This window comes from Neomonachus schauinslandi, chromosome 3 (assembly GCF_002201575.2).
Source record: "Neomonachus schauinslandi chromosome 3, ASM220157v2, whole genome shotgun sequence".
In the NCBI taxonomy this organism is placed as follows: Eukaryota; Metazoa; Chordata; class Mammalia; order Carnivora; family Phocidae; genus Neomonachus; species Neomonachus schauinslandi.
This window is the reverse complement of record NC_058405.1, coordinates 127689933-127978290: the sequence shown is the minus strand read 5'-3', so window position 1 is coordinate 127978290 and position 288358 is coordinate 127689933. Positions and strand designations below refer to the sequence as shown.

Here is a 288358-nt window from a genome sequence, read left to right as displayed (position 1 = left end):
AGATATATGGATTTAAAGATATATCATTAAATTTAATTTCACCTATTTCTCATTACTTTTAAAAATATGGCTACTAGGAAATTTCCCTGCTCACACTTGAGGCTCATGTTATCTTTCTTTTCAACCCTGATGGTCTATGTAAACACCAGTAAAGAAGAAGACAAGGACAGAGGGTCTCTATCATTGTCCAAGAGGAAATAAAAGTCTTGCTCTGGAGTGCATTGAATTTCCCAGTCACTAGAGAGAGGCTCTCTGTTTCTGAATAGCAATATATATATATTTTTAATTCTTATGTTAATCCCCATACATTACATCATTAGTTTTAGATGCAGTGTTCCATGATTCATTGTTTGTGCATAACACCCAGTGCTCCATGCAGACTGTGCCCTCCTCAATACCCACCACCAGGCTAACCCATCCTCCCACCCCCCTCCCCTCTAGAACCCTCAGTTTGTTTCTCAGAGTCCATCGTCTCTCATGGTTCGTCTACCGCTCCGATTTCCCCTGCTTCATTCTTCCCCTCCTGCTACCTTCTTCTTCTTCTTTTTTTTTTTCTTAACATATATTGCATTATTTGTTTTAGAGGTACAGATCTGAGATTCAACAGTCTTGCACAATTCACAGCGCTTACCAGAGCACATACCCTCCCCAGTGTCTATCACCCAGTCACCCCATCCTTCCCACCCCACCCCCCACTCCAGCGACCCTCAGTTTGTTTCCTGAGATTAAGAATTCCTCATATCAGTGAGATCATATGATACATGTCTTTCTCTGATTGACTTATTTCACTCAGCATAATACCCTCTAGTTCCATCCACGTCGTTGCAAATGGCAAGATCTCATTCCTTTTGATGGCTGCATAATATTCCATTGTATATATATACCACATCTTCTTTATCCATTCATCTGTCGATGGGCATCTTGGCTCTTTCCACAGTTTGGCTATTGTGGACATTGCTGTGAATAGCAATATTTTAACTGGAATTCTAAAGACTGAGTTAACATCCTCTGGAAAACTATCCATAACTATCCCATTCCCTTTAAAAAGACTTCACTCTCAGGAGAAAGAGAAAGAGATGAAAGAGAAAGAGGAGAAAGAGAAAAAGAGAAAGAGAAAGAGAAGAAGATAGAGGTAGAGATAGAAGTAGATAGAGCTAGAGATATGGAGGTTGGGTGGGGGGAAGGGAGAACCATCTGATGACTAATCTGGCTCCCTAGATCTTCCAACATAAAAAAGGGTGCCTAGAAGAGGAGATAAATGCATTTCTGGTAAGGAATTTGCTTCAGTGGAAGTAAATGCATTGATGTTGAACCAGTTGTGATGCTTTTAACCACAAATAATAGAAAAACAGATTTGATCAATAAGGAAACACATTGTCTTAACACTAAGGCCAGAGATAAGGCAGACTCTGGGTGATAAGGCTCCATTTCTCTGCAGATTTCTCCAGCTCTGCCTTCTCGGCATATTCACTTTATCTTCAAATTACGTCAGATAGCATAATAAATTAAAGACTGCATTTCTTCTTATTCCGTGTAATTCTTGCCACCTTCCTCATCATTAAAAATCCCCAAAATAGAACTACATAAATCTTTTCACAGGTTTTTTTCTGGCATTTATTTACTTACTTGCTTACTTATTTATTTAGAACCTGCAGTAGGCCAGGGAGGCAAAATTCTTGCTCTAATGGAGCTTGCTGTTTCTTTCTTATTAGATAAAATAGACAAACACAAACAAATCATATCCTCAATTTTGTCAAAATAGTAGGGTTCTTCAGTATGCTTAAAGCTACCCATGACCTAAACACACCTCTAGAAGTTCACACTTCGAGAACCAGTGGCCAAATTGAGTGGAAGAGCCAGACTGGTCAGTCCAAATTATTCCTGACAAGAAACTTGTAGCAACAGGTTTTTCTGTTCTTCAGTGATGTAGATCTCCCAAGGACTAATGCTTGTGGAATTCCATGGTGGTTCCTGCCAGATGTCTTTATCAAAAGAGGAGAGTGAGGCTTTAATTCTCCGTGAACTTCCTTTTCTCTTTCTACCCAGGAAAAAACATAAAGGGGGCATGCCTCTCTAGGGCATGCCTCTAGGGAAAAGGCCAGGTTGGGCCACCTGATTTTACTGCCATAGCACCATTTCTCAAAACACATTCAATAGGGGAGTGCTCCACAGAGAAACAAATCATCCCCCCCTTTGAACTGGTGAAGCATTTTGTCTGACCCTCTTATATGGCATTTTAGATCCCCTGCAATTTGCAGCAATCTGTCCTGGTTCAAGTTCCTATTTTAGTGATTTTGGATGTGTTATCTCACATTTGATGATCAAGTTCCCTGCGGAAGTTCTCTCTTTATTTCTTTGTGAAGTAGTTTTGGTTTTGTTTTGATGTCCATTTAAAACCTGGGGGGGGGGGGGGGAGGGCGGAAATCCTAGGAAATTGAAGCCCAGAGATGAATGACTCCCGCAAGTTCCAGCTCAGGCTCTTTACCAAAAGCATTTGGGAGCCACAGTGACCCATGACCCTGATCGCCTCTTCTAGACATCCAAGGATCCAGGAATTCCCTGGTCATTGAATAATAAACGTCACACTTTCATCAGGAAATTCAGTTGGCAGGAGGGATGGGGGTTTCTGAAAACATTAGGAGAAAACAAAAACCAAGCCCCACCTCCATTTCAATTTTCCAATTTTTTGTCAGGCTTTGGATTGTGAGGGTTAGGCTGCCACTCATTTTCTGCTTTAATGTCCAACAAGAAAACACGGAATGCTGTGCCACCTAGAAGTCAGCCCGTAAATATTTCTTGAAAGAATAAATGAATGAATAAGTGCAGACTTTCTCATTCTGGAGATTGCTATGAAGTTCTGTCTTCAAAGACTGGTTTAATTTCAGGCCAGTCCCAGAAAGAAAAACCAGCCGTTGTGATACCTTGTGCTAACAAGGTTTCAGATGTGGGTTTTTTCCTAAAGCCCTGATTAAGTTTCATTACCGTTTCTCCACAGACGATGATTTTATCCCAAGACAAGGAGAAAACAAAATGTCTTTAGTGCTCCTCAATTTTACCACTACCTTTGGCCAGAAAACGAGAAAACAGAAGGTACTAAGGATGACTGGCCCACTCTTCAGGTCTGGAAGGAAGGTGTTTCTTGTGATTTAGAACAGTTCTTTGGGCTCTATGCAGATGAGTGAACTACAGGGGCATTCTTCTTGGCATTCTAAGTGGAATTGGCCATTGAAGCTGCTGAATCTTGAATGGAATACTTGAAGGCTTCGACCACTCAATTGAGTGTGGTTGTGTTAAGGGAAGTTGACTCAGCTGTGAACCCTTCATCAGTCATGGAAGTTCTCTCCTTCTGGTAGGCCACGAGACCACCCCACCCCATTCTCCAGAACTCTAGGCCCTTTGCCTTGACAGATAGATCTTACCTAGTGATACAGATAACTGTCCCCATTGATGCTTAATGTTTTTAGTGGTAAACTTATAACACACACGCACACACAATGTTTACAGCAGTGAATTCATAACACACACACATACATATATGTTGGTAGATACATAAAGACTAAGAGTAATAGCTTTCTATTTTACCACTTGTAACAATCCACAATTAGTAATAATTTTTCCATAATACTCTTGATCCAGAGGCGGAGTCATCACAAATAAAGTGAAGGCCTTACTGCAAAAGAGGATTTCTTTTCCTCCAAACTGCTCTCTACCACACATCCTGCCATTCTATCTCTAGCTCCTTTCCCTGCTCTACAAAGGAGAAATACACAAAAGCTCTTCTAGGGGTATTGTCAATGATTAAAATTCACCAACCAGCATTTATTCCTTTGATACAGTATGTTCTCGCTTGATGATAATAGATTAGAGAGAAGTTACAGGTTTGACCTTGTCATCTTAGCTATTTATATGATTGAGAAGAATGCAAAGACTATGAAGAGGCTAGATAAATCTTCACAGTGCTATCAAAGGTAGATAAGGCTTTAAGAGGCAATTTGGAGTATCAAGGAAAACCTTTCCCTACTGAACATCCTGGGCAGGGTTGGCATTAAGACTTTATTTTTTTGCCTACTGCATATGGCTAGTGAGGAATATAAAAGTGTAATATAACCAAGGAAAGCTCTTGGAATGGCATCGGGTCCTATCAAACTTTGTTGACTTTTTTATTAATTTGAAATTAAGTGAACCAAAATTTAATTGTTAAAATAACCATTATTAGAATTATTTCACAGTAAGGTTTTGGAGTCAGAAACACTAGGATTCGTATACCCCCTTTGCCACTTGTTAGCTGTGTAAAGGTCAAGTCTCAGAGCCTTCTTTCCAGTTAAAATGGATTTAAGTATATCTATCTTACAGTGTTGCCTTTAAGTAAGCCAATATATGTTAATTATTTAGCACAATGAAAACTCACTTAAATAAAGACAGTGATGATAATGAGTACAATGATGATGATGATGACATTTTCTTTTCTTTTTTTTTTTTTAAAGATTTTATTTATTTATTTGACAGAGACAGAGATAGCGAGAGCAGGAACACAAGCAGCGGGAGTGGGAGAGGGAGAAGCAGGCTTCCCCCCCGAGGAAGGAGCCCGATGTGGGACTCGATCCCAGGACCCTGCGACCATGACCCGAGCCGAAGGCAGACGCTTAACGACTGAGCCACCCAGGCGCCCGATGATGACATTTTCTATTTGAGAGATGCTTGTCAAGATTTTACCCTTTTCAGTGACTCTGTTTGTGTTAAAATAATCCCCCAGTTAAGACATCTATGATGTCATAGTAGTGAGTTTTTTGAATATTAATTTCTTTTGATTTAATTCAATTAGTCCAAATCTATACATAGTCCCAAGACCCACCCTGGATCTAGTATTACAGACGACCTTCCGACCTTCGTGCATGCTTTGAGCTCTTTTCAATAGAAGCAAGTCAAAGGTTACATGTTGTCTTACTTATATCCTCAGCACTCTGTAAGCCCTTTGGGTTCCACCCTGAGGACTTGGCTTGTCTGTGCTTTCTTCTTGACGTTGATCGTTTCCAAAGAATCAGCTAAGATGGATTCCTTGCCCAAGATAATTTGATAATACACGTGCGCGTGTGCACGCACACACACACACACCACTTATGGGTCTTCATAATGGTTTTGATTGCTCTATTTCAGTGGTTCTCAAAGTGTGGTCCCTGACCAGCAGCAGCATCACCTGGGAGCTGGTTGAAATGTAAATTCTCTGGCTCCCCTCCAGATTGACTGAATCAAAAGTCACGAAAGTGGGGCCCAGAAATCTGTGTCTTATCCAGCCCTCTCCGTGAGACTAATGCGTGTTCAAGTTAGAAACCACTGCTCTGTTTCATAGTTTACAACTGCTTCGACCACAGCCCATAGCTGACACCCACTTCAAAAGGAGATGAAAGTGGCTGAATCATTTTTGAGGCAGTGTAAGATTTTAAAAGATATCAATCTGTTTTTCTTTGAATCTAGGACACTTACAGGATAGATACTCATCCTCCCCATATTCGTACACATAGCAGCTGAAGGTTAAGGTTCAAGCAGGGAATGGTGAGGACAGTTTCAGTAAATATCTTCCAGGCAACTTACACTAGCTCCCCATAGTTCACTATAATTGAATAAAATTAGAATAGGGAAAATTTCCCCTGCTAGGCTAATATGCTATTCATCTTAAACTTAAGAGTTTTGAAACGTTTCAAATAAACACCGAGTAGAATTTTCAGTAAGTGGCGCCTGGGTGGCTCAGTCGGTTAAGCGACTGCCTTCGGCTCAGGTCATGATCTCAGGGTCCTGGGATCGAGCCCCGCATCGGGCTCCCTGCTCCTTGGGAAGCCTGCTTCTCCCTCTCGCATTCCCCCTGCTTGTGTTCCTCCTCTAGCTATTTCTCTCTCTGTCAAATAAATAAATAAAATCTTAAAAAAAAAAGAATTTTCAGTAAGTGTGGTTGAATTTGACGGTCACATTCCAAATGGCTGATTTCATGGTTTGCAACTGTTTTAAGTGTTTCAGTTTGGATGTTTAGTTACCTTCCCCCTGTGAGATCTCCTGGACTACTGTCTGCTTTTACCCATCCTTGTAGCAGTGACTTCTTTAGGGAAAGAGTAATCTCATTCTCAGTGGTGGAAATAAAATAAACAGTGAAATGTAAGCAACGTCTATTGACTTGAAATAAATACGTTTTAGACACAAGGTGTCTCTCAAGATGTTCAAAGTCCGAAAATCCTTCCCACAGGGTAATAACTGCACCACAGTTTAAACAAATATACTCTTGGCAATTACGTTGCACATCATTTTATGCTGAATTATCTGCTTCTAAAAGTCAAGCCTTAATGTTTGCGGTCATCTCTTTTCAAAGAATTGTTTTAGCTTTCTGAGCTTTCTCTGGCCCTCTCACCTCATTTTCTTTTCCCTTAATTTGAAGTACTCTTTTGAGTTTGCAAAGGAATCTCTTTTCTGAAATCCTGTTTCTGGCACAGGAATGAATTTAGATGAGTAAGAGAAGTGATGAGATGCAAAGGGAAAAAGAGTGTTATCGATCTAGATAAAAATGACACTGTGTTTGTTGTAGGTGGTTTATTATTATGCATTATCTCAATACCTAGGGAACAAGTGATTACTGTGCCTTAGAGGGGCTTCTCTTCTTCTACCTCCCAGCTGTGATGTTATGATTGACTTTGAACTGAAGAGAGAGAGAAACATTTTTAATGTCTATGGAGAATCAAACAAGGATGTTCTCTAGTAGACTCTAGGAATAGAGATCCAGGAGGTGATTTCTGGACAACTAATTGAAACTTAACAAGTCACAAGATCTGATACTAGCTGGGGTCCATGCTCATTGTGGAGTCCATTCTCCTCCTCTGTATTATTTCTCTGCTGTTGCATAACTTAGTGGCATGAACCAACAGCACTCATTTGTTATTGTTATGACTTCTCATGGCTTTGGGGTTGACTGGATTCGGTGAGGTGGGTGTCTTGTGGCTGCAGGTAGTGATTACAGCAGCTGGCCCTCTCTGGACCCTCAGTGTGGTCTCTCCAGCATGACAGCCTCAGGGAACTGGGTTTCCAACGTGGCAACTCAGAGGTCCAAAGTCAGAGCTTCCAATCAGCTTTTTAGTTCTTTACTCTCAAATGTGAACACACAGCCAAGGATCATCAGGCATTGGAGGAAAGTGCCTAACACAAAAGATGACTAAATCAAATAAAACCAGGGAAAAAAGGAATTCAGAGGAAATGGATACAATAACATATTATAAAGGCTTACTATTTTCCAGGGACCCTTCTAATTGCCTAGTACCTGTTAATGTCATTTGTACCTCCCAACAACCCTATCCAATAGGTCCTGTTATTATCTATATTTTACTAAGAAAACTGATAAACAGAAGTCAGGTAACTTGCTTACGGTCATAGGTCATAATCAATGGCACTACTGGTATTTTACTGGCTGCAGAGTCTAAGCTCCTTACCCTTACTCCGTATGCTGTAAGTGTGGAGCTTATTCCATGGAGCTGTGGCAGTGTCTCTATATAACATCTTCAGAGACAGAAGTAGATATTGCATCACGAAACAAGAATAAAATACTTTTTAAAAAGAACATTAAAAAAAAAAGTTCTTAAAATTAAAAAGAATGTAACAGTGCAAATAAAAACAGAGGAATTGTTTTGAGGAACTCTTTCAGAAACTCAAATACAAAGCAAAGAGATGGAAAGAATAGAACAGAAAAGACAAAAATATCAGAGGTTTCATAGCCAATGAATAAGAGTTCCACAATCAGAGAAGAGATAAAACAGAGGAGACATAATTATCAAAGAAGTGATAGAATAAAAAAGTTTGGAGTTGAAGGACCATTTTCAGATCAAAGGGGCACATGAAGGGTCTAGCACAATGAAGGAAGAAAAGCCCATATTAAGGCTCATCATCAGAAAGCTTTGAAAGTTTTCCAGAGAGAAAAATCAGCTCTCATGACAAGGATTTAGAATTGGGCTCAGATTCCACTGAACCTCTCAACAGCAATGCAGACCATGTTCCAGTTGGAGCACTACGTTCAACATTCTGAGGGAAACTAATTTCCAACCTTGAGTTCTGTACCGGGCCAAACCACAATCAAACCTAAGGACACAATAAAGACAGTTTCTGATTTATAATATTTCAACATGTGTACCTCTGATGGCCTCATTCTCAAAAGGCCACTGAGCCGTGTGTTTCTTCAAAATGGGGGAGTAAATAAAAAAGAGGAGGGCATGAAATCTAAACTAAAATGGGTAGATTACAAATCAGCGAGGATGGGGATATTCAGGATAAGGGCAGAGGAAATTTCCAAGACTACATCTGTGCAGCAGCCGTGAGTACAAAAAAGACAGACGACCCCAGGAAGACTGTGTCCATGAAAAAGTAGTACTGATAGTTCACTGATGTGTCAGATTTCACTAAGGGTTTAACAACTGTGTCAGAATATTGAGGGTGTGTGAACGATAGGTACGTAGGAACCTAAGGAAACAAAACAGCGCAGGGCCATTTTGAAGTCCACCTAAAACAAAAATTAATACAAGAAAAGAAATGTAAGTTACAAAACATGATGTGGTTCAGCTGTGACTGATATGCACAGTTATTCAATGTAAATCTTAAACACGGACTTAACCCCCAAGTATGCTGTAACTATAGCGGGAAGACAGAAAGAGGGGATGTGTATTTGTGGTGTGTGATGGGAGGGGGGCATCAGACTACTTGATCTTCATTTTTCATGCAGAGAAATCAATCAAAAATGATATCTCAAATTGACAAGTCAATAGAGTGAGCAAGTAGTTGAAAAATTGGGGGGATATATATATCATGAACAAATCTAGTGCTGCTTTTGAGATGGGGCCATGGAACAGGGGCTAGCTATTTTTATTAAAAGCCCTAAGTGCTCTTCTCCTTATTAAAAGCATGCATACATATATTACTCTGATAAAATTAAAAATTAAATAAAATGAAAGCTCTGTTGAAATATTTGTCAGTATTTCCCCACCAGTATCTATAATTGTGAATAGAAACCAAGAGCTTTTTTCTCACTTGGTGTGATTGTGGGTTTACCTGAAAACATCCTTGGTCCTCCATCTCTTCTAATCCCCTCCTTTCATCTGAAGGCTCTTTCCAAGTAACTTTCCCATGAAGTAGAAATTACCCTTTAACGATATTGAAACGGTGCCATGCGTTTTAATATTTTTGGAGAGCCAGTTGAGAATATATTTCAAACATTTTAAGTAGTCATAGTCAGTAAACTTTAGGTATAAAATCTAAAGAGATAATCAAGCAAACACACATGGATGTTTGCCTTATTTAACATTTGAATTGAAATTACTTAAATGTTCCTTAATAGTGGATTAGTGAAATAACTACCGTAGAATTCCGGTACTATGCAGCATTATAAACAGTGATGTGGAGATTATCTCTCTCTATACTTATCTAATTATCTGTGTATCTTAATGTATTTTAAAGGGCTCAAGGGCATATTGTCAAGAGTATGGTACCCCATTTTTGTTTTAAAAATGTGTGTGTTCCTAATGTCTACCCATATAAATGTCTGGAAAGAGGTACACAAAAATGTTCATAGTGATTGTCTTTGGGTGCTGAGGAATATGGCTGGATTTCTTTTTCTTTTCTTTTCTTACATTTTAAAGAATTGTCTCGAGTTTTTTTTACCACAAACAGGTATTTTTTTTTTAAGATTTTATTTATTTATTTGAGAGAGAGAGAGAGCATGAAAGAGAGAGCGAACGAGCAGGGGGGAGGGGTAGAGGGGGAAGCAGACTCCCCGCCGAGCAGGGAGCCCGATGCAGGGCTCGATCCCAGGACCCTGGGATCATGACCTGAGCCGAAGGCAGACGCTTAACCAACTGAGCCACCCAGGCGCCCCTAGGTATTATTTTTTAATCACAGAAAGAATAAATGATTTTCATCAAAAAAATACATACTATAAAAAATTATTCTTTGATTTAAATTCTTTACAAATCCTTCCTCCTTCTAATGGCATTTGTTCCATTCTCTCATATATCCAGATTAACCTATGGGGAAAATAGCTATACAACTTTTGCATCCTAAAATTATAGTCCTGGAAGCAACTCCAAGAAATTGTCCAATCTTTGAGCAAGATAATAACTAAGTTAAATATTGTTAAAAAACAGAATTCAACAGAATAAACTTGAAGAACTAACTGGCTATTCAATCAGACAGCATCCCAGGCAACAGATAGAAGGGTGCTACCAGAAGTTACACAAAATGGAAGGTTTTTAGAGGCACCTGGGTGGCTCAGTTGGTTGAGCGGCCAGACTCTTGGTTTCAGCTCAGGCCGTGATATCGAGCCCCGTGTAAGGCTCCACGCTCAGTGAGGAGAGTGCTTGAGATTCTCTCTCTCTCCCTCTCCTTCTGTCCCTCCCCCTGCTTGTGCTTTCTCTCCTTCTTTCTCTCTCAAATAAGTAAATAAATAAAACTTAAAAAAAAAAAAAGGAAGGTTTGTATAGGAAGGAGGGTGGGGTATGAACGTTATTAGCAAAAGAAAAGGATTGTTTCAGACAAGGTCACCTTCTTGTAGGGGTGAGGGAGGGTTCTTATCATGCAGTTTACCTCATCTTCCTTTGGGCGATGGGGAGGGTCCCTGTGGCAGACTCCTTTGCATTGATCAGAAAATGCCTGACTGCCCGGTTAAAATACATTTGGGGGTGGGGGGGGTTCTTGAAACTGCAATTAGATTTGGTATTAAGCCGTGGTGTGGGGACTTGGCCTAAGTGATGCCATTTGGGGCCTATGGTTTTCTTTTTAATAATGACTTTATCCATTTTCCTTGGGGACTGTATCTAGAGGCAGTGTTGGGAGTGTAATGAAAAGGCCGACCGTGAGTCTTAAATAGGGCAGCGACACCCTTTAAACAGAGGCACGAACAACAACGACCAAAGCAGAGGCTGTAACTGCTTCCATAAACTTAGCGACCATCAGTGATAAGAACATTTATTTTCTGTACACAAGGGAAGTCAACATCTCGCTGTTTCCTTACTGAAATGGGAAATAACCTGCGTACTTACTGGGAACCTTGGAAATACAGTTGTGAGTTTTACAAGTTTCCAGAGTAAAACAGAGGTTTGTACAAAAGTTTTGATGATACCACACAAACATTTTGTGCTCCTCCGCGTAAGGCAGAATAACTTGGTTACGATAATGGACCACAAGGAAATTGGCACCTCTAGAACATAAAGAAAGGTTCCACTGACCCGCAAACCTCAAACCCATTGATATGGAAATGAAGCAGATCTTCTCAGAGCTTTCAGAGCAACCAGCGACAGTTACAAGTTTTAGCCAAATTTCCTTTCCGTGCAATAAGTATGTATTACCTTTGCAAAAATGTTTACTTCTATACTTGGGTTCGTTACCGCTGGTTATTACTAGTAAGGACAAGGAGCTTGGCTGAGGTCCAATTTAAGGTCTGTGAAAATTGGTTTGGTTTCCTTCCAGACCAAGCCAATGAAAATAACTGGTTCCATTCATTTATTAGTCCAGATAAACAAAGCCAGTTTTATTCTGGGCATAATGCTTATCTGTGTGACTGACCTGCCCTGAAGCCCAGGGGCAGGCAGAAACCATGAAAAGCAGAAACTGGAAAGTTGGTTTCTTTCCCCAAGAGCCAACCATGTTCCAGAGCAAAGAGAAATATTACTCAAATGAGCTAAAGTTAAGAATGATTGGCTCTCTGGTGTTTTTGACCTTTAAATATAGGAAAAATAAAGCAGGTTTACTCTGGAGTCCACAAGAACACTATGAGTTTGTACTCAGTGTGAAGATATGCAGGAATGCAAAAGGATTGTTCACCAGAACACTACCCCCATTTTGAAAACACCTCTCTCTTTCCCGAAGTGTTTCCCTTTAAAACTAAATTATCATTCATTTTTATTTTAAGATCCTTAAAATAATCCTATGCATATTTGAGCTATTTGAAGATGCCCTTGTAATAAAACTAGGGCTGGGAAATATGGGCTTATTAATAGGGGAATTATTTCAAAACAAAAATGGCTTCTCTCTGTTACTTTTCTTTCTTCAATTAAATAATTTTTAATAAAACATACATTAGCATGGCAAAAAATGCAAATACAAAGGATATACGATGAAAAGTATGCTTGTTGCCTAGTCTGGATTCCCATCCAGAAGTAATCACTATTTGTACTTTCTTGCTTATCTTTTCAAAAATTTTCTGTGCATACACAGCATTCATAAGAAATGAATATATAAAACATAGAGATATTTATATATCTTACAAATGGGAATTTTCTTCCTTATACCTATTCTGTAGTTTTATTTTTCTCTTTCTTTATCTTTCACGTTTTTTTTTTAATTTAAAAATATGTCTTAGAGGTCATTCCAAATAAGCCCATATAAATCTACATTATTCTTTCTAATGCCGACGTAATATTTAATTATATGGATTACCATAGTTTATTTAATCAGTTTCCTATTGAAGGATAGCTGGGTTGTTACCAGCTTCTTTCTTTTTCTTACAACCAATGCTTCAATAAATAATAAACATTGAAATATATGTCTTCCCATGTATGTCTAAGTATATGTAAGTAGGATAAAATTCTAGAAATAGAATTGCCCGGTCAAAGTCTCTACCTCCTTTAAAAATCTCCCTGTTTGTTGGGGATTAACATAAGAATAAAAAAAAAAAAGAAAAAAAAAATTGAAAATATGATAGCAGAAATAAACACTAAATAGTTTAGAATATAAAGTTGAGAAATTCTTCCAGAAAGTAAAGCAAAAAATCAGAGATGGAAAATAAGAAGGGAAAAATGTAAGAAAATTAGTCTAATATCAAAATCATGGCAGTTTCATAAAGACAGGACAGGGAAAATGGAGGGGAAGAAATCATCAAAAATACATTTCAAGAAAATCCTCCAGATAAAGAACAGGAGTATTCAGTTTGAAAGGACAAAATAGATCCACATCTAAGGCACTTCCTGGAGGCATTTTCAAATACTGGTGGCAAAATGTGATCCTTTGATTGATAATCAGAAATATATATTTGGTCTTCAACCCCATTCCTTGTTCATAGCTTCCAAAACCCTTGGAATTTCTTAATTGTTGAGAGTGATAAAGGTGTCTTTTGTTACGTTAAAAAAAAAAAAAATCTCCCTGTTTGGTAGATTTGACAAAATTTTGTTTTTTCACTTGAATAATTTCACAATGAAAATATGAAAAAAAAACAAAGAACTCACTGTATAAAACAGAAACAGTGATGGGCATTGATTTAAGGTCAATAAAACTCTCATTTTTGAATGTCCAGTGCCAAAAAAAAAAAAAAAAATCAGCATGTAGATGCTATTAAACCAGAGAGAAAGGATCGCCACAGGCTTATGCTCTCTTAAGAAACACCCAACTTTCAGTTCCGTAAAGAATTTGCTACCAAGTTGTGAAGAAGATACCCTCTAGAGCATTTAAGATCTCAAAGCAATTCAATTTTGCAATTATTTATTGCCTGCCTCCTCTGTGCCAAGCCCCCGGGGACTGTAGAAAGAATTGTAAGCTGTCCGAGCCCTCCAGGGACATGGTGGTCAGAGAAGACCTGTGCACCAACAAGGTATTTCATGAAAGAACCCTGTTTGGGATCTCACTGTAACTTGGAAAAAAAAATCTTGATTTGACAAAACTATGTCATAAGGGAAGGCACATTTCTCTAACACATTATAGCTATAAATAAATATATTTTGAAGGAAGAAAGAATGGAGAAGGAGTAAGAGGAAGGCAAGGGAGAAAGGTTATGAGAAACAAGAAACAATCTTCAGTACACATCATCCAAAAAGACTTCTTACCACGTCTTATTTATCTTTGTGTCCCCATCAGTCAAGTGATGACCCCGAGTTTACACCTCATGATCCATCAACCTTGAATGATTGAATTTCCTCTGCAACACTCAGAGCCCTCCCATGCTTCTCTGCCTTTGAACATACTTGGTTTTGCCAAGAATGTCTTCCTTACTTGGTTCATCTAGCAGCAGCCTACTTATCCTAGCATTGCTGACTCAAGGATCATTATTTCTCCTTCCACCCAGGAAGAAACACCCACTCCTTCCCCTAGGCTCTCAATTATAGTTTTTCTTTTCCTGACCTCTTGTTCTCCTATACAACCAACAGGATGTATCTGTTCTTCTTTGCAACATTTATCACACACTGTCTTGATTATGGTTATTGTGAAAATTACTTACAGCTAGGATATAATTTCTTTCATTGTCTTCTCTAAAAACACATGTTTATATTTCTCACAGTGTTTAGCACAATGCACTATATTTGATTCAAAAAAAAAAAAAAAAACACACAACAACCTTACTAGGCATCTGCTATCCAGGCAGTAAAAGAATTTAATGGCTTATATTGCATCAAATACATGGTTATAATAACAAATGATTATAAGGCTTACTATGTGTGGGCACTCTTTTAATTACATAATTATTTAATTCTCACGACCATGGGATGTAGGTGTGTTTTTATTATCATTTCCATTTTCAGATGTGGAAACTGAGGTACTGATAGGTTCAATAACTTGCCCAAGTTTAATAGCTCAGTGTTGGCACCAGACTCGGAGCTATTGTGTGAGGCTGACTGGCTTAAGCCAATGTTTGTTTACATTAACACTTAGGGTGAGGCCTCAATTCCGATTTCAGCAACAAGGCTCAGAGAGGCAAAATAACTTGTTCAAGGTCATACAGCTTGCTGGCAAAGTCAGGTCTGAAATCATGTTTAGCTCTCACATCCATATTTTCCACTGCCTATGTTTCAACTCAAATAAAAGTCCTACCTCTCCCTAAGGCATGACTCAAGTCTCAGTTTGCATGTTTCAGCAGTAGTTTCTACCCTCCCAGCATCCATTTCCCCTTTTTCTAATAACACCCAGTTATCTCTTCAAGGATCTACCCCCCCACACTCTCAGCACCATCACCACCCCCAACTCTCAGTCCATGGAGGTAACACATGCATTGTAATGCCATTATGTTCACATGTCTTCTCTGTGGGAAGCTTTGAAGTTCCTTGAGAGCAGGATAGTTTCTCCTCCTCCTCCTCCTCCCCATCTCTCTTCATCTTTTTCTTGTAGATGAATCTCTCGTGCATGATACATAGTTGAAGTTGGAAATATTTATTGAATGAATGTCTTGCAGATGGTACTTGCTTACTCAATATTTGTGGGATTGAACTGTTTGTTGAATAAGATAGCACTAAAATGGGCCTCATCAAAGTCTTAGAATCTCAATGGGCAGAGTAAGTTCAAGTGTATGCCCCAGGTATAGTCTACTTCCTCATACTGTTCAAAGACAGGGTATTTGACCCACTGAAGGTTTCTGAGGCAGTTTTCTTCCATGGGAGGGCCTGTATGGAATACATAAGCCAACGTGTTCGATATAAAGGAGCAACAATTCCACAACTTAGAGGAAAAACAAATCAGCATTTTCCAGATGGAGTAGTAAAGGGATTATGATACCTGTCTGAGCAGCAAAAGGCAAGCAATCCCTACACAGTATTCGTCTAAATTTGATTAAGCCATTTAGAGTTTATAGCAATAAAAGCAATTATAATGTGTACCCATTTCCACCTTTCCAAAAGTAGAATTCCAAAAAAACGAAAAAACCAAACCAAGCCCACAGACTCTAAATCAAAAATAAGCATAACAAAGTCCTGTCAAATTCCATTTTTTCCCACTGATGATCACTTTCAGGCTTTTTTAAAAGGCTCAAATATCGGGCACCTGGGTGGCTCAGTCGGTTAAGCGTCTGCCTTCGGCTCAGGTCATGATCCTGGGGTCCTGGGATCGAGCCCCACATCAGGCTCCCTGCTCTGTGGGAAGCCTGCTTCTCCCTCTCCCTCTGCCTAACACTCCCCCTGCTTGTGCTCTCTCTCTTTCTCTGTCAAATAAATAAATAAAATCATTAAAAAAAAATAAAGTAAAAGGCTCAAATATCACATTCTTCCCAAAGAAATTTTTGGAGGAGTCTGCTCTGCTGTGCCCCGCACATATCTTTGGGATAGTGGTGTGCCGTGTCTAAGGAGAAAGGCAGCAATGACACAAGTGCTGGGCCAGTCGTGAGAAGAGAATGCTGCTTACATCTCCTCTGGTTCTGCACAGTGACCCTAACTTGAGACCTACTGATCCAGATGGTCTCTCTTTCTTATTCTGTAGTTTGACATTCATTTGCCTTGTGCAAAACCCATTTGTTTCCCATTCCTCACAGAGCCATTGCCCTGAGTATTTTCTGAAGAAAATAGCCCCAGTAGATGCAATTCAAAAGAGTGCATTGAGGTCTCCCAAGTAGGGGGCACTCTATCTCATCCTCTAGGGGTATCATGCTATCACACTGCTTATCATCATATAAAGACCCTAATGGGAAAAGAAGACGAACATAGCGATAATGTCGCTCCAAACCAGCTGGCACTCGGATACCACAATTACTATGGAACAAAGGAAAAGTGAAGGAGGTTAGTATAAATGCAGAAGGTAGACAAGAGGCAAGCAATTGGTACCACACTTTAGTCCCTGCTTTTGACTAAGGACCTTACTATTTCGGTTAGTTCTTCTCCAGACTGTTGAGTCTAGTTCAGGAGCACTAAAACTGCTACTGTACAGAGGAATAAAGTTGCGAGAATAAAGGGAGGGGGATGGTATGAAAGAGGAAGTGTTTGCTAAGAGAAAAATTAGCCTAGATGGCCATTACCTCCTTGTGCAGCCATTCGTACTTCTCGTTTTGCTAGTTTTGGTCTAGATTTCCCATTCTTGCCTCTACTGAAAGACAGCACTGCGAAGAGCTGGGCCGGAAGATGATGTAGCCCAGATTATAGTTTTAGTAATGGCTAATATTTCCGAAGTACTTACAAAATGCAATCATTGAGACCCGGTTTGTCTCATTAAATCCAGTGCCTCATGATGTAGGTACTACTAGTAACCTAAGTTTACAAATGAGGAAATGGAAGCTTAGAAAGGTTTAAAAAAAAAAAAAACTTGCCCAAAGTCACACAGCTGTGTTTTAATCACTATCTTAAATGACAGATGAACAACATAAGTGTAATAAGCTGAGGTGAAGCAACAGATGAGTGAAAAGGGACTGCTCTAGTAATAAAACCCCTCAGACGAAAGTCTTGCTGTCTCAAACTTTCTGAGCCCTGACACTTCAACTGCTTAGGTTATGGGGTTATTGAGAAAATCCACTAAGATAATGTTTATTTTAAGGACTCCGTAAATGCACACAAACCATACAAACACAACACATTACTATATTACACATAAAAGCAAAGAGTTATGAGTTAGGAAGTTTCCATCAGAGGACTGAAATTGAGGGAGACCGGGTTGGATATTAAAGGAATGATGGCCATGTGGCAGAGTATTCTGATATTTGGAAGTTGAGGCAGACAGAGGAAGACATACTCAGTATGTCTTCTGAGAGAGCAAAAGAGGAAGTGCCAAATGGAAGATGAGTAGATGATGACCAGCATAGGGATATTAGATCAAAAAGAAGAAAGAGAAAGAAAGAAGGAAGAAAGGAAGAAAGAAAGAAAGAAGAAAGAAAGAAAGAAAGGTCAGTCAGTCAGTCAGAGAAAGACAAATACCATATGATTTCACTCATATGTGGAACTTAAGAAACAAAACAAATGATCATAGGGGGAAAAAAAGAGAGGAAAACCAAGAAACAGACTGGTAACTATAGAGAACACAATGATGGTTACCAGAAGGGAGTTGGGTGAAAATTGTTGGATTGGGTGAAATAGGTGATGAGGATTGAGGAGTGTACTTGTGTTGAGCATCGGGTGATGTATGGAAATGTTGAATCACTATATCATACAACTGAAACTAATATTGCACTGTATATTAACTAGCTGGAATTTAAATTTAAAAAAAGGCAAGGCCTTTAAAATACTATTACCCCAAGGGAAACCAAGCAAAACCAAAGAAAGTAGGTTATAAATGAAAAAAATGGGGGCGCCTGGGTGGCTCAGTCATTAAGCGTCTGCCTTTGGCTCAGGTCATGATCCCAGGGTCCTGGGATCGAGCCCCGCATCGGGCTCCCTGCCCGGCGGGAAGCCTGCTTCTCCCTCTCCCACTCCCCCTGCTTGTGTTCCCTCTCTCGCTGTGCCTCTCTCTGTCAAATAAATAAAAATCTTTAAAAAAAAAAAAAAGAAAAAGAAAAAAATGGACAAAAGTGAATAGCTGTAGAAGCTGGGTGACAGGTATGTGAGGGTTCATTGTACTTGTCTATTTATGTGTACATTTGAGAAAATTCTGTAATAAAAGTGAAAACAAAGACAAAAAACAGTGGAAAGAAAGAAAGAAGAAAGAAAGAAAGAAAGAAAAGAGAGAAAGAAAGAAAGAAAGAAAGAAAGAAAGAAAGAAAGAAAGAAAAGAAAGAAGGAAGGAAAGGCAAACACAGAGGGAACAGCTAAAGCCCAAGCCAAAGCTACAAACAGACTAGCATGAGAGAAATGAGGACATGGATTCTTCTCTGGCTCCTGGATTGTTTACTTTTGCTATTATGGCTGCTGGAACAAAAGCTAACCTATTCTGAAAAAGAGAAAACTGCACCCTTGCTCTTCTGCATATTTGTTTTGGGACTCATGAGATATGTAGGTTATTTCTGTAGCTTTTTTTCTTTTTCTCCTTTTTTTTTTTTTTCCTTGAGAGGAAATTCATGAAGTTGAATTTGATGTTTTTGCCAAATCTCTTATATCAGCAGTTCTCAAATTTAGTAGGCATCAGAATCCCTGGGATAGATTTGCCAGATTTAGCAATTAAAAATGCAGGATGCAATGTATCAACTATATTTCAATAAAAAAATAGATACACAACACACAGCTAAATTTAAAATTCAAGATAAATAACAAATTATTTTTTAGCATGAGTATGTCCCAAAATATTGCATGATACATACTTATACTAAAAATATGTTTTATGTGAAATTCAGAGTTAACTGGAAGTCCTGTATTTTATCTGGCAACCCTACATAGAGAGCCTATTACAATGCAGACTAACCAGTTTCATACTCAGTAAGTCTGAAATAGGGCCAAGTGGTCCACCAGTTGATTTCAGTGTGGCTTGTTCCTTTTTTTTTTTTTAAGATGGACTTATTTATTTGAGAGAGAGAGAGAGTGCATGTGCATGCAGGGGGGAGGGGCAGAGGGAAAGGGAGAGAGAGAATCTCAAGCAGACTCCCAGCTGAGCGGGAGGTGGGGGGTGGGGGGGTGGTGGAAACAGATGTGGGGCTGGTCTCACATTAAGACCTGAGCCGAAATTAAGAGTCAGTTGCTTAACTGACTAAGCCACCCAGGTGCTTCTTAATGCAGCCTATTCTTAGACAACACTTTGAGAGATACTGGTTGAGCTTGGATAATGCCAACTTGGTGTTAAAGAACAGAAATTCAGCTGAGTAAATTTGAAGATCTAATTGGCTTTATTAAGCAGTTCACGAGTCGGTCAGCATCCCATCTAACAAATAGAAGGGAGCGCTGAGGAATTTTTACAAAATGGAAGGTTTTTATAGGAATAAGGGTGGGGCAGGGATGTTAATAGCAAAAGAAAAGAAAGGATTCTTTCAGGCAAGGTCACCTTCCCCTAGGGGGACGCGCAGGGGGTCTCATTAGGTGGATCGCCTCATCTTCCTTTGGGGGATGGAGACACTGATGTGATAGATTACCTCATTGGTGCTGATCAGAAATTCCACTCTTGGAGAGGTTGAAACTGCAATGAGGTCTTGGCTTACTGTCCTGGGGGTAAGTGACTCTACCTTGGCCTCTAGTTTTATTTTTAACATTGGGAATGAAAGATGTCATAAGCCCAGAGGGTATTTTGGGGAGAGAAAGCGTGCACAGCTATGGAGAGCCTAGGGGATGCTAGAGGAGATAGAGATAGAGATAGGTTTGAGCGTTAGGACCTCAATATGGTAACAAGAGAATACATTCATGGAGCTCCCCTGTCGTGTCATCTAGTCCTCTCAAAAACCACATGAAGAAAATAACTACTATTATCCCAGTCTCGTTAGATGAGGAAATAAAAGCTCAGGGTTAAGTAACTTGCCCCAGGTCACATAGGTAGTATTTAGTGGAGTCAGGTTTGATCTGGGGCCAATTGTTTGGGAAGTCCATACTGTGTACCAGTCCTATACAACAACAGGAGGCTTGGGCAATTTTGCCAGCACAACTACTTTTTCCCATTCACAGCCCTTTTCAAATTGCTAAATTAACTAAAGTAGAGTCAGGGATGTGACATCTGCTCTCAGAAGTGCTCACGAGATTTCCACATTCTGATGTGTAACAGCCAAGGGACCTGGAAGTTTGTGAAAAGCTGAAGGGCCTGAGCTGATGAAAAATATGGAGAGCTATCGGATAAGGTATTTTTTAAGGAAAGCTTTTTATTGATTTATTTATTATTTTTTGTCTTGTACACTCAGTATCAGCCAAAACCCATCAGCCCAAAGGGGAGTGTGTCAGGGGATGCCCTCCTTTGGAGAATAAACCAACAATTTTCTCACCAGGGGACCTAAGATGGCTGAACAGGCTCTAAAAGAGGATGTTAGGTGAGCACACTAAATACAGGGAACAGGTTGATGAAAGAATTGGAGCTGATTAGACTAGAAAGGAGAGAACATGACTGCAGTTTTCTAATACTTAGAGAACTGGTAGAAAGAAGAGATGATGAGCAAGAACCACAGGTGGGATGTTGGTTGGAAAAGGATTTTAACTCAATAAATACGTGGTAGATTATATTATCATTCAAAATATTTGCTCTTTTTCTCTGGGATGTTTCTCCCCTTTCCTTGTCCCACCCTGGGTTAGGATTTCATGTGACTTTTGTTGGCTAATGAAATGTAGACACTTACAGTACAGCATGGGATTTGCCATAAACTCTTTTCCTCTTTTCCTCCTTTCCCAGAGGGAAGTCAAAGTGGGGCAGGGCCAAGCTGACCTGGGGGAGGCACATAATGTAAGTAAGAAATAAGCCTCTGTTGTTAAAAATTCACTGACGTTTTAGGCCTTTGTTATTGTGGAATATCTCAGTTATCCTGACTGCCAAAAAAAAAAAAAAAGCTGTCTCTAAAAGAGTTGTCCAAAGTGGAAAAGACTATTTGCAGAGGTAGGGAACTCCCTGGACAGGAAGCATTCAAATCTAGCTAAAAGACCACTTTGGAAAATGTTAAAGAGGGGTGGGTAGATTGCAATACTGGCTGAGTATATACGAGATTCTATGCTACGTTAATAGTGGGGTAAAAGGAGTGGCAAATTGAGCAAGGCTTTTCCCACATCATTCTTTAAACTCACTTGAAGATGAGGAACACAGTGACATTAGGGCAGATTAATCTCAGCTTGTGGTTACTGAAATTTAGAGTATTAACTCATGCTTGTTTGAGAACAGGCTTCTGGAATGTAACTAAAAGGAGAGTTAAATATGTATGTGGTTTGAGATTAACCATAAACGACCTTCAAGGGAGAATTGGAACACAAGAATAGCTCGGGAAAGTGTAATTCAGTCACTACCACGAGCCTCTCCCTGAATCCTGCTGTTAGAGAGACAAGGCCAAGCCACACTCATGGCCAGAGATCAGAGAGAGCAGGGACATGGAGTGGGGTACTGCCATTCCACTGACCCACAGCCCGGAGAAATACCCGTCAGTATTCATTCTCTTCTTTCCCCTTTCCTGTTTGCTCCCTTCAGAATCCCATGGGTTTTCTCTTGGCTCTTCTTCCACCCTTTCATTCACCTCTCACTCTTAGCATTGTCTCTCTTTATAATCTCATCCCTCATCATTTTATCATCTCCATAATCTGCTCTTGTTTCCCTCTGCCCATTTACCTAAGTCACCCATGAAATAGCGAGGAACGAAAAAGGGTGAAACGAAGCAACATTATGAGGGAGGCTTCTAGTCACAAAATGAAGTAAGCAGCCTGTGGTGGTGTGTGTGTGTGCTATGTGCAAGCATGGCTTTGGGGAAAAAGGGGAGCTATTCCAAACTTCAGATCCATTTCTTATGACTTGGAGGACCTGGAACAAGTTGCTTAAACTCTCAGTGTTCTCGGTTTCCTAATCCCTTTTTTTCAGGTGTTTTATTTATTTATTTACTTGTTTAAGCAGTCTCTAAACCCAACGTGGGGCTCAAACTCATGACCCCGAGACCAAGAGTCACATGCTCTTCTGACTCAGCCAGCCAGGCGCCCCTCAGTTTCCTAATCCTTAAGATGAGGTCAATGACTACCTTGCAGCATTGTTGGGAAATTCTAATAAAATAAAAATACGTTATATTGCTAATACATAATGGCCATCAAGTAAAAAGACTGATATTATTATATAGATTACATAACATTTTAGTTCAGCTTGGATTTGTATTTATAGGTTTTATGTCTTGGCTTTAATGCCTTAAAAGCTAGAACTATTTTCTGTTAGTATTTTTTCAGTGTCTACAATTTTTTGGTCACAGGAATGCATAATAAGTATTCAAAGACTTGGACTAAAACTCTGTATATATATGTGTTATTATATATATTTATATATGTAATATCAGATATTACATATATATGTTATGGGTTGAATGTTTTTGTCCCTCCCAGAATTCCTATGTTGAGCTCTAACTCCTAATGTGATGATATTTGAAAGTGGGGCTCTTAAGAGGTAATTATGATTAGATGAGGTCATGAAATGGGGCCCTCATGTTGGGATTTGTGTCCTTTTTAAGAAGAATACTGTCTTTCCATCATATGAGGACACAGCAAGAAGGCGGTTGGCCATCTGTAAGCCAGGATATGTGCTTTCATCAGAATCTGGATCTGGTGGCATCCTGAGCTTGGACTTCCCACCTTCAGAACTGTGAGAAATAAATATCTGCTATTTAAGCCACCCAGTGCATGGTATTTTGCTACAGCAGTCTGAGCTAAGTTTTGTATAGTACCTCTCCTATTGGTACAACTGAGTGAAATTCAGTGATACTGCCTTAATATATAGAATATAGTCCAGGGGTGCTTGGGTGGCTCAGTTGATTGAGTGGCTGACTCTTGGTTCCGGCTCAGGTCATGATCTCTGGGTCCTGAGATAGAGCCCTGCATCGGGCTCCGTGCTCAGCACGGAGTCTGCTTGTCCCTCATCTTCTGCTCCTCCTCTCTCTCTCTTTCTCTCATAAATAAATAAATAAATAAATAAATAAATAAATAAATAAATATCTTTTTTTTTAAAAAAGAATGTAGTCCGTATATCTATATCTAATACAGGATTTGTACCATCAACAATTTTTGTTATGACCTAAGTCCTATATGTAAGGAAAGGACTAGACACAACCCCAGTCTTTAAGAATTTTACATTCCAAATGATTAGGGCATTTAAACAGACCCTTTTTTGCTCCCTACCAAATATCTGTTCCCCCACCTTCTTCTCTGAGAATTTATAGTTCTGTTTGAAACGTCAATGTACCCATGCCTGGGCAATGTCTCATGATAATCTAAATCATGAGAGTCTCGTTTCCTACTCTCCCAGCCTTCTTTGAAGCTTGTAGAGGCCCTAAGATGTAAGAAGTTGCTAAGGGGGCTTCTGGGAAACCTTTTGCCTTTCTGACAAAAAGAGACAGAAGTAGCTGGGAGCCCCTCCCTCCATCCTGTCATAGCTTGGGCATGCATGTATTGCTGGTCAGCAGCAGTCTTTTGTGGCCTTGAGATGGTAACCAGAGGGAAGGAAAACCAACATGCTAATGACAGTGGGGCAGAAAAATAAATGTTATTGATTATATTACTAAGTAAACCAAAGGCAGCAGCCCCTACTTCTAGACTTGTTATGTGAGAAAACAAACCTTTATTTGTTTTTTTTTTCTTCCAAATCTTTATTTAAATTCTAGTTAGTTAACATATAGTGTAATATTGGTTTCAGGAGTAGAATTTAGTGATCCAAAACTTACATATAACACTTAGTTATATATATATATATATATATATATATATATACCACATCTTCTTTATCCATTTATCAGTCGATGGACACTTGGGCTCTTTCCAGAGTTTGGCTATTGTTGATAATGCTGCCATAAACATTGGGGTGCATGTACCCTTTTGAATCAGTATTTTTGTATCCTTTGGGTAAATACCTAGTACTGCAATTGCTGGGTCATAGGGTAGCTCTATTTTTAACTTTTTGAGGAACCTCCATACTGTTTTCCAGAGTGGCTGCACCAGTTTTCATACTCACCAATATCTGTTGTTTCCTGTGTTATTATTTGTAGCCATTCTCACAGGTGTGAGGTGGTATCTCATCATGGTTTTGACTTTTATTTCCCGATGATGAATGAGGTTGAACATCTTTTCATGCGTCTGTGACCTGTCTGGATGTCTTCTTTGCAAAAATGTCTATTCATGTCTTCTGCCCCTTTCTTAAGTGAATTATTTGTTTCTTGGGTGTTGAGTTTGATAAGTTCTTTATAGATTTTGGCTACTAACCCTTTATCAGACATGTCATTTGCAAATATCTTCTCCCATTCATTAGACTGCCTTTTAGTTTTGTTGATTGTTTTCTTCACTGTGCAGCTTTTTATCCTGATGAAGTCTCCATAGTTCATTTTTGTTTTTGTTTCCCTCACCTCTGGCTATGTGTCTAGTAAGAAATTGCTGCAGCCAAGGTCAAAGAGGTTGCTGCCTGTGTTCTCCTCTAGGATTTTGATGGTTTCCTACCTTACATTTAAGTCTTTCATCCGTTTTGAATTCATTTTTTGTGTATGGTGTAAGAAAGTGGTCCAGTTTTATTCTTCCACATGTTGCTGCCCAGTTTTCTAGAAAATAAACCTCTATTTGTTAAGTCCCTGCTAGTCAGCTTTTTTCCCCCCAAATTGCAGCCAAACACACTCTTAATAGATACCAGATAAAAACATAATATATAATAGAATTTCTGTTGCTGTGAAATTTCAGAACAAGTAAACACTGGAGTGAAATATCGCTGGTATGGAAACAATGAGGAGCTCTTTCTGTCATAAAAATACAATTTATTTGAGCAAATAAAATCTTCAATATTTAGAATATTCTTAAAGTAGATATAGTAGAGAACATAAAACTTTATGTTTTAATCCTGAAAGGAGAAAGAAAAATATAATATATATAGATTTCAAAGCATAAACAAAGAACGCTAAATGTATATGGATATCTGATGGTGACAGAAAATTATTTGGAAGAAATATTTTAGAGTAAATATTAGTTATGTGATATTGGCAATTAACACACTGTTTTGCCAGCTGTATCCACATTTGTCAACATCAGGTATTGAGCTGTTTTGTTGTTGGTTTTTTTTTAAGATTTTATTTATTTTTTGACACAGAGAGACACAGCGAGAGAGGGAACACAAGCAGGGGGAGTGGGAGAGGGAGAAGCAGGCTTCCCGCGGAGCAGGGAGCCTGACACGGGCTCGATCATGACCCACCCAGGCACCCAGGTATGGAGCTGTTTAAAGGAAACTAAACATCAGCATATTTAAATTCTTTTTAAAGTTTGGCTGCAATCTGTTTTCTTATTCCTAATTAATCCTCGCTCACCACCACCTATCAGTTTGTGTCTCCATGTGGATTAGATTGTTTAGCAGTGCTTACCTTAAACTGCTATTTTCTATTGAGACACTATTATCCTAGAATAAATTCAGTAATCTTCTATAGTTTTTCATTTTCAAAAATATCTGAGTTTGATGTTCGGGAGCCTATGAAAACTTTCAATACAAGCAGGTCTTACCACAAAAATTGTTTTCATAAAGGTGATTGATTATAGTTGGGCAATTAGCTTATATGTCTTTCCTGTGGACCCCTTTTGAAACTGGCTTTCCCATATTTGTGATACTTATTTGGTCACTACAAAATTCTCCAACTCAAATAGAACCTTGTAATTTGCTATATGGAGAGTAACCAGAGTCAAATTCAGAATTTCCGAAGACATCCCGCCAACATGGGTATCTATGGGAAGCAGTTTGTATTGTGCCAGGAACCAACCTGTAAAAAGTAGCCTTTGTCTTTTTGGAATTTATCCCACAGAGCTCTGACATGGAATGATAGGCCTTAAATGATCAAATAGCAATTTTAATAGTGATTGAGATGAATTTTGTAAATCACCTGTACTAGAAACTACTATCAAGAAAATGTTTCACAGGGGCGCCTGCGTGGCTCAGTTGGTTAAGCGACTGCCTTCGGCTCAGGTCATGATCCTGGAGTCCCGGGATCGAGTCCCACATCGGGCTCCCTGCTCAGCGGGGAGTCTGCTTCTCCCTCTGACCCTCCCCCGTCTCATGCTCTCTCTCCACTCTCTCTCAAATAAATAATCTTAAAAAAAAAAAAAAAGACAAACAGGAGACTTCTGTTTAAAAAAAAAGAAAATGTTTTGCAGATCTGTAAACATAGTCAGTGAAGTTCAGATTCATTATGTACTTTTTTTAAATAGAAAAAGGTCATTATTTAATACTATCTTAAAATAAATGTTAATAGAATATCAAATTATTCTAAAGCAAAATGTTTATTTCTGAAAAAAAAAATCAGGGAAAATAAACCAAAGCATCGAATTTCTTTTCTACACAGAGTTTTTGCCCCTGTTCTGTGTACAATCATCACTTTGTCACTGGTGATGAAAATTGGCCTCTTTCTTTGCCATCAGCCTGTAAGAGGTATGATGAGGGCAGGGAATGGACCGGCCCTGCTCACCCCAGCATCTAGCACAGTGCCTGGCACACACTGACACCCCATAAATATCTGTTGAATGAATGGTGTCACTCTGTACTTCAAAACCTTCAGTGGCTCCCTTTTGTCTAATAATTTAACACAAATTCTTCATCCCTAGCATCCAGGTCTTCTTTGTACATAAGCTGTCCTAGCTCAACCAGGTTGAAAGAGAACAAGTCATGCCTTACGTGCCTTGAGCTTTTGGCTGCGGGGCATGCTTTGTGAAAAATCCTGACTTTCCCTTTTACTCCCCTCAAAAGATTCATATCACCTGCTTTACAAAGAAAGACTCTTCATGTCCTTCTAGCCAAAAGTATTTCTTTCCTTGGTGCATCACCACAGTATGTCTCATATGGCACTTGTCACATTTTGCTTTTGATTACATGTGTTTTATCCCCACCTCCCATCTACACTGTAAACTTCTTGGGGAGACGGACTGTGAATGAGTCCTTGTATTACTCCGCATAGCACAATGTACACAGTAGTCATCTCATTCACACATTAAGTGTATATACCTGGGTTTTGGACCATCAGAGTTCTTAGATGTGAGAAGGAAGTTACCAATAAAAAACTCATACTATTATTTAGAATTGCACAGTATGATTAAGGACACAAGCTTCTGTATCAGCCTGCATGAGCTGCATCCTCACTTTGCTGCACAACAGCTTTCTAGTCTGGAATAATTTACATAATCTTCTAAATCTCACTTTCCTCATCTGTAACATGGTAATACTGTAATAGCCTCATAGAGCTTTTGTGCAAATTAAATGAAATAAGGTATGTAGAATGCTTAGTACACATAATAAGCATTTGTTAATATTCAACTCTTTAAAAAAGAAAAGATTTATGTATTTATTTGAGAGAGAGAGAAAGAGAGAGAGTGTGTGTGCCTGGTGGGGAGGGGCAGAGGGAGAGGGAGAGAGAGAGAGATAATCCCAAGCAGACTCCTAGCAGAGTGTGGAGCCTGCCTCGGGGATCAATCTCAGGATCCTGAGATCATAACCTGACCTGAAACCAAGAGCCAGACGCTTAACTGACTGTGCCACCCAGGCACCCCTCATTAATATTCACTCTTAATATCATTATTATTTTAACTTAAGATGTTTGCTTTTTTAGAGGCTGATACGTTTGCTTTGCAATATTGGATTGTAGATTAGAAAGCATCTCTGCACTGAGTAGCCCTCCATCAACAAAGCAATAACAACGACCAAATAATTTAGGAACCATATATTTTTTTCTTGGATATCTTAGAAAATTTCTGCAATTCTCCATTTAATTTTTAGCAGAGACCTGTGATATATTTCTTATCATAGTATTCAATGCCAATAATTCCTCATGAGGTTAATAGCAATGATTTCTTATAAATAACTCAGGTTACTCGTTTAGTAGTTATAAAACATTATCAGTGAATGCACTACCCCACTGGAATGAACACGTCATGAAATATCTAAGCCACTGTGCCACTAATTGCGAGATAGGATTTTACAGCTTTCTGGTCCTAGTGCAAGAGATCAACAGGGCACACACATTAATCAGTTGAACACATGAGCTGGGAGGGTACCACTCAAGGAATTTTCAAGATAATATCATCACTTGCTTGATTCTAATTTAAATAATTTGGAGTTCTTACAGCATTAGGAAGCTTTGAAAAGTAGGATGTTTACCCAAAGGCAATTAAAAAAAAAACCCTTTTTTTGGCATTTTACAAAATGTTTCTTCTGAAGAACAACACGTTTTTATAGGCCTGCACTGATTAAAGAAATCTTATTAGATATAAATGAGAAGCATGTGCTTCTGGTGGTATTGTACCCAGAGGATTTTAGTTAAGTAAAGTCTAAACTTTTAGAATATTTCAAATATACCCAGTTGGGCAGTTAATGAACCCTCTTCAACTTAAAGTGGAGGATTGTTACAAGAGAAAATAAAATTTAAAAAAAAATACAAAAAAATTATGGAGGAGACAAAAAGACATTGAAATCTTTTCCAGTACTCCCGTTCTGATGATTTTTAGGAGTTATAGCTAAAGAAGAGCAGCTTTCCCTTGATCCCTGAAATTGGTTTCTTGCATAACACATTATTTTGAATGTCAGCACTCAGCCCTTGGACTTCTTTAGAAGACCAAAGACCAAGATTGAGAATGGAGCAAATGCCTATTTCAGTCCTAGAAATGAAGACATCGGTAGTGTAATGGAAGGCAAGTGAAAGATAAATACATTTGCTTTTCCATCTGTTAAGACATAACTAAAACATTCTTCCCATTTTTTCGTTAATATTTTGTTTCCTGGCAACAAATAACAAAAATTCCCAATCAACCACATCTTTCACAATTCTTGGTTCTTTGAAAAAGCAGCACTAATACTATTATTTAGATTTCTAGCATATAAAATTATTTTCAGAAAAGAAATAATATTTTAAAAAGCGTAATATATATAATTATATGTCTGTGTATATATATGTATATCTCTATGTGTATATATACACATATATGGTATAGTTCAGTAAAGGAGCATGCCATCAAAACCATAAGGATGTATTATATAACTATAACCACTCTGGAAAATAACTGGCATTATCTGGTAAATTTGCTATAACCTAGCAATTTCACTCCTAAGTATTTATCCAAGAGAAGCTCTTTCACATGTACCAGAAGGCAAGTATAAGAATGTTCTTAGCAATATTGTTTGTAATCTCTTTCTCTCTCATACATGTACCTAGAAATTTTTCAAATGTTGATCAAGAGCAGAATGGATAAAACCAATACAGTGTGAAATTAAATAGTAACAGCTACATGAGAAAACATGTATAAATCTCATCTAAATAGTGAGCAAAAAAAAATCAAGTAGTAGAATATTATATGTACATTTCTATAATATATAAAATGTAGAAATGTTCTGGGGGCACCTGGGTGGCTCAGTTGGTTAAGCTTCTTACTCTTTTTTTTTTTTAAAGATTTTATTTATCCATTTATTTGAGACAGAGAGAATGAGAGACAGAGAGCATGAGAGGGAGGAGGGTCAGAGGGAGAAGCAGACTCCCCGCCGAGCAGGGACCCCAATGCGGGACTCAATCCCGGGACTCCAGGATCATGACCTGAGCCGAAGGCAGTCGCTTAACCAACTGAGCCACCCAGGCGCCCTAAGCTTCTTACTCTTGATTTCAGCTCAGGTCATGATCTCAGGGTGATAAGATCAAGTGCTCAGTGGGGAGTCTGCTTCAGATTCTTTCCCTCTCCCTCTACCTCTCCCCAGCCCGCGCACTCTCTCTCTAAAATAAATAAATCAATCTTTTTAAAAAATGTAAAAATGAATGAAAGGAGGTGAGTGGGGAGATGGATGAAGTAGATAAAGGGGATTTAGAGTTCATTTATTGTGATGAGTACAATGTAATGTCTAGAATTGTTGAATTATTATATTGTACACCTGAAACTAATGTAACACTGTAGGTTAATCATACTTCAACTAAAAAAAAGAGGAACTGACCTGGGGGAAAAATGTACACAATTAACGAGTATTTTGTTGTATACAAACATGTGTGGCAAACTCTGAAGAAAAGCAAAGGAATGTTTAATATAAAATTCAAAGTTATATAAAATTCAAAGGATAGAATTGAAAGGGTCCCACAGAAGGTATCAGAATAATATTCTTTCTCTTGAAGTAGGCAGTAGGTATGCAGTTGTTTGTTGCATTATCATTCATTGTATATTATATGTTTTAAATGTTCTTTTGAAACTGCTCAGTATTTGGTAAAAACAATAAAAAGCAAAGACTGCTACACAACCATTACCATTATTATATTTAAGAAAAATATTTTGAAAATATAATTTTCAGTCCTTTATAACTCATCTACTTGTGTATGGCCTGGGACATTATTTCCTGATTTTTGTGAGATTATGATAAGGTTTAATTGCTGTTAAAAAAAAAATGGCAAAACTAGTCAGTCCAGTTCATTATGGCCTGTGATGCTACCAAAGGTCAAATTCCATAAAACAAATTGACAGGCTGTCTCAGGTCTTTGGTGTTTGACAATTTTTAGAAATGAAGAGTTATTTTAAAAACTCTCTCATTGTGATGTTGTAAAACGTATTTATGCATGATGATTCTTTTTTTTTTTTAAGATTTTATTTATTTATTTGACAGAGAGAGACACAGCGAGAGAGGGAACACAAGCCGGGGAGAGTGGGAGAGGGAGAAGCAGGCTTCCTACCGAGCAGGGAGCCCGATGCGAGTAGGGAGCCCGATGCGAGTAGGGAGCCCGATGCGCGCAGGGGGCTCGATGCGGGGCTCGATGCGGGGCTCGATCCCAGAGACCCCGGGATCATGACCTGAGCCGAAGGCAGACGCTTAACGACTGAGCCACCCAGGTGCCCCTATGCATGATGATTCTTACTTTAGTCTACCTTTCACTGAATAGCTTTATATTATATGCCTCTAGAATGATTTCTTTAGTACAGCCCACACTGCAATTCCATACATCTATCTATTGTCTTTATATGGGCTCTAATACAATTGAATTACAAAACTCACAATTCTATTTTTTATAATATAATAATGAGTTTTATTGTATCTTCTCAATTCACATTTTTGCTTCTGTCAAGAGATTGGTTTAATCAAGAATTATTGGCCCAAAATTCTTCACAAGTGTTTCACTCTCAACTGAAGTTTGTATATTACTGAAAAGTAGGAGAGACTCTTATGTCAAAATATCAATTTGGAGACATTTACATTTTTCTGGTTATAACTAAATGGTCAAAATTATACAATTAAATAGTACAAAGCATTACTTTGGCGGATTTTATGTTTTTAAATATAACATCACCAGTGATTATATAATTATGCCAGATTTTTAACCGCTTTGGGGGCAATCTTTGTTATACTTAAAGTTATACTTAAAATGCCCAAATGAACAACTTGTCTATCTATTGTTAAAATGGAAGGCTGTATTAAGATAGCTTTGGGCCCTCTTTTATCCTCCTGTGTTACCTAGAGATTCCTGTGATCCTCAATGTTCTTTTTTAAAAATTTTTTTTAAAGATTTTATTTATTTATTTGACAGAGACAAAGCAAGAGAAGGAACACAAGCAGGGCGAGTGGGGGAGGGAGAAGCAGACTTTCCACTGAGCAGGGAGCCCAATGCGGAACCAGACCCCAGGACCCGGGGATAATGACCAGAGCCGAAGGCAGACGCTTAACGATTGAGCCACCCAGGCGCCCCTCAGTGTTCTGATTGTAAAAATCAGTGTGTTTGTTTTTTGGTATGACTGTTTCACAGCATCTTTTATTTATTTATTTATTTATTTATTTATTTAAAGATTTTATTTATTTATTTGACAGAGAGAGACACAGCGAAAGAAGGAACACAAGCAGGGGGTGTGGGAGAGGGAGAAGCAGGCTTCCCGCGGAGCAGGGAGCCAGATGCGGGGCTCGATCCCGGGACCCTGGGATCATGACCTGAGCCGAAGGCAGTTGCTTAACCGACTGAGCCACCCAGGCGCCGCAGCATCTTATATATATATATTTTTAAGACTTTATCTATTTATTTGACAGAGACAGAGATAGCGAGAGCAGGAACACAAGCCCCGGGAGTGGGAGAGGGAGAGCAGGCTTCCCGCGGAGCAGGGAACCCAATGTGGGGCTCGATCCCAGGATCCTGGGATCATGACCTGAGCCGAAGGCAGACGCTTAACGACTGAGCCACCCAGGCGCCCCCCAGCATCTTATATTTAAAGGAATCTCTATATGAAACAAAATTAACAACTTTGGATTTAACATATTTGAAGATATTGTAAGATATATGTGTGGGAAAAAAACCAGTGTATTGCTTAACTCTTCCAGATGTTATCATTTACAAATGAAATAGAATTTGTCAATGAATGCCTTAAAGACAAGCTGAAGATACAAAATCATTCACCGTGGGGTTCAGGGCAAAATAATCTTATAACTTTTATGACAGGATGGGCTTGACAGATCATGGGTTTTGGGTCTGACAGACCTGCTTTCCTAGTCCAACTCCATGAGCCATACATCTTCGATTGAAGTCCTCTTGAGGTCTCCTCACTCGAGAGATTATACAGGGATTTTGTGGAGGCTAAATGAAATAATGTAGAGAGAATTGCTGGGACAAAGTGAGTACTCAGTAAATGTTCTCCCTGCCCCACATCCCAGCTCAAAGCAGGAAGTAAAATTTTCTCAGTTCAAGAACATAAAGTCATATCAACAGATTATAAGCAACTTCCTTTTCATCCAAAGTTCTCACCAGTGTTTTTTGTGACATAAACCACAGACCTCAGGATGCCTGCCCCACCGTCTCCTCCCACTCACTTCATACATGTTTCCCAACCACCATTCTCTTTTACTTTTGAGGTTTGGAACAAGAGAATGGTTGTCTCAGGGAATTAAAAAAAAAAAAAAAACCTTACAATGGAGGGAAGGAATGCGCATCATCATCAACAGAGAAAGCTTATATAAGACATGAGTTGTCAGGGGCGCCTGGGTGGCTCAGTGGTTAAGCGTCTGCCTTTGGCTCAGGTCATGATCCCCGGGTCCTGGGATCAAGCCTTGCATCGGGTCCTGGGATCGAGCCCCGCATCCCCGCATCCCTGCATCGGGCTCCCTGCTCAGCGGGAAGCCTGCTTCTCCCTCTCCCACTTCCTCTGCTTGTGTTCCCTCTCTCGCTGTGTCTCTCTCTGTCAAATAAACAAATAAAATCTTAAAAAAAAAAAAGACATGAGTTGTGACTACATACTTCCTATACAAAAAGGCAATACCATCATGCTGTTTTGTAAGGTAAGAGACCAAAGGAAATCCTACTGAGGCTGAACATTCAACATAGATTTCTTTTGCATCAGTTCTGTGCTTATTACTATGGAAGGCCTTGTAGTGGGTGCTAGTTTCTGAAGACAGAATCAGATATATGAGAAACTCAATGTAAAATTATTTTTTGACATCTATACCTAAGTTTAATTTCTCTTTCAAATCCCTATATCACCTGGTGGTAATAACTATCAGTAAATCTGGGACTTCCCCTGTTTCATGAGGAACACAACTGCATTCCATAGGTTCTTCCTAGGATGTTCCAAGGTATGGGATGGGAGTCAGAAAATGTATTTGTGTGGGACACTTGGCATTAGGCCATCACAAGTATCCAGGCTGTCATCTGCTGATACTACATCCTGGTCCCAATGCCCCTTTTAGTCATGGTTAGCATTTCATTTTTGTTATGTGTTATTGCAGAAAATTTAGGTTTTCCCAGCTCTTTGTGCTTCATCTAAAACAAGGATTGGCAATTTTTTTTCAATAAAAGGCCAGATAGTAAGTATCTTGGGCCTTACAGACCATGCAGTTTCTGTCACAACCACTCAGCTCTGCCTTGGTAGCATCAGAGCAGCCACAGCAATAGGTAAAGGAATGGGCATGCGTCTCTTCTGATAAAATTTAATTTACAAAGACATCCCGATCTAAATCATTCTCTCCTGCATTGGGAAGCATTTGGGGGGCTCTTTGAATCTTCCTGGGGCACAAGAGACCTTGGGGCTGTCCAATACCCTATTTGGAAATGTTTTCTGTTCTTACCATTCTTCAACATTGGGCAAGAAATAAACCCTGGGGTCTCACTGTTCTGCAGGGTAGCTTGTTTTTTGCCGTCAGAGTCTCCTCACAGCCTGTTTTTTAGGGTCAAGTGTGCGTTGATGCAATATGGCATTCCTACATGGTGACGTTCCAGAGCTTCTGCTCAGGCATGCTGCCAATGTCCCCCATCTCTAATCCCCCCTCCGCCGACTCTCTTCTCTTTCCCCATTCTGTACAAATTTTATCAAGATTTGGAGTGGAGATAGAAAGCTGATTCAGACTGGGCATATATTCTTTAAAATGTATGGTTTATAGCACATATTTTACTCAGAGTCATTCAAGGCTTAGACTTTGAAAATTCTAATAAATCCAAGCTTTTGCATCTCAAAACCTTTCTCTGGAGAGTACAAAGGGTGCACAAATGTATAAGGTGCTTATCTTCTTGTTCTTGTTGAGACACCAAGTTTAGATGAAATAGTTAAATAAATTAAAAAAAAAATTCCCCCTTAACTTAGTGGCTTAAAACAGCAATGAATCAATATTTCTCATGGTTTTGTAGGTTAACCAGGTGGTCCTTCCGCTGGTATTTGCCTGGGATCAGTAACAAAGTTGCATTTAGCTGGTGGTTGGCTAGGGTCTGAGCTCAGCTTGAACGTCTGGGACAGCTGGGCCTCTCTCTCTACATGGTCTTTCACTCCAGGCTTCTTCATAGCATGGCAACATTCCAAGAGAATAGAAGCAGAGGGTAAAAAAATCACTTAAAGCGTAGCCTTGGAAGTGACATAACATCACTTCTACCATATTCTATTGGTCAATGCAAGTGGCACAGACACTCCAGATACAAAGGGTGAAGAAACGGATTTCACCTGATTGGACACCAGGTTGTTATGCTATGCCCTGCATAAAAGTATCCTGCCAAAGGGCAAGTAGGGCTGACATGCAGTCTGGGTTCCATTCAGCTCACTGGATGCCCTGGAGTAGATTTGCATCTACTTCGAGGAAGGGGTCATCCACTTGCCAAGCCATGTACTCATGGACTCTCTCTGCTCATAGATGGCATTTTCTAATTCACACAGAACACTGTTTAGGCTAGTAGAGATCCTGCTGGGCATTATCTTACTGTGAATCAAATATACACTCTATCTCGATGAATGCTAAGATCTTTACAACAGAGTTTAGCTAATCATTCCAAAGCTGTACAGAGTTTGCAGTGAGGGGGAAAAGGAAAGAGGGAAAGAAACTGGATGATATTCCTTGTTTACCTCCACTCCGTATTCACTCCCAGGAGTGAAGCCACAGTACCGGGCCTTGGGGGGATGTGTCCCCAGAGATTCTCCTTAAGCCTTAAGAGGATGTCCCACATGGGTGATTCCTCTGTCCTCTACTCCTCTCCTCCTCTGTCATTTCTAAGCCATTTAACCTCTTTCTATAATATCTACATTCCCACTCCCCTTTTCGCTGTTATTCACCAACTGCTCCAATTGAAATAAAGAAACTTCCTTCCCTAACCATGATTTTTTTGTGTGCAGCCCCAAATGTCAGTTGCATGTCAGGAATCCCTGTCCCTGAAACTTTGTGGAAGTGAGGAATGCACTGTGCTCTTAGAGTCTGCTGATACCATTGGGAGTGGAGAACAGGTACATTCCAATTTTGTGATTAAATGTAGAGAAGGAGGCAGGTACCTGAGTAGCTCAGTTGGTTAAGCACCCAACCCTTGATTCCGGCTCAGGTCATGATCTAGGGTAGTGGGATCAAGCCCTGAGTCGGGCTTCACAGTCAGTGGGAAGTGTGCTAGAGAGTCTCTCCTTCTCCCCTCATTCATGTGCATGCTCTCTCTCTCTCAAATATAAAAAAAAGGGGGGGGGAGAGAGAAGGCGGTATGATGATGAGATACTACTTGGGCAGTAAATTACTTTTCTGTTAATAGATTAAAAATCAAAGACACTAAGGGGCACCTGGGTGGCTTAGTTGGTTAAGCTTCTGATTCTTGATTTCAGTTCAGGTCATGATCTCAGGGCCATGAGATTGAGCCTGGCATTGAGCTCCACAGTCAGCCAGGAGTCTGCTTGAGATTCTCTCTCTCTCCCCCTCTCCCTCAGTCCCTCCCCCTGCTCTCTCTCTCTAAAATAAATAAATAAATCTTTAAAAAAAATCAAAGACACTGAAAAAATATAATTTCTTTCAAAATTCCCCTTCTAATATGCATGAAAAATCAATATTTCTCTCTTGAATTTAGTCACAATGATGCTATTTCTTTTGGCCTAATATCTGAGAGCTATTATGCTAAAAGAATATCCCTATCTTCTATGACTTAAGTTATTTAACAAATTATCATAACTCATTTGGCAACAAATTATACCATTTGTAGTGTCTGTCCACAATTCTCCCTTCTTGAAATTGGAGTAAGGAGGGAGGCAAGGACCAAGGGAGGAAGGAAATTTACTTTATGCTACTGCACTGGAATTAAGAAATACCAAGGTGATTTGGGCTGGTCTAGGAGGTTCCATAGGAGACTAGGGCCTTCACTGGGCTGGAGGGGATTTGGAGAAGTGAAGAAAGACACACAGATTTTCAGACGTGGGACGCTTAGTGTGCTATGATCAGGAGAAGGTAAGAGATCTGACTTTTCCATATTAAGGGCATACTCTACTTTCCTATTTCTAAAATGATAAGGTTTTTAAAAAATATTTATTTAAGTAATCTTTATACCCAACGTGGGGCTGGAACTCATGACTCTGAGATCAAAAGTCTCACGTTCTTCCAACTAAGCTAGCCAGATGTCCTTCTGATAAGGTTTTAATTATAATTAATATGCTTTACATAAAGTTTTGGTAACTAGAATTAATATTTTTACACATAGGAAGTGCTAAATCATTAATATATTTTCTTTGATTTGTCTTTGTGATGTGATTCTTCTAATATCATTGTTTAGGATCTTGGGTGGTTGATACAAAGTGGCTTAACAAAGTCAGAAGAAAGGCAGTGTAAATGTGTCCACAGATGAAGATAGTGAGCACTAAAGAATGTGAGCATCATGGCACGGTTTGAATAGCAAAATTTAGCAAAATTTGAAAACAATCTTCATTGTCCAATAAGTGACTAATTAAATATATTCATACAAAAAGAAACCATGCAATAATTAAAAACAATGCTGTAAAAAAATGAATTCATTGACATGGAAAGATATGTTAAGTAGAAAAGTCTGGCTACAAAACAAGATCCCAATATGACCTAGTTTTTATTTTAAAAACACGTCTCTGTCTCCTTCTATATCTTTCATTCCACTCTCCCTCGTTTTTCAAAAGTATCTGGAGAGATAAACAGTAGAAACAGGTCTGGTAGTTAGCACTGATTTATCTACATGGGAGGAATTTGGGGTGTTTCCAACTGGTTCCCTTTAGTTTATCTGTATTTTCTGATTTTTCTAAAATAAATATGAATTGAATTACAATTTAAAAAGCCATTTTATAGAAAAAGAGAGATCAATTTAGGAAAGAGTGAGTAAGAGGCACCTGGAGTACATATCTGAGGTCAACATCATGCAGGACTATCACCATCTTTTCCCAGAAGAAATGCTTTGATGCCACTGTCAGAATTTAGAGCTAGCTAGATTGAATATTAGCCTGACTCAGCATGGTATTTCTTTTTGCTCTTATGCTAATGCTTAAAAGCTTGAAACACTGCACTCTACTCAATCCATTTCATCAAATATTTATTGAGCACCTACTATGTGCCAAGCATTAAGGGTACAAGATTAACAAAACATAGTTCTGTTGCATTTTAAGACAATAAGCGCAATCATAGAAATCTGTACCTCTTTGAAAGTCGCAGATGGTTGTTCTGTTGATATTCTTAGAGGGGAAAAAACCCTCATAAGCAATCTTCATACAAGACACTGTCCAAAAAAGTTCATACTAAAAATAATCTATTCATGGTTTTACTGTTTTAACTCTTATAATATTTTAAACACAATGTAGCATTATGCTGAATAGTTATAAAAAAAAAAATACCCACATATTTGTGGCTCTTCACTATGGTACCAGCACTATTCTCCTTTTAAATCAATAGCCTTTTAATTCTTTTAGTAGAAATTATTTCAATCTGTTTAGTCTTTGAGCCAAACTCTCAGTTTGACTTTGAGATCTGACTGAAGACTCCAGTTTCCACATAAGGCAAAATTGTTTTTAAAGGCTAAGCCAGGCAGGCAGTTATGTTTCAAGCTAAAGTTGCTAAGCCCTGGGTAACCAACAAACAAATTAACAAATTAAAGACATTTAAAGTTGGACTTAGTGAATCTGAATAATTTTACTAGTTATATTATATATTATAGTTAATTTTATGAATTAAAATTTCTATCTCAGTTAAGTAATTCCCATTCCTTCATCTTTGGTTTCCATTAATTGCTATTCCTATATCCAGAGGATTTTTTTTTTTTTTGCATTACCATTATCTTATCATGGAATTTACATGAATCAATGTGTAAAGGAACTTGGTAATCACCTTGTACCAGTGTTTTATTTTGAGGAAGAGGAAATTTAAGCCCAGAAGTAAACTAACTTGTAGGAGTATAAGTTGCTTTGCAGAGTGCCTTTTGAAACATCAGGACATGATAGCTGATAGCTATCATTACTAGACGCTTGTCCCTCAAATTCTTAGTCCATTAGTCTACTTGCCTTAGATTATTTCTCCATACTATTTGGTTAAACCATTCTTTGGAGTTGTACTCAGTGTAAGACATTATGCATGATGGTTTTTTTCATGGTATTTACTGGATCAATTTATTAATTTAACAAATACTTATTGAGTACTTACTCAGTGTTAGATACTGGTCTTGGCATTAATTTAAATGTTAACAAAAATTATGAAACAGTGAATATTATTTTAATTCTATATAAATAAGCATTTTATGGCTAGTTCTCTCCCCCATCCCCCGCCGTGTGTAGATAGATATGTTTCTTCTTTCCTATGTGAAATCTTTCTAATTTTCTATTTTAACTGCCATTACATGCCAAACATGCAGTACTGAAATAAGCTTGTTTCTGAGAAGCATGTCTACACTAAGTCTCCTGGGTTTTATTTTATAAAGAAATACTAATTTCCCCTTTATAACACAAATTCTGTATTTCAGATTCTTGAATAGGATGATACTTTCAAAAACTCTTTATCTCATTGGATTTAGGGCATTAAAGATTGCAGCATAATACTTTTCTTTTGGGCCTGCAGCATTTTGATTTTATCCTTAAGTAAAAAACTTTTATTAATTTTAAGACTTTGCTTTCAGAATGAAATGAAATAGTACCCATTATGCTGGTAGGTATGCCAGACCCAAAAAAACTGTTTTCCTTGTTTAAATTGTCTGTCTCTATTGTAAAACTGGCAGTCAATTTTTAGTAACTTCTGATTTTTATATTTGTTCTGTTCTTTTTTCACCCCTCATGCAGCATTTTGGTCTTATTTGCTTGCTCTCTCTTTTTGCAGGTCTGCCCTAGCTTCTTTTTCCAATCATTATTTGACTTTACTTGTCTTGCTGTCAATGCATCTCAGTCCTTGGATTCCAAATTGCTATTCTATATCCATTTGCTCTGTTCTGCTCTTGTCAGCCAAAATTGTTGTTCTTTGCCTGGTGGGACCTCAAAACTCTGATAATCTTCGGTTCCTGCCTCATTCAGAGATGGGTGATGCAAGGCATGGGAAACAGACTCTGTGGTTATACACTTAGGATTTCTCCCAAATTTCCCAAAGACTGAGCCTCTAATCTCCATCTAGAGGCAAACAACAAAGAAAGTTGCAGAACCTCAAAAAAAGGGGCTGGGTAGGTGGACTTGGGTAGGTAGTATTTTCAGATTTGGACCTAAGGACAAATATTATCAAGTTAGTATGGTCATACACATAAGGAGCTCTTGAACTTTTTGCAGGGGAGAGAGGGAAAGCTTAAAAATTGTTTGTAGGTAGTGATATTAAAATGTCACAAACACAAGAAGTTTCCTTGATGCTTGCAAAATAACTACAATACAAACAACTAACCGAAGTTTTAAATCTGATTCATAGGTGTGGTATGAAATAGCACTCTGGATGGGGGCACCTGGGTGGCTCAGTCAGTTAAGCGTCTGCCTTTGGCTCAAGTCCTGATCTCAGAGTCCTGGGATGGAGCCCTGCATCAGGCTCCCTGCTCAGCACAAGTCTGCTTGTCCCTCTCCCTCTGTCCCTCCCCCCCCATTTGTGTGCTCTCTCTCTTTCTCTCTCTCAAATAAATAAATAAATAAAATCTTCAAAAAAAAAAAAAAAGGAATAGTACTGTGGATGTTAAAACCAATGTCAGACTAGCCAAGTTCTAAAGTTACACCTATTGATACTATACTAACCAGTATTTCTAAATTTTAGTTTTAGGTCACACATAACACTAACATACCAATAAATAGAAACCATAAGTAAATGTGTCAAAATACAGGAGGAAGACCACAGCTAAACTTTATAGAAAAACCTACCACCATGTAATTTAACATGATACTAAAACATTTTTGGCTATTTTTCTATTTATGTGTACATTGAAGATAGAGCCAAATAGTGAATGAGTTTATAGGAAGGTATAAAGGTCATTTTTAAGTCCTGCTTTTGGGTGTGTCAATGTTTGTCATAACAGCAGAAGGAAGGCTGAAACAAAGTAGTAAATATCATAAAAGGAAAAAATACTGTTAGACAAATTCTGTCTTTAAAAACAGTGGCAAAACCCCCTATCTCCCTAGAGTCTGCATTGTCACCCTCCCAATAGATGGTGAGCTTTCAAGCAAACCCACAGTAGAAGGAAAACCTCTCCAGGAAGCCAGTGTCTTTCCAAACAAGGACAGCAGGTTTCTCTCTATTGTCGCTGCTTTCTCTCTCCTCTGGGAATTGGTTTGCCTTTCGATAGCAATCCAGGAAGGGTTGGTGCCCCCCAAGTTAGCAAGGCTCTGCCAAATACCAGAGGCTCTTCTCTGGAAGAGGGAGGCTCCTCCTTTGGACGTGAGGCGCCCCTACCAGAGAGCGCGCTTACAGAAACGGAAACCACTAGCTGTGTCGAATGAGTCAAGTGATGAAATCAAGACTAGTACATGGGAAGGAAGCTCACCCAATAGCTCACGAACCTAACTGGTGACAGAAGCTGCTGAACCTTGCTCGAGTAAACCGTACGAGCCAAGAGTTGCAGCCGTCATGAGGTGGTTCTCCGGGGCACTGAGCCCCCCAGTCTCCCGGCAGTGCACCCCTTCATTTTGGCGAACCGTGGAGAGGAGCAGAAGTGTGTGAGGGGAATACAGACCTTCTGGTTCCCCAAGGACCCAGACTGACTTCTGGTTACAAGGTGACCACTGCCACCAGGTCAGGGCAGGACTCCTCAAATGTAGACGGGCAGAGACGCGCCTCGCTTGGAGAACCAGCCTCACGGTCCGCGGAGAGAGAAGGGGAGCGGCGGCTGCGCTCGGCGGGGACAGCGCCCCCACCCAGCGAGCGCGGCGCTCGGTCCTCACCTGGAGCGCTCAGGTAGGGCTTGGGCGGGGCGGGAGCCTGGCGCGCAGGCGCGGGGCGGGGGCCTCGCCCCTGCCGACGTCGCAGGCTGGAGCTCACCTGGGAGACTCCAAGAGGAAGCGGAGCCTCGGTTCGGCCTCTCCTGGCAACGCAGGAGACCCAGCGGGAAGGCAGGAGGCGGCGGCGGCGGAGGCGGAGCTGGACTGAGCGGCAACTGTAGCGACAGCAACCGGAGGCGCCGCCGCCGCCACCACCTGCACCTGGCGCCCGGCCCAAGTCCAGCGCCCGCCCGGCCGCTGCTTCCCGCCGTCCTGCCGTGCCCACCCGCCAGGTAAGCGGGCGGACCGGCGCTCGGGCCAGGGGCGGGGGGACCAGTAGACCCTGGGCAGCGTCGGAAGGGGCGGTAGGACGGACTCGAAGGTTCACGTGGTGGGCAGAGGGGTACGGTCCCAGTGGCCGGTTGGAGGTGGTCTCGAGAGCAGTGTTTCAGTTGCCCCTCCCGAGACGCCGAAAGGAGCGCCCGAGGCCGGGGCAGGTGGCGCGCCGGGGGTTAGCCCTGTCGCCCCTGGCGGTCTCTGTAGGGAGGCTCCCGAGGAGCCGGACCCGGTCAGAAGTCCCGGTGGCCCGCAGCTTGACCCTGGGAGAGTCTGAGTTGGGAGTGGGGGGAGGTCTGAGGGGCTGGGCTAGGCGCGAGACGGCCGCGTTTGCACGCGTGCTAACAGGTTGCTGGTCTGCTCTCGTCCCTGTGCCGGGGCGGGCGGGGGTGGGGGGTGGGGATCAAGTCCGCGACGGGAAAGGGCATGGCTTTGCCGGGCAACTTTCCCAGCCGGACCCCAGACAGTCCTAGGCTGGAAACCGCGGCCGCCCTAGCCATTTAAATGGTTTCCGAGTGGTTTGGAAAGCGCTCTGTGGTCGGGACGCGGACATCTCTCTCTCTCCCTCTCTCTGGTCTGTACACTTTTCCGGGTGCACTCCCTAAGCCAGAGCTGCGCCCGCTTTCCGGTTTGATCGGGAAGAGTTATTTTCTTCGTGGCAGGAAGAAATCCAACTGCCACTCACCAACCGCACACCATCTCGTTAAAGGACCTGTTGACTTAAGACCTGTGTATCGCGGCTCTGGTTTGCCTGTGGCATATGACTCAAAGGTTCAGAAAAACTTTGTTTCAGGATCCTGCCACGACTGAACCTGGGTGTGCCAGGCCCAAATTCCTTTCCCTGCCTAATTAGGCTTTTCTGAAGCTTAAGAATTGAGGGTGAAACTGGTGCTTACCTTAGCCTTTTATTTCCTCTCTCAAAAGTCATCAAAAACACTTCACTTCAAGCTCAGCAAATAACTATATTTGTTTTTAGAACCCCATAGAGTTAACAATTTTTCTGATTTTAGAAAATGTGATTAAGCCAGTGTAACTTGCTATAAAAGTTATACTACATAATGAAGACATTTAAATTCAAATTCTGTTGTTAAAAAATAAGAAAGTTGCTGTGTTTTCATTTGAGAATTTCCGGTTGTGAGAAAATCTGTTGCTGCTTTTACTGTATACATTTTCTTTGAGTCTGTGGCTAAAAGACATGAGGTTAAAGTCATACCCTACAATTAGAATTCTTTAAATTTAACTTTTACTTTTTAATATCTGAAGTCTAGCATACATATTAGTTTAAACATTCTGAACAGCTTATTTGTACCAAGCGTCTTTCTTTTTATATCGCTTTAACTATATGGCATTTATACATAGAGATTTCTAATAATAAATGGCAATTCCAGTGCCTACATTTGTTTATGCTATATTTGCTGGTTTTTAAAAATATATTTTAAATTTGCACACTTAACAAAATACCTTAGGCAAATCCTATAGTTTGTTGTTGTTTTTATTAAATATTTTGTTTAAATTCAAATTAACAAATACTGTATTATTAGTTTCAGAGGTAGAGTTCAGTTGTATATAACACCCAGTGCTCATTCCGTCAAGTGCCCTCCTTAATGCCCATCACCCAGTTACCCCATCCCTCCACCCTCCTCCCCTCCAGGAACCCTCATTTTGTTTCCCATAGTTGAGTCTCTTATGGTTTGCCTCCCTCTCTCTCATTTTTGTTTTATTTATTATTATTATTTTTTTAACGTGCAGTTAAAGATAAAAAGTCAGCCACGCAAACAGGATGTCATTATTAATGATATTTTCAAGCAGTGCTTTCTGCTTTTGTCAAAAGAGCCTGGCTGGCCCTCCTAATCTCTCCATTCAGAGAAATACATGTGTTAAATACTATTTAAAAATTAGAGGTAGGTGTTGTTCCTCAAGTTTAGAGTATTAATTTAAACTTCATTGATTACTGAGCCAGATGTCATTAGACTATCTTTACTCTTAAGGGAGAAATGTAACATGTTTACATTAGCTAGAGTAACAGTGTGCCTCAGTTAAACTATCTGTAAAATAGAAAAACAAACAAACTAACTTCCCTAGATTAAGATAATGAGGCTTTAAATCAGTAATCTCCTCTTGTCCTAGCATTATCAGGATGCCCTTCTCACTTTGGGTATTTAGTCAATCCATCCAGTTTGTGATAAACCAAAGCTGAGAGAGGTATTCTAACTTCAGCAAGTTAGCAAGTTAGTGGTAGACATGGCATTATTATTCCAGAGACTTGACTCAAGGCTCATGTTATCTTTTCACCACCTTTAATCCCACTTATCATAAGATGTTTATCTTTTTGTCTTTCATATAGTTTGTAAGGCCTTTATGAGTACAGAATAGTCCATTGTTCTTTGTCCAGCTCTGATTTACCCTAATTTCTACTTGTCCAGATGATGCCTAACTCCAGGGAGAATGAGTGAGGACGTCATTCTTCTCTTACTGTGGATCACATGTGTATTGAAGATGCCATGTGGATTGAGATGTTTAATCCTTCCTTGGTATTTCAGAGCCACAGTTAATTTTTTAAGTCAACATGGACAACATAATTTAGTCTTCTGATCTTTTATTGTATTGGCTTAAAATATATTTTATGAGGCAGCAACCCAGGGTCATCCCTCCATTGGCAACACTCTAGATTTTTGGCTGGCAAGCACACTTCTTCAACATTAGTATTTTTAAAACTTCTTTTTGGACTGTAATGCTCAATAAGAAATGTATTCTATGCTTCAGTGCAGTACACTCTGTGTGTGTGTGTGTGTGTGTGTGTGTATGTGTAACAAGGCTCACAAAACAATATTTAACCTCACAACGTGGATTTTCTCTATTATTTTAAAAATACTGGTTTCAACACACTGGATTGATTTTTATGACCACAAATGGCTGGAACCTACAATGCAAAAATGGCATCCTATTGAATTTGCATTTTTAAGGCTGATTTTTCTATTAGCATACTGTGTCATATACACACACATATTTGAAAGCAAGAAAACCAAACTGTACATTTTTAAAAATATAGAATTGTACTCTAATTCTCATTAAACATTTAGGACTTGAGACTCTAGGACCTGATGCTAGACTAAATCTCTCAAACATAGGAACTGTATGAAATTTCACTGTACATTACTGTGTTTTAAATGGATCCTTCATCATAGTGTAGTATGTTTGGGGACAGGGAAAACGAAAAGTTTTTCTGAGGGGATTTTGATGGTAACAATTACCAAGTGAAAGTTTGAGAGAGAAAAATAATTCTGTCCAGCTCTATTCTAAGTTCTAAATTTTATGGCATGTTAATAGTGCCAGATGGGATGTTAAAAAAATTATTAAAGTAAACATAAGCCAGTTTGTTGTTGTAGTCTGTTAACATTTTATATATATTTTTCTTTTACTATGAAACAGATATAAGAGACAAATTCTTGGAATCAGACTCCTAGCCCCTAAAAAGACTCGATTGGGAGATTGAGAGGTTGGATGAGGTCCCTAAGTGACCTGTAGGGACATAGGCTTGGAAACTCTGATGGGATGATTAAGCCTTCCATAGAAGCTTTTAATTTTCACTCCTGATAGAAGGAATTTTTCTCCAAAAGAAAATAAGTATATTTAATATTTTGCAAATGATCAATGCCCAAATCATCTTGAGAACATATTCAGTTCTCTGGTTCATAAAGTGTAGAAATGCATTTGTTATGACAGATCTTTTACGGTTAGAAAATCTGATAGGGAAGGACTTATTTTCAATCACCTAATTATGCATCAGAATTATGCATCAATATCAGAATAATTCATTTTCTATAATTTGGGTAATTTTAACACAGTTAATGTACTGCTAATAGCAACATTGAATTCAAATCAGTGCCAGCAATGGCAAGAGACCAGAATGCATTAATTTATGTGGTACAGCAGAGACAAGGAGGATTCTGAATACTGGGTCATTAGTGACTATTGACAGATGAAATTTCCTTGAGTCATTCTCTGAGTTGGGCTCATATTTTTGGCACCAAATAGAGTATTTCCCCGAGTTTACATTTTCCCTGTAATTGTTTTAGTTTTAAGCTGTCCCGCCAGTTTGTTCATCTATCCCAATCCCCGCTGGACATCTTTAAGATGTCATAATTATCTGAGATTATACCTGAGTAAACCAGAACCTTCATCCCATCAAAGACAAAAACAACCTGTTTTACTTCCTTTATTTTATTTGTAGGTGTTACTACATTTAACATTTCTTATCCACAATTCCAGAACCAAAAAAAAAAAATCTCTGAAAACCAAAATGTTTTTGGTAACTCATTTGTCAGCAAAACTTGAACTCAATTTGCTACAAAACCTAAATGCACTGTCAGGAAGCTATTTATCATTTATTCCACTTGGTGGGATGTGTCTTCTACAGATATGCTGCTATATTTGATTACTTGGTATTGTTCCGGGAACTGCTGGGGGTACACTGTTATATTGGGTATGTAAACCATGTCTCCTTTCTAACATCCAAAATACTCTGAATTTTTTTTCAAAATATTCTGAATTTTAAAACATATTTGGCTGCAGGGATCTTGGAGAATGGCTTATGGATCTGTACCACTATCCAACTATCATGGCAGAAATCCAGGAGTCATTTTTTTACTCCCTTTTCTTAACCTCCACAACTATCAGATCACTGAATCTGTTAACGTTTTCACCCTTCTTTCCCCCACAAATTCTACTTCTCTAGTTCAGGGTCTCATCAACTCTTAACTGGGGTACCATAGCCACCTGCTACCTGAAATCTTAGCAGATGGTGTTAAGCTCAAATCCGTTCTCAGCAGAACCCCCTCAGCTAATGATCTCTAAAAATGTAAACCTGAATTCTCCTCTGCTTAAATCTTTTAGTAATTTCTCATTGCTCAGGTTAGAACCCATGGTCCTTAAAATGGTCCCACAGAATCTGACCCTTGTTTAACTGTGGATCTGTACTCCGTAAACCAAAATTTATATTCCAACAACAGAGTTCATTGTTTTTTCCTGTGTGCTTTTCTCTTGTTACTCCCCCCCCTGCTGAGATACCTTCCTTTGATCTTTACCTCCATAACTCTTTCTGGTTTTTAAGACTCAGTTGAGTTCTCACCTCACTTAGGAAACTGTACCCCACAACACACACACCTCAGTATACACCTGAGCTGGGGGGAGATGTCCTATTCATAATTCTATCATGCACTTTACATATATGATTGAATATAATCTGCTTTTGTGCCTGTGTACACACACACACACACACACACACACACCTTAGATATTTGCAAAGCATGGAATATTTCTCTTTCCTCTAAGCCTATTGTGGAGTAAAAATATTAGGGTAAAAGTGGCACAGGGAGGGGAGAGGAATCGGGCAGGCAGGATATTTGCTTTTTTTATGGGCAGCAACCACAGAAATTGAGGATTAAGGAAACTTGTTTCATGTACATAATTAGTCTATTGAATTTAGATTGCTGTTATTTCCATCTTATTCCTTTGAATTCTATATTATTTTTGTGCCTTTTGGTTTTGTTCCAAGACCTGGGTTTTACCATTTAGAAGTGAAGAGTTAACTTTATGATTGAAATGTCTTACAGTTTTTGTTTGTGAATGTTTTACAATTGAGTATATTGCTGTTGGTGAGGAGTTAAGGGGGGCAGCTTTTACTTAAATGATATAATCAGACTAGGCCAAAAAAAAAAAAAGGCATTCTGTCAGTTTTACCTCTTACATAAATACTTTTTTTTTTTTTTAAGGTTTTATTTATTTATTTGACAGACACAGCGAGAGAGGGAACACAAGCAGGGGGAGTGGGAGAGGGAGAAGCAGGCTCCCACAGAGCAGAGAGCCCGATGCGGGGCTCGATCCCAGCACCCTGGGACCATGACCTGAGCCGAAGGCAGATGCTTAACGACTGAGCCACCCGGCGCCCCTTACATAAATACTTTTCAAATCTATCTACTTTTGTCCATTCCTGTCACTACCATCATCTCTTGCCTGGATTTTTGCAAATGGCCTCCCTATTGATTATCTGAATTCTTGCTGGTTGGTTCCCCATGCTGTACCCAGAGGGATCTTTTCAAAACATTCAAAACTGCTTAAAGCCCTTCATTACCTTAGGATAAGGCAAACTCCTTGACTCAGCCTAAAGGCCTGGCACGATTTTGTTCCTGCGTAGTGCGCACACCTCTGTCATGTTACTCTCTGTTCTGGCTCTGCTAGCCTTTTTTTTATCACCGTGTTCCTCCTGCCTTTGTCTTTTCAAGGGTCATCGTCCCTGCCTGGAACTCTCTTCCCTCCTCTTTTGGCCTATCTAGCTAAAACTCACCCTTCAGATTCCAGTTTGAGCTCCCCCTTTCCAGCACTAAGTAGAATTTTTCACCAGTCTTCTCCTCCCCCCCCCCCCCCCCTAACTGTGGATTAAAGTGAAGACTGTAGTCTCAAGAAATAAAGTCCAACTTAGTACCTGGGGGTGTTAACTTTGTGAGTTTTCTCACAAAGGGAAAAGACTTTAATATGTGGCTCCTGTTTTTAAAATGAGGTTTTAGTTATTAATTAATATCTTTATATTTTTTATTAATTAACAAGAGTTAATATTTGTTGTCTTAATAAGTATTAGCCCTTATTTACTATTTTACTATTGAGCACTTATGTGCCAGGCATATTTTGAGCAATTTACGTGAATTAAACATTTAATCTTCAAAGCCACTCAGTGAGGTGCATGCTATTTTTCTCCCTATTTTAGAGACAAGAAAATTGAGAGATTAAGTAATTTGCCTCTGTCTATGAGGCCAGTGAGATGTCAGAGCCAGTATTCAAATCCGGGCTGTCTGATTCCAAATCCTGTACTTCTATCCTACTTATATGTAAGTAAAATTAGAAAGAATTATTAAAAGGCTCACAACAGCAACAGCAACAAAAATCCAGTCAACTCTTTTTTTTTTTATTTAACTTATTGTGGAGATAAAAATGATGCTTTAATGTGCAGAGTTACAGGTTATCATTCTACTAGCATACTAGGGTATCTGGGATCCCCTGGATCCCCGTGTTGGGACTCCCTGCTCAGTGGGGAGTCTGCTTCTCCTCACTCAGTCCCTCACTCTCCAATAAATAAATCTTCTAAAAAAATTAAGAATAAAAAATTAAAAAAAATCCAGTCAACTCTCATCTCCCTCAGTCCTCTGCTGCCTCTAGGCAACAACGTCAACCCCTTTTAGGTGTTTTTTGAGGTATTTGTCTTTTGCAATAATATGTATATACTGCTATTTCTGGGGCGCCTGGGTGGCTCAGTTGGTTAAGGGACTGCCTTCGGCTCAGGTCATGATCCTGGAGTCCCGGGATCGAGTCCCGCATCGGGCTCCCTGCTCAGCAGGGGGTCTGCTTCTCTCTCTGACCCTCCTCTCTCTCATGCTCTCTCTCTCTCTCAATAAAATAAAATAAAATAAAAAATCTTAAAAAAAATGTATATACTGCTATTTCTTAAGTTATCAATATTTGATATTATCTACTGACTTCCCATTAAAGGAGATAAATATTTAGCTCTCTTACACACATTCCCCTTGCTCTCCCTTCTTCTGCCTCCCAATATAATTCTCACATTTTTTGTTTCCATTTTAGTATTTACTTATGATGATTATGTACATGTTGTTTACTGAGGCAAGTATATTGTGAGTCTGAGTAAAATTATTTTAATCATGGAGTTAATAATTCATTTAAGAAAAAAGATAGCTTAGTTTTTCCACATATCAGTTTCTATTTCTATATACTCCCACATCTTCTCAGTATGATTTTTCCACATAATCACACCAATTTATTGCTTTCTTCTGAAGCTCTCTGTCCTCTCGTTCCAATTTGGACTATTGCTTACTAGAGCTGTTCCATAGCAGTTGTTTGGGATTTTTCTTTACTGACATTTCTGATGGAATCCCTATTTCTTAGATACGGATGATTTTATTGTTTATTTACTGTCTCATGTAGATGGACTACATTCCCCAGTAGCTTCTTGAGAAATGGGATTAAGAAATTTGAGATATTACCTGTCAGAAAATCTTTATTCTATCTTCACTTTTTTCCAGCTTATTTTTTAAGTAGTCACTCTCTTCACAGGCTCCAAAATTTTAAAAAAGTAAGGAGGTGTATATGATAAGTCTTCCTTTCATTGTTGCCCTCTGACACCTGATTTTCCTCCCTGTGAGCAAACAATGCTCTGTGTGTGTGTGTGTGTGTGTGTATAAAATATATAATATATATAATTTGCCTACCTAGGACTTCTGATGCAAATTATTTTCTTTGTTTTATTTGAGCTTTTTGACCATGACCTTTGTTTTTCTCAGATATGACCCCTTTTTTTTGAACTGATTAAGACTTGTTGCTGTCATTACCTCGGTCTCCTTCTCATACTCTAACCCTCTATCATGACCTCTGTTAGCATTCATGGCCTCTTGCCCTGTTATTTTAGCTCCAGGTCCTCCTCTGCAGATAATCTAGAACAGAGAGCATTCCTTAGCTGGTCTTTTTCAGCAAGTCAAGAACCCATCTTTACACACTTCACCATTTAACAACCTTCCCAGCCTCCACATCAATTCATTTGCTGAATTCAACTAACCCTGACTCCCAGATCTCTTACCGAACCTCCACACCCCTTCTATTCAATCCCTCACCTGGATTACTTTTAATAGCCTCCTAATCACCTTCAGTCTCCTTTCTGGCTTGCCCCTCAGCCCCCAAAAATCTATATGCAGCACAGCTTCAAGAATAAGCATTTTAAAATTTCAGTTGTGGGATTAGGTCATCACCTTATTTAAAACCCCTCAGGGCCTCTCCCCTTTACCTAAAGAATTAAGTACAAATCCCACAGAATTAGGTATCCCTCTCTTCCCTATATGGAGCTTGGCATTCAGCATTCTCATAGACCTCACTGTGTGGTAACTGACTATGTATGGTCCTGAGGAAAATTATCCTGTTTGAGGTTGGCTTTTGAGAGAAGAATTAAAGTTTAGTCTGACACTGGTTTATTTCCAACTGAAACATGTATTAATAAGACGTTTTCATTCTTTACCCATGGGGGTGGGTAATGCAGGAATTTCAGATGGTGACTAGATAAGTGGAGGGATATTGTATGTTTCAAAATAGATGCAAATATCGCCTAATCTTAAAGGCAGACATTGATTTTATGCCTTTTTTTTTTTTTTTTTAATGATGTTACGGGTTTATGAAGGACTATTTGGTTCTTTTATATCTGGGAATGTGGAAGTTAATGGAGACTGGGTAAGTACAGGGAAATATGTAAATGTTCAGGTTGAAGACTTTTTGGATTTCTAGACCAGGAGTTGGGAAACTACAGCCTTTGGGCCAAATTCTATCCACCACCTGTTTTTGTAAACAAAATTTTATTGGAACTGGCTGTGCCCATTCATTTGTCTATTGTGTATGACTGCTCTTGCACAACTAAAATAGAGTTGAGTAGTTGTAGTAGAGACCGTAAGGTCCACAAAGTAAAACATATTTACTCTTTAGCCCTTTATAGAAAGTTCACTGACACGTTTTCTAGAGAGGAATGGAAGCTGAAAGGTGGAGGATGAGTACCCATTGAGTTGTAGATAAGCCTGTAGAAAGGTGAATGCAAAGTGATAGCAATTGAGCAGCAAGCAGTCTTCCTCACTTGCTCCCCCATTCCCTTATCCCTTAATATTCTGAGGCCTCAAAAGGGAGAATGAGTGGATAGAAATTGTCTACTAATTGTGAGTTTTGGGACTCCTTCATAAAAGGAATATTCGCTGAACTTACTGTGTGCAATCTGCATGCCTATCCTCTAACTATGTTCCATGATAAGGCCCAGTATACTCTCCCTTTACTAAGATATTGAGAAAAACATTAGTGAGGGAAGTCCCTGCATTAGTGGGGAAAAAAAAAATCTGTGGTTGCTCTCCTTTGTAGGCTATTAAGATTGGCTCCCTGGTTTCAGTGGAGATGATGGGATCCCATAGTAGCAGAAGACAAGTGGTAGCATTTAATCACCAAAGACAAAGAAGGGATGTATGCAGTAATGGAAATCGCGGACAGAGATATAATCAGAAGGCATTGTTTTGCAAATGGGATGAATGAAATAGTTGGGCAGTACTACAATATCACTTTGTGTATATACCAGAAAAAACTAGGCCTGGGGGCAAAAACATGGACTTTGGTTGCCACAGTTGAGCATCATTACCTCTCACCCAGTTTCCAAGTGTAAGTCACTTCACAGGCCCAGAGCCCTTTGATTGAAGTTGAGGCCTAGTCTTGAGGAAGGCTGCACAATTGCTTCAAGCATTTGCCACAGATCTTCCTCAAAAGCCTTCTCCAGAGAGACATGTAGCCATGCTTTGGGGAAAAGAAAATACTCAGACCTTTCATACGAATTCCTAGGGAGCCAAAATATCATTTGTGGCCCTCTAGTCATAATGGGGAATTATAGTAGTTAGGTAGTAGATGGGAGTCTTTGCTCAAGTCTGACTCACAGGAGGCCCAGGTGTCAGCAGATCTACCCTGTGCTTATTTCTCCCATTTCCTTAATGTGTAAGGAAGACATTCTGGATGACTGGCAGAATCCCTATATTGGTTCTCTAAGTCATAGGTTGAGGACCATTGTGATAGGAGAGCTAAGTGGAAGACCTTAGAACTTCTCTTCCTTCTAACATAGTAAATCAGAGATAATACTGTATCCCCAAGGGGATTGTTGAGCTCAGTGCCACCCTCAAAGATTTGAAGTAAGACTTGAGATATCTATCACATCTCAATTAGCTCACTTATTTGGCCTTTGCAAAAGTTGGATGAATCTTAGAAAATGAATGGACTATTGTAAGCTTAATCACTGGATGATTCCAAATGTGCTTGCTGTCCCAGATGTGATATCTTTACTTGATATAATCAACACAGCCTCTGGCATTTGGTATGCAGCTATTGACTTGGTTAATTGCTTTTTCTCCGTACCAATTTACAAGGACCACCAAAGGCAATTTGCTTTTATCTAGCACAGCCAAGGCCAGGTCAGTTCTCCTGTCCCAGAAATCTTAATTATCCCAACAACCCACAAAATATCACATTGATTTACTATGTTGATAATACTATGTTGATTGTATCTGATGAGCAAAAAGTAGCAAGTACCTTAGGTGTCTTTGTGAAGTTTATGAGAACCAGAGGGTAATCAGACCCAGAAAAATTTGGGAGCATTTCAGTAACATTTCTGGGCATTCAGTTGGGTCACTATACTTAATAGACCTTTATTTTTGGAGGTGACATTTTCTTCTCTCCTTCCCATTTTCTTCTTCTTCTTTAAACAAATTATTACATTGAAATTGTTTAATATTAAGTTTATAATTTAGTCTTTAGGTAACAGGATATTAGGTGGGATTGTGACAGAATTTGAAAAGTAATTCAGAATGTCACAGTAATGGATACAATGGCTATCGGCACTCTGAATCTCATTCTGAGGTTTCCTCTTCACTTGTAAGGAGGATGCTTGCATCTTGTTAGGTAGAATATAGAGTTGTTTTGTTATTGTACAAGAGTTCAAATGTGTGAGAAAGTGTGTACATATGGAAACTGAGTAGTCAAAAGGGTAGACTATGCTGTTACCAATTTATTGTCTCTCAGGTCCAAATTTAGTCTCTTCTGCTCTGTAATAATGGAGCAGGGCCCTGTAAATATTTCTCCTTTGCTGACTGGTATTGATGTTAAGCCTTACCAGTAGAGGGCACTGGAGGGACACTGGAAATAGAAAGTGCTTCCCTTCCTGGTTTCAGGGTGGCTTCCTGGTTAGGCTCTTTCTGGGCATATTTTTTCTCTATTTCTCAGCCTCCACATAGTTTTCACTAGTGTTAGGTAATTGTGTGGCGCATCTTTCTCTAGAGTTGGCACACCCCTACCCCCTGCACTTTCTCCAGAGCTTGACTTGGGCAGTAGTGTTGTATCCTGGAGTTATAGACATCATGGACCTGTTCCCTTGCCTAAGTCACCGATCCCCACACTCTGTGTTTAGCCCCACACATGTGCACTCTGGGGGCCCCACAAAACTGGGTTTCTAGGGAGCCTGCTGCCCAGATTTTATCCCAGGAACCAGCTTGGCGCCATATTGGCCCAGGCTATACATGAACGTACACTAGACTCTTGTAGAAGACAGCTTCTTAACTCCAGGTGCCATCAGCAACCAGAAGCAAGCAGTTATCCTCAGCACCTAGCATATTCCAGGGTTTGACACCTCGCTATGACTGGCTTCTTCTGGGACTCCACAGAGGGCAGATTTTTTTGGCAAGTCTCACTAGTGAAACACCTCTGTCACTTTTCCACCGTCAGGGAGCCAACACTGTGCTCTCTCTGTAGAGATCTCTGGATCTCAGCGCTGGTGAGGGGAGGGCTCTTCCTTGGGCCCTCATCTCAGCCTTGTGGGTAGTGGTTGCCCCTTATATCTACTACTATAACATTTAGAATTCTCTTTCACTCACTAACCAATTCCCTGTTACTCCAATCCTCTCAATAATAGATTAAACTTTCCTTTTTCAAATCACTATGTAGTTTTTGTCTCCTTACTAATCCAAGAGCCATCAATTATGTTTACAAGGTAAATACACAGAGAAATCTTTTAAAATGTAGTCCTTCTGCCCAGGGGAAGTACTAGTTAAGTGGGTAATCTGTGGGACCACTCAAATCACTCCTCAAAATTTCTCTACTGTCTAGTATGTCATAAATTATCAGGATATATCTTTCACAGCTGCAGATTCATTCACAGTAGCTGGAGAGTATGTGAGCTCCCCTTCACCATCATCCTACCCTCTCGCCAAAGTGTATTATAGTTCCATAATTACTTGTTTGCTCCAAACTGTAACGGTAGAATTGGCTGGTCCACAAAATCAAGATCCTGTCTATAACCTTTCACCTTCAAAGATAATATTGTTAATGGAGATGCTTATCTGACCAGGTTTAGCTGAGAAGTTGGATGTTTGGCCACACGCTTTTCTGTATTAAAACCTGTGCCTCTAAGTTGTTGGAGGTCAACTCTGTCACTAGGCTCTTTGTCACATAACCTGCGGATACTACCGTTCAGAAAGTCATCCTACTCTGTGACAATTACATGCAATTAGTTGTCCGCTGGTGGCATTTTCCAGCCAGCTAGAGCTACTCTACTTTGTCTTTAGCTGGGATCTTTGGGATGTTTCTGCCTCCTCCATCTCGGTGCAGTTTGCTTTGCATCAGTGTTTGTCACCTGTCATACATCCACAAGTCACTTCCTGCTCAGAAGAATTGCAGGCAAGGATGTGGACATGGACTTAGACATAATCAAAACTAACAAACCACAATAGCAAGTCACTGTGAAATTTGATTTTACCAATGAATACAAGCAGAAATGACTTCCTGCCACTCCTCCCTTCCCTAACCAGCAGATGAGGGCACTTAATAAAATCTCTGCCTGAGCACATAAGGTTTATTATTAGGACAAGTTTTTTGTTGTTGTTGTTGTTGTTTTTTAATTTGATTAGGAAATCTAGATGATAATGTGTGGCAGTGATTCAGTATATATTAATTTTGCAGTGCTATACTTTTCTTAATCTACAATCTATGCTACATTTTAGGTATATAGTTTTGTAATTTTTTGCTTTTTGTGATTACCCTTAACTCTTTATATCATGCTTTAATTCTTGCAGTAGCAAGCACATTTCATATACCAATTAGGCTTTGTGTCAGTTAAAGTCACCTGGAACCAGACCTTAAATCCCTGGGGATGTAAAGGTTTATTCTCTTGAATATAGGAACAAGAAATGGAAAGAACCACTTTCCTCTTATTTTATTAAATGTTACTTTCATGTGCAGTTATGAAATGCTCTCTTTTTACTGTTTTAGAAGATTGCTTCAGTTGGAATTTTTAAATTAAACTAACAGCTTAACTGATGTTTTTGCAATGTGTCCTTTTCCACCTGGAAGGGACAACAGAGACTAAAGATGGATCTTATCTTGATCTTTTCCCATTTGAATCTGCATTTAAACAACATTCTCAGGTGATTAATTGTCACACTAGAGTTTGAGAAACCATAGTCTACATAACTGGTAGCCACAGCTTTGTAGTTGGATTATTTTAATTTGTGGTATTTCAGTTCTTTCTGTTCAGAGAGAAACATATTTTTACCCCTGAGAATAATCCATTGATTTTAACCCAGTCTCACAGACTGTTAGAATAATGCATATTGTTTTAGCCTTATAAAATACCATTTTGTGGATATTTTTATTTATTATTAATGCCCTCTTGTAATGTCTACATATAAACTAGCATATAGATTGATATTCTTTGAGACCAGGGGCCTCTGAATTTTATTGTATTTTTCTCATTTTAGACATTTATACTTTAGAATTTAGAAGGTCTTTGAATTTAAATTAATTTTTTCTAGTTTAAAAAACGATTTCATGGTATTCCTATCTCCTGTGAATCTGATGTTTTATAATTAGCAAATGACCATTTTAGATAGGTGTATTTAAGGGTTTAGAAAGTACAATAAGAACAAGACCTTCATCTGCTCGTTTCTATATCCTGAATTTGCTGTTGTGCTGATTTTTTGTTTTTTCATCTCTGAAACTTCTGAGTTTAATTGGAAGTTGATTCTAGGAGAAATTTGTTTTGTTTCACTGGCTGTTTTCACATAGGTCTTCAAATTTGGTAAGTAGTGAGGTCTAGGAACATGATGTTATTCCCAGGAATGGGAATTAAGAATTCTGGTTTTCTTTAACTCATTCATTTATTGTGTTGGATTATGTGTTTTATTGTTCAGAGTATGGGTTTTTCCATCTTTATGATGGGAATAAAATATTTTAAAGATGATTTTACAACACTATAATTAGTAATAAAACCCCAGTGCCTCATTTATATCACCATTAATTTCTAAGCCTTTTCAGGAAACTTTGGGCCGTTCATGCTTTGGATTTCATCTAATCTATCTAAGTCAGAATAACTTTTGGTCATTTTATATCAAGAATCTATTTTGGGGATGCCTGGGTGGCTCAGTCAGTTAAGCGTCTGCCTTTGGCTCAGGTCATGATCCCAGAGTCCTGGGATCGAGCCTCACATGGGGCTCTCTGCTCCACGGGAAGCCTGCTTCTCCCTCTCCCACTCTCCCTGCTTGTGTTCCCTCTCTCACTGTGTCTCTGTCAAATCAATAAAATCTAAAAAAAAAAAAAAGAATTATCTAGAGAGCCTAAAATAACAACAAAAGCAGGCCCTATGTATGCCTTGCCCCTGGAACAATTAAATCAAACTCTCTAGAGGGGAAGCCTAAGGCACTCTTTTCAAAAGAGCTTTCTGCTAATGTGTATCCAGAGTTGAAGACCGCTGATAGAGATGCTTAATGTTGAGTGTAATTTTCATTAATGGAATCCTGATACTGCACATTAGCAGTAAAGGACAGAAAAGTCATATAAAAATCCCTGGGAGATTTATGTTGGAATCTTCAAATGATCAGCAATTGATAAAAGACTATTCCCTTCTGAAATAATCTGAAAAGAGGAAAGCATCCTGTTCCTACATTAGTAGACTGTGCTACTGAAAGGACTCAATCTGTTAATCCTCCATTGTTAAAATCTACAATCTCATCCTCAATCTTCATTTCTAAAAATACGCTCTGAAAACAGTTGTGTGGGTTTTTGTTTTTTTTTTTTTCCTTTTTAACTCATTTGTCCAGAAAACCTTACCTGATATGAAGCTATTTGTAGTTCTTTCCTTAGGTTTTTCCTTTATCTCCTTACATTTAGAATATCAATTCTTCTTTAAAAAAAAAAAATTATTTATTTTAGAGAGAGTGCACGCAAGCAGTGTTAGGGGCAGAACGAGAGGGAGAGAGAGACTCCTCAAGCAGACTCCCCTCTGAGTGCAGAGCCTGACTCAGGCCTCTGTCCCAGGACCCCAAGATCACAACCTGAGCCGAAATCAGAAGTCAGCCGCCTCACTGATTGAGCCACCCAGGTGCCCCTAGAGTGTCAATTTTTGACCCTTAAAGATCTTATTTCAGATAACTTAAGTTAAAAGCTCAGTAATTTAGTTCAAATTTGAACACATTTGGGAGAATGCTACCTTTCCACTTAAACAAATGGCATTCGCCAAGCCCCTTAATCAGTTTGACATTCAGTGTTTGTCAGTAAAATGGGAATGACTTCACAAGATTGTTGGAGGACTAAATGAGAACCTGTGTAATGTTAAAATATCAGGGACCTAATCAACATTTAACAGAAATGAATTATTGCTTTATTATTTCTAATAATAAATGAAATCTTGGTCCTTCTTTCCTTTTCCAGTCAAACCTATATTGGGTGTTCACTGTGTCACCAACATTCTGGTAAGTGCCAGAAAAACAACCATGAATGAGGGAGACACTATCTGTATCCTTCATGAGTTTTCCTTGACTCCCTCATTGGAGACATCCTAAACTAAAACCTACTAATTGAGTGACGTCTTTAGATAGACACACATACACACACACACACACACACTGATAGGATTATTTGTCCGATTGATGAAGGACTTTTCTAGTTTATAATTTATTCCTAAAAAAAAACAAAACAAAACCTTTCTTCCAACCACCTCATTAATTCCATCCTTCTTTCTCATTCCCGACCCTACCCACAAATATGACTTCTGGCATACAATATTTTGGGAAAACCACCATTGTTATAGAAGTATCTAGTTCTGTCATCTCCCTTTACTCTGTACTTTCCCTGAACCCTTTCCTGATTTACGTGTTGTTAAAACATCCTAAGAAGCCCAGCTCATTCCTTCTCAAATTCCTAATCTAGCTTGTATCTGGCTTCTCAGGAGATCTAATATCACTAGCAGCACTGGAGAAGGGGATTTTTGGTGGTTGACTCAGGGACAGGAAGAAGGAGGGTGAACATAGGTTAATTTATATCTATTTATCAAACTGTGATTAAAGGTGATCAGGTAGTATTTCATAGGTGACCATTATCCTATGAAGCCTCAACTTTTGCCTGTTCTTACCTTCCTAGAACTTCTTAGATCAGGTTGTTGCCCTATTATTCTGAATGTACCCTAGATCCTAAGCCCTAGATCTTGGAGGCAGGACTATAACTAGTCTAGTGGATTCTCTGCCAAGGTTCATTCCTGGTTTTGCACTAAAGCCCATTGGACTAGGTCTAGTGCAGTTTACTTTTAAAGATGAACCAACTGTCAAAGAGTTAACATCTCTCAAGGGTAAACTGCAGGTTGTAAAATCTATATCCACATGACATGGATACTTTATCTGTTAACCTGTTTTCCCTTGACTGTCCTCTATTTTGTTTTCATATTCCCCCTGATCTATCTTTCCAGTTTATCCTTTTTCCTCCCACCCCTTAAATGTAGCTATTTCTCTGGCCTCTTTACTGTATATACTGTAGGTGAACTCTTCAGTACCCCAAGACTGACTCCCACATTTTCATCTCTAGCACAGAACTTTTCCCTGATTTTCAGTCCTATGTATCTTTTTGCTCATGAGAACTCACCTTGGAAGTCCTATCAGCATCTCAAATTTGTCTCCCAAACTGAACAAATTATCTAATTCCCACCCCAAGTCTACCCTTCTTCCTATATTCCCTGCCTTTGTTAATGTCATCACTTCAGCCATCCACCTTCCATTCTCCCTTTCTTTCACCAAGTCCTAATTTGATTCTACTTCCTGTACTCCTGAATTAGTCCTCTCCATCCTTTCTACCTTCCTCATTTCTTTGGTATTCATCACCTTTACTGGTGCTGAGGAACCTGTGACTTATCTAAAACATAAATATGATTATGATTCTTCCTTAATATAATCCATTTCCTTCCACTCCGAACAAAATTGGTGGATTCCAGACTCACTTTGTGTGCTAGTCTTTAAGTGACCTGCCAGCATCCCCTCCTGCTATTTCCTATCTGTGTCTTTCACTTGGACTGCCCATGTCTTGTCTTGCTTTTATGTCTTTGCATCTGTCATTCTCTCTTTCTCTTCTCTCTTGTCCACCTGCCTAAAAATTGCTTATCTTTCAAGATTCTGCTCACCAGTGTTATCTTTGGCAAAATTTCCCTAACATTTCTCCTTACCTCCCGTATTGCTTTCAGTCTTCCATCTTAGCACATGTTTTATGGTTGCATGTTGGCATGCCATATTTCCTACTAGTCTCTGCTCCTTGAAAGTAAGAGCTATCTTTAATTTGGTAGCCAGAGCCTAGCACAACATTTGATACATAAGAATTTACACAGCAACATTTGTGTGGTTCTGAAACTATTTATATTATGTCTTCAAATAATGTAAAAAGCTAAACAGGTCATTTTAATTCTTACATGCGGCTCTTGAAGCAACCCAAATTCAGTAATATTGAAATCTCATTTTTATGAGCAACATACATTATAATTGAGTTATCTTTTGAAGCCAAAGTGTCTATTCCATACATACATACCTACATACATACATATACATCTTTCCAAATAGAGGTAGTATATAGAACTAACTATTCAAGTTCTGCGTATTTTATTTATTTAGCTTAAAATGTCTTACTAAAGGCCAGAGAATCCATCTTACAACTTGGCTTTTTAATTTTAAATTTAGCAATATCTTTGGAAGAGAAACTGAATAAAGTGTCAAACGTAGTTTTCACTTCTATAAATTAAATTTGACTTAAAACATGTTTAGGATTTAGGGAAAAAGTCATTTTCCTTCCCCTTTGCCCCTGCAAATAGGATTGAGTATAATGGTGCATGGTATGTAATTATATACTGAAACCCCTTCCTATTGCCTTTTTTAAAACTTCATCATAAAGAGAATCAACCCTCACTGTGACTCAGGCTGTCATCAAAGTTCTCTTTTTTCTTTTTCTTTTCTTTCATTTTTGGTGGCCCATATTAGAGTTTAATAAACATGTTGCTCTGTTCTTAGGGTCAACTGCAAGCAGTATTTTATTAAACCAAATACTGCTTTTGTAACTCAATGATCTTTGTTGCCTTTTTAGAGTCACTTCAAGTAAAGCTTAGTGCCATCTTCTTTTTGCTGTTAGATTTTGTATTTGTGTGAGTTGTTGAAAATAGCTGTGGTTAAAGAAAAGAAAAGAAAATAGCTGTGGTATAAAAATGCAATAGATGCTCTTAATTTTCTAGTCTTTATTGGTTCTGTCAGGATTCACAAGTATTATCAGGTAAACAAATTTGAGAGCATGCCAGTTTATAATCTTAACTGATTCATTTGGAGTAGAGGTTCATACATTGAGGGCAAATTCCATAAAATAAAAGCCACTATTTTAGATGTATGCCTAACAGTCCCTATATACCTTTGCTTTCTTATGGATTTCCCTCTTTCTTTATAATCAATTCAATGAAGTCTTTTGGCCCCTTGGTCATTGAGTTAAGATACCTTTTTAAAAATTCTCTAAATTTGTTTATAAAAATAATTGTATGCCTATCATATAGTAAATATTAGCCACAGCTTACAAGGTATTTTTTTTTTACTGGAGGGAAATCCCTAATGTTTTATAGCCTTAATAGATTATAACTAATTATAGCAATGTGTTCTTCCAAAAGTGTAATTTCTTGAGGGCAAGATATTTTTGTATTTTTGTTAACCATAAGAGTACGTTGTTTATACCTTATGTTTAGTTGTTGCTTGAATGAATGAATTGACCCCTGCCTATAGGAATGAATAGCTACTAATGTCATTTATCATTTCTATTTATAGGTATTATCATTTAATGAAATCTTCTTGCCAGCAACTCTATGATAAAAAATATAAGTAACAGAGGAAACTATAACTGTTATTTGTCAAGTGGCAAGCTTTTAATGTCAGAATGGCTCACATAAAGCGACTAGTAAAATTACATCTTAAAAGACATTATCATAAAAAGTTCTGGAAGCTTGGTGCAGTAATTTTTTTCTTTATAATATTTTTGATTTTAATGCAAAGAGAAGTAAGTGTTCAATATTCCAAAGAGGAATCAAAGATGGAAAGAAATATAAACAAAAACAAGATGTTTGATTTAATGTTAGAAGCTGTAAACAATATTAAAGATGCAATGCCAAAAATGCAAATAGGAGCACCTGTCAGGCAAAGCATTGATGCTGGTGAGAGACCCTGTTTGCAAGGATATTATACAGCAGCAGAATTGAAACCGGTTCTTGACCGCCCACCTCAGGATTCCAATGCACCTGGTGCTTCTGGTAAAGCATTCAAGACAACCAATTTAAGTGTTGAAGAGCAGAAGGAAAAAGAACGTGGAGAAGCCAAACACTGTTTTAACGCTTTTGCAAGTGACAGGATTTCTTTACACCGAGATCTTGGACCAGACACTCGACCTCCTGAGTATGTTGAAGAATATTCATTGTTTACTGTTTAACATTAGGGTTTCTGGGGAGGGGCATTAACTAAGGAATGTGCTTGTTCTTCAGCCACACTGAGGCAAATATCAACAATTGCTGTTTAATTTGTTTAATTATGTTTTTGTTTAGTATTGAGGCCAACCATATCTGTGCTCGGTGAGGCATTGCAGACATGAAAAGTTGTTACCTTACAAATTGGAAAACTTAAATTTTAGATCTGACTTCTGTAGAACCACAAAGAAATCCTTTATTCTTAAATGCTTTAGTTTTCTAATCTATTAAGTAGGGAATATGGGGCCGTTTTTATGGGAAATGTGGGAGGCGGAGGAGCTGTCTCGGTTCCTCTGTGTATTGCTATAGAATAAATAGAAATGTTTAAAAAAGTGCCAAGACTTTGGAGCTATTAGATAAGAATATTCTATGAACTAAGTCACAGACTTTGTGGCTACTTTCAGCACTGTAATTGTATTTCACAATGCCCTGTAACCTTTTGTAACCTTTCTTTTAAGGAACAATATTGTTAAACTGCTAATTCAATTATGATTTTTTTTTTCTCCAGAGTTTTGTTGAGTATCATATGTATAGAATTGTCTCCCTTTAGCTTCTGAGAGGCCAACATTGCTTTTTATGTCACTTTGTTTACATGTTATCTCAAGTACACAGTATTTTTACTATGGTTTCCCTCCAGATCCTACTATGCTCTCCTTAGTTAACCATTTTGTTATCTTTGAGGTTGTGTTCAAATGCTCTATTTGAATTCAAATAGGCTAAAATAAATTCCACCACTTTCAAACCACCGTTGATTGGTTGAAAATGTAAGGTAGACAAACTGCAAGCAAGCGATGCCTACATATTTGCTTTCTGGTTAAGATAGAATTATATTTGGAGGTGAACCTGAAGAAAAGAACTTTTATAGACTTAAGTCTATGGCTTCACTCATATTTTTCTAGAGTTATGATCATGAATACCTGTTCTAACTATGAATCACTCAATATTGAAGTTGTGTAGATTAGACTTCTGTCTCTCTATTCTAATCTGTGTGATTCAAAGTTAAGGTGCTCATCATTTTTAAATGAATGTGTGAAGAAACAAATGGATGTCTGTAAAATATTCTACCTTCATAACAAGGCACAGAATAGTTCCTTTCTTATGTTAATAGTTAAAATGCAGTATTGCATTTGACTGATTTGGGGAGAGGTCTTGACTAAAAAGCAATCCACATCACAAATCAAGAAGCATAATTTTTATTCTTTGATGTGACAGTCAATGTCAGCTCAAGATAAGTTTTTCCCCCCAGTATAGCATTAAGGAGCTACAATAATATTCACTAATGAAATTATTGTAAGTGAAAAACAACTAAGCACTCAAAAGAACCTTTTTTGGATAGGAATTGGATACCTAGAACTGTGAAGAACTGGTGAAGATTTAACACTTTCTTACTTTAAATTTAACCTATATTAGCAAGGAACACATTTTCTGAAGAATTGCTGATCTTTTCCATGCTCATTAAAAATATAGATCCAGGGTCTCCCAAAGGCAGATGTTCATGTAATAATTTAAGCACATATCTATATGTCAAATTTTACAAATGGTTTGACTGGGAATACGCAGTCAGTTTGGTAAGTTGTTTGATTTCACTACTTTAAATGACGTGAAAAAATTTCTAAAGCATAAGTTTAACATACTTTTTTATTGTTTCAGAATAATTGGGGTTTATAAAATCATACTGTGAAATTTTATTATCACTTGCATTAATGTTATAACATGACACCTTTACTTGGTATTAGTAGTTATCAGTTAAGCAGATAAATCCTAGCTTAAACTGAGGGAAAGCCTTGTAAGATTAAAGTGATCAGATTTTATTTATGAGAATTTTTGTGAGGTTTTATATTTAAAATTCCAAAACCTTTTTGTAATTCTCAGTTAATACTATGTTTATTAGTCCCATGACAAGTAAATGTAGGGAAATTTTTTTTTTTAATCCCCAAACTCCTCCCCAAAATGCTTATAAGACAATTAAGTCATAAGGTTTTTTTTAAAGGAAAATAGTATGGAGTTTTTAATAATTTTTACTTTTAGTTTATGTTGGTTTGTAAACCTTTATGTCTTAAAAATACAAGCTAATATTATTTAGTCATTTGTTTCTGTGTAATTGTGAGTCAAGAGTAATTATGAATAGGTAGTTTGTGTTTGGACTTTATTTCTAATTGGTAGTTTATCCAAAATTCAATCTAAAATAAATGGTTTGCTTTCATCTGTCAGTGAGGATGAATGTGATTATTTGCTTCTGATTATGCATATATATTTGAAATCATGAAGGCACAAGAGAGCAAAATCACTTTCACTTATAACTTTCCTCTCCTTTTCTTACTCAGCAGTGTTGACATACTCTGTTAATACTCTATCCTCAATCTAATTCTTTTTTTATCACTACAAATATTCCACCCTAAAGACCTCTTCTCAGAAAAGGATCTAAAACACATTCATACTGAGGTATGGCTATGAAAGTGATTCATGAGAATTTATAGGGTATCTCTCTTAGGGTGGCTTTCCCAGGCCTCTGGTATCATACTGGGGGCTCTGGTTTCTCCACGGACCCTCACAGAGTATTTGAAGCGTGCTAGACTCTTATCTCCATAAGTGAATGATTTACTTCTTTATCTTTGGGTTTGAACAGCACTGTTTGATTGTTCACACACTGTATTTGTGGTGCCTTTTTACTGTGTGGGAGGATTTTATACTCTATTGTCTAAAATTGTACAACCATTTATGATTTTTAAGTGAACTTAAAGATAGTTATTTTCTTTATTTATCTTTACCATAGACCACACATCTTTTGTGTCCTGGGGTCACTTTGTTTGGTTTTACGGTGGTCTGAAGCCCTCTACTATATGTTGTATCTTTTGATCCCCACCTCAACTCAGTAGGCAAGGGACTGTGGTCAGCTTCAGTCTCCAAGCCTGGAGACCGTACAGATCCACCCACACCTAACGGCTTCACATGAAGATTATTTTCATTGAGGAAGATGTTATTATAAAAATGAATTCAAGATTAATTTGTAACTAATGGGTAGTACCATTAATCAGCCAAAAACTACTTCTCTCCTTGTGCCCATAATGTTTCATAAGGTAACAGGATCACAGGACTTTTTAACGTGGATTTAGGATTTTTATTTAAAATTCTTAGGTTTAGTATTTTAAAATGCTAGGTCTTATTTAAATAAACTGTGGATCAGATTATTGGAGCAAAATCTTTAACACAGCATGGCATATGGTAGCAACTTAATAAGTCTTGCTGAGTCATAAACACCATAAAAAATAGATTTTATGGTAAGCCATTTTTTCCCTTTTGGTTCAAGTATAGATTAAGTAAATTGATTTTAAAAACATGAGAAATATTACATAGGAAAATAAGAATCTCTGCAAAGATAAATATTCATTTAATAAAGTTGCACTGTTTAAAAAATTGCAAGTAATAAGAAAAAAGGATGATTTCTACAAGGAAGGAGAAAAACTTGGTTTTTATTTGAGCAATGACAAGTATTTTCCATTTTTACAGGTTTGTGTCACTTGTAGGTTATTTTCCCTTTTTGAAATGCTATTTGTGTTTTATATTGTTGAGAAAACTTACAATAGCATATTTTAATCCTTGACATGTAATCTGTGTCAGTGGACATGATCTCTGTGTAAAAAAATTTGCTGTGATCTATTTATATTTCCATAGCATTAAGATCAACTTACATAGAAAAAATTTGTCCACTATTGTTCCTATGGTGATAAAGGTTAAATAATGGTAATTTTAGTAATGACATAGCTGTGCAATAAAGTAATAAAATTCGTAATTGTTCTTCTACTTCTTTGACTTCTTCTAGATGTATTGAACAAAAATTTAAGCGCTGTCCTCCCCTGCCTACCACCAGTGTCATAATAGTTTTTCATAATGAAGCCTGGTCCACGCTGCTTAGAACTGTCCACAGTGTGCTTTATTCTTCCCCCGCCATACTGCTGAAGGAAATCATTTTGGTGGATGATGCTAGTGTAGATGGTAAGAAAGCACATGCAAATTAGATTGTTTCCCAAGTAAATCCCATCTGATGTTGTCCAAAGTCTATTTTATTATATTGTACTCTCTGTATGCCACCTCAGAACTTGAATATAATACCTTGAATGGTAGGTATGATGGATGAAAGGAGAACCTAAGTGTGTCCATATTTAAATATTTTAGAGTTCAGAAATGTATGAAGTACCATGATTCATAACTTTGTAGTCCTCGGTGTAAGACTTTTATTGTAAGGCATCGTGGTTAAGAACACAAACTTAAGCCTTGAGTGAGGCTGCCTTGGTTTGAATCCCAGCTCTGGTCCTAACCAGCTATGTAACTTGGGCAAATTACTTAATTCCTCTATGTCTCAGTTTCTTTCTCAGTAAAATGGGGAAAATGCCATATTCCATCAAATGTATTGTATGATACATCATTAGTTTATTTACCACTTGAATAAAAAACCCTCACAGACAATTAAACAAAGATGCCATTGAGTATAAGAAGTTTCCAATTGTGCAGCTTAGAATTGAGGAAATACATAAGTAGTGCATAACTCCTAGGGTTGTTTTGAAGGTTAGATGAGTTAATATAAATAATATATTAATAATATAAACGAGTAGTTAAAAATCATTAAAGAGTCGCTACATTCTGTTTTACTTTGGCTGCTAAATATGCCAATATAGTTTACAAAGTTAGCTAAATTCTTTAATGCATTTATACTTAAAATTACCAGTCAATTGTCAGGTCCTAAATTATACATTTTAAATTGGAATCACAAAGCTAATCAGACAAATACCCTATGTTGCTAAATTTTCAAACATTACAAGTATTTTAAATATCAGTCAGATACAGATTATTTCAATGATCACAGAATTTATTCCTGAATGAGTTGAGTTTGGATCCAAATTCTTTAAGGTCAAATTCCAACTCTAATACTAATTAGCTGTTTCCTCATCTATAAAATGGAGATAGTAATACTCTTTCATCAAATCCAAAGCAACATCTATTTTAAGATAAACCATTACTTTACGTACTATGAAAAAAAAAGAAAAAAAAATACTGCTTGTTAAGTGACATGTCATCAATAACAAGATTTATCCAGACTTAAGAAATGATAATAAGTGAATAAAACATAAAATTATTAACCGGGCTTATTTAATTATTTCTACATACAATCCTAAACATTTCTATAATTTCAAAATATCATGAGTGAATTGAGATTATGTTTTGAAGTTACATTAACATCTAAGTGGAATAAGGTTGCTTATCACCAGAGATTTTCGACCTGGATGTGAAACCAATTCACCAAATGGGCAAGTTTTATAATTCAAGTCTCCTCCTCATGGGTAACACTACATACAGATCTCTGACTTGAATTTCCAGTCCTCCTACCCAGGTTATATCACCACTTAATTGTAATCAACTAATTTATTTACTGCTTAAAATGTTCAGAATTTTTTCTGATTCTTTCTACTTGGTCTGCAGTCCATAGAGTTTTAAGTGACATTTAATTAAGTTCTGCATGTCTCTCATAGGTTTTGTCGTTAAAAAAAAAAAAAATTCCTGCTCTGGTTTTGTGAGCTTTCTTCTCAGATGATTTTTATTTTGTTTGATTTTTCAAGCAGTGAGAAATCGGGGCCACAGTAAGGCTACTTGTAGTAAGCCTTCAGTTGAAAGTAACTTCTATTATTTAATTGTACAAATAAAATTAATAGATTTAAAGGAAATCAGAAAGAAAAGTGGGAGCCCTGGGTGGCTCAGTTGGTTAAGCATCTGCCTTTGGGTCAGGTCATGATCCCAGGGTCCCGGGATTGAGTCCCGCACCCCGCTCCCTGTTCAGCGGAGAGTCTGCTTCTCCCACTGCCTCTCCCCCTGCTTATGCTCTCTCTCTCTCTCTCTCTCTCGTGCTCTCATGCGTGCACACGTGTGCTCTCTCTCTCAAATAAATAAAATCTCTTTTAAAAAAAAGTGATATCCAATCATAATCTTCCTATTTCATTTTAATTTTTCTATTTCTCTCTTAATCACTGTCTAAATAAACATGTTTATCTAATTATATCCATGCCAGAAATCAATTTTGAAATCTGACGTTTTCATATAATATTAGCCCATTTCTTTCACCTTCAGAACTTTATTTTTGGTGACCATGATGGACCATTTTACTTAACCATTCACCTTTATTCACTCTACAGTGTTTAATGAATATCCTTGTGCTTGTGTTATTTTCCTCCATTTGAATTGTATCTTTGGGTAAGTTAGACTGCTTGGTCAAAGGGCCTGGATATATATATATTTTTAAGATTTTATTTATTTATTTGAGAGAGAGAGAAGGAGAGAGCATGAGATGGAGGGAGGGTCATAGGGAGAAGCAGACTCCCTGCTGAGCAGGGAGCCCAATGTGGGACTCAATCCTGAGACTCCAGGATCATGACCTGAGCCAAAGGCAGTGGCTTAACCAACTGAGCCACTCAGGCACCTGGGCCTGGATATTTTTATAATTCTTTATAATAATTAATAGTTTTCTTGGTGAGGGATATCTTTGCATACTAATGTAATTAATTTGTCTTACTGAATAAATGGTCTATCTAATGATGAGTACCCACTATGGAAAGTGTGTCCCTAGTCACTGTAAAGGAGTGTGTGAGGTAGAAATGATAATCCCTGATTTCAGTTGGTTTAGGGAAGAGCAGCAAAAATATGTGGCTAATAAAGTGACAAAGATAGGTAAGTCCCAATGATAGTAAAACAAAAGATAATCAACATTGTCAGAGCATAGGTCATGTGGTAAGCCCTGTCTTAAATGCTTTATTTGTATAGTAATTTTTCATTTTATCCTCCCAGCAATCCCCTGTGAGGGTGTTATTATCCCCATCTTAGAGATAAACTGAAGTACAGGTAAAATAAAATAACTTACCTAAGGTCACACAGCTAAAAGTAGTGGTGCTATAAATAGATAAACCCAGGAGAACGGATTTCACAGCTTTGTGCTCTTAACCTCACAAAAAGATGGGTATGGATGGGGACTGAATTTAAGGGGCAGATAAAAATGTATAGGAAGTTCAGAAGTTGTGGGTAAATGAAAAATTCCTTAACAAATCAAACAGTGAGACAGTTTACTGAAGGAATCTGTAGTGACTCCATTAAAAAAAAAAAATCCCATTAAGACCTTTGAAATGTTTTTATATAAGTTTTTATTTTACAAGTCAAATCTATGGTTAAAACAGGAATATCCATGATTTATATTTTAAGATAAATTACAATCCTGCTTGTCTTTCAGAGAATGAATTCTGAGGTACCTGAGAAGGCAGTTAAAAAGTTAGTCTGTTACTCTGTGGCAACAGTGTTTAGATTTATTTTCCACAGAAGTTGTTCCTGGACTCTCACCTTCTTTATGAATGTTTAAGCTTTGAATAAGCAACTCATTTATCTGTACCACTGGAGAATAGGGAAAAAAAAAAAAAAACATAATCACAGATGAAGTCATCTGTGCTTGCTTCTGAAATCTGGCAGAAGCAAACATCTACCCTAGGACATTTATTGATGTTCTCAGCATTCCCAGATCTTTTTGAGGCTCTACTATGAGCCTAAGAAGGCTACCTGAGGAACTATATTATATACTCAACAAAAAATCATGAATTTAATGGTGAAAAAGCAGACTTACGAAGTTGTTTCACGATATGAGCAACACCTGACTGATGTGATTAATGTGTTTTCTTTTATCTACTGTTTTAACTCTTGCTTATCATGTCTCTCATCCAAATTGGAATGAATATCTTAAATTATATACCCATTAACAAGATTTAGCCTGTTTTTAGCTTCATTCCTCACCTACATGCTCCCTTCTTCTGTCATATTTTTACTGGAAAAAAAATTGTGTGTCAGGGGACTCCAAAGCTTTCAAAAATTTTATGCTGACTCTGTAAAAATATTCCCAAACTGCGATAGCCTTGGACTTTCCTATTTGCCATTTTCCTTAATGTTTTGGTTTTAAATTATTTTATCACTGCCTAAGTATCAGAATCCTTTTGATACTTGTCATTTTTCTTTAAATTTCCAGATTTAAATCCCAATTTTAAAAAAGTGTCAAATATGTTTTTGGCCAAATTCAGTTTCCCTCACTCCCTTAGCTAATGTTCTTAGACCCCTAAATGAGTCTTCTTAACTCCTGAGGTCTACTCCATTTGAAGTCTCTGCTTTCTCCCAAATATATTTATTGATATTTCATGTACAGGAGAAGTCTGTGTTAAAACGTTTTGTGTTATAGTAGTTTAGAAGTTAAGATTTGCATATATAGCTATATTTTTTTCATTAAAGAGCTAAATATACAATTTTCATCTTAATGGAAGAGTGTGTGCAACTGTTAAGACAACAAATGTGGAGATATCGTTGCTCTGTGGTTTTTTTAATTAGCCTTCATGTGTTATATATGAATATAAACTTAGGAAGAATTAATCCTGATATTTTTTTCTTACAGAGTACTTACATGATAAACTAGAAGAATATATAAAACAATTTTCTATAGTAAAAATAGTCAGACAAAGAGAGAGAAAAGGTCTGATCACTGCAAGGTTGCTAGGAGCAACAGTTGCAACAGCTGAAACACTCACATTTTTAGATGCTCACTGTAAGTATATATGTATAGACATAGTTGTAACATTTTCCCTCTGCTTCCCTCCAATTTAAAAATTGAAGACGACTTTTCTTTAAATGACTAATTGTATTTTCTTTAACATCATTTTCAACTGGTGATTATAGCAATGATGGCCGAAGCAGATTACAGCTCTGGGTAGGAACCTCCTTTAACTTAATGGAGTTCTTACCTCCTCTGTGTTTTAGGCTCCTCAATTCCAGTATCCTTCAGTGACCAACTTCCCCAGCAAGTTATCCTTGCCTGGGCTTTTTTTCAAATGCTCATTCTGTCAAAAAAAAAAGAAAAAATGTTTTTCCTTAGTACTGTTGATTCTTAGCAGTTTAAAATGAATGAAAGTTTTGTCCTGGTCCTGATACTTTCAATTTCTGTATTTTAGTTCTTTTTTCAAAGATTTGCAGACTCCTCTTGTGCTGTGTTCCAACCTCTTCTGGCATTTTAAAATGAATATTATCAATTTTTGTTTTATTGCTACTGTTTTTTTCCCTTTTATTTTTAATGGTTTTGTTCTCCAGTGTCAATGATTTTAAAGAAAGTATATAGAATTTTTAGAGCCCATGTTTAAAGTACATGTTAGGGAGGGGCGCCTGGGTGGCTCAGTCATTAAATGGCTGCCTTCCTTAGGCTCTGGTCTTGATCCCAGGGTCCTGGGATCTAGCCCCGTATTGGGCTCCCTGCTCGGCGGGAAGCCTGCTTCTCCCTCCCCCACTCCCCCTGCTTGTTTTCCCTCTCTCCCTCATTCAAAAAATAAATAAAATCTTAGAAAAATGAAAAAATAAAAAAAATAAAAAAAATAAAGTGCATGTTAGGGATTACTAAAATGTCACTTAGTCCCTCAGCTATAAATTTAGTGGGTTATACTCTTTGTATGAGCATTTAGTTTTGAATTGAATTGACTAGCCCTTAGATTATGTTTGACCTGGCAAATGGTTTTGGTTATATGCTAATTGTTACAGAGGGCTTTTGGATTTGCTTGAGTCTCTTTTGAGCTATCATATCCAGTACTTTCTTAATACCTGGCTCTTAAATGAAGAGAGAGATGTTTAAAAAAGGAAATGGTTCATTCTCCAATATTTCCTCTCCTGGTCCAAAATTACAATTATGTCAGACTGGGCATTCTTCCAATCAGGCAAATGTATTTGATGGATCTCCATGATACCAAGTGGTCCTCCTAATAACTGCCAAACTCTGCCTGATGGGGAAACCTGGGTAGGACTGAATCTCCCGAATTCTGTGTGTTAAGTGAGCCTGGCCAGGCCAAGACTTTTTTATGGCATTCCTTTGCCCCCACTTTCCATTAGGGCTGGGGCAGGTTTGAATGGTCCTTCTCCAACTGCTGAAATCAAAATATTCTGACTCCTTGACTTATTTTCTCCTAAGACTCAGTCAGAGAAATGACGATTTTGATTACTACACCTTACTCAGGGAGAGTTTAATAAATCAGAACACTTCTGGGTTTAGGTGGCATGGATCAGCAAGAAGTTACGTTTGATTCGTAGCTCGTTTCAGAGGGAAACACAGCATCTGAAACTTAAATACTCCAGTGTCATTTTACTTCCTCACTAAGGTAAAAAAAAAAAAAAAAAAAAAAAAAAATCATCTCCTGTATACAAACTTTCCTAACTATGCTGAATCTTGCTTTACCCTCATCGCATCACAAGAAACCTTTAAGAAATCTCCTCGATGTTAAATGTTCAAAACACAATTGACTATTATTCATTTCTCTAAACTGTCTTCAAACAACAAAGGAGAAAACCCTCAGTGTTTTCATTGGATTGATTAGAATTATGTTCCTTCCAGGTGAGTGTTTCTATGGCTGGTTAGAACCTTTGTTGGCTAGAATAGCTGAGAACTACACAGCAGTTGTGAGTCCGGATATTGCATCCATAGATCTAAACACGTTTGAATTCAACAAACCTTCTCCTTATGGAAGTAATCACAACCGTGGAAACTTTGACTGGAGTCTTTCATTTGGCTGGGAATCGCTTCCTGATCACGAGAGGCAAAGAAGGAAAGATGAAACCTACCCAATTAAGTAAGATGATTGCTCTCAAAGTCTTATATGCAGTTCAGTTATTTAAACATGTAATCACTCTTTCTTTTTTACAGTTTTTGCCTCCAAGGTAATTCACACTAACGAGATAAAGAACATACACATTCTATGTAGGGAATAAAAAGCCATTTATATATATATTTACGCATGATATTACTGAGTAGGAAGTAGAAGTAAGTGAGGTCTTTAGTCTTCCTCATAATCATACTTCAAAATCTTTAGGCTTGGTTAGAAGACACTTCTTAATTTTGTTCTGCTGGGAAAAGGATATTTAAACTACTACCCTTCACCCCCACAAAACTTGACTCTGAAGATAGCATTTTTAGTTTTTATTAACCTTTGTAAAACTTTTGAAATTGTGATCTCTCTTTAATTTGTTTGGGAATTTGATTCAGTTGCTCTTTAAATAAGTTCTTCTTTCTTATTTAATTTTTATAACGAAGTTTGACAATGGATTATTTTTCAGAACACCCACTTTTGCAGGAGGCCTTTTTTCCATATCAAAAGAATATTTTGAATATATTGGAACTTACGATGAAGAAATGGAAATCTGGGGAGGTGAAAATATAGAAATGTCTTTCAGAGTAAGTTTATAAATATAGTACATATTAAACAGTAAAATACACATTTTGTTCTAATTGGCTGATACAGATTATCATAGATGTGTGCAGTCTTTACTTTTTGTGCTTTCTAAAATTTAATTGCTAGAAATTTTAGAATAAGGGTATTTCTTTTAAAATGTAACTCATTGCTGCCAATGTAACAAGAGGAATCAGTTAAATGCCTGTGTTCAGCCAATAGCACCAATTAATGCACTTGTAGCTACTGAATTCCAGCCAAGATAAATATAATTCAATCTAGTGCTTCAGGAAATGAGTTGATTATCAAGGGAGTCAGAATGGAAAAACATTTGTGTATAATTTTAAAAAGACGTTAACTCTTTGCATTAAATGAGCTTTTTTTTTTCCTATGCATATTAAAAGTTAGTATGAGAAACAAAAACTTTGGATGGTCTCCACGTACACTTATTTGATTTCATGAGTTCATTTTCTGCAATGACTCTGTCATTCATTTTTCATCTTTTAGACTGGAATGTAGTGGGAAAAGAACTGAACTAGGAGTTAGAAGATTTAAGTTTTAGTTCTGGCTTCATCACATAATGGCAATGATGATCTTAGCCAAATTTGAACTGCTCAAGGGAAGGCCTTTTTTTATTCATTTAAGTATTCCCAACCCCTAACACATGTTAGATTTCAGGCACAATTTGTTGAATTAAATATACCACTGAGTTTTCTCATTTGTTTAAAAAAAAGAATATGACCTCTTGCCCTAATACTAGCACAGACTGTTTAAACATGTCTTCATTTTAGATTTTTTGCTTAGTGACTACGGCAGAACTGATTGCTGTATTAAAGATTTTTAAGTGAGTAGGTATTGATTTAATAATTTCCCAAATAAGTTTTTTGACCCTCTATCTCTAAATAGGTATGAGTTTTTTATAATGACCAACTCCTTCACAAGACTGTACTTGGGTATTATCTGGAATTGTTTTCTTAATTACAAAATTGAATATGCAAGGGGTAAACAGAGTCTGGGTCCACTTACTCCAAGACTGCTAGTTCCTGCCATAGAAGAGAGAATTTTGGTCCAAGTGAAGTGACCATGTAGCTTGTGTAAGAAGGTAGAAGTCAAATACAAAAGAGCCTTTGGTCTTTGGTATATATATTAGAGAGCTTGCACAATTGTTTGCAAAAAAAAAAAAAAAACGTGGGGCTTTGTTTTTATGAAAGATCTGAAGTCACGATTTTATTTATTTTTTTTTTTTAAAGATTTTATTTATTTATTTGAGAGAGAGAACGAGAGAGAGTGAGAGAGCACGTGAGAGGGGGGAGGGCCAGAGGGAGAAGCAGACTCCCTGCCGAGCAGGGAGCCCGATGCGGGACTCGATCCAGGGACTCCAGGATCATGACCTGAGCCGAAGGCAGACGCTTGACCATCTGAGCCACTCAGGCGCCCTGAAGTCACGATTTTATTAAATTACTTTCTGAAAATATGCCTTTTTGTCTTTAGTTTTTGTACCATTTCATAAAACTGTTTTTTATTATTTAAGAATTTAAGTTGAACTGGAGGGGACAGAGACTATTTGTGGTTATAATAAATTTCTTTTCTATATTTTGTTTTTATTAGTAAAAGATGAACTTAAAAGCAGCACTTTGGTTTTGTAAATATACTGTAAATTAAACAAATATCATTAATTATCAGGTATGGCAATGTGGTGGGCAGTTGGAGATTATGCCTTGCTCTGTTGTTGGACATGTTTTTCGCAGCAAAAGCCCTCATACCTTTCCAAAAGGCACTCAGGTGATTGCTCGCAACCAAGTTCGCCTTGCAGAAGTCTGGATGGATGAATACAAGGAAATATTTTATAGGAGAAACACAGATGCAGCAAAAATTGTTAAACAAGTAAGTTAGAGCTAAATAATTAAATTACAATTAAAATCCACACCAAGTTCACATATTCTTTTATTTGAGTCAGTTCAAGTACAAAACATTGTAAAAAATTATGTTTGAAGTTGGTTTTTTAAACTCAAAATATATCTTATTGATGCCAGTTTTTTTCTCTTTTTAAGGAAAAGTCAAGTAAGCTGCTTTTTAAAAAAATTAGGCATTCCACTTGATGTTACTCTTTAAATATGGAAGATATTTCGTTTTTGTAACTGCCTTGGTTCAGGATTTTCCTCAAAGAAAAGTAAGATTAAGTGGAACTACTTTTAACTGGTTTTAGGTGATGCAATTAACACCTAAAGAAAGGTGCTAAGTGGCTTTTTGAACTGGGGATGGACACAGTGTCAGAATGTGGCAGGATAATAAACCAGGAATATCAAGGCTTTTTAAAAAATATTTTTTAAAGATTTTATTTATTTATTTGAGAGAGAGGGAGCACAAGCAGAGGGGAGAGGGGAGAGGCAGAAGGAGAAGCAGACTCCCCGCTGAGCAGGGAGCCTGATGCGGGGCTTGATCCCCAGACCCCCAAGATCATGGCAGACACTTAACCAACTGAGCCACCCAGGTTGTCCCAAGCCTTTTTTTTTAATTTCAAGTTCTGGTTGCACTGTTTGCTGGAGGGGTTACCTTGGCAAAGCCCCTTTGAGACTGTAGAATGGGATGACACTTCATAGGGTGGTTGAGAGGTTGGCCCAACATGGGGTGTGTGCTCAGCCAACCTTCTTCTTTCTGCTTCTCTGTCTTGAGAGGTGAAATACTTGCCTATCTCCCAGAGTAGTCATGAAATAAAGAAGTAAGTGTTCACAAATGTATGGCACTGTTGTTACTGACCTGTCATGGATAAAAGCTTTGCAGAATTGTGATGCTTAATACATTGGCACTGAGGTCCAACGGGTTCGATATTGGTTGTGGTAAATGAACTAGACGTTTTAGGAGTGTGCCTCAGTGAATGGCACCCAGCCCTTTTTAAGAAACAGTGCTGATTTGCAGGGGGTATATATTGAGATTAAAGGGCATTAGCATTTTGACTGTTACAACCAAAGGTCTGGTTACCTCTTTCCAGCTTTTCTTTGGTCTCCAGTATCTCCCTGTAACATGTTAGTAAGATGCAAAGTCAGAGCACTACTGGATTAGATGTTATCTGTTTATGTAAGGCTGGCAGGACAAATTGGGCAGACTGTGTACTGCACACGGGTACTTGGCTAAGCAGGCAGGTGGACGCTAACTACAGCTTACACTCCCTTGTCACCCACAAAGGGGCAAGCAAGCCAGTAAACCCTTGTTTTTACCACAGGGCAAACAGATCTTGTGATAAAATGCCTAAGTTAGCCAGAAGTCCTTTAGAGTTTTACCCTTTTTGCTAAAACCCCTGGATTCAAGACATTGATGTTGGCAGAGAAAATATTTACCTTAAATTGAAATGGTAAGCGTTAGTGTTTAAACTTTATATATATTTAGGTACTAAATATAATTTTTCTTTAAAATTTTGCCTATAGACCAAATACCTTTTCAGTTTAACAGTGTTCTTTAAAATTTTTTTTTCTTAGTCTTTTTAAAATAAAGGAAAATAAAATGCAATTGATTAAAAACTTGCCTTTTTCTATGAATATTTTGTTATTGTTAAGGAGTAACACCCTTAAAACTAGAAAAAAATTATGCCCCACTGTGTTGTCTTTTGTAGTCTTGACTAGAGAAGAGATACGAATTAGATTGTATTGGCAACTGTTTCTTTATTTTATTTATGTAATTTTTTTGAGAGAGAGTGGGGAGGGCGAGGGACAGAGGGAGAGGGAGAATATATATAAAATATATAAGTAGCTTAAATACTCAAGCTTATCATTTCAATTAAGGTTAAATATTTTCTCTGCCAACTTCGATCAGTGCAGAGCCCAAGGTAGAGCTTGATCCTACAACCCTGAGATCATGACCTGAGCTAAAATCAAGAGTCATGCTTAACTGAGCCGCCCAGGTGTCCCGGCAACTGTTTGTTTATACCTGCTTCCTCACACCTCACTTCACAGATAATTTTTGGGTGTAAAATGAGGATCAATTTTGGATTCTCCCACTACCATTTCTCTAAAGATCTTTGCCTCAGTAAGGGAGGTTTGATAGCACAAAGAAAGAATAAAATAGGCTTAAGTCAGCACCCACAGTGGTAACTTGATTCTCTTTCAAGGCAGAAACAAGCAGGGAAGCGTACTTGTTGCCTGAATAAATGGTGAATGCAGTTAAATTGCATCTTGCATTTTGGCCCAGAATTCTTTTTTTAAGACCCAAATATAAATACAAATCATAGCATCTGAACTCCTTTGTCAGTGCTGTTTTGATTAAGCATTCTTTTTACTTCTCATCTTTCTCCAGAAATCATTTGGTGATCTTTCAAAAAGATTTGAAATAAAGCACCGCCTTCAGTGTAAAAATTTTACATGGTATCTGAACACTATTTATCCAGAAGCATATGTGCCAGACCTTAATCCTGTTATATCTGGATATGTGAGTATTTTTGGCTCCTTTTTACTTGGTATATGCCTCGCCACAAACATTTATGTGGTTCAGGGAAAATTGGAATACTTTCTGGTTTATGGCTTTTGAGATTTTACATTACTATTGAAATTAATTGAAAAAATATATCAACCACATAGATTAAAATTTTTTTCTATAACTTGAAAATTTTCCTTCAGATTAAAAGCATTGGTCAGCCTCTGTGTCTGGATGTTGGAGAAAATAATCAAGGAGGCAAACCGTTAATTTTGTACACATGTCATGGCCTCGGGGGAAACCAGGTGAGCCCTGAACTAAAAGTCCTCCCTTTTCACTGACACAAACACGAGTAGGTTGTTAGAAGTCCCAGATCAGCTTTGTATTCAGGTAAATGGCTGTTTAAAATGTTTTAGGTTAAGTTTGGCAATTAATATTAAAGTTGCTGAGTACTTGATTTTGACTCTCCTTCTGACTCTGAAAACAACTTGAAGTGGCTTATCCACTCAGTAGAAAGGCAGATGAGAAAATAATAGAATAAAGCCATTTGAAGTTAAAAAATGGGATCTTCTAAGTAGATCTTTGATGTTAGGGAACTACTGGCAAGGTGATTTTGCAAAATTATACCTAAAGGCTATATTTACTTAACTGCATTCAATAGCAAATTATATTAAGTGCTAATACCAAAAGAGCAGTATTAGAAGTTATCTTTGTGGGTCATGATATTATTTCAATATGTTGTTAAATAAGGGCATGTTCTTGATTATCCTTCACTGATGATATATCTGCTTGTTACCACTCTTTAACTGTTTCAACAATCAAGACTCAAATGTTACATGTCACTCTTTGGCCTACTATGGGTACAGAACTTAGGAAAATATCATTTCTAGTATTTAGCTTCCTTGCCTTGCCTTTTACAAGTTAACTCCTGGAAAGATTGGACTCTCATTTGTTCATTCAACAAATTCACTGAGTGACACCTGCATGCCAGATGGATATTCTGCTGGGTTCAAGCAATTTAGATTTTGACTCCTTCAGGAAATCTACATTTCAGCGCCAGTGGCTACAGTCAGCCTGAAAAGATCTGGGATAAAGCATTCAGAGTACTTCAAGAGTATGAAGGAGGGGGGCGCCTGGGTGGCTCAGCCGTTAAGCGTCTGCCTTCGGCTCAGGTCATGATCCCGGGGTCCTGGGATCGAGCCCCGCATCAGGCTCCCTGCTCCGCGGGAAGCGTGCTTCTCCCTCTCCCACTCCCCCTACTTGTGTTCCCTCTCTCTCTGTGTCTCTCTCTGTCAAATAAATAAAATCTTTAAAAAAAAAAAAAAGAGTATGAAGGAGGGCATATGAATGAATTAGACTGGGTGCCCATACATTTTCCTTGGAGAGAGGACATTTGAAAACATTTTTTTGGAAGGTGCATAGGAGTTAGTGAGGTAGCTGATGGGAATGAGAACAGGATGAGAAGAGTATGAAGAGGAAGGTACAAAGGAGAGGAGCTTGTGTGTCTTTTTTTCTGTGAATTGCAGGTATTTTGGTAGAGAGTCCAAGATGGGTGTAGAGGATTTTTGCAATATTAAATACTTGTGATGTCCTATTTTAAGAGGATGGAACTTTGGTGATGTCAGTTTTAAGAAGAAAGAGTCAGTTTATCTCCTGGTCTATCCTCTTTCATGTTTCTCCCTACTCATTAGCTTCAGCTTAATTTAGTTCCAATCCCCACTCATCTAAATGAACCAATCTACTGAGGGTAGGTGACGCAGATGCCCAGAAGCTGTAGCTAGTGAACAGGTTCCATCTCTGGATGATTAAGGTGTAATTCTGAAATGGGATGAAGATACACACACAGATATATATATATACACGTATATATATATATACGTGTATATATATATATACACATGCATATATATCTATATACATGTATATGTCTACATATGTGCATATGTGTGTATGTGTGTATGTGTATATATATACATACATATTTTAAAATTTCCTTCTATATATTAAAAGAAAAATAATTATATAAATAATCACAAATTTTTTGGAAATAACACTGGACTATGCTAGTTAAAATTAAGGTTTTGGACAATGAGAATTATTTTGTCATTTGTAAAAAATCTTATCACTAAATATAAATACTTAGAGACTTTCCTCAGGCTTCCTCTAGCATTACATTTATTTTATCATAAAAATTGAAAATATATGTTGTTTTATGTTTTTCTCTTGTCATTGCCATGAAGATGTTTGTATAGTCTTGTCTCTAAAATAATTTGTAAATTATAAATACAATATAGCTGTCTTTTAAAAATTCCCTTGGGAATGGAGAAGTAGGTCACATATTCTTTCAATAAATATTTGTTTAGAGACTATAATGTCACTTGCAGTGTTACCGTAGTGAAAAAGGCAAAATCTCTACCTTGTGGAGCTTGTGATCTTGAAGGAAAAGAAAAAAAATACGTAATTTTGGGCATAAAGAAACATGAAGCAGGATAGGTGGTTAATGTGAACCTGGGGAGTGGGAGAGGGGTTTGTTTTCAGAGGTTCAGGAAGACCTCTTTGAGAAGGCGACCTTGGAGCAAAGCCCTAAAGGGATTGGAGAGGAACTGTGTTCTAGGAGGGGCGTGTCCTGGCAGAGGGAGTGCAAGGCTAGAGGCCGGTGGCGGGTCAGTGGAGGAGTCAGAAAGCTAATGTGTGTCTGCAGCAGAGTGGTCCAGGAAGACAGGGTGGGAAACAAGGTCAGAGACATAGATAAGGGGCCTGGTCATAGAAGGCCTTGCAGGCCTCCCCTAGGAACTTGGATTTAATTCTCAGTGTGACAGAAGCCATCTGAGGGTTTTGAGCAGGAGAATAGTATTTCCCGGTTTATATTTTAAGAAAAAAGTCTTCTGATTTCTAGCACTGTAATATAGCCATCAATTTTTTTTTTTGGTTTATTTCCTTTAAATTTTTTTTTCAGTCAAACATTGCCTTTAAACTGCTCTGCAAATTTTATTCCTTGAGTGCTAAGCGTTTTTGAGATATCATCCAACTTGATCATTTCTTTATGCTCCCTTTTACTGTTTTGAGCAGATAATGATATTTGTATAACATGAAACTCCATTGTAACAGTATTTGTATATGCCAAGTAATAGTAAGTATTTTGATAATGTGACTGTACAGACCAATATACTGGTGCAGGGCAGTATAAGTCATTATGACTTTGTAACACTTAGTGCTTTGCTTCGTTGGCTTCCTATTCCAGGGTATTTGTCCTGGTTCTAGCTTATGTCTCTCCAGTGTTCCCAGGGAGCTAACTACATATTCTTTTTGGTTGCTTAAGTATCTTCAACTACTTCCTATTCCTTATAACTTGCCTTTTAATGATTTTTTTTAATAACGTGGGTGAAATAAAATATTGGACAGACTTTCCTACCACCTTTGATATCCTAAGATTTATCTTTCTTGAAGAAGTATAGCCAAAATGCGGTTTTCATGATCTACACTCATTTTCATTCAGTGTCTCCATCTGAAGAACTATCAGGTTATAAAAATGATGGATATATTTGTGGAAGGAGCTAAATTAAGCATGAGGCCAAGACCAGGGGAACTCAAGATTAATTCAGCTAATGTTTGTGGAGTGCCTACTCCAATACACATAAAGGGTTTAAAACAGTCCCTGCTTAGCACATAATAAGGGCTCAATAAATTTTAGTGCTAAGACTAATTATTTCATTATTGAAAATCCATTATGTTCACTTATTTTGCCTTTGGAGTGTCAACATTATGGAATATTTGATTTGTAATGGATGTTATTACTAGATACGCTGCCTGGCTTTGGTCTGTGGTGAAGCCAGCTAGCTACACGCACAATTCCAATAGAGTGCTATAAAAGTTATTTCTGATGTACTATAGGAACCCTGAAAAGGGTGTAATTTTGTTCAGTAGGACAAGCTCAGGGAAACTGAAGAAGCCAAGTAACATTTGATTTGGCTTTTCAAGGATAAAAAAGGAATTAGCTAGGCAGAGAAGGATTCAGAAGGATATTTCAGTCAGCGCACAGTAAAGCAGTCTTAGACTTATGGATGCATATGTTCTACATTGGTAAAATTGTTTGAAAAGAGCATGGTGTAGAGTTCAGGCAGTGGTTGATGTAAGATTGAAAATGGAAGAGCTCATGTACTAGTTAAGGAGTGTGGACTTCCTCTTAGCAACAGTAGTGACTCACTCAAGTAAGGGAGGTAGGACATCAAATCAGTGTTATGAAAGACTAACTGGCAGCCAAGTGAAATTATAGAAATTGCAGGTTAGCTGGAAGTACTACAGTAGAGATTCTGAGTGCTGGAAAAAGAGAAGTGAGGTACAGAGCAAAGTACAATGGTGACATCTGACAGGGAAATTCAGTGGAACTAAGGGGCTAATTAATTAATTGGACATATGGGGAGAGAGAAACATTAATCCTAGTAATAACAGCTAAGATGAATTAAAAGCTTACCATGTACCAGTTATTTTTCTGAGTGTTATACATATATTAGCCCTTTTATCCTCATAACCCTGTGGGGCAGGAAAACTATTAAATTACCCATTTTACAGGCAAGGAAACTGAGACATGGAGATTACCTCATTTAATTGTTCCTAGTGTAAGTGAAAATGCCATTAATTGAGATGAATAAGAGAGAAGGAACACTTGTGGAGAGGAAGAGGCAGTTAATGTGCTTGCTAGAAGTGTCCAGGTCCTTTTCTGAGACGTACCTGTCCTAGCTAACCTCCATTCCACCTGATAACTTCCCACTTCTGACACGGGAGGGAGACATTACTTTTTTATGTAACTACCTGTGGTGATAGGCTAGAAAAGGGTTATAGCATCTGCTGTTGTAAAAGCTCAGCTTATATTTCTAATATCTATTTTTATTATATTATTTTGTTGAGTGTATACACATGACTTCATTATTCAGTGAGTTGCTGGGTTTTTTTTTAATTACTATTATTGGACCATTATTTTGCAGCTGAGGATACAGGGTGAGGATACAGGTCAGTAATAGCATTCTTCTTTTCACAGTATTTTGAATACTCGGCTCAACATGAAATTCGGCATAACATCCAGAGGGAATTATGTCTTCATGCTGCTCAAGGTCTTGTTCAGCTGAGAGCGTGTGCCTACAAAGGTCACAGGACAGTGGCCAGTGGAGAACAGATATGGGAGATCCAGAAGGTACATCAGTGCAATTAATTCACCCCTTTCTATAATTATTTTGATTAGCTCTAATTGCTTATCTGGGAAAATGCATGAAACATAGCATTATTAATGTTATCCATCAGAATTTCTCTTTTTTTTTTTTTTTTAAAGATTTTATTTATTTATTTGAGAGAGAGAATGAGAGAGAGAGCAGGAGAGGGGGGAGGGTCAGAGGGAGAAGCAGACTCGCTGCCGAGCAGGGAGCCTGATGCGGGACTCGATCCCGGGATTCCAGGATCATGACCTGAGCCGAAGGCAGTCGCTTAACCAACTGAGCCACCCAGGCGCCCTGAATTTCTCTTTTTTAGCTTTGTTGTGTATGTCTACCAATGTGATGAGAGAATGTATCTATGAATTCAATACTCTTAGAAACAAGTTGTTTAATGAAAGCATAACTTATACAGATCAACACTTTTGTAAATTATTAATAATAGTTGCTCATATTTGTCTCTTTAGAGTCTCTTACAATTCTTCTGGCAACAGTCACATATTTTTTTTTTATAATGGCAGAGAGACAAAAAAATCATTATCTTTTTCTCACCTAAAGTGATTCATTTCTCCTGTTTCAGTAGTTTTTTAAAATGAATTTAGAATTGAGAGAATACAAAAAAGATCCTTCCTGTTTTTAAATATATGCGTTAAGGCTTAGCTGGAACATAGCAATTCTTACCTAAAAATTGTTCTGTGCCATACTAGAACACTAAAAGACTGATTTTTATAACTTATAAAAAGAGTTTGTCACTTACGGATATACCAGTGGAATGGTTCTTATTTGAGAACCGGATTCAGACCTTACTCTTCATACATCTCTTTATTTATGTAATACCTCCTGTGAACCGAAAAGTAGTGGTATAAATGGTATTGTTCACGCCAGAAACCAACAAGATTTTATCAAGACAAGGTTGATCTGAGAACGATTAAAAGTTAACTGTGCACCTTTGGTATGTGAGTCTCCCTTAGCTTCGATGAGACCATAATGTAGTTTTCATATTTATCAGTTAACCATGAGTCTTGAAATTTAATGTCTGTTGTGTTTCCTTTTATTCTAGGATCAACTTCTATATAATCCATTCTTAAAAATGTGCCTTTCAGCAAATGGAGAGCATCCGAGCTTGGTGTCATGCAATCCATCAGATCCACTCCAAAAATGGATTTTTAGCCAAAATGATTAAGTGTTCCTTAAAATTAAGGAGTTGAAAAAGGAGATATTCTTTCTCATAAAACTGTGACTAGGCATACACTGTAGTTTTTGAAAATTATGCAAAAGCAGCTAATTGTAACTTATTCCAAGTGCATTTTTCTTATTTATATCTTAAAATGTCTATGTAGCACTGCTACAGAAATCTTTTAAGTTTCCGTTTCAAAGCACAATAACTAATAATACCAAAGACTATTTTGAAATGTCCAGATGTAGGGGAAGAGATGTTTACAGTATGATGAAAATAATTTTCTAAGTAAAGTGATATATGTGTGTTTTGTACACTTAAAGATATGCATAGCTCCATTCACACACTCACAATTTAAAATATTTCTTCTAGTTTTTGGGGGGAGGGAGAAAGATTTGATACCATATTTTTTTAACTACATAGAAATGGATCAGTGAAGGTCAAGCATTGGCCTTTGTGTATAAACCAGGAAATTTTTATAGATCTAGAATTTATTACATAAAAATGCAAGTAAACTTTTTTGCCTTTTGTTTACTTATCTGTCATAGGTTTCCTTAAACATGAAATTAAATGATTAAGGAGAATATTTTTAACACTTCAGTATCTTGGCAAATTTTAAAATATTTTTTAGTCTGAAGCCCACTTGACTTAAAGCACTTAAATCTTGCTTAAAAGATATTTCTTAAATAACTATACTATATGTTTTCCCAAAGCAATATTTAAAAAAAAAACTGTAAAGTACTATCTGTTGAAAAGGTGTCTTTTTCCTTTCTGCTAGTCCTTTTTTCTTACCAAATTCACTAATCTTGAATGTTTGTGAAATTGAATTTCAAATGCAGAATACTTGACTCATTTAAAAGCTAAATTTTATTTGTTACTGATTCAATTTAGATTGTCTTTGTAAAGAATTTTTTTCATCAAAAAAATCCTTCTATGTGGAAAACACAATAAAATGAATCCTTATCACTTGTAATTACTTGATTTAAATTTCTTTCTTCTTTTGGATAAAATATATAATTCATATTAGATGGGGGGGCATGAATTTTGTATACTTAATTTAAGTACCTATTGTAGAGCCGTCAGATATTTCTTAAGGAAAACTCAAGTATTTTGTGGTAATGGCATAAAAAATGGGGAGTGGAGGATTCTATGTTAGATATTTTGAAAATTTTGTACTAATTTCTGATATTCCTTGAGCATCTAATAGAGTAATTTTTAAAAAATGTGATGCCTACATAGATTTAACACTTTTCTTTTTGGTCCATTTTATATAGAGATCTCTTGTATTCTTATTTAAGAAGTAAAGTATGATTGGCTTCATATTTTAAATGTTGCTGAGCCTCAGTTGTACAAAAGAAAATATTTTTAAATTATTGGTTCCTGGGGCGCCTGGGTGGCTCAGTTGGTTAAGCGACTGCCTTCGGCTCAGGTCATGATCCTGGAGTCCCTGGATCAAGTCCCGCATCGGGCTCCCTGCTCAGCAAGGAACCTGCTTCTCCCTCTGACCCTCCCCCCTCTCATGTGCTCTCTCTCGTTCGCTCTGTCTCAAATAAATAAATACTCTTTAAAAAAAAAAAAAAAAAAATTATTGGTTCCTTCACTTCATTGTTTGTAACTTTGAACTTGCATTAAAAGATCTGCATTCTTGGGGACTTGGGACGCCTGGTTGGCTTAGTTGATTAGGCAACTGACTCTTGGTTTCTGCTCCGGTCATGATCTTGGGGTCATTATCTCCGGTTGTGGGGTTGAGCCCAGCATTGAGCTCCAGTGTCAGGCTCTGCACTCAGTGCAGAGTCTGCTGAAGATTCTTTCCCCTCCTCCCTTCCCCTCTTCTCCTCCCCAACTCACATGCATGCCCTCTCTTTCTCTCAAATAAATAAATGAAATCTTAAAAAAAAAAAAAACATTCTTTAATTTATTACAATGCCAACATTTATTTCAATTCAACTAACATTTATTATATGTCTAACTTGTGCCCAAAGTTATGGTAGGCAGAATGAGTCTTATAATGCCTTTGAGCTTAGATCTTATGGAGCAGAAAGACAAATAATTTTGAAATAGCATAAGCCTGGGTGGCTCAGTCAGTTAAGTGTCTGCCTTCGGCTCAGGTCATGATCCTAGGAGCCTGGGATCGAGTCCTGCATCGGGCTCCCTGCTTTAAAAAAATTTTTTTTAAGATTTTATTTATTTATTTGACAGAGAGAGAGCACAAGCAGAGGAAGAGGGAGAAGCAGGCTCCCTGCAGAGCAGGGAGCCTGATGCGGGGCTCGATCCCAGGACCCTGGGATCATGACCTGAGCTGAAGGCAGATGCTTAACTGACTGAGCCACCCAGGCGCCCCTAAAAAATTTTTTTTTGAAATAGCATAGTAACATTATGATTTATATTTCATGACATGACAGCTTATTATTCATATTTGGTATTTCCTTAATAAGTAAAGGTATTTTTACTACTATAGCTAAATACTAATATGTATTGTGAAAGATACACGGATGCCCACTCACATGCACAATTTCTGTTTCTCAATTTGTTACCCTAGAGTAAATATCCAGGAGCAAATACTGCTCTTAGAGTTCATTATATCTCACAAAACAAATCCTCAAAGATATTCTGTAAATGAAAATGTATAAAGCATATTTAAAAAAAAAATTCGAGTGCCCTCTGTGTATTAGGCATGTGTTGTCATGTCAAGACTCAACCAAAATCTATTTAGATTAGTTGGTTTTATTATGACTATTAAATGCATCAAAGGTAGAGTCCTTCTTACCTGATTTGGGAGCCTCAGACTGTTGTTCAAGTGTCACATAATTCATTTCATTAGGAATTTACCCTTCAGGATAATTTTGAAACAATGCTAATAGGAATCTATTCATGGAGTCTGGTTGCCATCTACCTGAGAGACTTGAATACACACAAGTGTGAAATTGTGGAGCTTTTCCTCAATTTCAAGTGACCATGGCAAATGGTCTAATTGCTTCACAAGACCTGGCATGTTGCCTTCATTCCAGAGGACTAAGTCCTGAGAACTCTAGATTGGTAAGCTCACTGCCAAACCTGCTAGGGTTAACCTGATGGGTGGGCTCACTTAGAACCAGATGTGACTAGCTACAAGAGAAAATAAGCAATATACTAAAATTGCCTATTATTACAACCAATAATGATGAACTTTTAAGCCCCTATATTGCCAGATAATTGACCTTACTGTTAGACAATTTAATTAAATACTATGTAAGCCATCAAAATATAAATGCAAAGATACAGGGAGCTGGTTGAATGCTTTGGGAAAACAACAAAAAAAGCCACATTATTTTTTAAAAATGCTAAGTTATGTGTGGATGAGAACTATGAAAGAGAAAACAAATATCTCAGAAGATTCTGCATTCAAATTGCTTCCAATTTACTTTTAAAAAAGCAAAACAAAGGATCTTCAGACAATGTATTGTTAGTGTGGTTTGTGCAGGAAAGATGTTGCATAATTCTCATAAACCGATTCAAACTCAAAAGGCCTTGGCCTTTCAATGGAATGTTTGTGAAGAAATTAATATACATACAAGTGTAGGAATGAATGTGTGTGTTTTAAGTTAAAAATATTTGATACATATCTTCTTTTTATGGCTTTCTATTTTAACTACATTTTTCAAATTGTCAGTCACTTATCAGTCCAACTGCATTGGAGAAGAGCTTTTTCTGCACACAGGTGTAGTCACTATTGCTCTTCAATATTTAATGATATTCAGGAAATACCGGTATTTTTGTGATTGTAGTAGGCATCAGGCCCTAATGATACACAAAATGGTCCTTCAAGAAGTTTACATCTAGTAATGATTGACAATGATATTTTGGAAAGAAATAGTCCATGATGAGTCAACACCTTCAGTCTGCAGTGGGTCCATTGCGAGGAACAAGAAGGGAAAAAACAGTGCCTTGTATTTTAGAGGTAAATAGCTAGAGTATGCTTGTCAAGCTTGATTGCGCACACTGGATCTTATTAAAATGCAGATTCTGATTCATTACATCTGGGTAGAACCTAGGATTCTGTACTTCTTCTTTTTTTTTTAAATTCTGTATTTCTAGTAAGCTCTTAAATGGGGCCAAGGCTGCTGGTCTTGAAACCACACTTTGAGTAAAAAGACTACTCATGGAACCAAAGCCTAGGATCCTTTGAGACTATCACAGTGACTTCCATTATGCTTTACATCTGATTACTTCAGGCATCACCATAGAACAGTGCTCTCTGTTGTCCTCTGTTGCCATTATGGTTCTCTGGCAATTCCCACATCTTGTGATTTCCCTAGCTTGGTCAATTCCCCCACCTTGTCCATTGTCTTCTACTCTGCCAGCTTCTACTCCTGTTCTTTGATCAGAAAACTCCCTTGTGTCAACAACCTGATCTCTGAAAGTTCTATTCTTTGTCTTGCCTTAACTCAAGCTAGACATCTATGGGTACTTCCTCTTATTCCTATCTAAGTGCTGTTCTTTTTTTTCTAACCTTCTTGTGCTTCAAACTGAGGTTTTGAAGTAGGTGTGTCCTTTCTACAAAAATGCCCCATGAAGACCATGCCATGTGTATATATTATCCTCCACCCTTTCTAGCTCTTGTCAGTTATAAATCTATAGGTCATTTCTCTTGATTCATTCCCTCCATTCATTAAATACTTTAGTTCTTGTTTGACTTTCCTTCTTTATACCCCTAGTTCTATCACACTCGTGGGTGACTTCAATGTTCATGCAAATGACTCCAGTGTCTGTGCTCTAATTACTTGACTGCCATATTTCCTTCCCTCGGCCACACCCTTTCTTGGCATCACTAGTAACCATTTCTTCTCTGACAGTTTGATCATTTATAAACTCTCTGACTAGCACCTCCTGTCCTTCTAGCTCATTCATACTAGTTCTTTCTCTTAAAAAACCTTTCCCTACCTCTTTGAGACCTCCAAACCATTGATCTTGTTATTCACTATCATCAACTCTAGTCCACACCTACCTGCTGGTCCAAAATGGTTTCAGTTTTTTAACATTATAATAATTCTCTACCACTTTCAACTCACATGTTCTTTTCTCTATCATTCTTACTTGAAAAATTCCAGATCCTGGATAAATCCAAGTATTTACAAAATATTTGCATCCTCTACTCCTGCATCCTAGCAGTTGGCATCCTGGAATGATACCTTCACCATCATCATTCTGGGAATACTCCTCTCTCTCTCTCCCTCATGTTGATTCTCCAGTCTTGTGGATTCTATGCCTTCCTCCTTCTTGGTTTGTTTCCTCATTTTGGAGTACACCATGTGGTAACTTTCTGGGGAAGGGTTCAGGATGCATACTTTCTTTGAGAACTTTATATCTGAAAATACCTTTATTCTACCCTCACATTTAATAGGTTGCCTGAATATAGATTTCTTGGTTAGAAATCATTTCTTTAATTGATATTTTGATGGTATTGCTCCATTTTCTTCTAAATGCCCATATTGAAAAATCCAGGGGCACCTGGGTGGCTCAGTCAGTTGGGCAACTGCCTTCGGCTCGGGTCATGATCTCAGGGTCCTGAGATCGAGCCCCGCATCGGGTTCCCTGCTCAGCGGGAAGCCTGCTTCTCCCTCTCCCACTCCCCCTGCTGTGTTCCCTCTCTCGCTGTCTCTCTCTCTGTCAAATAAATAAAATCTTTTAAAAAAAAAAAAAGAAAAATCCAGTGCATTTTTTATTTTTTATCCTTTGTTAGTGATCTTATTTTTTTCTCTCTGAAAACTTACAGGTCTTCTATTTGCCCTAATGTTCTGAAACTTCATAGTGAGTGTTACATTGCTTTATATTTTTCTGTGCTCCTTAAATACTCGTGCCTTTCAATTCTGAGAAATTTTCTAAATATTTTAGAAATATTTTTATTTAAAAATATTTTTAAAATATTTTTTTAATTTAAAATAATTTAATTTAAAATAATTTTTAAATTATTTAAAAATTCTAAAAATTTTATCTTTTATAGTCTTAGTTTCTTTCTGGAAATCGTATTACATCAGACCTCTAATATATTGATCTTTTAATATATTTGGAAGGGCACTTTGCTCACTTTATCCCATGTCTTTGCTTATTCTATTTTCTAGGAAGTATTCTTGATGTATTATTCTAAGCCGTCTACTAAGTTTTTAAATTTCTATCATTTATAATTTCCATGAGCACATTCTTATTCTCTGAATGCTTCTTGCATAAGATTTTGTTATACTATATGAATGAAATTTTTTCCTTTACCTTTGTAGGAATATTAATGATAGTTTTTTTTTATTTTAAAGTTTTCATCTATTTTCACGGACTGTTTCCTCTGACCTGCAGTCTTTTTCCTATTTGTTTTACTCTCTGCATTTCATAATACTTTCCTCGAATATCTGGTGATTCTTGCCTGTTTATCCTTAACAGAGGAGTATTGAATACTTATTAGAAATTTCCATAGTGTGGGGAGGACTTGTTGACTGTAGTCTGTCTTGTAGGGTGACCTGATGGGGCCCTTATACTGGGAAACAAAATGACTAGTTAGATCCACAGAGAAGAATCTTCCAATCACTTTTCTGGAGGTTGTAAAACTAACTGCCATTGGGAGAAGGTTTTCAATATAAGACTTCTGTCCTCAACTGTGCTTGATGTTCCTTATTCTGGAGACCCTCTTGTTAACACTCTCCAGTGAGTGACTCTCCAGGTTTCTTCTTGGGTTTCAGAGAGGATCTAGGGATCAGACTGGTAGAGTTGTAACCAGTCCTCCTCTCTCAACTCCATTTTCTCCAGGTGCTTCTTCCAGAGGTACCTGGTACCACCAGTTCTTGGGGATTCTCTTAGGGGTCTTGCAGTGCAAAATGGATTGATTACTGCCCTGCTTGCTCCACTACTAGCTTTAGATTAACCTTTCCTTATTCTGTTGACATTCACTACTAATTAATTTGTTTTTCAAACTCCAAAATTTCAAACTCCAAAATTGAACCTCCCCTGCTCTTTCTTCCTATGGGTTTGTGAATTTTCATTTTATCTTTATTGTCATTTGCATGGAATTTTGGAAGGGACCAAAAGAAAATGAGGGTTGAATCTGGCATTCTGAATAAAAAACGAAACAAAACAGGAGTGTCTGTGTGGCTCAGTCGGTTAAGCATCTGCCTTCAGCTCAGGTCATGATCCAAGGGTTCTGGGATCGAGCCCTGTGTCAGGCTCCCTGCTCTGCGGGGAGCCTGCTGCTCCCTCTCCCTCTGCCTGTCACTCCCCCTGATTGTGCTCTCTCTCTCTGTCAAGTAAATAGATAGATTTAAAAAAAACCCCCATTCATTCTTCAACGACCTCCAATCTATCTTCTGTCACTAACAACTTCCAAGTTGCCAAATCCAATATTTCTTTCTATGTCCTCAAATATCTAAGTTCTGCAGCATTTGAAATGATTGACTACAAACTCATTTTTAAGTTTTTGAAATTCTCTCCTTTCTGGGCTTCTATGGCACCACAAGCTTCTATCTCCAGTCCTATTGCTCTTCTCCAAACCATCATATCTCACATGGACCAAGATGGTCTCTTAACTAACTTCCCTGCTTTTTTCTCATTCCATTAGCTGATTTTTTTTTTTCCCACAGAAACTAAAGTTTGCTCTTCAAATAAAAAACACATCGCCCTCTTGCCATTGTAATCTTCCAAGGGCTTCCAGTTGTTCTTACAAGAAAAACAGTGCTCCTGGCGTCAGCCTACAAGACCCAAGATGACCCACTCTTTGCCTATTTCTCCTGCGCCGCCTATGACCACTTTTTCTCTGGCTCGTGCTCCAGACACGGCAGGTGTCTCTTCTAGTCATCTCATATGTCATTGTTCTTGCTTCAAAGCCTATGTCTTCTTTGTATGGATGCTCTTCATCACAGTATTTTTATGTTTCAGGTTTCAGCTCAATAACATTCTCAAAAGAGACCACCCTTTATAAGGAACCCAATTATTCACTACCCTGTGTATTTCTTTTATTAAATTTACCACTACCTGAAATTATTGTCTTATTTTATTTGTGAATTTGTCTTTTGTCTCCACCAAAATGGAAGCTTCGTGAGGGCAAGGTAAGGAGCAATGAAATTCATGTCACATTAAATTTTAGGTAATTCAGTATACTTATACATGAAACAACTCTGTATTTTTCAAGAATACTTATATTAAACACAGAATGTGTACGAATGGGGAAAGGCTATGAGCATAGGAATGGAAGATGAACAGGAAAAATGGGGGAAAAAAAGGAGAGAACAACATAAAAAAAGGGATTTTGCTTGGACTGTTGAAGATAGATCCAAGTTAAAAAAAAATCTTAATGGAAAAAATTCTCTGAGTTTATGTATTATTTCTTCCAAAGGTGTTTTACAGAGTCATAGATTTATTTATAAAATCCAGTGGTATAAGAATAATGGAATCTAAACATAAAGGTACTAATTCACATAGCAAAGAGTAAATCCATGAAACTCTTTACCTAAAGAGTTTATGTAGGTGGAAATTTTGAATAGATATAAAGTAGATTCAGTAAACTGATGACTGATAAATTCACAACTGATAAGGAAAGGTAGGATGCTTAACATGTCTTGAAGCTCTCAGAGTGACACAGAAGACAACAGCATTTTGAGTACTACATATCTCTTGAGTACTCTTGAGTACTATAGCATAGACCGAATACTCCCTTGAATGTTAGCTATGTATTTGTGTCTACTTAACAATTTTTTTTTTAACTTTGAGGTTTTCCTTTAGAATCTCAGTCATCCACTGTGTAAATTATTATGGGAGAAATCTAGTTTTTTGCCAGTGGATATTTTGAAAATGTCTCCTCTTTTAAAACATAACATTAATTGTGAAAAATACTTTGGAAGCATGAATTGAACTCAGGATGTTAAATTATTGAAAGTAACTTAAAAATTATTTTAAAAGACCAAATAACCTTTTAATAATCAAACTTTTTTTTTATTCTTATGTTAATCCCCATACATTACATCATTAGTTTTAGATGAAGTGTTCCATGATTCACTGTTTGTGCATAACACCCAGTGCTCCATGCAGAACGTGCCCTCCTCAATACCCACCACCAGGCTAACCCATCCTCCCACCCCCCTCCCCTCTAGAACCCTGTTTGTTTCTCAGAGTCCATCGTCTCTCATGAATAACCAAACTTTTAAAATAACCAAATAACTGGGAGGAGCATCATTTCTGCTGTTATTCTATGTTCGAGTGTTTTAATTTTATTTTCCCAACAGGGTCTTATTGCCGGCAAGAAAAATTAATTCTGGATGATTTCGGTTAAAAAGGAATTTTTTGAAAGGGCATTGAGGAGTTTATAGAATCATTTGGAACCCTGGAGAAAAGGCTAGAAAAATGAGCAGGGGAAAGCAGAGCACACAGCTTTGAAGTGAACATTAAGCGGTAGAACTCATCTGGTGAGGACACCGGTCCTGCTGTCACCAAACACCAGATGAATGGTTTGCACCTGATTTCCCCCCGCGGTGGCATTGCCCACTGCCGACACTGGCTACTGGATGTCCCCCCCTCCACTGCTGCCGGAGCTGTGACTGTGTCCTCCAAGCTGCTGCCCCTGCCAGAATGAATCCCCACAGCCGGCTTCTTTTCTCAACAGCTCCCAGATCAATCTCCAGCTGGGTGCAGACGAACTGAGCCTGTTCATGCGCCCTCTCAAAGCACTGGAGCTTGGCTTTGGGGCCTCTGCAGCAGAAGGCAGACATTTCACAGACTTAGGAAAGAAGTTCAGATGCCAGGAAGCTAAAAAAATGCAAATGACTTTAGTACAAATCCTAGGATTTGTAAACTATAACATGATTTGCGTTCTTTCCTTACTATCTTTTGCTTTAAAGTGTAAAGCAAACACATTTAATTGGCTATGCATAGAGTATATATGACCATGCTTCCACTTAATCCATCATATTATGAACATTCTCACTGTTTTTTGCCTCTCAATTAGGTCAAAATATTTTCTGTACTGCACAGAGATATCATATTCATGTTTTCTTATAGCAACAAGTTTTAGTTTGCTTTAGAAAATTAACTTTTTATCAAGATGTAATTTATATACAATAAATTGCACAAATCTCAAGGGTTTGGTTTGATGAGTTTTAACATAGATATCCTTGTAACCACCACCCAAAACTAGATATAGAATATTTCCATCATACCACAAAGTGCCCTTGTGTCTCCTTCCACTTAAACTTTCAACCCAGGAAATGACCACTTTCTGATTTCTATCTGCATGAATTCGTTTTTATTTTTCCACTTTATATCAATGGAATCATACATTATATATCCTTTTGTATCTGTTTCTCATTCATCATACTATTTTTGAGATCCATCCATGAAGGTTCGTGTGTCGATTCATTGCTGAGTAATATTCCATGTATGGATACACCACAATTTGTTTATTCATTTTTCACTGATGGACATTTGAGTTCCAAATTTGAGGCTCCTTTGAACAAGAGTACTATAAACATTCATGTATAAGTCTTTCTGTAAAGGTATGGTTTTACTTCTCTTAAATAGGCACCTAGGAATGGGTTTACAGAATTGTTGAGTGAAAGATACTGCCCAATGTGTGTTTTTTTTTAAATCGTAATATTTTATATTTCCACCAGCAGCACATGAGAGTTCCCAGTGGCTCTGCATCCTCACCAACATTTGATATTTTCAGTCTCTGATTTTAGGCATTCTAGTGAGTGTAGAATGGTATCTTATGGTGGTTTTTATTCTTATTTCTCTGATGAATAATGAACATCTTTTCATGTCCATTTTGGACAGTCATATCTTTTTTGTAAAGTGTTTTAACTTTCTGTGTATTTTATTGGGTAGATTTCTTTATTACTGATTTATAGAAGATCTTTTTATATATGATATAAATATATGAATATATATTATGAATACAAGCCCTTTGTTAGGCACATGTAACTATTTTCTTCCAGTCTGAAGTTTGACTCTTTATTTCCTTAATGATGTGTTTTAATGTATAGAACTCCTTATTTTTGATGAATTGTAATTTATCACATTTTATTTTATATTTAGTTCTTTTTATATACCGAGAAATCTTTGCCTGCTCCAAGGCTGTGAAGCTATATTTCTATATTTCTTTTAAACACTTTACTCTTCTAGATTTTATTTTGGGTGAGTCTTGAAATAATTCTGATCTTGAAACAGTTTTTGGAGTGACATGGAGGTTGAGATTTATTTAATTTTCCATAAAGATATCTAGTTGTTCCAATACCATTTGTGATCTTTCTTTCCCAAAAGAATTGCGCTGGTGTCCTTGTTGAAAATGAATGGACGCGCTCTGTATGTGTCTCTTTCTAGACTCTATTTTATTGTTCTACATGTCTTTCTAGGCAATACAAAATGTCTTGATTGTTGTAGTTCTATAGCAGGTTTTGAAATCCTGTGGAATAAGTTGCTCAACTTTATTATTCTTTTTCAAGATTGTTTTGACTATTCTAGGTTCTTTGCATTTGATCTTGTATCCTGTATTTGCATTTGCATTTACCTTGTATCCTGCACACTTGCTGGACTTGTTTATTAGTTCTATTTTGGAAGACTTAATTGGCCAATATTTTGTTAGGGATTCTGTATCTGTGTTCAGGAAAGACATTGGTTTGGAATTTTCATGTAATGGCTTTGTCAGGTTTCATTATCTGGGCGTTATTTTGTGCTAGTCTCACGAAACTAGGAAGTTGTTTTCTCCTTTATTTTCTGAAAGATATATTAAGGACCTAATTCAGGATCGTCCATTGCATTTAGTTCTCATATTTCTTTAGTCTCCTTCAGACTGGAGCAGCTCCACAGTCTTTCCCTGACGTTTGTGTAGCTCACAGTTTTAGAGTTATAAAGAATGTCAATCAACCTAAGGCCTTGCGGTATTTCCAAATGGCCAGACTCAGGCCGTTAATTCTTATCAGGAATAGCACAGAGATGATGTTGTCCTTACAGTATTACATCAAGAGTCCTTCCATGTTGATCCTTCCTACCACTGGAGATGTTAACCTTGTTAACTCATCCAAGTTGTAACTGCCAGATTCCTAAACCATAAGGTCATCATTTTCCCCTTCGTGGGTGGGCTTTGTTAAGAGATACTCCAAGACTATGCAAACATATAGGTTCTTCATGAAGCTACTACCCACTGGCTTTAGCATCCACCGATGACTCCGCTGTGACATGTGTCATCATTCCTGCTCCATGCATTTGTTGGCATTCTACTGAAAGAAAAAGCTTTCCTTTCTTTCTTTCTTTTTTTTTTAAAGATTTTTATTTATTTATTTGACAGAGACAGCAAGAGAGGGAACGCAAGCAGGGGGAGTGGGAGAGGGAGAAGCAGGCTTCCCGCGGAGCAGAGAGCCGGATGTGGGGCTCAATCCCAGGACTCTGGGATCAAGACCTGAGCCAAAGGCAGACGCTTAACGACTGAGCCACCCAGGCACCCCAAAGCTTTCCTTTCTTATTCATTCCTTCATCCTGGCCTGATGGATTTTTGCTTCATTCAATGGGTTATAATCTGATTACTATCATTATTTATTCTGATGCTCTGATTGTCCCAAATTTGGCCATTGAAGCCTCTTCAAGCTGACTCCTGTGATGTTTTTTAGCATGTTCCCATCATTCTCTGAGCATTTCTGTGCTTTTGACTCATTTTGTACTTTCTCTGTCCCAGCCTTGGAATCGACCATTTCTCCACAGAACGTGGTTCCTTTTTGCGGAGGCACGTAGAAATCAATATCTGGGTGCTCAGTGTGCTCATTACTGGTAGGGTATTATTACTTCTTGTCCTCTTGGCAGACACAGGTATGTTTATTATATCTATGTTATTTAATTATATATCTGTACACATATCTTTATTTATTACTATATAGCTCTCTATCTCTCAGTTGCAGTCCAATACCTTAGCCTTCCCCATTTCTATTTTTATAAATCCCTTCGTCGACCATGAGAAACCTGGCTCCCATTATTTTCAATGTATTTACTTATTAGCTCAATCTCCCTGCAGGTGAGCAGCCTCCTGACTATGCCATTGCCCTTCTTGGCCGCCCTTCCTACCAGCATTTCCTCAGCCCCTAGCAATGCCATTTCCTCCTTGTCCTTCTAACCTCCTCAGCCCCCAGCCACCTCCACGAGAAAGGAAAGGAAAAAGAGAGGAGGAAAACAAGAGGAAACAATCTCTTGTTTTTTATAAACACTTCTCAAAACAGAAAAAATATATATATTTGAAGCCAAACTAGACCACTTGCGTTTTGGATCAAATTTCATCTGTTTCACTGAAGTTGAGAATAGAAGAAATATAGTGAATACATTTTAAAAAGCACAGTTTGATAGCTTTTAAAGACTCTGTGTATAAAAAATTGAGAAAACATTTGCAAAGTGTGTATCCGCTTCCTATTGCTGCTGTAACAAATTACCACACACTTGGTGGTTTAAAACAACACAGATTTATTACCTTACAGTTCAAGAGATCAGAAATCGGAAATGGGTCTCACTGGGCCAAAATCAAGCTGTTGGCAGGGCTGTGTTCCTTCTGGAAGCTCTGGGAAAGGATCTATTTCCTTGCTTTTTCTAGCCTCTAGAGGCCACCCACATTCTTTGGTTCTGGCTCCATTCCTCCATCATCAAAGGCAGCACTGTAGCATCTTGAAATCTCGCTCTGACTCGGATCCCGCCTTTGTCTCTCTCTTCCACTTTTATGACCCCTTATGATTACATTATGAGTCCACTGGATAATCCAGGATAATCTCCCCGTTTTAAGATCAGTTGATTAGCAAACTTAGTTCCACCTGCAACCTTAATTCCTTTTTTGACACAGAATACAACATATTCAGAGGTTCTCGGATGCTAGGAGGTGAACATTTTGGGGAGGCTATTATTCTGCCTACCACGATATAAGATGGACAAAAGATTGGCATCTTTATATAAGTAATTCTTAGAAACCAATAAAAATAATAATGTTTTATCAAAAAAATTAGTAAAATATATTCACAAGTAATTAATAAAGGAAAAAGTAGAAATGACTCAAAACTTATCAAGTGTTTGATTACACCGTAATTAAAGAAATTCAAATTAGAGAAAATACAGAAGACAAATTTTCACTAATCAAATTGGCAGAGATTTTTTTTTTTTTTCATAATTATGGTCAGTGTTGGTGAGGACAGGGAGAGAAAGACACTCAAGCATTGCTGGTGAGGATTCAAATTAGTAAAACCTTCTGGATGGGAGTTCAGCAATATATATTAATGACTTCAAAATTATGCAAACCATTTGATTGAACAATTTTATTTCTAGAGATTTGTCTTAGGATAACTATAAAGGTACTTGTAATATGTTTTAGTGTAAGAATATTCATTAGTGTTGTTTAGTGAAAGATTGGAAAAATATAAATGTTTACTGGAAGGAGTTTGCTTGAATGAATTTTGATGTATCTATATTATAAAATCGTCTATTTGTGTATAAGTTTTATAAACAGTGTATATGGTATAAAAATAATGAAATATTAATATCTCTAAAGTCATGGCTAGAATCTTCTCAAAGCCAATCCCCTTTCAATAAAAACACCCACTTTTCTGAATTTTGTGTTTATTTTCCCATCTTTTATTATGATTTTATTACACATGTATGGAGTCATATACAGACATTAAACATTACTGCTTTAGAAGTGCATTTATTGAAATGGGAAGAAACCCAGCGTATACTGAATAAAAAAAAAATCAAGTTGAGAAACAGCATATTCAGGATGATCTAAGTTTTTTGTGAAAAAAAAAGATATTAAATCTGGAAGGATAAATAGCAATGTAACAGGGTTAATTCTGGGTGATAGCAATATCTGATAATCTGGAAAATTCTTTTACTAATTTTTATAGATTAGTTAATACGGTAAAGGTACTTACCATCATAGAAAGCTATAGTTAGAAAAGATCATTTAAAAGGCAGTGGCATTCTTAATATTTTGTTCACCTACTGTTTACCTCTTAATTATGAGAGTAAAACAACCTCCAGCTGTGCTATAAAAAGTAGAAGGAAATGAGAAAATCAATTACACATGTGTTTGGTTTTAGGGCTAAATGGAGGTGGGAAATATTTTTTAACATCTTTATTTCACATGCATCACTGTGGAAAGGTCTTGTTGCTGGTGCAAATGACACAGTCGCGGAAGTATCTGCCCAAGACGTGACATGCCCAAAGACAGGACAAGGCGAGGAGGATGCACACTGGGGACGTCAGGGAAGCTTTAGTGGAAGACATGAAGTGAGCTGTCCTTGGAAGGACAACTTAGACATTACACCAGTAATCTGGAGTTTATTCTTTGGATAAGGTAAAAGAGGGTGATCTTTCACCTCCTCCTGAGAGCAGGGAGTAGGCCTCAGTGAATGCAGAAGCAGAGAAAACAGAGTTGCCCTCTGTCCTGGCCCATCACTGCCAGACCTCCGACTCCAGACTCACCCCCCAGATGCCCTGACTTTGGCAGGCTCACTTTCCCGGTCTGTTTCCCTCTGCTTCCCTATTAATGACTTTTGTAAACTCCCAGGGAAACTGAAGCCACACTAGGATGGAGAGCCCTTTGTCAGCTTATTTTCTTCCAGGGGAGGTCTTCTATCAGTGGCAATATTGATTTTTTTTTTTTTTTCTTACACAGATGGGCTTGTGATTGCTACTGAGTGTTTTAACACTAAATGATGTATCGTTAGAGAGAAAGAATAGCAAAAGTCTGGGTTACTAAAAAAGTCAGTGAGTAACACAAAAGTTGAGATCGTGGTTACCTTGGAACGTGGAAGGACAGGGATGTGGTTGTGAAGGCACACGCAGGCATGTCTAAGGCACGTTCTGTTTCTTAAGGTGGGTGCACAGGTGTTCATTCTATTATTATTCTTGAAAATGAAGATTTATATATATATTTTAAAGATTTTATTCATTCATTTGTCAGAGAGAGAGAGAGAGCACAAGCAGGAAGAGCGGCAGGCAGAGGGAGACGGAGAAGCAGGCTTCCTGCAGAGCAGGGAGCCCGACGCGGGACTCGATCCCAGGATCCTGGGATCATGACCTGAGCAGAAGGCAGCCGCTCAACCTACTGAGCCCCCCAGGCGCTCCTGAAGATTTATATTTTATATGGTCTTAGGTGTATATGAAGCATTTCATAATTAAAAGAAAAAAGGTTAGGTGAAAAAAGCAGGAACTGGAAGATGGTGAGGAGGTAAGGGGGTTGTGGAAGGAGGCATACACATCACTCACAAGGACGGTTTGCTTTGCTGACCATTATTTTATCCTTATTTTCTTTAAAATGGCCTCGTCTCTAATTTATCACCGAGCATGAATTATAAATATTTGTTTATCTGTAGAAGAGGTCTTTCTAAGTAAAATGCTTGATGAATTAGATGTGGAACTCACAATACTTTAGAAGAGCCTGCCGAATATAACCGCTGAGAAGCCAAAGCAACGAGCATTGAACAAATGCCGCATAAAAGGATTTGCATTACGTTGCAAGCAAAGAGCAAGTGCATTTACTGGAGTTACAAGGGGGCCATGGGAATTGTGTGTTTATATGGAGTTCAAAGGGAGTTGTCACCGGGTCAGTGAGGAAAGGTTTTGTGGAGGGGGCAGGATGGCTGGAGCCATCTGATAGAAGAAGCAGGAGAGTTTGAACTGGAGGGAAGAGAATGTTTCAGGCTTTGAATTATTTGTGGTCCTGTTGCTATTTTGACTATTAGGGAGCAGGAGTCCCCAGCATGGTGATCACCCCGGGCCCGCTGCGGATCGTCCAGGAATGCTCCACTGTGGCCGCCACCTCCTCTCTGGCAGTCCTTTTCCCAAACCACAAAACCCAAATGAATGTGTGTTTCTTCTAAATGGGCATGGCTTTGAATATGAAACCAAAATTTCTGGTTTGAGAAGAGTCAACATTTTGACGGCATTTATATTTCTGGTCTTTATTTTTCAAGCCTCACAGCAAAGATCAACTGTCCTCTTCCATCTGTGCTTACATCTTTTTATGGTTCACTGAAAAGTGGACACCGCAGTGCTCATCATGTTTGTCACCCATTCGTGTCTGCTTGTTCTTATTTTTAGGATCCGTTTCTCTCAACAATGGAAGCCTGCCTGCCCCTCGGCATTCCGATTCATTTTGTGATAGGAGAAGAGAAAAAGTTAGGGAAGGCCTTATGAGTCAAGGTCTGGGAAACATGATTTCAGCATTGTCTCCCCAGCTCTGCTTTCTGCTTCCTCTTCTCCGCTCTTGTCTCTTTTCATTGTCCTTCCTCCTCCCCCACGTCCCAAGCTCCTCTTGTTCTTCCTCCCTCACTCTAACAAAAGGTTTCACATTTGGAAAGCGTCTGATAAGTTCCTCACTCCCACCCTGTCACTTATTACAGAACAATTTTTCCTGCACCATCCACAGGATGAAGGACGTAATTATAAAGAGAAGTTTAAACCATTGTTTAAAATTGACAGCAAAAAAGGAGTCAACTTATTTATTTTTATTTTTTTAAAGATTTTATTTATTTAATTTGTCAGAGAGAGAGAGAGAGGGAGAGAGAGCACAAGCAGGGGGAGCAGCAGGCAGAGGGAAAAGCAGGGTCCCCACTGAGCAGGGAGCCCGATGTGGGACTTGGTCCCAGAACCCCGGAATCATGACCTGAGCCGAAGGCAGACTTGTGGCTCAACTTATTTATTTTTTATAGAAATTTTATCCAGTCATGGTAGAGGTAAGAGGGAATTATTATTTTTTTTAAAGAACTTATTTATTTATTTGAGAGAGAGAGAGTATGGGTGGGGGAGGAGGAACGGTGTGGGGAAGGCAGAGGGAGGGGAAAAGAATCTCAAGCAGACTCCCCACAGAGCATGGAACCCAACGCAGGGCTTCACCTCCCAACACTGAGATCATGACCTGAGCCAAAACCAAGAGTCAGTCACCTAACCAACTGAGCCACCCAGGTGCCCCAAGAGGGAATTATTTTTATAATCTCCCTGTAGAGAATGACATTACAAAAATCATGTGAAGAGAGCATGCAGCCAAAAAATGCAAGAAAAGTATTGTAAAGGCATGTTAATTAACAAATCTAGTATGTTATTATTATTGATTTTGTGATATTTATGCTATTTGTCAGCCCCTCAAAATTTGCTTATTTGTTGAGGTTTAAATTCTCTTTATAGATGTATTTACCTTGGGACTCTATGTTCATAATTTTATGTTTATTTTCATAACAAGAGACCCCTGCATTGTAAAAGCATCAGCATCCACAACACTTAGATTTGCCCTCGGTGCCCAAGGAAATGAGCAATTGCAAATGCGAAAGATGAACAATCAATGAAGGAAGATTATTTCCATCTCGACACAGGGAGATATGTAGCTTCTCTGATGCTGTACTTCTGCTGTTTCTGGTTCTGCTTTATAACGTATCTTTTTCTACTTCCTGCCATTGTGTAGAACCATTTTCCAAACAGTCAAGTGCATGTTACACTTACTCTTCTCAGAGCGTCAGCCACTCTCCTAATTCAGAACTGTGCTTCTTGATTTACTGGAAACCCGCCCGGTGGGCATTGCCCTTGTGTACCCATTTGATATAGTGCTTCCACGAACTGATGTTTAGTAAATATTTAATAGGGTGTGTTCAGCTGAATTAGGTCAGCAGCTAAGGTGGGAGGGAAATGATATATTTTTTTTACTACTCACGCAGCTTTGGATGTCAAAAAGCTTTAGAAAGCAAAGGCCCTGACGGGAAAGACAATAGATACTGCCCTCTTTTTCTCAAGAGACTCCAGAAGCTGCTCCAAATTTCCTGAGGAGATGTTGCCGTCAATGGAAGCTTGGGTCTAACATTGAGCTGGAAGTCTTGGGAGAGAGGCGTTATAACCCTCTAGCCCGTGTGCCTCAGAGGGTTTGGAGACTCACCCAGCAAGCAGAGCGGGTAAAACACTGAAGGATTTAGTGGTGAAGGGACATCATTTCTGCAACTTACAGCCAAACTTTTGGGGGGCACGGGGTGGGGAATGTTTGAGAGATATAGTAAAGACAGTAAAATTTAACATTTGGGGGATCAGGGTAAAAGGAATATGGAAATTTTTTGTAACACTCCTGAAACTTTTCTATACATGTGAAATTATGTAACAATTAAAAGTTAAAAGAAAACTACTACAATGTCCTAAAAAGAGAACACAATGAAAAAATAACAGTGAATCTCCATTTTGACTCTACTTTTCTTTTTAGCATGATGAAAACATTGTGACACGAAGAATTTAAGTAAAAGATTATCTCCATGTCTCTTTACCTGGTGTATTATGAACAGCTGGGTGCGGCGCCTGGGTGGTGCAGTTGGTTAAGGGTTAAGCGTCTGACTTTTGATTTCTGCTCAGGTCGTGATCTCTGGGTTGTGATCTTGGGGTCCTGGGATGGAGTCCCGCGTGGGCTCCACGCTCAAGGCGAGTCTGCTTGAGACTCTCCCTCTGCCCTTCCCCTTCTCACCCGTGCCCTCTTTCTCTCTCTAAAATAAATAAATAAGTAAATAAGTAAGTAAATAAATAAGTAAATAAATAAATATTATATATGTGTGTGTATATATATATATGTAAAGAAAAGCTGAGTGTTACTGAGATTTTGGTAACTTAAATTATTTTAAGTGCCACCTATTTAAGAAAATTGGGGCTATCCGTAAATGAAAGAAATTCCAGTCTTTTAAGACTCCAAAGACAATTTCACATTTCCAACAGCATAAATACTACAAGCGGTGGTACCCCTTGAGTTTTTTTGAAAACTGGGTTAAAACTAGAGGCCCTTGCATTCCTGCCGATAGCCTAACTTCAGTGTTGTTATCATTGTTGTTCTTCACTGTTTTGCGTTGCCTAATATTCCATAAGTTACATATATTATATCTCTCCTGGATGACAGCCTCCATAAAACACTGTAGGTTCCATGGAGATGATAAAAGGATTTTGTATGAGATAAAGATTTTCCCATAATTTTGCACACACTGGAGGTACAGGGTGTGTTTACTAAGTAGAGGAAAACCTTGACTGGGTTAGGGTTGGTCTTCCTGTGGTATAACTCTGAGGGCACTGCAGACCAGTGCAGGGGGGGGAAGGGAGCAAAAACGTCAAGGAAAGAGGAAAAAACATTGTCGTTATGGTAAACCCCACATTCAGACAGGAAAAGGAAACACACTCCCTTTGTTTCCCCTTTTCTCACCTCTTGGTGTTTGCTGCATTCTCTCCATGGCCTTCTATTTCCAGAACTTAAGATAGGTCTATTTGAACTGTTCTTCTGCTATGTTATTTCAAATAGATGTTTAATATGCTGCAAAAACCTAAAAGTACATTAACCATTTGCACCAATTACTATCTCTTTTAAAAGATATTTATGTGGTTCTAAGCAACTAATTTAGAGCTAACTTTGGGAACAAAGACTGTAAACTAAGAACTGTGTTATGCATTTTTATTTTTGAATTAAAACAACTTTCAGTTTTACACATACTCAGTTAGGTACAGCTATAGAAGAGGAAAACTGATCTTGGCTGGGAATGGGGAGTCTTAAGTTTCATGTCCCATAGGCAACAGCATTTGACTGTGTCCCCAGCAAATCATTGCCTTCCTTGTGCTTGATACAATAGGTCTTTAGCAGTCCATTCTTACAGTCCTGACAAAAGTTTCTATTAAATTTTTTATCATCATTTCTATCCCAGTAGTTAAGCCAACTGCATTCTGCCTATCTTTAATGTTCAACTTTGAACTTTATTAGTTTTTCTGGGGAGAAAAATAAAAGATACAGCATCAATTTTCTATTGTTTTTAAGGGTTTATTTATTATTTGAGAGAGAGAGAGAGCACGGGAGTGGGGGCAGAGGAAGAGGAAGAGAATCTCAAGCAGACTCCCCACTGAGCACAGAGCTCAAGTTGGGGTTGGATCTCAGGACCCTCAGATCACGACCTGAGCTGAAATCAAGAGGTGGAAGCTTAACCAACTGCACCACCCAGGCACCCCCAATTTCCTATCTTAGCCAATCACTAGGATCCTTGAGGAGCTTGTTAAGACACAGATCATCAGGTTCCTACCTGAAGGTCTGGAGTGGACCTTCATTAGCTGGTATCCAAATACATGATGAGTCTTATTTTGCTTTCCCTAATGTTTTTTCTCTTGGTAAACTTTTACCTAATTTTTCTCCCTTCCACCCACCATAACAAAGTTGTAGATGAAACAAACATTTAAAGAGAGGAAAGCAGCTAATATTACTGATCACCTATTGTAAGAAATGCGATGCTAGATACAATATTGTTTTCAATCCTCAAAACTCTTCTATAAGATAGTATTATTATCCCCATTTTCCCCAAAATGGGAGAGGGACTCAGATAAGTTCCTCATTTTGCCGAAGTTCTACTGATGGTGAGTGGCAGAGCTGTATGTGACTACTGATAAGTGCTGCTAAAATACTGTTTTCTGGGGAGTGATGTACATTCGGACCCTCTTTTCTCTCTGTGGTAGCAATAAAATAAACCCATATGACAAACTTGAAATTATGCAAGAACTGAACATGAAATATTCACTATGCTTTATTTACGAGGGTAGGAAGAATGAAAGCATCTGACATTTTTTTTTTCCCTGATTAACCTTAAACCAGGTTACCACATTCATTGAGTTAAATTAGTTTCTAGAATGTGGAATTACTTCTGATAATTACTACTGAATATGAGTACACTTGTAGTTTGCCAGATTTTCTTAAAAACAGAAAACAGAATAAAGAGGCTATCTAGGGGCTCTGATACTAGACGACCTAAGAATCCTCTAGATAGTTCTTTTCACATTTCACAGAAAGCATGAAACAAAATAATGACACTAGAAAGTGTGTGCCATGGTCAAACAAAGACTCTCTGAGATCTGAGTGGCAAGAAGGAGGCAGCCATTCAACCATCCTTCCAAACTTCTTTGGAGCTGGGAGAGTAGCTTCTCCACTCATTTCTTCGTCCTAACTTTGATTGCTGTGAGGAAGGGGATGCTGTAATGGGACTGGTGACCTGAAATACACAAATGAATCTATGAAAAGGAGAAAGATGCTGGCTAATGCCTGGGAGGTGTACTCCAAATTCTGGACTCTTAGAGTAATCTAAGAGACTTTGTTCTCTATAATAAAAAAGACAAATAACCCAACTAAAAATAGGCAAAAATTTGAATAGACATTTCTTTAAAAATATGCAAATGGTCAATAAAGCACAAGAAAAGAGGTTCAGCATCATTATCTACTAGGGAAATGCAACCATAATGAGATACCACTGCATACCGACTAGAAAGGCTCTAATTAAAATAAAAAAGGAAAATAACAAGTGTTGCCAAAGATGTGGAGAAATTGGAATCCTTATATATTGCTGGTGGGAATGTAAACTAGGCATAGTCACCAAAACAATGGGAAACAGTTTGATAATACCTCAAAAAGTTACGTATAGGTTTTCATATGCTCCAACAATTCTACTCCTAGCTGTATACCAAATAGAATTGAAAACATATTTTCACACACCAAAAAAACCTGGTGCACAAATGTTTATAGCAATATTATTCACATTACATAAAAAGTGGAAATTACCCAAATATCTGTCAACTGATGAATGGATAAAAAAATGTGGTAAATCCATACAGGAGTATGTTATTCAATCGTAACAAGAAATGAGATTCTGATACATTTATGGATGAACTTTAAAAACATTAAACTTAGTAAAACAAGCTAGCCACAAAGACCTCTTATTGAATGATTTAATTTACATGGAACAGACAAGTCCATAGAGAGATAAAATTGATTAGTTGTTGTCAGGGGCTGGGGCAGGGCTGAGAAGCAGGGAGAATAGGGAGTATCTATTAATGGTTCAAGGATTTTTTTTTGTGGGATAGTGAAAATGTCCTGGAATGAGTGGTGATGGTTTCACAACTCTGTAAATATATTAAAAACAACTTTAAAATGGAGAATTTTATGGTTTGTGAATTATGTCTCAATAAGGAATATGTTTAAAAAGTCTGTGTTACTCCACTGAGATGTAAATATCAAGGTTGCCATCTCTAAATCAAGTAACTGTGCAGGTTTGTTTTTTTATTTGTTTGTTTTAGAGAGTGGAAGAGAGAGCGTGGAAGGACAGAGGGAGAAGAAGAGAGAGAATCCCAAGCAGGGTCTGCACCCAGGGCAGAGCCGTACGCAGGGCTTGATCTTATGTCCCTGAGATCATGACCTGAGCTGAAACCAAGAGTCAGATTCTTTTTTAAAGATTTTATTTATTTATTTGACAGAGAGAGAGATAGCGAGAGCAGGAACACAAGCAGGGGGAGTGGGAGAGGGAGAAGCAGGCTTCCTGCTGAGTAGGGAGCCCGATGCGGGACTCGATCCCAGGACCCTGGGATCATGACCTGAGCTCAAGGCAGACGCTTAATGACTGAGCCACCCAGGCGCCCAAGAGTCAGATTCTTAACCAACTGAGCCCCCTAGGCACCCCAAGAATTTAATTGTTGAACAAGGAAGGTATCTATTTACACTAACAACACAAGTAGTTCCAATTTATTATTTAAAAGTTGTTAAAATAAGTTAAAGATAATTCATAAAGACATAGAACTTAAAAATCAAGGGACTTGACTCGGATTAAAGTTCTTTAGTCATCCATTCCTGCCTCACTGTTACTTTAGGGAGTATCAGCAAGCCCAGAGCCAATCAGATCATCACACCGAAGAATAAATAGATTCACTGAGTATTCTTCATCCTGATCTCTAAAAAACAGTTGTACCAACATCGAAGAGGTCAGAGGTCAGTGCTCCTCTTGATGCAGGACAGCTCAGGGAGAGGCAAGACTGACCCTGAAGGAACCTCATCATTCAAGAATGCAAGGACTTGAGGAGGGAAGTATATATACCAAGGTAGTGCAACGCAAATTATGTGGCTTATTCAGGGAGGAAAATGTGTCTACTAGTTTGCTTTGTCCATGGGAGTAAGGATGGAGGAAGAAGAGGAACATGCCAGAGAGGCTGGGCTAGATCGAGAAGGACAACTTGAACTCCAGGATAGAGTAGAACCAAACTAAGAGCCACTTTTATTCTGGACTTTCCCCAAGTCTAAGTGAAGTTGGATAATTTACTTCACCCTTCCTGTTCTAGGTTCCTGTTCATTACAGAAAAAGAGGCACTGAAGCTGATTTCTATAGCAAGTGTGTTATTTGGGTTAATGTTGTATTTCATGGATCACTGTATTAGTTTCCTATTACCTGCTATAACAAATGGCCACAAAGTTAACGGCTTAAAGCGATATAAATTTATTATTTTACAGTTCTAGAGATCAGAAGTCTAAAATCAAGAAATGCTGGCAGAGCAGAATTTCTTCTCGAGGCTTCACAGGAGACAATCTGAGAATCTGTTCCCTTGCCTTTTTCGGCTTCTAGAGACTGTCTATATTCTTTGGCTCGTGACTCCTTCCTCCATCGTCAAAGCACATCACTGCAACCACTCGTCCCGATGTGACATTGCCTTTTTTTGACTTTGACCCTCCTGCTTCCCTCTGATTAGGGCCCTTGGGATGACACTGGGCCCACAGAGATAATCAGGATAATCTTCCCACCTCAAGATCCTTTACCTCAGGACGTCTGCAAAGATCCTTTTGCCATTTAAGCCAATTTATTCACAGGTTCTGAAGGTTACAATAGGGACATCTTTAGAGGACCATTATTGAGCCTACCATGAGCACCTATCACAGTTTTCTGGAATCCCTAAAATACACAGATTTCGAGTGAGTCCCTTTCTAGACCTCCGGGAGTGGGGTCCAGGAATATGCATTTTAAACAAGACTCTCCAAGTCTGTGAATCACTGCTGTTGAGAAAGGCATGTCACTTAAGATTTTTGAGGATGAGCAGAGGAGTGAAATTAGTAAAACACGATTTTTAAAAAATTTTTTTTATTTTTAATTTTTTTTTATTCTTATGTTAATCTCCATACATTACATCATTAGTTTTTGATGTAGTGTTCCATGATTCATTGTTTGCGTATAACACCCAGCGCTCCATGCAGAACGTGCCCTCTTTAATACCCATCACCAGGCTAATGCATCCCTCCGCCCCCCTCCCCTCTGGAACCCTGTTTGTTTTTCAGAGTCCATCCTCTCTCATGGTTCGTCTCCCCCTCCGATTCCCCCCCTTCATTCTTCCCCTCCTGCTACCTTCTTCTTCTTCTTTTTTTTTTTTTGTAAAACACGATTTTAACATAAACTTTGAGCTCTTGAAAATCGTGTGAGAGTTAAGCTGTGCTGAGGGCTACTAAATGTTTGATGTACAATTGCTTTTTTTTTTTTTTCTGGTAAGAGAGAAGTCTGCTTAGAACTTGGATCAAATTAAAACAAAAGGCAGTTGGTTTAGGTGTGAGAGTATGGGCAAGCCTGTTTTTCTAGTCTTCGAACCACCTTAGTTATTAAATCCCTTTGCTCTGTGGGAGACTCCTGCTTCAGAATACCTGCATCCCTATGCCATTACCTGCCAGCTGGGAGCCTTTCCAACCCTGGGGCAGCCTGAACGTAGGCGTGTGTCCCTGCAGCACTATTGCGCGTGAAAAGGACTCCAGAACGAAGCTGCCCTGTCCTTCTTCTCCCGTCAGGTGAGGACTCTCTTTGCACTGCTTTGCTTCCAGTTTTGCACGTGACAGAGGCTTCGGAGCCTTGAGGCTTCAAATGAAAAATTCCTCTTGCTTCATGGTTAGTCAGTGGTCAGAAGTTTGTTTGCGCGACATGGCTGTCCCGTCTTAACTGGATAGTTTCCTCCAGCATGAGTCCACAGAATGAAACATATGGACCAAGATTCCAAAGGGCTGGGGCGCCTGGGGGGCTCAGTCGGTTAAGCGTCTGCCTTCGGCTCAGGTCATGATCCCAGGGTCCTGGGATCGAGTCCCGCATCGGGCTCCCTGCTCGGTGAGGTGTCTGCTTCTCCCCCTCCTTCCTGCTCGAGCTCGCTCTTGTTATCTCTGTCTCTCTCAAATAAATAAATAAAATATTTTAAAAAATAAACCATAGGGCGCCTGGGTGGCTCAGTTGGTTAAGCGACTGCCTTCGGCTCAGGTCATGATCCTGGAGTCCCGGGATCGAGTCCCGCATCGGGCTCCCTGCTCGGCAGGGAGCCTGCTTCTCCCTCTGACCCTCCCCCCTCTCATGTGCTCTCTCTCTCTCATTCTCTCTGTCTCAAATAAATAAATAAAATCTTTAAAAAAATAAAAAAATAAAAAAATAAACCACAGATTTGTTCCCTTAAAAAAAAAAAAGAAAGATACCAAAGGGTTTTCTCCTGGAGGCAGGTCCATGAAGATCTAGCAGGTGGCTCAGGAGAGCCGGGTTTCCACCACTTGCCATCTGATACATTAGTTCTCAGCCGCACCGGTACGTTGGAATCGCTTGAGGGTCTTTTTTTTTTTTTTTTAAAGATTTTATTTATTTATTTATTTCAGAGAGAGAGAGAGAGAGAGAGAGCATGAGTGCAAGCACGAGCCGGGTGGGGGGGGAGGCAGAGGCAGGGGGAGAAGCGGGCTCCCCACTGAGCAGGGAGTCCAACGTGGGGCTCCATCCCAGAAACCTGGGATCATGACCTGAGCAGACGCTTAACCGACTGAGCCACCCAGGTGCCCCTCACTTGAGGATCTTAAAACAAATTATCCTTCGGACATATTCTTCCTGGAGATTTTATTGGTTTGAGAAGGATCCCTGGCATTAGTATTTTTAAAAATTCTCCAAATAATTCTAATGTGAAGCCAGGGTTCAAAACCACTGAATTAGGGCACCATAGATGGGTCCAGGTTAGGAAGCTGCTAATGGTTACAGTCATTATTATGTTTTTAAAAATGGAGTACAGTCAAGAATTCTACATTTAGTTGTATGCAAAGTTCATTCAATATGTTAAATACATGGCACTCACTTCAGCGACAGGAATTAGGAGGGATGTTAGACCTATTCTAATGAGATTCTGTAGGCAGAGCTTGGGTTTTGGAGACAGACTCAGGGTTGAATGACTTTTGGTTCTTCCAATTACTAGTAGGAAGTGTTGACCCCTTACCTCTCCTAAGCTTCAATTTCCTCCTCTGTGGAATGTACAGAATAATCCCTACTTTATGAATTTGTTAAAAGGAATAAATGAGACTTAAATAAAGCCTCTGTCATATTAGTAAACACATGGTGAATACTATTGTCTCCCTTTTCATACAGATAAGGATTTTTAGGCCAAAAAACCCCTCTGCTGTGTGTCTTTTCTAAGTAACACAGTTAACTAACATAAAATCTGGGACTAGAACTGATGACTTCTAGTTAGGATCTGGTTCTTTTGCAGAATCACAGTAATGTGGCCAATATGTTATTTAGAAACAGTAGCATCTTTCCCCTTAAGGGTTGCTTCCAGATGATTATTACCTGTAATGGCCCAAATCATCACGTCTCCTTCCCCTCCTTTTTCTTTAGCTGCATAATTAAATTTACAAGAGGCAGTCAGTGCAGGCCAAGGCATACCGTATGCGGCAATAACAATAACATGCTTTAGAGCAGATAATAAACCCGCTACTTCAAATGAGAGGAAGCTGCTGAGGATGGTTCCTCCCTGGCCAGCCGTAGGTGGCACAACTCACCAGGCTTAAATATGATTCTAGAACTGTGCTGCTCAGTACAGTAGTCCTCACTTAACCAACATGCAGCTATTTCAATTAAAATTAAAAGGAATTAAAGAAATTTGAAAATTTACTCAGTTGTACTGTCTACGCTTTAAGTGCTGAGTAGCCATGTGTGACCAGTGGCTGCTTCATTGAACAGCACGGATTTGGAACATTTCTATCATCACAGAAAATTCTATCGATGAGTTGTGCTGTGTGAGAGACCCTATTTGTTTCTTTGGCTTTTCCATTGTATCTAAATTTGTGAATTGCTCTATTAATAACTCTTATGTACATAACAATAACATGAGAAAAAAAATGATGGGGTGTGATGGAAATAAGCTGAGAGGAAGAGGGCAGGAAGAAGGAGAAAATAGTTTCTTTCTAAATTGACATCTGGCCAGTGACAGTCCAAGCAAGAATAACCTGTCCCCTAGGTTAGTAAGCAGAAACACCCTGGCTAAAGAGTTCATTGTGCTGATTCTGAAAGGCTGGGGATAGTACTCCGTCCGATACAAAGGTCTGGCCGCGGGGTGCCTAGTGGGCTCCCAGGGGGCTCCCACTGCAGCTGTCACCATGGCAACGGTCAAGATGGAGGTGGGAGCCCTGACAGCAGGTCATTGCCCACTCCTCCCAGCCATCCTGAGTGGCCCTACCCACTGTCTCATTAATCACTGGGAAATCCCCAGAGAGCCCTATTCAAGCGCAATTTATTGCAGTGAAAAGTAGGACTCGGAAAGAAATTCAGATGTTAAACCTAACCAGCAAATACAATGGTAGGCCTCTTGCTGTTAACAAAAAAGAAAATCAAAGTATATAGTTCAAATTTTACTATATCCTGTTGCTGCATTCGATTCTCGACTAAGAAGCACTGTCTCCTTTCTCTGCACCGAGATAAAGCTCCTCGTTTGGCGAATGCTATTCATAGTCACCGGTTTCTGTTCTTCCTGGCACCTAGTAGGTGGCATTACCCAGCCCCTCCCCCTTTTTAATAATTCAAGTACCTTTGTTGGGAATCAGGTAAGACGATAGGAAGTAAAATGCAATTCTCTTTCTGTCTGTATGATTTATTTTGGGCAATGCAATGGCAGGGGACGTGATATGTGTTACTTCTAGTTAGAAACCTTAAAGAAGCAGTGTGTGATTAGCCACATGCCCTCCCGGAGGCGGCAAGGATTCAGAGTGTGGAGCCTTCCCCAGTCTCAATAGCCCAGGAGGTCAGCTTAGAGCGGAGTGCCTCACCCATTTAAGATGGACCTGAAGTGAGACCGGGTTTTCAACCATTGAGATTTAAAGGCTTGTTTGCCTCTAAACATAGCATACTTTAGAATCTTTTAACTAATCCAGTGGATATGCTAAAATAAATGTAAATAAAAATAAAACTGAAAGAGTAAGAATGTGTTAATTTCAAGAATATCCTATCTATTGTAGGATCAGCTTAAATAAAATAATCAGTTTAAAGTTTTTTTGTTTTGTTTTGTTTGTCCCCATGCCAGTATCTTTTGCAAGCAAGATTTGTTACTCTTGGCTTAGATCAAAGCAAAAAATTAGCCCTGTACTAACTGAATTAGTCTTCTTAGACTTCTTTTTTTTTTTTTTTTTTTTAAGATTTTATTTATTTGACAGAGAGAGACACAGCGAGAGAGGGAACACAAGCAGGGGCAGTGGGAGAGGGAGAAGCAGGCTTCCCGCGGAGCAGGGAGCCCGATGCGGGGCTTGATCCCAGGACCCTGAGATTCATGACCTGAGCCGAAGGCAGACGCTTAACGACTGAGCCACCCAGGCGCTCCTAGTCTTCTTAGACTTCTTGATGACAAAATGTACATAAAAACATTTGATGATACCTATATGTAAAATTGTTTTTAAATTTTTTGATAAAATATACCAGTTCTTATATTCAAATAAAAGCCATATACAAAAACTATGGGAAAGGTAGCTGATATGTACTTAGTACCGTCATCTGACATTTTTAATATTATTTTGGGGGGAATCCTGGGGAACAATTTGGAAGACATATTTTATTCTTATTATTTTATTTTATTTAAGTAGGTTTCACACTCAGCATGGAGCCCATTGCCAGGCTTGAACTCACAACCCTAAGATCAAGATATGAGCTGAAATCAAGAGTCAGACACTTACCCGGCTGAGCCACCCACGTGCCCCTATTTTTATTATTTTATTTTATTTTTATTTTATTATTTTTTAAGATTTTATTTATTTATTTGAGAGAGAGAGAATGAGAGAGAGCACATGAGAGGGGGGAGGGTCAGAGGGAGAAGCAGACTCCCTGCCGAGCAGGGAGCCCAATGCGGGACTCGATCCAGGGACTCCAGGATCATGACCTGAGCCGAAGGCAGTTGCCCAACCAACTGAGCCACCCAACCGCCCTATTTTTATTATTTTAGATAAATGGTTTAACTTTACTAGTTCATCGGTGTTTCAACAAAATTGATTTGAATGATGTGGATATTAAAAAAAAAGCCAAATAGATTTCTAAAGTATTAAGATTTGTCACAATTAAAGCTATATCCCAAACAATTTTTTAAATGAAATTCAAGATAACTTTGAACAATGGCAGCCTCCCTACTGTGTCTTCTCAAAAAAAAGGCAGCGTATTTAGATACATCAATCCTGATGCGTGTGTGTGTGCTTGCTGTGGTATCTCATCTATCACCTCAAATAGCTCAAACACTTAGGGTGCCTGGATGGCTCAGTCATTAAGCGTCTGCCTTCGGCTCAGGTCGTGATCCCAGGGTCCTGGGATCAAGTCCCGCATCGGGCTCTCTGCTCCTTGGGAGCCTGCTTCTCCCTCTGCCTCTCTCTCTCTCTGTCTCTCATGAATAAATAAATAAAATCTTAAAAAAAAAAATAGTTTGAACACTTAGATGTGCTATAAAAGTTTTAAAAATTAAAAGGTTTAAAGCAGTCATATTATTTTATAATCACAAATCTTAACACCAAACCTTTTAAGCATCCACTGAAGATAAATAGAGAAATCAGAAAATAATTCTGCTGGATTTTATCAATTCTGTGGCTGAGATTTCCCTTCGTTTACCTTGATACTCAGAAAATAAAATCTACTTTAGCAACTTTTTTTTTTTTTTGGAAGTACAGGCAACTTTGAAGTTAAGTAGGATGCCTCACAGGTATGTCCTCCCACTCCCGTTCAGGGTCTGAGATGTTCTGCCAGTTAGCCAGTGAGGGGAGCCATCACAAAGTAATTACAGGCACACGCCAACCATTTCTCCTGGAATTCAAGTTTGTGAGGGGTTTTTCTAATGTGTACCTTGTTCTTCAGTGAATTTTCTAGGTCGTTGCTGACCATGCAGTGGAAACCGCAGGCCACCAGATAGTAATGCTGCAGAAAAACTCAGATGCTGTGCTGTTTCTTTGGACTCTCTCTTTCCCCGTGTCCCCTGCTGTTAGAAAACACTGCTATTACATAGGAGCCGGGCCAAAGGCTGTGCTCGGAGTCCCGCTGCGGCTCTAATGTCTGCCCCTACTCAGGTCTCTCTATTAACTCCCCTCACCCCTCCAATAATAAATGGAAATTACATGTTTCTTTCAAGTCCACCTACCCACTCCTTTCAGGAAAGGCCATTTGTCCCCATGCCCCTGGAGCTAATTCTCACTTCCTGCATCGCATCCACTGAGCCAACCTCCTGCCCTGCTGCCTCCTCCTAGACCCCCCTACCCCCTAGATGCCATTTTACCCCTTCTGGAGATCTGAGCTGGGGTGTTCTGCGGCTTGCCCAAAATGAAAGACTTCAAGCACTGAGTTTTTCCAGGTATGGTATTACTGTGTATTGTTTCATGAGGGCAAGCGTTTGGGTGTGGCACCTGGCCAAGCATAGTTGTTTCAAGAAAAGTCAATAATGCATATTACAAACATGTTTTGGTGACCAAACACAGCCTCCCAGCTATAGGTCTCCTTTAGAAAAGTGAGGCAATTATCTCAATCAGTCAAGTGAAAAGGTCTATTTATGCTTCAATTCTCTGGCTAATTCAGGCAAAAGTAAAATTTTCATCTGAATGATCTCAGTAATTGGCTTGCTGCTTCGCTTTACCAGTGAAAACTTGACAAAGAAGCAGAAGCTGTTCCATACTGACAGGGTGGTGGAAAGCATAGGGAACTTGTGCGTGGAAAACATCTATGAGAAAGTACATTAGTGGAGACTTTGTTGAGAGATTCCAACAAAGAGAGCTTCTAACCATGGTACTGGTAAATATATGTGTTCATTTTTTTTCAATCTAAGTTCAAAACTTTATGTCGATCTCTTAACTGTTACATGTCTTTACTTCTTCTTTTGATGTGATGGACGTGAAGATGTACCACCCAAATTCATATCAGGGCAAACTTATCTCTCTTTTGGGGATGACCTCAGCTGCAGAGAGATGTCTTGCTCAAAAGCATGACCTGCCTGGGGTACTCACATCCAATGACTGGTCATGGTGGGGACATAAAGATCTGACATTTTTGGCTCACTAGGGGACAACTCCAGTGGGCTGTATCGGCTCTGGGGCTCCCTGTGAGTTGGCCCGAGGCCTTGTCAGACCTGCATCATAGTTCAACTTATCCCTCTGTCCAATTGCTTTTTCTCCTTGCTTCCACAGGTGTTGATATCTAATAAATACCCTACGTGTCCATCTCCATTTTAGAGTCTGCTTCTAAAAAATCCAATCTGACATTTGGTACTGGGAATGGTCCAGAAAATCAGTTAAGAAGAAGAAGTTTGGGAGCTGCACTTACCACTTGGCTAGTAATGTGGATTCCCTTACTGATGGTATATGGAGCATGGACATTTCTTGGCCTAAAGTAGTAGCCAATGAGGATGATAGAACTCTAAAACGAGAGAGGACAGGTCATGACACGTAAGTACTAAAACAAGGAGGATACAATTATAATGAGCAGCAAAGTTAAAGTGGTAGCCAAGGGACCCTGACCTACAGAGCGTTATGGAAACAGTTAGTAGAAACTGATACATCTAGAGACAAAGTAGATGGACAGCCAACATGGGTACTTTTCAGTTTATACCAAGGCATAGCTTTCTTCCATGGGGTCAAAGCAGAAATGGACCCATTTAACGTGACCCGCTGGGGAAATCTGTGCTTCCTACCCTGCAACTCTGTAGGCTCCACCAGATTAAAGGTCCTAATTCTCAGGGCACACTTCTATCAGGGAGCAAAAGATTCCCATAGAACTTACGCTCCTGCTGCTGCCTGGGCATTTTGGGGCAGGGAGAAGAGTCACCATCCTTGTAGAGGTAATTGACAACCTTGATCATCAGGAAGAGATGGGGCTGATGTAACACCCTGGGAGCATGAAGGAATAACCACTTAGATGCCTCTTGGGTCTGGCTCATACCATCGAGTAAGCCACCGAGACTAGCAGAGGTGGTTGCTGAAGCAGAAGAGAATGTAGAATTTATAGTGAAAGAGGGAGATAATGAGTATCAGTTGTGGTTCACGACCAGCTAGAGTGGCAGGGGCTGTAGTTCACTCACCAAACCCGTCTAAGTTTTCCAGAATCCTAGAAGGCCTGCTCCCTGAAATTTAAATGAAGAAGTGCTTCTGAGGGGTGGAATGTGGAACACACGGAGCTCTGCCACCTTCAAGGGCTTCTCTTCAAGGACGGATTTTCCCAGCTTCTGAGAGTGCTCCTCTACTATAGAGTGCCATGTTTCCCCAGAGCACCCCCTTCCCGGGGTGGACTACACCAAAAGACTGGTCGTGGCTGGTTATAAAGGCCCAGCCGTCTTCAGCCCACCAAGGGCAGAGGAGCCGTTTATGCTCCGGAGTACCCCAGTGGGGGTGGCCTGGCTGGGGCTTTGTTGGGTCTGCATCAGAGCTTGATTTCTCCCTCTTCCTGATCTGCTTCCTCCCGTTGGCTTCCACAAGTATTGAGCCCTAAAAAAAAAAACTTGCTCAACTCCATCTCAGCATCTGCTCCTGGAGAACACAACCTGCACCACCAACCTCGCAGATGTTCAGTCCTCTCCATTCTCCTCCTCTTTTTCTCTCTCCATCCAGGCTTTTCCTGCTCTCTGAAATTTCCTTAACTTGAGGCCACTCAGTTTCTGTGAAAGCCCTAGTGTATCTGCTTTTGATAACCAAAAGAACTCTGAAGAGGATACTCGATTTTACGAAATGGTAATACGTCATTCCAGCTTATGAAAGGTTTTGTGGGAACACTCTACTTCCGGATAGCAGGGGAAACCTGTATTCTCGAACAAAACAGTCCTTTGCCCCAATCTTACATTTTTATTTAAGTTCTAGACTCCTGTTTCCCTCCATCATTTGTTATTTTCATTAAGTATTCCAGAATCAACTCAATGTCTAAAAAGAACACATCTTCCTTCTTGTAACCTCCTAACGTCTGGTAATGATATATCTGTTCTCTTAAATCCTTTCCCATACTCCATCTACAGTATTTCAAACTCATAATTTTGCTGTTACTCTTAATCTTTCACACCTCAGTAGGGCTTCAAATAACTGATCTTTTCTTGGCCACAATCACCCAGACCCCTATCCTCGCTGGTCTGGAGGGACCCTGCTTATCTTGTGCACCACTGGCCCCTCATTTTCTAGCACAGTGCTCTAAACAGAGTAGGCCCTCAGCAATTATTATTATTTTCTTCCCGAGAAGATTTTTCCTCTGGCATTCTCATCTTCCCAAACCATCTGTGTACTGCAACTACTCTGATTCGTGATGTCTTCGGGATTTCCCTATTTCCCCAAGGATATAAGTCAGATTCTTTGGTCTGGTTCTCAGAGCTTTTCAGTATCTGACTTGACTTGAGTTGATTCTCATCTGATTGTTCATTTGTTCCAAAGGTAAATCATCTGCTCTTAGCAATGTCCCTCTGCTCTGCATGGAAGGGTGTGACTTGGTCCTGACTCAGACTCTCCTCGAGCTGATCATAAAGTGGAATATGGAATGTCCCCGACCAGCTGAAATTCTCCCTCCCCTTGAATCTGACTGCTTCTCCTCCCTTTCAGCCAGTCATCTTTCCCTCATCTGAAATTCTGCAAGTGCACCCTTCGCTATTGTACCACAAATGTATCAGCAAACATTTTACGTGTCTACTATGTTCCAGGCACTAAGCTGGATGCTAAGGATATGGAGAGTAGAGACACATTTTCTGTTCTCAGGGAGTCCTGTAGAGGCAGTAGGTACATAAATAAGTGAGTGCAGTGGACCATGAAGGGAAATGTCTGCACTGGGTATAAAATAGCAGGTAATCCAGTTTCAGGAAAATCAGAAAGGCAACATAAAGGAAGAGACATTTGAGTTTTCCCTTGAAAAACAAGCAGGCGGTCATTAGAATTGCGCTATTAGGACAGGGTTGTGGGGGGTGTGTTCTGGACAAAAGGGGCATGCTGAACAAAGGCAGTGAAAAATAGAGTAGCGGACACGGTCTAAGCAGTCTGTCTTGTGGGCAAAGGGGGACATGTGAAGTGAAGAGAGAGCTTGATGAGCAAAAAAGTTGGAAATGTTTGTTGTGCCCAGATCTTGGGTGATCTCGTGGGGCATCCCAAAGAGTTTGGATTTTATCTTGTTGGCAGTGAGGAAGGACTATCAGAGGAGATATTTTAAGTAAGCGAGCAACATGATCAAATTTGAGTTGTAGGATGTTCTCACAATCACGTATTATGACTGCACTTTCAAAAATATAAATCTAGTGTCCAAGAGTAAGAAAACAAGTTGTTTGAGGACAGTGACTTGTATATAATAGGAGATGAAGAAGGATCCATTTTCTCTTTGTTCTATTGTCAATAAAAGGTTAGCTTAATTCAGCATTATGAAGCAGGTATTTATATGCTCTCTGTGTACACAAATATTTTAAACACCAAATCACACAGAGTCTGCTTTAAGCAAAGCAAAACAAAAATACTACTAATCAGGTGTATTACAGGATACTATTTACAAGAAATTGGATCTTTGTCAAAATATCCCCCCAAATTTCATTTGAATAGGGAGTTCCTCTCTGGCCCTCATATTTGTTCACACATCATTACTTGATGAAGGAGTTGAATAGTTGAGGAAGAAAAATGTTAGCAGGATCAATCATAATAAAGTTAACACCTCTTTGAGATGATAATGTAATAAGCCATTCACAGGAGCCATTCACCGTTTAAAGACTCTGTTACCCAGAGGGAGGGAGGTATTCCTGCGTGTTTTGTGACAGCTCAGTATGTAAGAACAAAGGATTTACACAAAATACAAAAGAATGCAACAGTAGATACAACTTAGAAACCGGTTTTACTCTGCTGCAAACAAAGGGACAAGATATTGTACAATATATAATAAAAAGTACAGCATAATACAAGTGCCACTAGTAAAAGAAACTTAAGGATAAGACTTAAAAATGCTTATTTGTGATTTATATATATACACACTGCAATAAAAAGCCACAATAAATACACGAATTTCCATGTCATTCATAATAAATACTGAAAATATAAATACAGAAGACTACATCTAATATGAATAAATTATTACAACATAAGATCCAGGTTAAGTTCTGTTGAATATTATTGTAGCTTATTTTATATACCCTTTGGCATCTTTGATGTTATAACTTATACACAAGAGAAATCAATCTAGAAACTGTGTGACACACAATATGACGTTTTAGCGTAAAGCGATTGTATGAACTGTTGTTTGATTTTCTTCCCTTTCAACTTTTCTGAGTGATTAAATTGAACATAACAGTAAGAAAATGTCTGTTGAAATGCTGTTGAAATTGAGTAGAAGCGGTAACAGAAATCAATGAAGAGATAAAACCAATCACAATGTCAACAAAATGTTACAGTGAGTTTGTCTCACTGAGTTTTTAAATTACTGTTTTTGTCAGCAAAGAATAAACAAAAAAAAACCAAACCAAACCAAAACAAAAAAACACACTCAAAAGACTTCCCTTGTGTAAAGACCATTCCCAATGTCTGAATGGTTCAACATAGACTGAAGGATAACACTCAAGTCCTTTGGATTCTTCGATCTACCATTACATTCAGCTCACTCAATTTCACCAGAATTTGCAAATGTTCCAAATTGCTATGGCAGCTGGAAAATGGAGACACAGTTGACATCTAAGACTATGATCAAGATAAAGATACTGCAAAAGGTGCCATTTGTCTATGCAACCAATTATACATATATATTTTAAATGGGGAAAATGCATTTTTGACCAATGTCAAATGACCTTTTCCTATCAAATTGATATACCCTGTGACACTGAGGGAAACACACTGAAATAACAAAGTGCCATTTTCTGCATTAACAGGCATTAACCAGTACATATGTATTAATAGTTCTATCTTAAGAGGCTATTACACCAGAAATGCAATAAACTAAAATGAAAGCAGATCAACTTTACTAAGACACAATAAAGGCTGAGGTTCTTAGGAACAGAGTTGTAATCTACAGGTTTTTAAATTTTTTTAACTATGTCTGTACTGTAAATGTCTAGCATTTATTTTACATCAAACACTTTTGAAACATGTTTCACAAACTACGCCTCAGACTTACTTCCATAGAGGTGTCTAGAGTCAATTAAAACATGGGCCAAATTATTCAAAATTCTTTACATAAACATTCTACAGCTTTTCTTTTTTTTTAAAGCAAAAGGGTTATTTCCCCTAGTGTTATTTGTGGGGAACAACCACACCGATGTGGCTGTCATTTCACCAAGAGCATCCGAGTTGGGGAGATAAGCAGTTGTATCTAGATTGAAAAAAATCCCATGGAGAAAGGAAACATTGATTTCCGGAGTGCTCCTCATCTTCCGGTTAGTTCTGACTCTGAGTTGGAAACGACTCTGAGCAAACAGAAAATGCTCTGAAAGCTGCAGGGGGTCAAGTGATGTAATCAGGAAAAAAAAAAAAAATCACCATCTTCCCAGACTCCTCCCTTCGATTTCAGGCCTTGTCGAGATGACAAATTTTTAAATCATTCTGCTGATCCCTGAGAAGGCAGGCAGCCATTGTTTAAAATAACATGGGGACAAAGGCTGGGATCAAATGGTGGCTGAGTAATTCTTCAGAGTCATTTTATTCTATAGCAGACTCTCCAAAACTAGTCACATCTTCCCCAGAAGGAGTGGAAAAGCTTGAGATTCTCATTTGTCATTTTAGGGTAAAGAAAGATTAATGAGAAGGTACTTATTTAGAAGCAAGAAGGTAGAAAATGCTCACTTGATGTCATTGTAACTTCTCAGAAAATTGAGTGAGTCAAGTCACTTGATCCTAACTCTGATGTCTGTCACTGGGGATCTGAAACAGTCACCTTTCTTAGCATTACCTCCTGACATTACAGCAGTGGTGAACACAAATGAAAAAATAAAAATAATTAAAAAAAAAAAAACTACCGTCATATTTGTTGAAAGCAGGTTATGGTATTGAACATGGTCTCAATACTCACATCTTTATTTTTTAAGAATCTGATTTCTTAGGGGACTTGCGGAGTCATCAAATACAATAATCATCAAAGTAAGGGGAAACCCAGTGTCCTTTGAGTCTGCCAGGACAATGGCCCAAATCACCACAACTGTTGCCAGGTGCCTAGCCCACAAAGACTGGCCAAGATATTTTCTTATTGTGAGAAAAACCTAAGAGGACTGGATTGTGTTGCCAAGGAAACCGCTTTCCCTAGCGATGTTAAGAATAGATGGGTATCTATCCTGTTGGGCATGCCTGAATGACAGTCCTCCCTGGAGATAGATGGATGAAGCAGATGACCTCTGGAGATCTCTTCTAGTCTCAGGACTATAAAATTTGAAGAATACACAAGAATCTCAAACTTTTCATTATTCACACACAGTTGGCCATTGTGAGTATCCATGAAAAGATTAAACTAGTCTAAGACACCCGTTTGGCATGACTAGCGCCTAATGAATCAAGATTCAGAGCGTAACCTTTGGCAGGGGACCCTATTTAATTATGGTACAAAGGAAATGACTGTGCCAACTACTAAAATTTAAAGTCTATCAAGTTCAGATATCATTTGGGTATCATTAAAGCATCCAAGGAACAGCACTTAATTAAAAAAAGAATAACCTCAGGCAATTTATTTCTTAGGCTTAGATATTTACGTTTTTCCTCTTTAGGAGAATTCAGATTTTGATTTTATTTCCTTCCTTCCTTTCTTTTATATTTAAATAAAATTTCCAAAAATAAATAAGTAAAATTTCAAATTCCTTTGAAATTGTTTTAAGGATGGGTGGCTTTCTTTACGGCTAAGGGGAAAAGCTTGCTGACCAACATAAAAAGGAGAAGCAAAACAAAATTGGATAAATTATGTTACAAAGTTTAAAATTCTTATCTAATTTTGAATAGGCTTCCTATGTAGAGACAACAGCAAAACCGTATTTGGAGGACACATCCCTGACAGAGGGGTTTCTGGTCTTACATAGTGGGCAGTAAGACTTGATAAAGTTCTCTGGTGATAGAAGCGCCTACATAATTTTTAAAGAGATATTTTCTCAGTCAATGTCCTTCCAAATACTCATCAATAAAAAACTTTTAAGACACCCCCAAGCCAGATAAAAATATTACGAGAAAGCCAAAGTAGAAGGAAAGGCATACCTAACAAAACAGTTATTCCAAAATTGCCACTAAAACCATACAACCAGGCCACATAAATTCACGTAGACAAAGGCAAGGCTAACTTCTACCATCAATTTGTCTTTTCCTAAATCCTTTGAATCAATATACATCATCTTAAAATACTGAAATGGCCTCATACATGTCACAAAAATGAGAGTTACTGAACTGATTTGATTATCACCGGGGTAATGAGTAATGCAAAGAAAGGAATGTCATCATTAGCACATTAAATGCAAATATTGTCCAAAATAAATTCTATCATAATCTCTTGAAACTTGAGTTCTGCCAGCAACTTATGAGATGAAATAAAATGACACACTAGAGTTGACTTTTCTTGAATTATAAGCAAGTGTAAAGTAGCAACTAAGAAACAATTACCCTGTATAGTGATATATTTATCACAAGTGAAAGAAAGTACTCAACAACGTGACTTAAATCTTTGAAATTACTTCATTTTCCATGAATGTAACATGTACCTGTATTTACTAAAATTCCAGGTTATATGTTAATTAGATTACAATAATTGCATATAAAGAATGAACTGGTTTAGGCTTTGATTCTGGTTGTAATCACCTTCCTGCTTCCAATTATTCTGTCTGAATTACTACTGTCAGAGATCAAAACCCAAGGCAGTCCATTTACTCTCCCGACAGCCCAAAGTTAGACTAACCGTGGGACCACTCACCAGGTAAAACCCAGGTCAGATCAAGCTTTGAGTTTGAATTTATGATAAGAAAGAAAATAAACAAAAACCCCCACCTTCATTGGTTGGTTGGAAGCGGGTCTCATGGTCTAGTTTGAAAGCTGAGAGGAGTTGAAGTAAAACTTAGAAGTGACTATTTTAAAAAGTCACATTAAATATGCAGATTTGACAGGTAAAATATTAAAGAGCTCTTTTATTTCCATATTCATCACTTTTGACAATAGTCTGTCAGTCACTTTAATATAAAATGTGTCTAAATCTTAAAAATAGTTTCTTTAGCATGTTGGAGCTTGGTTTTTTTATTTTTTAAAGCAAGCATTAAATGATCTTTAGAGAGTAAGACGTAATCGATGTGGATGGTGGGCAGCAGATGTGAACACCAACTGGGCTCTGAGTTTCGAGATTGTCACTGCCCCTTCTAGGTTTCAGGCTGCCATTTGTGAATCTAGTTTTTCTGGTGAAAATTCTAGTTGTTCAGCTCTGCGGAAACATGACGGTTCCCGGGAGACACTACCACTTATTTTGCTTAGATTCCGTCCTCACCCCACCCCACCCTGACACCGCCATAATTTTAGTGGGCTTTTCAATTGCTGATACTCAGTTAAATTAAGTCAATTGAATTCTTTAATGCGCCAGTAAACATCTGTTGAGCTGTGCTATTTGTGCGAAGCTGTGGCATGTGGCTTAGGTATTTAAGTTGCTTGAGCACAAGTTAGCAGATCTCAGAATAATATAATCAGAAGTTGCAAATTTGTGTTAGAACGGAGAGCGATTAAGGCTTTAAGCTTTCCATGTTGGTTGTGGTAAAGGATACACAGAGAGTTCTGGTTTCAAATTACACTCGAGTCTTGCCTTTGAAAGTAAGAAGGTACTTCCCACTCAAGGTTGGTCTTTTATACACTGGCTACAGTAATAACACTAAACTTTCTGCGAGAGAATAAGGACAGATGCCATTTTTAAACAGGAAGGTGAAGTCATATTTGGAGAAATGGAAGGCCTCGTGGCACCTTTTAAAAAAGCAGTCTCTATCTGACTTCTGAGAATGTCCATTTTCCACCTGCTCATTTGATGGTTTCGTAACCCCAGCAAAAACTGAGGTGGCCCGAATGACCTCTGTTTTCTACAGGCTACAAGGCAATGCCTTTGGAACTTGGAACTATGGTTTTGCCAATTTTTTAGGCTGTTTGTTTATAAACAGAAGTAAAGGTGATTATGTTCCACATCATTGTTTCAAAGTTTTCCTGAAATGTTTCCTGGTTTATATATGAGTCAACCAGCTTTGGAAACTATCTGGTAGGAATTTGCCAGTATAAATTTAGCATCGCTTATATAGACCTAACACTGAAGAAGCAATGAGCTGAAAATCTCTTTTTCATTCGATTCAGTTCCTCTAGCTGAGTCTAGATTTAATTCAGAAATTTTGGACAGGGGGAGAGGAAAAGAAGAGCATCCAGTGAATTCCATTAATTGAGGGAGAAGAAGTATCCTTTTAGTTACAGTTTGCATATAATTAGACAAGAATTGATGTCACTTTTTCTAATTCGTGATATAAAATCACCAGTTAAAAGAATTACAGTGAGGAATTCTGAATCTCAGGAAACAAACCTGAGGGTTGCTGGAGTGGTGGGGGGTGGAGGCATGGGGTGGCTGGGTGATAGACATTGGGGAGGGTATGTGCTATGGTGAGCGCTGTGAATTGTGCAAGACTGTTGAATCACAGATCTGTACCTCTGAAGCAAATAATACATTATATGTTAAAAAAAAAAAAAGATAGTAGGAAGGGAAAAATGAAGGGAGGGGAATCGGAGGGGAAAACGAACCATGAGAGACTATGGACTCTGAGAAACAAACTGAGGGTTCTAGAGGGGAGGGGGGTGGGAGGATGGGTTAGCCTGGTGATGGGTATTAAAGAGGGCACGTACTGAATGGAGCACTGGGTGTTATACACGAACAATGAATCATGGAACACTACATCAAAAACTAATGATGTAATGTATGGTGATTAACATAACATAAAAAAAACTAATGATGTACTGTATGGTGACTAACAACATAATAAAAAAAAAGAACAACATAAAAGAATTACAGTGAGCCTTGATTATTTCATGCCGTACCTCTTCATCATCACAATCCCTTAGAATGTGTAGTGTTTTACCTCCTCTTTTTACCCACTTAGAACACTTCCTCTAACAGGGTAGGTGTTTTATAAATATTTGTTGATAGAGTTGATACTTAGTAAATTCTAAATATCAAGATCAAAGAATTATAAACTTGTACAATATCAGAAGTTTAATTAGAGAACCAATGATATATCAATGTATAGGAAATAAATCATGATCTATTTCCCTGTTTAATGACAACCAAACCAGAATTTTGCTGGGATATCATCTGTTAGAATGTAAAAATATAAAGAACATAATCACATAATATCTTAGCTTCTTGATTATTTTGTGGCGAGTGTTTCTGTAATTCATAGAGTTTTGTGTGTGTGTGGGGGGGGGGGGGGGGGTTGCTGGGCCGAAAAAGATTTTGAAAAATTTTATGACTCGAATAATGTTCATTTCACATTTTATATGTGGCTGGTACACTGGGAAAAATATAGTTTTATCACAAAGAAAAGACTGACTTTTAAAAAGTAACTATATTATTCAGCTAACAAAAGACATGAGTCGAACACATTTTACTTATGTCTTAATAATCAATGATTAAACGATGGGCGGTGGGGAACTTAAGTAAATCTCTTTCGTTGACTTCTTTCTCCCAAAGGAAACCTAGAATGACAAAGAAAATGCAAGCTGCTCCAGCCACTTGATTTGCAAATCAATCTGGTCTGTATTATAACTAGGAATTAAGTCCCAATAAAAAGTGTAGGGCTGGTGCTAAAACAACAGGGAGCAAAGCACGACGCTTTGCCTGGCAGTCAATGACTAAAAAGCCACGTGTCAGAAAAAGACAGAAATTCGGTTAGATATACTAAGGGGGCAATACAACAGCTGCAGGTCAGGTGTCACTGTGTCTCAGTATAAAGATCTTAAGTATCCCAACCGGCCGCATCTAGCTTGATCCCCATTTTAAAAAGCTTAGAAAAACTGTAGCGCTCTCCTGGCGTGTGGGCAGTTTTTGTTGAATAGAAGGGCTATTAAAGGAAAAAAAAAAGTCAGATGGAACACTGTGCTCTCTCAGCATTTCTGGGAAAGGAAGTAACAATGAAATGAATCCATCATTAATATTATTTGCAACTTTGACCCAACATTTTCAAACTATAGCTTTACAAATTATCCTCTTTTCTAGACCTTCTTTTTTGATCATAAAACGGCATCCTGTCCTAGGGTAGGGAAAAAATACAGTATTTATTATTGGCCATAGCCTAAAATCTGTCATTCTCCAGTGTGTAGTATACATCGTGTGTATGTGTGTGCGTGTGTTTTAATAGGTAATCTGTGTATGTAGTTTGTGGGAGATGTTTAGGGGTTAGTTTATGTGTATGAAAATTTGGAATGGAATTCATGCTTGGAAGGTTAATCCTTCTGTGCCCAGTGACTTTCAACTCCAAATGGACAGGGGAAAAAGCTCTGATTTTTTTTGTTTGCCTGTTTCTAGGTTAAGCATCCTTTTGGAAATGAAGCTACAAAACAGAGACCTAGCCAAACAAACAAGTAGGCGTCAACCTTCTTGCGAATACAAAGCTGAACCAAATTAAGTATCTATCCTTGCAGAAACTGGACTGACGTTCTACCCTTCAACTTTGCCCCAGCCAGAGTCTCTTCTCCCCCCGCCACCGTCTGTGTTCCAAGAATATGCTGACTGCTTCACGAGTAAATATTTCAAGGGCTTGTAATGGTCCAGCAAATAGGGCCCATGTGGTTTTTTTCACACGCCTAAATGAAGGAACAGTAGCCTCTTGTCATTTTTCTTTGGGCCTGCGCTCTTTAGATTGTATTGGTAAGGGAAACAGTTTTGAAAACCAAGCACTAAAAAGTGTAACTTTGTAGACAACGTGAGACATACTATTGAGATTTGAGCAAAAACCCCAATCTGATTAACCCAAAGGGCTTATCATTCAAGAGTCACATGCCTGCCCTCCTTACTGCTACTTCCATAAGGACACACCCACAGCTCCTTTAATGTTAACATTAATAGTTATAAATCTGGCCCCCTGGAGGGGGCAGATAGGGCGGGACTGACCGCAAAGAGGAAGGAGCTGCCCAGGAGACATGTTTTCCCCAAACCAAGTTTTAGTAGAATCTTTTCCACTGGAGGACTTTCTTGAGATCAAACATTTTTAAGTTCAATGAAATAAAATAGTATTTTTTAAAGAATTGAGATCTACCATATATTTATATCCATATTTCTAAACACCTAAGCCTAGAAGACATAAAAATTAGCGATGCAGTCACTGAATAGCAAGGCATGTCCACATTTCAAAGAGGCATAAAATGTGAAATGCTGTAACAACAGAAGGTTGAAAATATGAAACAGACTTAGCATAGTCATATTGCATTGGAGGGGGAAGGTAGAACACACTAGTTAGGTACCTAAATTAATGTACAGGAAAACGGGATCTTAGAAGTCCTCCGACGAACCAAGTGCAGATAATCTAAAGGTGGGGAGTGCATGTTTGAATTTCTATCTGTCCCCTTTAATAAGAGAACGTGAGGTAATTAGAAAGTATTCAACGCATTCTGGACTGTTTTGCTAATTGTCCCAGGCAAGAGAAATCAAAACGCTTCAGAAAAGTAAGGCCTAGTTGAGTATTTGGGTAAAGGCCCCCTTCAATCAGCTAGTCACTAAAAGGAAATCTCCTTATATACTCATTTTGTAGAGATGGATTGATCACGCAGTAGAAAAGGCTGGTTGCTGAGGATGTGTCTCTTCCAGGTTTCTTCTGCCTCCTCTGCTTTTACCGAGTTAGGTCTTCAGAGTGGCGAAGGAAAATAGGTCATTTTTCCTTCATAAAGTATCATTGGATGATTCCTCTATATTAATTATATGAACTTTATAATAGTTACAGATTAAAAAAAATTTCTTTTTTAATTTTTCATCTCAAAGAGTTCTCAGTCCCCACCCCTCACAAGGTACCATGAAGGGGCACTAAAGTGCATTTGGATGTAGGGGAGTAGAGTTTAAAGGTGCTGTCCAAGCTAAGAACCAAGATGATGCTGTTTAAAAAAGAAAGGCAATTCCTTCTACCTCCAACTCTGGAGTCAGCTGAGGGAGGGCAATGACTAGACCCTCACCAGAGGATTGTCCTAACTCTTAACTTTAGAGAAAACCGTGTAAGGACCTGCACATATAGACTCATTTATTTGTCCAAAATAGCAAAAATAGGCCTATTTCACCCTTAAGAAAGTATTTGCAAATCTGATCAGTCATGATCATAAAAACGTGAATGGATTCCAGACGCAATCCATGTGGGCATGCGCGGTGATACTAACTCTGCGTCTTCAGCTTAAAGGAACATGCTGCTGTTCATTTTCATCAAAACGTGACTTCTAACTACCATAAATAAAATACACATGGAACGATTAAATCTTTTTCTTACAATAATTACTTTTACATTAAAAAGTCACCATCATCTTCAGATTTATCGAAAATTAGGACTCTAAATCTTATTACTTCCCAGTCTCAGTTAACAATCTTGCACAGGCCCGATAATCCAAAACTTGGAGCTCTGATCTACACAGCTTGGCAGGTTTCACACAGTTTGACAGGTAGGCAACTGTGAGCTATGCTTTTTTAAAATTAGCATTTTTCTATCAAAACAGTCTGAAATCTTTTAAAATCCTCATAGAGACCGTATTTGTGCAACGCCACAGTTCACGTAGCTAGAAAGGAGAAAACGAAATACAGTCTGGAAGATTCACCGCAGTCCGGGTGTTCTTGGTCCTCAGTTTAAACAACCACGGGCCCAGGAAATCGAATGAAATAACAGGGCTTTCAGTAAGAGAAGGGGTGGTCCTAGGAGCATTTGAGCTACTAAACGGGGACGGTCTCAACCACGGGTGATTTGATGCACTCTTCGTGCAATCTGCTCTTTTCTGCCAGGCTCAAAGAATTTTCTGCAGGGTGCTCTGAAATGTGACTGTCACCATTCAACGCGGAGACAAACCCTTCCTGGGAGGGGCCTTTCAAGTATGAGTGAAATTCCACTTGAGGATGATTGGACCTGGGTTCGGGATATAAGCTATTGCAGGGCACACCGCTGTCACTTTCTGCAGAGGAGCAGCAAACGATGACAGAGGGGTTGGCGGCTGGGTAGTGGGGGGCGCCGTAGGCCTCTTCAGCTTGCCGGGCATAGTCAACAAACTGCTCCGGGGTCATGGTGTAAGGCACCAGCGACAGGGTACCTGTTTTCACAGGATCTCTTTCCGAATAGCTCTCAGAGATCTGGTTAGGCGTTCCTGGAATGTGGCTATCAATTTGGTAATACAGAGTTGAAGAGTTGGCATAAAAAGAAGCATTTTTCGCGTGCCCTTCGTGGACGGCCGAGCCGTCGGAGTAACAAAGGACGGAAGGGAGCGGGACGACTTCCGCATGGGTGCCCAAACCTTCCACGAAGCTGTCCCCTTTCTCGTCGTCGTCGTCGTCGTCGTCCTCCTCCTCCTCTTCCTCCTCCTCCTCCTCTTCCTCCTCCTCATCTGACTCACTAGGCGCCAGGCTCTGCGTGCTGGAATCGGTGACTCCGCTGCAGAAGCTGCTGCCGTCCTCCTCCTCCTCCTCCTCCTCCTCCTCCTCCTCCCCTTGGCAGTCTAATTCCTCTGCCGACTGCAGGTGCAGCACGGCGGCTTGGGGCTCCGTCTCAATCTCGAAATTGTCTGCGATGGAATACTCCACCGAGTGCGCGACGGGGCCCATGGAGCTACTGTGAGCGCTTATCTCACCATGGCAGCCGTTCAGCGTGGGGATCTGCTGCTCTCGGGTTTTCTCCAGTTCAAGTTTCATGATCGTGTGCAAAAAGTGAGTCCGGACACGGATCGGATTAAATTCAATTCTACCTGCTGTGTTACTACATCCTTCTTTAGTACAGCCGCATGGGAAAGACATTCGATCCACCTTGGAAGGAAGAACACAGATTAGCGCCGTGGAACTCGCAGAGACCAAAGACAACTCCAGCACCTCTCCGCAACCCCTTTGAACCTGGCATCGCTTAATCCCACTCGCGACAGAACCAATGATAATCATACTGCAAAGAAACGAAGAGGGCAAGGGAAGACTGTAACCGTCTTAAGCGTCAGCCTGGGCTTAAAACCTGTATTCAAAAGAAAAATGAGTCACGGCTGTTAAGTGTGGCATTTTAGTTCATGGACACCCCTCCCCATGCTTTCTTCTCTCTCCGTTCTCCCCTCCCCCCTTCTCCCCAGCCTATTACTTTTGCTCCCGTCTTTTCAAAGTCTCTCCCTTCCCCGGGCTCCCTTCACCCCCACAGCACGCGGCCTCACATGCCGAAGGTTAAACGACACAAACTTACTGTCCCCATCCCTACCTGCTGTTTTTAATCTAGAGGACATTTTCCATACTAGCCACCCCCCTCTTCTTGGCTTATTATAAAATGAACTCTTCTGCCCGACATGGCCAGATTGACACCACTTAGTCTCATGTAGCCTGATAGTTCGTTCTCCTTGGTTTTCCTTCCATTTGTTTGGATCCCTGGTCCACGGTGCATGTACGTGTCCTGCAGGGCTGGGACCGTTGTGCCCATTTATGACTCTGGCTGGTGGACCCATGCATTTAGGTCCTGGCCCTCCGCTGCCCCTCCCCACTCCAGGAGGCTATAAGCTTCTTGAGGGAGAGGGATGCTCATGTCACCGACATCCTAGAATTAGAGCGATTGGGCTCTGTCGGCAGAGTGTTTGGGTTCACCAAGTGTGGCGGGACTGAACTCGTCGCTCAGGTGATCGTAGGTGGAATTCTCGGCAATCCAAGGGCCCTCCCAAGACCTTTGCTAATTGCTACCAATTAAGCTGTATGCAGACCAGAGCGCGGGCCCCCACCAAGAACCGGCCCCGCTTGCCACCTTATCCAGGCGCAGGGAATGTCCTCTGTCACAGAGGAGAAGGCAGATTCAGCACAGTCATCCTGGTTTCAGTAAAAAGTAACGGCAGGGGGCAGAGCCAGATCTGTAACTGTTTTCTTACTCATGAATCCCTTTTCTGTTAATCCACTTTAAGCAACTGTTTAGCAGATGAGAACTAGCCTCTTTTTTTTTGCCTGCCTGAGTGGCTGTCCTTATCAAAAAAGGCAAGTTTCCTCATAAAATAATGACACCTAACCAATCATGGAGCATAAATCATACAGACGTACGGGGACTTGAGGATCATCTAGTCCCCAGGTTCGTAAACTCTTCCTTTCTTTCCTTTTCCTTTTCTTTCTTTCTTTCTTTCTTTTTTTTTTTTGGTAAAGGGCTAGAGAAGAAATATTTTAGGTTTTGTGGGCCCTACAGTGTCCCTGGCAACTACCCACTGCTGCTGTAAAAGCACCAACAGCGGTCACAGACGACACCAAAACAGACAAACAAAGAGACACAAAATGGCTGGGCTTCGCTCAGATGTTATTTACAGAAACGGATGGCAGCCAGATTTGTCCCGTGAACCACAGTTTGCCAACCATCAGTTCAGGACAGTCCTCTCATTTTTGAGATAAGGAAACTGAGCCCAGAAAGCTTACCTGACTTGCCAATTTCACACAACTGGTGGAAAGCAGAGCCAGGAGTAGAACTCCGTTTTCTTAAGTCCCAGTCTTGTCATTTTCCCACCAGTGTGTGCCACCACTCACCTATCGTTGTTTTGTACCCGGTCGATGGATCCGGAAACACAAACTCCTATGTCAGAGATGTCACGATCTCTCTGAGTGCTTGTAAGAACCCACAATACGCTGGTACAATAAATGAATCCAAGAGGAAATAATTCTGATGGACTAAACTACAGCTTGGGTTGCCTCTCACATCATATCTTATTTGTATCAGCGTATTATGTACACCCAGAGATGTCCCTGACTTAGTATTTCTCTCTTCTTGAGCCATAGGTTGTGCCTTGCTGCAAAGTTTCTTCCTATACGGGAGCAACTTCTTTCTCTGTCACGTGGGGGGTGGGGGGTATGAGGTCTCCTCTTGGGAGTCCTTGAAATCCAGATCCTTACCTGACACTTAATGCCTGCCAGGCTGCAGGTACACGTTTCTGGATCACAGAATACTCGGCAGTCGCAGCCACAGTCCTCTCTCGACAGGCGGATGGCGCGCAGCTCGTGCTTTTCTTCTACATCAATCTTTTTCACCCCCGAGGCCCGCAGCAGTGCTCTCCTTTTTTTCGTCGGCAGGGGTTGTAGAAAGAAGTACTCGTCTACCTCTGTGTTGTCTAAATCAATATCATCATCAGAAATGTCATCCACGGTAAGAGTGCTGGCTTCTTCAGATTCCACTGTGCCATTCTTGGTCATCTGGAAACACGGAGCAGCAAATACACTTAGCATTGGCAGGGTCTCAAGTTCCTACTTTTACCCGTGGTAGAATAAAACTATTATAAAACATCATGTCCCCATAATCCAGAGTGTTTGTGGGTCATCTTATTTCCTTTTATTTTTCTCTTTGGAGAAGTCACAGGAAAGAAAAAGGAAGGCATCAAAATGATAGGCTTTTAAATGCACTGGTAACAGAAGACTTCATTGGAACTCTGAACCTCCTAATGTAAGGAGTTAGAGTTTTTAGCCAGTGCGATGTGAAAAAGGCCAAAGGTTACAGATGCCCATTAGGGAAAGCTATCTTTAGACTCAGTCCGTGATGGGCAGCCCTGATGGTGGAATAAATGTGTCCTTGTTCAGAGGTGATAGCATCTCAGTGGAAGCCACTGCCACCTAAATCAGCAAACATGTCCTTGAAATAACCACTCTGTCTTTTGGGGCGCCAGCAAAACCGTGAACTAGGAAATAACATCGTCCTGTACTGTGCTATTGGGATTACAAACACGGTTACCCTACAGGACATTCCAAGAATGAGGGCTGGATATGAAGTAATCAGTCAGGTCAGTGTGCTATCAGAAAGACAAGGAGCAGAGAGCAGCGCGGGCAGGCTCTCGCCAACGGGCAACCGAAACAATAAACTCAGCCCTCAAAGGACTTCACGTGAACCTGTGCCCAAAGCAATAGCTTCTGCGTCATAGCTCATGTGGACAGCTATGTCTCATCTACTCATAACTATTCTGCTTCTATTTATATTTCTTTTCTAAATTAATTTCATCCATCAGGAAACTCTGAATCAGTGTTTCACTTCTTACTGTTAGACCAGCACATATTATGTTTCCTTCATAAAAAAAGCACTTAGAAAGAGACATTTTCTCTGAATATGAGCGAGAAACGTACCCTGAGAAGCAGCACAGGAATAAATGTAGAAACGCCATAAGGGCTTACTCTAAACGTAGAAGCTATTTTGATTCTTTAATTTTTAAATTTTTTACTTCATAAACTTCATTACTTGTAATTATTACCATGCCACTTTAAAAAATTTATTTATTTGATGGGGGGGAAGAGGCAGAGGCAGAGCTAGAAGCAGACTCCCCACTGAGCAGGGAGCCCCACGTGGGGCTTGGTCCCAGGACCCCGAGATCAGGACCTGAGTCGAAGGCAGACGCTTAACCGACTGAGCCACCCAGGCACCCCCATGCTATTTTTTTTTTTAATCTTAACAACAGTTCAGTTATTCCACAGTTAAAATACTCAGACATCAGACATCATCCTTTGATCTTCATAGGAGAAAGTCCAACAGTCAGATAAAAATATTTATTATTGACCAAAAACCACAAACTGGAAAACTCTGAATACATTGGAAAACAAGTAGAAGACTGGTCTTTACCCTCAAGAAGAGGAAACAATACAGTAGCAAGTGTATAGTAAAATATATTACAGAGGGCCTCTGAACTGCATTTTCAAATACCACTAAATTATATTTTTTGAATAATTCAGAGCTTAAGCCTGTGTTCTTGCAACAATGGGCCTTCCCCTTTATGGGGTTTTGCTTCTCAGTGGGATCTGCAAATGCATTTCCTTTGTTGGCATTTCTTTATGCCATGTTGGCTAAGCTGTTTCCACGTTTCTGTGATGTCCACTACTAGGATGTTACTCTGATTGATAGCTGTTATCATTTTTGTTAATTCTTATTTGCTAATAGAAGCATAAGCATCTTTCTATCTGTGAAGATCTGACTTCCTAGGAAATTCAAGTGTGTAATTATCTAGCACATACTCAACCCTCTGTGATAGGTAACGCTGCATTAACAAATAGGAAGCATTACCTTTCCCATCTTGTCACTTTGTGGCATTTAGATTTGTTTTCATTAATTCTTGGCCTGTCTATGTGAGCCGTGTCAAGGTCTGATTCCATAGCTCATGTAGAACACCCAGGACTTGGTGAGCATGATTCATTTTAATATTTCTTTCCTACTTACTCTCCGTGTTCTATCTTTATGTTCCCTCGTGCAACCGGTAACATCACAAAACAATGAAAAACCCTCCATTTTATATCAACAGGGCCTGATTTTTTAAAAAATAAACGGCTGCTAATATATCAGTGAAAATTGTTAGGGGAATATGAATTAGCAATTGGCATCTAAAAATTAAAAAAAAAGCTATCTCAAATAAATTAGAGATGACGCTTATTCCAAATATAAGTGTTCTTAGAAATACAATATGCGCCTCTTATTCCCACATATTTAAATTACAATAAACAATTTCATTTCAAGATAAAAATTCAATCAAGAATCTAAAAACTCTTCACACAGAGCTACACACTGTTTTCACTCTTGTTTAGGAACCCACAGGGGCCCTAATCCAGATTTCAAAATCTCGTGTTAACATTGAGGTGATCTGGCAAGGTTTTCTCCTCACCTCCCCACTATCACCTTTGTCATTTCATTTTTTTTTAAGTTTAATTTATTTATTTTATTTGAGAGAGAGAGAGAGAGCTTGTGAAAGCAGGGGGAGGGGCAAAGGGAGAGAGAGAATCCCAAGCATACTCCCTGCTGAGCACAGAGCACCATGGGGGGCTAGATCTTACGACGCTGAGATCATGACCTGAGCCAAAATCAAGAGTCAGATGCTCAACTGACTGAGCCACCCAAGCACCCGTCATCTCTGCCATTTCTAATGAAGATTGGAAATATTTGAGTTCATCCTAGTCAGATGCCTTTTCTCCCCTTCCTTACAGTTTCTGGTGTGGTAGCCATTGAGAGATACTCTCTACCTTCCCAGCCCCTCCTGTGGTCTGTGCCCATTTGCTCCTTTAAAACCCAGGCCAAACCTACCAAGTTTAAATGCTCTTTAAAATTGGAGCATTATATAGATTATTTTCAAAAGCATCTTCTCATATTAGAGCAATAGGGAAAAAAGTCAGTGAGCTCCCTATTTTGGGGCACAACTCACGTCCATCATGCTCTCAAGATCTGGAGCAAAGAAACCAGAGAGTCTTCAAGATTGCCTCACCTACATTTCCTGACTTCTTTACTCTACCACCCATTTTCACAAGAATATTCATTTTGTACATTTCTTTCTCTCCCCCTCCCCCAACTTTATTGAAACATAATTGACCTAAAACATTGTGTAAGCTTAAGGTGTATGTGTCGATTTAAGACACTTGTATATTGAATAATGAACACCACTGTAGCATTAGCTGATATTGCCATCGTATCACATAATTACCACTTCTTTTTTGTGATGGGACCATTTCAGATGTACTCTCTTGGCAACTTTGAAGTATGTAACACAGTAGTGTGAGCCACAATCACCATGCTGTACATGAGATCTACAGAACGTATTCATCTTATAACTAGAAGTTTATAGCCTTTGACCAGCATCTCCCCATTTCCCTTACTTTCCAGCTCCTGGCAACCACTATTCTACTCTCTATTTCTATGAGTTCTGCTTTTTTAGGTTCCACATGTAAGTGCTATTATACCACATTTGTCTTTCTTTGAGTTACTCCACTTAGCATAATGCCCTCAAGGTCCATCCATTTGTCGCAAATGGCAGGATTTCTCATGGCTGGATAAGATTCCGTTGCATATATATAACATTTCTCTCTGTCAATATGAGGGTTACCTTTAAATGTCTTTTCTCTATCTCAAAATAGATCCATTGAATTTTCAGGCTTTAGTTCATCAGATGCAGCCTCCTTATTTTATGCAGTAATAAGGCCCAGATTAATTGTGACCTCTCCAACACACACTTATAATACCTAATTCCCTGACCCCTATTTAATATGCTTTTCCCTGTACCTCAAGGTTCCAAGTTTCTGATGGTAGACAATGCAGTGCTGGAACTCTTACATGTAATTAAACACAATGTATCTAAAAATCTATTCTGTTTATAAAAAAAAAATGCCTACAGAGTAATGAGCACATTCAAAGGAATGCTCCTTTTTGAGATAGATACCTTAGAATATAGTCTGGGACGTGGACCATTTCTAGTTCAGTGCTCTTTCCCCAAAGTAACCTTGACTTCCCAAGAGCTAAAAAAAAAACTTGCCAAAATGTGGTTTAATTACACTGTGGTTAACTACCAAATAATGCTGGCCCTCAAACATACTTTTGTTTCTGTGTACGTGTGTGTAAAAAGAGAGAGAGCTTGGAGGTGAGGATGAAAGGGAGGTGGGAGAGATATGAGATGAGATTAACAATATTAATAAGAGGGGTGCCTGGGTGGCTCAGTCATTAAGCTTCTGCCTTCGGCTCAGGTCATGATCCCAGGGTCTTGGGATCGAACCCCGCATCGGGTTCCCTGCTCCGTGGGAAGCCTGCTTCTCCCTCTCCCACTCCCCCTGCTTGTGTTCCCTCTCTCGCTGTCTCTCTCTGTCAAATAAATAAATAAAATCTTTAAAAAAATACCTATAACAATATTAATAAGAGCAGTTTTTGACTCTGCGTGCCTGGCGCTGCTCTAAGCACTTTACCTGCATGAACTCATTTAGCGTCACAAAAATCTCATCAGGTAGATACTATCATTATACTCATTTAACTGATGAGGAAAGTGAGGCACAGGGTGCTAAATAACTTGTCCAAGATCTCAAGCAGTAAGGGTGGGCACCAAGTCACAATCTTAGATATTTGACTCCACGGCTTGTGCTCTTAATTGCCATGATATTACATATATACACTGCTTTTATATATTAAAGTATATTGAATAGTCTTTGTGCTTACTTTGCATTTAAGCATTAGGTATGTCAGAGCACAAGATACAGGTGTTGATCTCAATGGATTGGAGTAAAGAGATGAGGAATCTAGTAATTTTTATCCAGTTCATAGGGATTTTCTCGCTGAGAGTGAACACAGGGCACCTGGGGGTGCTGGTGGTGGAGTGAGGAAGGAAGACTTCCACATCTAAGCTAAACTCTGAAGATGGAGTAGCAGTGAGATGACCAAGTGGGGGCAGAAGGCGTTCCATACTCAGCAACAATATAGTTTCAAAGGTCTGAGATGGAACAGAGCATGGTGTTTCATTGGCCTACAAATTATTCAGAAGACTGGGACTTGTGCAGGATCACTTCCTGTCTTGGTCCATAAGCAAAGAACAAAAAGTAAATAAATTGTAGGCCTCTAGAGAGTAGTTCCTCTGTTCCCCTGCCTTAGTCACCTCAGAGGTGATAAGTAATGACCTAAATCAGGATTTGGTTAAATGATCTTTATCTTTAGATTTATCCTACTTGTGTGCATTTATTTATATTATAATGGAAAAATATCAAGGTCAAAGACTCGTGTGTGTGTGTGTGTGTGTGTGTGTACTTTTGCTTGCTTTGTTCCAGGAATGATAATTAAGATGAGACTTAGTTCTTGAGTCACTGTGTAAACTTGTCCAGACTCATTCTACAATTGAAAGGACTATAACTTTCTTTAAATAGAATGCAAACATCTTAATTTTGCAAATCTGTCTGATTTGTACTGATAAGTATTTAGAACAAATAGTTCATAAGCCCAATAGAGTAAAATCTTTGCCCATCTAAATACACTTGAAGGATGGGATACATTACTGTCAGAATCAGTGGAATGATTCTCAGACTGCTTTAGTCAAGCACAGGGCAAGGGGGGCTCAAATGAAAGTCAGCATTCAACCCCCTGCCTTTTTTTTTTTTTTTTGCCATGTCATGTGGGGATGAATTCCACCATAAATGTGGATTTACTAAAATGCTAAAAACAAGACCAAAACCAACAAAAATAAAAACACTCCCTTTTAGCAGTTAAAAGGTATTCTTAGTAATAAAGTCTCCTGGTTATTACAACGTTATTAGCACATGTAAAAATGACAGTGGAAAGAAATCAGAATATGAAAATAATTCAATTCCACAAACACTGATTACTGCTTATTATAGTGATGATAATGATGTTGAGAATGACCCAAGCTACCATATATTGAAAACCAGTCACTGGGCTCTATACTTTATATAAATTATCTCATCTAATTTGTACAACAATCTTATGAAATATTTTTTAATTATTGAGAAAATTGGAGCCTTGAGAAGATAATTTGCCAAAGTCTAGCCAGTGATTGTACTGAGAATCAAACTCAGGTCTATTTGACCTCAAAGCTAAAGCCAGGCTCTTAAGAGCAGTTTAGAGTAAGAATTCCTAGGGCAATAGTAGAACCCTACACAGAAGGGGGAAAAAAGGATACGGTTGCAGCTACATTCCAAGAGCTGATCCCAGTGCTATGGGAGCAGACAGAAGAGCAGTACAAGCTTCCTTAGACTTAGCTCATTCAGAAATGAAAGATATGATTCAGACACAGAGAATAAGAGCTTAGAACAGAAGAAAACTGGAAGCAAGCTGAAGATAAATGACATTTCTCTGGGCACCTATTCTGTGAGCATGTGGTGGCGGACTTTCTAATGGAGATGTCAGCAGAAGAAACTGGTCCAAGTTCACTGTTGAACTTTCCGAGCCGACTTTCAACTCATTTACCCTGGCCTGTATTTAATTAGCATAGTATGCTGCCTAATTTTGTAATAATATATTATTTTTGGTGATTAGCTTCACGTATATTTCTCCCAACATAATGTGCACGCATTGAGAACAGAGACCAAGTCTGTCTTTTTCACCACTGTATCCCCAGAACTTTGTTAACTGCAGTCCGACAGTAATTGATTAATAAATATTTTTGAATAAATGAATGAGTGAATGAATGAATGCACGCTTAATCACTATACTGCCAGCTATTGTATAAGTGACAGGATTTACAGATGTATGACAGTTCTGCCATCTAAAGAGCTTCCAGCCTGGTGGAGAGATGACCATGAAATAAATGTGATACAGTGCAGTAAGAGCAACAAAATATACGTGCAAGTTATAGAAGCAGTGGGGAGAAGGAAATGATAGACAAGTGAAATCGAAGGGTAGAGACAAAGACACAAAGGATTATTTAGCTCCTATTCTGATTCCACAATCTCTATCAAGGAGAAACTTCAAACCAGAAATGGGAGAACAGATATGTTAGTAAGGATTTAACATATAAAAAAGAGGTGGGGAGACAGTGAGATAGTACTCAGCTGTTATATGTAAGAATCTCCAGGTCCAGGCCATTCACGCTCTCGAGCAATGAAAAAGCTTGAAGCTATGGTTGTTCAGTCTAATATGTGTGAAGCGCAATGGAGAAAGATATCAAAAGATGATCAAAATGGGAGTGAATTGTTTAAAATAAAAACTAATTCTAGGTAATACTCTAGAAAGGATTATTTAAACAGATGGTCTCTGAATATTTGAAGAAAGAGAGCCATGACTACTGGAGTTATAACTGAGGTCACTAAAGCGAGAATGTCCATTTGTCAAATTAGACTCCATGCAGAACCTAAAGCTATATAAAATAGATAAAAGCAGGAGTAAGGTATAGAGCCCTGACCTCGTGGAACATAACTAGAAAACCACTGATCTAGTCCTGTGATTCTCAGACAAAATTTTTCATGTTCTTTACATAGAAGGGCAAAATGCGAACTCATTAATAAGAGTATGGTTGGATACATGAATTTTTAGTTATTTGTACAGTTGAAAATGTCTCTAATAACAGGGACACTCAGCACTTTCACACGATCAGTGAGGGTGGGAAGAGGGGTGTGGCACATACAACAACAAGTCTCAGTGGAGGTCATGGTGGGATGGTGAAAGGGAAAGTTCCCTTTTCCCATTGAGGATCACTACTCTGAGAGAATATCCTGAACCTAGACCCTGTCTTGTTAAATATAATTTTCAAATCATATCTGGATGAAGGCTAAGGGGTGGGCTTATCACATTTGAGGATGACAACATCAGGCTTATTCAAATTAAAGAACAAACTTTATTGATCGCTCTCATGTATGTCATGTCCAGCACTAAAGAGGATTCTTGCCTGGAGATGTAGTAAGTTTTAATTTATATGATGATGCTGACCTGATTTACCTGGGCTTTGTTTGTTTGCTTGCTTTTTGTTGTTGCTCTTTTACTTACATTTACTTATTTAATATGAACAAACAAAATGATCAAGGTCCAAAAAGCTACTGTACCTTTAGTGTATACTCAGGGATAGAGCATCCACAACTTGGGAGGGGATAATGTAACACATTCCTTTATACCGGATAGATCCTCTCTGGAGTACAATATTTTGGTATTATGGTACAATATTCTACCATATTTTGAGGTAGACATTAACAAACAGCATTATATCCAGGGGAATGTTACCAGAGTGAAAAGTGTCTTAGGAGGATTAATGGGAAGAACTAAGGATGTCTAAACCTATAGAAAGAAACACATGGAGCCCACATAACCCACTTGTCAAATACTGGCATATCCACCACCATTGCTTTCAAACACTTGGAGTTTAGAGAACAGGGGCAGGGTTTATTCTGTGTGCCTAGAGGGCAGAATTAGGGTTAAAAGATAGAATTAGATGGCAGCATTCTGGTCAATGTAAAGAAGAACTTTCTAACAATTACGGCTGGATAAGTAGAATCAGCTCTCTCAAAAAGCAATGTGCTCCGGGTCATCAAAGATGTGCAGTCAGTGGCTTTGTACTGGACATAGTTTTGTGCTATGAGTTGGATAGACAATCTAGTCACTAATTCTCTGGCAAAATGAAGAAAAATATTCATATTCTTTTGATATTCAGTCAAATCTTATAGGATAACTCTTCTGTTCATTAGTTGTTAATTGCAGGTGGCAAATTGGAACCAATTTAATTATACCCTCAAAGAGCCAGGAAGATTTGCTTGTTTTGCCAGCCTGTAAGAATTTCAGCAACCTGAATTTACAGTGTGTCTGTGGCTTACATACCATCACCAAAGTCACCAGAAAGGATGATAACATCAACACATAAGACATGTAAACTTTCATATGTTCCGTTATCCTCCCTCTGGTTTAGATCAACATTGCTTCTTTTAGTGGTGGCTACTAAGCCAAATGAAGCCAACATTGTGCAGGTAAATATTTAATGATGGTGTCTCTGAAAAAAAAAAAAAGTTCTAATGTGTTGTGTTTGTCAAGTTCCATGGTGTAAAGAGTCCTCATCATAGCTGATTTCCAGCTACCACTGGGAAGATATACACACAATACAATTTAGTAAGCTACTTTCGTGAGCTGCCTCTAGCACAGCACTGGATGCATTCCATAGTTTAATCAGGAGAATCAGTTCAGCTGACTTCTCCTGAACCAGAGGATCAACATATATTGCATAGGAAGAATGTAAAGATTTGATGACATATGTTTGATTGTTCCATTAAAACTAAAATACCAGCGGGGCGCCTGGGTGGCTCAGTTGGTTAAGCGACTGCCTTCGGCTCAGGTCATGATCCTGGAGTCCCTGGCTCGAGTCCCGCGTCGGGCTCCCTGCTCGGCAGGGAGTCTGCTTCTCCCTCTGACCCTCCCCCTCTCATGCTCTCTCTCAAATAAATAAATAAAATTTTTTTTAAAAAAAAAAAACTAAAATACCAGCAATATTTTGAAAGAACATGTTCTTAAATGTATTGCATTTGCCCAGGGCTGAAGCCTGGTCTCTCAGTCTCCATCACTATGGTTAGGTGTATTTTTTCTGTACTTGTCAAAATAGGTTGTACAGATGACATGACAGGTATTTGGCAAATACCAAAGTTTTTCATCTGGTGTTGGAGCAGGCCTCCATTTAGGAATACATTCTGGAAACACTGGCACTAACTATGCTCTTGAGCAATCTCTCCAGAATATAACAGAGAAGTTCTGTAGGGATAAATGCAGTTTAAAAATACCATGACCAGACTTTGACCCATCTAATAAAGAACTATAGTATGATGAAATAGTTAAAGACACATACAAAAATTTGGAAACTAGATTTGAGATAATAGCCTGTGTCAACCATCTCCCACAAACCCCCAATCCTTTATATCTTCTAGAGCATTTGGGGTATTCACCTAGAGGTTAGTAAATCACAAGACTGTTGAAGGGATAAAAGGAACAGGGCTGGAGGTGAAGGTGGAGAATTATGTCGCATGGGTGAGTCACTAAGTGAATAAAGCACGACCATAAATGTAAGATTTCAAGCGAAGAAAATTTAGATAGAAATTTTTAAAAGGTTGACCATTAAAGGTTGATCATTAAAAGCTACCAGGTGGTAACTCTTGTTTAATGAAGAAAGAGAGCAAACAACCAAGCATCACTCAAGGAACACATGCATGACTGAAAAATTGGGAGAACTATGTAACTCTGGGAAGTAGTTGGAAATGGTACCAGAGTGGAGCCAGACCCTTGATCTCAGAAAGGAGAAAGAGAACAATCAAAGTTGAAAAAACATTGAGAAGGAGAGCCAGTCAAGGCTGTGAAAGCTAAATTAAATTTCCTAGAACAAGGTAGTAGAATCCAGTAAGATATAACCCAGAGTCAATTGGAATGCCAACACTCTTTGGAACATAAATGGCTGCTTAATGCATTTTACAGATACATGTGAAATGGGAATAAAGGCTAATGTAATTGTTCAACAATGTGGTGCAGATGATGAAATCTAAGCACTTAATTTGGAAAAGAGTATAGTATTAAGATGACTGCCTTGATTCTGTGAAGAGTATGACATGTTTGAATGGGTTTGACAGGGAAAATGGACTATTCTCTGTAATTCAGAAATCTAAAGCTAGTTATTTCTTCTAGGAACAAGCATTTTATTCATTTAGCTTTCTCTATTGTTTTTTGACAATGTTTTGAACACCAACACCACCAACAAAAAAGACACTTGAACCCCCGAATGGAATTGGACTTGTTCTACACATCTAATTGTATAGATTATTGCCCAATGTGTCTAACTCATTTGATTAAGAGATGGATTACTCAATAGGAAGCAATGTTACAGTGAGAAACTAAATTCCTATTCTTATTTTGTTTCCAAACTATTTATTATAAGGGAACATCAAGAAGAGGGTAGTGTATGTTTCTGTTTACTAACCTTTCACTAGGAAGGCCCCAACAGGCCCCAAGCATAAGTGGGTTCTCTATTTGGAACCTAGAGAAACAGCCTGGAAAGACTTGGAGACACAGTGGAAAGAGAAACTTCTAGGCTGTTGGTTCTCAAATAAGGAAAAGGGAAACTACTCAGTTCCATGTCCAGTGAGTTTCCTGTTGTGTTGTATCTGGTCTCCATGGGGAGGGCTTTAGAAAGTGTCTTGCCAGATGTTACCTTCTCTCTCCTTACTCAATAGATAGTTAGTTCACAGCCACTCACAGAGGTCCACCTCCAGTCAAAGACAAAGTGGAGAAGTTTATAACACTCCTTGCTTTCCTCTTTTGACCCCTCTCTGTGCCAGAGACCCTACTGCTGCCCCAGTCAAAATATGGAATCAATTTAGCTACATTTATTTTATTCCTTACTCCAGAGATATTAATATTTCAAGACAAATGTTACATGAAAAGTGAAATTTCACGTATCTGAGTGATTATTTTTGGATAGCTAATGTTTTTGGATAGCTAATTTTAGATTTTGGATAGCTAAACCTTAGACAAGTATAGTCAATGATATTTTAAAAATCATAAAAGCTAATATACTAAAGGAATTATAATTAAAATATACAACTGTTTCTTCATTCGGTTTTCTCAGATTTTTTTTAGCAAACTGGTCCACATTGCTATGATCTTTAATTAGGTTTGTGTAATATGTTTCTGAGTTTCTAAATATTTTTAGTACAGCAAGGCTAAGATCAGATCACCTTAGAATCCCATTATCTTTTTGCTTGGTATTCATTTGAAAGGAGCAATGATATCCAAATATCTTCTGTTTATATCTTCACCAAAAGGGAAAGTTGCATGTTTTCACTTATCAATGACAAACCAAGCCATGACACCCACTCGAATGACTGCCTCTCCAACTTCCAACACTAAGCACAATAAAAAAAAAAAAAAAAAAAAGATGAATCAATAGGAGAATTTTTTTTGCCTCTTCTTTTCTTCTTCAGCTTATTAAAGAAAAAGCATAAGAGTAGCTGAATACAAATTATAGGATCAGAATATATTACTGCCTGATATGGAAGGTTCCTGTAGGTGTGTGGCTCTTCCTAACATTCATCACATGTATAATGTACCTCAAAGTTTGCCACAATAAATCTTTTGGTTCTCAGATAGAATTATAGTCTCCCAGCTGTTAAAGACCACTGCACACAGTACCAAACCCCAGAAAGGTACGACTCCCTATAGATACAGAGATTGTCTTTCCCAATGCCTAGGGGGGATAATCAATTAATTTTAGAATAGGAAGTAACAGGATAATATAACCAGTTTTCTATTGAGTGAGTCAGTGTTTAACATCATTGTGCTTCTTTTTCTTCAGCACACATGGTCTCATAATTTACCTATCCCACTGGGTCTTTGTTAAGATTAAATTGAATAAAGTTTACAGAATGCCTAGCAAATAAAAATCCCTTAATGAATGGCAGCCATTACTACTGTTCTGCCAATATTTGAGTTTGGAGAATGACTTTGTTCTTCGAGTAGGGCATAGAGTTGGTTTACGGTGGGTTAGAAAGGCAGAGGGTGGATTTCAGAAGCAAATCTAAGAATTATTATTAAGCTAAGCTATATGCAAAGCCCTCATGAAAAACAACAGTAATAGTGGATTGCTACCAAAAAAATCTTAGAAGACTTCTGGTGAAATTTGTCAAAAATACCAACAAAGGAAATACGAGAACTGCTCTAGGCTAGGTCGTGCCTAGCTTAATTTAAGCAACTGCCTTCTTACACAGTTGGGAACAAGGCAGATATATAAATTGCAAGATACATAAAAACAAGGTATTTTAAAACACATGGCACACCTCTGCTGTTTGACTTTATACTGGGAACTTAAGTAACAGGTAACACAGATGTATTTATTGGGGTTTCAGCTATTTAATAAAAGGCTTCTTATGTTAAGTATCCTGGATTACCTAAAAAACATTTCCTTTGTCATTAGATAATGACGGGAGAGCGGGAGAGCGGGAGAGCGGGAGAGCGTTTCCTATATATTGAGAGGCTGATGGATCAGTACATACTTAAAGACTGTCTTTGGTTGATGAAAGACATTTTCTGAGCTGTGTTTCTCTCCACTTAATCTCTAATGTGGCCTGGACACCTCCTTGACACCTCTTTAGTAAATCAAAACCTCCCCAAAATGAGTTATGTCCAAAAATAATCTCATTATCTATCCCTTCCTTCCAATCCCAGCTCTAACCTGCTTCTCTTCCTGGATTCCTTGCCATATCCTCCTCATAGAGAAAAGTACTATTACCCACAAACTGTTCAGTTTTGTAAGCCAGAAGTTTAGGAGTCATTCTTGACCCTACCCCTCCTTTCCTTTCAAATCCAGCTCGTCATCAGGAACTGTTGATTTTACTTCCTAACCTCCTCCCTCTGTCTATTTCTCTTCATCTCCCCTACCATCGGTCTATCTAACTTCCCATCATCTCTCTCCTGGACTACTGTGATAGCTTCTTAACTGGTCTAACCTTGCATGCTCCCCCACCAGCATGGCAGCCCTTACCCCAAAACTATTCTCGCATCATAGCATGAACCCGATCATATTATTCTACCACCCCGACCCCACGCTCAAAACTGTTGGATGACTCTTGACGTTCTTAGGAAGAAGAGGAAAAATAAAAAGTGCCTTAACATGATCTACAAAGCCCCGTCCTGCCTCCTTCATGTATAATCTACTTCATGAATAACCTATTCTTTTCGTCTCTGCTCCAGCCACACTAGCCTTTGGGTGCTCCCTGTGCTTCCTCCAGCACAAGGCAGTTATGGCTCTTGCTGCTGCCTGAACCACTCGTGCCAACCCTTTGGCCTAGTTATCTGTTCAGATTTCAGTTCAGTTGTCAATTCCTTAAGGAAACCTGCCTTGACCTCTGGACCATACCAATTCCCTGTTTCAAACTTTCATAGCCCCTTGCAACTCTCCTTTTACAGCACTTAATGAACCTATGATTTGATTTTGTCTACATGATTGATATTTTTCTTTCCTATTACTAAGAAAGTTCCAGGAGAGAAGGGACCATATCTATTTTTGATACCAGTTGGCCCAGCCCAAGCATAGGGTCTATGACCCGGTGGTACTCAATAACAAATCTTTATTGAATGAATAAATAAATGATGTCAGGTAAGTTTTCCACATTGCTTTCAGGGAAGACACTTTACTGTTTTTGCTTAAAAGAAAAAAAAAAGGGGCGCCTGGGTGGCTCAGCCGGTTAAGCGTCTGCCTTCGGCTCAGGTCATGATCCCAGGGTGCTGGGATCGAGCCCCGCATCGGGCTCCCTGCTCAGCGGGCAGCCTGCTTCTCCCTCTCCCTCTGCCTGTCTCTCTGCCTACTTGTTCTCTCTCACTCTGTCAGATAAATAAATAAAATCTTTAAAAGAAAAAAAAAAAGCCTTAGCAGGCAATCTGTTGTGTAAAATGTCCAGTTTGGTCTATGAATACAAACATGAAAATGGTTAATTCAACCAAGCCAAGGTAAGGATATGACGTTTTGCAGAAAGGGAGTTCCTAATGCTTTTTTACCTTTAGTTTTAAAGAGTTCAGCTTTTCCTCCCTGAGGTGTTCTCTCAACATCTCCCGGTGGAGCCTCTCTTGTTCTCTTGCAAATTCACCAAGAGTGTACTGTCGCACGCTGTTATGGCGGCTGGACATGCCCAAGGTGCTGCCCCCTTGACTGGGCACGCTCGTGAAGCCCTGCCTCCTGGTGAAGTAGTACACGGTGACGCAACTAAAATGCACATTCTTTGTCCTTAGCCGCTTCTCTCTTTTGAGGATGGAGGAAGCTGAAAGAGAAAGGAACAATTCAGTGAACACCCAGGGCAGCGGTTTTCAGATGAGGTGAAGAATTAGAAAGTGCCATTTGATGATACTGAATCTACAGTCACCCCTTTCTGGCTAGGAGACACTAAAAATATTGTATCTGAGAGCTGGCGCAGATCTCTATTTCCTTTCTTAAATTTTCTTCTAGCTGTAGTGGAGTAGACTTTTAAGTCCTCTATAATGGCAGTCTAAGCAAACTTTCAGGAAAGTTGCCAATAGTCTATGAGTCAGTGGCAGAATTTAATTTTATTTCCCCTAACGTCTTAAGTTTAGGTTTTATGGTTTTCACGTGAGTTGCATCATACTCTAATCAGAAAAGACACACTACAAACTCTTATATTCTGGATCTTATTTTGATATTGAGGGCACTTGGCATAGAAAAATGTCTACTCACGAATTTTAGAAAATTTCAAAAAGCAATAAAAACTCACAAAAAAGGCTCAGTGGCACTATTTAGACATTTTTACAACCTAAATCTAAGAAAGCTTTCATTTGATAAGAACCACACTTAAGTAGCATTACAGACAGTGGGATTTTAATACAAGTATACACTGAGACAGTTGAAGATGGTCATGAAATACATCAGAACCTTTGTTAGTTACAGGGACACCAAGATGCATTGAACATCATGGAAGTTTGAGATACACACTGTAGTTGAGGAAAAGAGAGCCACACATTATAAACATGACCTTTCTGGAGTTGGAAGACATGCTAGACATCATCTAACCCAGTCCTTCTATTTTATAAAGTAGCCCAGACTTGCAGAATTTGAGTGCGTTTTTTCAGTGCAGGTAGTGGCAAAGCTAAACTTAAACTTAAGTGCCTCGATTCCCGTGCCATATTATATGACGCTTCTCCACTGGAGAAGGAAAAGTACACTGAATTGAGAAGAAAAATATAGAATCATGCTCTTATGGGTCATTTCCCCACCACCGCCACCAGTATGTTGAAGTTCTAACCCTCAAGACCCCAGGTTGTAACCTTATTCGGGAATGAGGTCTTCAAACAGATGATCAGTTGAGGTCATTGGGGTGGGTGCTAATCCAGTACAACTGGTGTCCATATAAAAAGGGAAAATTTAAACACACACGCACAGGGGGATGATGTAAAAAGACAAAGGGAGAAGTTCATGTGAAGATGGATACAGAGATTGGGAATGTGCTGCAGAAAGCTAAGTGATGCCTAGGACTACCAGAAGCTGGAAATGCAAGGAAAGCTACAGCTTTCCGAGAGAGCACAGTTCTGCTAACACGTTGATTTCAATCTAGTCTCCAGAACTGTGGGACAGAAATATCTGTCCTGCTAAGCCACTGAGTTAGCGGTACTTTGTTTCTAAACTAATATGCATGTTCAGAAAAATAGAAACAACAAATCGAGCAAAAATCCCTGGATAGCAACAAGTAATACAAGCTAACATTTATGGAGGGCTTCCCAAGTGCTATACTGTGCAAAGAATTTTACATGAATGATCTCATTTTATCCTTACATCTCCTTGGGTTGGTATTACCCATGTCTCCATTTGAGGAAACCAAGTCACTAAAGGTTAAATAATATTATCAAAGTCATGTAACCAGTAGTGAAGCTGGGATTCATTATTCCAGGGTCCAGGCTCTTAACCACCATATCACAGAGAGCTGAAGCCACCCTAAGGGAGTTGAACGAGGCTGAGACTTGGTGTCATACTACTTCTGGTAGATGTCAACTGCTGCTGCCTTCAAAGAGGATTTTGATTTAGAAGGCTGTATAAGCAATGAGAGAAAAGGGACTACAGTATCACTTTCTTCCAAAGGGGTTCAATTCCTTTGTCTCATATCCCCCTGCCCCCACCTCACAAAGCATTCCAACCAAATACAGGGAGGCTGTTATGATTCATCTCATTTCATGAATTGGTTTATTCAATAACTATAAACCAAGGGCCCACTATGTGCCAGGCACATTCCAGATGATTGGATATATTGGTGAAAAAACCAGATGGTGATTCCTGCCCACATGGAGCTTTCATTTCCAGTGATGAGAAACTCAGACAGAATGAACAGACTCAGAAGTTTACAGAGTTAAGAGAAATATGACATTTGGGCAAGAATTTCATTTTCCCAACTTCTTCTCTTCTCTACTGTTTTACTTCTCCAGAAGAGATTGCCAGAAAGCAAAGGCTTTCAAACATGTACACAATTTTCCCATTTTATTTATGTATATGTTCACTGCACATACTTGTACTCCTGGCAGCAGAGACAGTTTTCAACTTTGATTTAAAAACCCTGATCTGCTTCATAATGGTATATTTAAATCATCTCAAAACAGGGAAGAATTTGTCAAAATGTAAAAGATTACCGTCGAAAGAAAAATTCAACAACCTGCCTAGTAATCTGCCACCCTATCTGACAGCCTCATCCGTCACCACCTTACAGCAGGCGAGAGCCTCTGGTTTTGGGGGTGATAACCTTCAACCTTTTTCACTCTTGATATCATAAAATTATGCCCTTAAGACATTACCTTTCAAGGCCATGACTTTAGATTAAAAAAAAAAGACTTTAATGAACTCATTTAAAATAATTATTATAAACATCTCTCATGATTTTATTACTTATTTTTTAGACAATTCATGGTAGTCTAGACAAATTTTTCTTCTTAATATCTATTTAGATTTGTACCTGTTCTTTTAGATTATAAGAATTCTTCAATCTTCTGGATGAATCTATTGTGATATGAATCTACCACTTCCTAAAAAGCCAGATTACTTTTTCCCAAAAAGACAATTTTCCAAGGCTTTGAGGATAACGATAGTGGCAGACTGTTGAGTCCCTTCCCCTGGGCTCTTGGCATTGCTAACATGGTCAAAGTGTGTTAGGATTGGATTGGTGTCAGTTCCTATCCACGAGGGTTTATAATTCAAACCTGTGCTTATCCTTGTCCTAGAATTTGCATATTATAAATAGCACTGTAAAAACAATGACCAAAATGCCTATGGAATATATTTAAAAGGAAAGCTTTGAAATACTATAAGATCAGCCTTGTGGGAGATATTTTAAATGTGGCTTTCCTGAATATAGGAGCCACCCACGTCTCTCTTCTGGTGATTGAATTGGAGCACTAGAATGGGCCTTTATGGACTATCTCCTGCCTCCAGGCCCCAATTTGACTAACATCACAAAATGAAGTCATAAAAAAGAGTCTGTGTTCTTCAAGCCTGGAAAAAACAGGCCAAATTCACTCAGCACATCTGCCTTAGGGAATCTGAAACCTCCCTCATATGCCTACCTAGTAATTTGTGCCATTTGCAGAGGGATTGAACTCTACTTTGTGTCTCTACAGAGTTCAAAATTCACTTTACCACTGTGAGGTCAAGAGCAAGTAGAAAAAGGGTGAAGGTGTCTTTCACTACTTCTTTGAAAAATAATTAGTCTGTTTTCATACATGATACTAAGTTTTTCGTGTCTTTCATCCCAATTTCTTTTATCCCATTCACAGTCGCCACCCTGAAATGGAAGTGTCTAAATGCAACAGTACTATGTATACTGCCCAGGACACAGCTCCTGAGAACACCATTATGGTTCCCATCAGGGCACACTGGTGTTACTGTAAAATGATCACATATTATGGAGATAATATCGATCTTGGTCAACTAAAGGAATAAAGAGCACAGAGTTACTGATGTTAGTTATCTGCAGAATATAGCCTTCCTAAAATACTGCTTTAGAAGTGAATGGAGAAGAGAATTGAGCAATTGCCTAATTCACAATGCCAGGATAAGAATGTAAGTGGATAAACTAAAATAATCTGTGCCATAAGTTATATAAAGAGTTTATGAACAGAGTGGATTTGAAATGGAAGCCAGAACTAAAAGTTGGACGCGTATTTGCAAGACCATCCAGGGAAGTCAATGCTTTGATGAGACAAATATTCTGAATATTCTGATCCCATAGAGGAGATGAATAGATCAAGGTATCGTTGTTGAATCAAATGAAGCTCTAAGAAAATTCATCTGACTTTGCTCCACTTCCACACTCATAAACCAACCTGTTCATACAAATTGGAACACATCTTCAGATCAACAAGACTACCCAGTTGACTCATTAATTTTATCTCTTGCTGAAAATAATCAAATTTGTTTCAGATGTGCAAGTCAGTCATTTCTGAATGTGGTTAGTATGTGTCATTCCATTTGAGATTGCCTTCTCTGCATGCAAGAGCCCATCCTGTGTCTGGGCCTGGAAGACTGAAGACCACATCTGAGACCATTGATCCCACTGTAGTGCAGCACTCTGGAGCTAATAATGCTTGAGCAGCAAGCCAGTGACCCTCTCAAAGCAGTTGTTCTTTTTAGTGCCAACAACCATCAGCAAAGCACTGGCATAGCCTGAAAGGCAGAAAGCAGTAAACTGAGCTATGTGTTTTGGCACTAAATTTGGTACACAGAGGTTGAGAGTTAGTGGTCCAGTCTGATGTTGAACAAGGGGCAAATTATGGAAAATATTAATTCTACCATGTGGGTCTAAAGTCAATAATATATTTCTCTCTCCTATGCACTATGCTCAAAAGGAAAATGCCAGATGACTTGTAAGTCTATATTTTGAGTTTATTTTTCATTTATTTGGGGGAAATTTAGTCTAAGCAAAATGACATTACTGAAATTAACTTGTTTATCTGGTAAATCCTGGGCAATAAAAACTCTTGTTTTTTAAAACATACACACCAAATTAATCAGGGGCTCCGCAAGTGTGCATGCTGCGTCTTACCTTTTGAAGAACAAATCAAGATCAAGTCAGTTATGAAGTCATGAAGCTTAGCTTACAAACAGAAAATCCAGTTTCACCAGAAAATATTTTGTATAAAAATTAGCCTCATAGCTCAGATATTACATCAATTTCCAATGGGTAAAGTTATTAAGATTAAAACAAAATATGTCCCTAATCTTTACAAGTGACTTCTGCAAATGGCCTGTGATCATATTCTCATATCCTCTCCAGCTTGACATGAGTGTCCAGGTTGGCCCCTCTTGATTAGGTGTCAACCACATGGTCTCAAATCCTAACCACAAAAGTGAAAATGGATCCAGCAACCAAGAAATATAGGAGTAGTTTCTTTGAAAATGAAGCCTAGTTTGCTATTAAAAGCAATCCTTCCTTGTTCTAATTCTCCCCTTTTATTCTTTTAAGTTACATCTTCAAGTTTCCTGAACATACTTGCCCCAGTTGCATCTTTCATTATTTTGCTCAAGTAAGGTCTTTAAGGCAGTAGTAAATCATTCAAGTGGGAGAAACTCTACAAGACTGATAATAAGGTAATATCTTGGGGCATGAGTGAATGAGAGGCAAGACAAAAGTAAAGACTAATTGGGGATATTTTCTTTCCAACCACGAATAAAATCCAAATTACCTTAAGTATGGAGTGTAAAGTGATCTACTATCTATGGCTAAATCAATGTTACATTATTGTGTACTCAGTATGTTATTTTATACTGAGTTATGAAGGGTATAAAATGCATACACACAGTCACAAACAAAAGAAAGAGAATCTCCCAAACAACTGGACAGGCAATACTTGGGTCTACCCAATACTTTACAGTCGAAGTGCTTTGCACTTCCAAAAAAGTAATCAGAACTGAGACAGAATCGACAAATGTAAGAAAATGTCAGAATCCTCCAAATGGACGGCAAATCAGGGTTTTTTTCCCCCCTTGTATTATTGCCCTTTTACTCTGAAAGAGCATTCAAAAACAAAAATCAAGAAAAAATAGCTCCCACATACAAGGATGCTCGTGATGTCAAATCCAAGTTTGTATTTGGCTCCCTACAGTGTGAATGATAGCTCCAAATGCTTTTAAAATTGTAGCACATCTCTCTCCCGAGGCTCTAAATGTCACTCTTCCCCATCTCAAACCAACCAAATAACTCGTGTGCTGGTAAAGGGGCAAACAGACTTGCACCATATAAAATATGATAAACATACATAAGAACCAGTCATCATTCTGATTTCAGTCCTTCTGCAGAGGAGGAATAGTTTTATAATTCTTAGGCAAGATTAGGTTGTTTAATCATTTAGCTACATGTCTTTTCCATTCTCATATTAAGTTGAAAATATTCACAAAGGATTGCCCTCAAGACTCATCATGTCTTTTGTGAATTGCAGCTTCTAAGTGAAAAAATTCAAGATGACACTCTTTTGTTTAAGTCACCAGTTTGCAAAACAAAACAAAACAAAAACCTTCTCATCTAAGACTGTGTGCAGTAAGTATTCTATCAAGATACGTCCAAATACTGCACATGCAGTTAAACAAACAAAAAAAAATCAGCAAAAATAGAAATAATATAAAAAGATGACCCTTGAGGCTGGATGACTAAAGCTTTGTTTTGGATCATGAACATGCACGTCACGTCGTCATCCATTCAGTCTGTCGGCTATATCCACACAAGCAAGCGAGAGAAATGCACAGAGGGGATGAGCTCTCTCCTGAGCCTCTCCAGACAGCTCCAGCCCAAGCTCCTCAGACGCTGCAAGCTGGATTCGACATTTAGGGGTGCTTTAATAGCATAATCATCTATTTGCAATTTTCAACTTAGAAAAAAAAAATAAGATTTACCACCCAAGATTTTTATGTGAATTCAGAAAGCTGCATACAAAAATTAAGTCTAAGTATAAATTTTGACCTCCCAGCTTTGATGTCATAAATAATTAAAATGATTAACTCACAAAGAATGATCATTTTTCAGAACTAGCTATTTTTCATGCACACATTTCTATTTTATTAACGATGTCCCCTGCACTTTCCCACTAATTCTTGGGAATAAAAAAAAAAGGGGGGAAGGAATCATTTGTTCTCATATGTATTGGGATGGAAGGAATAAATACTGTATTTTAAAGTTATAAAATTGAAATTGAAAATGGAAGGGTCAAAAATTTTAAAAAGAAATCATGCTCTCTTTTATGTAGAAAATCTTAATATATAATTGACTTAACATTGACCCTTGTCCCCTTTGCATTAATTTGACGTTCTACTGCAAATGTGCTATAACCACAGAGTGCTCTAGCCATCACCAGAAAATGTGACTGATATTGGGGATGGTGAATTGCCAAACTAAAGCAAATTTAGATCAAATGATAGATGAAATAATACCACTAACTGAATGATCTACTGATTTTCATTCTAATTTTCCTTTTTTATCAATTCACCCATAAATGTACAGTGACTAGTATGAATTTTGTTGTTTGATGTGCAGTCTTCCTTCTGGTTCCGTTTTGTCTTTATGTAAGACATCACTTAAATAAAAATTTATATGTTCAAATCCTTGTGTAAAATATTTGAAACACAATGTAATAGGATACAGTTTTGCTAAATCTAGGCCCTGAGCTCGGCTCCCTTTTGCCCAGAGCAGACTGGAAAAGGACACGTTTTCTCCCCTGGTCCACATACTCATCTAGCCATCTGACATTGTTACCGGTAAGAGCTATTTTTATAGAATTTTGACCAGATCAATTATTTTCTCTTTTCACACTATATACATTTCTTTAGGTAATATTAACATTTTTCAAGGAATCTTGAAGATCTCTACAGAGTCAGTGTTAGCATTTACACGTCGAACATATGGAACATACATTGTTGTGGAGGTATTTATTTGTCTTCACATTTTTAAAGGATAATTCTTGATTGTAAGCATGTCATATTACTAATGAATTAGAGACAACATCATCCTGTCCTGGGACGTGGAAAATAATGAATTGTTAAATAATGTAATCAATTAAAAAAAATCTGAATTCTAATAATTGCTAAGATCCATTGTACAGATTACATCCATGAGCATCTGCATTTCTCAGTTCCTCCATTAATATTTTCAGAATTATGTTTATCTACCTCCTAGGAATATTACCAGGAATAATTACCTTTGTAAAAAGCCTTAAGAATCAACAGACAGAAAACATTACATATGCAGAGTACTAACGGTGATGCCGTTAAATCAAATAAAAAGAGCATTCCTTTATTAACAGTGAGCAAATAAGGACACCTACTTCCCAGCTTGTTTCCTTAATTTCTCATATGTGCAATTAAATCCTAAAACTTCATGCTTAAGAAACACATTTCAGTACTACTAAAGTGACAGCCATTTCCAAAATATATAAACTTATACTTTCATTTTATTAAAATCTCAACATGGATACCATCTTAAGACGGTATTCTTTCTTATTGGGGAAAAAGGTAGTCGTTACTACACATAAATAATCGTAGCTCTGGCTGCAGTCCAAGATGTGAGCACTTTCCTCTGCTGTCTCAGCAATTCTCCTGATGTCAAAGGCTCATTAAAATAAATGGGAACCATATGGCTCCGCAGCAGAATACCCGTACTCTTACAACTGAGAGGGCAATGCAATTCATTACCACCATTGGAGAAATATTTGGGGGACATGGAATATCTCAGTGCAAAATAAAGCTGCATGACGCAGGCCATTTGATTAAAATACGCACACAATGACAGAGGAGACATTTGCTGTTTTTCGTCTCTAGTAACCTGTTCCGCCGCATTTTACATTTTCTCAATACCACCATGAGCCTCTCCTGTTAGAAGAATTAAACAGCACTTTCCACCTGCTCAATGACTTTCCCACACGGTATCTCATCTGGTCTAACAATACAGCCCCATCAAGCCTAATCTATCATGATAATCCAGGTCAGCACATCACCTAACAATAACGAAAACAAAATAAAATCAAACCTCCAAAAACAAGAGCAACAGAACTTTTCTAAGATCCAGTCATTCAGGAGAGCAACAATGAGTCAAAGATTATACACTGAACTTTGACCTTCACCAGGAAGGATGAAATCTGGAAGCATTTTTTTTTAATATGTTAGATTAAAAAGCCTTTACTATATTTATCCCAAACAGAAATCCAAATCATTGAGAAACATAAAAGGAAGAGATTCATCAATGCTATATTACTGGCTCCCTATGTCAGAAATCTAAGTTTAAAAAAGAGACGCAGGGTTGTGAAATTGGGATGAAAGATGAGGTTGGGAATGCAGCGGTGGGGGGCAGCTGGGGTTACCGAGGTGCTGTTTCCTGGTTGTCAATGAGTGATTTGGGAGGACTGTAAACATCAAAAACAAAAGAGAAATTTTAACTATGATTTTTTCTACAAATGTACAAATTTTTTGATTGAGCATATACTTCAGGTTTTTAATATTGCCCTTGTTGTCCGTTTTAATATTTTTTAAAACTATGAATTGCTTCAGCACAATGTCTGGCATAGAATTATCACCCAATATCTACTACAAAAACAAAATTAAGACTCATCTCCAGTGTCAACTCCAGAAAGCCTTTCATAGACCCCCCTAAGAATGAGGTGAGTGCTCTTTCTACACATTTCCAGATCATCCCTGCTTTGGTACTGATAATATGAGTGTGTGTTTCTACTCTACTACCAGCTTCGGACATAGGGTAGAGGGACCATCTCTCACTCCCTGGGGAACTCTCAGCATACAACACACCAACACACCGCTGGGCACCTAGGACTTCCTTGATTAGTGTTTGTTTAACTAAATTGGATGAATGAATAACTGAACTCTGGGTTAAGCATATATTTACATTTCCTAAATATGTTTTCCTTAATTTTAAATGGTAAAGTGACATTTAACAGCTTTCCCCTGGAGCTCCAGGGTCAACACGTTTTCCTTCCTTCCTTACTTCTAGTCACTTTATTTTCCCGGGGTACTTTTCAGTACAAAAATGTGTATTGGAGAGAGGACACTTTGCCCTCATGGCCTCAGGGTACACATAACTTTTGTATTAGAAGCCATTTGAAATACACTATATTTTACATATCAGAAGATCTAACATAACAAACCAACTCTGGCATCATAATAAACCTCTAAACAATCCATCAATAATGAGCTTGTAAATCCAACTCTAAAAAGCAAGTGTTTGGTAGGGGAAGAGTTACCTGAGTATTATAAAATGATTTTGAAAGAGAAATCCTGCTGATAAAATATCACTAATTACTATTGACCTCCAGCAAAAACATGACTGAAAGTCCTGCCTTTAGCAGTCCCTTAGTGATAGATCTACAAAATGATTCTCTCTTAGTATTTAAATTGTCATCTTTGCCTCAGAGCAGTGACCGTCCTGTAAAAATAAAATCATATTGCTCAAGATTTATTAATTTCCCATGAAGTTTTATAATATATAGTCATGTTGTAAGACAGATAATTTTTCTCTTTTTGGTGGGAGTGGCGATGAGACATAAGTAAAAGGCCCAGATGACTTCTTGAGACAAGGAGCAGAAATAAGCAAGGAGAATTCTAAACTTTTATTAAAATGTAAAAGCAAGACAGAACCGAAACAATATGGGCTAGAATAGAAGTGGAATGAGGGCAGAAATCTGTCATGTGTGGAACTGATTTTACCCTGAAGCTAAAAAGTTATCCTGTTGATGTTTCACCGATGGGGGCAAAAGACACCAGACTTCTGGGTCCAAAACAAACTTTACTGTTCGTAACACAGCAAACAGCACGAGCATCATGTTTCTGTTGGTATTCCTTGTCCCCCAAATTGTCCACAGAGGCAATATGGAGGGAGCAGAGAAATGCTACACATAGTAGGTCTGCACTGTACCAAAGGCCTAACAGGCTTGAGAACTCACTGGTTTTTAGCTGCAATTAGCAATCCTGTTCTTTGTTCCAGGAGGAGACATAACCTCATCCCTCAAGGTTGCTTCTTACAAACCCAACACTGAGAAATGGCCCTGGGGAAGGGGAGTCAGGGCAGTGCATTCTTGACATCCTCAGAAAGACACAAAGGAACACAAAACCCTATGGAGGAGTGTTTCCCAACAGAATTTTTATTTGTTTTGTTCATTCATATATCCCAAGCACCTGGAATAGGGTCTGGCATACAGTAGATATTCAGTACATAGCTGTTTAATGAATGAGTGGGATTTATTGATAGGCTTCTACTCTTATTAAACACTAATTCTTGTGAAATGATCATTTCACAGGCATGTATATTGTAACTATCACGTATTATGCAAAAGCAATATTCATAACACACGAAGAAACAATCTTTCCTGCAAAGTGTCTATGAACTAAAGAGTTTCTTGAAGAATGCTTAGTGAGGTATTTTTATTCCTATGAAGTAGAGCATTTTTTCCCTAGGTCTCTTCATAGCTTGCCAAAGGAGAGAATCAGTCCAAAGGTCTTTAGAACAATTTTGGCAGCTCCCAGGAGTGGTATCAGCTACAACATTACTATCACATCTATGTGGCATGTAGGGATATATATATATATATATATATATATATATATATATTCTTAGGTATCTCCGGTATCTCCTGCATGCATAGCAATCACAAAGGTTCCATGTTTGATGTTTGCCCTTTTCTATGCTACTCTTATGAGATGTGGGTTATTTGTTACAATAAATATATTTTGTTTTTCCAAAGCCAGATGTAATCTCAGGTTTGGACTGTATAAGGAAGGAAAGAATAAAGAGGTTTCTTTTCCTTCTACCTTTTAAGAGTTTATATTTCTTGGGATGGAAATAAAAACTGAGCAGAGTAATGAGTATACTGTATTTTATAAAAGCAGGATTCGACCTCTTCTACTATTAAAGAGCATCACTTCTCAAGAACTTTGTTTTATCACCCGGAGCAAACTCAAATTCCAAAATCTGGTTCTCAGCATTCTCCACTGACCAGTTCCTCTGACTTTGTTCTCACATACATAAGGTCTTCCAATTTTTAAGTGACTTACACCAGCAAAATATTCATCATTGACATCGCCAGAGACCATGGCACTCACCAAAGGGGCTCTTGGAGTTTTGAGTTAGAGAAGGAAAAAGTGAGAAGCAGCATCAGTTTAAGGCCAACCCTGCCTTGGCCCCCAGACTTCTGGCCTTTGGTGAAGGATTCAGTAAAGATAACAGGGGATATTTTTTGAGTGTGTGAATAATCTTGGGAGAGTTGAGGGACTACTATTATTCCCAGAGGGTAATGGATATAACTACTTTCTTTCAACAGCTACCCCTTTTTCTTTAGTAAGTCACTGGAATTGAGAAAGACTGGAGGAGACCGGAGGTAGCTTTGAACAAAGAATTCTTCGGGGAAGGGAGGAGCAACAATCCAGGGGTGCCCCAGGGCAGCTTGGGCGTATTGGGGAAAGATGAAAGAGGACTTGGTGAACCTGTGGTCTAGTTTAAAATTGCATGAAATCCATTACTACAGCAATATAATTTCCATAATTTATACATAAAATAAGGATATTGGTATACATACTAATTGCGCTGACAGAGGTGTGTGACCATAAGAATTTGGAAAACTACTAGTACACAAGACACTAAACTGTCTAAAAGACAAACTTGGATACTTTGAAGGTATTGCATCTATCCGTGAAATTTTTTTTTTTTTAAGATTTTATTTATTTATTTGACAGAGAGATAGAGAGCACAAGTAGGCAGAGTGGCAGGCAGAGGGAGAGGGAGAAGCAGGCTCTCCGCTGAGCAGGGAGCCGGACGTGGGGCTCGATCGCAGGACCTTGAGATCATGACCTGAGCTGAAGGCAGCTGCTCAATTTCTGAGCCACCCAGGGGCGAAATTTTATTTGTATGTTTACCATGTGCCAAAGACCTTTCTCATTGCTTTACAGGTATTAATTCATTGAATCCCTGAATCAATGCAATCATGGTTTGAATGGGTAGAACTGTACCAATTTTATAAATGAAGGTGAGGTCCAGAGAGGTGAAAAAATTGATCAAAACTTCACAGCTGGTAGCAGAGCAGGCTGATTTGAATGGAAACACTGTCAGTCCATAGCTCAAGCTGTTAATCTTGACAATATACCGCCTCCCTTCCTTAGTTCTAGAATAGGCTAATACTCTTTCTTATATTCCTTGAACACCTGCTCCCAGAATCCACAAAATCCAGAATTATGGCAATGATAATCTAACTGCGTTATTAAGAGAACAGAAAGAGAGAAAGCAAGTTGCCTGGGCCTTAGAAGCAGTTAGAAGCAGATTAGTAGTAAACCGTCGTGAACCTCTGTTGTTTTATTACCAGACCGCTAGTGGCCTGGAGCCATCAATCCTAAAGACACAGGTTTTGGAATCAGACACACCAGTAGGTTCATTGCCACCTTGGGTAAGTTGCTTAACCCCTGTTTCCTTGTCTGGAATCTCCTAGGGCTATCGCGAACAAGTGGAGGTTATAAACACGAACTCTGCCGCCAAAGCACTTAGCTCAAATCCTGGGTCTGCCATTTACTTGCTGTATGACCTTGGGTAAGTTACCTCTTCTTTCTTTCTTTCTTTTTTTTTTAAAGATTTTATTTATTTATTTGACAGAGACAGAGACAGCGAGAGCAGGAACACAAGCAGGGGGAGTGGGAGAGGGAGAAGCAGGCTTCCCTTGGAGCAGGGAGCCCGATGCGGGACTCGATCCTAGGACTCTGGGATCATGACCTGAGCCGAAGGCAGACGCTTAACGACTGAGCCACCCAGGCACCCGTTACCTCTTCTTTCTACGCCTCCTGTTTTAAAACGGTTTTAATAATAATACCTACTGCATAGTGTTGTTACAAGGATTATAAATTAATATTTATAAAGTGTTAAACAATGCTTAGTGCATAGTGCTATGTAAGTGTTGGTTAAATAAAAATAAAGAAATCAATAAATCATATATTTTGGATTCACATAATCCATTTATAGAAAGCAGTTGAGTGTCTGGAATAGAATGATCAATATGTGTAAACTATTTATTGGCAGGGACTGGTCCCACATGCCTAGGGCTTTACAATTAAAATGTTTTATTCTGTATTTTAAATGCGCAACATTCTGTGTTTTAAAAACTTTTTTAGGGAGGCTTGTGCATTCATTTTGGTACATTTTTGGCATTGAGTATCTGACAAATAGGTCTGACAGATAATCGATATGTGTGTGTGTGTATACTGCAAATATAAACTGCAACACATATACTGCATATATATATGGAATTTTGCAAAATCCTAGGGTTGTAACTGTGAATAAGGGATAAAATGTACCCTTAAGGGACTTTTAGTCTAAGGAGGCTATGTTAATATATTTTGTGGAGAAGAAAATGGAGGTTCCGAGTGGCTCTCACCAAGGTCACAAGCTGGGAAATGAGGTCCACATTTGTCTCTGTCTGCCTTCACGTGGGAGCCCTTTGCATTGCCTTGCCCCGTGGCCTGTTTCTCCCCAGGTGTCAGCATTTTGACTTTGCCAGCCTCAGTTTTGCACTTTCCTTGCTGTGGGTAGGGCAATTCCTGCCTATATTTCAAAATTATGGGACTTAAAGGACACCTATTTTTACTCCCTTTAAAATGAATTGGTTTGCATGCATCTGTCCATTCATTCATTTCTTTACTCACCCATAGTTCTCACCATTCACCTGTGGCCAGACTGCTGAGATAGGAAGATAGAGTCAATCCTCATTATTCCCGGATTCTGTGTTTGTAAATTTGCCTACTCACTAAAACTTATTTGTAACCCTCAAATCAATATTCGCAGCACTTTTGTGGTCATTCACGGACAGGCCCAGAGTGGTGAAAAATTGAACTAGCCTCACAATCCCAGCTGAGGCCAAACAAGGTGACGGCCCTCCTTCTTGTTTTAGCTCTCCTAGTGTAAAAAGCGTCCTGCAGGTGGTATGTTTAGTGCCACATTATTTGCACTTTTGGGCTTTCTATTGGTCATTTTGCTGTTTAAAATGGCCCCACAGCGAAGTGTTCAAGTGCTGCCTTGTGTTCCCAAGTGTGAGAAGGCTGTGATGTGTCTTCTTGAGAAAATGGATGTGTTACATAAGCTTTGTTCAAGCGTGAGTCACAGCGCTGTTGCCCACGAGTATAATGTTAATCAATCAATAATATATATTAAATAAGGTGTCTTCAAGACAGAAATTCACTCAACAAGGTATGTATTGATCAGTGGATGAAAACATTATGACCAGAAGCTCCCGGAAACCTAACTCTGTATGTCCCCTAGGATAGCAGTGGTTCAGTATTTGCTAATTTAATGTTCATTGTAACCTTATAGAACATGACCACCATGATAATGATAACCAGCTATATGTACTCTTCCTCTTTGTGGGCCATTTTTCTAACAATTGATTGACAAGTGAAGTTAATAAATAGAAAAGTGACATAAAATGATATTCAAAGGTTTAAAACATATAAAGTGTTCAACCTCACTAATAAATAAAAATCAAGACAATAATTAAATTCAAGCTTCTCTCATCTACTTAGTAAATAATACAGAATTATAATAATCTTAATTTGTGGCAATAATGCAAAGAAATGAGTACTTTTCTATACCACTATACAAATCTTCACCTTTTTTGAATAAAAACAATTCTGGATCTAGGAATACGCCTTAAGGATATAATCAGAGCTTTAGAGAATTATTTGTATCCAAGCATGTCCATCGTTAAGCTATACATAATAATGACAAATCGAAAACCACTTAAATACTCGAGACTATAGAAATGGTTGAGTAAGATGAAGTTCTATCTATATGAAGAGATATTTTTAGAGCCAATAAAATTAATAAGATTTTGCAGATTTTTTTTAACAATACTAGATAATGCCTGTTATAGTGTCCAGTGGAAAAAAAATAGATTAGAAAAAAATTGCCAAACGATATGTAGCAACTACCTAGTACACCAAGGAAATAATAGGACAGTACACTAAAAAGCGAATATTGTTTGTTTCAGAGTGATAGGATTATATAAGTATTTTTAAATCTGCTTCTTTACACTGTTTTGAATTTTCCAACTTTTATACAATTAACATCACAAAGAGTCAAAAGTTTTCCGACTTTAAGCTCCTCCATTTTATATTTTAAGAAACACTTCTATAGCTTTCTGAACATAAGACAACAAAATTGTTTAATACATTCATGAAGTGGCATTACTATAAATGAGTCATCTTATACCCTAGCACTTACGACCATATGTTTCCCATTTTCAAAATTCCATTAAACATGGGTACAAGCACTGATATAGAATTCCATGAAGTATGTTCAAGAGCCTAAACCACTCCACAATGGCTATAAATGTATCATTCCTTGCCTGTCCTATCATGACCAACTGTAAGTACTAATTCCGAGTCAATGAGAATGAGCCTGGAAATATATTAATAGCTCCATCTCCATTACCACGCCAGGTACACAATTAGCCCTTTATTTTTCTCAGGGTGTACTCACATCCACTGGATAGTAGCATTTTTGCTAAATCTGTATATAAAGACCCAGACAGTTAGAAGCGGGTTAAGAGCGTTAGTCTCTTTTACCCCTTTCGTCCTACTCAGGACTTGGTCTTGTTCCTTTAATTCCAAGCTATTTTACGAGTTCCTGCTATAGATTTGTCAAATCATCCTAAAATCACAGCTTTGTAACCTGTCTATTTCTTTCATTTAGCCATACTTTCTGCCATACTTCTCTCCACCATATCAGACATTTTACCTAAAAATAAAAAAATAAATAAAAAATAAAAAAACCCTAGAAAATTGGCTTAGATCAGAACTGAGTATGCCATAATACCTGCAGCATTGTGAATAGGACTGCTGGTTGTCTTCCTTGGGGGTAAACCCTACTGCCCAGTGACTGCCCTCAGTCCCAATCCACCCAAATCTCTGTGTGTTCTGCTCCAGCACTGATAAAAACCCCAAAACATTTTAGGCTAATGAGTAGCTAATGTTTAAAACTATAATCTTTAAAAAACTAAAAAAAAAAATTTAACAGTATTAGCATGATGGAATTTTGGAATGGGTGGGAAAATATCCATAAAGTGTAAGTTTTCTAAAATTTAAATATGCATGTGACTTATATATACAGATATCACATATTTATGTTTTACAGTCATAACCCATTTATGATAAGTATATCTGGTTCATTTGCTAATTTGGTTCTTGTGAAGCCAAGATTATACATGGTGATAGTGATCACCTGCCTGTCTTGCACATCGATGCTATTAGTTATGAGAACTTAACATGGGAGAGAGGTATTTGAATAACACAAAAACATCAGTGTTACTGGGAAAACATCACAAGACACGTCTTATCGATGGAATTAGAAAAACTGTCCTCATACACAGATCTCTAAAAACACACAGATTATCTTCCTATGTTATTCACTCTTTCAAAGAGCTCTTCACCTACACACTCCTAATTTATGCATCCGATTATGAATGCATGCATTCATATGTATTCATTCACTGAATAAATATCTATTAAGCACCTATAACCCAAGCAGTTTCTAAGTGGCTTCTGCATAAATTGTCAATCTGCTTACATATAAGTCTGTCACTGGCCATAGCTGATAAGAACAAGTAAGTTCATTTGACCCAACAGAAGACATTGTTGCTCTTAATGTTAATAGGAGTTCTATTAAAACAATGTCATGTATTTACATAGATTCAGGAAACAGAGTTACAACGAAAACCAGGTTTGTTTGTTTTTTACCCCGAGTCTGCTTCTCCCCATGTTGTGTTTGGATATGTGAGTTTGGGAGCAGAAGCTGGAGGGAGCAAAAGGGCTTTGCATAATGGAAGGAAGTGACTTGCAGCTCTCAGGGCAGCAATTCAGAAGGGAAAAGATAATGGCTATGGAGCGAGGAAAAGTAGAGTCACGGAGATGGAGGAAGGTTGCATGTTTTATCATGCAATGACTACCCATGACTCCAAAATCAATTTTCAACTCTACAGAATCACACAATTCTGGTTCGCAATCCTGGTGAGCTGCACTGGGCCATGACCACAACCTCTAGATGACTAATATCATCTAACACAAAATCTAGACCAGCCTAGACTAGTCATACCATTAGGTAAGAGACTGTGTGTAAACAAGACAGTATTGTCTCATATGTAAATAATACATGAATAAGATTGGGGATTTAAAATAGGCATTTGTCCCGTGAGTACGAACATTCTATGATGCCATATTCTTACCCGAGCACAAATTACTCACTTGCCCTTTCTCACTTGCTCTTTTTCTTTCTGCCTCACCAAACACCAGCTCCCTTATTGAAGTGGCTGATTATCCCCGAGAGTCGAGTCTCAAATGTGCCTTTGAGAATGAGTTTCTGAAGACTTTGGAATTTAAAATTTCCACTTAAAATTCCCTCTTTTCCTCGGAGGAAAATAGAGGCAGGCTTTTGTCAACCAAGATGAATTAGAATGTCCTGCGTGGTGTTGGGGTACATTTTTGATATATATGGAGAGAAAAGAATGAGTTTATCCAGGCTCTGCCCACTCATCTCCCCTATGATCACAATAAGCTTTTCAAGCATTAGAGGATGACCTCACGGGCACCCCAGGGGCCCGACCCGGCTGCACTGTTTTGACAGCTCTCCCCACTGCCACCGGGCTTCTCAGTGTGCACAGTAAGTCACAGGAGGAGAGCATTCAGCTCCCTCTGCTGAGAACACCAAGACAGGAGGTCCAGGCGGCTCCTCCCCCAGCTGGGCCGGCTCTCCTCAGGATGCAAGGGCTGAATCCATCAGCCTGCTGGGCCTAGGACACCTGGGGACTGTAAGCGCTCCAGGCCATACCAAGATGAGCAGCACATAGCTCTGGACGAGATTACAGTAAAGCACACAGAAGCACATAAAACAGCAAGGCCACCATAACAGTGTTAGAATGGCTTTCCTCCACAGGTTGGCAGGTAGGTCTCTTCACGACGTTATGAGCAAGGAACATGTTTCACTGGTCTCTATATTCTTGGCACCTCGCACAAGACCCAGTTACTTCCTCGTGAAATAAATGTTTTTACTCACAGAGGCGGTCGCTAACATCCCTGTGGGGGGGGTGGAGAGCCCCCTGCCCATCCTTTCCTCCATTCCTTCCACCCACCCATTCCTTTCCCTCTTCTATTTTTTTGTCCGAGTCCATAGCACTGCCTGATATTATGTGTCAGTCTATCATCCGTCTTGACCATCAATATATACGCTTTCTAAGAACGGGGCCCTTGTCATTCTTAGTCGCCACTGTATCTTTGGTGGGTGCTTACAGAGGAGGGTCTGTTTATACTTCACTTACTAGTTCAATTAACATATTTACTGAGCCCCTACTATGTGTCAGGCACTATTCTCAGCACTGAGGAAATGAACACAGACCTAAGACACAAGACCTGGTATCCAATAGGAAATAGGTGAACAGGCTAGTTCAGCTTTAAGTTTAAATCTTGCAGTCAGGAGACTGGATTTTATTCTGTACTCAGTGGGGAGTCTTGGGAAGCTAGTGAGCCGGGGGATTGGAGCTATTGTGTGGAAAACAAAGAAAGGCATTAGAATGTTGAATAAAGCAAGACCGGAGGAAGCTGCAAATCTCCATAGGGATTGCTTTCTTTTTTTAATTAAAAAAATATCTGAACATTTCCCATGCAGGTTCATAGGAAATCCTGGAAAAATGACAAGATCAAAATAGTATTAAGGGCGGAGTTTGAGGCTTCGTGAGAGGCCGGTACGTTCTTTCTTAAAGATAGAGACTCAAAAACCTGCTGGCTGCAGGAGGTTAATGCTCCTATTCCAACAGTTACGGGTGATTTAAATGATAGAAAGAAACAATAAAGGACAGTCCTGGCTGCCTCCCTTTGCACAATATTATTGCATTATCAGTCCTCTGGAGTAGGGCATCCCTAAATTTAAATCACTTGCTGGTATAATCTGGTAACGACTGGGATGAATGCCTTAGGAGACATTAAACAAGCTTAACCCCTGTAATCAGTGTCTGGCTCACTCAGAGGGTCCTTTTCCTAAGCTTAAGGGGACAGGAACATTTGCGTTAAATATGACATAAAATTGTTCAAGTATTACAGAATATATCAAAAAAGGGAAGGAAACTAACCATGTTTCACATGTCTACCACGGTGCAAAGCATTTTTCGAGTTTTGTTTCATTAATTCTTGACACAGCCCTACAAATGAGATAAAGGATTTCTATTTTGCAAAAAGTGGAAATTGACAGCTGGTAAGTTGCTTAGTTTAGTTGTTGTTCAACCAATCTTGAGAGTGCAAAGTTCTGATAAAAACAGGAGCAAAATAAAGATGTGGGTGAACCATGGGGTAGGCCATAATTATACTTGTTGGAAGTATCCCATGAAAGAATAGTCCTTTAATCCAAGGTTTTTCTTTATGCATCAAAATGAGATATTGTGACGAAGAACTTATTAAAATATAAAAGATTTAGATGTGTTGATCTTTAGATATAGATTTAAAAAGTGTAGATGTAAGGCTCTAAGTTCCCATTGCAGGGATAGACTATTAATGAAGAGAGAGACAACAACATTTGGTTTATTTCACTTTCTTTTCCTTAAAAGGATGACAGCTTTGTGACATTGGTAAGAAAATAAAAAAGAATATTTCCTCACTAAATTCGGAATTAATACCTAGGTTGTATTCTAAGCACTCATGAGATGTTTAATGGTTTTCTATTATCATTAGTGTATGAGGGTCGTATTTCATTTTGTCTCTAGGCCTGGCCATGCAGCACAGAAACTGTGAAAGTACTACAAGCAAGTCTTGAGGCGATGCTTTAAATGCCAACGGTATTTGAACCCAGCCCTTTGAAACAGGTTCATACATATTTTATTGCAGGGGTCAACAAACTTTGTCTATAAAGGGCCAGATGGTAAGCATTTTGGTTTTGTGGGCCATTCGGTCTCTTGCAGCTATTCGGCTCTGCCATTCTAGTGAAAGAGCCGCCACGGACCATATGTGCAATATGCAAACGAATGAGAGTAGTTGCCTCCTAATAAAACTTAACTTACAAAACAAGATGACAGGATGGGTTTGGCCTGCGAGGGTTGTAGTTTTGCTGAAAGCTATAAAATAGATGATTGCTATAAAAATAGAATCTAAACACCGTGACATATTCTGGTTGTCTAATTACTGATTTATGTAATTTATCTGTTTCCTCGTCTGTTAGCCTGAGGTCTTTTGGGGCATGGAGTGCATCTTGCTTTTATTCCAGTGATATTTCTGTAACCCATGATGGATGCCCCTACTCTATATTCTATTCTATAGAAGCATCCATCATGGGTTACAGAAGTATCACTGGAATAAATAAAAGATATGTGCCAGTAAACCTGGATTTCCCCAGAAAACTGGCAACATATACATTGGTCTTGTTCCCACCGAAGCTAACAGCTCCCAGGAGTGAGAATATAAAAAGACTTCACTGGCATCACTCATCTCTGTTGCGGATACACATGGCAGGCACAGCGCACCGCTCCTTGCAGCGACAGGCAGAACCACCGTGTTCCCGCACAGATGCTGTCCCCGGCCCGAGTCCGCTGCCTCAAGTCGCAGTCACTGAGAGCTGAAATTCTCACGGTGCACGACGCGTGGCGTAACTGCTGTTTACGGGGAACGTGTGATTTATTTTATCATTTAAATTTAAAACCCTCTTCTATGCCTCCTCAGAAGTTATCTGGTTCAGCAAATTGCAATAGAAAGGCAATTACAATTAAGTTATAATGTTACATAATGTTTAGTGCAGGTAATAAATCTCTCATTTTGAACATAATGAAAAAGGTACACAAATAATTGAAAACCCTGGCCCTAATAAGAGAACGTTGAACAAATAATTAGCCTCCCTGGGGCATTCACATGTCCTGGTATGTCCCTGGGTAGGGTTATAATAAATGTTTGTTGAGTGAATGAGGGCAATGAGCCTTGGCTCCACCAGCTCCGAAGAACTGAAGGGCTGATTTGGAGCATGTGAAATCTAAGCAATTTTATGATATGAGAAATAAAAGAATTTCTGATAAAATTCCCACGAGGAGAGCTATACAAGGTCAGTATTTCCTCAAGTGGTGTTAAAGTTTACGACGGTGAGAGATACATTCATGTACAGAATAAACATAAAGTGTCTATTTTATATCTGGGAGAGAAGGAGATGCAATGAGAGACCCTTGGAGCCCCAGGCCGGAGAGCTGTTGGTGTCCAGCTAAAGGGGCAAAGATCCAGGACAGGCAGCCATGGGTACCCAAAACGTCACCACCCTCACTGGAGTTAATGCCCTGCGGAGGTAAGAGGGGCGGAGAACAGACAGGAGAAAATATGGTGGACTTTAAAGTGATTAAGGAGAAGGCAGGAAAGTCAGAAAAGCAGGGTGAATAAACAGTTGGAGGAAGGGAGTCAGATTTAGGTGTAGAAGAAATAAGAATTGCAATTAAAAATGAAAAGACCAATTCAAAATACATATGCATGCTTTTAGGATTAACACATTGTTCACTAAGAATACTAGAATTTAATTTTTCAGGCAAAAGAGGAGACAAAAAGGGGCCTTTTTATTTCTTCAAAAATCAAAGAACAGGCACCCTTGGGTGGTGTGCCCTAGGTCTTATTTTAGTCTACATACAGAAACGATGATTAAGCTTTTGTAGAGTCTGTTGAGGTTCTTTGAAAGCGAGCTTGTTTTAAACAATCAAATTCACCTGACTACAAAAGGAAAAGCTGCAACCTTTCTTTAAAGTGGTTGAGAACTGAACCACAGGAAATCAGCTTGGGGTCCTCTAGATCTGAGAGAAGGAATGGTCTCCTGAATGCTGCAGGCAGGGCATCCAGGGATAAAAGAGGAAATCAATGAAAGGTAGAATGCAAAATGACGATACATAAAGACGAAAACTTTTAAAGGGAAGAAAAGGGTGATCGAATAGGATTAATGCTTGGCCACTGCTTCAGGTTTTCTCAAACAGTAATTTGATGGTCCTGGAGCTTAATGTTTACTAATGGGAGACGAACATGTCTAGAGATATCTTCATTTGTCCCTTGGTTGAATATTTCATGAGCGATGCTGAAGGGACAAGATGACACTCTGCCTCGGATTCTGCCCTTTCTCCTGACTTGACGAGTAACCGAACGACCTTGGACCAGTCACCTATCTACGGTGCTCCAGCAGCTTCACAGAGATAGGGAGAGCATATGTGCCCTCCGGAATTCATAGCATTTTGAAGAAAAGTCCCGGGAGCTTTCGTTATCTGTGTGAATGAGATGCATGAATCAGGAGCTAGTAAGTACAGAAAGTAATTGATAAGTGGTGGCACATTGGTAAACCAAGAGGACAAGAGAGGTAGAATAGGGGGTAAAGGGCATAAAATGGTGTCACGAGAATAAAGCAGACCAGAAAGTAGAGTATGTTTGTGGTTGCGGGTAGGGACATATCTGGAGCACATCCCCCAGGGCTGAATGGTAATGCGAGTCTACTAAACCAGAGTAGAAGTAAACCCCCCCCTGCCCAGAAATCTAAGGGTAAGGCTTACTAATAAAATGATACTGGAGTAGAGTAGCAGGAAACATTTTGAGGCAATTCCATGGAATAGGCTGAGGCTAAGAACTACTCATGCTCTTTAGGCATTCAACGACCACTCCAAGAGAATCTGTTAGTTCCTTAGTTGGTTTCAGCAAGCATTGTAAGGCATCGACAACCCCAGTGCCACTTGCTGGGGCATGTGTAAGAGGGCACTGGAGAGGGAGGGTCTACAGAAGACAGGGTCCAACTGGCAGCTGTCTATTGACTGTGTGCTTGGGGGGGGAGGGGCTGTGGAATTGCACAACCTCTCAGATCATAGTTTTTCATCCATAGAAGAACAAGTGTCATACACTGACCTTGTCCCTGGGTGGTGAGGATAAAATAAAGGTATTTATTCAATTGTATTTACTCGTGGGTGGGGCAATATTTGTAAAAACTAAGTAAAGTCGTATGACAAGAGGAAGAAAGTGTTACTGGGACATTTTCTTTTAGGTAGATAGTGCTTCTAACTAATAAAGGAGGGCACCAAAGACATAGTTTGTGGGTGACTCAAGTAATCATTGCAATGTCAAGGGAAAAGTGGGGTTTCAAAGGAGAGAGACTATGAGTGCATTCTTTTTTAAAAGAGATAGAGAAAGCTATTTCCAACAGACCAGCACAAATCACTTCTCAGTAAAGCTATGCCTACTTCAAGGGTCCAGAGTGAAAGGGAACAGAACTCAGGAGAGCTACTTGTGGCTAAAATGGAAAAGGCAGCTAGTGCAAAAGGGCTTGCAGGGGAAATGGCAAAGGATTTCAGGTGGTGGGAAGCCAAACAAACTAGCTCAGTAGACACAATGGGGAAATCAAGAAAATGAAAGGAAAATTATTACAGATGCGATTGGTGAGCTTGTGTCAGAAGTAAAGATCTCAGCCCTGGAGTGGAAGGAGAATATCGAGGGTGAACATCAAGCCCAAGTTCAATGGTTTCCACAAGATCTCAGGGTGGTCAAATACTGGGCGGGAAGAAGACCCATTAATAGAAGAGCCAGGGTAACCAGCAGGGGCTGAAAGAGAATAGTGAGATAGGAGGTGAAGGGGTTCAAAGGAAGCCCTGAAGAAATAACCTTCTCTAAAGTGCACGCAAGCATAAAGCCACAAAAACACCCATGTATCACATGGGGAAGAAGGAGGCCGGCGACAGGCCTGCGTGATGGTGAAGGAAGAGCAGCTAGGGGGGATAAAGAATCTGATCATTGTGTTCGTCAGGAAATGGAATGTAATTGAGGGCATGGAGTGGGCATTTTCTCTGGCATGAGACAATATAAGTAACTCTATGTTAAAAAGCATGGAAGGAGGAAGCACTTCCACCTGCGGGAAGAGATTGGTTCACGTTGCGGTGAAGCCACTTGGTCACTCGGTACAAAGAGGACAGAGCAGCAGGATGGAAGGTGGCAGAACGTGAGCAGTAGCTGCAGGCCCTCTGGGCTGACCTGTTTGGAGGCTGGTCACAGTCCCTGCATGTCAGAGCAATGAGGCAAAACAGTAGGTTTTTAAATGTGTTCAGCACTCGAATATGCTTTGGACAAGGAAATATTAAGCATTAGCAATACATGGAAACTTTGAAGGGAGAAAGAAGACATTAATGTGCCTGAAATATACCAATTTATATATACTGTAAAGATTAACTTAATCATTACAAGCTTTTGAGTTAGTTACTACTAAGTTCAGCCTTTAGGTTTTTGCACTTTTCCTTTTGACACTGGGGAGGGTATGTGCTCTGGTAAGCGCTGTGAATTGTGCAAGACTGTTGAATCTCAGATCTGTACCTCTGAAACAAATAATGCCTAGAATATTCTTATCCCTGATGTCCATGTGGCTCCCCGCTTACTTACTTTGCTTAAGTTTCACCTTCTTGGAAAAGCCTTTCCTTACCCTTTCTTTCCTTGTCTTGTTTTTCTTTAGAGCCCTTACAACTACGCGATATGTATACTTACTCTATGTGTCCCCACTAACACCTTGGTTCTTTGAGAACAGAGTAGGGTCGGTCTTATTCACTGCCATCCTCTAACTGGCCAGAACACTGGCTGGCGCAAAAGAAGTGCTTGGTAAATATTGTTTGAATGAAAGAATGGATCACTGGCCCCATTTTGCAAGTGAGGAAATGATCTCAGAAGTGTAGTGATTTGCCTAGGAGACAACCAAAATGATGGAATCAGGGTTTGAAATTGGATCTTTTGGATGGTCGCACTGTTTCAATTATTCTGCATGACCTCTCTGAAAACATGACGTGACAAATGTGCCCAAAGGGCAGTGTGACATAGTGTTGGCTCCAGGGTCACAATGGGATTTCCATCCTGGCTCAGCCACTATTTAGTTTCCCACCTGCTTGAGACTTTGTAACCTCTCTATGCCTGTTCCCTCTGTGTAAGATGAGAATATCTCCCCCACTGGGTTGTGGAGATTAACAAGTATAACATCTGGCACCTAAGAGAATCCTAGTGAATGGTAGCTGACACCACTGGAGTGGACAAAATAAATAAAGGAATGAGATGTTAGGAAAAAGGAGGAAATATGGAGAGGCAGGGGAAGGAAAGGTGAGAACTTTGGCCTTCCAAAGTATATTTGGCTTTCCTCGAGGGCTGTGGGACGAACAGAAGGCTTCTTAGTTAAGGGAAGAAAACCCAGGCAGCTTTTGTGAAGAGAAAGGAGCTCTAAGGGGAGATTTATGAAGTGCCAGTTTAACAATGGATGAGAGCGGCTGGCCAACAAGGGACTCTGCAGGTGCCATGGTACCTCAAAATGGACAAACCCTTAAAAGTTGTAGGAATGTAGGATGAATAAGTCCAGGGAGCTAATGTACAGCATGATGACTACTAATAATACTGTACCGTAAACTGGAAATTTACTAAGAGAGTAGATTTTAGGTGCTCTCACCCCCCCCAACACACACACACACACACGATAACGATGTGGAGATGGGTGTGAATTAGCTTGATTGTAGTAATCATTATATACCTTAAATGTATGCATTTTTGTTAAAAAATAATAATGAAACAGGTATCTTGATCCTTCATGGTAAATGAAGAAAATCAAGGTTAATTTAAAAAAATATATTTTTTAGAATATATATATAGAGAGAGAGAGAGAGAGAGAAGATTGTACATTTTCAAAATGTTGATTTTATGTGAATTTCACCTCAAAGGAAAAAAAATCAAGGAGAAAAAAATGGTTGAAACCACAGAACATTTGCAGTAATTTAAATCCCTGAAAGTGAGGAAATTGTAAGCTTACATCAAAGGAAAAAAAAAAAAAGACTGACTTTGGAGAAGGTTTTAGGAAGAAAAAAGGGCCAGCCTGATGGAAGCTCTCTGCGGCAATTCTATAGAGCAGGCGCTGGAACCTTTGTTCCTTCCCCCAGGAGGCCCCACGGAACCAGGGTAGGACGCACATATTCAGAATCCAAACCTGGGCCTGTGTTTTGATAAAGATTATTTTACCCTTTAGCTTCTGAATATATATGGAAAAGCTTAAAATAAATAAAAATAATAAAATTCCTTTATTAAAAAATCAAAATTATGTAAATTAAGGGCTAATTCCACCCCCCCTAAAATTCCAGGATAGTTTTCCTGAATCTTCTTTATGGCCCAGGATGAAAGAAGACAACAAGGTAACTGAGCAGGACTGACAGGACAGGGTAGCTGGGACTCTTGTTACTGTATGTAGGGATTGGGGGTAGCAAGAGGAAAATCCAGAGAAGAATGGAAAAATGAAAGTGACAGATCTCCTGTGCTGCTGGGACCAGAGGAGCCAGAAGAAGCCAGACAAGGAGACAGCTGCCTTTGTGGGGAGAAGGAGACATGCAAGAGTCATCCCACTCGACGCTGCTCAAAAAGGGAAGAGAAGAGCATTAGAAAAAGTAATGGCAGGGGACAAAAAGCTTAGACAACAGCCACCGAGAAGTAGAATCCAACTCTCAGGAGTGGGAATCCAGGAGGAAGGGAAAGAGCCCATTTGTGACTGACATCCTCAAAATATTGGAGGGCTGAAGACTGCTGCTTAGGGACATCAAAGAAACAATAAATGTAGCACAAGAGCCTATTGTATCAAAAGGCACAGAGACTCTTCAGAAAGGCGGAGTACCAATGGATTTAAAGACCGGAGGTTTGAGTTGGACAGGGAAGTAGAATGTACATGTGTACATTGGCATAGAGACTGGTAGTTCTTTCCCCAACATCTTGACTTCTTCTCTAGTCATACCATTTTAAACTAGTCACCTGGCTTTGCCGGCATTTAAGTGGGGTCATGAAGTGACTAGATTCTGACCAATATGTATGAGTAAAAAATAGTGTGTGCAACTTCTGGATCCTGTTTTTAAAGGAAGTGTCTTTTCCCCCATTTTTTTTCTTACTCTCTCCTCACTGGTCGGAATGTGAACAACAGTGGTAGGGGACCAAATAGCAATCTTAACCATAACATGGAAACTTCATTAAGTATGATAGATCAAGAGGACAGAAGTAACCTGAGTTCCTAAAATCAGGGAGCCGCCATATGGCAGTGGGCTGTTTATGAGTGGACCCTTATGTTTAGAGAGAAGTAAAACCTCCATTTTGTTTAAGCTACATAATAAGCTTGAGCATCAGCTATATTCTACAATGTAGCTAAAACTACTATTATTTTGTTACAGCAGCCAAACTAATACATAGATACCAAAGAAAAAGTGATTTAAATATATGCCTCTCTTTAATACATTGTTTTTTCAAAGTACTTATTTTGACTCTTACAAAAAACTACAGACCCAGAACTAATCCATCAAGAGATCTATAAAGCCAAATGAGAATTAGGGAGGATTTGCTGGATAGTAACATGGTGGAAAAATACCATATGAAAGAAGGGAAATGGGCTGCTAGAATTTAAAATATTTATTTGCAAGGAAGAAGAATTTTTTAAATTCAATTTGAGACCTTCTCGTTTCTGACTGCCACCATAACTTCAGAAATCATTTTTTACTGTGGAAAATACAGCAGAAATATAGCAAGAGTTGAATTAGAAAGGAGACATTTCAAAGTAGAATCAAAAGACCAGCACAAAGAGGGAAGTCCTGCCTGCCTTTGAGAGTTGTAAGAGTAGGGGGACATGTTAAATGAGCCGAAGAAAATTCTCTAAGTAAGAAAGCCGAAGGCTCTGAAGGACAAACTAAGCATTCTCGTCTGTAGAAACATTCAATATCACACATAGGTAGAAATATCAAGTGGGAAGGCAAGGAACAAATGGGGCCAGAATAGGGGACGCAAGACAGAGTGCGTGTGAGGTTACGCACACACACAGGTAAGAAGACAAAATGTGGAGAGACTGTTTAAAACAGATAGATTTTTTTTTTCAGTGATATAAATTGTATTAAGACCAAGAAAAGACAGAGAGGGGCAATGACGAGACCCTTCACTCTAAATTCACTTTAACACAGAAACGATGTGATTTGCCATGAAAGTTCTTTCATAAGAGTTCCAACATCCCCTCACCTGTAAGACTTTCTCGGTCTGTATCCCTCTTAAACAGTAACACACTCTGCTTCTGTGCTGTTTCACAGATTTTCCCTTGTTTTTACCAACTCATTTTCTGCTCTGCTAAAAATTGTTTGCATCTTCTTCTCCCATCAGCGAAACTGGGAGTTCCTTAAGGGCCTGGCCATGTTTTATTTCTTTATTTCTTAGCATATCAAATGGAAGAATACTTGAGGAAAATTGTGCCTGCTGGAAGGAAAGTGAGATGAAAAGCCAGGAAAGAAAGCCGGAGTTGGTTCAATGGTATTTCGAAAAAAGGACCGAAGGAGGCGAAAAGAACACAAATAATAATATTTTGGTAGGGCGCTGGCAGTCAAAGCTGCCAAGAACAGCTGTGGTCCGACAAGACTCCGCCTAACACCCAGGACTACAATGATCCAAGACTGCTTACCAAGAACTGCTATTTCTTTAGTTTGCCTTCTGGTTTCCAGCTTCAAGTGTATCATAGTGTCACTGTACCTTTATGTACAATGAGGAAAGAAATTAAAATAAGGTAAGAAAGTGAGGTTACTATGTGGTGGTTATTTCTCTTAGAAAGTGTAAATATGAAGAAAAACGGAGTAGAAAGAGGTCAGTTAAAGAACTGATCATTATATACATATACATATATATATATAAAATAAGATGTTTATTATATGATGCATATTTATCATAATAAATAATATGCATTTGTTATATGTAATCATATCTCACATACATACACATGAAAGGATGAAATTAGGGGATGATAAACAAAATTTGAGGCCCTTTAATCCATAGGCAACATTGATATTTCAGTTGTAGAAAGGAATTATAATGTAATATCCTTCAGATAAGTTCCTTCTATGAATATATGTGAGCATCCATTGAATGAGGAGGCACCTTGTAAAAACCAAATGTAAGATTTCAGCCACTGCAATTATGGGATACCAATAGTAACAGTACCCACTATGGGCTAACATTATAGAATATAATAGGAAAACAGTCACAAATTATCAAGGGCATGCTTACAATATTTCACAAATTCTTTGGTAATATTTAAAAACTTTTCTGCTTTATTAACCTACACAATTCTTAAAATAGACATTTATGTAGTGTTAATTTGTACAAAGTAATCTTCTAGGAAGTGACAGAGACATCTATGAGAAACTAGTAAGTGCTCAATGATCTACCTTATGAGCACCCTCGGACATATCCTTATTTCTGATTAAATCATATTTTAATATCTAGAGCAATGGTTTTTCAATGTTTTCAAGACTGAAGCCCCCTTTTACTATCAAAATTACCATTCCCCCCACATTATCTTTTATTTTTATTTTTTTAAAAGATTTTATTTATTTGTCAGAGAGAGAGAGAACACAAGCAGCAGTGTGGCAGGCAGAGGGAGAAGTGTGCTCCCCAATGGGCAGAGAGCCTGAGGCAGGACTCGATCCCAGGACCCTGGGATCATGACCTGAGCTGAAGGCAGACGCTTAACCAACTGAGCTACCCAGGGGTCCCCCACATTATCTTTTAATTGAGAAATACATGAAAAGAAAAGCCACTTTGGACTTGTAATTATTTTAACTGAATTTGTTTTATTTAACTACATATAACAGCATCTGTATAGATTTCCAAAAAAAATTAGAACATTAAAAATATTTATTCATGGGGCGCCTGGGTGGCTCAGTTGGTTAAGCGACTGCCTTCGGCTCAGGTCATGATCTTGGAGTCCCTGGATCAAGTCCTGCATCGGGCTCCCTGCTTGTCAGGGAGTCTGCTTCTCCCTCTGACCCTCCCCCCTCTCATGTGCTTTCTCTCTCTCTCATTCTCTCTCTCTCAAATAAATAAATAAAATCTTTAAAAAAAAATAAATAAATAAAAATAAAAATAAAAATATTTATTCACTTTGCAGATGATGTTTCTTTCTTTCTTTTTTTTTGAACAGTAGATGATCAGATACCTTAGATAATTTTTGGAAGGTTTATACAGGCATAAACTCTGGCTGGATCAAATTGATCAAAAAGAAAAACTGTAAACCTTTAAATTGCTTAGATGGTTTATCCTGTAATATTTATAGAAAACCATATTACCAATAATTATTAACTCCAAAGCTGCCTTTAATTCAACTTTTTACAATTTTTGCAATAAAATATTTTTGCTTATGTGATTTACAGTTGACCTTTAAACAACACAGTTTTGAACTGCACACATCTACTTATACATGGGTTTTTCTTATATATACAGTACAGTTCTACAAATGTATTTCCTCTTCCTTATGACTTTAATAACTTCTTTTCTCTAGTTTATTTTCTTGTAGTAATACAGCATATAACACATATGACATAAAAAATATGTGCTAATCAACTGTATGTTATCAGTAAAGCTTCTGGACAACAGTAGGCTATTAGTAAGTAAGCTTTGGGGGAGTCAACAGTTATATACAGAGTTGCAGCTGACAGAGGGTCCACCGTATAATCCCAAGAAATAAGAGAAGAAAAAAGGATGCATTTCCTTTGGGTGCCCACTTTGGATATATGTCCTTCATTTGAGAATTTTTCTTTGATTTCCAATCCTTAGGAAGAGGCTATTATTCCAACCAGAGTAATAAGTTTAGCTTAATTAATAATGAAATGAATGACTTCCCTATTAAGTTTTAAAGAACTCTTTAAACTCTTTATCCTTGGAATTTCTAAGTCCTCTTGACTTCGGTGGTTATATAGCAATTCAGTATCTTTATCAGATTGAGCTAGTAGGGAAATACCCTAGGTCAAAATGACCTTTAGTAGGATCTGCCAGTAAATAAATTCTAGGATACAAGGCAAGCATTTCTGAGCCTCCAACTCTTTTCTTTTTGATAATGCTTTACACATTGTGTGTGCAGAAATTTATAATTGATTTAAAAAGACATGTTCTCTCTTGATATTTCTGTCACTTTCTTGATTTTGCCAGAAGCTATGACGTACAATATGGGTGTATGGGTGGGGCGATCGCACGTGGCTGCTAACAACCCAACTCACCGCAAAGCACTGTTTGCTCCCTAGGCTCACTACTAATGTAATGAAATTATTATGGTAGCAGAAGGAGTCAATGTGATTCCATACTTGTAATCTGCAGATTTCAACTTGAGTCAAAAAAAGTTTAGACAGGAAGAAAAAAAATACCGTGTGAGTTTTAATTTCACAACTCAACAAATAGAAAATTAGGATGTAGAAGAGGGGATTTTCCTATAATAAATCTCTCATCTACTCTGTATTCTCCTAGGAACAATTTCAGGTAAAATTATAAATTAGAAGAGATTTGGCTTTAGTTCTCTTTTCTTGTTCCTTTTCTTGATTTTATTGTAGTTCTTCTGTTATTCAGATACACAGAACACTACTGGGACCCCATACACCTTCTATTAGAAACAAATCACTCATACTACCTTGGGTGTGCCTGATAGTTTTGTGACTGTAAAGTGCTAATATTAACCACCCCAAAAGAGAGAATGAAAAAAGTGCGTCTAAATAAAAAGGAATGTGTTCGTAACATGTTATAGCATTTTTGAATAGCTTTCCAAACTCACACCATATAAATAATAACTTTCATAAGGATAATCTAGCTTAATCTCGCTATACACTTCTTTTTCTAACTTCTAATATATTACCACATCATTCTTTAAGTCCAACTCAAAATTTGGTTCTCCTAATAAACCCTTTATAAAAAAAAAAACCCTCAGAGGATTTCCTGGCCCTGTGACAGCTGTTATTCTAGCACTCTATAATCCTTCCACGTATATAATTTGCACTGTATGTGCTGTGGACAGAGGGAAGAGGTGAATGAATAGCAAAGATTTCCTTATGCCAGCTACACAATTATATAAATGGCATAATCTGTGTAAATGGCAATTTGTTTAGTTCTTGTTCATCCTGTCTTCCTGCTACAATTGCTCCTAAGTAGCAAGGGTGCCTAACTTCGTGAATTTCATAGAGTCCAATTAAATGACAGTGCCATTTGGGTGTTAATGTTAGCTAATGTTGATGACAATGACAGCTATGTTAATAAGATAATACACTTCAATTTCCAAGAGAGGGGGAAAAAAAGACACTCATAGCTTTTCAAGCAACTGCTTGAAGACAGCACAGCAAAAAGACCTGCCACAACTGTGTTGAAAAGCCACAGATGGAATATTTTTGTTGATCCTTTGTGACTATGGTCTGTATACAAAAATGATCCAGCACACACATTTCGAATTGTGTTTTTCTGTTACTGTGATAGGTCTTCATTTACTTATTTATCTTCTAGTTTCCTTAGTATTGAAGAACAGATACTGTAGCTATCTGATCAGAATTAGGGTTAACCCGTAACAGTGGAGAATAAAGCTGTCCAGCAGTCAGTCTGGGATTGAGCTTGATATTAACATTCAAATTCTAACTGAGTTAACTGACCACAAATCAGACAAAACCTTGCTGCAAAAGAGGACTGTAAACAGTTGAGAAACATAAAAGCAAAGCTAGATTTTTAAATTAAATACTTAAATGCAAGTATCTACAAGTTATCACTCGAATTATTTTTTCATTTCATTGTCATGAATGGCATGTAATTCTTTTTCCCCCAGATTCTTATAGTTTTAAGAATTTGTAATGAGTTCATATTTACAAAAGTTGACAAAATATTTTGTCAGTTAAAAAACACTAAATTTTATACCCAGGGCATTCAAAGGAATAAAAGAAAAGTGCAAAAAAATTTAAAAACACAAAAAAACTGGTGAGTTTAAATATAATCATAGAGCAAACCCAGTGGTGTTCTGGAGTATGTTTAACAACTGGCTCCCCACAAAAATGCATACATTTATTATAAATTTTACTTATATAAAGAATGCATAGCCCATGATTTGCAAATAATAATAAAATATAAATACTCTTTATTGTAATTCCATTTAATCAATTGGTTCTCACGAATCAACTGTCAATTGATTTTTTCTTAATTACGTATCCATCACCAACCTCTGGTTGCAATTGACAGATAAGTGTGGTTTAGATATATATATTGGTTGACATTTTCATTTAAGTAAAGGAGTAAAAGGAAAATGAAGAATTGAAGGCATGTTGAGACAGCTCATTCATCCATGACACGAATGAATTCTTTGCTAGGTAAGATAATTTTGGACTATTAGAAGAATATTTTTTTCATCTTCTTATGCTATGTACCATGCAAAAGCTACAGAAATGACATAATTTTAATTTGTATTCACATTTTATCTCATTGCTTTCTTAAGTCTACACAATCTACAAAATAATAAATTGGTCATTTTGATGTATGGTGTTTGCCAATTTCCCTGGTGCAAATACCCACACCACGGCTGAAAAATTAAGTTAATATAAATTTTATGTTAATATAATTTTTATGGGAATGATTCAAAGTACAAAATAAGCATGAAAACAAAAGAAAAAGAGCTGTTTGATATATGTAAGACAACCCTTTTGGAATTTCACTGTTTTGATGGTTACAATGGATATGTTCACCCATATATCATTAAACCTTTGAAAAAAATGAATGCAAGTCATATAGTACTCTCACTCTCCTTTACACAGGTATAGTTCTATTATTCAGCACTTCTAAGGTAATCAATTTTGCTACTCTATACAAAATACAATTTTGAAAAATTAGAGAACAAGCTGATTACCAAGAAAAACAACAAAAATAATGTTTTTAAGGAATGCAAATAGCATTTAACACCTTGGAAAACATCTTGTGGTTTTATAAATATTTCCTAGACAATATGAATGTGATCGTTATAAAGAGGAGTTAAAGGCAAGAGCAAATATGTTAAATTATAGATGTTTTTACTTTTTAGGCAATACAAATCAAAGCTGTATAACAAAGACTTTTGTTATTAAATCACATCCCCATAGATTTCTACAAAGCTTAGATTAAGCCTGGATTAAGAAATGAAGTTTTCACTGAGCTGGTCCTTTGAGGTTTCCATAAGAAAGCGTATGTTTAAGGGGTCAAACACCAGAGTGGGGCTGGCCAGGGCTGGAATCTGGTTTTACCCCCTTAGGACTCTGGAAAAGTCACTAACCTCTGAACTCCCGTTTTATTATCTGTATAATTAGGATTAAAAGTAATATGCATTTCCTAGGATTGCTGTAACCCTTGCATGCGTTAATGCATGTAAAGTGTAGTAGCAAATATTTTTGAAAACCTCACATTTCTTTTACCATTTCAAAAGAAGCCCACCCTTCTTAGGAGGTAGCAATAGATTCTTGTCTCTTACCTGGGAACTTTGAGAGACGCTAACTGGAACAGTAACGACTGGTATCATAATGTCTATGTTTATTTACCACCTACGTGCTTGCTATCTGTGCCGTGTGCTTGAGCAAGCACAGCCCTCCGTCCTGCAATGGTTTTCCTGTTCACTACCTCTTCCTTTCAATCCCATATTCTGAGTATACAAGTATACATCTTCAGTCCAATCGACTGCATTATCTTCTCTCTCCCTCCTTTCTTCCCTCTGCTTGACTTTTAAGTCCCAAGTTACTCTCCATTTCTTCTAGTAAATTGTCCTTGATAACTGTTACAGAAACATTCCCAGAAATACCTGTGCCAACACTTACTTCTCTGTCCTGATATTTACACAAAAGTCATGCTTTATTGATGTTCTGATGGTGCCTAGAGTTTAGGAGAATAAGTCCAAAAGACATCAAACACTTGCTGTGACTATTTCCCATAAATCTTATCTTGGAGTACACTCATAAAAGCTCTCACTCGTTCCCATTAAGATGGTCTACAGAAGAGCCCCGCAAATGGCTGATGCTAATGAACCCATAGATGCTTTTAAAGCCTGATGTGGTCAATCAAAGAGGAGGCAGCTGCCAAGATGCCCCCTTCCCTGCAGCTCTGAAACACTTCCTGCAGGGAGGTGAGCCTGGCTGAGAGGTGCCACAATGCCCAGTCTTACCCCCTCAGTCATAACAATGTCAGCATCTCTTCCCTTCCTCCCTACTCCTTTTACTTGGAAAAGAAAACACCACTCAGAAAGAGACTGGGTGATTTAGCTGCAGAGAACTCTAAGCGGGCAAAGTTCTATCGACCGTGGCATTTGAATACAAAGGCTTATGATGCCAGTGCAAAAAGCCATATGCATGCAAGACTTAGTAAGCAAATCGAGCTTATTCTCTGTGAACTCAACCCATGCACTATTTATTGAGCTTCTCTAATTTAAAATGGAATCTTTATGCTATTTGAGTCATTAGCAGTAGACTTTATTAGATTTTCTGGAATTGAATGCCAACTGTCAGGAGATGTTTTCAGAAGTCTGAGAAGCGATGCTAGCATGAGAAAGATTGACAATGCTGTTTTCAACATTAATTACAGGAAACAATGTAAAAAGTACAGGATTCCAAGTCAGAATGATGCAAAGATCACACGCTTATTAGCTTGGTGATTCTGGGTACCTACTTAAAATCAGCATCAGATGCTTCATAGGTTGTGCTAATTAAGTAAGAGAACGCACATAAGATGTGAGTGCAGTTCCTAGCACTGAACGTTTAATGAAAGTTCAATAAATGCCAGTTATTACTGCTAGGATTATTATTCTGAATCCTTACAATTTTTTTAGAACTAATGCTGCCAAAAATGGTGAGTGTATGCTGGAAATTCTTCCTTCTGTAGCAGCTTGTGATTGAATTTCATGATGTTCCCTGAATAATGTCCCACTACTTAGACCAGGATTAGCAAACAGGTAGATGGTAAACTGAAAATAGCTTGAAGAAGAATTTCACTGGATTAGATAGGTTTATTATTATTATTATTATTATTATTAAATATAAAGCCTTTTAGGAAGATATACTCTAGGTCCACCATACCCTCTTGTCATTGACCTGTCTGCTTTCTCACACTTACATGACTTGCCTGGATCTGAAGATCCACGATTTACATCTGTAATCTAGATCTTTCCAGACGTCTCTGCCACTCTATCAAAAACATAACTGAAATATGTATTTTTCCTCTGGGTACCTACTGTCTATATAGGTAGTTTTCCAGAAGAACTATAAAATTTGTGTTGGGGCACCTGGGTGGCTCAGTTGGTTAAGCATCTGCCCTTGGCTCAGGTCATGATCCCAGGGTCCTGGAATCGAGCCCCACATCTGGCTCTCTGCTCTGCGGGGAGCCTGCTTCTCCCTCTCCCACTCCCCCTGCTTGTGTTCTCCCTCTCTCTCTTTCTCAAATAAATAAATAATATCTTTAAAAATAAAATAAAATTTGTGTTGTCCCTCATTGGAATCATCATTAGCATAGCTAATACTGTTTGGGAATTTACTAAATATCAAGTACAGTATAAAGCAATATTCACTCATTTAAGACACCATCAAACTTACAATGTAGGTAGTATTGTTTTCTTTTTTTTTTTTAAGATTTTATTTATTTATTTGGCAGAGAGAGACACAGCGAGAGAGGGAACACAAGCAAGGGGAGTGGGAGAGGGAGAAGCAGGCTTCCTGCCGAGCAGGGAGTCTGATGCGGGGCTCGATCCCAGGACCCTGGGATCATGACCTGAGCCGAGGGCAGACGCTTAATGACTGAGCCACCCAGGTGCCCCGGTAGTATTGTTTTCTATCGGTATTTATAGATGAGGAAGCCAAATATCAGAGAAATTACGTTACTTGCCTCTGAGTAGAGAATTTTTGATGAGAATCCAGGAAATTTCAGTCCAGACATCACATTTTAAACTACTAGATAGGCCACATATATGTATATTTTAATATAGTCATCCCAAAGGGATTACATTCATGATGAAATTTTCAGTCATGTGGTAAAAGATATTTTAGGACAGAAATGCCTCTTAAAATATACTGTCTAAATGCCTACAGTAATCTGTTCACAAGCAGGGTTGACCTCACCAATATTAAAACACAATTAGCACATAAATGAGACAAATGTGGATATTCAATTATAAATAACATTTCAGGATATCAAATGACTGACTATGCATTTTAAAAATGTTCCAGATAAATCATTTCTGCTAATCTTTCATCCTTTTGTGACTTTCTTTAGAAATTTTCAGTTAGAATATTTCTTTGTGGTAATGAGATGTTCCAGAGTGTTCACTTATACATTTCAGCTAAGGACAACTTTGAAAATAATTTTTAAAAATCACTAAGCACATGAATATTCTATTTTTTTCTCCAATATTTCTCTGCCAACAGACCAACATATAAAACTCCTTACTCTAAATATCATCATTTATTTTTACTCAGTCCTGTATTATTAAACTGTCTTTTATAGTTCTAATATACTATGCTTTGAGAATATTATCTACTTAATCAAGACATCCCAAAACAAATCAATTAAAATAATTCACATGATTTTCACTTCTTTATGTGGAAACTACAAGCTAAAATCACCAAGGAATATTCTATTGGACTTGTATATAGGTATTCCAGTGGTACACAGCATAAACATTGAAAACACAAAGATATCCTCAAATATGATATAAATAACTCAAGCATAAAGTATTATCAGTAGCATATTATATTCGGAGGGAAGGAGGATTACCTGAAACTTATGCAAATTTCCATACTTTGAAAATCAATCTATTCTCACATTTTCCAAATGAAGAAACAGGTTAAATGATTTAACTACAGTCAGAGCTACTTTCAACAGAACTAAAACTAGATTGAGAATCTCGTGGCTCCTTGGTTGTGGATTTTCCAATTATAACAAACCGAAGGAATTTCCAAGAGTCCCATTTTCACAAATTTAACTGATGCACTAGGGAAAGAAAAATCACAGAAAACCTAAATATTTTTCTCTCACAATGGCTCCCAAACACAAGCAACTACTTCACTGATGATCAACTAAAGAAACAATATTCTACCTTAACACCACAGGGGGGAAAAGGCCATGTGGGACTTACTGTATATATAGTGCAACAGTGGGTAGTGTATTTTATAAGCACAAGAAGCAATTTCCAATGGGAATTTTTCTAAATGTCACTGTGCATCCTAGAGCCTAACACCTGGGGAAGATATGGCTCCCTTAGGCAATGAATTGTGTGAAGGGATTTCAAGGAAACATTTGGCAGTATCGCTTGGCTATCACTGTGGACAAGATGAAGACTCTCAATGAATATATTAAATTTAGTTCTACTTAATGGCCTAATTTGGCCTGGAAGTTTCTAATGTGCTACAGGGCTCTTCTGCCTTTTCCTAATAGGAATACAATGCTAAACAAAACAGGTACACAAATATAAACAAATATAAAAATACACGAGTATAAACAAATATACTGGGCCACCTGGGTGGCTCTCAGTTGGTTAAGCATTTGACTCTTGATTTCGGCTCAGGTCATGATCTCAGGGTCACAAGACTGAGCTTCATGCTGGGCATGGAGCCTGCTTGGGATTCTTTCTCTTTTCTGCCTTTCCCCTCATTCACACGTGTGTGCGCATGCTCTCTCCCCCGCCCCAAAAAAACCAAACCAAAACAAATATACTATAAAATAGTTGCAAATTGTCTGTGACTGAAAAAAAAAGGGGGCTGAGAAAGAAAATGATGGAAAAGAGAATGGTGGGGTAATCCATAGACTTTAATCTCTAGTGAAAGGTATGTAGAACTTATTAAAAATTATAAAATATTCCAAACTTCCAGAAATAATATGTACTTACTATTCATATTTAATGGATGTTAATATTTTACCACATTTACTTCAGATTGCTACTTTTATTTATTTTATTTTTTTTAAAGATTTATTTATTTGACAGAGAGAGACACGGCGAGAGAGGGAACACAAGCAGGGGGAGTGGGAGAGGGAGAAGCAGGCTTCCTGCCGAGCAGGGAGCCTGATGCGGGGCTCGATCCCAGGACCCTGGGATCATGACCTGAGCCGAAGGCAGACGCTTAACAACTGAGCCACCCAGGTGCCCCAAGATTGCTACTTTTAAAATATAGACAAAAGTGAGAAAGTACAGGTAAGCACCTACCACCTATTTTTATACTTTTCATCTTTACGTGTACCATTCCTCACATTGCTGGGTATCATTCTTTCCTATGCATATTTTTACTTCCATAAAATATAGTGTTGCTCTGTGTGTTTTCATTATGTAAGTGTATCATATAGAGTTTTGCAGTTTGCGTATGTCACTCAACAATACACACATGTAAACTTGACTATTTGGTTCAGAGTTATCCAATTTATCATTATATGAACAAACTACAGTTATCCAATCCTATACTGATGCACAGTTAATCTTTCTTTTAACTTTCACTACGGGGTTTTCTAGGTGATTGAACCATGTGACACTCACACTAGCATTATGAGAGTTCATGCTTCAGCACACACTTGTCAATACATGATATTGTTAAACTTTAAAATTTTGCCAATCTGATATTACGATACATGTGATATGGTGTCTTCTTTCAATTTTAATTTCCCTAATTATTAACAGAATTGAACATTTGTTCATGATTGTATTAGTTTTTTTTCTGTGTGTTATCTGTTCATATTCTATAACTATTTTTTATTGCATTGGCTCTTTATTTTTGTAGGGGTTCCTTTTATGTTCAAATACTAATTTATTGTCAGTTAATGAATTGCAAATATATTTTTCCAGTCTGTAGCCCATCTTTTCACTTTCTTGATGGCATAATGGATCATATAAACAAGTTTAATGTATTCAAACATATTTTCTTATGCTTTGTCTTTTTTGCATCATATCTGACTAAAGATATTTTCCTATTTTTTTCTACAAGTTTTATAGTTTTCATTTGTTTTTTTACATTTAGGTATTTAGTCCACTGGGAATTAATTTTCATGTATGGTAAGAGGTAGGGATCTAATTTTATCTTGTTTTTGGTTTTTTTTTTTTTTAGAGAGATAACATGTGTGCACGCTAGCTGGGGGGAAGGGACGGAGGGGAGAGGGAGAGAGAGAATCTTAAGTAGGCTGAGCACGGAGCCTGAAGAGGGGCAGGATCTCATGACTCTGAGATCATTGCCTGACTCAAAATCAAGAGTCAGTGCTCGACCCACTGAGCCACCCAGGCGCCCCACTAATTTTATCTTTTTTAATGTGACTAGCCAGTTGTTAAAAGGTCAGTTATTAGAGCAGTCCCTCCTTTTCCAACTCATCTGCAGTGTCCTTTGTCACATACCAAGTTGCCATTTAAATGTGGGTCTGTTTCTAAGCTCTTTATTTATTCCATGTGCAGTCTGTCTGAGCTAATTTTATGTGTTTTAACTATTTTAGCATTTGAAATATTGAAATCTGTAAGGGTCAGTATGCTTTCCCTTTTCCTTATTCTTTTTCAAAATTTTACTTGGTCATTTTTTAACCCTTGACTCTTTCAGAGTAATTTTAGGATAAATTGGATCTACATATTTTTAAAATGAATTATGTAAAGTGTTAATTATATAAAAATACAGAGTAATATAAATATTTTTTTCAATCTCATTTTCTCTTTCTCACTCTTTCCCTCCCCCCTCCCCCCCCGGGTTATTTGAAAGTAACTCCAAGATATCTATCATTTTTCCTGTAAAACTTCCATATACATCTCTAAGAGATGAGGACTTTGGACCTGCCTACTTTGGATGAATGATCGGGGACAGCTCCGGGAAAGAGCTGATATTTAAGCTGAACCTGAAATATAAAGTCAGTCATGTGAAGACTGTTCCAGGCAGGATCTTAGGGCAGGAAAGGTTTGTTATGTTACACTTGAAGGGAATATTACACTGTATGTTAGCTAAATAGAATTTAAATAAAAACATAAAAAAAAAAAAAAACCTGAGTCAAGATCAGTGTGACCAAATTTTGGAGATGGAGAGAAAAGGAGGGTGGGAGGCTGTGGGGGGAGAGCAAAAGGCTCAATCATGGGGCTGTACAGGGTTTTGGAGGCAATGAGTACATCTGAAAGCACCTTAAGGATTTAAGTAGAAAAGTGAAGAGAGCCAATGGACTCCCACATAGAGATAAGACTGAGGCTCCCACACGAGAGGAAGCAGAAAACATCTGGAAGGCTCCTGCAGCAGTCCAGGAGAGAGGAAAGTCAGATGTGCTTGGATGGCAACATGAATGGAAGGAAGTGGACAGATTTGAGACATATTTATATAACACACGACTGGGGGAGGAAAAGCAAATAAAACAATAACAGAATTTTTGATCAGCTGGAATGAAGAGCTAAATCTAATGTTGCCATTTATTAAGGCTAAATCTGAGGTCCTGCTGCTGAATTTAAACCAAACAACAACTAAACAAACTGTATTTATGTAATGTTAGTGATCTGACTTAGTAATGCCTTTTTTTTTTCTGAGCTGATTCAAAGGATGGTGAAGGTGAAAGCAACTTGGATTCCCTCAAGTGTGTTATACAGCGACTGCATAAAGAGCTGCACAGCATCCAATTAAACAGTGATGTTTCTGCCTGGGAAAGCTATATATAAGCAAATGAAACCAGAAAGGTACATGTTAGGAATACATAATTACAACGGGGCCCTATTTAAAACACAGTTCACCATTACATGTATTAGGATATAATAACTGTTAAATCAGGATCCTGATATATCACAATGACACCCATCAAAATCATAAATTACAGAGTTAGCTTGTAAATTGGTATTTATTCCTACTGATGTCCATGCCCTTATAAAGTCCTACAATAAATGCATTCTTTTTTTTTCTTTGTATGGTTTAGTTGTACTAAAAAAAGACCACTCTTTACAAAGCTAAGCAAGAATTTAACAGTAATTGAACTTGAACCAGTCTAAGTACTGAGAAGAACACAAGCTTGAGCTCTGTAAATCTCCAGAAAAGATAAGGTGGGTACACCAATAACTACAATGGGAAACAGAATTCGGGTGGTGTTGGAGATGTGCTTCAGTGCTATTAGACTATGAGTTTCTACAGAAGCTGAATCATGTCTCATGTACTTTCATAGTTCTAGCTCCTACTACTTGTGCAGTGAATAGCAAACAGCATGTGCTTAATAAGCATCCATTCCTTCATCCATTTATGCAAATATTCATTAAAGGCTTACTAGAAGCTGGGCATACAAAGACCTAGTTCCTGCCTTTAATGAGCTTACACTCATTCCTTCAAAACTCATTTTGAGTGCCCTGCTTAAAGGGAGAAAGACAAATATTGAAGGCGGGGTCCACCATGATGAGAAGGAAAGGTCTGCTGTGTACGAGGTGGGAGGTGGAGTGACGCCAGTCTGACACACTCTGCGCTGTGAGATGGGAGAGAAAGCCGACCGGGGGTGCCTAGCAGGATGGCAGCATGGCAACCATGAGCACTGAATCTGAAAACACAGTTTTTGCTATTTTCTTCAAAACTTCTTTCAAGTTTTCAGATATTTGAATAAAAAGGGAATATGGAGTGAAGAATACAGGAGGAAAATGGTGAAGAGTCCTGGCCTCCAAATCAAAAAACAAAAAACCAAAAAACAGAAATAATGGAGCAAATGGTAAAGGGTAGAAAGGTACATAAAAACAAGAGGTGGGAGGATGCGTTAACAAGAGGATGAGTTAAAAAAGTGGTTGGGGAGGAAGGACATGGGAGGAAAAGGGGTTGTGGTCTGAGTTTGGAACACTGAAATTTGATTTTTGGGAGGTAGGGCTGTTCTAGTTTGTAACAATATTATGGGTGAGGCTGTGGACATAAGCAGCTGAATGGAGTGGAGGTAAAGGACAGAAATGGGATAGAAATAAAGACTTCAGAACAGAGGTTGTCAAGGAAATATGAGGCCAATGGTTCAATGAGCCTTCACGGGGCTATTGACATCATGGTTTGGGGGGAGATCCTGGGATGGAAAGAAGACACAAAGCCACTGTCAACGTTTTTGAATGTTGGCAAAATACCAGAAGATTGAGGTAAAGAGCGGAGTAAAATGAAAGACTTGGTAAAGTTTTCATGGAGAAAGAAATATCTGATGTGACCCTTAAAGCAGGTATTGAACTTCATAGAGACTGGGAGGCAGAGAAGACATTTCAGCCTGAAGGACGGTCTGACGGTGGAGGCAGCAATGGAGGCACCATCTCCGACTCATCATACTGGATCTCTCAGATCTCTCAGATGAGATGATCTGAAAACAATTCCATTGCATTGGAATTGGGACTTTACAGTAGGTTCAAATGAACATTTTCTAAATGGACCACTAACTCATATCTTCCTCCACTCTAAATTATATCCCATATCCCCATATCCCCAACCAACTAAATACCTAATTATTCAACTGATCCATGTCTGGTGTTCAGACAGAGACACTGACCTAGTGTAAGTGTATCTGCAACTGGTTCCACGCCTGATCTGACAAGGGCCATGCTAATTGGCCTTCTTCAACATAAGGAGATGCAGAGGGTCTGGAGATCTCTTAGTTTAATAGTAGCTTTTCTTGACTTATGCTGCTTACCTTTTCTTACTTGGTCTCAGCTCTAACTTAAGATGCTATTTTGATCCTTGCTCTTAGAATCATATCATCACAGAGTACAAAGGAGATTTTGAGGGTCATGTGACCCTGTCTCCTGCTTAATCAAAGACTTCCCTTAAAACTCCTGTGTTGGGTTTCTGCCTGAACACTCCTCCATTGTTTGAAAAATCAAAGGCTCAGAGGCAGATTGCTACATTTATCTTTGGCATAGTAAGTTCTCGAAGTAAACCACAGTGCTGTGTAGACATGGTCTCTCCCTGTATTTTTAAGTTGTATTTACTACTTGTAGTCTATCATTTTGTCATGTCTGAAAGCAACTACCTCAGAGCTTGGAACATAAGATACACTCTATTTGTTGGAACTGAATCTAAATCTTCAATGCATTTTAACTGCTTGGGTAAGAGAATAGGTATGTTTCAGTCATACTTCCAGTACAAAGTTTCATGGCAAAATCTGTTTTCTGTGAATTCTTTATCTCTAATCCCATTAAGAAATGTGCAGTCAGTGGGAGGGAAATGACATTGGAGAAACAGCCTTTTTGGGTGAGCATGGTAGCATACTTATGCCCTGTGCAGGTTCAGAGAGAAAAGGGAGGGAAGTAAGAAAGAAAAAAAGAGGGAGGGAGGGAAACATTATAATCTTAGCTCTTGGGTAAATTAGGAATACATCTCTGAATGGTAATTTCTACTTTTATAAAATGGTTACATGACAACTTTGGGATATCAAATGAACTCAAGAATGTGAAAGTGTTTCATCAATTAGAAAATAGTATCCGTATGTGAGACATCGACTACCTGCTTTCACGCACAGTTTAGATCTATCCTTTTACCTCTTGATATTTTCACTTCCTAAATACTGTACATTTATTTGTAGAAACACTCTGTTTCAGGAAAAATAATGTGTTCCTTTTGGGAGGATGTTTCATCACACAGCCTCTCATTACTCATGTGAAGTGCCAAGAACCTTGAGAGGGCAGGAAAAAAAATCCTTCCTCTCTAGCTTCTTGCAGCTTTCCTTTCGACAGCGCTCAAGTACAAGCTGATTGGCTATAGAGCCACAGGGATTTGAGGAAACAAAGCGTTCAACAGCAATACAGAATCCAGATGCTTCTATCTCAAGGGAAGTATAAGATATGACCTTGGTTGATCGCCGGTGAGCATGCGAGTTGCCAGCAAAACTCAGAAGTCCATGGAAAAAGGCATAATTCCCTTACTGATTTATATTTTGAAGCTTTTATTATCATAATGTGATGTGCTGCAAAATGAATATCTTTACAGAAAGCTTAGAATAGCATGGAATTTTTTACTACCATAGCTGCTGACACTTACCAAACAATCTTATCAATGCCTCTATCTGTAATGACAACAAAATGTTATGTTACACAATATGTTAATGCCTATAAAGCACTGAGTACATGGGGTATTTTTAATTCGAAAGATGAGCTCATGATGGGTGAGATTTAAATAACCACATTTAAAAAACTCTCAATGTGAAACTAAATTTGGTTTCCTAATGCTACACAAATTTGATAGTCATCAAAAATCCTTCTTTACTCTAAGACAGGTTTTTTTTTGGAAAGTGGAGAGATATATTAAATAAACAGGATTCACCAATGATAACATTCCTAAAAGTTTATATCCATAGATTTACATGCAGATAAGACCACTGCCACTAAGTACATACTTTAATCGAGATGAAAAAAAATTTTCTTAAAACTTGTATATAAATTTGGGGGCAAGTGAATAATTAGAAATACATTTCTAGAAACAAGAAGGCCTTTCAACTACCCCTCTCACATTAGTTAACATGCTCAGGTCTTTCATACAATAAATATCCTAGGTAGAATTTTTATCTCTTGATTCTGTGCTTTTTCCTCCCACTTTTTCCTCCCACTTTTTCCTCCCTTCTCCATAATATGAATATGGTGACCTGAGCAGACTATTTAATGAAAAGGGCACTTTTTAATTAATCATTTAATTATCTTTAAAAATTAATCTCTGTCAGATTTCATTTAATACAGTTAAATCAGCAATTTAGTAAACTAACACATTGCCAACTACCACTGATAATAAATGATGAGCTGAAATATTTTGATAACTTCTCTTTTTAAATATGTATTTTAATTTTTTTAAGATTTTATTTTTAAGTAATCTCTACACCCGATGTCGGGCTCGCACTCACAACCCTGAGATCAAGCGTTGCATGCTCAACTGACTGAGCCAGCCAGTGCCCCCATTTTGATGACTTGTTGGACATCATAAAATAGGTCTATTTTCTTTAATAGGAAAAATCACTTCTGTTAGACTTAACTTATAAAAGCTTTTACTAGTTAGCTGCAGTATTGAATGATTTAGCTGATCACACCATTTCAATCTGCTGTCCACATATACAAACACAATTTGAACTACAATTATCGTTTTAGTTTAAATTTAAAACTTATTTGTTGTAAATTAATAAATATGAAAATCCATCCATCTTTTTAATACCTCAAAAAAGTCAAACCATTTTCAGTGCTTAGGGCGCCATACCATTCCTTGCCTTTATGCATATTAGATTTTCCCTGACAGTATGTTAAGATTTTGTGTTTGATTTTTCTTAACATTATCTCATGAGCATTTTACATAATTGTCATAAGGTCTTCATAACTATCATGAAAATAAATTGTATAAGTCACCATAACTTAAAGCATTTTCCTTCTCTGAGACATGTTATTAAAGCATTTTCCTTCTCTGAGACATGTTATCTTTCCCTTCTCCACCTCCAACCTCCATTTTTTTTAACCCCCATTTTTTGGTACTACCACTAACCACCAACATTTTCACTTATGTAGTTTTCCCCTTGTTTTTGATGTTTCCCCCTTCAGGTAAATTATCTGAAGTACAGACTTATAGATACGAATATTATTATGGCTCTTATATTAACCCAGTGCTTTCTAAATTTCATTGCCATCAGTCACAAAGTATGTACCTATGATTTACACTGTGACTTTCACCAGCACTTAGGTATCAGTAGTTTTTACTGGAGAGAGGAGTGCTAATTTCATGGAGATGAAATTTCTGTGATTTCACACTAATGGAATATCATTAGGATTATTTTAATGGGAATTGTTATTATTATTATTATTATTAAATGTTTTCAAATGTTCGCTAATCATACTTGCTATTGTGTGGAATGCCTTTGGGGGTTATCTAAAAAATTTACATGTGTTTTTTACTAAATTAAATATAATAAATAATGTATTTATTATAAGTATTTTGCAATGTGAGTTTTTTGTTGTTGTTGTTACTTCAAAGCTCAGGTAATGATCCTACCAAATGTCTGATAAATAAGCAATATCCCCGTAATTTGATTTTTTTTAATTATCTATTTAATCCATCTGGAATGTATTTTGGCATCTGTTGTGAGATGTGTATCTAAATTACTTCTTTTTCAAACTCTAACACCACAACCATTTATTAAATACTTCTTCCCTTTGCCATTGCTCTGTAATGCTCTATTCTTCTACATTAAACTCTTATATATAACATGTTGAGATTTTTCTATACTTTCTTAGATCTAGCAGAGTTTCAAAAAAGATAAGTTATATAATCTTCTATTATGATTTGAGATCTGGAATGGCTTTTCAACATTTATAGTTTCTTTTTTAAAATATACCTTTATTCTCATTAGCTTATTTTCCCAAATAGATTTTTATCATTCTATCGCCTTCTAAGAAAATGCCCTTGAGGATTTTATTGATATTATACTCATATGTATAAATTAATGTGGAAAGCTTTGATAACTTTATTTATCTTTATATCCAGAAACATAACTCATCTCTTTACTAATTTACCTAATTCTTTTACAATTCACAATAAACAACATTTTAAAGATATGTCCAATATTATACAATTAAGGGGAAGCATGAGGTAATGGAAAAAGTGAAGACTATGGAATGAGACACACACATACACATATGTACCTAGGCTCAAATCGTGTGTGATACTGGGCAAGATGCTTAGCCTCTGAGCCTCAGGTATTTCCTCTTAAATTGAAGGTAGTGGCACTTACAGAATTGATGCAAAGAGTAGGGATAATGTATATAAAGCTATTGGAGCATTTATGTACCCAAGAAATGTTAGCTATGATCATAATTTCCAATATAACATGTGCTTAGTAGTTAACATTTTACCAAGTTCTTTCATGTATATTATCTCACTTGTTCTGTTGATCTTCATGAAATTCCATCAGATGATCATGTTGTTGCTATTATCACTATTAATATTAAGACCAAATAGGTACAATGCATCTTCTTTTAAATCAAAAACAAAAGCTCATCTCATATCATCATGACATATGTAAATGTATTTGCAGATCCCCTACATTACACAATAACCTTGTCCCTGAATATTTTATGGTTTTTTATCTGCTATGATCATTGTAATTGCCCTTTCATTACATTTTCTATTAGTTTTGCCTGTTTAAGGCAATGCTTTTGATTTTAGTGTGTTTGTTTCATACTCAACAGTTTTATTGAGATTCTTTTTTTTTTTTTAATTTTATTTATTTATTTATTCATGAAAGTCAGAGAGAGAGGCAGAGGCAGAGGGAGAGAAGCAGGCTCCCCGCCTAGCAGGGAGCCTGATGCGGGACTCGATCCCAGGACCCTGGGATCATGACCTGAGCCGAAGGCAGACGCTTAACCGTCTGAGCCACCCAGGCGCCCCTTATTGAGATTCTTATTACCCCCTTAAAACTACTGTTAATTTTTTTGGTTTTCTGGGTTGTCACATTTCCAAAGTAAATTCTACGTTATAGATCATATATTAATAAAATATAGCCACTTAATTGAAAAATGGAAAAACTAAGACTAGTTATCTACCGTGGTATCATGATATAGTAAAATCTTCCTGTTGGAAACATAAATATAAGATCTTTTAGCTATTACTAGTCAGTTTCTTTTAACTTACAGATTGTATTACTTTAAGAATTTTTCTCAGTCCTGCAATCTTCACAATACCTTTCATGACAGGAAGGGCTCACATTACAGTGTGGCAGAAAAAGGAATCATTGAGAAGGCATACATCTCTTTTTTCCTTTGTGGGCTTTACATATTATTCTTGAGGATGAAGGATAAAAGAATGGGTGGAAAGAAGTATAAACTGCATGCACTTGACCACTTGGGAGAGTTTTGCAGCTTTCTCATCTCTTCATGCCGGCAAGCTCTTTCTCATCATAACCTAGACCTTCCACTCCCAAATGCATCTATTTTCTCTGCCCCCCCCCCACTCCCCACGTTCCCCACCCCCCCTGGAATATCATTTCAGCTATGGGAGGATACATTTTTGTGCCTGGACTTGTCTTTCCCTATCTACTCTCAGTAGGGTGCTTCCTTAAAATTAATGATAATAAAATACCATTGTTTTCATTGAGTCAGTTGATTAACACTATCAAATAATCCACTGCCAAAAGCAATCCAAATAGAAGAATCTACTGCTACCTCAAAGAGATTTCATTTTTACTTAATCATGTCTTGTTTTTAGTCAATTACAAAAACAAAACAAAAGTAGTAATAAAGGTTTAAAAAAAGGACAAAGATGACACAATTATTTTCACTGCAGAACCAGACAAGCAGCTTCAGGTATGGTTTCCATACTCACGGGGAAAATGACTCGAGGTGGATGGATTGACACTGTCCCCACTGTCAGCACTTTCACTGCTGGAAACTTCATCATCTGATTCCCGCACAGAAGAGCAGGGTGAGGAGCCGTCAACTTCTTCAAACTTCCTCTTTAAAATTCCACTCATAGCTGCAGCGCTGTCACATGTACCTGTAAAAGGAACGAGAGCAACGAAGCATTGAAATATTTGACCGCTAGATGTGTAGCCAAGGTCTCCAGAGTCATTTTATGTGGTTTTATTAAACATGAGCTGAGCCTTTCCTTGGAAGGATCACTAAGCAGGTTTACTTTTTGTAATATTTTCAAATTAACAAAAATTAAATTAATACGAGCAATTGAAAATTTGGTTACCAAAATGTATCATTTTGTTAAAGTCACAGTTCATTTTAATGTAATATCTCTATTCCTTTTTTGTTGGCAAATTGAGAAAATCCACCTGAGTCATGAAGTTCTATAATGAAAAAAATGCCAACGTCACCCAGAGTCCTAAATGATTCCTGCCTTATACAAAATTCATGTGGAAGAAACACAGATAATTATGCAAAAACTTGAGAGTCGAGTTTTAAAATGCAAGAACCTAATTAGCTGAACACAACAAAGCCTATGAAATCAGTTCTAAATTTTAGGTAGTTTCCATTTCAATACTGCAATGAGATGAGATGTGTTCCCAGGACCCCTGGTTATTGAAGCCCTTGCCACGGTTTCAGAAACTTCTAAGGCTATTTACCTGAGAGACAGCACTGAGTGGGAAGGGGGAAGGGTGGGAGTGGTTTCTCCCAAATGCTTTCTCTAGGATGAATGGGCTTTTCTCTCTCCTTGGGCTGCCCTTTCTCCACCTTTCCCATTTACCTTGACATCTGCACACTCAGCTAAAGAGCATAAACTTTCCTTGCAGTGTAAGGATATTTCGGGGAATAACCTATATATAAATTAGCTTAGATATATATGTACATGGTCTTACATTCCTAAATTAGGTTAACTTCGCTGTAAGTATTACTAAGTTGATTCCATGTATCCCATCTTCCCTCTTATTTATGTCAGCTGATTTTAACTCTCATTTGAGTTTGTAAAACCATTCTCTCCTTTTCTTGCCAGAGTGTAGCCATCAGTCCTGTTGATCGAGAGGAGGCAAGACTTAAAAACTATTCTTAATACTGCCCTCAGACATGTCTGAAATCACCCCTTCTCTGTGCAGATCACACAGCAAGCAGCCTGTCCAGGTCCCTTCAGCTGAGCCAGCTCTCCAAGGTCTAATTCTGTAGTTTTTTAAGTGGGCTACTTGGATTAGCAGCATCAGCATCACCTGGGAGGGAAATTGTGAGAAACGCAAATTCTCGTGCCCCACTTCAGGTCTACTGGATCGGAAACTCCCAGGAGGCAGTGCCTAGCACTCTGCATACTCAAATTGGAGGACCATTTGTCTGATTTCTAGTCTTCTCTCCAGCAGCTCCCTTCCTAGGTTCTTCCTTCCTTGGGGGTGTCCCCATACCAGCCCTAGAGTGACATAACCCAGTCTCAAAACCTAATCAAAATCTCTTCTTTCACTATCTCTTGTGTGATTTCTAGTAAAATTAAGTATAGTATTAGATGTCTCATAAGTATTTATCATTTATCTCAATTTACTCATCTAACTACATGTTGAGTAATTGGTATGTATATATGCTTGACTCCTTGGGTGGAGTAGGTGATAGAAAAGGGAGTAGAACAGGTTACCTGTCCTTGAGGAGCAAACATCCACTATGCTGGCTCCATCCAACTGAGAATACTCCTACTGCCTTGTTTTACCAATCCATGTCTTTTGCATGACTTATATTAACAATGGAGATAACTGATAGCCCTAAGAAGATATTGCACTGTCCACTCTCTGAGAATAAAATCTCTATTCTGACTCTGATTTTACCACTATTCAAATTAGCATATTATTTTCTCTATCTTAAAGAGTGTGAAATGCATAAAATGTTCATGCATATCTGAGCAGGGCAAGAGAAAAAAAAGATATTTTAAATAAAGTTCTTGAAATAAAAGTAGGACAGGATATAAATTTTAAAATGGTTCACTTCAAACAAGATGCAAAGTAATTCATGAGGGAGAGACTCCAAGACAAAAAGTAATACAAGATGGGAACCCATGTTTAAAAAGTACATTTTTATAATAAGGTATTGCAATGGGAACAGTTAAAAACCATATCCTTAAGTTCCATTTCCCCATCCCAGCTTCCTTAGGAAAGGCAGATGTCTCAAGAACCAAGGACATTTAACTGGATTGCAGGGAACCATGTTCCAATATGGTAAAAAGTGGTACTAGGTACTCTTCTCTTCAGAAATGAGAGGGGAAATTTTTGGAGGGATGGTAAGGAAATTGAAAAGTCTCTCTTCCTTTTTGCTGTTATATTTGGGACTGGCAAGCAAAGGAGTTGAAGGTTAGATACAATTTTTGCCTACATCTTTGAGATTGAAAGAGCCTGAGCTAGACACAGTTCGAAGGAAAGAAGAAACGTTTGACCACTTAGTTTGGGATTAGTATGTAAGCTGGAAATTAAAATTTCGAATAATTACAAAGGGGCATAACCTTAACATATACCCATGATGCTGGTTAAGTGCTGAACTTAACCAATATTGTTAAGTGCAGCAAGCAAGTATAACACTTATTTAGTTGCACTGCCTTTAAAAAATACTACATGAGTGTAACAAGATGTCACAACAAATTAGGAGGATGAAATGACCCACTGCTTATAGGAATGTAACCCCTCATCTAAACCCAACGGTGGGGTGGTAAAAAGAGCATGTGGTTTTCTCCTACATCATCTACACTATCTCACTAGGGAGGAAAAGGATACGAGAATTTAGGGAAAGGCCCTGTTGATAAAGGAGCTGTATATTCCTGGTTTGCTTGTATCCTGTACTGGTTCTCTCAGAATTCGAGGATGACAATACATGGCTAGTTAGGTACAGATGCAAGTGAGTAGAATGAATGCCTGTCTTATGGCTGCCACGGCTCCTTAAATATCCACTTACCATATTTTTGTTCCTAAAGATGAGGCATAATTAAACTTCATGGATATGAAGCCAATGAAAAAGTGGTCAACATTTCAAATTGGCTTTATATAGCATCAAAGCCCAAAGAACAGAAGATAAATCTGGACAGGCATTAATTTGTTCTAAATATGAGAAGCTGAAAGTCTAAGCCTCAATAACAGCCATTTTAACACAGCTACTGTTTTCCAATTCATGAAACATATGCTAGTCAAGAGCATCACCATTTCTCATTTGGACTAGGACAAGAGCTTCCCAATTATTCTCTCCCATCCACTACTGTTTGCTTTGAATGTGTTTTCCAGGTTGCAGGCAGAATGATAAATCTAAAATGCAAATCTGATCATGTCAGTCTATAGCTTAAAACTCTTAAGTGGCTTTGGATTGTCTTAGGATGAGTCCAAAATCCTCAAAATGGCTTATAAAGTCCTTAACAATCTACTTTGGCTAACCTCTTCATTTTCATTTTGAGCCACTGCCTTGTTGTCAACTATTTTAGCTCTAATAATCTTTCAGTTTCTCCAACCCGCCACTTCTCTCTGGCCTCCCGGACTGTTGATACACCGTTCCTTCCAATCTCCTTTCTAATTTGTTTTCCCATAGCACTTACCATCTTCTAAATCCATGTTATTTATTTATATATTTCGATGTTTACTGCTTACCGTGTTCATGCCCTGCTAAGACAAGGGCAGGGATCTTTGTCTTCTTTACTGATGTACCAACAGTCTAGAATAGTGCCTTATAGATTATAGGTGCTTAATAAATGTCTGTTGATGAATGAATAAAAAAACCCTTCCATTTCTATACTTTAACTACTTTATCAGTGTCTGTTTTCTCTGCTAGTCTGAAAGCTCCATGAAACAATCATGTTCATCTCATTCACCACTCTATCCCTCCTGACTAACAAAATATCTGGCATTTTTGATTGAATGAGAATCAAAATGAAAGATGAAATTGACCTCAAAACGTCATACAATTTTTTTTTTTTTTTGCTTGCAAGCAACCCAAAAGCAAATTCTAGCTAACTTAAGCACACAGACATCTGTTGGAAAAATACTGAACTAGTTCATGCAATCTAAGATTGAGCTGAAATCCAAAATTAAAGGAATGCAGGAATAAGGACATCTTCTAGGATTATGACTGTAGAAATTCCTTGATCTTTTCTCTAGAGCACCACCGTTACCAGGTTTAAGCCCAGGAACTTCTCTCTATGTCTCAGAGTTCAAGTTTAATGTTCCAAGGAGTAAGTAACAGTTTAGCCCATCTTGGGTCAGAGGTCAGCCCTTTGATCACTCAACTGCATGGCCAGAAGGCAAAGAGCCACTCAATCAGGTACTACTCCAGAGAATCTCACTCAGAGGCCTCAATAAGTTCAACTGCATTTCAAAGCCAGTGTTTTCTCCTTGTCTAACACTGATTTATCTTATTTTTTCATTTATTAATATAGTCTATAAATTCACCACTTGGACAGCTTCCCCTCTCCCTGCACCCTCATACCCTTCCTATTGCCAAGTTTAATTAATAACCACTTTGTTATAAAACTCTAATAAGCATCTTGTGGTCTTGGATATCCACTCTTCTTGACTAACATATACTATTGCTCTCAAATTTTTATTAGATGTAACCATTGCTCAGAAGCCTCTGGGCACATTTAATGAAAAAGTAGTAAAGCAGTATAAATGTTTTCAAATCTCTCCACACACACACACAAAAATGTCGATGAACTACACTAGATGTTTTATGGTTATAAGTGCAATTCTTTTGTTTAATGTATTTCTGGAAAAAGTATCAGAAGCCAGAAGGATGCAGACTGAAGTAAGTGGGAGAGCTTCGTTAAGAATGCCAAATCAAGAAGCTGGATAGAAATGTACATTTTAATGCATTTGGAAGAATGAAGCTAACTTTGGATATTTGTTGGAATCTTGTTCATATCACTCTCTTCTGACAGCGTAAAAATTTCATAGCTTTCATAGGTAGTTCATTGAGTTCTTACTATCCCACTTATATTCATCTAATGTTTAATCCTGTTTTCTCCTTTCATTCTGTCCTGATGTCATAATGCTTTGCTATGTATCATAAGGAAATGACCACAGAGAATATGCCTTAAGAATATCACCGGTCCCCAAATTCTGAGGAGTGAGTGATCTGATTTGCAGAACCACTTCAGGGTTGCCAGGTTTAGCAAATAAAAACATAGGACACACAGTTACATTTGAATTTCAGATAAACAACAAATAGTAGGTGCAGATATATCTTGAAGGTGATTTATTTTTTTATCTAAAATTCAAATGTAACTGGGCATCCTGCATTTCTGCTGACAACCCTAAGGGGTGCTCATGGCTCTTAAGGAGGAAGAATGACTATGAAATGAACAAAAACATCTAAATAAGAAATGCCACCCACCAACTGGAGCTATCATACATGAATATTTTTGCCCTTTACCAATCAGATGAAACTCAGTAAGTAAAACTTGAAAGGTCATTAGGGTGAATAATGAGTTTATCAAACAACTGAAAAAAAAAAAAAAGGTGAGGAGGTGGGTAGTGGTTAATAGGTTAAGGGCAGGTCTGGCCTATCACTGGTACAGGAAGAAATTAATTTAAAAGGAAGTAATTTTGGCATGGCAAGAATTTCCTTCTATGAGAATGAGGAGGTCTTTTTAGTGAGATGCTGTCTCTTCCCTGGCCTGGTGAAAAAAAAGAAAAAGAAAAGAGTGGTGAGCTGTGAGTTCCCAGTTCATCTGACCTGGTAGGTCCTTATTCCATGGAGGATGCTGAGACCAGAAGCCTTACATGGTATTCTCTTAGGAAAAAAGAGAGTTCACTTTTGAACCCTCTGTTCACTTTTTCCTGGGGGCCTGGGTTTATCCTCTGCATTGCTTCCTTGCTAGTTTTGTAGTTACCCCAAGTGAGGCTCATCTTTAACTGCAAGGGTCATTCACAAGGACGCTTGGTGTCTTGGTGATGTGGCATACATCAAGGGGCATGTTACCTTGCATTACAACACAACAGGGAGGACATTTCTTCATGATTTATCAAAGAACAAAATCATTTATTTTATGATCTCATCAAATTCTTCCAATAAGCACAAAAAGCTAAGAAACTATGATAAAATTCTACTCCAATGACTTTGATAAGGTGAGGCTGCTGGCTTCAATCAACGATGGGCCTGGGACCCAGGAAGCACCAGTGTGAGGATTAAGTTGCATAGAAAAAGAAGCTTACTTTTTTTTTCTTTCAGAATGGAAAGCAGTTTTGATGTTTCTTCTGGTTGCTTCACCAAATTAATGATGAGCTGAGCGGTATTGCAAACAGGTTGACAAAAATACTGGTGTGTGGCTCATCTGTGATAGCAGGTGGGAAAAGCCTAGCTGGCAAAAGCGAAATTATTCACAATGTGACACTTCATCAGCCAGATTGTTACTGGGCCAGATAGAAGATGAAGAGGACAGTTGCTCAATTAATGGTGTATAGGTTTTATTCCAATATTTAAGAAAGCAGAGATTAGCTAAGAAAAATCATACTCTGTTATTTTGAATTCTTCGGTGGGATATCTTTAGTTATCTAGATGTGTTCCTAACTATCAGGATACGATTTTAATCAAGTTAGTTTGTATCAAATCCTTTTCATCCCTGATTTTTTAATTAATTTATTTTTTTTAAGGTTTTTATTTATTTATTTATTTGTCAGAGAGAGAGAGAGCACAAGCAGGGAGAGCAGCAGACAGAGGGAGAAGCAGGCTTCCCGCTGAGCAGGGAGCCCGAGTGGGATTCGATCCCAGGACCCTGGGATCATGACCTGAGCCGAAGGCAGACGCTTAACTGACTGAGCCACCCAGGCGTCCCTCATCCCCGATTTTTTTAAGCCATGAGTTTGAGTAATCTGTAATCTGTGATGTTTGTCCTAAACACTGACATTACTACTGCCCTGACACTATTCTGTTAATCAAACACCGATTATGGACTAAAGTTTCTGCTGAATAAGAAAATCACTATTTTAAAAAGTTGGCATCAGATGTTATGCCTTGAACACATCACTCCACACATTCTCAGAACTATGCATTTCTCTTATTAAAAAAAAAAAAAGAGGGGATATCATCTTCCACAATACTAGGACCATATCTGCTTTAACCCATTTGGCAAGAAATGAACATATCTGCCGCCAAGAGAATAGGGATTTGGCAACGATTTCACAAGGTAAAATCCTGCAAGGTGTTTCCATGGGGCACCACCAATGTGAAAAATGCTGCTGGTGGCTTGCCAATCTGGGAAGCACAAGTTGGCCAAATACACCTCTCTTGCCCAGGTACCGGCTTAAGCCAAGAACCCTGGGGGCACTCCTGTCTAATGGATATTTTTGCTGGAGAAATGATTGCAGGGTTCCCCAATTATGTATGAATTTCTTGTGCCAGAGTTGCCTGTGACCTTGAGTTAAAGGTCTGAGTTATTTTATGTGCTTTGGATCTCAAAATGTTTGCAGCTTGCTGATTTGTAGCTTGCGAATTTGATGAAAGAAATGAATGCTTTCCCCAGAAGAAAAGTGCACATAAGCACAAATGCATGCCATCTATCCATGGACTCGGTGGTTAAGGACCTCTCCTCTGGTGATTTGTAACATTTCTCCAGCATCAGTGGTTATCCTGAACGTGGAGAAATGATTCATTGTGAACACATTAGCTCAAGGTATCAGAGAAGTTTGAGAATCTGTTGCCTCCTATCGCTTTTACCACCAGGGTCATCCACTTCCAAGGGCAGGGGTCCTTCCAGGTCTCTCAGTTCCTTCTGCCATCTGTGCTAAGGGGTCTACTGAATCTCAAGGGGACATTCCATACCAATTTTAGGGGTTCTTTTCTTCACTGTTCTCTTGGCTACCACCTACTACTCTAAAACTACTCCAAACTGACTTCCTCTGGAACTTTGTGGCTTGGTGAATGGTTCTAGGTTGCATTACAATTTCCCCCAAACATCATCTGTCTTTCCTAAAAGGTAGATTGCCTTTTTCCATTTATAATACCAGTTAGCTTTTAGTGAGCACCTACTATGGCTAGACTCTTTGTACCTATTCTCTCTATGCAATTGTTCTCCCAATCCTGCAAGGTAATTTTAACAAAGGAAACCGAGATTTCAGAAATCTAGATCACTTTCCCAAGAGATCTGATCCAAACTTTCTCTGAAAAGTATTCTATGACCAGCACTACACTGTAGGTTAAGTGACTTCTCCGCATTCACAGCACGTGGTACTTATCAAACTGTATCATAATTGCTAGCTTACCTGCCATTTTCTCACACTTGACTGTAAGGTTCCTCAGGGACTGAATATGTACACCACTGATTGCTCAGTAAATGAATGGTCATCAATTTGGAGTCTAATCCTGGATCAGCTACTAACAAGTGGCCTAATTTTAAGTAAGAGGATTACCTCCTTGGGTCTCAATTTCCACTTCTGTTAAAATAAGGGACAGACATAACTGGTAAGAATAGGCTCTGATGCAATGCATTTCCCACTACCTGGCAGTAAATGATAAGAGCCATGGCCTCCATCAAAGGTGGGTGCCTCTTAATTGTCCATACCCACTTCCCTTACTGTGTGCAAATGCCAACGGGTAAATTGACTTATGCTTTGCTGATAAAGACCTTGCTGATGAAAGGCTCCTCCACCATTACTAATGGAAAAAGTGTTCTTTATGACTCTCTCTGGCTGGGGGGACCCCAAGAAGCTTTCCGCATTACCTGCCATTAAGATTAGTACCAATATAAGAAAGACAGAACTTGGTTTTTAATGCCTCTTAACCCTAAACATTGATCACTAGTTGGTATTTGGCAAGATGGCATCCTGGAATACATGTGAACTAGAAGCCCAAGTCCTTCCCTAAAGTTAACTTCCAGGTTAAATCTGTTACGTAGCAAGAGCAGAGAAAACTAACCAAGAACATGATTAGGCTTTTAAAACTGTTGAAAATTGATCAAGTGTCCATTGTAAGCCTATTTTTTCTACTCTAAGAAAAGTGCCAATGAAAAATTTATTTTATGTGCTTGCTATTAAGACTAAAGAACAGTACTTAGCCTAATTCCTTGGATGAATAGCAAGACTTACTGCATTAAGGGGGAAAAAAAGACCTCACATACGTAGAAGAACTTAGAATTATTACAGCAACACTGAAAGACAACATTTTTTTTTTTCTCCCTAGCACTTAAGAAGTTTCTCTTCAGTCTTTTAGAAAGCTTCTCATTAAATAATAAAGTAGACTAGCCAGTGTAGATCAAAGGGTACTTAAGAGATATGATATCCTTTTACTTCAGAAGAATCATCAGAATAGTCCAAAGGGAAAAGAACCTTGAAAACATTTTCCTCATAAAGTACTCTAAAGTGGACATCAGGGTAATATATGGCCACGCTTTAAGACCATAACCATCCAAGCACTGTGATCCTGCCAAAGACACTGTGCAAAAAATAAAGGAGATTTAAAAAATTGGAATAAGTAGAAAAAAGTACTTTGGGCATTCTTTAAAATGAATCACCACTGGGGGGTGGGAGGGATGGGGTGGCTGGGTGAGAGACATTGGGGAGGGTATGTGCTATGGTGAGCGCTGTGAAATGTGTAAGACTGTTGAATCACAGACCTGTACCTCTGAAACAAATAATACATTATATGTTAAAAAAAAAAAAGAAGAAGAAGAAGATAGCAGGAAAGGAAAAATGAAGGGGGGGAAATCGGAGGGGGAGACGAACCACAAGAGACTATGGAGTCTGAGAAACAAACTGAGGGTTCTAGAGTGGAGGGGGGGTGGAGGTATGGGCTAGCCTGGTGATGGGTATTAAAGAGGGCACATACTGAATGGAGCACTGGGTGTTATACACAAACAATGAATCATGGAACACTACATCAAAAACTAATGATGTAATGTATGGTGATTAACATAACATTAAAAAAAAAAAAAGAACAATGAACTTAGAAAAAAAAAAAATGAATCACCACCTTAGGCAAGATCTAGATTTTTACTACCTAAGGCATAGAACAAGTTTTCAACCTGCGGCTAACATTGCATTAAAGAGCAATTAGTAAAAATAATATAGAGTGTAAGATTAAATACCTGGGTTTTGAAGTCTCAGTGAAGGTTTGACTGGCACAGATTAAAACTGGTTCACAACAGAAGTCACATCAAACTCATACAATCTCCCAGAAGGTGGAAACTCACTATTTAGAGAAGTTCCACCATTCAAACAAGTTTTACAAAAGCAGAGAGTCATGATCCTCCTCCCCACCAATTTACCCAACATTTGTTATTCATGTATATTTATCAAAAAGCCCTTCTAGGAATGCTACTAAATTTCTTTTGAAAAACTTTATGATAACATCAATTGATACAATATTTCTAAACATCCTTCTGATCTAGAGGAACTTTAAAACAGTAAACCCGTGACACAGAGATTGTTTCATGATTCAGAGAAATTAGCCCTTTTAACTCATTCGTTAGAATCAGACTCTTTATGCTGCATTACAGCTTGGATCAGCAACTATTTCTTGGGCCTCTACTATGTGCCAGGAGCTCTCTATAATTGAGAAGTTCATAGTCTGTGGATGAGACAGGAACTCTGGATGGAGCAGAGATGAATGACTAACACCTTAGTTGTAGTCAACATGGAAATGGAAAAAAAGTAGAGAAAGGCACATTGATGAGGATTTTTAAAGCAATAAAAGATATAAAGTGAGAGCTCATGAAAGTACATATAGCCACAACGTATGTGAGGATTTTTGTGGAGATTGTGCTTCCACTTGGCAAGATTCAAGTTTCCTCTGAAGCCACATATAGCTTGAACTTTGATAACTGTGGTACTGCCCTTCTCTACTCGCCGCATCTGAATAGAAGATGGTACTAGGGAGGTATGACCTCCAATAAACTGCTCATGAGTTTCTATTTTTGGAAAGCAGGTCTCTTCCTCATCTGCTGAAATCTAAGATGTTTCATCAAAAGTCTCTGTAACTACAGGCTTAAGCTGAACTTGCCTTATCAGCACCAGGGAATCAACTCCTATGGGTTGAAAAATATTAGCTATCCTTTACAAGGTTCTTATTATGTGCCAGGCATGCATCATGCCATTTCATGTTCATAAAAACCATAAAGATGATGTACCCCACTGCGCAGATAAAGATGAGGCTTACAGATCCAAGTATCATGTCCAAGGCCACATGGATTCTAAGCAGCAGACCATGTCTTGGAAGTGACACAGGGTTGGAATTTAAATCTTAGCTCCTAACCTATTCAGCTTCTTCATACTCTTCTTCATACTTTGAACTCACATACCCAAGAAACTACATAGTGAAGGCATTTACCTATCAAGAAAACAACACAATATTTTCCTGGTTGTTTGGTTGTTCATGAATTGCCCTAAATTTATAAGGCACTATTGTATTAAACAAAATTACCCAGGTTTGTTGAGGTCTAGTTCTCAGGCTCTTTAAAATGCTAACAGGCAAAAGAAGACCAGAATAGGAAGCTCCCCCTCCCTCCAATACTTTGGACTAGCTTTCATTCTTACAGAGTATCTTTTGACACTAAGTTCATGGAACCAACATTCCTTCACATTTTCAAAGCTCTTCACAGTGTATGAGACCACTTATTGACCTAATGGAAATGGGAAGGATGACAGTAACTCCAAAGTGTCTGAGAACAGTTAACATTCAAAAAAAACTTGCCCACATGCACCAAAAGATGTACCATGTAAAATACAAAGCCGCTTGTCATCAACAGCTGTGACCACTTTAGAATGAACCAATGCATTTCGTGCTAAAGCGACACTGTTGGTCAAGAAACCAGTTTCTGGCAGAGCGCTATTTGTAGTTACCTTTGCTTTCTCTGAGAGACTGCAGATATTAAGATATAAACACTAACACCTTGTGAATGCACTTTAACTTCCATTTAGCTATAGCTTTACTCAGCATGACTATAGATAAAGATGGCAGTAAACAATTACTGGAGCTTAATGAACATTAAAAAGAAAAAAGTACCAAGGCCTCCCCTCTACTTGTGAATTTTGAAATCATTGTTTATTTTCAGGGATACCATTTAATTTAATCGTATGATTTTTTCTGCACTCAGTTTACTTCCCTTCTCAAATCTCAACCTCATGTTTTTTTTTGTTATTGTCAGAACCTGGTGAGTTGTTTTGAATAGAACAGTTTTCCCCCTCCTGTAGGATGATGTTACTGCATAAGAATGCTGCAGTGTTTTTTATAATAAACTTGTGAACTAAGAACCCTGGCCTGCTAGCATGGCATTAGCTACCTTGTATATCTTAACACATACCTTGTATTAGTGAATTTTCAAAGACATGAAGATTGATGGCTCAGCTGTCTTACTTTTTTTGTATGTGATTAGGGAAAATGCACACCCCCCCCCCCACACATGCACACAACTAAATACATTTCTGCATCAATGTGTGGATTCATAACAACAACTCTTCCTAACTAGCATGGTAGTAAGAGGTAGTGAATCTCAGAGCCCCAGGATTTGAGAATGAAATAGACCACAACCTCCAAAGTTGGTAAGAATAGGTATATGGCACCAACGTTTAGTCAAATGCCACACACACACAAAAAAATTGGTCTGTGTGTTTTCTTTGGTATACCTGTTAGAAATTCCTCATTTCCCTATTAAACAAAGCAGTTTCAAGTTCCTATTGATGGTGTAATATGCCAGATTCTCATTGTAGTAACAAGAACTGGAGTTCAAAAACGGTTCTCAATATCCTGAATGTAAGAAAAACTAAGATAAATTTTATTTTTTATGTCCCTGTGTTTACAATACTGTGTATGTGCACGTACCAGAAGTTCAGTATATAGGAAAAGTATGGAGGGACGTTTATCTCCCTCCCTTTGCCTGCCAAAGCCTAAAAGATTTAGAATTTAATGTAAAACAGAGTGCATTAACTTGATTTTTAAATTATTCTCAGATAAAGAGCAATGACTAAATGTATAAAAAAATAATAAGTAGTAACATGAGAAAAGAGTAAAATTATAAAAAGCATATAAAATATATAAAAAGCATATACCATTGTATACCAAAAACATATAATAGCAACACTGTTTGGTGTTGGGGAACAGTTGGGGAGCAGTTTTATCTTTTCCAGTAAGTCCAATGTAATGGTGGGAATAATGATTCTTATGCCATGAAGAAAAGCCTAAACTGATTTCTACTTGCTCAACAAAGCAGAATGATATGTTCTATATTTTGCTTCCCTGAAAGCAATTAATATTCAAAAAAACTGGCCATTAAGGTTATAAACTTCACCTATTTGGAAAATTGGTTTATTTAGTGCAGATTATTTCCCAACTGTTCTAGACAAAGTATTACTATAGCATTGCCATGTGTCTAATAATATGGAATAAGTCTTTAATATCACTTTACAATCTTACTATACTTTTTGATAAAATAAATATAATTCTATTTAAATTCCAGAATAGGTGACTAAAAATGCAATCATTTATTTTGCTTGTTTCCTAAGAAATGCCAGGTTAAAAGAAAGAAAGAAATGTGAATGCTTTGAATACTCAATTATTTTGAGCATTTGCTTTTTATATATCATAAGTCATTTTGCTCTTATTTATAGCCACCAGAAGTTCAGGAGAAGTACATATACAGTGATAATACAACCTAAAACTTACATAAGTGATTTTAAGATGAAAACAGTTATTTGTAGATTTTAGACTATGTTCCATACTGCTAGACTGAGTAAAACATATTTGCCCTAAAATCTTTTCCAAGCTTACAATATGGTCTCTAGTTCTGAGTGATGACAAAGACAGACTGGTAATCAGAAAGCAGGAAATTAATTTTTGAAAAATCATTAAAGATTCCTTTGAAATCTGATATAACACCATTTCTTCAAGTACACTAACCGCATATCCTTCAATGATTTGTTTTTATATTACTCTATTTACTCTTCTACTTTACAATTTTGATTTGACCTGCATTGACACAAGCACATTTTTCTATATACATTTAAATATCCAGTCCATGAACCTACAATGTCCACGCTGCTGAGATTTGTATGGAAGTAGTGTGCTCAAGCTAATGCAAAAAAGACTTCAAAGTTTTGACTGAATTTGCATAGAGACATAAATTATCCAGGATATTCAAAGCCATAAATTTGCTGCAGGACATATATAGCTCTCTTGTGGCTTACGGAAGCACAATTCTCTTTATTTCATATTTGTCTATGACCAGGTTTTCTCCAAGAACTGTCACAGGGTTTCCTCTTTGGCCCATACTGTTTTTATTTCAATATTCAGAATGTGCTACCTGGTACTGGTTGCATTTAAAAGTTAACAGTATTGCACTGCCTAAATGAATTTTAAGCAGGGCTCTTTCCTCCTCACTATGCTCTGCCTAGAACACACACAGAGGTTGGTAGACCCAAACTATGGGCATGACCTGAGGTAAAAGTAAAATAAAAATTTTTGTGTTTCAAAATTGTTCAATTAAATATGGTTGGCCATAAGAAAGATTTTATTTGACTTTGTATGTATAGAATATATATCACATATTATAATATATAACATATATGAAAAGTATTTATACATATTTATTTCATGATATATAGTTATATCATTATATATAATAATTGCGTGATAACACACACAATTTATATATATGTAAAACAAAAGTCTGCAAATATGTTGTTTGGGTCAGAGGACAGCATATTCCATTCAACATAAGGAAATTATTTAAAATATACCCCTTTAGCTGCAGTCATTACTGAAAGTTTCAAAAGAGAAGGAGTTTAGAAAAAAATGGCAGTTTTTGCATTTTTAAAAAACTTACACAAAACATGAATTTCTTTTCCTAAATTAATCTCAGGATCCAGGATAAATGTCATAATGTCCCCACAAAGTGATAAATGGTAAGAATCTGGCCCTAAATAACTACCACAAAGGGATTTCATAAATATTTGAAATAACTGTCCTTCACTGTTTTAAACAGCTATCCTCCTGTTTTGGTCCACCCTCTATCCGACCCACCCCCCCCATTTTTAAATAAAAGATATTGTTGCCAAACTACTAAGCTTTAATCGTTATAATAAAATTAACGCCCTCTTTTCAGTGCAGAGAAAGTAATTAAGTTTATCTAAATATGTATTAGCTCTTTGTATGTAAGCTTCATAAAATTCATTTTAAAATCTTATGCAAATAAAAAAGCATAAAGCAGTAATTTCATGACTAAACATTATTTTGTCTCTTCATCTTTCCAACATAAATTTTCATACACATACAACCTGTAATATAGACAGATGCACACTTGATGCAAATTAGATAACATTTTTTCCCCATCAACATTTTTACTGCTGAATTGATATATTTAAAATTTTTAATGATATGGATAAACGTAGTCTGATCATGCTGCTTTAATTAAGTTTATTTAAAAACATGTTTTGGAAATAAAAAAGCAGTATGAACAATAAACGTGAGTACACATTTGTTTGGTACGGGTCAGACTTTACTATGATGTAATCACACATTTTACCAAAGTGTGATATTTAGTGCATGGAAAAAGAAGACTTTTGTCCTGCCTGTGACATTTATGAGGATCACTTTACAATCCAGACTTAACTGAAAGGAAAAGTCATAGGAAGTTGAACATGTTGAGTTCAAAATGTCATTGTCTAAAAAGTCCCAAAGAAAATTAGTAACAACTAGAAAAATTAAAGAAGCATTTAAAAACTATAACCCCCAGATAAGAAATTCTTTCTTTGATGCAGCGCTTAGCAATAAAATATAGAATGAACACCATCAAAACTGAAACCCTCTCTTAAAATGAAATGAAAATACAACTTGTTAAAACTGTCCTTATGATGTCTTGTGGGATATGAACAAAAGAATTCCATTATTTAATTCCAGACACCTCACAAGAATCTTAGGCTATGAACCCAGGTCTAATTAAAAATACATTTTTTAAAAATGTGAAAATCCCGTAAAAGTTATAAGTCTCGATATTTATTTATCTAGATGTCTCAACCCAGACATCTCTCTGCCTTCAAAAACTTTCCAAAAAATAGAATTATTTAGAAGCCCAAATTCAATGTTTTCCTCACATGAAATTATTCCATTGGAACAAAACACCCATGTTTCAAATTGAAAAAAACATTAAGAAGATTTAATAAACTAGTTAAGGGAAGCTGAAAACTGAGAACACCCTGCCAATTTCCACAATGAATTAAAATAGCCAGTCCTCATCAGTGTCTTTTATAGAAATAAAATTAGGCGCATCATGAAATCTGTCACCGTACCTGCGTGCACTTAAAATGACTACGGCACACACGCTGTAAAATCTTCACTCTGAGAAATAAAGCACACTTCATTTAACTGCTGCAAAACACTGCTGCAGGGAAGCCCAGTGCATTTTTTTCAGGCAACTGATCCAGCCTTCCACCGGCCCTGTGACCTTTGAACTCCCTTCTGCCCCCCCCCCCACCCGCCCTCACTTCTGCAGTCAAAGCCTCAGAGCTGGTCTCATTTGCATAAGGCTCAGGCAGCCCTCCAGCAGCTGAAACGGAATGCTGGGTAAGGAAGTGTGGAACTGCAGTTGTGCCCGAATACCTGAATCACCGGAGGGATGGAACGGGCGTTGGGGAGTGGGTACGGACTTCTCTGGGCTGCCTGCATCACAGACCCCGAGTCTATTAATGGATAAGTGTTTTTAACTCTTTGTTTTAAACAGAGTCCTGCTTTCCACCCCTCCCCACCAAAAGAAGCTGTCAGCAGCAACTATGGTAACCAAGGAAACCCAAATAGTCAAATACTTCATTTAAATACATGTGGAAAACCAATTTAAAAATTTCATTAACTTCTCTTGTTTTTGAAACATAGCTATTTTCTCTCCCATTGGCATAGATATTGCCTGCATAATCAGGGACGTGGGGTATTTTCTGTTGTGGTGGTGGTGGTGGTTTAAACAGCATTTTACAAGCATAAATATCTTTTAGTTACTGTACAAATACATGAAGTCACTATGGTAATTCTATAAAATGTTAAATGTGCCCTAGTGTCTTAAAGACGATCATGCTAAATGGTGTCCAAGAAATTAATTGTTAAGAATTTATCTCCCAAGATGCCTTTCAAACAATACAGCAGTAAAAATGTAGAGCAAAGTTAAACTATGTGTTGAAATTTAAAGATTCATGTAGCAGTAATGCTTGTCTGTCTTTGGCAAAGATGTTCAGTGTTGTGCTATTATTTGCTAGAGTTATTTCTTCCCTTTTCTTCCTACACACAGCAATCTCTCTATTTAAAACATAAACTTCTCTATTGCTCATAAACCAAAGAAGTGGTTATTTTCTAGATACAGAAGGTCATGGGTGTACATATTTTTATAAATATACATGAAGGCACACATTCTTTTCTAAATGGTAAGTCAATGGATATATGCATCATCACAAAATTAATCCACTCTTCTTTTGAAAATTAAGCTAATATGTTTTTCTCCATTAGTGAGTGAATGATATCTATAAAATAAAAAGCTTTATGAAGTATTTTCCACATATCAAAAGATACATAAAATGAAAAATAAAAGGGACACAACCAACTAGTATAGATATATATTACTGTAGTTAAATACAAAATGCATTGTTCTAATAGTAACATTATTAACGTTTCAAAATTTTCTTAAATTTTTTTCATTTAAATAATTAAATATGCCAAACCTTCCTCTTGCAGTGTACAGAGAGACATCAATAAAATCTGAATGATATATCATCAATTTATAAGACATGTAAACTATTGCAATACAGGATTTTTTAGCACTGGAAAAATAAATTTGGAGCTTTTTATTTGAGCTATTTATTAGTAGTATTCTGATTTATATTATTTCTGCATATACAAAAGATTAGAAATCATTGGATACATTTTTTTTCTTACCCATAAATTTTTAAATAGGATAAATAACTTTTCAGTTCACTATAATCATATAAACATTTCTCTATCACATCTGACTACAGCAACAATTTAATCACACTGGGTCAATTCAAGTGCATCCTTCATATTACACACTGCAAATATCTTGCAAAGTTTTTGTTTAAGGGAAAACACACATTAGCCCATCCTAATTTAAATCCAATCAAACACAAGGAAGTGTTGGAGTAATTTATAAAATCACTGACCTGTTCAAATAGCTGTAGTCTTAGTCCTTGCACTCTTTATCAATTAGAATCCCAAATAAATAGATTATCATTTTACAATATGTGTCAGCATCACCGAAGGCACTGTTCTTCCTGGTTCAGCGGAATCTTCTTAAATTTGCCAGCCCTGTGTTTTATTGCTGGTACCGTATGCTTTATTGTTCAGCGACAAGAGCTTCACTCTGCACAAAGACTCATTACCTACTGCTTGCTGCACGGCATCAGCCTCACTGAGGCTGCCTATATGTGATCACATGGGAGTTTTGTCTGAGAAAGCCAGGCATGCCACTGACTTCACTGTGTCTATGGATATTTTTATCAGCTGAGGTCTGCTAGGAGGAAGGAATAACAGATTATGAAGCTGCTCTAAGTCATTAATGCAGCCCGACTTATGGAAATCCTTTCACAAGATTTTTATTATTATTATTATTATGGAAAACGTTTGAGCAGGCATTCAAAAGAAGTTAACTAGATTTTATTTTAATAAGAGGCTGAATAATAATTTAAGGAAAGGGAACTAGCAAAAAGCGGTTTTCTACCTTCTGCTTTCTGAAAGTATTTTTGTATAAATGTTATTAAAGAGCCTTGCTCAACTGAATGATTTGACAGTATGTTTTAACCTTTAGGTTGCTGGGGTTTCTTTTTCTTGGAGGAGGTTATTTTCTAAAAGGATAAGTGGCTGTTTCCCTCAAAATCTCCTCAATGAAAAATCTCAATCACTAATAGATACTATATATGAATAAAAACAGTTATTCTAATTACTTTTGATAAAGTAGATAAGAGGGTGACTCTCTTATTGATGTGTATGAATGAGGTAGGTGATTAATTTATCTTCTCAAAAGATGACACATTCCTAGAACAGCTGACTTAAAAGAACAATGAAGATTTCAATTTAAAGATCTAAAGGACATGTGGTTCATATTAATTCTTAAAATCACAGTAACTTATTTTAGACAGCTAACCTCAATAAAGCATATGGTTTACCTTATCTGATTTCAGTGTTAACAAGTAGTTTCAGAGCTGACTATTTAACATTTACAGGAATTTTCTGCTCTATAGATGTTAAATTAATATCTATACACACATATATGTGTGTATGTACATACATGTCTACATATGTACATATATATAGTCAGAGTATCATTCTAAAAATGTTTTTTAATAATTAAATAACTGCCTAAAATTATTTCTTCACATTCGAAAATGGATTGTGGATTTCCAAATGAAAAAGCTATTTAGTTATTGGAACTTGATGAAAAAACAATCGATTTCTTATCTCTTTAATAATCTGTCTACGTTGAATTGGTAATTGAAAGCTTGTTGTTTGTTAATCTCAGTTGAAATTTTATGACAAATACATGCAAAGTGCAACAAAGAGCACAGAAGGAAAAGACAGAAGCATCATAAATGAAGACCAGAAAATAAATTTTCTGTATAGACATACAGTACATTTTAATAGTATTTGTAAATAATTCAGTAATCTTAAAAATAGTAAACATATATACCTGCTTAAGCCTTCCATTAATAAGAAATTATTTTCTGGAAACAATTAAAACTTAAAATTTTTGGTGTCAATTGAAATTTTTTAAAAATAATTTTAAGCCAGACTAGGCAAGTGTAGCTAAATAGCCCAGTCCCCTAAATACAATGACCTAACATCGTTCTTTACAATATTTTTTTGTTGGGTTAACATTGATTTAGAATGTTTTATGATTTAAACAGATGCCTTTTGGTGGGCTTTTCTTAACATTGAAAACTATTCAGATATGTTTTAAATGCCACCATTTTAATGCATTTGTTCCAAAATGCTCATGTTCATTTTTTTCCTCTGCACACAAGAGCTACGCTAAAGCTACAAAACCTTGGGGCATTAAAAGAAAAAGGGAAACAGAGTGCTCATGTATTATATTGTGCCTCTAGGTTTTTTAAAGATATGTACATTCTAGCTAATATCTTTGATGATGTCATCATGTTAATGTACAAGGAAATAAACAAAAGGCAGCCATTTTTCTTTTACTGCATCACCCTCAAAAACAGTGAAATAAAATGGTTGCCAAATGGAAGGAAAGAATCAGCAGAAAATCAAATTACTTCCAAATTCTTGGGAGAAGGAGGGAAGGGGTGTGAAATTGGAAATAAAAACTACATGTATGTGAAGTTTGAATGAATGCATGTAAAGAAATAATTTATAATAAGGAAAATAAATAAATAAATACAAGGAATATAGAAATAGCTAGCAATTAAAACAAATACCAGTAAAATAAAGACTCTCCCATGGAAAGACTATATAAACTATATATAGATATAGATATAGATATAGATATAGATCTATCTATATATATATAAAATGTAAAAGCCTATTAAGTCCACTAATATTTAAAAAAAAAAGTATTTAAAGGAGGACAATGGAGCTAGAAAGATCTAGAAAAGGACAGAATGATCATGAAATAGTAATAATCTTTCCAGATCTGCTATTGTCTTAAATGACCTTGGTCATTTGGTGAATTATTCTAGCATTTCATGCTTTAGTGTTTAAGTCTGCAAAACAGGAAGAGCAAAGTCTTTGGAAAGCATGTCATGGAAATATATAGCATATTTTTATAGTTCAGTTCTCTAAATTGGCTTTAACCAAGCATTGTCAACTAATATTAATAAAATAAGAAAAGATGATGTAAAATCCTAATGATTGTTTAAAAGAATTTTTAAACACGTTATCCTAATAGCAGAGACAAACAGGACTTTTGAAGCAAGAGGTGATTTTATTTTTCTAATACATGCACAAAAAAATAGAAATAAACTTAGTAACTAATTTGAAACAACACTCATAAAATTGTCTCAGGATTAAGACAAATTACAAAATATACCCATCTTTCCAATCAAAATTCTGGAACTCTCTGTCAGTGACATGACAAGAGAATTGCAGCAGAGCATCTGATTCTCACATTACACAATGAACAATGGTGCCTCTGTTTATGTAACAATTTCATCAGCCAAGAATTCTTAAAATTTGAAATTAACAGAGAAACACAAGATCACAACTTAAAGGAGCAAATTCTATCCAAGATTAAAAGGATGTTTTAATTTACTTTGTTACACTAAAAACTGTGAATTGAAAGAAGATATTTGTTTCTTACTAATGACTCTTATTAGCTTGTTTTTTCTCTAATGAGAAAGATACATCATAAAATCATTTCATCTGCCCCCCCCCAAAATAACCAAAGCTTATCAGAAGTAACCCAAAATGTGTGCTCTCCAGCTCATCCAGTAATTTGGGCAGAGATATGTTAAATGGATGATCCTTTGAGCATTCTACTGCATGAAGGAAGATGGAGGAGAGTTCCTTATACCATCACCTGTGTTTCCTTAATTGGCATATATACCAGCATCTCCTGCTGGATTTACCCTTGATCAGGCAGGATTTTCTTGCTACGTTTCATCCTCCTTTACAACACATTCAGAGAAGTCAATAAGTTGCCCGGTCAGCCTCAAAATCCAAGACTAATTCAATTCAATTCAACAAACCTTTACTGAGAGGTTACCATGTACCAAGCTCTGAAACAGTTGCTAGGGATATAAAAAATGAAATATACACTGTTCCTAAGAAGATTGTAGTCTCTCTAGCTAGCTAATAAATAAATAAATAAATAAGAAGAAATAAATTGCTGAGCCTGTTATGGGAGGGTAGTAAAGTATGGACATGATTTTTTAAAGTTTGAATATTTTATTGACTTAACATGCATTTTATGTACAATTAATACAATTTGTACATTTTCATTATTGTTTCCTAAAATCAGAAAATCATTATTGTAATTAAAAATCATTTATCAAATACACACACACATATATGATGACTACAAATTCTATGCTATACTTCCCACCAAGAGGTTGAATCTAATTTTACTCACTTTTATTCTAAGCTAGTCTTAATGATTTGCTTAACCAAGAGAGGCTGCAGAATGGATGTTTTGGAAATTCTAAGGCTAGGTGCTAAGAAATGTTGCCATTTCCACTTGAAGCTCTTGGAACACTCTCTCCAGGAGCCTTGACTGCCACATAAGAGGATTAACTACCATAAGACTGCCAGGGTGAAGTCGCATATAGGCTTTCTGGTCAACAGTCCCAACTGAGCCCAACATTTTAGCCATTCCTGATGCCTGACACATGTATAAAGTGCTATCTTGGACCCTTGAAACCTACCCGCCCACCAAATGGACACCAAAAAAATGATCCAGTTGTCACTATGTGGAGAAGAATCACTTAGCTGAGCTTTTCTCAAATTTTTGTCATGTGGAATTCATAAGATATAATCAAATGGTTGCTGTTTTAAGCCACTAAGTATTGTGGCAGTTACTTGGCAATTACTAACTAGAACATATTGACATGTATGACAGAGACAATACAATAAACCTAAAGTACATGAAACTACAATCTGATACACATATTCAATGAAAGCAAGGAATTTCATTCAATAAAATGAATGGGTGTATTAAAAGGAAATACAACTTGGGAGCGTGAAAAAAGAGAAGCAAAAACATTCAAGGAGTGTTCAAAGCAAAGAAGGACTGAGATATCTGAGAAGATTGTACTGCAGGAACTGGCTTTCTGAACAAATAGGGAAGAAATGGCATAACTAGCCGAGAGAAAAGAATTCCTATCTGCAAAATGGTACTTGGGGAAAAGCCCAGAAACTAACTAACTATGAGAGGGACTCTGAGGAAATTTGGATGACAGGCAAGTGATGGGAGGTTGAAAGAGAAAAGGGAAGTCTAATGATCTTTCTGGGAGTGCTCTGAAGCTTGAGATGAGGAGATTTTTGCAACATTGATGTTGAGAAGTCACCAAGGCATAAGAAAAGTGGTGTGGTCAAAGTGTCAAAGAAAGCAACTCTGACAGTTGGGGAGTGGCTAGACCATGGGGCGCTGAGGCAGCAGCAGGGAGGCTGATGAAGAAGAGATGGGAAGAAATGATGAGCATCTGAACTAAAGGTACCGAGTGAGGAATGAGAAGCAAGGAACTCCTAATGAAGAAAGAAGGAATTTAAAATTGGTTGGATGAGCCAGTCTCTGATCTTTTATAGCTTAAAAGTCAACGGTTCTATGAATCAGTTACCAATTACATATGACAAGTGGAGAACATTAAACTGGTTTTGTTAGACAGATTTAGTAATTTCACAGGTATTTTCATTTGTATTGGCCTCAGTTTGTCAACCTTCAGATATTGTGAAAAATTGTTCCTATCAAGTATGGTTAATGTTGTGTTTGGGAGTCTGCAAAAGACTGAAACAATGAGACCTTCCCTAAATAAAGTACGTAGAGGATGGCACTTTTGTTTCTTCCTGTTGTCTGATTCCTAAGTTAGGAAAACACTGTAGGGAAAAGACAAATATGCCCTAGTTCTGTTAAGATAAAAAAACAGGTAGTTTTGGATAATGCAAGCTAAGACAGCACACACACACCATTACCTACCAAAGTAAACAAGCCTGTTGGGAGTTTTATCCTTTTGAATCTTCATTCTATCTGGATATTAGGCTACCAAAGTAACAGATGTTAAGTGGCCAGTGAATGGCCACTCAGAATGATGCAGGTTAAATGGTAGGAATAGCTCTATAATTGCTGCTACAGCACATACAATATGTACATAAATCATGGGAACATGGATGTAAAGAAGTCTTTATGCAAAGTGACCCAGAGAAGAAAGTATCCAGATTTCCCCCCTACCCTTCAGTCTCTTTATCACCTCAAAGGCATTAAAAACAGCATTTATCAAGAGAAAAGAGTAAATGAAGCAAACCTCCTCCCTGAGAACACAAAGAATACATTATTTCTTAGTAACCATCAAAGTTAACTACTACAATGAATTCTTCTTATGCTGAATTAGATGTCTAACCTGGGACAAAAAATATGGAGTCAAACAGCATATACAAAAATTAAATGTGAACTGAACAGGTAAAAAAAGAAAAAAGAATAATTTAATAGGACTGGCGGCTTTTCCTTGTCAATGGGAAGGTTGCACCATAACTAAAAGGGCTGCTTTTGAGGTAAGGCACACAAAAAAGTTTCCTATATTTTATTTCACCCATAGAATTGGCTGATAGACTGAATCTACTTTGATTTGTATAATAGAGTCATACAGAAACAGCTTTGGCATATTATTTACCTGAGTTCATTCGTTCATTTGTCCATTCATTCATTTATTCATACATTTTTTTCATTTCACATTCACTGGGTACTATATGCTCAGAACCTGGTTCAGTGCTCTGATAGTTTAAAGAGATGAATAAGTCACAGTCTACAAACTAAGTGGCTCTCCATCTAGAGGTAGAAACAGATATAAAAAGTTATAGCATAATGGGATAAGTTCTATAATTGAAGAATATGTAAGAACATCAAGACAGGTGTGAATAATACTACATAAAAAGAGTTAAAAGTTATCAAGCACTTACTAAGACCAAAATGCTTTACTGTATATGTATTAATAACTCATATGACCATTGCAAAAGCCTATGGAATAGCTACTTTTACCATCTCTACTTCTTGGATGAGACAATTGAGGCCCAGACCGGTTAAGTGACTTGCCAATGCAACAATCAGTGTCCAGACCCAGGCAGTATGGCTTAGTACAGTATGGCTCTATTGGGAGCATGTAACCTAAGGCAGTCATGGTGGTCTTCACAGAAGGGGTGACATGGGAAATAAACCTGAAGGGATGAGTAGAAGTTCTTTTGTGGAAAAGGAGAAGTATATTCTAGGCAGAAGGGCTGGAATATATAGATTCTGAAGCATGACTGATACACGTATGAAGAAAACTAAAAATTTCACTGTGAGAATAAGGTTATTTGATCTTCATGGGATTGTGCATTTGGGATGCTGGGATGTTTGGAACTCACCTTGGCATCAGTTTGTACTCACAGGGGGTGTTTAAGTGGCTTGCTTGTGATTTATTAGGTAACTCTGGAGAATGAATTGGAGAGAGGGCCTAGAAGAATGGAGACCAAATGAGAACTGTTGAAATATCCCAGAAAACAGTTACAAAGCTCTGAATGAAGACAGTGGCCCCCCTGGGAACTGAGAGGAAAACATATTGAGAAAGTAAATCAACAGATATTTAGGCTGGAAGTGAGGGAGAACCCTGAATCCAGGAATTTTAATTTGGGAGACAGCATGGATGAGGACACCACTAGCCTTGGTTAGAAATAGCAAAAGAAGCTTAGATGTGAAGCCATTCAGTAGTAGAAGGTCTACCATGCACCAGGCAAGAGTATAAAGTTTTAAGGATACAAAGATGCCATTTTGGCCCCTGCGTGCTCCGTGCCTGCCAGAGGAGCTCACAGACAAAACCTATTACCCAAATACACAATTCCCTCCATCACAGATAACTTGTGAGAGTATAGAATTTCTCTCAGTGGCCTGATTAAAGGTTAAAAAAGAACAAAGAGTGACTTTTCCACAATAAAACTTCAAGTCTGGAATACCACCAATTGAACTTAATTATGGTGGTGTTATATATATATATATATCTATATCTATATAAAAGTGTTCTGCGCAGTTTAAAATCATGATCCAGATCACAAAATCCACCTCCATGCTTTCTATTAATCATACAACATGAAGAAATACAAGAAATAAATTAGATTTCTCCTTTAGGCAAATGTTTTAATGAGCTTAATCCTGTGGCTTGCTATTAATGCTAGTGACTGGCTTCTTTGAAATGAGGCATGCATTTTCTTTCTTGTTCATATAGTCAGCTTCCTATTTAGTATTCATTATTCATGTCTATTTTTATCAAAGAGCACGATTACATGAAACCATGATCCAAGCATGGTCTAATTTTTATCTGTGGAGGGAAGAAAATTATACACCCTTACTATACTGGAATATGATTGTTATGTACGTATGTGATCATAGTATATACGTGTCCCTTCATATTAGAAGATGGTGCTACTTAATTTGGGTGGTCAGCCTAAAGGACAGATATTCTTTTCACACCTGTTTTAGTTTAGAATATCAACATGCCATTGAAAAAAAAAAGCCATCTGTCCTGTAAGTAAACTAGTAAAAACAAGTTTTGATCATAGTCTCAAGAAACTCTAGATATTCTAAGAATTTCTTAGGTCAGTAGCAAACCGTGTAGGATTAAGAATAAAGTGAAGTGTAGACACATTTTATTTGAATATTATGATCCATGATAACTTTAGTTGACAGCCATGGATACTGCAGCAATTGCTACTCTTTGGAGGCCAGAGCATGACTGGGATCTTTGCCTCTTTAATTACTGATAGTTATCTATGGAACATGCAATTATGATGGCTGAGAAAAAATTGAGCATCATATTGCTACTGTTTTCCAGCCACTCATGGTGAGGTGACTTTAACCTTGTCTGTATATGTTTGCTACATTGTATTTATATAGTGTTTCTCTGACGTGGGAAGCTGATGAGGACATTATTCCACTTGCAACTTAACTCTAATTTACTATGTTCTGCGGCCACTATGGAGCCAGGTAGTTGCAATAGATTTATGGTTTAATGGACTACAGAAAGAATAAGGCTTTTAAAGACAAAGATATTTCAAGATAGCACACTTAGAATAATTAAACCTTGAAATCATCTAAATATACTTAATATAGGTTTATTAATGTGGTGGAATTTGAGACAGCCATTAAAATCAGAATCATTGTGCCTATTTAAAAACAATAAAAATGTGTACAAAATTAGTGAAAAAATTTACCAGAAATACTAACAAATACTGTTATGATTAAGATGTATGGAAAAAGACTGGAGAAGAACTAAAGGTCTTAAGGGAGTATATGTGACTATGAAGCAATATACACACTTTGATCTCAATATTTTAAATATATGTAAGCATAAAATAATTGGAAAAATAGAATCAAAATCATAAAACTAGTTATCTCTTGGATGTTAGGTAATAGGTGATTTTGATTTTTGATTTTGGCTTTTTAAATATTTTACAAGTGTTCTTTTTTCTGTTACTAATAATGCAATGTAAAATTTAATAATATTAGACTTGTTATATTGAATGTAATTATGCTAGAATTAGTTTAATAATAAGAAAAGCATTTCAAAATAAGAATATTGTTCAAATGATTTCAGCTGCTGTACGTTTAAGCTTTTAGATATCAGGGAAATTGAACTCTGTCTCCATATTCTACCCTCGGGTCGGATTTGGCGCTTGATGCCATCCCGTCTATGAGGCTCCCTTAAGACATGATTGCTTTTGATTGATGAACAGATAGATATCTTTCCAACACTTTTTTTGAGCAACCACACACCGTGTTGTTTTTTCTAAATTCACTGTGAGGCACTGCAAAGAGGTTCACATATCTACTCCCACCCTCTGTTTAAGTGGCAGTGGACCCAAAGGTGTGATTGCAGGCGGCACAATGAGGTGTCAGTGAGTAACCTTACTTCTGACCCAGTTGCTGAGCTCTACATTGTGGTGAATTATTTTACTTACCTGGAGGAAAGAGATTATATTATAACAAAACTAGTAAGGGCACTAGAAGAACCTGATACATATTTAAAATGGAGAAAGAGCTTGAGAATTAAAAAAAAAAAATCTGTAGCTGGGCATTATGTTGTTCCAGTAGAAATTTAACAACAGAAAAAGTGGAAGGCCTGGAATGAAATGCTGAATTGGGAAAATATTAGTGTCTTCCTACTAAGTCTTCCTTAGGCTTGGAGAGTGCCTGCAATGCAAAAGTCCAGCAACTGAACTCCTGCTTTCTTGCTCTCCCAGAGAGACGTGACGCTGAGACATCTAAAACTAAACACACTGTCAGTGAATCTGGGTACAGTTATTATTATTTTTTTTAAAGGTTTTTATTTATTTATTTGACAGAGAGAAAGACAGCAAGAGAGGGAACACAAGCAGGGGGAGTGGGAGAGGGAGAAGCAGGCTTCCCACTGAGCAGTGAGCCTGATGTGGGGCTCGATCCCAGAACCCTGGGATCACAACCCGAGACAAAGGCAGACGCTCAACAACTGAGCTACCCAGGCACCATTATTATTATTTTTTAAAGATTTTATTTATTTATTTGACAGAGAGACACAGCAAGAGAGGGAACATGAGCAGGGGGAGTGGGGGGGGGAGTGGGGGGGGGAGCGGGAGAGGGAGAGGGAAAAGCAGGCTTCCCGTAGAGCAGGGAGCCCAATGCGGGGCTCGATCCCAGGACCCTGGGAATCATGACCTGAACCGAAGGCAGACGCTTAACGACTGAGCCACCCAGGCACCCCTGGGTACAGTTATTAATTGTATATTGGCAAGAACTAACCATAATAGAGTCTGAGAGTGTTTTCCAGGCAACAATGTGAGGGGCAACTTTTAATCTGTATTAACCAATGTATCTCTGGCTATAAACGAGAGAGTTTGGAATAGAAGCCCATTCACGTCCACAGCACAGTATTCATTGTAAGATGGACTCTGATTTCTTACACTCTCTTCCTCCCTTCATCAGGTGAACTCTGAGTCCCTCTTAAAGACTCAGCTCAAAAGTGCCATCCTAAAGCCTATCTCCATATCCTTTGCGCATGAGGGAAAAAGAGGCCACTCCTTTCTCTCTCTTCCATGTTTATTAGTCTACTATAATTTTTATAACATCATACTGTATTAATGTGTTTGCATTCTAGAAAGACACCAATAAACTGGGATCTCAAGGCTCTGTCATCTTCATATTTATATCCTTAGAGCCTTTCACATTGGAGATGCTCAGTGCTGTTGAACAAGTTCTTGTGAATGTGTTTTTAGAATATAAAGTGTATACAAGCCTTTAGAAAGCTGTCTTTAGAATGTCTGATAATGTTTGTAACATGCAGGCTGTTATTCAGAGGACAGAATTATTGTTTAACACTTGTTTCCAGTTTGTGTTTTTGGAGCTTGCCTAAATTAAAAAAAAAAATGATGAGAAGCTGGAGATCTTGCACAACCTTCCTCCCCCATGCCCCCCACAACAGTTAGGAAAATTGGATCAGACAGGATATCTTGCCATTTAACTCCTCTTATAGCCATTCCACAGCTGGTAACACATTTTCAGCTTTGTTAAAAACTTCTACTGATAAAACTTCTTGAGCCTTTTTCTCAAATATCAATCATCATTACTATTCCTCTTGCCAATAATTTTCCTCCCTTCCCTTCTTTTCCTTCAAATACAGAAAAGATGTGCTTCACACTTACTTTGCACACACTTATTTACCCAACACAGTCTCTTTGAAGTCATAGGTAGATTTCCTTTAGAATACAGATGCATGCACAGCAAGAGGTATTAAGGCTTTGCTAATGAACCTTCGCAAACATTTTCATATTTTGGATCAACACCTCCGCCAATATGTAAGACATTTTAAGAATACTATTTCTGTCCACAGAGGCTTCTGTCAATTCATGACATGTGTTATATAAAGCTATATAAGGTAGACTAAAATGTCCATGTGTAATATTACATATAGAAGAACTTTTCATTTGTATTCATTCAGCATTAATTTCACTGGACCTCAATAGTCATTAACATAAGAAATACTTGTTCAGACATTGATTGATAATGAGAAGCCCCTCTCCCCCACCAAACCTACAACAGATGGACCAGAAAGAAAAAGGGTTTACAAAGTAGAAATTCCTTCTTAAGTTTTTGTCTATCACAACTGTCTATTCTTTCCTCTTCAGGCAAGGGACATACTGTGCTGTGGAAAATAGTAAGATTTCAATTTAGTTATACAGAATTTCACAGAGACAAAAGAGATTTTAATGTGGCCTATACTGAACCAATTTTATAAACATTGGCATTAAATTTGTAGAAGAGAGAGTAAATGTAATTTTATAATATTTGCAGAGAAAATAAAATCCAAATGAACAGTCCATTTTTGGATTCAGTGACTATATTGCCAAAATTGAAATGACTTTTTGTGGAATATCAAGAACACAGAACAAACAGAAGAATTATTACTGAATTGGAAAAGTAAGAAATTATTCTTGGAGAGGAAGAAGAGATCTCAACCACTCTCTCTTTATAAGTCCAATTTCATATGGCCTTTTAGGGGGTTTGTGCTGCCTAACTTGAATTTGTTCAACATTTTTAAGGACTTGAATTTTCTCCTGAGATGTTTTAAACAGTTTTTTTCATCATTAAGTCACCATGCGCAAGTAGGAAGATCACTTGTAACTTTATCCGCTTTACCGTCAGGAAAAGTAAGGCATAAATATTTCAAGTGGCCATTTTCTTAGCTTAGAGAAATGCTTTTTTCACTCAAGTACTCTGGCTTTTTATTATTTAACTGCAGGAATGTATTTGACAAGTGGTAGTCCTTAGTAACTAATATAGGGAATTAAAAGTATCTCCCTTATATGTTAGATGAATGGATAGTGTTTAAAGAGATGTTTCTTGGACTTAAACACACTGTACCAAAGTGGACAGCTAAATATAAAAATAATAGCATTTTTTGGTCTCTTGAATGTTTAAGCTTCAGTGAACCAAACCACCTCATGAACACTAGTGAAACAAATCGTTTAGAGATTAAAGACAGATCACTCAAAAACTAGATCTACAAGCCAAGTCCATAAAGGGACAACATCTAGTTCACCATATGGACCTGGCATTTCATAACTGATCGAGTAGTTCACCAAATTATACATAAATATTTTGAGCTTTGCTTTTAGATAGTACTTTGTCACCTGATTACTCTATTGCTTTTCTTACTGTGAAAAACCGAATGATTTGAGCAACTCAAGCTCAGTTTGGTAGCAAATGCTGTAATATGGCAGTCAGACTTCCGGTGGTTTGGTGGACTCTCAGAGGAGATGGGAAAGCTGTGGAGCAGTCAGAATCATTCATCAAGAACCCCGAGGGAAAAGATAGCATACACCTTGGGTTGGCTCTAGAGTAACATGACAGAAGAGGATACAGGAAAATAGGTAGATAAGCATTGTTCGCAGATGATTATGAAAAGTGTGGCAGAGGGGAGTGCTAACAAAGAGTTGTAACTATCTGGTACTCTTACTATACAGTTCAGGACCATGGGTCATTTTCAAAATGGCTTTACAGAAGTCACTGAACAATGTCGTCTGCCTCTAGAAGGAGTACATCTAAACTATTTAAATCTGATATTCCCATTCAAAAAATATTTTTAGGAAAAAAATTCCATTCCCTCCACCATTTAACAAGGGGGATATTTCCCAGGTAAAATAATAAAAGGATCTGTCAGCTTCCCAACTATAACCTTGGATTAAGGATAAATAAAAAATAGTCCATTCATTTTTTTTAAAGTATGACATACAGAGTAATTCCATAATACAGAACAAATAGGACAGTATAAAAATGACTTAAAAACACAAATTTAATATTTTTCCTATTAGTTCTTACAGATCTCTTAATTTAGTTATATTCCCTTAAATTCTAATATGTCAAAGCTAAATGGTGGCAATAGAACCTGATTTTTCTCATTAGTACAACTATTAGTTCTATTTTATATCCCTTTTCTTTACTCATGGATGACTCTGGGACACCTTCCAAAGAATAGTCTGCTAATAAATTATGTTTAGTTCATTTTTTTTTTTTTAGAAGTCAGCTTTCCAACATTTATCTTGGTCTAGTGCATTTAAATATTCTTCAGTTAGAAAGTCTAAAATAAGGTATTTAGGAAAAAGCATGCACAACTGATGACTGTATCCTGTTTTTCCTAGCCTTTATTTATGAGGAGTTTAATACCATTTAGAACAAGTTATTTTAGTGGTACACCTCTATCAGTAGAAATCAACAGTTGACAGACTATATTTTTATTGCTGTTTTCTCTCACCTTCACAGACCAAACACTGCTTTTCTCTGGTACCAGAGGGATTTATTGAAGAAAGTGGCAAAGAAACAAAATTTGCTTATGTTGAAAATAATGCAATCGGAAAGAAGAAACTAACACTCCTTATATTCCAATTCCCATATGAATTAACGAGGAACATATTTTGCTTTCTTTTTCTTTACACATTTTTTTTTTCATTCTCTCTCTTAACAGCTTCTGACACATTGCTTTCCTGTAAGTTGGTGCTATACTATAGATAAGTTAGTCTGTAGATCAGAGGCTGTGGTATGGGAGTATGAAAATGTGCTTGTTACTATTAGGTTGCACGCATAGATACATTCTCTGTCTTTGAGCGCTACGATGCTGTCATCAGTCACTTTGGAGCGTTCCTTTCAGCAATCTATGCCTTACTAGAAGATTAATGATAAGGATGATCATGGCAAGATGAACAGCATTATAGGTCATCACATGTATAACTCCCTTTGGAGATGCAAAGATTTATTGAAGGGACTAAAGAACATTAGATAACTGAGTGCTTGAAAAATTAATCTTTCCATTCTCAATGGATGAATAGGAAAAATCACTGAGACTTTCACATACATGCTGTTATTTTTTTAATTTGATGTTTATTAATTTATTAAGTTGTAACTGACATATAACATTGTATAAGTTTAAGGTGTACAATGGTGTTGGTTTGATACATTTATCTTTTGCAATATGATTACCACTGTCATGCTGTTACTTTTTAAGTAAACAAGAGCGATCTGGTGATTTGGGTAATTGGGGTGAATATATGTATATTCATGTGAACATACATGTATGTGTGTGTGTGTGCGTATATTTAGGTCATAATAAAACTAAACTCAAGCTGGTCATCTGGACTGTTCTTGTGTTTTCAGATAACTCTTCATTAGCAAATTTAAGTATTTCTCAGGTAGGCTGGCAATATATTTGTATGAGCAGGTGTGAGACTGAATTGTGAATGAGTAGTGTATAGCTAAGGGTGTTAAAATTCAAACTCTTAAAACTCAGCATGCTGGCTAAATAAAATAACTAAGGGTTGCCATATATTGTACTCTGTAATAATTTCCCCCCTTAACTTTTTCAAGTCTCCTATGGTTCCTTTTTGTTTTTTTTTTTTTGCATTGCTAGTAGCTCCATAAATACTAGTTTTAGTCTCAAAATCCCTTAGTGATATATGGAACTATTCAGGCTGAAAATAAAGGGGAAAACAGGCCAATTTGAATAAGAATATTAACTCTCTGACTATATTGCCTCCATTTAGCTAACTGGAAATTAACTAAAGAAGCCATCTTCCATGCTCTTCACACCTCTAAACGTAACATCAAACTTTAATAAATGTGGGCCCAGATAGTAAGAGAATTAAATGCAAGGCCCTAAGGGTGGAGGTTTCTAGGAATGCGCTTATAATAGAGTTTCACCTGGGATTCAATTAAATATTTAGTGAGAGTGGCTGAAAGGAAAGCACTGTGCTGAACGCTGTGGGGGAGACAGATGAACACGACACAGTTTTTGTCCTCCAGAATGTCATGGTCGATGGCAGCCAACACATTTAACTTAAGAGTGTGGGAGTGGATGTGGTGCGCGGCTCCCTCCTCTTTCTCCTCTAGCTACAAACCTGTTTGTATTCGCACAGTCCTCTCACCCTTTCCCCACTTCATAGGATCAGGTATCCTTTTTCCTGTTTGAGTCCAATACCACTCTGTGTGCCTTGATCCCATCTTCCTTTCTTATTTTGGAAATTGTACTATAAATCAGTAGTCAACAAGTCTTCTCTGTAATAGACCAGATAGTAAATATTGTAGGCTTTTGCAAGACATATGGAGGCTGTCACAACTACTCAACTCTGTTGCTGTAATGCGAAAGCAGCTGTAGACAATATGTAAACACACGGATGTGTCCATGTTCCAATAAAACTTTATATACGGACACCAAAATTTGAATTTCATAAAATTGCTATGTGCTGTGAAATGTTCTTATTTTTGTTTTTTCAACCACTTAAGAGCCCTTCTTTGAGGGCCATATAAGAAGAGGTAGTGGCCGAATTTGGCCCTCAGCCTTAGTTTGCTGACCTCTGCTATAAAAGTTTGCCATTCCTCTTTTCTATTTTCTTCCTCGTAGCCTATAATCGAGGGAATATTGAAAATATTTAGCAGGGACTCTGAGCATTGACTAACGACTCTGGGTTCTGACCATTCAGAATAGATAAACCAGCCAACTAGATCTGGTACCAGCCTTAAAAACTAGTGGGTAGAGGCGCCTGGGTGGTGCAGTGGGTTAAGCGTCCAACTCTTGGTTTTAGCTCAGGTCGTGATCTCAGCCTCGTGAGATCGAGTCCCACATCGGGCTCCATGCTCAGTACAGAGTCTGCTTGAATTCTCTCTCCTTCTCCCTCTGTCCCTCCCTGCTCCCCATGTGCTCTCTCTCTCTCTCAAATAAATAAATTTTTAAGGAAAAAAATTAGTGGGTAATCTTAGTGTAAACATCAGCCCAGATCATAGGTTTCTTATCTCATTCAGAGAACAAAATGAAACTCTTCTTCCACTGCCATCTTGATATTGCCCCCTTCTCTCTTCTTTATAGCCAGTATTTTTGAAAATTATTCTAATTCAAAATCTCTCAATCCATTCTTTAATAAGGTATGTGCTCCCACCATTTCTTTAAAACTGACCTTTCCAGAAGAAACTTTTCCCTTTTCCCCTTTTGAAAATATTCTACTTCTGTCACTTGCATTAAATTCCCCTAGTTACCTTCCACCTCTCTGACTTTTGATTCTTGACTGCCATGGCAGCTCCCCGTCATCCAACCCTCTTTCCTACAACCCTTCCCAAGTGGTATTCCCCAGCATTCCCAACCCACTGTTTCCTGTACCCTATTCTTGCCTTGCCAGCCTAATCTATTCTCAAGGTTTGATTTTTCACTTTTATGCAGGTGACCTTCATGTCTATGTCTCCGATCTTGACATCTCACTAGATAGTCAAACTCATTTCACCACTTGGATTTCCCTGAGGCGTTTCAAAGTCAGTGTGTCCAACAATGAACCTGTACATCCTGTGGTCTTAGTCCAGTGACACCACCCCTGCTGCTGAAGTGAAGAAATTGGAATCATCCTCAGTGCTTTCCTGCTGTCACTCCTAGTTCTACTTAATTAGGTACTAAGAATAACTGGCTTGCCTTCCAAATGTTTCTTTCTTCTGCCTCTTCAGCAGCATCCCTACTGCTGCTGTCCTAAGCCAGCGCTTCTTTGCTGAACTGGACTATTGCACTAGTCTAGTTTCTGGTCTCACCCCTTCACACTACCACCAGGTGGGCAATCTAAAACAAATGTAATCAAGAAACTCCCCTAATGAACTCCTGAGTGACTCACTGTCACGATACTTAGCATGGCACCAAGTCTCTTCACCACTTGGACTCTGCTTCCTGCCTCTGTCTTATCTTCTATCCAATCCTCTGCGTGTGTGTGTGTGTGAATTATTATTATCCCCCAGGAGTAGAGACGGAACATAAAATGCAACTATATACCTCGTGTCTTTGTACATGCTATTCCTATCACCTAGAATATTTATTTTCTTCATCTAGCTAATGCCTACTTATCTATTAAGATTCCACCTCTGAATTTGTAAGAGCCTTTCTTCATTGTTTCCATTTGATTTACCAAATTGTATTGAAGATACAACTTCTCTCTTCTGTAACTGTCTCAGCTTCATCATTATTGAGTAAACAAGGTAGGTTCATCATTGCCTCTCCAGCTTCTCCTCCAGTACCTAGTAATCAGGCCGAAGTGAAGAACTTGGCAAGCCAAGCATACTTGCTCTCTGGTTTTGAGCTTATACTTTCTAAGCCTCATCTTTAAACTGGAAACTAAATTCATTCTTGAAAAAATACTAAACATATACTATGTTCCAGGCATTCTTCTAGACACAAATTTTTTTTCACCTTCTAGGAACATTCATTCTAGTGGAAGTAGGTGACAAAAGAGACAAAATAAGTAGGTAAAAAGAAAACAACTAAATAAATTACACTGTATGTTATATAGTGGTAAGTACACAAGGGACGGGGAGTAAAGTGAAACATAGGAAGTGCTTAGCAAATTTTAAATACAGTGATTACAGAGGGCCTCACTCAGTGATATTTGAGCAAAGACCTGAAGGAAACAAGGAAATGAGCCACGAAAATAGCTAAAGTGAAGAAAATTCTGGAAAGAAATAGTAACAGCAAAGGCTCTGGCATGTTTCAGGAATAACATGGGAGCAAAATGTTGGAGAACAGTAAGCAAGGGAGGGAGGAAGAGGAGACAAGATCAGGGATTTGGGCAAGGTGGTTAGGGAGTAAGAAGAGCAAGAGACAGTGCTATCATTTGTAGCCCATTCAAAGGACTTTGATTTTTATTCCATGTGAAATAAATAGTCACTGGAAGGTCTTGAGCAAAGGAATGAATGATCTGGTTAAGGTTAAAGATGATTCTGGCTGCAGTGTTGAAAATACACTGTAGCAGGGCAAGGGTTGAAAGAAGGACAAGTTAGGAGGCTGTTACTGTAATCTGGATGAAGGATGATGGTGGCTTGGATCAGGTGAAGATGGTCAAACATGATTTATTCTGAATATATTTTAGAGTAGAGTCAAAAGGATTTGCTGGATGTTGAGTGAGAGAAAAGAGAGGAGACAACTTGATTCCAAGGATCCTCATTTGTGCAGTTTCAAGGAGGGTGTACGCAGTTCGTGCTGGGAAAGCCTGCAAAAGTTTTCCAAAGGATGGGTAAGATCAGGAGTTCAGGTTCAGCCAAATTAACTTTGAGATGTCTATTATCTGTTGAGGTGGAGAAGTCAAATAGGTAGCTCTATCTATATCTATCTATCTATCTATCTATCTATCTATCTATCTATCTATCTAAGCTGAAGTTCACGGAAGGATTTTAAGATAAAGATACAATTTTCCATTGAACAAATATTTAAAGCCTCTAGACTGTAAACAGAGAAGAGAGGCAGTCTGAGGACTGAGGCTTGTGCCCTCCAATATGTAGTGACTGGGGAAATGAGGAAGAACCAGTAAAGGAAACTGAGAAGAGGCAGCAAAACTGGTAAGAAAAAACCAGGAAAGTGTGGTTTCCTGCCAACAAAGTAAAGAAGGTTTAAAAAAAAGTTGGGGTGGGGGGGACAACGTTCTGGAGGGAGTGATCACTTCTCTCAAAAGCTACTGATGGATCAAGTAAGTGGAAGACTGAGAGTTTGCAATTAGATTTAGAAACATGGAGGGCAATGTGACCTTGACAAGAGGTTTTGATAAAGTGGTAAGGGCAATGCCTGACCAGAGAGTGTAAACAGCTCCTTCAAGGAGTTTTGCTGAGTGAGTGGATAGAAATGGGGCAGTAGGTAGAAGGTAATGTGGGAGAAAAGATACTTTTCACTTTTAAAGAAAAAAGTATACTCAAATGCTGATAGAGATGATATAGTAGATATATTGATAATATATATATAGCAGAGAGGGTTATCTACTGGAGAAATATCTTTGAGTAAGCAACAACGAATGAGAGCTAGTACACGAGTTGATATCTAGTCTTGAATAGAAACACAAACAGTTCATCCATAATGACAAAAAGAAGGTAGAGGTATGGGTAGGCGGGGAGAGAACCTATGAAAGTTCTCTTCTGCTTCTACCTTTTCAGTGAAATAGGAAACAAGACCATAAGCTGATCTTGAAGATGGTGGGAAAGGTGTTAAAGTTTTGTTGTAAGAAGAGAGAATCTAGATAGGAAGGAACTGGGTGGACCTGGAAAATAAGATAGGATTAGTGACTACAGACAAGGCTCAGTTGAAATTAGTAGTTATTAACTTAAATATTTTAATAAATAGTTGCACATATTTTTCCAGGCATGTTTGGCTAGGAATAGGTATAAAATAGGCAGAGTGTGAACCTGAGCTGGAGTCATGCCAGCAAAAGAGGTAGGCAAAGGGAGCTGAGGGTAAATTTAAGAAAGTAATTACAATGATGGGCCATGGAATCTCGTTTATTTCAGGAAGAAAGGAAGGCATGAATGGAAAAGTGGCGAGATCAATGCATGGTAGGTCCTAATGGGGCTGAAGAATTATAAGAATCAGATTACTAGAGGGAAGGAGCTAGAAAGATAGGAATTAGTGGTTGAAGAATGGGCTTTTTGAGATTGAGATCACAGAAGGATTGCAGTTATTGGTTATAAAAAGTTGTATGGTTTGTACAGAGAAGGAAAGTAAAAGATAACACTATTGGAGAAGGTAGTCGTAAAGCTACTACTGGATATCATCTACATGGATTTTCATATAATCCAAGAATTATGAAGGCATGATGTTAGAGAGAGTAACAGTGAGATAAATGCTACAATATTCAGGGAAGGAAGGAGTGATATGGGGCCTGTAAATAACTCTATAGGAAGATAATGATAGTTTGTACCTTTCAGGTTGCTGCAGATGAAAGGAGATATGAACATAAAGTGATTAACAGAGTAACCAGTACATGGTGAGCTCAATAAATACCAGCTTTTATGATCCTACCTTGTCCATAGCTGACAACTATGTTGCCAACACCAAAGCATGACTCACCTTAATACTGACAGGATGAGCTCTGTGTTGCAACTGACCTTTGGTTTTCTATCCAGATGACTGATCAGGATGGCTGCAGTGGTCTGTAGTAGGGGTGGGCTTCAGAGCACCAAGAAGTGCAAATCCTCTGATGAGACTATTTGAGTTTATAATCTTATATGGACAAGGAATTCCATATAATTATGATTTACCTATTTACAGACAAACTAATAGCTTTTTCCTCTCTTAATTAAATTTTCCTTGAGCAACGCTGCCCAACATGCTTATAAATGAAAGATGTGGGGCAAGAGGAGTGATCAGAGATTTTATATGAGATACTGGCTTTCCCAGTAAAGTGAATTTTCCATACTTTGGAGGACAGTATTCTTTATAAAGTCTTCAGAAACCAAGGATATAGGCTCTCTTACTGATTTATCATCATGTCATGGGAATTAATAGGCTAGACTCTTCATTGGAAATAAACATGATTGCTTTTTCACACTTTTCATATTTATTTAATTTCTGTGGCTGTTCCAATACTCTTAAAGATTTCCCTCTATGTATCTGGCTCACTTAAAGACAGGTTGATGTTACAGCTTACACTTGTACGGGGTTCTGAGCTATTCTTTTTGGAATTATCCACATATTCCTGTTTTGCTACCAGATCCAGAGTGATAACCCAGTATTTTATGACATAGTCATAGTTTATAAATCAGCACTTTAGTAAGCATAATTTTTACCTTGTTACAAAGTGCTACCAGTTAGATTGCTCTGGAAATACAACTTTGTTCTGCTCCCAGCTTTCTATTTGAACAATGAACAGCTAGAATTAGAAAGAAATAGTTATTATCAAGATCTGCAGGGGCTTTTGAAATGGACTTCTGCCATTGCTGGATACACAAGAGAGTTTTTAATGTGTAATTTCCATCTCCTCTTGTGATTTAGCACTTAGGGACAACAGAAAAAGAGAAAGATGAGGGGCAGACAGCCAGACAGCAGGAGTTCCCACTACTCTCTTGGGTATTGGAGGAGACTAAAAGATTTGGGGGGGAAATAGACAAGGCACTATGGAAATAAGGTGTGAAGGATACTTCATTTTCTCTTGGTAGGATCTTTCAAAATGTCTGTTTAAATATTCTTTTATGGAGTCCATATTGGGTGGGAACAACACGTAATAGTATATCCTCGGGCTCTGAGGGGAGATGAACTGACTAGGGGTATTAGATTGATCTAGCAAGTGTGAAACAAGAGCTTTACCACTCCATGTGGTATGACTTTGGGATTATGTTTAAAGCTCAGGCAGATCTGGACTCAGAGAGTGGTAGCACAGGAAGGAAGTGTAAAAGCTGTTTAGCTCTGAAAACAAATGATAGAAAATGGTAAGAGAAGGTAGACCTGAAGGAGTGACTTTAGAGGTAAAGCGAAACAATTCTTCAGGAGGTGAGGTAGAAAAAGCAAGATTACATGATAAAAGGAAAAGTGCAGAAAAACTGTGTTTGAGGAAAAGCTGACCTCTGCTGTTTTATCAAACAACTGTTCTTGTCAGAGCCCTGAACACAGTACAGAACTGATGAAAAAACATTATTTACCTACAGAGTGATGGTGACCTCCCAAGACAGCCAGCTAGTGACAAGTGCTGGAGACAGAGGGAGAAAGTAGGACAGGTAGGAATGGGAAAGATTCAGAATAGATTGGGCCAGATTTCTGCAGTGGAAATGTAGCTACATTAATCTAAATATAGAAATGTAAAAGAATTTGTGTCTTGACAATGATCTAGAAAACAAAGATGGATGAATCTTCATTTCTCCTCAGCAAATGTAGCCTTTTTTGGTTTGTTCTGTTGTCAACAGGAACAATGTAAGCACATTTTAGTTCACATTTATGTGAAAAACATAAAGCAAGTTAAAACAGCTAGAATTTATCTGTCCCAGGAAGACAATGACTCTTAGCTAATTCTAAACTCTTGGCACTTAATTGAGCTGTTAATATCATCCCCACTCTACTCAAAATAAATTGTCCACTCTGTTCCCCTTGATTTTCTTTCTCCCACAGGACCACATCATAATTCATCCAAAGGCTCACAGATATATTAAATTGCTCTCTAAAATAAGGTCTTATTTTCAATAACATTCTACAATATCAGAGTAACATTTTGCCTTCTTTCAGTTGGCTTGCATTTCTTTCTTTCTCTTTTCTGTTTTTGTTCACGCATTGCCAGTGACATTTGAAAATTTGGTGGTTTTTTTAAATTATTTTTTTCCCTCAAATGTCCTTTTTTTTTGCCCTCCAGTCATTAACAATGATCAGCATAGTCTGGGAAGAATGTTTATCACTTTACTACATGTTGAATTCCTTGCTAAGGCTAAGGTTATTCAGCCAGATCTTAGAATACTCATGGTTCTACACATGTAATAACAATTTTATTGCTAAAGATTTGATATGTTTCCCAGTCTAAAATATTAGGATACTTTAGTGAGGAGCCACAGACTACAGGAAAACCATGGGCTGGACTGTTCTTTTTTTTTTTTTTTTCCTCTGCACATTTCCAAGGTCATTTTGATGATTATCTCTAGATGTCAATACAAATGTGAAAAGACACATCATCTGTACCATATGGACTACAGAAAAATTGAAAGCTCCTCCATAACAATGAATCTTCATTGTACTCTAGAGCCTGCGTGGCCTTGTAGGGGGTTTTAATGGGTAGAGAAAAATATGGTCTCTCACTCCTTCCCATGCTAGATTGTGTCATATTCCCCACCCCTTCGATTCTTCCCAATTTGAGTGCTAGTGAAGAGATAGGTCTTTCAGCAATTTTGCAAAGATTTAAATGGAATAACATAGAAGAAAAATGTAACAGCGCTTTAAGAACAATAATGTTGTATGTGACTGAGAGCTACCACATTTAAGCTTAAATTAAGGTTGAGTAAATAACTAGGATATATTTCTCAAGTAAAGTAAAGAATTGACTGAACTCCAGCACTAACTGTGTTAGAGAGGCCAAATTTTCTATTAGCCTAGTTTCATAAGCAGACAATAGCTATTACCTTGGGTTAGTGGACTATAGATGCAAACTTTCAAATTGGTCACATAAGTTTAAATTTACATTTATTACCCTGACTTCCAACCCTCCCAATTAAATGAATAGATTTTAGTTCTGAGTCTTGGAAACACTATCATATTTTCACACTGAAAAAAATGACAATCATTTCTGGTCCTTACCAGATCTAACAGAGTTCCAAGATGGAGACTTCGTAACAATGCAGTCTCTATTCGCACAGGTTATAAATAGAAACATCTTCACAATGGGAAACACCAGCTCAAAATTCTCCCTTCAAGGCCTTTTATCTACTAAGAGTAGATTAAGTAGCCAGAGTCAAAAAATCAAGAATGCAAAAGTAGTTTCCCTTAAGTAAGCCATAAAAATCTTTACTACTTAAAAAAAAATCATAGACATTACCTAGAAAACAGTTTTTGAAAAGTTAAAAGGATAAGAAAGTAAGCAATAGGAAAATATTTTTAAGAGCTAATTCCCCCTTTTTTTTAAAAAAGATTTTTATTTATTTATTTGAGAGAGAGAGAATGAGAGAGAGCACATGAGAGGGGGGAGGGTCAGAGGGAGAAGCAGACTCTCCGCCAAGCAGGGAGCCTGATGCGGGACTCGATCCAGGGACTCCAGGATCATGACCTGAGCCGAAGGCAGTTGCTTAACCAACTGAGCCACCCAGGTGCCCCAGAGCTAATTCCCCTTTTATTTAGACCGGAACAGAAATTCCTGAAGGAGTAGTCCTGAAAAATGCCACGAATATGGATTGTATTAACTGTTGACATCATTGTGGCTAAACCTTTTATTTAGAGGCTATCCTGTCCACAATAGATGCTTCACAGAAATATTAAGATATCATAATTAAATGTCACTCGCATGTCAATAAAAACGAGAAGAACAACAAAACCAGAGGCTACTTGTAGGTTTTATGTGCTTGTTCATATTTATGCATCTCTTAATTTTGATGACATAAATGATTTCAAAACAGCTTAGACTCCCTTTGCTTGAAAATAATAAATGTTATGACCTGGTGAAGCTCTTAAGTTTTATGATACAATACTTAAAAAAAAATCTTCTTTGCCATCTTTGTGATAAGACAGACTTTGGGTTATGAATAAATGAGGTGAACATAACATAATTTCCTATGTAAGTCTAGTTATAAGATAAATACAGTTAGAGTAGTTTGGATAATTCAAAGTGAAATCAAATTTATTGGGCACTTCCCCATGTGTCAGACAGTATTGGCATTTAATTCACAGAGTATGTTGGAGAGGATGTGTTACTAATCTCATTTTACAACTGAGGAGGAATGAAGCAGTTTTTAATGCTGTAAATAGCAGAAATGGGACTCCAATCATGTCTTCAAGCCCCAAGGCTATGTTTCATCCATGAAACTTCAGGAAAAGCAAAATTCTGGATTAGTTATTGTCAGTGCATATTTTGAGGGAATGTCTACCTCACTCTTGTTTAAGTAGGCTTTCTATATGAGTCCGAATGCCAAAATAGTAAGGCAGGTTTTAAGGAAGTAATTTAGCAAACCAAAAAATCACGAAGGGCAGGGTACAGCAGAAACTTTCGAGTTCCACATCATTTCTATGTATTTGCATGCTTTACCATGAGTGTGCATTATTTTCACAATAAAAACAAAATAAATTAAAATTTGAAATAATCCTTCAGGTTTCACAACGATATGTGTAATCTTCTGTCACTTTTGTAAAATGGTGTACTACAAAACCATGTTAAGCATATATAGATGTTAACCCAAATGTTACTAGTGGCTACCCCTGTTGTTATTGTAAGTGGTTTTAACATTTTTCTTAATGGCATTCTTAATAATTTTTTAAATTTTCTGCACACCTGGATCTTTCTTTTCTACCATTATCGTAGTTTACTTTTATAGTCAAGAAAAGATTCCACAAAAAGAAATACTTTCTATTTTGAAAATAATGACCTGGACATATATACTATTATTTTCTGGGTGAAATTCAGGTACTCTCTGGAATATTTCAGTAAAAAGTAACAGAAGATCATTGAGAAGCTGGGCATATTTTGAATTCTATTCAGGTACTTCATAGAGAAAAGAAATACCAACTGCCAATACATATATTTCCAATAATCACAAAAATGCAAATTAAAACCCAGACACCCAAAACAACAACAAACCTCAGACACCAATCACACACACACACACACACACACACACACACACACACACACACTCACCCAGATTGGCAGATTTTAAGACTAATAATGTCCAGTGTTGACAAAGGGCTATGAAAGCAGGCTTCTGCCTACATTGTTGAGGACACAGTTTTTTTTGTTCAGTAATTTGGCATTATTTGTCAAAATTTTCAAATGCCCAAAACTTTCAATTCGTAATTTTACTAGGAACATATTCTTTGGAAATACTTAGGTGCTTGTTGTAGCACTATTCATAATAGTGACATTTTGAAAAGACTCTCAAATGTCCTTTTATATAGAAATAGTTAAATGAGTAATGACATGTTCACAATATGATATACTCTGCAGGTGTTAACTTGAATGTGGTTCATCAGTATGTTCCAAAGAAGAGAACACTAAGATAGTGGGGTTTTTTTACTATACACAGTAAAAGTTTTAAGAGGACGCATGATCAGCATGGACTGGGCTTACCAATTACGAGGGGAGTAAATCAGAGGGAGATATGGAGGAAGGGTTCACTTTTTGCTTAATATATTTAATGTTATTTGAAAAGATTTTTACAATGCTTATGAATGTACATCAAATTTTTAAAAAATCAGAACATAGCTAAAATTGACTTAAGTTCCGTACTTTTCTCTCGGTCAATTGGAATTCCACTTTTGAAAAAAGCACAAGTAATTCACTTTCTGCTTTGTAGTTTTCCAGGGTCCCAAGTTATGGATGGGTTTCAATACTATAATTTGCTTCTCTTCCCCCACCTCCCCTTGAGTAATAAAGATAGGTACCTACCATAAAACACAATCTGGCTATACATTTGAGGACAATGCTCTGAACTCATAAAAGTTCATAAAAGAACAACTCTTAAAAGACTAATAATTTAAAATATTCCTTAAGCCAGGATAAAACAGCCAGTTCTGAATTTTTGTGGTGAAGAAACTGCTCAGAATGAGTCTGATTTGAAGAAAACATCGCATTAGGCATTTGGGTAATATTTTTATGCAGGGAACCAGAACTGCAATAGACAGATTTGTGAAGTAGGGGATTGAATGAAAGGAGCAGGGAGTCAGGCTGACCCAGAATGAGTCCAGGTCTTCAATTCACATTGTGATGTCAGGCAAGTTACTTAACATCTGTGAGTCTCAGTTCCCTCATCTATGAAATGGAGCTGATTATAATATTTTACTACATAAATGTAACCCCCTACCACATTATTGGCATCCACGCCAATTATTTTTTTATTATTTTATTATATATATAAAATACTGTATATAAAAATTTATATATAAATTTATTATACATAATAAAATTTATATATAAAATATTATATATATAAAATTATTATTATTTAATTTTGGTTCACAACTATACAGTATTTAGCAAATCACCCAAGGTAGACTATTTTTCAAATGTTACACTTTGCTTGGAATCATCAATCATAGATTCCTGGATCCATTGATCTCTTTAAGATTAATAATGCTCATTCTTTCATTTAAAAAGTAATAAATGCCCAGAGAGCCTCGCATTAAAAGAGCTTGAAGTTTCAAAAAAAAAAAAGTAATAAATGTTAGGTTAATTTTAAGAAATACAGGTAAAAGAGAGGAAAAGAAAATATCTCCTTCATCTAATCAGTCAATCGGAAAATATTTATTAAGTACGTATTTAATGTGCCAGGACCCATGCTAGGCACCAAACACACAAAGCAGATCAAATAGATTTGGTCACTATCCTCATGGCCACTGTTTAAGAGCTAAAAAAAAAAAAAATTAATAACTTAGAAAAAAAGTGATAACAACCCCAGATACCTATCCACGTGCCCCCAACCTCCACTCTGAATCTTGGACTCCTTGAACTATTTAGAATGACCCCCTGACATTACACAGTGTCAAAGTATATTAAAATCTCTCCAATATCTTCCTTTTCTCTATGCACTAGATCTTATCCCATCTTGCTTGCTCAAGGAAGTTGAAGCAGTAATTCTTTCCTTCTCCAATGTCATTAATTTCTCACTCTCCATTGGATCATTTTCAGATAAATATTCTGTTATTTCTTTGTTTAAAAAAAATAACAACCTTCTCCTGATACCATCTCCCCTCCAGTTACTGTCGCTGTCTTTGCTCCCTTTTGTGGCTCAACACCTTGAAATAATTATCTATGCACACACTAAATCTTCTCTACCCATTCTCTCTTAAACCCTCCTAAATTGTGCTTTAATCCCACCAGCACACTAAAACTGCTCTCATCAAGGCCATTAGTGGTCTCCATGATGTTAAAAGCAATGGTCAATTCTTAATCTGCCTTTTACTTGACCTGCCAGAAGCAATTAACAAAACCAATCACTTCCTTCTCATTGATGCACATTCTTCACTTGTGACCCATGGAGCCACATCTTTTGGGTTTCAATCCTACTTCACTGATTGGTCTTTCTCAGTTTCCTCTTTGTGGTACTGCTCTTCTCTCCTACACCTTAATTAAACTGGAGAGGGTCAGATCTCAAATCTTGGCTCTTGTTTTAATTTATATTTACCGCCTTTGTGATCTCATGCTTCCTCATGGTTTTACACATCATCTGTAGTCTGAAGATTCCCAAACCCATATATTCTGTTCAGACTGTTCTGAAGTCAATGCCCTGATATCTAGCTGCCCCTCTCAATATCTCCACTTGAATATATAACAGAGTTATTTATTTACTTACTTACTTACTTATAGAGAGAGAGAGAAAGAGAGGAGTGGGAGTGGCAGAGAGAGAGAGGGAGAGAGAGAATCCCAAGCAGACTCCACACCCAGCACAGAGCCCGAACAGAGCTCCATCTCACAACCCTGAGATTATGACCTAAGCCAAAATCAAGATTCTGACATTTAACAGACTGAACCACCCAGGCGCCCCTCACAGATATTTTAAACTTACTATGTCCTCACCTGAACTTCTGATTTTCTGCTCAATCTTGCTATCTGTGACCTTCTCTATGTCTACTGATCATATTTTACTCCCAGTTGCTCCGTTATCTTGGTCTCTTCTCTTTTTCTAGCACATGCAAACTATCAATACATCCCATTGGAATGCCTTCAAAACATATCTAAAATTAGACCCCTTTTCACCTCCACGGCTATCACTCAGTCTAAAATGCCTAAAAGGTTTCTGTCTTCCTTCTCTTGTACAGGAAATGTTTAACATAGCAGCCTGGAGGATCCTTTTAAATCTCTAAGTCAGATGACACCACCCTCTTCTCAAAACCCTTCATGGGCTCCTCCGTTTACTCAGAGTAATAAAGTCTTTCATTAGCCAAAAGGGCCTATATAAACGAAGTCCCTCCACCGCTCTGACTCTACCGCCTACAACTCTTCCTTTAGTCATTCTTCATCACCTCAGCCACACATAGCCTCCCTGCTGCACTGTGGTCATGGGAGCTTCCTCCCACCGAGACCCTCCATTCTGGCCGGCTCCTCTGCCTGGAACATTAATGCCCCAGGTAACTCTGCTACCTTCTCCACTTCTTTCCCTTTTCTCCCTTTCATTAAAGCCTAAATTATCTACTTTATTTAATACTACAATCTCCTCCCTACTCTGTGTTTCAGATCCCATTTCCCCAGTTCTATTTTCCTTTTGTCCATATCACTTCCTCACATATTTTCTGTTTTTATAGAATACATTAGTCGCTAATTGTGTGTCTCCTTTCACTAGAAAATAAGCTCCTGGAAGGCGGTATTTGGATCTCTTTTATTCATTGATGTGTTCAAGGCCCTAGAATAGTACGTTGCACATAGTAAGTAGAAGCTTCATCAATATTTATTCAATGAATGATTTAAAATTACTGATGTTATTGTAAGTTTAAAACAGGCTAAATCCTACTATTTAGATCAACTTCTACCTTCATTAGAAGAATCAACACAATCCTGATTATGACGAAAATAATTGAATTCAATGACTGAGAAGTCTTTGTCCCTCCTCCAGATAAATCAGCTTTTTCTTTTTAGATAAACAGAAAATAATATATTTGACCTTTTCAAGCTATAACTAAATGATATTTAAAATGTGGTAATAATTGCACATGTAAGGATGCCTGGCTGGCTCAGTTGGTAGATCATGTGACTCTTGATCTCAGGGTCATGAGTTCAAGCATAGAGTTTACTTAAAAAAAATAACTGCACATTCAGTTCAAATCCTGATTAAAATATAATTTAAATGTTCACAAGATCTTAGGTAAATCATTTCAACTAATTTTTATTTCTGTATTTACTAGCTAAGTATAATTTAAGTTGTATGCCTTTTGTGACAAGCATTTTATTCTATTAATTTAAAAAAGCTAACCAATTAGATAAAAATTTCATTAATGAAATGTTAACAAATATTAGAATCTAGGAAGACCTTAGGGATAAAAGCAGCTGGAGCTCTGCAGTCCAGGTAGATGTCTGGCATAGTTAGGGAAGATGGACGAGACAGCCTGGTCCAGCTCAAGTAGAAGAAAATCCCAAGGCCTCAAATTAAATATGAGTCAGCTGATGTTTCAGCCATTCCAGGAAGCCAGATAACAGTCACCCTCAGCCTATTCAGGAGAGGACACAGCCACACAACATATCTAAACTGCTAATAAGAGCCAACCGGTTGTTCGAACTGATTCAGAGGAGTTTGAGAATCCACTGGTACGTATTAAAGCACAGATTCCTGATAAATTCAGAAAACTATCATTCAGATTTACTCCTGAATACTCCATAAAAACTTGGCACCAGAGATCTTAAAAGGTATGACTATTCTAAATAATCATGTCTATTCCAACATAACAATCTATTACTTAGAGAGAATACCACAATCATTTGCAATTAGAATTATGTAAGATAAATGTCCATTGGTTCGGCGTTTCTTATCAAATGTCTTAAAATTCATTTCTAGGATTTATGCACAGAGAACAATCATATATGTATTTAAAAATTTAACTCTAAGGATCATTGTGAATAGTGGGAAAATATAAACAACCTCACTGTTTAGAACATATTATAATATATACTGGATAGTATAATATGATATATCCATACTGAGTGTGATATTACTCAGCCATTAAAATTATGAGGTCATTGAATATTTGCTTATATGAAAAGAGGTTCATAATATACTGACAACTGAAAAACGCAGCTAATGTTAACATTATGAATTGAGTCTTTCGGTTTAAGTATTAGATGTTTATATACATGTCTTATATACATACACATATCTATTGTACATCACTATATATATTTCACAACATGTATCATATATATATATATTTTTTTCACTAATGCTAACAAGATCAACACCAAGTGGTAATCATGAGCTTTGAGAGATTCATGAGTCTTAGGAAATTATATACAAAAATTTGTGGGTATGGGTTTTTGTGTGTGTGTATGTGTGTTTTGTTTTTCTTTTTTTAAAGAAAGCTCATCTAATTCTCAAAGGCCTGGTTTTCAACACCTCTAGTTTTTTCATGCCATTCACTCACACAGAACAATCCTATCAGGGATACTCTGAAATAGGCAAACTAATTTTTCCAGAAGAGGGAGTAGAATGTCAGAAGTGTTAGGGTGATGTATCAAAAGTTCTGGAAGGGAATGGGCAAGTTGAAAAGAATAGTCTTTGACAATTTTAATCACTGCTCCAAGGCTGTGATTGCTGTATTTCAAAACTGCCTGCAAGGACACTACAGTAGTAAACAGATTTCCAAGTTCTAGACCTGGCTAAGACTTTGGACAAATCACTTGACCACACAAAGTCTCAGTTTCCTCAGTGGTAAGAAGGCAGTTTTGCCCTCTACCTACGGGACCTTCATTTTCTGATATTATATAAACATCTTGAAAAAAAAATAAAATCTGTGGAAAGCAATAATTCACTGTCTGCCCCACTAACTTGGCAAATGTGAGCATCTACCCTAGACCTGGGGTCTGTGGAGACTTGTGCCTTCATGGAGTGCACAATGCAGGGATGGAAACAATGGCTTAGGTTATGACCCATGTACTTAGAGTAGAAAGAGCTGCTGAGGGACATGACATCTGTCATGGCCACATGTGAGCTCAGCAGCTATTGTGTCAATATCCATGGTTTCTGTAGGCATAGATGACCTAATTCATCTTTGTATCTCACGCTGTGTGTCAGTTGGGCTGGATGCCCCGCAGTGCTCCAGATGTGTGAGAAGAATCTGTGCTATCAAATGGGCAGAAAACTTTGGTGGGAGGTACCACCCATTATGTGATAGGCAGACCACCAATTTTAAGGTCATCCTGAGGTAGCTGAAAACAAAGGAGAGAGGCCTTAGGACAATCTCTATAATGCTCATGAGTCACTGAAAGCCCAAATTCTAGAAGCTATGTGGAAAGCCATCAGGTAGAGAATAAGGCAAAAGGACTTTTCCTTTATAAACTATAATCTTCAATACGTGAGTTATGCAATAAGTAATAGAACCTGACAGTCCTTCTTCACTGTCTAAAAAACTCCATGTGGTAGAAAGCATGTGATTACCTACCAGGCAATGAGGTAGAGAGAGGCCAGATTGGGATTGAGCTAGATTTTGAACTCTGAACAGCAACTGACCCTGCAGATGGCTATTCAAGCAAAAGAGGTTGATTGTTTGATGGAATATGAACTACTCCAAACTCAAGCAGTCAGGGCAATGTATGTATGTTATTATTTGACTTTTTCTTTGGAAAGGCACACTTTCCAGAGGAAACCCTGCCACATAAAATTATTTGGCTTTTTAAAATATATGCAAAATGTTCCTGGGATGCTATTTCTAGATGCACAAATCACACTAATATCTAGAAACTATGTTAAAGATAAATACAAAAGGACTATCAAACTACCAAGGACAGAAAATGGGTTGTCTCTTCCAGGCAAGACCAGGCAGCTAAGTTCTCCCTCTGAGTTACAGAATCCAGAGTTCAGGTTTAGAGATTTAGACTAATTAGGTAATTCAGAATACAGCAAGAATCCTGTAGGGACAAGCCAGCAGGGATTCCTGTGGAAAACAAAGAACTGGTGTGATAAAACTGGAAAGATCAATGAGGTGTCTTGTGAAATAGAGGGGCAAGTCTGTTTGTCTCCAGAGCTTAGTGAGCTAAGAACGGTAGGGAGAAACTGACTTCGCCATTAAGCATTCAAAGGACATAAGGACGAGAATGCCTTGCCTATAGCAGCAGAGCAGAGGACAAGATTATAGGTACTAATTATGGTTCCCATAAAATTAGGATACCTTTAAATGCAAAAAATAAAGACTTTCTAGGGAGCAAGTAAAAGACTTCCAAAGAGAGGACCAGATAAAATGTATAAGCTTCTGTCTCAGACAGAATATCAACTTATCCAATATTGTTTACACTGGTGGAAACATTAAACACTAGGCTACAAACTAAAATTAAAACACTACCAGTGCACTGAATTTAACAATAAAGACAGGGAGTAATTTGCCAAGGCAAGGCACTGAAGCAAATAATATAAACAAGTTCATCAGCCTATTCAATGCCATTTTCGAGCAAAAAAGAGAGGGAGCACCGGTTGCCTGCTGACACCTTGCCTCGGTGAAACAATGCACTCTTCTCTCCAGGAACAGCAATAGCTTAGAGGTCTGGGCTGGAGAGACTTGTAATTTCATGTTGTTTTATTAGGGATGGCCTACAGGTCAATTACTTCTGGCATTTCATCCTTTGGGTTTATTGGCATATTATCAGCAGCTCTGGAGATCTCTCAAGTTCAAGGATTAGGCTTTACCTGCAGATTTATCCTGATTTCTAGCACCTTTGGTTTTAAGTCAAGAAGGATTTTTACAACTTGTCCCAACATAGTCACTAACAGACGTCCTCAGCCAAGAACTAGTCTCAAATCAAAATTAAATTCTCTTACATATTAATTTTTAAAATTTATGCCATTTTGATATCAACAATTACTGCTGTTATTGCCTACTTTTGTCTTATTGTTAACCATGTCTCTGGCAGCGGACCACTTGGAGTGCAATAGAAATCCACAGTAGTTCAAGCAAGAAGGTTATATAAAGGAAGCTGGAAAATAAATTTAAAAATCGTCATCAAAATGCATTTATTAAACATCTGGTTATACATTAGCTATGCAAGTCACACTGTAAATTATAGAAAAGAACAAAGCATTTGTCCTCTTGGAGTTCTTAATCAAAGACATCTAGAAGGAGCTATGTAAAAATGCTCAAAATATATAAGCATTGGGAAAAATAATTAAATATTGGACAAACAGGTGAGGCTTTTATATAATGTCAGGTAAAATGTCAGCTTATTTAAGAGTGAGGGAAAAAGTGGGGGTGTACATGACTAGGAAGAAAATCAAGTAGGTTAGCTATGAAAATTCTATCTTAGTTGAACAGGGTGAAAGAGAAAGCAAATTCTTGTCTTTTCCCACCTATCAGGGGAGGCAAGTTGGACTTAACATGAAACCACAGAGTAAAAACAGTGCATATTGATCTGATGGTTTTACTGAAAACACTTTGGAGAAAATGCTTTAAGTAATCAAAACATCCTATTGTTTTATAATCAATGTAAATATGCCATGGAGTTGAATGCAAAGAGTTGCATGAATTTTAAAGAAAAAGGGCAAGACTCAAAGAAAACTTAAGCTTGACATGGTTACTTAAATAACAATTTACTTTCTCAAGCTCTACCCCATGATAGCTCATGTTTGCTAGTCCATCATTAAGAAAAGTTCTTTTAACAAGTGTGGGAAAACCCCAAATATATTTGGGGTGATTTTAAAGTAAGAAGTGGCTGAAATGTTATACATAGCAGTTTTTGCTATTTGAGAATTTGCTAAGGCAGGTACTTAGCAATGGTGACAGATGCTAGATCCTTCATAAATGAGGAGAATGTCCCTAAAATAGTATTCACAAATGTATCATCACATTCCAGAAAATATGTCAAGACTCAGTGTAAAGAGAAGCCGTTTCATTATTCTTTAATTAAGGGGAAGGGGACACTTCAACTGAAGCAAAGGAATAGAATATCCGTTTCTATTCCTGGAGACTATTGTGAAAAACATGATAGAAATGTCAAGGCAAGATACTAAGGAGGAATGCCATTGAAAATGGCAATGATCCATTTCAAAAGCAATTCCAGAAAATGGTTCTTAAAGCTACATGGAAATAATCTGGACAGACTGGACATGCTCCTCCTTCCTAAGAGTTATAGAGGAACAGATAGAATGGAAGTGTGGGCAGTGGGTAAGTCATAGAGAACACAAGGATAATTACTTTATGAAGAATATGAGAAAGTAGAGGCAGCTAATATGATCTTCGAAGAAGCGAGAATACTAATGAGAGGGATGAAGGTATCACTGGAAATTAGAATCCCAGAGTCTCAAAATGGCCTGCCCCACTTTTCTCCTACTGGTTTGGGGGAAATGGCACAATTATAGGCAGAATGGTATATAATGATAATAATAATAAAAGAAATTAAACAATGCACCATGGGAATCCCAAATAAGGAGAGCTTAATTAACTAGATTTCTCTCAGGGGTATTTGTATTTATAGGCACTGCTATAGCATCAAATGTCAGCTTCTGTCCCTGTAAGGAACTGTGGCCACAGCTGAACTACTGAGGTTACTGCTGGAGTAGTGGTCCTTGCTAAGAATGCTAACGATGGAGGCTGACTCTGTCCTCTTCCTTTATCCTCAAGCATTCTAGCTTTGCTTTTCTTACTCCTTAGGAACAGAAGGGAAAAAAAAGTTCCCTAGTTTCCTCAAGGCAGAAATTATTTCTTCTTCACTTACAATGCTCAGTAAGCACTGAGCATGGTATGTACACATGGTAGATAATAAATGTTTTCTGGATTGAACAAATCAAAAAGAAAAATGGAAGGCAAGCTGCAGTTCTAGGTCATACATGTAATTAAGGTAGAGGGAAGGAAACTTGAAGATCAATAAGAAGAGAAGAAAATGGAAAGGGGAAGGTGGGGAAAAGGAAAAGCAAGAGAAAGAAATGAGGAAACACCAAGAGGGCACAGAAAAGGGAGCATAATGATGCTTTTGAGGTACCATAAATTAGATGTAAAAAAAAAAAATACGAGCTCATTGAGAGGAGGTGTTACATTCTGTATAATTGCTAATAATTCATAAGAAATGAGTCTAAAGTTAGTAATAACTTTTCCGCCATTTACACTTACAATACTGACAGAAAATATTAATTGGTAATGGTAAAAACTATTTCTTTCAGCTACTCATAATACAACACTGATGTAACAGAGCAGATAAATATGATTCGTTCTGTATCTAGGATCCAGGGATATTCTCTTTTGGAAAATTCAAGGTGAAGTTTCTGGCATTAAGGGCCTTTGGGTCCCCTGTTGTCTGGTGTCTGAATATATTTACTGTATGGCCAACAGATCCCTAAAGCTCAGTATTCACCAAGTCAGAAACTATAAACCACCGGCGCTCAGTAAGTGGTTACTTTCCCCCTTGCTTTGTCCCTTTGCCACAAATACGAAAAAGCAGCATGGAGTTGAATGTGTCAGTAGCAGTCAAGTTTGTTATCCACTGTCCTTCTTTCCTGACATTTGAAGAAGTTGATTTATCTTTGGTCCTGGGCAGCAGAGACAATAGAGTGATGTGAAAAATAGATGTATGAACTGCAGTGGAAAGTTCTTCTGGAGGGTCCACTGAGACAGAGAGGAAAGGGAATGCAGAGTTTCCTGGTTAACTGTTCACTTTAAGTATCCTGTTTTCAATATCCCTTTGAGGACTGCCATACATCTGATACAATATGGAAACAATAGCTGTACCCAGTGCAACGACATATAGTCTTAGAGCAGATCTTAATTAATACATATTAACTAATATGAAAGCATATTATTTATTTATCTGTTTAATTGAAAACATACTTTAAGATCTTGTTCTCCTAGGATATAACATTGAATGTGTCCAATAGCTAACAAACGTGAAGGAGTTACATATAGTGGATCATGATTAAATATCCCTTTGGGGAAGATGAGCAGATTCTGCCGGAATCTGTGTTTGTATCAGCATCTTTGTGGCAGAGTCAGAGCTCAAACAACCTTATATACATTTCTGTTCATGATACTGATTTGAAGGGCTTGACACATGTTTCACATAACATACTCCAGAAATTCTAAGAGTAATTTCATAAAGGTGAGGTCAATAAACACCTAAAGTCTTAAAGACAGTTATTATCTATTTGTCACCTGAAAGAACCAATACTTTCAATGAAAAAGTATAGTTTTCATGTGGCCATTGGATATGAGCATGTTCATTGATGGGTAGAATCATGTGAAAAGTATATTCAGCTTTAATTTATGGCAACACTGTAGAAACTTAGTCATCAACTCTTAGGAAAGGAGTAAAAGGCATACCCAGATGCACTCTGAAGCAACCTGTTTCAGCATGATTAATAATAAATAGATAAGAGTTATTTGAGGCCAAATGAATCTGCATTTTAAAACTTTGAGGCCACCTGTCCTGAACTAACAACATTAAAGCAACAACAACAACACTACCATTTGACAAGCAACTAGAATATATGACATTTTCTGTTTAAACTGACAAATGCTCAGAAAGTTTGTGTTGACATACTTGGTTAATATTTAATTAAAATAAATTTTAGAAGCTTATTATTGGCACACAAATGTACATATATGCTGGCGCTCAAATCCAGATTGTCTTTTCCATCTCGAGTGTTAACCTAAGAAACTCATTTTAAAGTAAAACCAGGGATCTATGGAGGAATGAACCTCTGATTTCACCTGCAAACTCTTGTGTGCATTTTTCTGAGAGAGGAGACGTGGTGTCATGGGAGACAGGAATGTTCAAATGTTACCACTTCTGATGATGTCTAGAATAACTAAATATACTATTAAGTCAGCTATGTGAATATATATCATTCTGTCAGCTTCTCATGTGGGTTTTATCACATCAGGCTCACCACACTTAATTCAATACCTTTCATCTGGTGGGTTCTTGGTATATGTTTGCTATTGATAATGATGACAATAGTCTAAGCCATGATCTCATTTTCCAGACTGTGATCCCCTCTTTATTTTCAAGTTCCTCTCTAGGCCAGCAAGGTTTTAATTCTTTCTCATCATGGCAATAAACCTGTCACTGAGATCAGGTCAGACAAAATTTTCCAAGGCTAGCACACAAATTCCTTCTCTTGCATGCAAGCTTGACTCACTCTTGATCCTATCCTTGATGACAGGAAGGTCATATTGTATATCATCTGTCCATTTGTAGACCAAATGGTTTACAAGGACAGGGCATCTAAATTTTGCCCAGTTTATTTTGTAACTTACTGCCTAGTTCATGATTAAGTCAGAGATGACAAATTTTTCTTCTCAACAGTAGGAGGATTACACTTTTTCTTTCCTTTCCAAACAGGTTATTACAGAATTTTAAAATGTGAGTCAGGAGAAGAGATATCTAAAGCATTTGGTATAGACCTGGTCCCCAGCATAACACTTTTCATGAAGCTCCAAACATGTTTCTCTTCTTATGTCTATGAAAAATATGTCCCTAAATATTTAAGTGTTTTCTTCTTCCTAAGAATGAGTTAAAATTTAACAATTTTCTTATACCTCTAAAAATGCATTTTATTCTTTTAAATAAGAAGACATAAAGTAGCAAGAAGCTAGTAAACATAACCCAAAGATTGTTTACAATTTGAACCATATTATATACCATTATTCTTACTGTATCAATAGCCAAGCTCTGACACAAGTTTAAATATAAGAAAGTGATTTTTTCTGATAAATTTTTATAGAAAGTTTCAGTGTTTTGGATTCTATAGTTTAGATTTTTATTATGTGTTACATATGCTTGTTCTACTAATTTAAATATTATAGGGATATGGGTTTAGAATCTGTCATAACCCCACCCACCCCATCAAAGATAGCCATTATTACCACTTTGATATTTATTAGCAATATAATTTTTTTCATGACCTAATTTTTCATAGAAACATGAAAATATTTTGCCACTTTCTTTTTTTACTTAATATTTACTTAATATCTTTTCACATCAAAGTATATTAGAAATACCTCATTCTTTTATTAAAGAGCTATATAATATTTGATTATATGGATTTACTAGAATTTATTACACTAATTAATACCTTATTGACAGATATTTGGAAGGTTTCTGATTTTTAATTTCATCAATGTATCAGTGAACAACCTTTATGCACCTATGTAAGTGTTTCTGTAGAATAACTTCAGAGAGCGAGAAGAGTCGAAGGAATCAAAGTTTTGGTAAATATTGCCAAATACCCTCAAAGGTGTTGTAAAGAATTTACATGTCTACCGATAATATATAAAAGAATCTGTTCTACATACTTGTCAATGTTTTGGAAATCATGCAATAACTTTTTAAAGCTGAGGTTACAAATTCAGATGACTTCAGGACCGGACAGATAATAAAATATGTGAAATAACACAGAGTAAGAAAAGGGGAAGTAGTGGAAATTTGACTGGCGGGGGGGTAGGGACTATGATGGCCAAACAAAATAAATCTTTAGTTCTCGGGCTGCCAGTTTTTTCAGCCCTTGTCTTAGTGAAATACACCTCACTTTGATTCTTTAATTTTAAAGCAAGATATTCCTTCACTAGAGAAAGTAGCATAATCTTTGATGAGATAATTAATTTCACTATATAACATCTTATTTTAACCTAATTTTCTTTCTTTGTATTTTTTTCTCAAATTTTACAAATATGAGAATTCATTCTCTCCTAGATTTAGGATTTATTATGTGTTGTATTGATTTTATCAACACAAACCTTTTATGATACATTGAAAACGATAAAAAATATTATCTTATATTTTGTTCGTATATAAACAAAATTTTCTAACTTTTGTCAAGTTGGTATAAAATCTTTAAACTTAAATGTAAGATCATTTAAATACTCGTATTATTCACATATCAGTATAGAGAAAAAGAAATGGAAATACACTACTTGTCCCGAATATAAGTAATATCCTGCTAAGATTGATATTTAACCTAGTAAAACATCCTTGAGAAGAAAAAAGAAATCCCATTATTTTAGCCTGACAAAAAACAGAAGAGGAAAATTCTAGTTTCCTTTTGATAACAGTGGTTATCTTGTGGTCTGTGAGAAAGGGTGAAGGCCATGGAGAAAATTGGTTCTGTTCTCATTTTTCTAGTCCCACTGCATCAATAAACCACTCAAAGTTTCAACACAGAGCACACAATGTGAGCATGAGGCAGCTTGGCCTCTTTTAGCACTTTGTTATGCCCTTGACCCTTATGAGACTGTCAAGCACAGAGATTCAAGTAAAGGATTCCCATTGCTACAGGGTGCATCAAAAAATGGATTTCAAAGCAGAATAGTTCCTCAGTCAGTCTGAGATGAGGGTGATGATGATTAAGGAGAGTTTGGGAATGAGTCAGTATGTAATTCTAATTGTACTTTTGTATTTTGGGCTGTTATTTATGCCATATTTCTTTCTTTAGACCTGAAAAATAAAATACCTAGAGATAAAATAAAGCATAAAATTACAGCCATTTTTCAACACTTTCAATTTATCTTTAAGAAAAAGGTATAAAGCTACCACCTCTGCTGGGTGTAAAAGAAATAGTTAGATGATATTGACAACCGGAAAGCAAACCTGTGTTGAGAACAATTCCTTAACTGATTGTGCTCAAAATGTAAAATATTATCCTGTTTTGAAAAGTCATTTTGGAAGATAAAAGAACTTTAATACTGTGTTCTGAAATAGGTTCCATCTGTTATTTTTATTTTTTTCTAATATATGAGACCGTATGAGAACTATCTCATACCATGGATTCATTTCTTCTGATTCTTAAAGGTAATCTTGAGTGAGATAAAAATAGCATTCTTTCAGAAAATGTATGCTTAGAATAGAATTTTCAAAGAGTAACACAAAGTTTTAGAAGCTTATTTTGGGCTTGATGTTAAAAACCTAAAAACAATTAAATTAGAATCAGCTCTGCTTAAAATAAAGGAGGGGGGCAGGAAAACATAGAGCTACAATATTGTATAGGGAAAAAACCCAAGAGGGCCTCCAAATTCATCATGTTCATAAAATGTTTCTTAAAAACTAATCAGAGAGAAAAATTCCTTTCCAACATCTGATGTTATATTTAGATATATACTTTCAACTTTACCCTGAAAACAACACTGAAACACAGCTTTTAATGTTTCATTCATTCATTTGTATCCATTTGCTCTTATACAAACCAAAAGTTGACTTTTCTTTACATTTTTCCTATACTTGTTGCCTGGAATTATACATAACTGCAACTATAATTTTATTAAAATTAAGAGAGTCATTCACTATAAGGTAATCAAACTTATTTGAATGGAACTCTCTGTGGTTTAGACTTCTGGTTCTTCTATCAGATTAGTATTGGAATTGATTGGCAGATATCCCCATGCATATGTACATACTATATAAATTGGACAGCTCCTTGAAAAGAATTTTAAAGGTCTTGCGAGTTCTGAGCTTGTAGAGTTGGGGTCAACAAACATACTCTATCTTCAAAATTTCATTTGCTTCAAAAATGTATACTCCCTTTTATAAATCCCCATAGATCTTCTAGTCTATAACACTGTTGAATTTTAGCTTCCTTTGAAATACTATAAGCACGTATCTGTTAAAACGTTATAGTCCTCACAATTTTAAAACATTCTTAATCATGAAAGTTACTTTAGTATGGACATGTCCTCTGTTGCTTTCTATTTTTCTCTTTTAAGTTCTCTCTAACTCTCATACACATCAGGTTAGTAAATGAGAGAATTTTCCACCTTAATCCAAATTTTTAATAACTTCACTACTAACTGCATAAATGTAGATAAGAGTTTGCTAAAACTTTAATTTCAGTGAAGTTCACAGAGAGTTTGTATACTGGAACATTTATTTTGTCCTGTCTCTAACTTGGCCATGCTCTCAGACCACCCCCTTTTTTCTTCTTTAAGTGGTGATTTTCACATATTTTCTTATCCGAGATACAGTTTTTTGTTTTGTTTTTCCATTTTGAGTTTTGGTTCTCTGCTTATAACCAAATGACATTAAAAAAAAATTCATTTTATCCAGTGATCCCACTTCTAGGTATATATCCAAAAGAATTAGAAGCAGAATCTTGAAAGATGTTTGCATGCTCATGTTTATTGCAACATTATTCACAGATAAGAGGTGGAAGTAACCCGAATGTCCATCAGTGGATGAATGGATAAAGAAGGTATAGTGTGTGTGTGTATGTACACACACACACACACACACACACACACACACACGAATATTATACAGCCTTGAAGAAGGAAATCTGTTACATGCTACAGCGTGGGTGAACCTTGAGGACCCTTAGGCTAAATGAAGTAAGCTCGTCACAGAAGGACAAATATTGTATGATTCCACTCATATGAAGTATCTGAACTAGTCAAAATAACAGAAACAAAGTAGAAAGGTGGTTGCCAAGGGTGGGTGTGGGAGTGGATGGGGGGAAGGGAGTGATAAGTGTTTAATGGGTATAGAATTTCATTCAGTATATGAATATACTTAACACTCCTGAACTGTACACTTATAAATGGTTAAGATTGTAAATTTAATGTTATATGTGTTGGGGTTTTTTCCATGTTAAAATACCAAAAAGTAAAAAAAAACAACAACAATGCAAGTGTCTAAAAAAAAAAAATACATTTTATTTATCCTTTGCTCTTGAAAAGGTTCAGAGCAAAGGTTTTCATGCATTTTATTTATTTTTTTAAAGACTTTATTTATTTATTTGACAGAGAGAGAGCATGAGCTGGGCAAGGGGCAGAGGGAGAAGCAGACTTCCCCCTGAGTGGAGCCCGATGCAGGACTTGATCCCAGGACTCTGGGATCTTGATCCAAGCTGAAGGCAGTTGCTTAACTGACTGAGCCACCCAGCACCCTGTCTTCATGTATTTTAAATCACATATCCCCACCAGTAAAAAAGAAAGTTTCTGCATGTACTTCACCCATATATATATATACACACATATATATAAAATATATGCATATAGTAGTAAATGTATATATATACATATGTATATGTACTTATATGTAATATAATGTATTATATTATCTAAATTATATGAATATTTAGACATAGAAGTTAGAAATGATAAAAAATCATAAATATAGATACTAATATTTTTTCGATCAATTTGGTTATTTTTCAACAATTTTTTATTATAATATTCATGTGAAAATAAAAATAATAGGAATAACAAGGTTAAATGCAACTCATTTTTTTCAAATTTTTATTTAAATTCTAGAAAGATACTAATATTTTTACTTTGCTTCTCACTTGCTCACCCCATAGGAGGTTATATGCGTTAGACTTCGGAACTCACTGTTCTTGAGGGGAGGATAACATGTAAATAGGTAATTTAAATAAAGTGGTCAATTATCTAATAGACATAAACACAAGGTGCTAGAACACAGAAAGACTTCCTGGAAGAGTCACTAGATCTAAGCCTCTCTGTGTAAAGAGGAGATTGTGATGGGGCACCTGGCTGGCTCAGTGGTAGAGCTTGGATCCTAACAATGTATAAGAAATCTTTGAAGAAATTTAAGAGGGTAACTGAAGGTCATGGTCAGATATTTGTTTCAGATTGAGCTTCTGGGCAGCTGTATCGAGAATGGATGTGAAAAGACACAAATGGAATCTGTGATACTCATCAGTAGACTATCACATTATCTGGGTGAGAGATGAAGAGCAACAGAATTAAAGCAGTGACAATGCAGTTCTCAGGAGGAGAAGAAAAGTAAGTAGCATGAGGAAGAAACTCCATAGAATTCAGTCATGATTTTCTGGAAGTGGTTGGTGAGTAAGAAGTAATAATCTTAGTTACTTTGTAACTTCCTGACTTAGATAACTGGCTACTTATTCTTTTTTAAGATTTTACTTATTTATTTGAGAGAGAGAAAGCAAGAGAGAGAGAGAGCATGCAAGCTGGAGGGAGCAGTAAAGAGAATCTGAAGCAGACTCTGCACTGAGAACAGAGCCGGACATGGGGCTTGATCTCAGGACCCTGAGATCATGACCTGAGCCAAAACCAAAAGTCAGTCACTTAACCGACCGAGCCACCCACCTGTCAAGATGACTTGCTACTTATAACTGAGATGGTGAACATAGTAGCAGCAAAAGATTTGGGCCAGGGAGGAGATAAGCAGATTCTTTTTTAAATTAAGATTTACATAAAAATTGTAAACATTTAGAAATGAATAAAAAAAGAACAAATCACTTGTCATTCTACTTCTGAAAGGAAATTTTTGCATTTCAGACACTATAATATTTACATTATTATAATATATTGGTAAATCATTTGATTTATTCTCCCTGTCCTTTATTTACTTTAATGGTCCTTTGTGTATATATAATTTATATTAACTCCATTTTTTTATGTCTATTTTTCTCATCTAACATATTCTAATAAATGTCATATTTAGTGACATTTCACGTCATTGAGATTTCCTGTAAATGAAATTTTAGTAGCTGTGTAATGTGATATCTTCTGGATGTAACACAGTTTTTAAAACAAATCTCCTAATATAGAACATGTATGTTATTTTCAATATTTCAAACAATTATATATAATGCTATGATATATTTCCTCTTGTCTGGAAATCTACTGCTTGTTTAAGTTAAGAAAGCATAAGCATATGAAAGTTTCTTGACATATTTTGCCCCTAGCATATTGCCATTAAGAGGATAGGTCAGTGAAACAGATATGCAGTAAAAAATCTTGCTCATTTGATAGGTATAAAATTACATTTTATTCCCATTTCTTTGAGTACTTTTGAAGATGAACTTTTCTATATGTTCTATAGTTGTTCCTTCATTTCTTTTACCCCATTTTTTTTAAGGAGCCTTATTGATGTTCTTATTAATTTGTGGATTTCCTTAAATAATAAGGGTAATCACCCTTCACTGTCACCTATGAAATGTTTTAAGTAGTTGGCTATTTATCTTTTTATAGTTTATAGTAGTTTATGATTTTCTATCCTTTCATACTTCACATTTTAAGTTATCTTTTCTTATAATAATAAGATACATTTTGAGGAAATTTGGAGATTACTGAAAAATACCAGGAAGACAATAAATTACATCTACACTTAACCACCCATATATAACCAGTTTTATTACATGTGTGTGTGCATGTGCATACACATATATACAAAAGCACTTACATAATCATCCTTTCTTCCATGCATTACACATCATTTGAAAGCATAGTGGCATCACACTGTGAGGGCTGTTTTATAGGCTCCTTTTTCACTTAGGTCTCCAATAATAAACTATGTTGTGGAAAAACTTTTATTTTAACCACCTCAGAATATTGCTTTGTGTGGATATTTAATAATTTATTTAATTAATTCATTATTTCCAGACATGCAGAGGTTTCTCATTTTCATTAATTTAAATATCATCTCAGTAAACATCTTTGTACACATAGCTCTGTGTTCATAATTGACTTTTTCATTAAGGCTTTTAAAAATTTGGAATCCCTAGGTCAAAGAGTATACAGAGAGTAAGGTCATTTATACATAATAACAAATTGTTTTTTAGAAAAGTTGAACCAATTTACCTGTCCATTCCTATAGTGTGACATGGTTCATTTCTCCACATCTTCACCAATATTAGATATATTTATGATAACATTAGATAAATTTATGATTTGTGTGTTTACCATGTGCCAGGTTCTGTATCTACTTTACTGGTAAAGTGTCTGAACGTCAGAAAGCTTAAAGTGTGCCTAACTCCTGGAGCACCTGGGTGGCTCAGTCAGTTAAGCTTCCGACTCTTGATTTCAGCTCAGGTCATGATCTCAGGCTTGTGGGATGGAGCTCTATGTCAGGCTCCACACTCAGCATGGAGTCTGCTTTGGATTTTCTCTCTCCTCTTCCTCTGCCTTTCTTTCTGCTTGTGCATGCACTCTCTCTCTCTCTTTCTCAAATAAACAAATAAAATCTTTAAAAAAATAGTTTGCCTAAAACCTCACAGATAAGTGGAAAATGAACTCAAAGTTCAGTCTGACCTTAAAAATGATGCTGTCAGTATGCTACACTATTTCCCAAAGCTTTATATGTTTATATGAGCATTATTTATCAAGTGTCTTTGACTACTAGTTAGGTTGAACATTTTCTTTTTCAAGTTTAGAGGTCACCAGAATTTCTTTTGTAAAAAGTTCCCTCAAAGCCTTGCCAATTATCCTAATGAAGTTTATATTTTCTTAGTGATGTCTAACAACTCTCTATATTTTAATAATATTGACCATTTGTACTTACATATGCTGCAAATATTTTTTCAAGTGTCTTTTCTTATGTAAGTTGTATTTGGAGCATTTTCTAATACACATCTATGAATTTTCCAATCAAAATCCCAGCAGGATTTTTTGCAGATATCAACAAGCTGATTCTAAAATTTATAGGTCAAGGCAAAGGAGTTAAAATACCAAAGCAATTTTGAAAGAGAAGAGGATGCACACTATCTGATCTGAAGATTTACTATAAAGCTACAGTAACCAAGACAATGTGATAATGGGAAAACATATAAGTACATACATCAGTGGGAAAGAATAGAGAGACCAGAAATAGACCTGAACAAATATGACTGATTTTTGACAAAGGTACAGAGGCAATTTAATAGGGAAAAGATAGCCTTTTTAAAAAATGGTGATAGAACAGTTGGATGTCTATACGCAAAATATTGAAACTTATACAAAAATTTACTCAAAATTAATCATATACGTAAAAGTAAAACATGAAATTATAAAATATTTAGAATAGGTGAAAATCCTTGTGACCTTAGGTTAGGCAAATAATTTACTGATACAAAACCAAAACCATAACCCATAAAAGAAAAACTTTGATAGATAAGACTTCATAAAAGTCAAAAACCCCTACTCTATGAAAAACAGTAAAGAATATAAAAAACAAGCCACAGAAAGGGAAAAGTTTACAAATTTCACATTTCCCAAAAGATTTTTATCCAAAATATTTATAAAGAGCTCTCAAAACTCAACAATAGAAAGCAACTCAATAAAAAATAGAGCAAAATAAAATATACAAAGAATTCTTGGGCTGCCTGGGTGGCTCAGCTGGTTAAGTGGCTGCTTTCGGCTCAGGTCATGATCCCAGGGTCCTGGAGTCTAGTCCCACATTGGGCACCTTGCTCAGCAGGGAGCCTGCTTCTCCTTCTGCCTGCCACTCCCCCTGCTTGTGCTCACTCTCTTTCTGATTTAAAAATAAATAAATATTTTTTAAAAGTACACAAAGAATTCTTAAAACTTAACAAAAAGAAGGAAAGCATTTAAAAAATGGCCAAAGACCTGCACAAATACCTCACCAAAAAATATATACAGATGACAAATGAGCATACGAAAAGGTATTCCATATCATATGTCATCAGGGAAATACAAATTAAAACAAGGTACTATTTACACCTATTAAGTGGCCAAAATCCAAAACACTGACAATACCAAATGCTGGAGAGAATGAGGAGCAAGAAGAATTCTCATTCATTGTTGGGAATGCAAAATGGTGTAGACACTTCAAATGACATTTTCATGGGTTCTTTTTTCTTTTATTCTTTTGTTTTGTTTTGTTTTGTTAGAGAGAGTTGGTGGGGGAGGAGCAGAGGGAGAAGAAAGATAACCTCAAGCAGACTCCCCGCTGAGCACGGAGCCCCACTTGGGACTCAAACCTACAACCCTGAAATCACGACCTGAGCCAAAATCAAGAGTCAAAGGCTAACTGATTGAGCCACCCAGGGGCCCTCATTTGGTGGGTTGTTATAAAACTAAACCTACTCTTACCATATGACTTATCAATTGTGCTCCTTGGTATTTACCCAAAGGAGTTGAAAACTTATGTCCAAGCAAAAGTTCTGCACATGAATGTTTCTAGAAGCTTCATTCATAATTGCCAAAACTTAGAGGCAACCAAGATGTCCCCAGGTAGGTGAATGGATAAATAAAGTGTGATACATCCAGACCATGGAATATTTTTTAGTGCTAAAAAGGAATGGATTATCAAGCCACAAAAAAGACACGGAGAAAACTTAAATGCGTATTACTAAGTGAAAAAAGCCAATCTGAGAAGTCTACATACTGTATGATTCCAACTATATAACATACTGAAAAGGGCAAAACTACGGAGACAGTAAAAAATTAGTGTTTGCCAGGGGATTGTGGGGGTGGGGAGAAAAGTAAATAGATGGAACATTTTTAGGATAATGAAAATACTCTATAGAAACTACAACGATGGCATTATACATTTGTCCAAACCCATTGAATATACAATACCAAGAATGAAACCTAATGTAAACTGTGAACTTTGAGTGATTATAATATGTCAAAGGAGGTTCATCAATTATGACTAATGTCTCACTCTGGTAGGGGTTGTTAATAATGGCGGAGACTGTGCACATGTAGGGGCAGGGAATACATGTGAAATTTCTAGACTTTCTTCTCAATTTTGCTGTGAATCTAAATAAAACTGCCCTAAAAAAATAGTCTTTTTGAAAAGTTGGCCAAAATATTTCAAAATACTTGAACACACACTTCATAAAGGTATAGGTGGTGAATAAGCACAAAGAAAATTGCTCAATATTATTATTCCTTAAGGACCTGAAAATTAAAAACCACCATGACAATTAGAATGACTGAAATAAAATAAAAACTGATAACACCAAATGCTGGTGAAGGCATGGAGCACAGTGAATGTTCATACATTGTTGGTGGAAATGCAAGGAGGTATTAGCCGTTCTGGAAAACAGTTTTATGGTGTCTTAGAAAGTTAAACATATACTTAACATGCGATACACAATCTCACTAGGGTATTTACCCATGATAAGTGAAAACATAGTTTCTCACAAAAATTTCTACGTGGATGCTAACTGCAGCTCTATTCCAAACATTAAGAGCTCAACAACCCAAGTGTCCTTCAATGGGTGAATGGATAAACAAACTGCGGTACATACAGACAATGGAATACTACTTAGCAATAATGGAGAACAAACTATTGATACACATAACAACATGACTGAATCTCAAATGCATTATGCTAACTGAAAAAGGCCAGATGTGAAAGATTACATTCTGTATGTTTCTATTGATATGATATTCTGGAAAAGGCAAAACTATAGTGACACAGAGCAGATCAGTTGCCAGGGATTTCAGGGGGGAGGGTGGAGTCGACAAGGGGCAGCTCAAGGTTATTTTGGGGGTGATAGAACTGTTCTGTATCTTGATTGTGGTAAAGATTACAAGACTCTGTGCAATTATCAAATCTCATGAAACTATAACCAAGAAGAGTGAATTTTATTGCTTATAAATATAAAGCTGAATAAATGACTTCTCATTTTTCTTTGCTTTTTTGCAGTATTTAAATGCTTTCCTAAACCAAAGGTACATAAAAACCTGAAAGCTATTGAATTTATTTAATGTTTAATAATAATTTAAATGTTGAAAAATATATAATTTAAAATATTTTAAAATAATATCTTAAATCTTTACCTACATTTTACTTTATTTTTTTTAAAGATTTTATTTATTTATTTAACAGAGGGAGAGAGAGCACAAGCAGGGGGAGCTGCAGGCAGAGGGAGAGGGAGAAGCAGGTTCCCCCCTGAGCAGGGAGCCCAATACAGGGCTTGATTCCAGGACCCTGGGATCATGACGTGAACCGAAGGCCGACACTTAACCAACTGAGCCACACAGGCGCCCCTACATTTTACTTTAATATTATATGATGTGTAGATCACACTTTATTTTTCTCCAAATAGTTACATTGTTCTAGTACCTTCTATTCAGTAAGCCGTTTTCCTTCTCTGCTTCATTCCCCCACCCCCATTTGAAACGCCCTCTTTAGCAGACACTAATTAATTACGTGTACTTGGAGTGTTAATAGCCGTTCATTGAGGGGCCTCTCCATTGACTTATGATTATTTCTTTGTTGCATTTTATTATTGCATGTATATAGTGTCTATTTTTGGACTTTCTATTCCATTTCATTGCTCTGATGATTTGTTTGTGTGTGTGTGTGTGTGTGTGTCCTTGTTAGGCACTGATATCCTATAGACACGTGTGGGTAATATGTAATTCTGTCGCCTAATCGAAGAAAAAGGTTGGAGTCATTATCATCTATGTAATTAACAAAACTGTAAGAGTGGTTTGGCTTGATCAGGGACAATGGGGAGGATAGATGAACAATAAGCTGAGGGTGGATCCCTGGGGAGCACTGTGATTTAAGCAAGAGTCAAATTTCAAGAACTTTTTTGGGCCTGTTATTTGGCCTCTACATTGTTTATTGTTTTAAATTAGCTGACTTCACTCGTTTATATTACCTATGGCCACTTATCAGTATTTGAGTTTGTGATTCGAGACTTTGTGAGAGAGGAGAGAATGCAGAACCTGTCAGAGGGGCCTTTACAAAAGGATCTACAAGGTGTAAGGCAAACCAAGAGGTGGGGTGTCACAACAGTCCAGGATGTGGAAGAAGAAAAATGAACTTAACAGTGTCAAATACCCCTGAGAGAGCCAGTCAAGATACGGGCTGCCAGGTCATCTGTGCCTTTAGAGAGAGTGTGCTCTGCTAAATGGGGTTAGAAATCAGATGGCACTGTGCTGAGGAGTGACTGGATCTTAGAAACCAGAGATAATGAATGTAGACTGCTGTATGGAGAGTTTGAATGGGTTGGGAGGAGAGAAATTGAATAGTAGTGCCTGTGAAATCTAGTGAAGAGAGAGGTCAGTTTGTTTTGTATGCTGACTTACTTTTTTGGATAGAAATCTGAAGAATGTATACAGGTTGAAGGAAAAGAGTGAGCAAGGGAGAAAAAGTTGAAGATAAAGGACAAAAAGGAAGTAACTAATGGCCAAAGCCTCAGCATCAGTGAGAGGGAATACAATCAAACACAGGCTTTGCCTTGAATAGAAAGGATTCCCGATCATTTAAGATTGGAGGAAAGAAAGTAAGAATGTTGATAGATGTAGCTGTTTGATGCTGGAGGGAATTGCAAGGAGGCACAAGTAGTTTCCACACAACGACCTCAATTTTCTTGTTAACATAACAGGTGCACCGAGAATGAAGGGGGGAGATTGTATGGCTGGAGTGGGGTGATAAACCTTTGAAATAGTGGCTGACTGTAGTCAGAGTGAAGGATTAGTGGATGCTATTGAGGAGCTAACTCGGATTAGAAAACCATAAATCTGCAGAGTGGATTATTGGCTCCTGGAGCACTCTTGCGCCTGGGTGTAAGAGAAGAGAAGGTCCACTCTACTTTGGATTGAAGGTTGCAGTGAGAAAGGACAGGCTGTAGAAATGTAGACAGTAAGGTGCTGGTGTCCAAGCTAAATTTCAAGCAAGACTCGGAGAACATGGAAAGATCCAAGTCTCCCTGAATTCAAAGAAAAAGAAGTGACAAGAAAAGGGTTTAAGTCATTTGAACCTAGCATCACTTCTGACTTAATCTTGTTTTTACCTTATTTTTCCCTTTCCCTAATTTCCCTCACTTGCTTTATATCCACTCATTATTTTGTAAGACACATTTTAGGTACAAGGCCAGGCGTAAGCAAATAAAAGGAAACTAAAAGCACACAGATGGTCAGACAGAGGTAAGTTTCATTTTGACAAGAGAAGCTGTCAGGTGTCTCAGTTGAGGTTTAATTGAAAACAAGATGCTGAAGGTGTTTAGGAGGCTTTCTGGTTGATAGGGAGTGGATGTTTATTGAGGTTGTGGAGGTTAGGGTTTGTTCAGTAGTTCTCATCTTGGGGTAATTTTGTCCCAAGGGGACACTAGGCAATGTCTAGAGACATTTTTTGGTTTTCCCAATGGGGGTTGGAGTATCCCTGGTGTCCCTCCAACGGGGGTTGGAGCAGCCAGGGATGCTACTGATCATCCCACAGTGCACAAAGTTGCCCCCACAACAAAGAATTATCTGATCAAAATGTCAATATTGATGAGGTTGAGAAACCTGGATTAGTTAAAACTATTTATAAGACTGACGGAATATTGAGAATGGTAGGAAATCATCTGGAGAACCACTGAAGAAAGGGGGAGGAGAAGAACTGACCCAGGGCAATAGGCATGCCAGGTAACGTGGGATTCAAAGATGTGTATTTTTGGGTGGTGATTTGCGAAAGGATGGAAGAGTCAGCCCACGGGGAACTGGATTTGTGGTACAAATTTGTAAATGATTCCTGGGTTTAACTATTATAAAGCAAACATAGGGAGGATGAAAGTAAGGGAATTTAAATTTTCCACTTGCTTTTGAAAAGTCACATTTCAGTTACCCTTAAACAAAAGAGCTTCTAGCTCTTTCCTTTGAAGTTTCCAGATGAATGCAACAAAGATTAATACTGGTTTGGAAAGAATTTATCTCTGACACTGTGACATTACATAAGTCCTTGTTATATGCAACTGATAAAGCACTAAATTTTACCCCTGGAACTAACAATACACTATATGTTAACTAAATTGAATTTAAATAAAAAATTTAAAAAACTAAAAATTTTTAAAAAATATTTTAGTAAAAGAAAAAGAAGATGTCCTTATTTTCTCCATAGCCTTCCACCAGTCCTCTGCATCTCTCATGTTTTCTTTTCTTTTGGTTTTCCCAAAGCAAACAGTACCAGTTGCCTCTTTTGGTCAAACTCATAGAGCTGACTGTCTGTTCTGTTCACACTACATGTAATAAGTATTCTCTTATTTAATTAAAATAGACTTTCTAAACAATTGTGACCTTCACTGCATCATTCTTGTAATACTCCAATACTGGACATTTATTTCCTTTAGATGATAAGCTGTTTAAAATACCTGCCTTTTGGAATACTGAAGGAGTTGCAATATTTATTAGGTTTTGAGACCTCCTAATCCAATTTTTGTTTATTTGGATGATTAGATATTCCTTTCACTTATTAACATCTTATTAACACTGAAAAAGAATTGATTTAACCTCTTTTTCTGCATAGCAAGTTGGCTAAACCTTTTAATTCTATCCAGTAAAGTCAATACTGAATAGCTTTTAAGATAATATCAATTTATGTGATACATTCATCTATAGTTTAGATGGGTTGCAAAAAATGCACAGGTCTTCTGGGCCATACACACCTCCAGATTCCTGTGCTCTGTACTTTATGTTTCTTAACGTTTCATAGAAAAATTCCAACCAGATTACATCAAAAGAAACTTGATGACTCATTTGCTGATGATCACAAATAGATGAATTTATTTTAATTTCCAAATCTCCATATATCTTCTACTAAATGTACAAAGGAAGACATGTGTCCTTTAAAAAATTAGTACTATAGGAATGAGATGGTATTTAAATAATTCCCTTCTGTCTGTAGTCCCAGTACTTAGAGCTCTCCTAAAATGATAAGACTGATGATGAAACAACAGAAAGACAATTATATAGAGCTTTTTAACACCATGTGTCATCTATATGTATTGACATAGACATCTGTAACTACTTTAGGTTCATAATATTTATTCAATTAAAAAAATTGGATTAATTTTCTCCCCTACCCAGATGAATAGTTATAGCCTCTACCCCTTTAGTAAGTGATTGGACTAATCCATGTTCAATTGTACCTTTCTTTGACCACATTTTATGTACATGTAGTAAGTGTATTATCATTTTAAAAATACATCCTTTCCTTCTGCTGAAATTGAGGAAGACAAGCACTAGTTATTTTATATACATTAACAACATTTACTTTAAAAATGATGATTTAGAAAACTTACCAGTAGGCATTGTATTTCATCACATTCATTTTCAGAGAAGTTGGCACTATTTGGGCAAAGGTAGTATCTATCTCTTTTGTGTAAATTATGCAGTACTAAGTCATTAGGCTTATTTTAAAATTTCATCCCTCTACATTCTCTATTCCTTTTCCCTTATAGCACTCTAACCACCTAACATAATATATAATTAATTTTTTTATTGCTTATATATTTTCACCCTCTAGAATGTAATTTCCACGGAGGCAAGGATATTGGTGTATTTTATTCACTGCTGCTCCCATGCACATAGTAGGTACTAGATAAATAAATATTTGTTGAATAATTGTAGTTGTTATGTAAATTAATCTAACCACTTGTCTAATGGCACAATTAAGCAAGAGATGTCTTCACTGACTTTTCAAAAAACAATTTTACTGTTTTTAATGACTTGATCTGTTTTAACTTCTTCAGTTATCCCCTTCTTAAAAGCTTTTCATGAGAAGCATGCAGTGCCATTTCAAGCAGTCTGGACTCCCACACTACTGCAAATTCTTTACTCATCCAGCTACTATTTGCATGTGGATCCCTTAGAGGTTTATAGCGTTCAATCCTTTTCAAACCTACATACATGTCTTTCTAGGTCTTTGGGGAAATGATTTAATTCTCTGGTGAGTATAATAAAGAAGTTAAATGTATTGGAATAAAAATAAAGAACACCAAGTAGGCAATGCTCACCTTTGTTCTTTTCATAGGTGTTTGCATTAATGACTTCCTACAACATTAAATTTGTAGTTGTGGCAAAAAAGAAGCTTCTTTTTAAAAATTTCATATTACTTGTGTTGTACTTAAAGAGCTACTTCATAAAATGTCAATCGGGTGTGGGTTGTAATAGAGTAACAACACTCCCATTGGTATAAACCTTCACTATGCTAGTATATAAAAGCCATAATGTGAAAATATGAATAATCCCCATATAATTCTCATTGCATTTTAGAATTCATTACATGCCCTTTTAAATCTGGCTTGTCTTTTAAATTATCTGTTGCTTGTGTTAATAATAAAATTAATTTCTGAGTAACATATTGGTTGGGCAATTCTTGAGAACAGGAACCGTATCTTATTCATTTTGAAACAACCAAAGCACTTAGCCCATTGCCATGCATATGGTAAGTACTAAATAAATTTTGAATGAATATACCCTTGGATGAATGAGGAAAAGATGTAGAAGATGTAGAAGACAAGCCTGACCAAGGCAATCAAAATAAAAGATCATCAATACTTTTTCATTTTAAATTATGAATATTTGATATTGGGTCCCACAAAGTAAAGAAGGTAGAAATCATCCACTTTCTCAAGCTATCCCATGAGAATAAACTATTTCAACCTACACTGTAATTCAAACTTCCAAATGAATATTTTATGGTAGGCTATTATTATAATAAGTTGTTTAATAAGCTGTTTTATTTTGCTTTGCTTTTCCAGACTTAGGACTCTAAACAACATAGAAAAGGTCCTCAAATATTCTTCTGCTCATTCATATGAATTGTCATTTTATTAAGACCACATTTTCCAACAAAAGCATAATTTATTTGATTGTACTTAGGGAAAGTCAGGGAGTAGGATTCAAAGGATTGTAGAAGGATTGATGATCAGCTATCCTTCTAAACTATTTGTGTACATGCTATATGTTGCAGCCAAAGATACAAAATAAATGAAAAATTTGCAGAGTAGGTATACATTTCTTAACAAATCAGAAATAAAATTTTATAAAGATGCCTAATATTTATTTATTTTTATTTTAACAGTGCTGCCCTTTATAAAAAGCAAAGCAAATTTTAATAACCAATGGTTTTCTACTGAAACAATATTTTCTTTTAACCATTCCCAAGTGAACTAAATATTATATTTCTGGTATAAATGAATTTTTTAAAAAATTTTGAAGAGATCTTGTTAAAATATGTATTTTAAGTCAACATGTGTCCTTAGCATCCAATTACACATTAGCAGGAACAACTTGGAGCAGTTTATATCTCAGATCTATAAAAGCATGAAAATAATAATGTGTGAACTGCTAACCTTGAGATCTCATGAACTCCAGTATCTTTCTGAAGACTCTATGCTTCTGAAAACATCTTTTCAGTCTGTTGACATCTCCTTATTTTTTCCTTAAAAAAGAAAACATGTCTCAATATGTCACATAAGGTTATATTTGCAAAAAGTAAAGCTAACTACATAGTATAAATATAATGTGACACAGGAAAATCAGTAGGAATCCTAGAATATAAACAAAGCATTAAATATAGAACTAAATAATCACACTATATATAATTTAGCAGAAAGAATATCCATCCTAGAAGAATATAGCAAATTTCTAATCAATAAACAAATACTACTATGCACAAGAAGTTCAAGACATTCCATCTTATTAATCAGCATTACACTAGATTTCAATAACTTTCTGGTTTCCAGGGGATTCATATCTTCAAGACACACAAAAATCCAGGAAAATCATCCAAAATGTCATAGCTATATAATTGGTAGCAATCACAATGAATATTTATTATGTTTTTTGATTTGCTTAAAGGAAACTATTTAATAATAAAATTAACTCAAACATTTATATGTCCTGGTTTTAAGATATCTTAGGCTTTAAGAAAATAATTTAGACAAATCATTCTTTAAAATAAACATGCCTTAAGAAAAATCTTATTTTTAAAATTACAGTGCCATAATTCAAAATGATTAGTGCAATAATTTTAAAAGGTGATGAAATCCTCACTATTATTATACACTAGTATTTTTCTCAAACTAAAATGTACATAATCACTTTCTCTAAAGAATTAATGAACTTTCCCTTCTAAAATATTGAAGTAAATCATTATGTCAGATACAAATGTAAAAGTTTTCCTTAAAGATGGGATAGAGAAGTTTGTGAAGGGTGGTTCATTTATTATTTCCACAACAGCCAGAAATGAACCATCATAGACCATGGCCAATAACAATAGGTAGTGTAGAAATACTATACATGAGTTACTTGAATGAAGAAATAGCCTGAGCAAACAAAGTGGGCTGATGTTGTTCAGACAAGCTTAAAACATCAAAATCTTTAAGGAAAAAAAAAAAAGGTCTCAGGAACAGTGTGTCTCTGAGAGCCTCTTTCTTCCTTTAACTTTATGTACATCTACATTATACATGGATTTAGAGCAGACTAGAATATCCGTGGTACTCACTCACAAATGTTACCAAATTATAGTTGCAATTATAGAGCTAACTAGAGGTTACTGAGTCTAGTTTGGTTCTGAGGAAGTCCAGATTCAGCAGAAGAACTTGAGAAATTTTGGAGAGATTGATTCAAAATTCAGTTTTAAATATAATTTTAAATATCTTAAACTCTGTTGAGAACATTATACCCTCAAATGATGACATACTAAAGACCACTGAAACAATCTCTTGTATCACCTGTTACATTCATTTTGAGGAATATTTCAGAATATAACCTTTTCTGTCTTCTCTGTTAATGACATGTACATATCCTAAGATTGCAGGTCAAGCAATTAAAAACCAATAAGCAAGTATATTAACAGATCTCTCTACCTGCTTGTAATATATCCACTGAAAAAAGATTTTACAAATTATTTGCAATTAAAAAAAATACCAAAAATAAGTTAGATGCTGAGTTGAATATGTCTATAAATGTCATTCATAATCTCAACTCAAATTTTCTTGTTAATGAATTCCATATTATTTAAATGTCACTTTTACCTAGTGAGGTATTGTTTAAGATGTTATCCTAAAAATAAAAAGTTTTTTTTTTTTTTTAATTTTTTTTTTTATTCTTATGTTAATCCCCATACATTACATCATTAGTTTTAGATGAAGTGTTCCATGATTCATTGTTTGTGCATAACACCCAGTGCTCCATGCAGAATGTGCCCTCCAAAATAAAAAGTTTTTACTGTTATTTAAAAAAATGGGGAAACTGCTATCTAGTTCAGTCTCCCTATTTTATAAATATGAAAACTGCCATATATTTGACATGTAGCTAAACCTGAAGTAAGAGATGAAATACTTTTTGACTGCTGATTGTTAAAATTGGAATTGAAAACATAACTGTATTTTCAAATCAAATAAATAAAAGACTTTTTATAGACATTGAGGGTAGTCTATTTACATACCTGCAATTATCCTGTAATTTAGATAGAGGCCAAAGGACCCTTGATAATGGAAAAAAGGAACCCAAACTCTGACCTGTTTGAAAGTCAAATACATAAACATATATTTGATGGACAGGGTTGACCCAAACTGAGGCCAGTCGAGCCCCTGGGAGGAGTCCATCACAAAGGAAAAATAATTCTGGAAGAACAAGTAATTTTCAATGCAAATTCCCAAGATTGGGCATCTGAGGATCGTGCTAGTTCTGGGGCAATGTGCAGTAGTTATTGCTGAAAACCATTCCAACCCAGCAGCTTGGTTCTCTGGATGTGACTTGGGGACATGGGCTGTATGAGACTGTGAGCAAGTGTGGGTAGACTTATTGAGAGAGGGAATTTGAAGAGTTGTGCTAAGATCTACAGATCAATAGAACTCACTCTGAGACCCAGGCAACTTTGTAAAGGAATAATCTCTAGGTAATGTATCTCAGAAAGATCTAGGGGCTGTTATTCTTCCTCTGCAAACCCTCTGGGCACAACAGTGGTGATGTATACAAGATTGGTGGGGACTGCCATTTTCCTGGAATCCTATGTCTATGAAGTAAGCACGACCTAAGATGCATACCCCTAGCATAGCCTGTTAAAGTTGTACTTGAGTGGGATCCCAGTCCTATGGATGGCCTTAGCAGTGACAAGTGACATGGGGACTGATTTGTGGATAAATATAACCATCCTAGGCACTAAGTAAAATATTCAAGGAGAGCGAAATTTATGGAAGACTAGGAACATGTACACGAATGTATGTAATGTATACATGTACACACTAATGTAAATGCACCATCATTTGTCTTCATAAATTTTTGTGGTACTCATGTAAAGAATCCTGGTTTAGGATTATAAGTTCTATGAAAAGTAATATTGACATAAACCTATGTTATCATTTAGGAATGTGCACCTAACATTCATGGTTCATATCTGGTCTTTTCTAATATCTGGGATTCGATTAAGAAATTCCCTGAGACCCAGTTTTTCACTTTTAGAAATTTCTGCAGTCTTGTGAAGCTAGAGGGAATGGGGAATACCACCTCTCCTTGTGTCCGGTTCCTTGGCTTCCTAGTTGCCCAGGGACATTACTGCAAGCAATCCTACAAATCCCAGCAGCTGTTTGTAGTGGCAAGGGCAAAAGCACTCTCCCGTGTTTGTCAACATTTTCTCTAAAGGGCACCTTTAGTAGGTCGGTGAGGCACAAAGCTCTTGTTGGCATGTTTTAATCAATAGTCATGCTAGACTTCACTGAGGTTACTGAAGGCACATCTCAGTGGTAGCCTTGACTGAGCTATCAGATCAGCTTGTATTATTTTTAATGGATGATTCATTGATTAACTATAAGGAAATATAACTTGCTTAAGACACTCTTGTTGCTGTCTTTTAAAAAAAAACCTCTTGCAAATGCCAAGATTTTGAGAATAAACTTGTTTCTCTGAGGATCACAGAATTTGAGATCCCCAAGCTGACCATTTCTGCATGTCTGGAAGCCTGCTTCGTATCAGTTTCAGTATGTCAAAAGGAAATGTCACTTTGTGAACAGAAGTGAAGAAATGTGAATTTGCTGTTCACTATTTCTAAGGGGATAATAAGACTTATAAGTTCAGTACAGTAGTTTAATTGCATTTGCAACTGCATCTTAAAATATAGTATTGCATAATTAATATGCCTGCAACCGGCAAAAGCATCATTCTCTCTGAAAGACAGCTTCCTGACAGAAACAAAGGGCCTAGGGCAAAAGAATCTAGCAGGAAAGACCAATCTGCCATGTAAAGTTTGACGCTATCTTTCTAAAAGAATAAAATCCCACTGACAGTCACATTGATTCTATTTAGAATTCTTTAAGTAACAAAATCACTCTAATTTTGTAACTTCACACACATGTCGAAGTGCAGTTATCAAAATACACACAGCATCTACTCATTTACCAAACCACAAAAAATGAATTTCTGTGTCTTCCTAACATGTGTTGAACTATAATAAAGTAGTATCACATGACCAAGAAAGTTTTCTAAAATGATAGCACTTAGTCATTCCATTTCAGTAAAGTGGACAAGAGTTACTGAAACAAATTAAATCAGTCCTAATTAGGCTGTTTATGTATCAGGTAGTCATCATGGGATTCTTCCACTCAATCAGCTGTGCTCAAAATTTTACACACATTTCTCTAGAATTGTTCAGATGGATCTCTATTTAACACGTGGGAGAAAACATAACGATAATTATGGGAAATTTGCAAGAATTATAAGAAAATCTAGGTGAAAATTTAGGTAAAAACTTTAAAACCTAAAGAATTATATAATTTTCTAGGAAATTTCCAATTAGTGAAATTGACCCAAGAAGAGGTACAAACTTGCTAAAACAGATTAAAAGAGATTAAAAAGTTGTTTCGGGCTCTGCGGTCACAGGGCACAAGGCAGGTTATAGGGAAGCCTTAATGAACCTTTATAACAAAATGTTGCAAGTTGTTTAGAGCATACACTTGACCACCAAAAATGTTTCTCAACCTTTACACATTTTTCACTCCCCCCCACTCATGTTCACACTTCCCAGTTTAGGGTCTGTTATTCAACATGGCAGACTATCCTTGCATATAGACTCACCTCCAGGAGTTTTCTCTCGCCTCTTCAGATCAGCAGGATTAAAAAAGACTATGGACTCTGAGAAACAAACTGAGGGTTCTAGAGGGGAGGGGGTGGGAGGATGGGTTAGCCTGGTGATGGGTATTAAAGAGGGCACATATTGAATGGAGCAGTGGGTGTTACACGCAAACAATGAATCATGGAACACTACACCAAAAATTAATGAAGTAATGTATGGTGATTAACATAACATAATAAAATTAAAAAAAAAAAAGAGGAAAAAAAATCACTTGGTTAAATTCAGATCTCTTTCTACTATGAAACTACCCGTAGTCGCCGAACAGATGATTATGACTAGAGAAAATGTAGGATACTGCACTACGGGCATAACTATTGATATATGGTCATAGGCTTCAACTCTTTGACACCACTAACAGAAGTACCTTTACTTCTTTGCAACTCTCCAACATTTCTGCCCATCTCTCTCTCAGTTTATGATACTACTTCTAAGAAAACTGGAAGAACAATTCAATTTCCTCTTCTTACCTGTATCTTGTATACTCTTGATATTTATACCCATATAGTCAGCCTTCAATCCTGTTATAATGGAGAAACTCCTCTCTCCCACCTAAGATCAATCCCTTCTCTTGGATTCTATTTCCTCTCACCAATTTTAGGTCTTTGCTACTTCAATTATTCCCTCTTGCTCCTGCATCATCATTCCCCCCCCCCCATTTTACCAGATTATTCCCATCTGTCTGCAAATATGTTGTAATATCTCCCAACTTTAAAAAATCCCTTTTATTCAACGAAGTACTGGAAGTCCTAGCTGCAGCAATCAGACAATGAAAAGAAATAAAAGGTATCCAAATTGGCAAGGAAGAAGTAAAACTTTCACTATTTGCAGATGACATGATACTGTATACAGAAAACCCAAAAGACTCTACCAAAAAAATATCAGAACTGATAAATGAATTTTATAAAGTTGTAGGAAATCTGTTCCAGAATTCTGTTCCATTTCTAAACACTAATAATGAAGCAGCAGAAAAATAAATTAAGAAAACAATCCCATTTACAGTTGTACCAATAATAAGAAAATACCTAGGAATAAACTTAACCAAAGAGGTGAAAACTATAAAACACTGATGAAAGAAATTGAAGATGACACAAAGAAATGGAAAGACAGTCCATGTTCATGGTTGGAAGAGCAAGTACTGTTAAAACAATCTATACATTTTATGCAATCCTTATCAAAATACCAACAGCATTTTTCACAAAATTGGAACAAACAATCCTAAATGTGTATAGAACCACAAAGACCCCCAATAGGCAAAGCAATCTTGAAATAGAAAAACAGAACTGGAGATATCACAATTCTAGACTTTAAATTATGTTACAAAGCTATAGTAATCAAAACAGTATAGCACTGGCACAAAAACAGACATAGGTCAATGGAATAGAATAGAAAATCCAGAAATAAATCCACAGTTATATGGTCAATTAATTTGCAACAAAAGAGGAAAGGAATATACAATGGAAAAAAGACAGTCTCTCCAACAAATGTGTTTGGAAAACTGGACAGCCACATACAAAAGAGGGAAACAGTACTACTTTTTTACACTATACACACAAATAAACTCAAAATAGATTAATCACCTAAATGTGAGACCTGAAACCATAAAAATCCTAGAAGAGGGCACAAGCAATAATTTCTCTGACATCAGCTGTAGCACTGTTTTTCTAGATACAAGGCAAAGAATATAAAGAGCAAAAATAAACTACTGGGACTACATCAAAATAAAAACTTCTAGAAGTACAGCAAAGGAAACAATCAATAAAACTAAAAGGCTCCCTACCAAATAGGAGGAGATATTTGCAAATGACATATCCAAAAAAGGATTAGTATCCAAAATATATTAAAAAACTTGGGGTGCCTGGGTGGCTCAATCATTAAGCATCTGCCTTCGGCTTGGGTCATGATCACGGGGTCCTATGATCAAGTCCCGCATCGGGCTCCCTGCTCAGCGGGAAGCCTGCTTCTCCCTCTCCCATTCCCTCTGCTTGTGTTCCCTCTCTGTCTGTCTCTTTCTCTGTCGAATAAATAAATAAAATCTTTTTAAAAAAATAAAATAAAAAACTGATAAAATCAACACCCAAAAAATGAACAATCTAATTTAAAAATTGGCAGAAATCATGAACAGACATTTCTCCCAAAAAGACATACAGATGGCTAACAGACACATGAAAAGATGTTCAACATCATTCATCATCAGGGAAATGCAAATGAAAACCACTGTGAAATATGACCTCACACCTGTCAGAATGACTAAAGTCAAAAACACAAGAAAAAACAAGTGTTGGCGAGGATGAGGGGGAAAGGAACCCTCATGCACTGTTGGTGGGAACACAAAGTAGTATAGCCACTGTGGAAAACAGTATGGGGGTTCCTCAGAAAGTTAAAAATAGAACTATCCTACAATCCAGTAATTTCATTACCAAAAAAAAAATACAAAAACACTAATTTGAAGCGATACATGCACCCTAATACGTACAGCATTATTTACAATGACCAAATTATAGAAGCAGCCCAAGTGTCCACCAGTAAATGAATGGATGAAGAAGATGTGGTGTATATACACAGTAGAATATAATTCAACCATAAAAAGGAATGAAATCTTGCCATTTACAACATGGATGGAGTTAGAGAGTATTATGCTAAGTGAAATAAGTCAGTCAGAGAAAGACAAATACCATATGTTTCACTCATGTGGAATTTAAGAAACAAAACAAACGAGCAAAGGAAAAGAGAGAGAGAGAAACTAAGAAACAGACTCTTGACTATAGAGAACAGATGATTACCAGAGGGGAGGTGGGGGGAGATGAGTGAAATAGGTGGAGGAGATTAAGAGTACCCTTATCTTGATGAGCACTGAGTGATGTATATGTTGAATCACTATATTGTACATCTGAAACTAATATTACACTGTATGTTACCTATTCTGGAATTAAAATTAAAAACATAATTAAAAAATCCCTTTACATCAGTTCCCCATCTGATCTCTTTATTTCTCAACTCCATTTTATAGCAACTTCCCCAGAGAGGGCATTCTCCATTCCTCAGATGCAATTCTATATTGAACACCTCCAAAATAGGCTTCATTTTTACCACTCCACTGAAGTAGCGCTTCCCAAGGTCAGCAGTGAACTCGGATATTGACAAACCAAACGGTAAATTTTCTCTCAAGAAAGTTTGAATCAGATAATCACTTTCCTTTTTTTTTTTTTTTTAACTTGGCTTCTAGGATACCATGCACGAAGTAGGCTTATCTCCTACCTCTGCTGCCCTTTCTTAACCTCTTTGCCTGATTTCTTCTAATCTTCCTGATGTCAAAATCCTTTAGTAGATTGAGGTCTGATATTTCTTCCCTGATTCTTTCTTACAAAAGCAGATCCAGTCCTATGTCTTTAAATACCACCATTCATTTATGAATCCCCAATTTCGCTCTTTAGCTTGAACCTCTTCTCTGGGCTGTAGATTCTTATATCCACAGCCTATTCCACATCTCCGCTTGAATGGCTTATATGCTTTTGAAAGTTAACATGTTAATATAATAATAATAATAATATGAAAGAAAGGAAAGAAGGAAGAAACGAAGGAAGGAAGGAAAGAAGAAAGGAAGGAAGGGAGGGAAAGAAAGAAAGAAAATAATATACTCCAGGCTTCCTCCTCCTACTCTGGTCTTTCCCAGTGCAGTAAATGACATCACTGTTTACCCAGTGACTCATAATGAAAATGTAACTCCTCGAGAAATGGCTAATTCTAGGATTGGGGCAGGGAAAACACAAAATGAACTTGAAGCATCTTATGGTACTGGAAAGAAAGGAAGAGAAAGAAAAAAAGAACAGGCATAGGCATGTCAAAAGGATACAAGAACAAACCTTAAGGAACTCTCAATGATCAAAGTTGGAATAATTTAAGCAAATAATAATAATAATAATGGCAGTATTAGATTATAACACAAAGAATAAAATGAATATCAATGAGTCTATACTCATGTAAATAAATGACTGAATCAATAAATAGGGGAGAAGGAACAAATCTTTCTTTTTTTTTTTTGAAAGATTTTATTTATTTGACAGAGAGAGACAAAGCGAGAGAGGGAACACAAGCAGGGGGAGTGGGAGAGGGAGAAGCAGGCCTCCCGCGGAGCAGGGAGCCCGATGTGGGGCTCGATCCCAGGACCCTGGGATCATGACCTGAGCCGAAGGCAGACGCTTAACGACTGAGCCACCCAGGCGCCCCAGGAACAAATCTTTCTTACAAGTATTCCAAAAAATAAATGTAGATACTTCTCCCCTTCAGGAAGTAGAATTCGATCCCCACCCTCCACCTTAAGTGTGAGCTGTATTTAAATAAGTTGCTTCCAAAGAATAGAATATGAGAAAAGGAAAAAAAGTAATGATAAATTGGGGAAACCTGGCAGATACCATCTTAACCAAATGACTAATATTAATATCACCAGCATGCTGGTATCATCTAGTCCTTCATATATTTGGACAAGAAGAGCATTTCATTTCCTGTGGCTTTCTTTTTCCACACCCCATGTAATCATGAGAAAACACCAGAGAAAACTAAAATTGAGGAACTTCTAACTATGCTCTTCAAAAAGTAATGGCCATAAAAAACAAGGGAAGACTGAGAAAACAGAGGAAAATAAGGAGACATGATGACTAAATTCGACACGGTATCCTTGAGTAGATCTTATTAGAATAGAAAAAGGATATCTGTGAATAAATCTGAAAAGAGTCTGTAGTTTAGTTAATATAATAATAAATGATACAATGTTAATATCTTAGTCTGGACAACTGTATCATGGTTATGTAAGATGTTAACACTGGGGGAAGCTGAGCAAAGGTTTTAGCTAATTCTGTGCTATTTTTGCAACTTTGCTGTGAATCTAAAATTATTCCAAAATATAAAGTTTAGTTAAAAAGCCCAAGAATTATTCATGTCTATCTCTTTTTCTTAAACCTCCCATCTAAACATCAGCATCTCCCATCAGCTCTACCTTTAAGATTTATCGTAAATCTGAGCACTTCTCCCCAAGTCCCACATCTCTCACTTCTATCACTTGACAATAGCCTCCCACCTGGTCTATGCCTTCTCCATTGATTCCCCATTGCCCATCCACACAAGTATCAAGCTCTTTGCTGACGTCTTGCATTTGTTCTTCATTCCCTCTAGAAGTCTCCTGCTACTCTAGATATTACATGGCCCACTCCCTCACTCCATTAAACCTCTATCAAAATAGCAACTCCTTGCAGAAGCTTTTTATGACCAACTTATTTAAAATAGCCATCCCTATTTCTATACGCCAAACTTGGCTTTATTTTTCTTCACAGTATATTTGTGTCATCATCATATTATTCACTTACTAGTTTTCTTGACTACTAATGTAAATAAACATCATGAGATGAAGGACTTCATCTTTTTGAATAAATAAATAAACACTTTCTGCTTGGCACTTATGGAGAAAAGTATAATCATATGCAAAGTTGGTAGAAGTATGTGTTTTGCTGTCTTTTGAAAAAGCAACATGCCAATATCTATTAAGTCAGTGCTCCTACTATTAAGAATCTAGCCTCAAAAAAGTAAAGCAATGGGGGCACCTGGGTGGTGTAGTTGGTTGGGGCTCCGACTCTTGGTTTCAGCTCAGGTCATGATCTCGGGGTGGTGTGATTGAGCCCCGCCTCAGGCTCCATGCATAGCAGCATCTGCTTGGGACTCTCTCCTTCTCCCTCTCTCTCTCAAATAAATAAATAAATATTTTTTTTTAAAAAAAAAGCAAAGCATTGGGGCACCTGGGTGACTCAGTCAGTTAAGCATCCAACTCCTGATTTCAGCTCAGGTCATGATTTCAGGGTTGTGAGATAGAGCCCTGTGATGGCTTCACACTGGGTATGGAGCCTGCTTGGGGTTCTCTCTCCCACCCCTCCCTCTCTTTCCCTCCTCTAAAAAAAGAGGGAAAAAAAATCAAGCACCAGTTATAAAGACTTTTTCAAAAGAACATGCATTACAGCCTTGCTCATAGTAGCATAAAAACTAAGCTGAAACAAATGAACACTCATAGGGGAAGGATTGATAAAAACAGGATATACCCAATATTTTGCAATCATCAAAAAGAATAAAATAGAGGTATGAAAAATACATTGGGGAATTTTCATAAGGTATTGTTCAATGAAAAAATCAAGATGAAGAAAAATGTATATACGATGATCCACTTTTGATAAAAAAATCTTTTGTGACAGTAAGTTTATTTATAATTATTTGATATTGAAAAAAAATGAAAGGATATAAACTAGGAAAATAAGAGTTACCTACAGGAGCAAGAGATGTAGATGATGAACACGGGAAGAAAAGGGAAAAACCAAGCAAAATAAAAAGAAAGGGAAAAAAAAGAGGGAGGGAGGGAAGGAAGTAGGGATAAGAAAAAGAAAAAGAGAGAGAGGGAGGGAGCTCAAAATAAGATTATATTTTAATTAAATTATGTGTGGATTATGTTGAAACCAGGAAATACCATCAAAATAATTTAACAGTAATTGATAGAACAATGTATAAAATTGAACATACACTATGTACATGAATATTTAGAGCAGCATAGGTTTTAATATCAAGAAAGTGAGAACAACTTAAAAAACAACTGGCAGGAGAATAGATGACTATATTGGGGTAAACTTGTGCTGTGGAATACTATGAAGAAAGAAAGAGAAAGAGAGGAAGAAGGAAGGGAGGAAAGAAGGAAGGGAGGGAGGAAAGAACTTAAATAGATTTTGTGAAACAATATTTATGATTTCACATAAAAATGCATGTGTGTCTGCATGAAAGAATTATTCAGGAAATCAATTTTGAAGCACAGAATGGTTTCTGGACATTGGGCCCCCAATTTTTTCAAGCAGAAATCAACTTTTAAATATAAAATTGATTGCAGGCTCCTTAATCTCAGAGAGAAAATAGAGGATTACTGCTAGAATTGATCAGATTCCCAGGAAATGCATAAATTCTTACAGATGGTCCTAGGAACACAGCTAAATTGCAGCCTATGTTAGTCAGTGTACTTTTAGTGTACTGCAGAAAATAGAAATCAAACCTAAAAAAAGAAAAAGCAATATCCACGGACAGGAATAAAAGAGGAATAACTTTCAGAATTTGTTCACTCAACTTTTAGTTGTCGAAGCAGCCTGTGGTATCTACCTTAATTGTTATGGTGGGCGTTTCCTCCCATGGAAACCATACTGTTACTGTCCCACAGGGTAGGGACACCCAGATAAAGTCTTGAATGGTTGCTGGGGCTGCCTTGACAACTTGCATTCCCTTAAAGAATAATGAGGAACAAATCAGAGACATCGTGTTATAGGATATGTTCTTATCTTCTCTGCCACAATAAGATGTAAGGAGCCTCACAGATATGCTCCTGTAGGAAGTGCCCAGCACCTACTATTTCATAAATGTTTATGTACTTTCTTCATATTTCAGAAACATTGCATGTTGTGGCAGGCAGAAGTGGGGTGTATACAATCATGTAATTAACTTGGTCACAAATTGGTCTGCTTGTAACACCATATTGTTACACATTGTGCCAATGCTGAGTATGAAGTGTGAATAAAGGAAAGAGGGATTCATTCTGGATATTATATGAGGGAATTTTGTTACAGAAGTCTGTTAATAGACTTCATGATAGATGACTCTATAATAAAGTGATTTTATCAGAAGGTGAATATGAATGAACCCTGAGTGAAGATTTTTTTTTTTTTAAATACAAGCAGGGAAATGTTGATTCAGTACAGTTCAAGGGAGAAATATTAGTGGCATAATAACATAATATAAAGGGCTTAGGCTCTGGAGTGTCAAAAACACAGACGTTAACATCTTACTGATGGTTTCATCTTACCTTGTGATTTTGGGCAATTAACATCAGGTTAAGAAACACTGTTTCTTCATCTGTTAAATGGGCATATAAACTCTTATTTTTGTATTTTTCAGGAAAGATAAATAAGGCACTTAAAACAACATGTGACTCATAGCAGATCTTTAACATATTGGTTCTCTTTCTTAATCAGAAGAAGGGTAACCTAATGTCACTCCTGACTTAATCTTGTTTTTACCTTGCTTTCCTTTCCCCTAATTTTCTCATTTATTTTATACTTATTATTTTATAAGCAAAAAGGCAGAATTTTGATAGAGTATTTATAAATTTAAAAAGCGATTGACATGAGATATTTCCACTATTCATGATTTATTTGTGTAGTGTTATTTTTAAAAAATCAATTTAGATTTTCATGTTTATTAACTATGGTACCAAAATGAATTACTAGTATGATAGCCATTATTATTGGTGGCCCAACATATTTTTCTTTCTCCTATTTTTTTTTTTTCTGGTAACATACTCCACATCTCCTTTTTTATTACCACAATAGTGGGTAAATGACCATGATCTAGTCAATCAAAGAACCTCATTCCTTGGCCACAGTGATTGGTTCAGTGAAGGGCAGGTGACCCAGGCTAGAGTTATGAGGCAGGGTCCAATTGGAAGGAAGGTCCAAATGGAAGGAATTTCCTTTTTTTTTTTTTAATTTATTTATTTGACAGAGAGATAGCACAAGTAGGCAGAGCAGCAGGCAGAGGGAAAGGGAGAAGCAGGCTCTCTGCTGAGCAGGGAGCCCGATGCGGGGCTCGATCCCAGGACCCTGGGATCATGACCTGAGCTGAAGGCAGACGCTTAACCGACTGAGCCACCCAGGCACCCCCAAATGGAAGGAATTTCATATGGTGAACTGGTTGTAACGATTTTCTAAGAGCTGAGGTGCCAAACAAAACAGAAAACAAAGGAACTCAGAGAACAGTAGTAGTAAGAAGAAGCTAACACTCCTACAGCTGGAGGCAAAATGGAAGGATGGATGTCACCAGAACTCAAAACCTGGTGCTACCTCATAGGAGCTAGATATGGGGAAAGGCTGCTCCATGGAGTCTGTGACCGCAAAAGTAGGGTCATTACAGCAAAGGCTTAACTATGGTGGAGATGCGGTGGCCACTGGAAGTATCAGCAGAAGCATGGATGAGTGGGTGGGAATACTCTGGTTTATCCCTTCATCCTGCCCTATGTTGTCCCACCAGTGCCTCTCATTTGTTGAATCCACCTGGAAACCAGTGGGCAAGGTACAATTTTCAGAGGAAGGGCAGACTAGATCTGAACACAAATGGGCACACAGTTGACACACTAAGACAATTCTCACAAAGACGAGATATTTCATCATCTAAGTTGCTGGAGCCAGGATTAGAAGAGATTGTTCCTTGCCTTCAAGAACATAGTGCTAGGATGACATCTGTGTCTACGTGCAGGCAGATATCCTGTGCAGATTAGGGAAACCCATAATCCCATATGCAGTCAGAGAAAATGAGGCCTTCTCATAATGAGAAGAGAACCAAGTCAGAGGGGGCGGGGAGAGCGCTGAGGTTGCTACTTGAGCCCCACAACCATTTTGCCTGATATGACCTCACCCCTGTCTTTCTTGATTACATGAACTAAGAGGTCTCTTTCGGGTTTAAACTAGATTATTTAGGGCTTTTTCCCCTTGCAATAAAAAGTCTTGACTAACACAACCATGACCATTAACTGAATATTTTAAAGAGGACGAGGACAAATGTCGAATATCACCAGTAAAAAAAAAAAAAGAAATTGGATATAGTTATGTGTTACTAGTAAAAGAAATTAAATGAACATGGTTATGCTGACAGGTCTTGGTTGACATAATATTGAATGAATTCTCTTTCTCTTTTATCTTAAATAAGGAATTTAAATACAAAAAAAAAAAAAAAGGAATCTAAAAAGGTAATTTCCCCCAGCCTCTTAAGACAGAGGAGTGGGTTGATTTCTTTGATTCATGCCTGGTAATCAGACTACAAAAGGAATGCAGATCAATGCCAGATGGAGGCTATCAAAACAAAAATTGGCCACAAAGAAACAAAAATGTATTTAAAGTTAATCTGCAGCTATAATATGTGGGATGCTAAACAGAGCAGTTTCATCCTCTTTTATCCCACTTCAACAATTCAAGAGAGAATTTTTTTAATAATGTAAGTGAATGATTTATCCTTAACCCATTTGCAGAAAAGGTAAAGGAGGCCCAGTCAACTACCGTATCTGTTTACTTGTGCTGAACACTATTGTTTCTAACTTTTCCATCTTGCATATCAATCAATATCTGTACTTTATCTTTTTACTACTCCTCAATTAAGTGGAAAATAGAAATTAATAGGTTTTGCTTTATAGAACAGAAATCCTTGGAATCCTAAAGGTGGTTAGCAGTTTGTTTGCTTTGACTATGTAGAACTAAGAGTAAGATCTCACTTGCCAATAAGGATTTTTGTTTGAAAAATGAATTTAGGAGGGGGGAAAGATGGTGGAGGAGTAGGGGACCCTATTTCAACTGGTCCCCGGAATTGAGCTGGATATCTACCAGACCACTCTGAGCACCCACGAAACCAGCCAGAGATGTAAGAAGATCTGGATTTCTACAAACAGAACATCGCAGGCAGTTGGTTGTGAGGTACGAAGCGGAGAGCCGTGATCCTGCGGGCAGATATCGGAGGATAAACGGCAGCGGGAGGGTGCCTGGCCGTGGGGATCCTACACCGACGGTGAGTGACAGCCTCCCGCGCTGCGGACGGGGCACAGACTCGCAGACCGGTAGCGCCGGGAAAGGACTTTAGGGCAGCTCCCGGGGTGGAGGACCAGACCGGCAGGGTCGCACGCACGCGAACCGCAGCCCCCCCAGACAGAAACCCGGAGCGACGGTTGCGCGCACGCGAACTGCAGCCTCTGAGATGGAAACCCAGTGCGCCGGGGTCCCGCCGGTGAACTGCAACCTCCGGGGTGGAAACCCTGAGCGGCGGAGTCGCGCGCACGCGAACTGCAGTCCCCGGGACAGGACCCCAAGCGGCGGAGTCGCGCACACGCACGCGCGAACTGAGAGCGGCTGGTGGTTTTAGAAGCACAAAGGACAGAGACGTGCCCTGACCTGGAGGAAGGACTGGGGGCACTGCGGAGGGGCGCACAACCCAGGACGCTGCAGTTTATAGCAGCACGGACAGAAACGGAGACGGTGTCGCCTGGAGAGCTCACTGAAAAACGGACTGAGGTCTCTCTGCTCTGAGGCAGAGGTTTGGAAACAGTCTCTTCTGCTCTGACTCACAGAAGAGACGCGGAAAGCCGCCAGGGAAAGGCGCCAGAGAAGCCCCAAAGACTGATTCCCACTGAGCCCATCCCCTGCCACAGGGGCGCAGGGCAACTCCACCCAAACAGGGTTGCCTGAGTAACAGCACGGCAGGCCCCTCCCGCAGAAGACAGGCTGGGAAAACAAGAGGCCAGCAACCCTAAGGTCCCAAGAAAACAGGTGCATCTTG

General features: G+C 37.7%; 2 protein-coding genes across 2 annotated transcripts; one reads left to right on the top strand and one right to left on the bottom strand.

The window, feature by feature from the left end:
- Positions 1-41883: 41883 nt before the first annotated feature.
- On the top strand, positions 41884-85576 carry GALNT3 (polypeptide N-acetylgalactosaminyltransferase 3). Its single transcript, XM_021703144.1, has 11 exons — positions 41884-42097; positions 61865-62485; positions 66374-66546; positions 71018-71167; positions 72992-73226; positions 73711-73828; positions 75507-75707; positions 78111-78242; positions 78431-78532; positions 83263-83415; positions 84489-85576. Exons 2-11 carry the CDS (start codon positions 61974-61976, stop codon positions 84609-84611), a joined length of 1899 nt encoding a protein of 632 aa, XP_021558819.1. The 5' UTR covers positions 41884-42097; positions 61865-61973; the 3' UTR covers positions 84612-85576.
- Positions 85577-130510: 44934 nt separating this feature from the next.
- Positions 130511-272284, bottom strand: CSRNP3 (cysteine and serine rich nuclear protein 3). Its single transcript, XM_021703142.1, has 5 exons — positions 272196-272284; positions 198585-198755; positions 148506-148765; positions 133670-133966; positions 130511-131587 (listed from the first exon to the last, which is right to left on the bottom strand). Exons 1-5 carry the CDS (start codon positions 272206-272208, stop codon positions 130511-130513), a joined length of 1818 nt encoding a protein of 605 aa, XP_021558817.1. The 5' UTR covers positions 272209-272284.
- Between the last annotated feature and the right edge of the window lie 16074 nt (positions 272285-288358).

Bases quoted from the DNA above. Each gene is read 5' to 3' on its own strand.
- GALNT3 (XM_021703144.1), top strand. From the start codon at position 61,974: ATGGCTCACATAAAGCGACTAGTAAAATTACATCTTAAAAGACATTAT. The intron at 73,829-75,506 runs GTAAGTTTATAA...ATTAATTATCAG, and splicing joins ATATAGAAATGTCTTTCAGA to GTATGGCAATGTGGTGGGCA. The intron at 78,243-78,430 runs GTGAGTATTTTT...ATTTTCCTTCAG, and splicing joins ATCCTGTTATATCTGGATAT to ATTAAAAGCATTGGTCAGCC.
- CSRNP3 (XM_021703142.1), bottom strand. The intron at 148,766-198,584 runs GTGAGTATGGAA...TTTCTCTTTCAG, and splicing joins CACCTCGAGTCATTTTCCCC to CTTCCTCCATCCTCAAAAGA. The intron at 133,967-148,505 runs GTAAAAAAGCAT...CCGTGTTTCCAG, and splicing joins TGAACTCTTTAAAACTAAAG to ATGACCAAGAATGGCACAGT.